The sequence below is a fragment of the Agelaius tricolor genome, unplaced genomic scaffold (assembly GCF_023055355.1).
Source record: "Agelaius tricolor isolate 1412-34295 unplaced genomic scaffold, bAgeTri1.0.p SCAF_31, whole genome shotgun sequence".
Lineage (NCBI taxonomy): Eukaryota > Metazoa > Chordata > Aves > Passeriformes > Icteridae > Agelaius > Agelaius tricolor.
Genome location: NW_027269291.1, coordinates 3,149,942 through 3,361,466, shown reverse-complemented (window position 1 = coordinate 3,361,466; position 211,525 = coordinate 3,149,942). Strand labels below are relative to the sequence as shown.

Genomic DNA, 211,525 nt, shown 5'->3' with positions numbered 1-211,525 from the left:
CATCATTACTATCATTACTATCATTATTATCATTATTATCATTATTATCATTATTATCATATCATTATTATCATTATTATTATCATTATCATTATCATTATCATTATCATTATTATCATTATTATCATTATCATTAATTTATTATTATTATTATCATTATCATTACTTTATTATTATTATTAATAATAATTTAGAGTTATTATAATCTATAATGAGAATAAGAAATCTATAAAAGTAAATAAATAATTTTATATATTCTATAATATAATTATTATGAAATATTGTTTACAATACAATATATATTTATAATACATATATAATGTATATAAAATATATATTATATAATATATATTGTTTACAATATATATTATATTTATAATATATATTACATAATGTGTATAAAATATATATTATATAATAGATATTGTTTACAATATATAATATATATTACATAATGTATATAAAATATATATTATATAATAGATATCATTATACTATTCCACAGTATACTATAGTATAGAACAGTATAATAATATTTAATATAATATATATAAAATATGTATTATATAATATATATTGTTTAAAATATAATATATATTTATATATTACATAATGTATATAAAATATATATTATATAATATATATCATTATACTATTCTATAGTATACTATAGTATAGAATAGTATAATAATATTTCATATAATATTTAGTATATAAATAATAAATAAATTTACATTTAATATTATAACTAATATTAAATATATCATCATGCTTCATAATCATTTATAATAAAAATTTATTGTGCTGAAATGTAAATATTGTCTGGGGAAATTGAGGGTTCAGCTGATTTTGGGGTGAGGAAGAGACAAAAGCACTGAGGGCACAGAAAGTGAAGGAAACAGCTCTGGAAGGGAATTTTTAGGGAATTCCACGTGAGGCTACAAGCTACAGTAATTACCAATATCACTTTGATTTGGCACACTAATTATTCAACAGAACCCCAAAATTCCAGGGCTGTTATTGAAAGGATGATCCCTGTTCCTTTAGAGTGATAATTCCTGATTGTGCAGGGCCAAAGCAAAGATTAAAAGCACCAAAATGATGCTTCAAACCCTTCATTTCCTGCAGCACCGAGTTGGTGCAAGGCTTAATTTAATCTCATGTATAAAAATATATAATGTAAAAAGAATTATGGACATGACATAAAAATAAATTACGCAGCGTTGCCCTGAGAAAATGTCAGTGTTTTTCCAAAATCATGAGGAGCTGCAATGAGCTCGGAAAGGATCAATAAATCAGATTATTTGCTTCAGCTCCTGGGTTTTGAGTGTCTGGAACAGCCACACTTCACAATTCAGGCATTGCTGTGCCTTGAATTCCTGTTCTAGCAGAGATTTTTCACCCTGGTCCCTGATTCCAGCAGCTGAGGCTCTGTGGGCACTGCCAAGTGCTGGGGGTGATTCCAGGAAAATTCTCCCTGAGAAGGGCCCCCATTGTTCCCGGGATTAAAAATGTCCAAAATTCCAGACAACAAACTCCAAACATCCTCCCTGTTTATTATCAAACAGCCCCAGCCAGACTCTGATATCCCACGGAGGGGAAATGACCACAATGGGGGCTCTGTTCGTGCAGAGAAATGGGGGAATTTTGGGAATTTTGGATCTGGGGAAATCGGAAATTGGATATTTAAGGGATTTTTAATGTCATTTGGAACGTTTTTAATTTGGCTGTGGGATATTTCTGGCTTGCTAAAGCGGCAGAAAACTTGCACAGAGCTTGAGAGGAAATGTGACTGCTGCTAAAATTAGTGGGTCCAGGATTTTAGGAGGGAAAGTTGATAAAACACCTTGAAGAAAAATCATCCATAAATAAAATGATATTAAAAAAATCTTATCTTTTCAATGCAAGGATTTTTACACACAGAATTGTGGATTCCATATAAATTCCTCATGTGCCACATAAAAATCAACCCATTCCCTCTTTATGACCAGGCACCACTAAACTTGGCTAAATCTGGTGCAGATTTCTGATCCAGGCTTTAGAAATAAAGTTGCAATTCTAAAATACTTTCTTCTCTTCCCACTCTCCTTTCTGCCTCGAGCTGAGGGGATTTGTGGGATCTTTCAGTGATTTTTTTTTTTTTACTCTTACCTTGGCTCTCCAGTTGTGGAAGGAAAAAAATACTTTGCCACCAGCGAGGTGTTTGGCAAGGATTTGTCTAATATTTGTCTGTTTCTGTCCAATCTGGTCAAAGTTAAATCGATTATCACTGTTTTAATGTGGAACAGAGCTCGATAAAATTAGTGTAAATAAAAACGAGTGCAAACAGCCACTTTTAAAGCCTTTTCTGAAAGCTCCCGTTTGCTTCCTCTTTGACTGAATGTGAGTTTTTTTATTTCTTAGGGAGTTGAGCCAGAGCGGGGCAATGGGCTGTGCATCTCCATCTGCTGCTGGGACACCAGTGTTTGGAGAACTGCTTAATCCACACTGGAAATTGAAAGGTAAACGTTAAATATTTAACAAGCTAAACTCATAATATTAGCTAAGAAGGGTCATCTTATTTGGGGCTATAAACTAATTTGTTTACAAGGCAGAAAGCATCAACTTCCACCCGTGTTGCTCCTTAAGCAGTTGCTAAACTCCTGCTAATGGATGCAATTTAGGCCTGATATTTCTCGGAGCCCTGTGTTAGCATTTGGCAAACATTTATTGCAAAAAAGGTGTTTACTCTGGAGATTGGTTTGGGATGTTTCCCTTTCCCTTCCTGATCACCAGGAGCATAAAACCAATGGCTTTGAATATTAACCCCATGGGGGTTTTCATTTGTTTTTCCTGATTTTCTCCTGTCTTTTGTGGTATAAAAAGGAAATAAAATAGAGTGGAAGAAAATAAAAGTAAATAAAATAATAATTTTCAAGTAGAAGCTGAAGCGGGGGATGACAAACCTTAGAGCACTGAGTGCACCCATGGAGTTACCTTGTTACCCTTAACCTACACTGAAAATTTTTGTTTAAAAAAAGTGGTTTTATTTACGATAAAGGCTCTGTGTAAGACTGATTGTGCAAATCGGTCCCAAAACCTCCTAAACTGGAGAATAATGTGAGTATAAAGCAGAGCTGAGGGTTCCTGGCCTTGTCAATGGTGGCCAGGTTGTGGTGTGAGGGGACTGGCTCCCAACAGGGGAGGAAAACACTAAGAATGGTCCCTTTTTCCCTCACTTCAGCCTGGATTTGCTCCTCAAGCTTCAATATTTGATGAATTTTGTTATTTTGGGTTATTTTTGGCCTTTTGCCTGTGGTTTTGGGTCAGATTTGGACGGGCTACGACCTTTAGGCCAAAGGATGGGCCAAGCTGTGTCCTCCGCCATGACCCCTCTCCCCCAAGCTACCAAACTTTGTGGCTAAAGGGCTGAAATGGGGGATCTGCACCCCAAAACCTACAGAAAATTAACAGAGGATGTCTCACAGTTGATGATACTCACACAAAACACTTTTTCAGCTGTTTTTTACCTCACGGAAACCCCCTCTCCACAAACACCCCCGGCCGGGCGCCCACAGCAAGCTCTGAGGGAGCAGCAGGGGATGGGGGTGTGGGGGTCACCGAACCCCGTGTCCCTGAGGGGGAAAGAAACCTCAAACCTCCATTTTTTAAATTATTATTATTTAAATTCAACTCTTCAAAGCCTTATTTCAGCCAAATGTTGCAACCTATTGGGGTTAAAAGGGGTTATGGTCCCAGGAGCAGAGGCGGGTGTGTACAGGCAGCACAGCTGTGTTTGGGAAGAAATGTTGGCAAATATTTAAAAACCAACGCGGCAAGTTTCGATTTGATAGCTGCCAACGTGGCCACAGAGACGTTGGAGGGAGGAAACGATCACGGACAACAACAGCGCGCCTCTCCAGCGGTGTTTCGTTCGTGTTATTGGCAACTTTTTGCCCTTTTTTGGGTGAATTTATGCGAATTTTGGCTAATAACGATTTTTCCCGCCTTTTTGCCCGCGGCCCTTTCGGCGCGCGGGGGAGTGGGGGGGAAGGGGGCGGGGCGCGAGCGGCTCGCGCGCGGCTTTTCCCGCCCGCGCTGTCCCCGCCCTCCTAATGAATATTTAAATATAACCACGCCCCCTCCTCACCATAACGGGAAGGATTCGTCGCCTGTTCGGCCACGCCCCCTTAATGAATAATCAATGAGGGAGCCGATGTGCTTTGGCGGGAGGGTCCGGCCGAGCGAGGGGACATCGGGGGTTCCAGGGGTGACCTGGTGGCCTCAGGGCTGGCCCGGCCTCACGGGGTGGGGTGGGGTGGGGTGGGGTGGGGTAGGTGTGGGCGTGTCCCGGGGCAGGGAGGCTCAGTTGTGTGGGGTGCCACAGGTGTGGGGTAGGGCAGGGATGGGGCGCCACAGGTGTGGGGTACCTTGGATGTGGGGTACAGCAGGTGTGGGGTGCACAGGTGTGGGGTACCTTGGACGTGGGCTACAGCAATTGTGGGGTGCCACAGGTGTGGGGTAGGGTAGGGTTGGGGCGCCACAGGTGTGGGGTACCTTGGATGTGGGGTACAGCAGGTGTGGGGTAGGGCAGGGAAGAGGTGTCACAGGTGTGGGGTACCTTGGCTGTGGGGTTCATCAGGGATGGGGTACCTTGGACGTGGAGTTCCACAGGGAGGGGGTCCCACAGGTGTGGGGTGCCTTGGTTGTGGGGTATGGCAGGGGTGGGGTGCACAGGTGTGGGGTACCATGGATGTGGGGTTCCACAGGCATGGGGTCCCATAGGTGTGTTGGGTGTCACTGGGTTTTGGGGTATCACAGGTGTGTTATGTGTCACTGGGTTTTGGGGTTCCACAGGTGTGGGGTTCCACAGGTGTGTTGAGTGTCACCGGGTTTTGGGGTATCACCGGGTTTTGGGGTATCACTGGGTTTTGGGGTGTCACTGGGTTTTGGGGTATCACTGGGTTTTGGGGTGTCACTGGGTTCTGGGGTGTCACTGGGTTTTGGGGTATCTCAGGTGTGATCCCACAGCAGCGTCACTCTGGGATGGGAGCACAAGGCACCTGCAGGGCTCTGGGTTTCTCTGTAGGTACCTGGAACCCCAGGCTGTCACCTAAAACCCCACACCTTGCAGAACAGTGGTTCTGCCTGAGCCCACAGCCATCAAACCCATCTCCACCCTTCGTCTCCATCCCTCATCTCCAACCTTCATCTCCAACCTTCATCTTCAACCTTCATCTCCATCCCTCATCTCCAACCTTCATCTTCAACCTTCATCTTCAACCTTCATCTCCAACCTTCATCTCCATCCCTCATCTCCAACCTTCATCTTCAACCTTCATCTCCAACCTTCATCTCCAACCTTCATCTTCAACCTTCATCTCCAACCTTCATCTCCATCCCTCATCTTCAACCTTCATCTCCAATCTTCATCTCCATCCCTCATCTCCATCCCTCATCTCCAACCTTCATCTCCAACCTTCATCTCCATCCCTCATTTTCAACCTTCATCTCCAACCTTCATCTCCATCCCTCATATCCAACCTTCATCTTCAGCCTTCATCTCCAACCTTCATCTTCAACCTTCATCTCCAACCTTCATCTCCATCCCTCATCTCCAACCTTCATCTCCAACCTTCATCTCCATCCCTCATCTCCAACCTTCATCTCCATCCTTCATCTCCAACCTTCATCTTCAGCCTTCATCTTCAACCTTCATCTCCAACCTTCATCTCCATCCCTCATCTCCAACCTTCATCTCCATCCCTCATCTCCAACCTTCATCTCCAACCTTCGTCTCCAACCTTCATCTCCAACCTTCATCTCCATCCCTCATCTCCAACCTTCATCTCCATCCCTCATCTCCAACCTTCATCTCCAACCTTCATCTCCATCCTTCATCTTCAGCCTTCATGTCCAACCCTCATCTCCAATTTTCCTCCTTCCCAGAGCAGCTGTGGCTGCCCCTGGATCCCTGGCAGTGCCCAAGGCCACCTTGGACAGGGTTTGGAGCAGCCTGGGATGGTGGCAGGGCTGCAATGGAAGAACCTTTAAGGTCCCTTCCACCCAAACTGTTCCAGGACTGTGGAATTGTCCCTTAGAAGGAGCCCTGGTCCCTGCACAGCTTGGTTACCCTGTGCAACCCCATCATCTCAGGAAATCCACCTTGAGGTTCCTCTGCCACATCATTCCTGCCTCAGACTGCGTTTAAAACAACTCTAAAATTTCATTTTTTTATCCATTTTTTTATCGATTCTGCTTCAGGAGCAGCAGACTCAGAGTAACTGCAGAGCTCTCCCAGGACAGCAGCTGGAGCTCCTGGGAGAATTTTCCTTTCTAGCTGCTCCAAAGGCAGCTCCCATACGATGGCAGCAGAGGCCTGCAGCTGCTCTGAAGGAATTTCTGCCCAGTATTTTTTATTTTTTCCCCAGTATCTTTATTTTTCCCTAGTATTTTTATTTTTCCCCCAGTATCTTTATTTTTCCCTAGTATTTTTATTTTTCCCCCAGTATATTTATTTTTCCCCAGTATTTTTATTTTTCCGCCACTATTTTTTATTTTTCCCCTAGTATCTTTATTTTTCCCCAGTATTTTCCCCCAGTATTTTTATTTTTCCCCCAGTATATTTATTTTTCCCCAGTATTTTTATTTTTCCCCCAGTATCTTTATTTTTCCCTAGTATTTTTATTTTTCCCCCAGTATATTTATTTTTCCCCAGTATTTTTATTTTTCCGCCAGTATTTTTTATTTTTCCCCTAGTATCTTTATTTTTCCCCAGTATTTTTTTCCCCAGTATTTTTATTTTTCCCCCAGTATATTTATTTTTCCCCAGTATTTTTATTTTTCCGCCAGTATTTTTTATTTTTCCCCTAGTATCTTTATTTTTCCCCAGTATTTTTATTTTCCCCCCAGTATCTTTATTTTTCCCCAGTATTTTTATTTTTCCCCCAGTATTTTAATTTTTTCCCTAGTATTTTAATTTTTCCCCAGTATTTTTACTTTTTTCCCCAGTATTTTTAATTTTTCCCCAGTATTTTTAATTTTCTCTACAGTATTTTTATTTTTTTCCTCAGTATTTTTATTTTTTCCCCAGTATTTTAATTTTTCCCTAGTATTTTTATTTTTCCCCCAGTATCTTTATTTTTCCCCAGTATTTTTATTTTTCCCTAGTATTTTAATTTTTTCCCTAGTACTTTAATTTTTTCCCCAGTATTTTAATTTTTTCCCCAGTATTTTTATTTTTTCCCTAGTATTTTAATTTTTCCCCAGTATTTTTATTTTTCCCCAGTATTTTTAATTTTTCCCCAGTATTTTTAATTTTCTCTACAGTATTTTTATTTTTTTCCTCAGTATTTTTATTTTTTCCCCAGTATTTTAATTTTTTCCCTAGTATTTTTATTTTTCCCCAGTATTTTACTTTTTTCCCCAGTATTTTTAATTTTCTCTCCAGTATTTTAATTTTTTCCCCAGTATTTTTAATTTTCCCCAGTATTTTTAATTTTCTCTCCAGTATTTTAATTTTTTCCCCAGTATTTTTTTTTCCCCAGTATTTTTAATTTTTCCCCAGTATTTTTATTTTTTTTGCCCAAAATATTTTAATTTTGTTCTCCAAGGTTTGTTCCCCTTCTTGCCTTGTTTTTTTTTAATTTTCCTTTGTTTTCCCCCCTCGTAATTTTATTAAAAAAACTCTCTCCAGAGAAGCTGAAATAGAAACAAAGCAAAAATCACCCTCAAATGGCACAGTCTGAGAACAGCTCCTTAAATTAACAAGATGATGACATCACCATGACTGCAACATTTGTGCTGAAAAGTTAAATTAGATAAATGTACAAAAATAATGTGCTTTGGAGCAGAGAAGCAGAGCCTCAAGTGAGGCAGATCCTGGGGTTTTTTCCCTCCTGGGAGGAGGAAATTTGACTTCATATTTCCCTGAAATTGGATTTAATCTTGGATTGGTCTGAATATTTCCCTGGAATTGCATCCCATGTCCATAAATCCTATTGGGTTCATTGCACCCTTACATTCCACCCCAAAAAAAACCCCCAGAAAATCCCAGATTCCTTATTTACAATGATAGAAATCTCTAGAAATTCTGCAATTTCTAGAAATTAACTGAAATTCCATTGGGGGGAAAAATCAAATAAACAGAGATGTTTATTTAATTATTTGGCTTGGTATTTTATTTTATTTTATTTTATTTTATTTTATTTTATTTTATTTTATTTTATTATTATATCTATTTGTTTCATTGTTCTCTATGTATCATTATTTATTTTATTATTATATCTTTTGAGTATTTTTATTATTATATATTTCTTTTTATTATTGTATTTCTTTTTATTATTTGTTTATTTATTTATTACCCTGAGAGAATTTTAAGGATTTCCTGAGTTTTCACCCCGTGTTTAACACCCAGAGCTGGACCTACACAAGCACTGCAGTGATTGGGGTAATTAACAGCAGGGGTTAATTGCATTAATAGGGTGACAGCATTACCTGGTGTTTGGTTTGCTCCTTTTTAATCCAGTCAGGGTTTGGGAGCTGGGCTGAGGGGAAAAGGCACAAAACCAAATTGTCCCAAACTCTGAGGTTTGGAGCCTCTTTTGTGTTATCCATCCCTGGGAGCAGCTCGGAATTCTGCTGGAATTCTGCTGGAAATTCCCATTTTTGCTGCAGCTGCCACTGCTGGGAGGGGTGAGAGGGGTTAAATCCTAAAATCCTGGAATGGTTTGGGTTGGAAAGGATCCCAAATCCCATCCAGTGCCACGGGCAGGGACAGCTCCCACCACCCCAAACCCCATCCAGCCTGGCCTTGGCCACTTCCAGGGATCCAGGGGCAGCCACAGCTGCTCTGGGAATTCCACCCCACCCAAAATCTTCCCAAAATCCCCTCCCGAGCCCATTTCTCCATCTGCAATCCCTGGATCTGGAAAGTTCTGGAATTTCAGAGGGATTTGGGTTGGAAGGGACCTTAAATCCCATCCAGTCCCACAGACAGGGACACCTCCCACCATCCCAGGTGCTCCAAACCCCAATGTCCAGCCTGGCCTGGGACAGGGATCCAGGGGCAGCCACAGCTGCTCTGGGAATTCCACCCCAGCCCCTCCCCACCCAAAATCTTCCCCAAATCCCAAGTCCATTTCTCCTCCTGGATCTGTGAAGTTCTGCAATCCCAGGAGGATTTGGGTTGGAAGGGACCTCACAGCTCATCCCATCCCCAGGGCAGGGACCCCTCCCACCATCCCAGGGCGCCCAAACCCCGTCCTTGGGCAGGGCTGAGAACAGGAGATGATGGCAAGGGCAGCCAAGAGGTGACACCCGGGGCAGTGAGGCACGCTGGGAAGAGTTTTTGGGGTTTTTAACAGCTTTTTTTTGGGGTTTTTCCAGCTTTTTTGGGGTTTTTCCAGCTTCATTTGTGAAGCTCAGCAAGCAACCAAGCCCTGGTGGGGAGAATCCTTGGGATCCTAAAGGGGTCAATGCCAGGGTTTGGGATTTAACTGGACACATCCCAGGTGGCTCCAAGCCCCAGTGTCCAACGTGGCCTTGGATACTTCCAGTTCTACAAAGAGATCAGTCCCAAAAAAATCAGTGTATTCCTGACAATTCCAGCTCTACCCAGAGAGCAGTCCCAAAAATCAGTGTATTCCTGACAATTCCAGCTCTACCCAGAGAGCAGTCCCAAAAAAATCAGTGTATTCCTGACAATTCCAGCTCTACCCAGAGATCAGTCCCAAAAAAATCAGTGTATTCCTGACAATTCCACCTCTACCCAGAGATCAGTCCCAAAAAATCAGTGTATTCCTGACAATTCCAGCTCTACCCAGAGATCAGCCCCCCAAAAAAATCAGTGTATTCCTGACAATTCCAGCTCTACAGAGATCAGTCCTAAAAATCAGAGGGTTCCTGACAATTCCAGCTCTACCCAGAGATCAGTCCCAAAAATCAGTGTATTCCTGACAATTCCACCTCTACAAAGAGATCAATCCCAAAAATCAGTGTATTCCTGACAATTCCAGCTCTACAGAGAGATCAGTCCCAAAAATCAGTGTATTCCTGACAATTCCAGCTCTACAAAGAGATCAGTCCCAAAAAAATCAGTGTATTCCTGACAATTCCAGCTCTACCCAGAGATCAGTCCCAAAAATCAGTGTATTCCTGACAATTCCAGCTCTACCCAGAGATCAGTCCCAAAAATCAGTGTATTCCTGACAATTCCAGCTCTACCCAGAGATCAGTCCCAAAAATCAGTGTATTCCTGACAATTCCAGCTCTACAAAGAGATCAGTCCCAAAAAAATCAGTGTATTCCTGACAATTCCAGCTCTACAAAGAGATCAGTCCCAAAAATCAGTGTATTCCTGACAATTCCAGCTCTACAAAGAGATCAGTCCCAAAAATCAGTGTATTCCTGACAATTCCGGGTCTACAAAGAGATCAGTCCCAAAAATCAGAGTGTTCCTGACAATTTGAGCCCTGCACAGAGAGGCCAACCCCAAAAAATCAATGTATTCCTCAGAATTCCAGTTCTACCCAGAGATCAGCCCCCCAAAAACATCAGTGAGTTCCTGAGAATTCCAGCTCTGCACACAGAGATCAGTCCCAAAAAACCAGAAAATTCCTGAAAATTCCAGCTCTGCACATAAACAGCTCCCCAAAAAAATCAATGTATTCCTGAAAATTCCAGCTCTGCACATAAACAGCTCCCCAAAAAATCAGTGTATTCCTGGAAATTCCAGCTCTGCACACAAACAGAAACCAACCCCACAAAACCAGTTTATTCCTGATAATCCGTGAGCATCCCAAGCCCGTCTCCTCCTGCTGGAATTGCTGCTTTTCCTTTCTCCTGCTTTTTAAGATGCAGCATCCAGCCCCAAACAGATGGGAAGCTGTCAGCACAGCACAGGATAATCACCCACTGGAGCCACGGGAAGCTCTGCTTGATGATCTCCTCAGCTTCCCTGGAAAAGGTTTTTCCTTGGAAAAAACACCCAGGAAATCCTGGTTTTGGTAGGGATTAAATTCTTCCAAAAGTTGCTTGCTGGCGAAGGAGGGAAAACAGCCAGGTCTGTGCTATGGAAATGCCAAAAAAGCAAAAAAAAATATCTGAATTAATGTGATAATTGCTTCAAGCTTTTGGGTTGGAATCGTGGAATTGTTGAATCATGGAATTGTTCAGGCTGGAAAAGAGCTTTAAATCAACAAATCCGGGTCAAACCAGCGCTGATGTCCAGCACTCACTGATGGCCTCAATCCTGCTGCTCCTCCAAACCCTTCCCAGATCATTCCTGGTGCCCCAAACCCTTCCCAGATCCATTCCTGCTCCTCCAAACCCTTCCCAGATCCATTCCTGGTGCCCCAAACCCTCCCCAGATCCATTCCTGCTCCTCCAAACCCTTCCCAGATCCATTCCTGGTGCTCCAAACCCTTCCCAGCTCCATTCCTGCTCCTCCAAACCCTTCCCAGCTCCATTCCCAGTGCTCCAAACCCTTCCCAGCTCCATTCCCACTTCTCCAAACCCTTCCCAGATCCATTCCCAGTGCTCCAAACCCTTCCCAGCTCCATTCCTGCTGCTCCAAACCCTTCCCAGATCCATTCCAGCTGCTCCAAACCCTTCCCAGATCCATTCCTGCTCCTCCAAACCCTTCCCAGATCCATTCCCATTTCTCCAAACCCTTCCCAGCTCCATTCCCAGTGCTCCAAACCCTTCCCAGCTCCATTCCTGCTCCTCCAAACCCTCCCCAGCTCCATTCCAGGTGCTCCAAACCCTTCCCAGCTCCATTCCTGCTCCTCCAAACCCTTCCCAGATCCATTCCTGGTGCTCCAAACCCTTCCCAGATCCATTCCTGCTGCTCCAAACCCTCCCCAGCTCCATTCCAGGTGCTCCAAACCCTTCCCAGCTCCATTCCTGCTCCTCCAAACCCTTCCCAGATCCATTCCTGGTGCTCCAAACCCTTCCCAGATCCATTCCCACTTATCCAAACCCTTCCCAGATCAATTCCCAGGGCTCCAAACCCTTCCCAGCTCATTCCTGCTCCTCCAAACCCTTCCCAGATCCATTCCCACTTCTCCAAACCCTTCCCAGCTCCATTCCTGCTCCTCCAAACCCTTCCCAGCTCCATTCCCACTGCCCCAAACCCTTCCCAGATCCATTCCCAGTGCTCCAAACCCTTCCCAGCTCCATTCCCAGTGCTCCAAACCCTTCCCAGCTCCATTCCTGCTGCCCCAAACCCTTCCCAGCTCCATTCCCACTGCCCCAAACCCTTCCCAGCTCCATTCCCACTGCTCCAAACCCTTCCCAGATCCATTCCAGGTGCCCCAAACCCTTCCCAGCTCATTCCTGCTCCTCCAAACCCTTCCCAGATCCATTCCTGATGCCTCCAAACCCTTCCCAGCTCCATTCCCATTTCTCCAAACCCTTTCCCAGATCCATTCCCACTGCCCCAAACCCTTCCCAGATCCATTCCCAGGGCTCCAAACCCTTCCCAGCTCCATTCCCAGTGCTCCAAACCCTTCCCAGCTCCATTCCTGCTGCCCCAAACCCTTCCCAGCTCCATTCCCAGTGCTCCAAACCCTTCCCAGCTCCATTCCTGCTCCTCCAAACCCTTCCCAGATCCATTCCCACTGCTCCAAACTCTTCCCAGATCCACTCCCACTGCCCCAAACCCTTCCCAGATCCATTCCTGCTCCTCCAAACCCTTCCCAGATCCATTCCCACTGCCCCAAACCCTTCCCAGATCCATTCCTGGTGCCCCAAACCCTTCCCAGATCCATTCCTGCTGCTCCAAACCCTTCCCAGCTCCATTCCCACTGCTCCAAACCCTTCCCAGCTCCATTCCCAGTGCTCCAAACCCTTCCCAGCTCCATTCCTGCTGCTCCAACCCTTTCCCAGATCCATTCCCAGTGCTCCAAACCCTTCCCAGCTCCATTCCTGCTCCTCCAAACCCTTCCCAGCTCCATTCCCAGTGCTCCAAACCCTTCCCAGCTCCATTCCCACTTCTCCAAACCCTTCCCAGCTCCATTCCCAGTGCTCCAAACCCTTCCCAGATCCATTCCCACTTCTCCAAACCCTTCCCAGATCCATTCCCAGTGCTCCAAACCCTTCCCAGCTCCATTCCTGCTGCTCCAAACCCTTCCCAGATCCATTCCAGCTGCTCCAAACCCTTCCCAGATCCATTCCTGCTCCTCCAAACCCTTCCCAGATCCATTCCCATTTCTCCAAACCCTTCCCAGCTCCATTCCCAGTGCTCCAAACCCTTCCCAGCTCCATTCCTGCTCCTCCAAACCCTCCCCAGCTCCATTCCAGGTGCTCCAAACCCTTCCCAGCTCCATTCCTGCTCCTCCAAACCCTTCCCAGATCCATTCCTGGTGCTCCAAACCCTTCCCAGATCCATTCCCACTTCTCCAAACCCTTCCCAGATCAATTCCCAGGGCTCCAAACCCTTCCCAGATCCATTCCTGCTCCTCCAAACCCTTCCCAGATCCATTCCCACTTCTCCAAACCCTTCCCAGCTCCATTCCTGCTCCTCCAAACCCTCCCCAGATCCATTCCCACTGCCCCAAACCCTTCCCAGATCCATTCCCAGTGCTCCAAACCCTTCCCAGCTCCATTCCCAGTGCTCCAAACCCTTCCCAGCTCCATTCCTGCTGCCCCAAACCCTTCCCAGCTCCATTCCCACTGCCCCAAACCCTTCCCAGATCCATTCCCAGTGCTCCAAACCCTTCCCAGCTCCATTCCCACTGCTCCAAACCCTTCCCAGATCCATTCCAGGTGCCCCAAACCCTTCCCAGCTCATTCCTGCTCCTCCAAACCCTTCCCAGATCCATTCCAGGTGCCCCAAACCCTTCCCAGATCCATTCCTGATGCCTCCAAACCCTTCCCAGCTCCATTCCCATTTCTCCAAACCCTTCCCAGATCCATTCCCACTGCTCCAAACCCTTCCCAGATCCATTCCTGCTGCTCCAAACCCTTCCCAGATCCATTCCCACTGCTCCAAACCCTTCCCAGATCCATTCCTGCTGCTCCAAACCCTTCCCAGATCCATTCCCACTGCTCCAAACCCTTCCCAGCTCCATTCCTGATGCCTCCAAACCCTTCCCAGCTCCATTCCCATTTCTCCAAACCCTTCCCAGATCCATTCCCACTGCCCCAAACCCTTCCAGGTCATGAAGGTTCCACTCCTGCTGCTCCCTTGCTGAGAAATCCCAAATTCCCAGTGCCAAATTCTCTGTTTTTCATGGATCCCACCCAAACTTGTGCCTCTTTTCCTGTCAGACCCTTCCAGGAGCCACCTCAGATCCTCATTTTCTCATGGATGTTCTGAGTTTTCCCCACCTGCTCCAGCTGGGAAGGGTGAAGGAGCTCAGAAATCCTCACTTTTTGGAAATTATTCTGGTTTTTCTCATTATTCTGTAATTCTGAGTTTTCTCATTATTTTGGAATTGTGGGGTTTCTCATTATTCTGGAATTCTGGGTTTTCTCTTTATTCTGGGTTTTCTCTTTACTCTGCAATTCTGTTCTCTTTATTCTGGAATTCTGGTTTTTCTTATTATTCTGGAATTCTCTATTTTCTCATTATTCTGGAATTCTGGATTTTCTCTTCATTCTGGGATTTCTCTTTACTCTGGAATTCTGGGTTTTCTCATTATACTGGAATTCTGGGGTTTTCTCATTATTCTGGAATTCTGGATTTTCTCTTTATTCTGGGTTTTCTCTTTATTCTGGAATTCTGGATTTTCTCTTTATTCTGGAATTCTGGATTTTCTCATTATTCTGGGATTCTGGGGTTTCTCATTATTCTGGAATTCTGGGGTTTCTCATTATTCTGGAATTCTGGGGTTTCTTTTTATTCTGGATTTTCTCTTTACTCTGGAATTCTGGTTTTTCTTATTATTCTGGAATTCTGGATTTTCTTATTATTCTGTGTTTTCTCATTATTCTGGAATTCTGGGTTTTCTCATTATTCTGGAATTCTGGGGTTTTCTCTTTACTCTGGAATTCTGGTTTTTCTTATTATTCTGGAATTCTCTGTTTTCTCATTATTCTGGAATTCTGGGGTTTTCTCATTATTCTGGGTTTTCTCATTATTCTGGAATTCTGTGTTTTCTCATTATACTGGAATTCTGTTTTTCTTATTATTCTGGAATTCTCTATTTTCTCATTATTCTGGAATTCTGGATTTTCTCTTCATTCTGGGATTTCTCTTTACTCTGGAATTCTGTGTTTTCTCATTATATTGGAATTCTGGGGTTTTTTCATTATTCTGGAATTCTGGATTTTCTCTTTATTCTGGGTTTTCTCTTTATTCTGGAATTCTGTTTTTTCTTATGATTCTGGAATTCTGGATTTTCTCATTATTCTGGAATTCTGGGGTTTCTTTTTATTCTGGATTTTCTCTTTACTCTGGAATTCTGGTTTTTCTTATTATTCTGGAATTCTGGATTTTCTTATTATTCTGTGTTTTCTCATTATTCTGGAATTCTGGGGTTTCTCATTATTCTGGAATTCTGGGGTTTTCTCATTATTCTGGAATTCTGGTTTTTCTTATTATTCTGGAATTCTGTGTTTTCCCATTATTTTGGAATTCTGGGGTTTTCTCTTTACTCTGGAATTCTGGTTTTTCTTATTATTCTGGAATTCTGGGGTTTCTCATTATTCTGGAATTCTGTTTTTTTCTTATTATTCTGGAATTCTGGATTTTCTCTTAATTCTGGGTTTTCTCATTATTCTGGAATTCTGGATTTTCTCTTTACTCTGTAATTCTGGTTTTTCTTATTATTCTGGAATTCTGGGGTTCTCTTATTATTCTGGGTTTTCTCATTATTCTGGGTTTTCTCTTTATTCTGGAAGTCCCCTCCTCAGCTGGAGGAGTTAAAAATCCTCCATCAAGCAGGAGGAATCATGGAAAAAAACCCTCAAGGGCAGCCCCAGGAAGGAACCTGCCTGCAGCTCCTCACAGAGCACCAAACCCACAATTATCCTTCCAAACCTGCTCCTTGCAGCCCTGAAAAAAAGCAAATTTCAAAGGTTTTTTTCCTCCTTTTTCCTCAGTGATGTCATCTCTTTGCAGAGAAAAAAAAAGGAAAAAAAAAAAGGGTTTACATGAGTTCTGCCAGCACATGCTGGAGGTTTTGTCAGCTTTTTTAAAAATTTAGCAAAAGCTCCTGTCAATGTTTGATGGCTGAAATCGAGGAGGGAAAAATTTAAGCTGAGTTTTCCTGGAAATGGGGAAAAATTCCAGCCTGGCCTGACCCACTTGCTACACAATGGGATTTGCTGGGTAAAAAAAGAGGGAAGGGGAGAAAAATAAAGGGGAAATGGAGGAAAAATAAATGAAAAATGTTCAGAATTTGGTTTTTCCTCACCAGGAAAATTGTGGGGGGAGACAAAGGTGATTTCAGGATCCTCTGGTGGCAGCTGAAGGGAAATGTGCAGGAGTTTCCTGCTCCTTTAAATCTATTTTTTGGGGGGATTGTGGTGGTAATTATCCCACCCTGGGATTCTGCCCTCTCCTCATCCCATTCCTGCCTTTTGGGAGTGGAAAAATCAGCTCCAGGTGATTCCACCCTGCCTTAAAAACACCTTTTCCCTGCAAATATCCCCCCCAAAAAAAAAACCCCCAGCAAATTCCCAGGTTCTTTGCAAGAAATGGAACCATTCCCATCCCTCCCTGCTGAGTGAGGCACAATAAATCCATTTAATACCCAAATTCCCTGCTCCCACTCGCACCCAGAGCTGAGCTCTGCCTGGAAAATGCAGATTCAGAGCATCTATTTGAGGTTTTATTCCTCCACCCACGGGCCCTGCTGGAGCAATCTGCTCCCTCCTTGCTGTCAGGGCTGTTAATTATGGCTCAAGATGCTGCTTTGGACCTGGGGTTGCATTTCCAGGGTAAAAATCTGTGTTTATTTGCATGGCTGAGGTGATTTTTCCCCTATTTTGGGGGGTATTGTTTGGTGTGGAAATCATTTTTTTTGACAGATTTTAAAATTGTTCTTTACCTTCTATTAAAATCGGTGGTTTATGTGTGTGGATGTGAACTGAATTTATTGTAAAAAAATTTGGAATATTGATATAAAAGTGGAATATTTCTATCTCTGATTGCAGATCTGCTGCTTCTCCGCTCAAGAGAAATAGAAAAAGGCACCAGGATGGGAGAATTCTTTAATCCTGATTAAATTAAATTAACTCCTACCTGTTTGCATTGTTAGCACAGCTTCTGCCAGCCTGAAGGAAAAGAGGGATGAACAGGGTGAAAGGGAAAATGGGAAAAAATAGATTTATTATTTATTTTTCTAATGGGAATAAACATATTTTAAAAAAAAAGGAACCCTGGATGTGAAATTATGCCCAGAGGTCTCAGGTTATGAATGACCTTGAAGTGATTTTTTTTTTATATTTGAAGGATTTCTCACCTGAATCCTTCCCTAAATCCGGATTTTCTCCCAAAATCCCAACTGCAGCACAAACCCCAGGGACGAGTACAATTCTTGCTCTTTAAAAATCTGTTTTTCTTTAAATCTGTGGCATTTCAGAACTCTTGGATGTATCCCAGCAGTTCCAGGGGCTGCGGGGGAAGAGAAGAACCCAAAATCTTGCTGTTCCCATGTGCAGAAAAACAGGAAAAACCAGGCCTAAAACTATGGGAATTAATAATTCAAAATTTAACCATTGGAAAAAAGTGAAATTCCGAGAAAAACCCACATTAACTCATCACCATGCCAAAGGAGATCAGATTCGGAGTAAAAAAATGGGTGATAAATTCCCTTTTCCTCCCCACTCTGGGGAAAGAACCAATTTTTAGGGAAATTGTTGATTTGGGAATAAAACTTCCAAGTCTGGGGCATGATCACGACTCAGCTTGAGCATTTTGGTGGTTTTATATCATAAAATGCAGCAAAAAAACTCCCCAGGGGCTGCAAGAAAGTCGAATTTGGGGTCTGAGTGCCACCAAACATCCATATTTATCTGTAATTGTTCCATAAATTCAGCAGATGAGAAGGAAAATATTAATTAGACAGACCTTGCCTGTGGCACTAATCACCAGCAGTGACAGCTGAGCCAGCCAGGGGATAAAATACACCCAAAATTTGATTATCAGAATAAATAGCTGAGGAGCAGGAGAAAATTAAAAATTAAGGGGGGGAAAAAATCCATAATGCAACAGCATTTTGTGGTGGGGGAATGAAAATTTACCTCCTGCTGGATTTGGGATTCTGGTTTTGTTTTGTGCTTCAGTTTAGGGATTATTTTGCAGGTGAATGCTGAATTTTGGTGGCACAGGAGGAGGAGAAAACGCTGAGAGGTCCCGAGTCAAAGCCTCCCTTGGGGTCAGGGGGTGCCAACATCCATCCAGAGCCAGGGGCTCGGCCCAGACAGGGGGAAATGGAAGCAAAATTAGAAAAAAAACTAAAAATGATGTGGTTAAGGGGGTGATTCTGAGGTTTCCTGTGATGTCCAGGCACTCCTCACGGATCTGAATCCTGGATTTAGCCCAGGATTTGTCCCAGAGTTTTGTCCCTAAATCCCTCTCTGTTCCCACTGGCCATCAGAAGATGAATTTTGGCGGAATTTCAGATTTATTTCCCCTTCTCTCTGTCTCCTTCAGGGCCAAGGGCCACAATTAACAATTTAGCAAAATAATTAAGTGATTCCAGCACTTTGGGACACGGCAGGCTCGGGATTCCTTGGGATGGATTCCTCAGGATTCCTTGAGAAGGATTCCTCAGAATTCCTCAGGGTGGATTCCTCAGGATTCTTTGGGATGGATTCCTCAGGATGGATTTCTTGGGATTCATTGGGATGGATTCCTTGGGATTTGTCAGGATTCCTCAGGATGGATTCCTTGGGATTCCTTGGGATGGATTCTTCAGGATTTGTCAGGATTCCTCAGGATGAATTCCTGGGGATTTGTCAAGATTCCTTGGGATGGATTCCTTGGCATTCCTCGGGATGGATTCCTCAGGATTCCTTGAGTTTCCTTGGGATGGATTCCTTGGGGTTCCTCAGGGTGGATTCCTCAGGATTCCTCGGGATGGATTCCTTGGGATTCCTTGGGATTCTTTGGGATGGATTCCTCCAGATTCCTGAGGATGGATTCTTTGGGATTCCTTGGGATTCCTCAGGATTCTTCAGGATGGATTCCTTGGGATTCCTCAGGGTGGATTCCCCTGGATGGATTCCTCAGGATTCCTCAGAATAGATTCCTCAGGATTCCTCGGGATGGATTCCTTGGGATTTGTCAGGATTCGTCAGGATGAATTCCTTGGGATTCCTCAGGATGGATTCCTCAGGATTTGCCAGGATTCCTTGGGATGGATCCCTCAGGATTTGTCAGAATTCCTTGGGATGGATCCCTCGGGATTTGTCAGGATTCCTTGCGATGGATTCCTTGGGATTCGTCAGGATGAATTCCTTGGGATTCCTCAGGATGGATCCCTCAGGATTTGTCAGGATTCCTTGGGATGGATTCCTCAGGATTTGTCAGGATTCGTCAGGATGAATTCCTTGGGATTTGTCAGGATTTGTCAGGATTCCTTGGGATGGATCCCTCAGGATTTGTCAGGATTTGTCAGGATTCCTTGGGATGGATCCCTCAGGATTTGTCAGGATTCCTTGGGATGGATCCCTCAAGATTCCTTGGGATGGATTCCTCAAGATGGATTCCTTGGGATTTGTAAGGATTCGTCAGGATGAATTCCTTGGGATTCCTCAGGATGGATCCCTCAGGATTTGTCAGGATTCCTTGGGATGGATCCCTCAGGATTTGTCAGGATTCCTTGCGATGGATCCCTCAGGATTCCTTGGGATGGATCCCTCGGGATGGATTCCCCAGGAGAAGCGCTCAGCACTGCTCGGCCTCCACAAACCCCTCCTTTTCCTGGCTGGCCGCCTCCACCTCGGCGTAGGAGCCGTGGTTGCCGTGGTTCCGGAATTTCATGGCGGGCCAGCGGTGCGGCCGCCGCTGGGGACAGAAACAGGGGCAGGTGAGCGGCTGGGACAGGGCCCCGAGCCCCAACTCCTGCTGGGAAAATGGGGGAAATGGGGGAAAATAATGGGGGAAAATGGGAGGGAAATGATGGGGGGAAATGGGGGGGAAATGATGGGGGAAAATGGGGGAGAATAATGGGGGAGAATAATGGGGGAGAATAATGGGGGAGAATAATGGGGGAGAATAATGGGGGAGAATAATGGGGGAGAATTGAGTCCTGGGCACAAAAGGCACTGTCAGTGTGAGCATTTTCAGTGATAAAAGTGAATTTTAAAATGTTGTTTCATGCTTCCAAAGGATTCTGAGGAATGCATTGATCTCACTGGATGGGAAGGAAATGGATCCAGGGATCTGAGATGGAGGGAAAGACACAGATCCAGGGATCTGAGGTGGTGGAGAGGACACAGATCCAGGATCCAGGATCACAGATTAAGGGATCTCAGATGGGAGGACACAGATCCAGGGATCTAAGATGGTGGGAGGGACATGGATCCAGGGATCTGAGATGGGGAGGATGTGGATCCAGGGATCTGAGACAGGGGAAGGGCACAGATTGAGGGATCTGGGGTGGTGGAGAGGACACAGATCCAGGATCACGGATCCAGGGATCTGGGATGGGGGAAAGACACAGATCCAGGGATCTTGGGTGGGGAGGATGTGGATCCAGGGATCTGAAATGGTGGAGAGGACACAGATCCAGGGATCTGAAATGGTGGAGAGGACACAGATCCACGATCACGGGATCTGAGACAGGGGAAGAACACAGATCCAAGGATCTGAGATGGTGGAGAGGACACAGATCCAAGGATCTGAGATGGTGGAGAGGACGCAGATCCAGGGATCTGAGATGGTGGAGAGGACACAGATCCAGGGATCTGAGATGGTGGGGAGGACACAGATCCAGGGATCTGAGATGGTGGAGAGGACGCAGATCCAGGGATCTGAGATGGTGAAGACTGAGATCCAGGGATCTGAGGTGGTGGAGAGGACACAGATCCAGGGATCCGAGGTGGTGGAGAGGACAACAAATCCAGGATCACAGACTGAGGGATCTGGGCTGGCTGAGGAGGACCCAGAGCCAGGAGAGGGGGAGGATGAGGAGGATGGGACGATTCCCCAGGCAGGGCTGAGCTGCTGGCTCACCTCAATGAAGAAGAGGGCGGCGCTGGACGTGGGGTGGCCGCTGATGTAGATCCCGGCCAGGATGGCCCCGGCCAGCACCAGCACGGCCACCACGATGCCCACCACGGTGCCCGTGGGGATCGGGGCACCCGCGCCCCGAGAGGGCAGGCTGCTCCCTGGGGGAATAGCAAAGGTCAGGAGGCTTTCAGAAAATTGTTACATTAATTTTGGTTTAATTTACAACATTTAAAATTTAAAATATAAAACTATTTACAAAATTTAAAATCTAAAACTATTTACAAAATTTAAAATCTAAAACTATTTGCAAAATTTAAAATTTAAAACTATTTACAAAATTTAAAATTTAAAAATATTTACAAAATTTAAAATATAAAAACATTTACAAAATTTTAAATCTAAAACTATTTACAACATTTAAAATTTAAAAATCCTTAACGTTTATAAAATTCAAAATTTAAAATACAAAATTATGTACAAAATTTAAAATTCAAAATTTCTTAAAATGTACGAAATTTAAAATTTAAAAATATTTATAAAATTTAAAATTAAAACTTAGTGAAATTTACAAAATTAAAGATTTAAAATTAAAAATTAGTGACATTTACAAAATTAAAGATTTAAAATTAAAATTTACTAAAATTTACAAAACTAAAATTTTAACATGACAAATTTTTAAAATTTACTGATTAAAAAATACACTATTAAATTTATTCAAGTATTTGTTCTATTCCTTATCCAAATCACAAAATATTACCAAAAAATTAAGTTTTAAAAAAAGCCCTATACTAAGTATAACTATAACTCTTTTCACTAATAAATAAAAAACCCATAGTAATAAAAAGAATCAATAATAAAATAATAATATCATAATTACTATAATAATATATATTATATGTTATATAATATAATAATTAGTAACAAAAAACCCCTAAATCAAAACCACATAAATCAATAACAATAAAATATCATAAAATATAATAAAAATGTAATTAAAACAAAAAATAATAAAATAATTCAAACAATAAAAAAATCTCATTGGGATAACACAGCATTCCCAGCTTTTTTCACTGGCTCGAACTGCACTATTTGGGGTGAGGACAACAGGAATTGTTCACTCTGGGGTCCCTGTGCTCCCCACAGCCCCGTGTACCCCAACCCAGGGAATTCTGAGTTTCCCTGGAGCAGGGAGAGGGATAAAGGCCTTCCTTACCCTCTCCTCCTGCAAACTGGTTGAGTTTGGTGTCATCTGAGAGGAGAAAACACAGCAAAACAGAAAATCGGCTTTCAGTGATATCCTGGTGTTTGCCACCCAATTCCTCCCCCCAGGATGGGATCTCTGGGCAGTTTTAAATCTCTGTGGGAAAGGGAAGCACCAGGAAAAGGCTGGGGGCTGAGCAGGGTGTGGGGTTCCTCCTCTGAGGTGGCACCTGGGGCACAAATGTCCCCAGGAAGGGGTCGAGGGGTTGTTCTGCTCCCTGTGGGAGCTTGGATCCAACACTGGGTGTCCCTGCTCAGCCTGTGGAATCTGCACCCAAAAACATCCACAGTGTGCTCAAAATCCACTTCCCAAATCCCAAATAAACCCACAGATACTCAAAATCCACTTCCCAAATCCCAAATAAACCCACAGGATGCTCAAAATCCACTTCCCAAATCCCAAATAAACCCACAGGGTGTTCAAAATCCCCTTCCATTCCTTGGCTCATTCTGGAAGGACCAGGATCCACCAGACCAGGCTTTGTCCCTCAACAGGCTCCACATGATCGCTCTCACCAGAAACCCCGATCCAGAATTCCCAGGGCTTGAATTCCAAACCCTGATCCAGAATTCCCAGGGCTTGAATTCCAAACCCCGATCCAGAATTCCCAGGGCTTGAATTCCAAACCCCGATCCAGAATTCCCAGGGCTTGGCTTGGATTCCAAACCCTGATCCAGAATTCCGAGGGCTCAGCCTCCAAATCTTGATCCAGAATTCCCAAGGTTTGGCTTGGCTTCCAAATCCTGATCCAGAATTCCCAGGGCTTGGCTTGGATTCCAAACCCTGATCCAGGAGCAGAACCAGGGAGCTGGAAGGGCTGGGGAGGATGTGGATCCAAAAACGGGGCTGGCTGGGGAGGACAGGGATCCAGGGATCTGGGATGGTGGGACAAGACACAGATCCAGGGATCTGGGATGGTGGGACAGATGCAGATCCATCAATCTGGGCTGACTGGGAAGGACACAGGGATCTGGGATCTGGGCTGGTGAAGGATGTGGATCCACAGAACCTGACAGGCTGGGAAGGACACGGATCCAGGAGAGCAGAACGGTGGGGAGGACACGGATCCAGGGATCTGGGCTGGTGGGAAAGATGTGGATCCAGGGATCTGGGCTGGTTGAAGAGGACTCAGATCCAGGGATCTGGACTGGCTGGAGAAGACAACAGATCCAGGAATTCTGGATCGGGGTTTGGAATCCAAGCCAAGCCCTGGGAATTCTGGATCAGGGTTTGGAATCCAAGCCCTGGGAATTCTGGATCGGGGTTTGGAATCCAAGCCCTGGGAATTCTGGATCAGGGTTTGGAATTCAAGCCCTGGGAATTCTGGATCAGGGTTTGGAATTCGAGCCCTGGGAATTCTGGATCAGGATTTGGAATCCAAGCCCTGGGAATTCTGGATCAGGATTTCTGGTGAGAGCGATCATGTGGAGCCTGTTGAGGGACAAAGCCTTGTCTGGTGGATCCTGGTCCTTCCAGAATGAGCCAAGGAATGGAAGGGGGTTTTGAGCATCCTGTGGGTTTATTTGGGATTTGGGAAGTGGATTTTGAGCATCCTCAAAAGTGAGGAGGTGGACCCAGGGATCTGGGCTGGTGGAAAGGATGTGGATCCGGGGATCCTGCCTGGTTGGACAGGACACGGATCCAGGGAACAGGGCTGGTTGGAGAAGACACAGATCCAGGGATCTGGGATGGTTGGAGAAGACACAGATCCAGGGATCCGGGCTGGTTGGACAGGACACGGATCCAGGGATCCTGCCTGGTTGGACAGGACACAGATCCAGGGAACAGGGCTGGTTGGACAGGACACAGATCCAGGGATCTGGGATGGTTGGACAGGACACAGATCCAGGGAACAGGGCTGGTTGGACAGGACACAGATCCAGGGATCCGGGCTGGTTGGACAGGACACGGATCCAGGGAACAGGGCTGGTTGGACAGGACACAGATCCAGGGATCCAGGCTGGTTGGACAGGACACGGATCCAGGGATCCAGGCTGGTTGGACAGGACACGGATCCAGGGATCCTGCCTGGTTGGACAGGACACAGATCCAGGGATCCTGCCTGGATGGACAGGACACGGATCCAGGGATCCTGCCTGGTTGGACAGGACACCGAGGGCCGGCTCCCCTCTCGGGTGGAGCTGCTCCTCTGCTGTTCCCCGCTCTCCTCCCGCTGCAGCTGCCGTTTGCTCCCTTCCAAGATCACAAATTAACTTCATGCTCTGTGTCACACAGAGCCTCTTGCTCCTTTTTTCCAAGAACCAGCGATGGGCTGGAAAACAATCTCATGGCGGAGTTCCAACCCTCCCCTCCCTCCCTGCCTTTAATTGCTCCTTTCAAAGTCAGCCCTGCCAGGCAGGAGAGGAGCTCGTTCCCCCACCCAGCTCCTTCCCGGCGCTGAAGGACAATTACCAGCGCTCCTTTCTATTTATCCTAATTAGCACTTTGCGTTAGGGACTATTAAGCAGCCAAATTGCGGCGCTACCTGCGCCAGGATCGGCGGAGCCGGCCCCGCGTTAATGGGATTATGGAGCTTTGGATCCCGGGAGTCTCCAGGGGAGATCGGGGCTTTTTGTGGAGCAGCAATCCCAAGAAATGAGCGATCACCGCGGGAATTCCAGGCTGAGACTCCTGGCACCAGTGAAATCCCAACCCCTCTCTCTGGGATTGACCCCTTTAGGATCCCAAGGATTCTCCCCACCAGGGCTTGGTTGCTCACTGAGCTTCACAAATGAAGCTGGAAAAACCCCCAAAAAAGCTGGAAAAAACCCCCAAAAAAGCTGGAAAAACCCCAAAACTCTTCCCAGCGTGCCTCACTGCCCCGGGTGTCACCTCTTGGCTGCCCTTGCCATCATCTCCTGTTCTCAGCCCTGCCCAAGGACGGGGTTTGGGCGCCCTGGGATGGTGGGAGGGGTCCCTGCCCTGGGGATGGGATGAGCTGTGAGGTCCCTTCCAACCCAAATCCTCCTGGGATTGCAGAACTTCACAGATCCAGGAGGAGAAATGGACTCGGGATTTGGGGATTTGGGGAAGATGTTGGGTGGGGAGGGGCTGGGGTGGAATTCCCAGAGCAGCTGTGGCTGCCCCTGGATCCCTGTCCCAGGCCAGGCTGGACATTGGGGTTTGGAGCACCTGGGATGGTGGGAGGTGTCCCTGCCTGTGGGACTGGATGGGATTTAAGGTCCCTTCCCACCCAAACCATTCCAGGATTCTGCTCCAAAACCCATCTGGTGTTTACTTGCATTTGGATTTGCTTTTTGAGGAGGTGAAAGACCTGTCCAGGGATCAGGGTCAGGGAGTCACCTGTCTGGGGATTGGGATCACTTGTCCCAGGGAGTAGGGATGGGTGGGCACCTGTGCAGGGGTCAGGATCAAGTATGGGATTTCCTGTCACAGGGAACAGGATCATGGATGGGGGATCATCCATTCAGGGATTGGGATCAGGGATGGGGGATCACCTGTCCAGAGCTCAGGGATCCCCTTCCCAGGGCTCAGGGATGGGGGATCACCTGTCCAGAAACACCCCCAAGGCTGGGTCACCTCTCCAGGGATTGGGATCAAGGATGGGGATCACCTGTCCAGGGCTCGGGGGTGCAGGGTCACCTGGCCAGGGACACCCCAGGGTTCAAGGATTCCCTTCCCAGGGCTCAGGGCCGGGGTCACTTGTTCAGGGACACTCTCAGGGATGGGGTCACCTGTCCAGGGCTGGGGTCACCTGTCCAGGGACACTTCCAGGGCTGAGATCGCCTGTCCAGGGACACCCCAGAGCCGTGGTCACCTGTCCAGGGACACCCCCAGCACAGGGGTGACCTGTCCAGGGACACCCTCAGGGTTCAGGGATCCCCTTCCTAGGGCTCAGTTGTGCAGGGTCACCTGGCCAGGGACACCCCCAGGGCCAGGGTCACCCATCCAGGGACACTCTCCGGGGTGGGGTCACCCATCCAGGGACACCCCCAGGGCCGGGGTCACCTGTCCAGGGATTGGGATCAAGGATGGGGATCCCCTTCCCAGGGCTCAGGGCCAGGGTCACCTGTCCAGGAACACCCCAGGGTTCAAGGATTCCCTTCCCAGGGCTCAGGGCCGGGGTCACCTGTCCAGGGACACTCTCAGGGCTCAGGGATCCCCTTCCCAGGGCTCAGTTGTGCAGGGTCACCTGTCCAGGGACACCCCAGGGCCAGGGTCACCTGTCCAGGGACACTCTCAGGGGTGGGGTCACCCATCCAGGGACACCCCCAGGGCCGGGGTCACCTGTCCAGGGATTGGGATCAAGGATGGGGATCCCCTTCCCAGGGCTGGGGTCACCTGTCCAGGAACACCCCAGGGTTCAAGGATTCCCTTCCCACGGCTCAGGGCTGGGGTCACCCATCCAGGGACACCCCAGGGCCAGGGTCACCCATCTAGGGATACCCCAGGGCCAGGGTCACCCATCCAGGGACACCCCCAGGGTTCAGGGATCCCCTTCCCAGGGCTCAGTTGTTCAGGGTCACCCATCCAGGGACACCCCAGGGCCGGGGTCACCTGTCCAGGAACACCCCAGGGTTCAAGGATTCCCTTCCCACGGCTCAGGGCTGGGGTCACCCATCCAGGGACACCCCAGGGCCAGGGTCACCCATCCAGGGACACCCCCAGGGCCAGGGCCACCTGTCCAGGACCCACCTTCGGTGGTGAAGCTGTCGAGGAAGAGCGAGGCCGTGGGGGAGGTGACAGCGCCGGGTGACACCGACACGGAGCTGCCCGGGGGCGCCGAGTAGCGGCCGCCCTCCGCCAGATCCTCACAGGTCCTTTCATCCGACTGGGGGGGAAAACGGGAGAATTTGGGTTAAAAGGAGAATTTGGGTTAAAAGGAGAATTTGGAGCTGGTTCTGCCCAGCAGGAATTCCAGGAGGGCTCTGCGGGGTCAAACACTGAAGTTCGAACACAGAAGTGACCCAGATGGAGGAGAAGGGGAGGAAAATTTGGGAAGGATTTCAGCAGGACAAGGGGCAAATCCTGGGACAAATCCTGGGGCAGATCCTGGGACAAATCCTGGGGACAAATCCTGGGGACAAATCCTGGGGCAGATCCTGGGGCAGATCCTGGGACAAATCCTGGGACAAATCCTGGGGACAAACCCTGGGGACAAACCCTGGGGACAAATCCTGGGACAAATCCTGGGACAGGTCCTGAGGACAAATCCTGGGGCAAATCCTGGGGCAGATCCTGGGGACAAATCCTGGGACAAATCCTTCATGCACCTCGGGGTGACTCCATGTGGGTCCAGTGACCTCAAAGGGTCTGGTGAAATAAAGCTGAATTTTCAGTAGAAAAGTCGAATAAAATCACTAAAAAATCACCCAAAAAAAACCCCACAAAAAAAAAAATCCACAAAAAAAAAAAAACCAAACCAAACCAGAGAAAAACAAAACAAAAACCCCAAATAAAAAAACCCCATCAAAATCGAAGCAAACAAGCAAAAGCCACAAAAAGCAAATAAAAATAAGGAACAAAATAAATTAAAAAAAAAAAAAAGAAGAAAGGGGGAAAAAAAGAGAAAAGGCCAAAGCAGAAGCAGATGTTGTTTGGTCAGAGCTGATCCTTGTGAGTTTTTGCTCCCAGGGACACAAACAGGGCTCGTTCCTTCCTGCCTGCAGTGAGTAAGAGTCACGCTCCAGGAGGAGGGGGAATAACGGGAATAAAGGGAAAATGGGAATAATGGGAATAAAGGGAAAATGGGAGTAACGGGACTAAAAGGAAAAATGAGAATAATGGGAATAAGGGGAAAATGTGGGAAAAGGGAAAAATGGGAATAAAGAAAAAATGGGAATAACAGGACTAAAAGGAAAAATGGGAATAAGGGGAAAATGGGGGAAAATGGTGGAAAATGGGGGAAAATTGGAATAAAGGAAAAAATGGGAATAACGGGACTAAAATTAAAAATGGGAATAATGGGAAATATGGGAATAACGGGAATAAAGGGAATAATGGGGGAAAGGGAAAAATGGGAATAAAGGAAAAATGGGAGTAACGGGACTAAAAGGAAAAATGGGAATAAGGGGAAAATGGGGGGAAATGGGGGAAAATGGGAATAATGGGACTAAAAGAAAAAATGGGAATAATGGGAAATATGGGAATAATGGGAATAAAGGGAATAATGGGGGGAAAGGGGAATAAAGGGAATACAGGGGAAAATAGGAATAAAGGAAAAATAAAGGGAATAAAGGGATGTAAAGGGAATAAAGGGATATTTAAGGGCAATAAAGAATGAGCTACAGGGGAATATCTAAAGGGAATAAAGGGATATCCAAAGGGAATAAAGGGGTATCTGAAGGGAATACAGGGTTATCTAAATGGGAAAAAGGGAAATCCAAAGGGAAGTCCCAAGGGATATCTAAAGGGAAGAAGGGGAAATCCCAAGGGATGTCTTAAAGGAATAAAGGGAAACCCTGAGGGATGCTCAGCCCAGTCCAGAGCACCGTGGGTCCCACAGCCATTCACTGAGCTGGGCCATGGAGTTCATGTGGCTCAACCCCATTCCCTGCCCTCAGGAAGGGACTGGGACTGAGATTGATTGGGATTGGGATTGATTGGGACTGGGACTGGGATTGGGACTGGGATTGATTGGGATTGGGACTGGGATTGGGACTGGGATTCATTGGGACTGGGACTGAGATTGATTGGGATTGGGATTGATTGGGACTGGGACTGGGATTGGGACTGGGATTGATTGGGACTGGGACTGGGATTGGGACTGGGATTCATTGGGACTGGGACTGGGATTTATTGGGATTGGGGTTGGGATTGGGGCTGGGATTGGGGCTGGGATTCATTGGGATTGGGGCTAGGATTGGGACTGGGATTCATTGGGATTTATTTGGACTGGGATTTATTGGGATTTATTGGGATTTATTGGGATTGGGACTGTGATTTTTTGGGACTGGGACTGGGATTCATTGGGATTTATTGGGACTGGGACTGGGATTTATTGGGATTGGGGCTGGGATTGGGACTGGGATTTATTGGGATTTATTGGGACTGGGACTGGGATTTATTTGGACTGGGATTGACTGGGACTGGGATTTATTGGGATTTTTTGGGATTGGGACTGGGATTTACTGAGACTGGGATTTTTTGGGACTGGGATTTATTGGGGTTTATTGGGACTGGGATTTACTGGGACTGGGACTGGGATTTATTGGGCTTTATTGGGACTGGGATTTTTTGGGATTTATTGGGACTGGGACTTGGATTTATTGGGATTTATTGGGATTTATTGGGATGGGGATTTTTTGGGACTGGGACTAGGATTGGGACTGGGATTTATTGGGATTTTTTGGGATTTGGACTGGGATTTTTTGGGACTGGGATTTTTTGGGATTTGGGCTAGGATTGGGACTGGGATTTATTGGGATTTATTGGGACTGGGACTGGGATTTTTTGAGATTTTTTGGGACTGGGATTTACTGGGACTGGGATTTTTTGGGCCTGGGACTGGGATTTATTGGGATTTTTTGGGATTGGGACTGGGATTTTTGAGCCTGGGACTCTCTGTGCCCACCTGGCCGCAGCCGTAGCTCAGCCACTCCTCCCGGTACCGGTCGAAGCCACTGGAGCACCTGTGGGGAAAATCAGGATTATCCAGGGCCAGGTCGTGGGAAATGGGAAATAGGAAATGTTTAAAACTCAACAAAAGGTTCCCAGAATGTACATTTATATATAAACTTTGAGATGAGAAATGTTGATTTAGAAATGATATTGAATAGGGCAGACATCGTTGAGAGAAAAATGAAATTAGAAACAAGTTTCAAAAGGTGGCCTGGAAAATAAAACTGGATGCTTTGGAGAAATAGAACAATTTTATATAATAAAATATTATATATATATATAAATAAAGTATAAAAATATATTATATTATATTATATTATATTATATTATATTATATTAGTTGCATTGTAGTAGGAGCCACAAGGGGTAATTTTAGATTATTATCTTTAAGGCATTTACAGCATGGTGTGGCTAAAACTGATAGCCAAAAGGAGAGGGGAAATGAGGAGAAAGGAGAGGGAAATGGGGAGAAAAGAGAGGGGGAATCAGGAGAAAAGGAGAGGGGGAATCAGGAGAAAAGGAGAGGGAAAACTGGGGAAAATGAGAGGGGAAAATCAGCAGAAAAGGAGAGGGGAAATTGGGAGAAAAGGAGAGGGAAATGAGGAGAAAAGGAGAGGAAAAACAGGCAAAGGGAGGGGGGAAATGAGGAGAAAAGAGGGGGAAAATCAGGGGAAAGGAGAGAGGAAATTGGGAGAAAAGGAAAGGGAAAAATCAGGAAAAATTAGAGGGGAAACCAGGAGAAAAGAAGAGGGAAATGAGGAGAAAAGGAGAGGGGAAATAAGGAGAAATGGAGAGGGAAAACAGGGAAAGGGAGGGGGAAATGGGGAGAAAAGAGAGGGAAAATCAGGGGAAAGGAGAGGGAAAATCAGGGGAAAAGGAGAGGGGAAATGAGGAGAAAAGGAGAAGGAAATAAGGGGAAAATGAGAGGGAAAAATCAGGAGAAAAGGAGAGGGGAAATTGGGAGAAAAGGAGAGGGAAATGAGGAGAGGAGAGGAAAAATCAGGGGAAGAGGAGAGGGAAAATGAGGAGAAAAGGAGAGGAAAAACAGGAGAAAAGGAGAAGAAAAATCAGGGGAAATGGAGAGGGGAAACAAGGAGAAAAGGAGAGGGGAAATGAGGAGAGAGGCCTGGGCTGGGTTTGAGTTTCCACTCCCCGGACTCGGTGCCAGGGCAAGGCTGTGAGACCCACGAGGTTCCCTGGGCTCCTTCCAGCAACATCTGCACAGGAAAAACACTGCAGGAGCTCCAGATGACATCAGGCAAACACCAGCCCGAGAATTCCCTGCAGGAACAGGGGATGGAGCCCGGCTCTGACCTTTGGAAAGGCTCAAACCCCAAACAATCCCTGCAAAAATCCATTTGCCCACCACCAGGGAAAGGAGAAACCACAAAGAAACCTCTGAGATCTTTGCTTCGGGTCCAGTTCCTGTCACAATTATGGGCTCAGAAGAGGTTAAAAAAAAATTAAAAAATTTTAAAAATACAGATTTTGTTATTTAGGAGGGAGCTGGGGTTGGAATCACGAGGTTGGGATGTCAGCTCCAAGGCTGGAGCTCTCTGGGGAGGATCTGCAGCACCAGATCTGGATGCTTTGGAGAAACAGAACCATTTTCCTCTCATTTTCTGGAAGCCAGGGGTTGACAGGGGTGACCCTCCTGCTCCAGCTCCGCATTTCCAGAACATTCCTGCCCGCTGGGATTCCCACTGGGAAGCTGAGCTGTCCCCGGGGATGTGGGGCTGGCAGCCAAGGGGGACAGGAGTGAACCCCAGCAACAGCAGCTGGGTGAGAAAGGGTTAAAGGAGGGTGAGAAAGGGTTAAAGGAGGTGAAATAGGGGTTAAAGGGGGTGGAAAAGGGTTTAAAAGGGTGGAAAATGGTTAAAGAGAGTGAGAAAGGGGTTAAAGGGGGTGAATTAGGGATTAAAGGGGGTGAAAAAGGGTTTAAAAGGGTGAGAAAGGGTTAAAGAGGGTGAGAAAGGGTTAAAGGAGGGTGGAAAGGGGTTAAAGGGACTGAAATAGGGGTTAAAGGGGGTGGAAAAGGGTTTAAAAGGGTGAAAAGGGGTTAAAGAGGGTGAAAAGGGGTTAAAGGCGGGGTGGAAAAGGATCAAAGAGGGTGAAATAGGGTTAAAGAGGGTGAGAAAGGGTTACATGAGGGCGAAAAGGGGTGAAAGAGGGTGGAAAATGGTTAAAGGAGGGTGAGAAAGGGTTAAAGGGGGGTGAAAATGGGTTAAAGGAGGGTGAGAAAGAGTTAAAGGAGGTGAGAAAGGGTTAAAGAGGATGGAAAGGGTTAAAGGAGGGTGAGAAAGGGTTAAAGGGGGTGAAATAGGGTTAAACAGGATGAAAAAGGGTTAGAGGAGGGTGAGAAAGTGTTAAAAGAAGTGGGAAAGGGTTAAAGAGGATGGAAAAGGGTTAAAGGGGGTGGGAAAGGGTTAAAGGGGGTGGAAATGGGTTAAAGGAAGAGGGAAAGGGTTAAAGGGGGTGGGAAAGGGTTAAAGAGGGTGGAAAGGGTTAAAGGAGGTGGGAAAGGGCTGGGATGGGGCTCCCAGCGCAGCCGTGGCCGCCCCTGTGTCCCCGGCAGTGCCCCTGGCGCACCCTGGCACAGGGGGAGCTGGCCCTGGTGGCCCTGGTGGCCCTGGGGTGGCCCTGGAGGGACTCTGGGGTCTCTTCCAGCCCAAACCATTCCAGGATCTGGCAAAATCCCCTTTGCCAAAGCCTGGAATTGGGGACAAGGAAAGGTCCGAGCAAAGCTCAGCCCAAAGCGAACCCAGGCTCCGGTTTTGTCACCAAAGCCACACCAGGACAAGAACGTCCCCTTGCCACGGAGCCACCGTGGCTGCCAAGTGCCACCACCCTGCTCGGGGGCGTCACAGGGAGCCCAGAGCCGCTTTGGGGTGGCTCAGGGGACGGGCAGGGGGTGGCAGGCGCCCTCAGCAGAGCGGGGTTTGCGCGGCACAGGATCTGTGTCACTGGGTCCCCTCCCCTGCCACCAGCTCCCAATAAAGCCCGGCTCAATCTCATTAAATCTGCTCTGCACAGCCCTGCCCGAGCTGGAGGAGAGCAGGGACGGCTCCACGTCCTCCAGCCAAGCCCAAAAAATCAGAAAATTCCACCCCCACACAAATGGGGCTTTGCTGGCCCCATTCCTGACGGGCAGGGGCTGTCCCACAACTGAGGGGTGTCCCCAACGCTGTCCCCTCCCTGCCCTGCACTCCCACTGATCCCAGCACAAGGCAGGAGAAATTTCCCTCATTTTTAAGCTCCCTGACAAAAATCTGAGCCCCTGCCTCAGGTCCCAGCTTGTTCCAGGAGTAAAAAAAACCCAGGAAATGCAGCCTTGGAGTGGCTTGGAATTGGAGATCAGGTCACGGCTGAAGCACAAGTGTGGGGCCAAGAGCAGCACCTCAGCACCCGAAAAACAACAAAAAAAAGGAGAAATTATCCCAAAAAAAGGATGGGAAGGGCACGGGGCAGCAGGCAGGGGAGGGAACGGTGGCAGCACCTCTGCAGGACGTGGCACCAGCTGCAGTTGAAGGTCAGTTCTGAGCTCAGGCACGTTTCACAGCTCTGGTGCTGCAGGCAGGCTGCAAAAAACAGAGAGAGGAGAGAGGGGAGAGGCTCCAGCCAGGCTGGGGCAGCTCCCTGGCCACAGAGGGAAACTCAAATTTCCCAAGCATCGCTCAGGACAGGGCCAGCTGCTCCCTGGGGGCCCCGGGATGGGCTGGAGACCCCAGGACAGGCTGAGCTGGGGACCCCAGGATGGGCTGAGCTGGGGACCCCAGGAACCCCAGAATGGGCTGGAGACCCCAGGATGGGGTGAGCTGGAGACCCCAGGATGGGCTGAGCTGATGCCTGGGGACCTTAGGATGGGCTGGAGACCCCAGGGTGGGGCTGAGCTGCACCCCAGGGACCCCAGGACAGGCTGAGCTGGGGACCCCAGGATGGGCTGAGCTGCACCCCAGGGACCCCAGGATGGGCTGAGCTCCTCCCCAGGGACCCCAGGGTGGTGATGAGCTGCACCTCAGGGACCCCAGGATGGGCTGGAGACCCCAGGACAGGCCAAGCTGGGGACCCCAGGGTGGGGCTGAGCGCCTCCCCAGGGACCCCAGGATGGGGTGAGCTGATCCCTGGAGACCCCAGGGTAGGGGTGAGCTGCACCTCAGGGACCCCAGGATGGGCTGGAGACTCCAGGATGGGCTGAACTGCACCCCAGGGACCCCAGGATGGGCTGGAGACCCCAGGGTGGGGCTGAGCTCCTCCCCAGGGACCCCAGGATGGGCTGGAGACCCCAGGGTGGTGCTGAGCTGCTCCCCAGGGACCCCAGGGTGGGGCTGAGCTGCACCCCAGGATGGGCTGAGCTCCTCCCCAGGGTGGGGCTGAGCTGCTCCCTGCTGCCATCACCCCCTCCCTCCATGATCCCCCAGACCCCAAACCCCGGGAGATGGGCGACATCGCCCCCCAGCACCCCCAGGCCTGCCTTGGCCGCCTGCTCAGGCTGGAGTTCCGAGGCTGCTGGGGTTTGGGGTGGCATTTGGGGCACTCACTGGGCAGCGGGGTGAACTCCACAGCGGACAGGCTGCTGATCCTGCTGGTGTCCAGCTCCACACGGTGGTACTCATAGATCGTGCGGCGCCGCGACTCTGCGACAGAGCCTGGGCTTTAAACCGGGCTTAAAACCCCTGCAAGGCTTAAACCCCCCTGCCCAGGGCTGGGCCGGGCTCTGGGGAAGCTGCTGAAAGGGAAAGGGGGCCCCAGGTGTGGGGTTGTGCCCTTGCAGGAGGGCCGGGCTGGGATTTGTAGGAATTTGTAGGAAATTCTCAAAAGCTGCCAGGAGTGAGGGTGGGTTGGGGTTATTGTGTCACCTGTCCATTAAGGGGAAAACTGAAAAAAAGCCAAAAAAACACTTATAACGTGTTGGAATTAGGAAATAATTGGCTTCTGATTGTGATGGAGTTAATGATGACATCTGTATTGTCTCACCCTTCACACCAGAGTGAAAACAGAATAAAAGTTTTTAAATCCCTCTCAGTTGTCCCATCTCTGGGCCAGAAAAAAACTTCATCCAACAGGCTGGGAGGTGCCAGGGCACAGGAGGGGCTCGGAGCCCGCCCTGCCCTGCCCTGCCCATCCCATCCCATGCCATCCCATCCCATCCCAGCCCAGCCCAGCCCAGCCCAGCCCAGGCCGGGCTCCAGCCCTGAGCCGCTCCCAAACAGCTCCAAACAAACATCACTGGGCTCTGACTCACTCCCCCTGATGCCTCAGGTTTTAGTTTTTATAATTTTTAGATTCTGTGCTGCTTTAGTGGGTGGCTCTGGGCTTTATTAGGGGATGGTGAGCTCTGTGCACAGAGCAGGGAGACAAAACAATTCCTGCTCCAGCTGGGCACCAAGGACAAATGATCCAAATCTCAGCCCAAGAGCACAAACACCGTGGGCTGGAGAGAGAAAAACAAGGATGGGACTGCAGGGGCTGGAGCTGGAATGGGACAATGAACTGCAAGATGCAAATGGAGCACTTATAAAAGTGAGACCTCGTGAGTGGTCGTGCATTTTGGGACCATTTGGGTTCATTTTGTGACTGTTTTGGTTCATTTTGGGTTCATTTTGTGACCATTTTGGTTCATCTTGGGTGCAGCCCTGGCCGGGCTCTGGTGCTGCCCAAGGTGGACCCATGGAGGAGATGCTTTGAATAAATCCCTGCTTTATTCTGTAATTCTGGCCTCAGTTCCAGCTCAGCCTTCCCAAGGCACCACCCCGAGCTCCCAGGGCTCCTGCAGCCGCTTCCCCCCAGAAATCTCCTCCTGCCTCACCCCTTTGGAACTGAGGAAGGATTGGATTTCCCTCCTCTTCCTCACCTGCTGGGAATCAGGGAAAAGCTCCTGGAGGTTGTGGACTGGGAAAAGCTCCAGCCTAAGCATGAGGCCATGGGGAGACGCACCCCAAAAAGGGGATCCCAAAAGGGGATCCCAGAAAGGGATCGCAGAGAGGGGGTCCCAAAAGGGGATGCCAAAAAGGGATGCCAAAAAGAGATCCCAGAAAGGGATGCCAAAAGGGGATTCCAAAAGGGAATCCCAAAAGGGGATGCCAAAAAGGGATGCCAAAAAGAGATCCCAAAAAGGGATCCCAAAAGGGGATGCCAAAAGGGGATCCCAAAAAGAGATGCCAAAAGGGGATCCCAAAAAGAGATGCCAAAAGGGGATCCCAAAAGGGGATGCCAAAAAGGGATGCCAAAAAAGAGATCCCAAAAAAGAGATCTCAAAAAGAGATCCCAAAAGGGGATCCCAAAAAGGGATGCCAAAAGGGGATTCCAAAAGGGAATCCCAAAAGGGGATCCCAAAAAGAGATCCCAAAAAGGGATCCCAAGAGAGACCCCAAAAAGGGATCCCAAGAAAGACCCCAAAAAGGGATCCCAAAAAGGGATCCCAAAAAGGGATCCCAAACAGGGTCACAGGGAACACGAGGGGCAGGCAAACCCCACAGCCCTCCTCACACTCGCTGGGAATCCAAGCAGGGCATCCTCCCACCCTGAAATCCCCCAAGATGAGGACCCCAGCCCTCTCCCTGTGGGATCAGCTGCCCCAGGGACTCACCAGGCACGTCAGGAGCGGGGTTGAGCACCATGAAGGCGTCGGAGAGCCCGGCCTTCACCGGGTGCTGGCTGGCGCTGATCTGCAGGACTGGCACCGGGATCTGCCGGGACACAGGGGGGGACACAGGGTGGGACAGAGCGTGGGACACATCCAGGGATGTCCAAGCCACTCCCAGCCCCACAGGGACCCTCCTGCCCCGTCCCCTCACCTCCTTGTAGCCGAAGACGATCCTCCCGCTGCTGTGCAGCGCAGCCTGGAAGGTGAAGCTGCCCATGTCCTCCTTGCCCTGCAGGTAAACCTTGTCCCACTGCACCACAAACACCGTCCCTGGGGGCGACCACAGCTGCTCAGCCCTTCCCTCTGCCCCTGCTCCATCCAACCTCCACCACCCAACCTGCAGCATCCACTGGGAGCAGAGCAAAACGGGATGGGGAGGGAGGGTGGGGAGAGAGAGGGATGGGGAGAGAGAGGGATGGGGAGAGAGGGATCTTCTGATCCGTTCCTGCCTCAGGGGTGACTGTCACAGACATCTTCTATGAAAAATCTTTTCTTTAAGATTTTTCCTCTTGAGAAGCTGAGAGGCCTCAAGAACATAATGTAAACATTGATTATCTGCTGCTGTGGAATGCAACAGGTGGATTTATGATTGGCCCATGTTGGTTGTTTCTAATTAATGGCCAATCACAGTCAGCTGGCTCAGACAGTGTCTAAGCCACAAGCCTTTGTTATCATTCTTTTTTATTCTATTCTTAGCCAGCCTTCTGATGAAACCTTTTCTTCTATTCTTTTAGTATAGTTTTAATAGAATATATAACATAAAATAATAAATCAAGCCTTCTGAAACGTGGAGTCAGATCCTCATCTCTTCCCTCATCCTCAGACCCCTGTGAACAGGGTCACAGGTGACAGAGCTGGGCTGAGCAGAGCTGACACAGGAGGGTCTCCAGCCCACCTGGCTGAGGGAGGAGCAGGGGGAGCTGCTCTCACCGTTGTCCAGGTACTGCACGGTGGAATTTCGGGAGTAGCTGGGGTTGAAGTTGGCCATGAGGGGCGCGATGTACTGGGTGGCCGTGAGCATGCGGTGGATGACGTCCCCCGTGAAGATAAAACCTGAGCGGGCAGAGGGTGAAGCTCGCCTCCCTCCTTCCTGCCTCACCCATCCCTCTTTATGCCCCTCTGGATTTCCCCTCTGACCCCGCTGTGCCCTCCAGGAGCAGCAGCTGCTGACTCCCCGAGGAGATTTGGGGTGCAGGGAGGGGTTGGAAGGGCTGGACCCCGATCTCTGAGCTCCCTGGGGCTCAGGGATGGGGCATGAGGGTAGAGCCAGCACCAGAGCTGTGTCCAGGCCCTGCTGTGGGCATCACATTGCAGCCCATCCTGTCCAGTCCTGTCCATCCAATCCCATGGACCCCATCCCATCCCATCGATCCCGTCCCGTGGATCCCATCCCATCCCATGGACCCCATCCCATCCCATAGATCCCGTCCCATGGACCCCATCCCATCCCATGGATCCCATCCCATGGACCCCATCCCATCCCATTGATCCCATCCCGTGGATCCCATCCCATCCCATGGATCCCATCCCATCCCATGGACCCCATCCCATCGATCCCATCCCGTGGATCCCATCCCATCCCATGGATCCCATCCCATGGATTCCTTGGATCCCATCCCATCCTGTCCATCCCATCCTGTCCCATCCCTTCCTATCCAATCCTGTCCATCCCATGGATCCTGTCCCATGGATCCTATCCCATGGAACCCATAGATCCCATCCCATGGATTCCATTGATCCCATCCCATCCTGTCCATCCCATCCCATGGATCCTGTCCCATGGATCCCATCCCATCCCATCCCATGGAACCCATAGATCCCATCCCATGGATTCCATCCCATGGAACCCATCCCATGGATCCCATGGAACCCATCCCATGGATCCCATCCCATCCCATTCTGTGGATCCCACCCATCCTATCCTGTCCATCCCATGAATACCATCCCATTGATCCCATGGATCCCATCCTGACCATCCCATCCCATGGATCCCATCCCGTGGATCCCATCCTGTCCATCCCATTGATCCCATGGATCCCATCCTGTCCATCCCATGGATCCCATCCTGTCCATCTCATGGATCCCATCCCTTCACGTCCATCCCACCCCATGGGTGCCGTGTCTGGCCCCGCTCACCGCCGGTGGCGATGGTGACCTGCCGCAGGAGGTGGCCGTAGAAGGGGAAGTCAAAGGACAGGACAATCCTCTGTGGGATGGAGCCAGGGAGAGACACAATCATCCCTTGGGAAAACTCTGGGAACGGGGAGAGAGGGGAGGGAGAGAGAGGGACCCTGCAGGTTCCTTCATCCCTGGGATGAGCAGGAGGCCCCAAACATTTCCTAAACTCTGAAACTTCCCCAACCTGTCACAGGGCTCCCCAGTGCCCCTGGGGACACGGGGACACCCGGGGCTCACCCTGGGGACACCTGGGGCTCACCCAGGGGAGAGGGGACACCCGGGGCTCACCCAGGGGACACAGGGACAGCGTGGGGCTCCCTGGGCCACCCCCGCTGGGTGTGGGGACTTGGGGACAGCCAGAGCTCACCCAGGGGACAGGGGACACCCCGGGCTGACCGAGGGGACACGGGGACACCTGGGGCTCACCACGGGACACAAGGACAGTGGGGGGCTCACCCAGGGCTCACGCAGGGGACAGGGGACACCTGAGGCTCACCAAGGGGACACGGGGACAGTGGGGGGCTCACCCAGGGGACAGCACAGGGTTCACCCAGGGGACACGGGACACCTGGGGCTCACCCAGGGAACATGGGGACACCCAGGGCTGACCGAGGGGACACAGGGACACCCAGGGCTCACCCAGGGGACACAGGGACAGCATGGGGCTCCCTGGGCCACCCCCGCTGGGTGTGGGGACACGGGACAGCACAGGGCTCACCCAGGGGACAGGGGACACCTGAGGCTCACCAAGGGGACACGAGGACAGTGGGGGACTCACCCAGGGGACACAGGACAGCACAGGGCTCACCCAGGGGACACGAGGACACCTGGGGCTCACCGAGGGGATACAGGGACACTGGGGGGCTCACGGGGACACCCAGGGGCACCCGGGGCTCACCGAGGGGACACGGGGACACCCAGGGGCAGCCGGGGCTCACCGAGGCCTGCCGGTGTGTGTTGGAGAGGATCCCGTGCACCCTGACGTGGCTCCCATTGGCGGCCGCCAGGTCCACCCAGAGCCCGCGGCGCAGCGCGTCCCCCGGGCCGTAGAAGCGCGACACGTAATAGCTGTGGTTGTCCTCCTGCAGGGACAGGGGACACGGGGACAGGGTGGCACCGGGTGACCCCAGGGGTGGGAGGGCGCCCGACACCAAGCAGGGACAAATCCAGGGAAAATCAGGGCAAAATGGTGGATAAATCTGGGATAAATCTGGGATAAATCCGGGAAAAATCCGGGATAAATTCAGGATAAATCCAGTGTGGAAAAGTAGGGATAAATCCAGGAAAAAATCCAGGGAAAATCTGAGAGAAACCCAGGAAAAATCTAGGGAAAATCCAGGGGAAAACCTGGGATAAATCCAGGGAAAATTTGGGATAAATCCAGGGAAAAACCTGGGACAAATCCAGGGAAAAACCGGGATAAATACAGAAAAAATCTGGGATAAATCCAGAAAAAAATCTGGGATAAATCCAGGGAAAATTCGGGATAAATCCAGAAAAAATCTGGGAAAAATCCAGGGGAAAACCTGGGATAAATCCAGGGAAAAACTGGGATAAATAAAGAAAAAATCTGGGAAAAATCCTGGAAAAATCCGGGATAAACCCAGGAAAAACCTAGGATAAATCCAGGACAAACCCAAAAAAAAATCTGGGATAGACCCAGGAAAAACCCAGGGAAAATCCGGGATAATGTATTTGGTTTGGTTTAGGGTAAATGTGGGAGAGAATTTTTGGAGGGTTTTTTTAGAAAGTAGGTTCAATTGTTTGGTGTTTTTTTAATTGGTTTGGGAGAAAATGTTTTTTGGAGAAAAGTGGAAAAAATTGTTCATTAAATAATAAAATTTCAATAATATTAAATAATGAAATAAATAATTAAATGCCCCAAGTTTGGTGGGATTTTATTATTTATTTTATTACTCAATATTATTCAAATACCCCCAAACTTGGGGTATTTTGGGAGGAGACAGGGGAAAAACCCTTCCAGGCCTTGCACAGTGCGAGATGCACCTGTGACCTTGTCCGTGGCCCCAATCCATGGGCAGATCCCAAAAATTTCCCAGGAAATTGCTGCTTTTCCCTCCTCAAGCACCATCACACCCTCCCTGTGGTTCCCCAGCATCTCCAAAACGTCACTGGTGGTTTGGGGGTATTTTTAAACATTTCCACACTGGGATTTTTCATGATTGCTCTCCATCCCTGAAGGATGAGCTGGAGCGGAGTGAAAGAAGCCACTTTGTCCCCTGAGCGCCACCAAAACCAGCGGGACGTGTCACCGTCCTCCAAAAACCCCTCCCACCCCCCTCTGAGAGCACAGGGAACTCCCGCGGCTGCCACAAATAACCCGGAGCTAATTGAGGGCGGCTAATTAGGCCGGGAGAGCCGGGGGAGGTGTCCCACAAGGTGACACTGAACGGAGGAGCCCCCTCGACACCGGGGGACAGCGGCGTTGTCCCCGCGTGTCACCCGCACCGCGAAGCACGGGCAGGGCTGGGAGGGATCCCGGGGCTGTAATTAGCCACCCTGGGTGTAATTAGCCACCCTGGGGTGTAATTATCCCCTGTGGGATGTGGGATCCAGCCCCACACGGAAGTGGGGCTGGACTGGAGACGAGCGGGTCCGGAGCACAGATCCAGGCCGGGGCTGGGATCCGGGCGGGGGTCGGGGCGATCCTGGGGTTGTAATTATCCCCTATGGGTGTAATTATCCTCTCTGGGGTGTAATTATCCCTTGTGGGATGTGGGATCCATCCCCACAGCGGAACTGAAGCCACACTGGGGACAGCTCTGGGGTCTGGAGCCGGTCTGGGCCGGGGTCGGGGCACAGATCCGGGCGGGGGTCGGGGGGATCCCGGGGTTGTAATTATCCCCTATGGGTGTAATTATCCACTCTGGGGTGTAATTATCCCCTGTGGGATAGGCGATCCATCCCCACACGGAACTGGAGCCGGACTGGGGACAGCTCTGGGGGTGGGAGGGGATCGGGATCGGGCCCGGGCCGGGGCGATACCCGGGCTGTGATTACCCACTCTGGGTGTAATTATCCCCTGTGGGATGTGGGATCCATCCCCACAGCGGAACCGGAGCCGCACTGGGGACAGCTCTGGAGCGGGTCCGGGCGGGATCCGGGGCAGGGATCGGGGCAGGGATCCGGGCGGGGGTCCGGCCATGGATCCGGCCATGGACACGGGGACACTCACCACGATGCGGGTCTCGTTGGCGGGCAGGGTGTCGATGGCCAGGCTGCCGCCCCCCAGGTCCTGGCTGATGCGGGTCCCCTCGGCCGCGCCCCGGGCGCTCCGTCCCTCGCTGCCGGGGGGGCGTCCTGGGGACACACGGGGAGGGGTCAGTGGCACCCCCGGGGGCAGTCGGGTCCCCCAGCAAGGCGGTGACACGGGTTTGAGGCGGCTGAGCCTCCGTGAGAAGGGATGGAGAGGCGGGGAAGGGGCCGGGGTGGCGGCAGGGACAGGGACAGGTGACAGCGACCGCGGCCAGGAGGGGACAGCTGGGGACAGCACCCGCAAACGGCAGTGGCAGCTCCCCAGGCACCAGCGCGACCCCAGCGAGGGTGGAGTGACACCAGTGTGACACCAGTGTGGCACCAGTGTGGCACCAGCGTGGCCGTGCCCTCGATGTCCCCAAGCATCCCAGACTGGGACGGGCTCCGGGTGTCAGGGCAGGTCCCAAGGAGCCAAAATCCGCCTCCATCCCGCCCTGCACGCATCGCCCCAGCCCCGCGGAGGCCGGAAACACGGCTGGGGAGTGGGGGGGGAGGATAAAAAAGGCATTTGGGACCAAATCTGCCGAGAATCAGGAGGGTTCTGGCAGCGCGGCGCGGGCGGGGGCGGTGGGGACGGCAGCTTGCCCACGGCGGGGACACAGCCGGGACGTCTGTCCCCAAACGGGGACACGGCACAGCCCCCCCAGCCCGGGGGAGCGGGGTCCCACCGCCACCCCATGGGATTTAATTGCTAATTGCTGCCTAATGAGCTCCCGGGGCTGGGTTCTGCTGCCAGGTCTCCGGGAGGGGAAACTGAGGCACGGGGGGAGCGGGGTTGGGCTGGACGTAGGGGCAGAGGGGGGGTTCCGTGCCGGGGGGGGTCACATTGGCCATCCCTGGGGGGCACAGGGGGCACAGTGCGGGCAGGGCTGGGGTGTCCCAGAGAGCAGAGATCGCCCCCCCCCCCCCACCCCGAAGGCTCCCCAAAATCTCAGCCCCAGCCAGGACAGCGCCAGCCGTGCCAGGCGGGGAGGGGAGCGGGGAATCCTGCGTGGGGACCCCCCCAGCAGCGGGGACAGCCCCCTCCCCGCTCTATCCCAGCGCTGCCCAGCACAGATGGGGGGTCCGGGCACCTCCATTTGGCTGCGGAGATTTTGGGGCGGGAGGGGAGCGGGACCCCCACCCGTGGGAACGGAGACACCCCCAAAGCACAGCAGAGGGAGGACACACAGACCCCCGGACAGACCCCCAGGGCACGGCCGGGACCCCCCTGCACCCCCAGCCCCCCCAGGCCCCCGTACCTGCGCCCAGCGCCCCTTGGAGCAGGCAGAGCAGGAGGAAGCCCCCCCAGAGCATGGTGGGGGTCGGGGGGCTCAGCGCCCCGCCATGGGCCGGGACCCCCGGGAGCCGCGCACCGAGCGGAGCCGGAGCCGGAGCCGGAGCCGGGCGGGGCCGGGGGCGGGCCCGGGGGTGGGGATGGAATTGGGAAGGGCTGGGATGGGAAGGGAAAACGGAAAGGAAAGGAAGGGATGGAGCCAGAACCGGCAGCAGGACCCTCGTGCGCTCAGGCGCTTCGGGAATGTTCCTCCACCCCCTCGCTGCTGGGGTGTTTGGGGGGCAAATAAAAGGGGTGAAAAAAGCAGAGTGGGGAACCGTCCAAAAAGTGAGGAAAACAAGGGGGCACCCGGATTTGAACCGGGGACCTCTTGATCTGCAGTCAAATGCTCTACCACTGAGCTATACCCCCGCTGTGGAACCTGCCCCGCCGCCAGCCATAGCACTGTCACCGACCCAAGACACCCCTAAACTCGGCACTGTCACTGACCCAAGACACCCCCAAAACCGGCACTGTCACTGAACCAACATACCCCCAAAAACAGGGCTGTCACTCAGCCGAGACACCCCCAAAACCGGCACCGTCACTGACCCAAGACACCCCCAAAACCGGCGCTGTCACCGACTCAAGACACCCCCAAAAACCGGCACTGTCACTGACCCAAGACACCCCCAAAACCGGCGCTGTCACTGACCCAAGACACCCCCAAAACCAGGGGTATCCCCCACCCACAGATACCCCACAAACACGGACACCCCTTAACCCAAGACACCCCACACCCATGGACACCCCCAAAACAAGACACCCCACAAACATGGATACCCCCTGGTCACGGACACCCCCAGCCACACAAAGACACACCCGCTGACACCCCCGAATCACGGACACCCCACAAACACCACACCCTTTAATCACTCACACCCCTCAACCACGGACACCCCTCAGTCATGGACGCCCCCAATCCAAGACACCCCACAAGCATGGACACCCCTCAGTAATGGACACCCCTGAATCCCTGACACCCCCAAAACAAGACACCCCACAAACACGGACACCCCCCAATCACAGACGCACCCCTCCCAAAGAAACCCCCACCCCTCAATCCCCGACACCCCAAATCCCCCACACCCCCATTTCCAGACACCCCTCAATCCCAGACACCCCAAATCCTCGACAGCCCCAACCCCAGATATCCCCACCCCCGAACACCCCCCCAAACACGGACACCCCCAATCCCTGACACCCCCAAACACGGACACCGCCAATCCCTGACACCCCCCAAACACGGACAGCCCCAATCCCTGACACCCCCAAACACGGACACCGCCAATCCCTGACACCCCCCAAACACGGACACCCCCCAAACACGGACACCCCCAATCCCTGACACCCCCAAACACGGACACCCCCAATCCCTGACACCCCCCAAACACGGACACCCCCCAATCCCTGACACCCCCAATCCCTGACACCCCCAAACACGGACACCCCCTCCCACCCACAGATACACCCCCCACCTCCAGAGCCCCCCCACGGGCATCCCCCAGGGACACCCCCACTCACGGACGCTTTTTGGGGTTTGGGGGCCGATTTGGGACACTGAAGAGAAATTTGGGGTGCCCTGGACTGTCCCCACTGCGGGCAGCGCTGGGGTGACCCCGCTTTGGGCTGCGGGGGGGGCTCTGGGCTGAGCCCCCCACTCAGGGACACCCCCACCCTACTGCCCCCACACCCCCACGTCCCGCCCCGAACACAGCCCCCTACACCCCCCAAAGACCCCAAACCCCAAAACCCCAAACCGCAAAACCCCAAATCCCAAAACCCCAAACCCCAAACCCCAAACCCTCAAACCCAAAACCCCAAACACCCCAAAACCCTAAACCCCAAAACCCCAAACCCCAGAACCCCAAACCCCAAAACCCCAAACCCTCAAACCCAAACCCCCAAACCCCAAAACCCCAAACCGCAAAACCCCAAACACCCCAAACCCCCAAAACCTCAATCCCAAAACCCCAAACCCCCAACCCCCAAACCCTCAAACCCAAAACCCCCAAACCCCCAAAACCCAAACCCCAAACCCCCAAACCCAAAACCCCCAAACCCCCCAAAACCCCAAACCCCCCAAACCGTAAAACCCCAAACCCCAACCCCCAAACCTCCAAAACCCCAAACCTCCAAAACCCCAAACCCCAAAACCTCAAACCCCCAAACCCCCCAAACCCCAAAACCCCAAACCCCCAAAACCTCAATCCCAAACCTCCAAAACCCCAAACCCTCAAACCCAAAACCCCAAACCCCAAAACCCCAAACCCCCCAAACCATAAAACTCCAAACCCCAAAACCCCAAACCCCCAAGCACCCCAAAACCCCAAACCCCCAAAACCCCAACCCCCAAAACCCCAAACCCCAAAACGCCCGGGGCACCCCCGAGCGCTCACCCGGCACCTCCAGCCCCTCCAGGAATTTGGGGGTGCGTGGGACCCCCCGAACTGCCAGACGGGTGTTTTGGGGGGGCAGAGCCGCCGTCCGGGACCCCCGTGGTGGCGCTGGGGGGGGATTATCGCGACATGTCGCGCAGCGGGGGACGGATGGGGACAGTAATGGTGTCCCGGAGCGGGGTCAATATTTGCTCCCAAATCCGCTGGGCAAACACGCGGGGAGGATTGGGGGGGGGGGGGGTGGATGCGGCTGCCCCGCCGGTCCCCGAGCACCGGGGGGAAAATTTGGGGTCACCCCATTGTGGATGTGTCACCCCCGGAGTGTCCCGATGCACAGGAGGGGAAACTGAGGCACGGACAGAGCGGGAATGGCTCGGGAAGGGTGAACATGGGGGGGGGGGGCGGTCTACAAATCGGCACCTCGGGGTGCGAGGGGACACAGGGCACCCCAAATCACCACCCTGAGCTGTGGGGGCACACAGAGAACCCCAAACTCCCAACCTGGGCTGTGGGGCACACAGAGAACCCCAAACTGCACCCAAAACCATCATTCCGACCTATGGGGGCACACAGAGCACCCCAAATCACCACCCCGAGCTGTGGGGTCACACAGAACACCCCAAACTCCCAACACTCCCAACCTGATCTGTGGGGGCACATAGAGAACCCCAAATCACCAGCCCGAGCCTTGGGAGCACACAGAGAACCCCAAACTCCCACCCTGAGCTGTGGGGGCACACAGAGAACCCCAAACTGCACCCAAAACCGTCATTCCGAGCTGTGGGGGCACACAGGACACCCCAAAATCATTCCAAGCTGTGGGAGCACAGAGAACCCCAAATCGCACCCAAAATCATCATTCCATAGCGTGGGGGCGCAAAGGACACCCCAAATCGCCACCCCGAGCCGTGGGGCACACAGGGCACCCCGAACTGCACCCCAAAATCATCATTCCGACCTATGGGGGCACAGAGAAACCCAAACCGTCCCCAAAATCACCATTCCGAGATGTGGGGGCACACGGGACACCCCAAAATCATCATTCCACGGTGTGGGGGGCACCCAGGGCACCCCAAACTGCGCCTGGGGGGACCCGGAGCGCATTGCAGGGCTCGGGGGGAGCGCGGGCGCTGCGCCCCCCGCGTGTGTGGGGACACGGAGGTGACACCGCCTGGGGGGCACGGAGGTGACACCGCCTGGGGGACGCGCTCGGGGGCTCGGGGGTGGCCGGGCTGCGATAAGGGCCGGGCTGCGATAAGGGCCGGGCTCGCGGCCCATTCGCGGGGGCCTTGGCGAAGGTGCCAATCCCGTCACCCCCGTGTCCGCTGGTGCCAGCCCTGTGCCCGCCTCTCTGCCCGTTTTGGGGCTCTCAGGCTTTGCACCCCGATTTTCCCTCTCGTTCCCGCTGTGCCCGCGCTGGGAAAGGGGGAAAAAACAGGGAATTGTGGGGTTAGAGGTACCCCAAAATGTACCAGTCAGCCCCCCGAGCTGCGGGGGGATCCCCGAGATATGGAGTGGGGGATCTGAGGGGCTGGAGGGGACACAAAGCACCCCAGAGGGCACCCACCCCCCTCCTGAGATGTGGGGGGCGCCCCAAACTGCACCCCAAATCATTCTGAGCTATGAGGGGACACGGGACACCCCAAACTGCCCCCAAAATCACCATCCCGAGGTGTGGGGGCACACAGGACACCCCAAACTGCCCCCAAAATCATCATCCCGAAGTATGGGGGGACACAGGGCACCCCAAACTGCCCCCAAAATCATCATCCCGAGGTGTGGGAGCACACAGGACACCCCAAATCACCACCCCGAGCTGTGGGGGGACATAGGGAATCCCAAACTGTACCCACCACCCTCCTGAGCTATGAGGGGACACAGGACACCCCAAACAACACCCCAAAATCACCATCCCGAGCCATGGGGGCACATAGGACACCCCAAACTGCCCCCAAAATCATCATCCCGAAGTATGGGGGGACACAGAGAACCCCAAACTGTACCCACGACCCTCCTGAGCTATGGGGGGACACGGGACACCCCAAACTGCCCCCAAATCACCATCCCGAGGTGTGGGGGCACACAGGGCACCCCAAATCAGCACCCCGACTGTGGGGACACATAGGGCACCCCAAACTGTGCCCCAAATCTTTATTCCGAGCTATGGAGGCACACAAGGCACCCCAAAATGCACCCGAAATCATCACCCCGAGGTGTGGGGACAAAGGACACCCCAAACTGTCCCCAAAGTCATCATTGAGAGCCGTGGGGGCACACGGGACACCCCAAAATCAACACCCCGAGCTGCGGGGGCGCACAGGGCACCCCAAATGGCCCCCAAAATCCTCATTGCGAGGTGGGGGGGGGCATACGGGATACCCCAAACTGCACCCCAAAATCACCACCCCGATTGTGGGGGCACACAGGGCACCCCAAAACGTACCTGAAATCATCACCCCGCGCTTCGGGGGCACACAGGGAACCCCAAACTGCGCCCCAAATTGTCCCCCGAGCTATGGGGGCACACAGGGCACCCCAAAATGCACCCCAAATTGCCCCCCCGAGCTATGGGGGCACACAGGGCACCCCAAACTTCCACCCTGAGCCGTGGGGGCACACAGGGATACCCCAAACTGCACCCCAAAATCACCACCCCGATTGTGGGGACACACAGGGCACCCCAAACTGCGCCCCAAATTGCCCCCCCGAGCTATGGGGGCACACAGGGCACCCCAAACTGCGCCCCAAATTGTCCCCCGGCGCTATAGGGGCACACAGGGCACCCCAAACTGCCCCCCGGGCTATGGGGGCACACAGGGCACCCCAAATTGCTCCCCCGAGCTATGGGGGCACACAGGGCACCCCAAATTGCCCCCACCCCGAGCTATGGGGGCACACAGGGCACCCCGGGCTGTGCCCAGGGCTGGCGCCGGAGCCAGACTGCCCCGGGGGACGCTGTTTGCTGTGGGGCCGGTGCCCCCCCCGAGGGGAAGGCTGGCAATTATGGAAATCCCTTAACCCCTGATTGCCTCCTCCCACCCCATTAGCTGGGCAAACACTTTTAGCAGCGGGGTTCCAGCTCGCCCGTGGCTACAAAAACCCCGCGGGCCGGCCCGGCTGGCACCGCCACCGCCAGCACCATGGTGACATCCCCGGCCGTCCTCTGCCTCGTCGCCTGGCTCCTGCCACCCGCCGCCGGGCACCTCTGGGCATGGATGTTCTCCCTGCCCCAAAACCCGCCCGACGCCGCCGCCCTGGGCAGGAACCCCGGGACGGAGCTGGAGGAGGTGAGGAATGGAGGGGGACAGCCGGGAGAGGGGTCCTGGGGACAGCAGGGGACAGCAGGGGACAGCCAGGATGGGCACAAAGCTGGGTTTGCAGCCAGGGTGGGCGCAGGGCTGGGTTTGCAGCCAGGGTGGGAGCGGGATGGGCATGGGGATGGGTGAGGGCAGAATTTGCAGCCAGGCTGGGCTCAGGGTGGGCTCAGGAGTACGAGGGTGCTTTGGAGCCAGAATTTGCAGCAGGATGGGCACAGGGCTGAGTTTGTAGCCAGGGTGGCAGCGGGATGGGCACGAGAGTGGGTAAGGGCAGAATTTACAGCCAGGCTGGGCTCAGGGTGGTTCGGAGGCAGAATTTGCAGCTGGGTGGGCTCAGGGTGGGCTTAGAGTGGGCACGGAGCTGGGTTTGTACCGGGGTGGCAGCAGGATGGGCACAGGGCTGGGTGAGGGCAGAATTTGCAGCAGGGTGGGCACAGAGGGGGCGCGGGGCAGGTGCGGAATTTGCAGCCGGGGTGGGAGCAGGGGACGGCTCTGCAGCGAGTGTCACCCGCGGTGACCCCACAGCGTTCTGCCGGGGACACGGCGGCCGTGGGCAACCAGGGGGGGACACGGGGGGGTCCATGTCCAGCCAGGAATGGACAGCGGGGTCCATGGCCAGCCGGGGGTGGACACGGGGTGTCCATGATCAGCCAGGAGTGGACACGGGGGGTGCGTTTGAAGCCAGGAGTGGACACGGGGGGGTTCATCTCCATCCGGGAGTCACACGGGGGGGGACTCGGTTTGAAACCAGGAGTGGACACGGGGTGTCCATGTTCAGTCAGGAGTGGACACGGGGTGTCCATCTCCATCCGGGGGGGCACACGGGGTGTCTGTTTGAAGCCAGGAGTGGACACGGGGGGTCTATGTCCATCCAGGGGTCACACATGGGGGTCCATCTCTATCCGGGGGTGTCCATCTCCATCCGGGGGTCACCCGGTGGGGTCCATCTCCATCCGGGGGTGTCCACCTCCATCCGGGGGGCACCCGGGGGTGCGGCGCGGGGGCCGCCAGGGGGCGCGGTGGCGGCGGGCGGCGCGGGGCGCTCCAGTGGCGCAATCGGTCAGCGCGCGGTACTTATAGGGCGGTACACGAGCGATGCCGAGGTTGTGAGTTCGAGCCTCACCTGGAGCAGGACTTTTGTAGGGCTTCGCGCCCTGTATTGCCCCCATCCCCGGCCGCCGGGTTTTCTTTTCCCGCGATAAAAATCCTGGAAGCGCTGCGGATGGAGCCCCCCAGGCTGGCAGAGCTCTCGGCCCTACAAAATCACCCCACACCTTGACCAGACGGGGTTTTACACCGTTCCCAGCCTGTCTCGGGGCCAGGGATGAGGTGTGACCCCCGCCCTGACGTGCCGTGTCCCCCCCTCCGCAGGTGACCCCGTGCAGCCCCGCCATCCCCTGCGCCCACGGGCACTTCTGTGACGAGCACTTCGGGCTGTGCCTGCCCACGCGGCCCGAGGGCCACTATTGCCGCCAGGACCCGCACTGCGCCCCCGGGCTCGTCTGCATGTTCGGCAAGTGCCAGCAGCCCGCGCCCCCCGGGCAGGACGGTGAGTGAGGGCTGGCATGGGGGGCACACGCTCTGCGAGCCTGGGGGGGATGCGGTACCAAACCAGGGGGTGCTGCGGGTGTCCCTAATGTCGCTTTCTGTGCCACCAGGAGCGCGGTGCCAGCGGGACGAGGAGTGCGGGCCCGGCGGCTGCTGCGCCCGCCAGCACGGGGAGCGGGTGTGCCAGCGGCGCCTGGCACTGGCTCAGAGCTGCCACGTCCCGCCCGGGGGTCTCGCCTTCAGCATCAACCAGGTGTGCCCCTGCCAGGCCGGGCTGGTGTGCCGACCCTCGGTGCCCTCCAGAGAGTGAGTACGGGGCGTGCCGGGCCGGGCGGGGGGCGTGGGGGACACCTGGGCGCAGCCAGGGCTGAGGTGTCACCGATGTCGCCGCGTGTGCTCTGTCCGCAGGAGAGCGTTCGAGTACCGGCCGGAGAAGAGCGAGTGGCGGTGCCGGCAACCCTGAGCGCCCGCCGTGTAATTTATTATCTGTAAATATCGCGACCACAGCGTGTCCCGAGCCGGCCCAGCGCCGATAAACCCATCCCCGGTGGGGAGAGGGGGGACTGGAGCCCCCCGACCCCCGCATTGGATCCTCGCCCCTTCCTCTTCCTCAGAGCCGGGCAGGTCCCGGCTCCGTTCTCAGTGCGGGGGTCACCGCAGAGCTGAGCTGTGCCCGGTCCAGCCGCGGTGACCGCGGCCCCCCCGTGTCCCCCTGTGTCCCCAGCAGGCTCAGGCAGGGGGGGCAGGTCTCACCGAAATGTTTATTACAAAGAACCAAGCGAGCGGGGGAGTCCCCCCGACACACACACACACACACACACACACACACACACACACACACACACACGCACGCCAACGAGAATAAATAAATAAAATACAATTTTTTGTCGGGTCTTTTAAATTAAAAGTTTGTGGAGTGACATAAATTACGGGACGTCCCTCTGCCCCGCGGGGGGGGGGGGGCCGGGGAGGCCCCACCGCCCGGGTTTTTGGGGCAGGGGGGGCTCAAAGCACTTGGCAGGCAGTGACACCGAGTCCCCCCCCCGAAAAAAAGGGGGAAACTGAGGCACACGTGGGTGGCGGCTTGGCAGCGGCAGAGCTGGGTGCCCCCAAGCCCCCCGACCCGGGCTGGTGGTCTGGGTAAGGCAGTGACCCCGGGGACCCCCAGGAACGGGGGTGGGGGGCGAGGGGCTGCCCCAGAAGTGGGACAAGCCCCGTCCCGCGGTGAGGGCTGGACGTGGGGGGTGTCCCCAGGCCACCCTGGTGTGGTCACCCCGCAGAGCTGGGGGGGGGGGCACAGGGGACGCCCCGGGGCAGGCACAGGACAAGGCAATGCCCCGGGGTGCGGGGACGGACAGAGGCTCACAGACAGACGGACAGACGGACACGGCTGGACAGGGCGAGCGTGGTGGGACGGGAAGGCGGGGGGGGCTGGGGAAGGGGGGGGGGGACCGGAGCCTGGCAGTGCCAGGACAGCGGGACCCCCCCCAGGCAGGCCAGGGCTGGGCAGCTGTTAGCACAGGTTAGACCCCCAAAACTGGCTCAGATTCACCCCCCACCCCCCAATTCAGGCAGAGCCCCTCCAAGGCAAACACATGCAGAGACCACCCCCCCCCCCTGCCCCCCATCTCGGGGGGCGCAGCGGGGGAGCCCCCAGAGCCCTGCACACCCACGCATGCACCCCCCGGCAGGGCAGGGGGCTGGGGGCAGTGCCAGGCACGGCCGGGCTGGGGGGCAGCTGGCGGGGACCCCCCCACGGCCACGGCCAGCTCGGGGACCCCGCAGCCGAGAGCACCATGGAGAAGCGGGGGGCAGGGCTGGGGAGGGGGGCACGGCCCCCACCCCAGGGCACGGGGACACGCCGGGTCCCCTTTGGTCACTTGCTGTCCCTGCCGGAGATGCTGGGGGGCGGCGGCAGGGGGAGACCCCCAGGGCACGGCTGGCCGGGCACAAAGGGGGGGCACGAAGGCAACCAGCGGGGCTGGCCCGCACCCCAAAACCAGCGCTGCCCGCACCCCCTCATCCTAACGCATGTAAACGTCCCGGCCCCAGCCCTCTCCATCGCTCTGGCCCAGGGGCTCCTGGCCCTTGGCTCGGCCCCGCAGCCCGGGCTCGGCCCCGTCCCAGGAGCCGGGCGGGGGCTGCGGGCCGGCCCCGGGGGTGCCCGGCGGCTCCTCCTCGACGGGATCCATCTCGATGTCCATGCAGCAGGAATCGCCGGGCTCCGAGTCCCGGCTGCCCGGAGCCTCCGTGTCGAAGGTGTCCTGGCGGGCCAGGCTGCGGGGGCCCGGGCGGGAGGGCGGCGGGGGGACCCTGCCCTGGCCGCGGCCCCCCGAGTCCCCCGGGCCCTGCCGGGGGCGGCCGTGCTCCCCCTCCGGGTGCGGAGCCTGGGTGCGAGAAGCGAGCACACCATGCGGGGATGGACGGGCTGGGGACACGCCGGGGGCTGTTAGTGGGGGTTAGTGGGGGACACACGCTCCTGGCAGCCTCTGGGGGGTGACACGGTGGCAGCGGGGCCGGCAATGGGGAGGGGGAGCAGCACGGGGGAAGGGGGTGGAGCACCAGCAAGTCAGGCTGGCTGGGAGATTTAGCGACACACAACACAGGACACGTGTCCCCTCTCTGTCCCAGCCCCGGGGGGGGCTCAGCACGGTGGGATGGGGCTGTGCCCCCCACCCAACCCACCCAGGACACCCCCAAACTCGCACCCCCACCACGGCTTCCCCAGAGGTGTGGGAATGGGGTCCCAGCAGCCCCAGGAAGGCACAGGGTGGGAATTGAAGGGAGCAGATCCTGGGGGTTCCCAATCTCCAGAGCAGCTCCAGGAGGAGGCACAGATTCCCAGGAGACCCCAAATGTGGGGCTGGCAGCAATCCCAGGCAGGGAGAGATCCCCAGGATGGCCCCAATCCAGGAACAGGAGCAGCTCCCTGGGGTGACCCCGATCCCAGAACAGTCCCTGCAGTACCCCTGGGGGGGCACAGGTTCCCAAAGGAACAATCCCAGGGCTGGTCCCACTCCTGGGGGGCTCTGCCTCCCCATGGTGACCCCAAACCCATGGGCTACCCTGATCCCAGGGTCCCCAGGGCGGGTGACCCCACACTTTGGGATCACAGTCCCATGGGGTGACCCTAAACTCAGGGGTGGCCCCAATCCCAGGGTGCAGAGCCTGATCCCAGGACAGGTGACCCCAGGGACAATCCCACAGTTGTGGGGGGCCACATTCCCCTGATCCCAGGACAGGTGACCCCAGGGGTGGTCCCACAGTTGTGGGGGGCCACATTCCCCTGAGGTGACCCTGATCCCAGGACAGGCGACCTCAGGGACAATCCCACACCTGGAAAGGGCCACATTCCCCTGAGGTCACCCTGATCCCAGGACCAGGGACAATCCCACACCTGGGGAGGACCGTAGTCCCATGGAGTCACCCTGATCCCAGGTGACCTCAGGGACAACCCCACACCTGCAGGGGGGGCTGTCACTCCCCAGGCTGTCCCCAACCCCAGGGATCTCCCGATGCCTGTGGGCTGTCCCCGCTGTCCCGCGCCCCGACGTCCCCAAGGTCCCCGATGTCCCCGCCGCCACCTCACAGCGCGTGCTCCTCCAGGGGGGCTCCGGGGGGGCTGGGGGTGGCCTGGCGGCCCCAGAGGTTGAGGTTCCTGCGCAGGGAGGTGAGCACCTGTACCTGGAGGTTGGAGACGGGCGCGGGGCTGGCGGCCAGCGCGGCCGTGGCCATGGTGCGGCTCAGCAGCGGGTTCGGGGGGTTGCTGCTGGGCGGGTGCGTGGCTTTCCAATAGGCCTCCAGGTACTCGGCCAGGTGCTCGCACGCCTCCTCCAGCTGGTTCTCGTCCAGAACGATGTCGAACATCTCCTGCGGGAGGGAGCCGTGCGAGCTGGGGCGGGGCGGGGACATGGGGCGGGGCGGGGACAATGGGACAGAGCCTATGGGGCAGGGCGGGGACAGTGGGATAGGGAGGGGACAGTGGGAAAGGGAGGGGTACCTGGATGTGAGGCAGAACCTATGGGACAGGGTGGAGCCTTATGGGACAGGGTGGGGAGAATGGGACAGAGCCTATGGGACAGGGCGGGGTACCTGGATGTGGGGTAGAACCTATGGGTCAGGGTGGATGGAGCCTTATGGGACAGGGTGGGGAGAACGAGACAGGGAGGTGCAGCTGGATATGGGGTAGAGCCTATGGGACAGGGTGGGGACAATGGGACAGAGCCTATGGGGCAGGGCAGGGACAGTGGGATAGGGAGGGGACAGTGGGAAAGGGAGGGGTACCTGGATGTGGGGCAGAACCTATGGGACAGGGTGGATGGAGCCTTATGGGACAGGGTGGGGAGAACGAGACAGGGAGGTGCAGCTGGATATAGGGTAGGGACAATGGAACAGGGTGGGGACAATGGGAGAGAGCCTATGGGGCAGGGCAGGGACAGTGGGACAGGGAGGGGACAGTGGGACAGGGAGGGGTACCTGGATGTGGGGCAGAACCTATGGGACAGGGTGAGGACAGGTGGATATGGGGTGGGAATAATGGGACAGGGTGGATGGAGCCTTATGGGACAGGATGGCGACAATGGGACAGGGAGGAGCAGCTGGATGTGGGGCAGAGCCTATGGGATGAGGAGGGGACAATGGGACAGAGCCTATGGGACAGGGAGGGGACAATGGGACAGGGTGGAGCCTTATGGGACAGGGTAGGGACAATGGGACAGGGAAGGGTACCTGGATATGGGGCAGAACCTGTGGGACAGGGAGGGGACAATGGGAAAGGGAAGGGCAGCTGGATATGGGGCAGAGCCTATGGGACAAGGTGGAGCCTTATGGGGCAGGGTGGGGACAATGGGACGGGGAGAGGACAATGGGACAGAGTGAGGACAATGGGACAGGGCAGGGACAATGGGACGGGGAGGGGACAATGGGACAGGGTGAGGACAATGGGACAAGGTGGGCAGGTATCGGGCAGGGCAGGGTAGGGCAGGGCAGGGCGGGGTCAGTCTGAGTGGCACCACGGTGACCAGGGCACACTCACAGGTGGGCACTGTGCCAGCTTGTCCGAGGCCACCATCTGCACGTTGAGGTGCTTGGCCTGGGACTTCCCCCTGGACTTCACCAGCCTCTGCAGCACCTGGCAGGAGGGGACAGCACAGGGTGGCCGTGGGGACACTGCCAGGCGTGCCCAGCGTGGCAGGGAGGGATTGGCAGTGCCCGGTGTCCCCAGGGAGGGGCTGGCACTGCCCGGTGCCCCCAGGGAGGGGCTGGCAATGCCTGGTGTCCCCAGGGAGGGATTGGCAATGTCCGGTGTCCCCAGGGAGGGGCTGGCAGTGCCCGGTGTCCCCAGGAAGGGGCTGGCAGTGCCCGGTGCCCCCAGGGAGGGGCTGGCAGTGCCCGGTGTCCCCAGGGAGGGGCTGGCACTGCCTGGTGTCCCCAGGGAGGGGCTGGCAGTGCCCCCCTGTGCCCACACCCACCTTGGGGGAGGTGATTTTGATGTAGACGATGATGGGGGCCAGCGAGGTCTTGGCCAGCTGGGCAGGGTGGTTGATGGTGTCGGCGTCCAGGGCCACCAACTGCAGCGTCCGGGCCAGCTCGAAAATGCGCTCGGTCTCACTCTGCACCTCGGCTGGGAGGGGACAAGGGACAGTGAGGGAGGGCAGGGACACGTGGGGACAGAGTGGGGACGTGCTGGGTTAAGGTTTGTCCTGACTTAGAGGCGTTTTAAAACTTTTATTTTCAGTCTCATGTGAAGGGCAGGACAGTAAAGGTGTTCTAAGTCATGTTAGCACATTTAGAAGCTAATTTAATTAGCTGTTCATTAAGTATTTCCTAATATTTAGGAAATTCATGAAGTATTTCCTAATATTGAGGAAATTTATTAACTGTTTCCTAATTTCTTAACAATTTGTTAATAACAATACACTATAAGTGTTTCTTGGCCTATCAGTTTTTGCCACGCTTTGCTGCAAAAGCCTTAAAGGTAATAATTCAGAATTACCCCTTGTGGGTTCTAATATAATGTATCTCTCATTAAAATATATATATATTCTATCTATCTCTAAAGATATATAGAATATATATACATATATTCATATTTATACTTATATAAATTCATATAGGTGAATATATATGAATATATATTAATTATATATCTATATATACCTATATATAAAATATCTATATATATCCATATATACCTATATATTAATATATAATTCAATATAGATATATACAATTCAATATAGATATACATTTATATTCAATATAAATACATACAGATATATGTCTACATATTAATATCAATCTATTCATATATTAGATACATATATCTACATATTAATTATAGATAGATATATCTATATAATCTATAGATATCTACATTGAATATATATAGATATATTCAATATAGATCTATATATAGATAAAACCTATATAGAGATAAAACCTATATATATGTCTATATATATATCTATATATTGACATCTATATATCCAGTATATATATACCTATAAATATATAAAATATATAAATATATATGTACACATATATGCATATTTATATATATACTCATAAGATATATATTAATATCTATATATCTATATATCCAATATATAAAAATACATATAAAATATAAATAGATATAAATATATACATATAAATATATATAAATATATAAAAATATATATAAATATACATCTCTATATATATACACATATCTATATATATACTCAATACAGATATATATATATATATATATATATATTAATATTTATCTGCAGAATCTAATTTTTTTGCCAGGCCACCTCCCAAGTGCCACAGGATGGGGACAGCAGCGGGATAGGGCCTGTCCTGAGGCTCGGCCACCTCGGTGTCACCACGGGGCCACCGCAGCAGGGAGGTGGCACCAACACAGCCCCCAGCCCAAACCACACACACACACACACAGAGGGGGTGACACAGGTGCCACCAAGGTGTCCCCAACGCCCAGGTTGTGTCCCTGAGGCCACCGGGGTGGGGGACAGGGGGGTGTCCCTGTACGTACCCAAGACATCTGTATCAGGAGCAGGGGAGGAAGGAGGCAGCGCGGAGGGGAGGAGGAACCCAGAGAAAAGAGAAACGGGAACAGAAAACACAACAGAGATGATGGAGGAGGAGGAGGAGGAAGGGGGAGGAGGAAGGGGGAGGAGGAGGGAGGAGTGATGAGGAGGAGGAGGAGGAGGATGCGGAGGAGGAAGAAGAGGAGGAGGAGGAGGAGGAGTAGTGAGGAGGAAGAGGAGGAAGAGGAGGAAGAGGAGGAAGAGGAGGAAGAGGAGGAAGAGGAGGAAGAGGAGGAAGAGGAGGAAGAGGAGGAAGAGGAGGAAGAGGAGGAAGAGGAGGAAGAGGAGGAAGAGGAGGAAGAGGAGGATGGGGAGGAGGATGGGGAGGAGGATGGGGAGGAGGATGGGGAGGAGGATGGGGAGGAGGATGGGGAGGAGGGTGGGGAGGATGATGAGGAGGAGGAAGGAGGAGGATGATGATGAGGAGGAGGAGGATGCGGAGGAGGAAGAGGATGGGGAGGAAGGAGGAGGATGAGGAGGAAGAGGATGATGATGAGGAGGAGGATGCAGAGGAAGAAGAGGATGGGGAGGAGGGAGAGGATGATGATGATGATGAGCACAGGGTCAGTCACCCCCACCCCCAGGAGCGGGATGAGCCCCCCGGGCTGGGTTGGGGTGATACAGATGGAGGCTTGGGGGGATCCCATGGGGACTTTGGGGGCCTGGGAGGTGTTTGGGGTGTCCGGGGGCTGTTTCAGGGTGTCCGGGGGCTGTTTTGGGGTGTCTGGGTGTTTTGGGGTGTCCGAGGTGTTTGTTTTGGGGTGTCCGAGGTGTTTTGGGGTGTCCGAGGTGTTTGTTTTGGGGTGTCTGGGTGTTTTGGGGTGTCCGAGGTGTTTGTTTTGGGGTGTCCGAGGTGTTTTGGGGTCCCCGGGGGGGCGGTACCCAGGCTGGAGCGGGTGCTGGAGCGCTCGATGATGGTGTGCTTGCTGGGGTTGTTGAGCACGGAGCGCTTGGCCAGGGAGATGTCGGCTGTGACCCGCGTGATGGAGATCCTGGGGACACAGAGGGGACACCCCGCAGCCACGGTCACCCCACAGCCACCCCTGGGATCCCACTGTCCCCCCACAGCCACCACTGGGACCTCAGGGTCACCCCACAGCCACCCCTGGGATCCCATGGACACCCCACAGCCACCCCTGGGATACCAATGACACCCCACAGCCACCCCTGGGATACCAATGACACCCCACAGCCACCCCCGGGACACCAGTGTCCCCCCACAGCCACCCCTGGGACCTCAGTGTCACCCCACAGCCACCCCTGGGATCCCACTGTCCCCCCACAGCCACCCCTGGGATCCCATGGACACCCCACAGCCACCCCCGGGACCTCAGTGTCACCCCCAGACCCCACTGTCACCCCCCTGCTGTCACCCCACACCCGACTCCTCTATGGGTTTAGGGGTCCCCTTGTGGATTTAGGGGTTCCACTATGGGCTTAGAGTTCCCCACACGGATTTAGGGGTTCCTTTATGGGATTAGAGGTCCCTCTATGGATTTAGGGGGCCACACATGGATTTAGGGGTCCCTCTATGGGTTCAGGGGTGGATTTAGGGATCCCCCCAGGGGTTCAGGGGTCCCTCTAGGGGTTCAGGGGTCCCTTCAGGGGTCCTTCTATGGGTTCAGGGGTCCCTCTATGGGTTCAGGGGTCCCTCTATGGGTTCAGGGGTGGATTAAGGGGGTCCCCTCAGGGGTTCAGGGCCCCTCTATGGGTTCAGAGGTGGATTTTGGGGTCCCCTCAGGGGTTCAGGGCCCCTCTATGGGTTCAGGGGTGGATTTTGGGGTCCCCTCAGGGGTTCAGGGGTCCCTCTATGGGTTCAGGGGTGGATTTAGGGGTCCCCTCAGGGGTTCAGGGGTCCCTCTAGGGGTTCAGGGGTCCCTTCAGGGGTCCCTCTATGGGTTCAGGGGTCCCTTCAGGGGTCCCCTCAGGGTTCAGGGTCCCTCTATGGGTTCAGGGGTCCCTCTATGGGTTCAGGGGTCCCTTCAGGGGTCCCCTCAGGGGTTCAGGGTCCCTCTATGGGTTCAGGGGTGGATTTTGGGGTCCCCTCAGGGGTTCAGGACTCCCGTGCCCCCCTCACCGGCCATCGAAGCGATGCTTCAGGAAGTCGAACAGCGCCTTCTGCATCATGTCTGTCACCTGGGGAGGGACACAGGGACAGAGGGACAATGCAGGCCTGGGGTCCCCCTGAGCCCCCCCCGAGCGCCCCCCACCCCCTGCTCACCTCGTAGCCCTTCAGGGAGGGCCCCACGAGGATGATGGGGCGCATGGAGGGCACCACGTCGTACGGGGGCACGTGCTCGGTCTGGGGACACAGCCGGGGGTCACCGGGCCAGGAGGGGACACGGGGCACCCCCGGCCGTGGCTCTGGGGTGTTCTGGGGGGGCTGCAAGCGGGGGGAGCCTCCCTCCATGCCCCCCCCTCCCTGGCGCTACTCACCGACTTCTGCTTCTGCTTGGCTGCGTCCGGGGGCAGAGACACACAGGCAAAGGCAAAGGCAAAGGCATGCGTGTTATTGGGGACATGGGGACACGGGGGGGACAGCCAGGGACACGTGTGTGACCCTCCAGGGGTGAGCCAGGGCCACATGTGTGACACAGGGACCTGGGTGTGACCCAGGGACCTGGGTGTGACACCCCAGGGGTGACCCAGTAACACCTGTGTGACCTGCAGGGTGACCCAGTGACACCTGTGCGACCCAGGGACCCGGGTGTGACCTTCCAGGGGTGACCCAGGGACACTTTGTGTGACCCAGAAGTGACCCAGGACATGTGGGTGACCCCCTCAAGGGTGACCCAGTGACACCTGTGTGACCCAGGGACCTGGGTGTGACACCCCAGGGGTGACCCAGTGACACATGTGTGACCTCTGGGTTGAGCCAGTGACATCTGTGTGACCTGCAGGGTGACCTAGTGACACCTGTGTGACCCAGGGACACATATGTGATCTCCCAGGGTGACCCAGTAACCTGAGTGTGACCTGGAGGGTGACCTAGTGACACATGTGTGACCCAGAGGTGACCCAGGGACACATGTGTGACACAAAGGGTGACCCAGGGGACACGTGTGACCCTCTGGGGCACCCCAAAGACACACGTGTGACTCGGAATGTGACACATGGGTGACCCATAGGTAAGCCAAGGACATGTGTGTGTGACCTGGAGCTGACCCAGGGGACACTCATGTGACCTGGAGGTGACTGAGGGACACGCGTGTCACTCACAGGGTGCCCAAAGGACATGTGTGTGACCCCAGAGCCACGTGTGTGACCCAAAGGGTGCCCAGGTGACACGTGTGTGACCAGGGACCCTGGGGACAGTGACAGAGCAGCACTGTCCCCTCTGGGGTAGCTCTGGGCGCCAGGGGGGCTCTGCAGGCCTGCTCCCCCCTGCAGACCCCCCCGTCCCGCGGGGTGGTAGCGCCCAAACCCCCCCCAGGTTATGCCCGGTTTGGGGGGGGGAGGAATGGTCCATTCTCAGCGGCGGGGGGGGGTGACACACCGGCCGTGCTGGAACACACCATGCGCACACTGCGGGGGGGGCAACCGGGAGGGGGGCACGGGCTGGTCCATTCCATGGACAGGGGGGGATCACAGCCACAGGCTGGTCCATTCCATGGACAGGGGGGGATCACAGCCACAGGCTGGTCCATTCCATGGACAAGGGGGGATCACAGCCACGGGCTGGTCCATTCCATGGACAGGGGGGGATCACAGCCATGGGCCGGTCCATCCCATTGACAATGGGGGGGGGGGGGGGGGTCAGCCATGGATTGATCCATCCCACATTGACCCATTCCATGGATGGGGGGGGGGAGGGGATCACGGCCGTGGACTGGTCCATCCCATTGACAACATGGGGGTGTCAGCCATGGACTGATCCATCCCATTGACAACAGGGGGGGTCAGCCACGGACTGATCCATCCCATGCCCTATGGGGGGGACACAGCCACGGACTGCTCCATGCCATTGCCAGCAGGAGGAGTCAGCCCCGCTCTGTCCCCGGTGCAGGGCTCATGCCGTGCTGCAGCCCTGGGGCAGTGCACGGCCCCCCAGCCCCGCGGGGTGCCCCCAGCCCCCCAAGGGCAGTGTTAGGGCAGGCAGCGGGTGCAGCAGGCGGGAGCCGCGGGCGCCGTTACCTTCCTAAAGAAGGGGATGCGCTTGCTGTGGGCGGGGGGGGGTGGTGACACTGCTCACGCTACTCTTAGGGGAGCGCTGCGCCTCCACGGCCTCCTCCTCCTCCTCCTCCTCTAACTCATCGGGCTCAAAGGCAAAGCTGGCCATGTCCAGGCCACCTGGGGGACCGCCGGAGCCGCGGGGACGGCGGGGAGAGAAGAAGAGCGACAATGGCGATGGGAGAAAGCAAAAAATGGAGACGGGGAGGCTGGGGAAGGGGGGAAGAGGAGATGGGGGCACCCTGCCTGCACCCGTGGGGAGCTGGGGAGGGACCCCCCAGGCTGGAGCTGCCGGGGGGGGACCCCCGGGACACTCTTACCGCTGGCGGGGGGCGTGGGGCGGCGCGTCCCCGTCACCGCATCGCCCAGGCTGGAGCTGGAGTTGTCACCCGATTTGCTGCGTGGGAGAAGCACAGAGAGAGCGCTGAGGGCGGCACGGGGAGGGTACAGAGAGAGCTGGGGGGGGGGTCGGGGTGAGCCCCACCTCGAGCTCAGGCGGTTCTGCCTCATCTTCTGCTCCTGCAGCAGCCTCATGTTCTCCAGTTTGACGGGGCTGGGGATGAAGCCAACCTCGCAGCCCTCCTTCACCAGCCGCCCGATCCACCAGTCGTTGTTGTATTTCTGCTCCGGGCAGGGAGGGGAGGGGGGAAAAAACCCACAAAAACACCTTAAAAACCCCCCCGAGGCCCAGGCCAGCCCCTCCCCAGCTCCCCCCGGGGCTCTCCCACCTCCTTGATGTGCAGGAAGTCCTTGGGCTCGAAGCAGATGGCCATGCCCTGCACGGGCACGTCGTCCCCGGCCGAGGGGTTGTAGCCCACGTTGGTGCGGACGGCGAACGCCACCGGCTTGGTCTGCACGGGGCAGGGAGAGGGCTCGGCAGCTCCCCCCGGCACGAAACGGGGAGATTTCACCCCAAAATGGGGAGATTTCACCCCAAAACGGGGAGATCCCATCCTCTGCCACCCCAAAACGGGGAGATTTCACCCCAAAATGGGAAGATCCCACTCTCTCCCACCCCAAAACAGGGAGATCGCACCCCAGAATGCGGAGATTCCAACTTCTGCCATCCCAAAACAGGGAGATGCCACCCCAAAATGGGGCAGTCCCACCCTCTGCTGCCCCGAAATGCAGAGATGCCACCCTCAGCCACCCCAAAACAGGGAGATCGCACCCCAGAATAGGAAGATTCCAACTTCTGCCATCCCAAAATGGGGAGATTCCACCCCAAAATGGGGAGATTCCACCCCAAAACAAGGAGATGTCACCCTCTGCCACCCCACAACAGGGAGATGCCAGCCCAAAATGGGGAGATCTCATCCTCTGCCACCCCAAAATGGGGAGATTCCAGCCCCTCACCCCACCCTGGCCAGGCAGGTGCAGCTCCCAGTTCCACCCAGTAACCCCCACTGCCTTCCCAGTGCCCCCAGGGGCCGGGACACAGCAGGGCTGGGGGGGCAGGGGGCATCGGGGGGTCCCTGTGCCAGGCCTGGGGCTCCATCCCCGCTGTCCCACCTTGGCTTTCTCCAGCTGGGCCATGGCCTGGCGCTCGGCCTCCCTGCGCAGCGCCTCCCTGTCCTCCTCCAGCGACACATCCGAGTCCGAGGGGCGGCTGGTGTAGGACTCAGCCGAGCCCTGTGTGCCAGGGAGGGGGCTCAGCCCAGCCTGTGCCCCCCAGGACAGCGAGCCCAGCCCCAATCCCAGCCCTCTGATGCCTCTGCACGCTCGCACTGTGCCGGTGCGCAGCACTGCGGCCACTGGGAGCCACCCTGGTCCTGCTTGGAGCCACCTCGGAACTACCTTGGTCCTGCCCAGAGCCACCCCAGTGCCACTCAGTACAGCCCAGTGCTGCCCAGAGCCACCCCAGTCCTGCCTGGAGCCATCTCGGTGCTGCCCAGAGCCCCTCTGGGGTTGCCCGGTGCCACCTTGGAACCACCCTGGTGCTGGCTGGTGCCACCTGGCACAGCCCAGTGCTGCCCAGAGCCACCCTGGTGCTGCCTGGTGCCACCCCAGTGCCACCTGGTACTGCCTGGTGCTGCCCAGAGCCACCCTGGTCCTGCCTGGTGCTTCCCAGAGCCACCCTGGTGCTGCCTGGTGCCACCTGGTACAGCCCAGTGCTGCCCAGAGCCACCCTGATCCTGCCTGGAGCCACCTCAATGCCACCTGGTACCACCTGGTGCTTCCCAGAGCCACCTCGGTGCTGCCCGGTGCCACCCTGGTGCTGCCTAGAGACACCCTGGAGCTGCCTGGTGCCACCCCAGTGCCACCTGGTACAGCCCAGTGCTGCCCAGAGCCACCCTGGTCCTGCCCAGAGCCACCCAGTGCGGCCCAGTCCCACCCTGGTACCACCCTGGGGCTGCCTGGGTCCACCCCAGTGCCACCTGGTACAGCCCAGTGCTGCCCAGAGCCACCCTGGTCCTGCCTGGAGCCACCCGGTGCCACCACCTCGGTACCACCTGGTACTGCCCGGTGCTGCCTGGAGCCACCTTGGAGTCACCCGGTCCTGCCCAGAGCCACCCCAGTGCCACCCCGGTCCTGCTTAGAGCCACCCCGGTGGCACCGCAGTGGCGGGGTCAGGGCAGGAGAGGGACACACACACACACACACACACACACACACAACACACACACACACACACACACACACACAGGGCAGCTGTCGCCACCGCTCTGGCCGGGAACGGGAACGTGACACCGACACCGGCCCCGCTCCCATCCCGCTGCCCGGGGCCTCTCCAGAACCGGGAGGGGACTCTGGGACCCCCCCATGTCCCCCCGATGTCCCCAGGTGTGGGACGGGGCGCTCTGGGGGGACCCAGGGACACCCCCCGTTCCCCCACAGTCCCACAGGGACACCCCAGGGACGCGGTGGGTGACACATGGGACCCCCCCTTCAACCCCACAGCCACCCCTGGGACCCCCCAGCCCTGATTTGTCCCTTTGGGGGTCACCACAAATGTGGGGCTCACGCCTCCGCACAGCCCGGGGTGGCGACCCCTCCCCAAAACCCCCAGTGGGGACACCCCCGTCCCACGGAGGGGACACTGGGGGGGTCACCCCGCCCCAGAGACCCCCCCAGAACTCGCGGAGGAGCCGGGAGCTGAGGGCAGGGCGGGCAGGGGGGGTCGGGGGGTCCTCCCCGGGCGGGGGTCGCTCACCGGGACAGCCGGGGGGTCTTTGCCGGGGACCTCCATGGTGGCGGGGCCGGGGGGAGCGGGGCGGGCAGGGCTGGCCAGGGGCGGAGGGGGGGTCAGGTTTCACCCGGGTAAATTTAGCCCGGGCCAGAGGGTGGGGGCTCAAACAGGGGGGGCCCTGCCAAGCCCCAATTTTGGTGACAGGGCTGTGCCCCCCCCTCCCCACAAAATAAAGGGGCAGAGGAGCCATGGGGGGCTGCGATTTGAGGGGGGGGGGGATCCCTCTCAAAATAATTGAGGGGAGCGGAGGGCACGGCCAGGCTTGGCTCGGTGCGACCCCCCCTCAGTTCTCGGGGCACAAAGGAGCGCTGGGACCCCCCAGAAACAGCCAGGACCCCCCCAAAAAGCGGCGGGACCCCCCCGCACCTGCCGGACGAAGCTGTTGGAGGTGGTGTCCGAGGAGGTGCTGCCGTCCGAGCGCTTGAAGCGGCTCTTGCGCCTGCTGTACTTGCCCTGGGGACAGGGGAGGGGGCGACACGGGAGCGCTGGACCCCCCCAAAAGTGCCCCCAAAACTCGGGGGGCAGCTCCGCACCCCCCCCCCCAGCCGCCAACCCCTTCCACCCCCGCCCTGCAGCTGAACCCAACTCGAGGGGGGCTCGGGAAGGGGATGGGGGTGCCCGGTACTGGGGGGGCTGCGACCCCAAACTCGCTCAGACCCCACCGTGTTTGGTTTGGGGTCGCAGCCCCCCCCAAACTCCAGCCCCCCCCAGTTAAACCAGAACCCAAGAGCCCCCCCCGGGATGGGGGGGGGGGGGGTGACACCACCCCCCCCTCCAGAGCCCGAGACCCCCCCCAGCGTGGGCACCACCCCCATGGGACCCCCCCCCCCCCCTCCTGCTGGGATCTGGGGGTGTCCCAGTGCCCCCCCCTACCCTTTGGGGGGGGGGGGGGGTAAAAGGCTGGGGGAGGAGGAGGGTGTCACCCCCCCCCCCCCCAATGTCCCCAAGGGACAGCTGGGCCCAGCTGCCACCCCCGGGGGTGGGGGGGGGTCCCCATGGTGGGTATTTGTAGGTGCAGGACCCCCCCCAGTGCCACCACCCCAAAATCTGTCACCTCACCCCAAAATCTGTCACCCCCCTCCTCAATTGGAGCTCCCCAAGAGCACAGACGGGGGGGGGTCCGTCCCCAGTGCCCCCCACCCCTCTGGGACCACTGAGGGGACAGTCCCTGCTCCCCCCACCCCAAAAGCAGAGGGGACAAACCGAGGGAAGGGGATGGGGGGGGGGGGGAGCACCCCAAGAGTTTTCCCAATTCCCAAAACTTTCCCTCTGGGCACAACACCCCCCACTCCCCAAAATCCACCCCAAACCTGGCAAATTGAGAGGGGTGGGAGGCGTGGATTTGGGGTCTCCCCCTTTAATTTTGGGGTGCTGGGACCCCATAATCCACGCAGGGATTTAGGGGAAGGGCTGAACCCCCATCTCATCTCCTCCCACCCCCAATTCCAGGAGGGCGGAATTCCATGGGACGCCCCCCGCCCCCACCGTGCCCGGGGGGGGTGTGGGCGATGCTGTCACCCCCAAAAAGCCTCGGGGGTGTCACCTGGAGGGCGGCGTTGTCCAAGACGTCCATCTGGATGTCCTGCGTGGAGCTGTAGGGGGTCCGGGCCATGCCGCCTTCCCGCACCATGGAAGCGCCGGGCTCGGCGGGATTTTGGGATTTTTGGGATGGCCGGGTGGGTGGGAAGCGCACACACAGCACACAGAGGAAGATGATGACGATGACGATGAAGCTCAGGCCTGGCCCCCGCGGTGACGGAGGAGGAGGAGGAGGAGGAGGAAGGAAGGAGGGGGGGAGACAGGGATGGGCGGCCGCTCCCGCACCGCCTTCCCGGGGGGATGGGGGATGCGGGAATGCGCCCCCCAACCCCACTGTGGGGGTGCCCCCCAATCTCCGCCCCCCAATCCCGAGCCCCCCCCCCGAGCGGGTCGGAGCATCCTCGAATTTTGGGGGGAGTTTTGGGGGGTCCAGCGCTCCCCTCTCCCCCATCCCCAGGTGCAAGAGGGCGCCCCCTCCCCACATTGCTGCTCGACGCGCTTTAGAGCTGGGGGGGACCCCAAAAAGAACCGGGGGAGGGGGGACAGAGACCCCAGGCAGGAGCAGCCCCCATCCCCATCCTGAATCCAGCGCTCCCTCGGGACAAGGCTGCCCCAAAAATCTTCATTTTCCCCCCAAAACACCCCCGGGGGAGCACAGGGAGAGCCCCCCATACCCCACCGGGACAAGGCTGCCCCAAAAATCCTCATTTCCCCCCAAAACACCCCCGGGGGAGCACAGGGAGAGTCCCCCATACCCCACCGGGACAAGGCTGCCCCAAAAATCCTCATTTTCCCCCCAAAACACCCCCGGGGGAGCACAGGGAGAGCCCCCCACACCCGGCTGGGTGTCCTGGCAGTGTCCCCTGTCCCAGCTGAGTCCCCCGGCTGTGTCACCTCCCTCCGGCTGTCGGAAAGTTCCCAATTCCTTCTCGCCCACCCCACCAGGAGGGGATTTTCCTGTCCCCATCCCAGGACAGCTGGCAGAGAATTTTCCACCCTCCAGCAGCAGCTGGCGGGGGGCTCCGGGTCACCCCAAGGACCCCAATCCAGATCCCCCAAGCCTGGGAAAGCCAACCCTGCTCTCCTGGATGAAAATAAAATCCCTGGGAGGGCTCTGGGGGTGTTTTTGGGGGGGCTCTGGGTCACCCCAGGGACCCCAACCCAGACCCCCCATGCCTGGGAAAGCCAATCCTGCTCTCCTGGATGAAAATAAAATCCCTGGGAGGGCTCTGGGGGTGTTTTTGGGGGGGCTCCGAGTCACTCCAGGGACCCCAACCCCGACCCTGCTCTCCTGGATGGAGATGAAATCCCTGCAGGGTTTCTGGGGGTGTTTTTGGGGGGGCTCTGGGTCACCCCAGAGACCCCAACTCAGACCCTCCATGCCTTGAAAAGCCATCCCTGCTGCCCTGGACGGAGATGAAATCCCTGGGAGGGATTTTGGGGGGCTCCAGGGACCCCAACCCCAACCCTGCTCTCCTGGATGCAGATGAAATCCCTGGAGGGTCTCTGGGGGTGTTTTTGGGGGGCTCCGGGTCACCCCAGGGATCCCAATCCAGATCCCCCAAGCCTGGGAAAGCCAATCCTGCTCTCCTGGATGAAAATCAAATCCCTGGAAGGGCTCTGGGGGTGGTTTTTGCGGATCCTTTCCAGCCGGGATCGTGCCCGGGGGTAGAGGCGGGCACCATCGCCTGGCACTGCGTGGGGAGATTGGCACAGTCACGGCATCTCCTCCTCCTCCTCCCTGCCAGCTCCCCGGGCACCCCCGCTGCTCCCGGGAGGAGCTCCACGAACCTGGAACCACGGAAATTCCCGGGAACCCAAAAAAAGGACGGGAAACCCCCCCGAGAACGCAGCAGCACCAGCAGCGCCTTTACCCGAAACTCCTCAAATTTGGGCTCAGCTGCTTTTCCTCCTCCTGGGATCCTTGGGAAGCACAAGGTGGCACTTCCAGAGGGTTTGGTGGCACTTCCAGAGGGCTCGGTGGCACCGCTGTCCCCGGCATTGTCCCATCCCCGTGCGGTGCCAGCAATTCCCGCCCCGGGAAGCTCCGGTTTTGGGGCTGTTTGTTGAAGGAAAAGGATGAGGCAGTTGGGAAACAGCGAGAGGCTGTGTTTATCCCTGTTTTTTCTGGGAAATCGAACCAAAAATCTGGCGGCAGCAGCAGCTCCATATGGCGGCTCTGCCACATCGCCGGGAGGCAGCAGCGGCCCCGACCCGGGGGGGGTTTGGGGGAAATTCAGGTGATTTTGGGGGATAACCAGGTGATTTTGGGTGTAATCAGGTGATTTTGGTGTAATCAGGTGATTTCAGGTGTAATCAGGGGATTTTGGGGGATAATCAGGTAATTTTGGGGGATAACTAGGGCGAATTCAGGGGATAATCAGGTGATTTTAGGGGATAATCAGACGATTTCAGGAGTTTATTGCGTGATTTTGGAGGGTAATCAGGTGATTTTTGGGGTTCACCACGTGACTTCAGGGGTTCAGCAGGTGATTTTGGGGGTTTACCAGTTGATTTTGGGGTATAACTAGGCGAATTCAGGGGATAACCAGGTGATTTTGGGGATAACCAGGGGATTTTGGGGGGTAACCAGGTGATTTTGGGGGTTTACCAGGTGATTTCAGGGGGTACCAAGGTGATTTTTGCAGGTAACCAGGCGAACTCAGGGGGTAATGAGGTGATAACAAGGTGATTTTGGGGTTCACCAGGTGATTTTGGGGGTTCATCAGGTGATTCTGGAGGGTAATCAGGTGATTTTTGGGGTTCACCATGCGATTTCAGGGGTTCACCAGTTGATTTGGGGGGGTAACCACGTGATTTCAGAGTTAACCAGGTAATTTTGGGGTATGATGGGGTGATTTTTGGGGTTCACCAGGTGATTTTGGGGATAATCAGGTGATTTTTCGGGATAACTAGGTGAATTCAGGGGATAACTAGGCGATTTTAGGGGGTAATCAGGTGATTTTTGGGGTTCACCAGGTGATTTTGGGCTCTCAGCACGATCCCAAAGCAGATTCAGGCCTCCCAGTATAGACCAGTTTAGGCACAGGACAGGGCCAGTGCTCCAATGAACACGTCCAGACCCGTGCCTGGACATGTTCAGTTCTGCCAGCAAGGGCTGGGAGGAGCCCTGAACCCTCTGCCCTGCGCTTCCCACGCCGCCAGCAGGGCAGGGACATCCCCTAATCCCATCCCAGTGCTCCCAGTTCATCCCAGTGCTCCCAGTATGGGCCAGACCGGTGCCTGGACAGGTCCAGTTCTGCCAGCAAAGGCTAAGACGAGCCCCGAACCCTCTGCCCTGCACTTCCACGCCGCCAGCGGGGCAGGCACATCCCCTAATCCCATTTTAATCCTATCCCAGTGCTCCCAGTTCATCCCAGTTTGTCCCAGCGCTTCCTCCACGTGCCTCCCACGTCCCCACAGCGCATGCGCAGCCCCCGCCCAGCCCTTCCCGCCGCGCACGCGCGGGCTGTACCATCTTACTACAGCCGAGGGGGGAGCCGGGCAGGACCCACGCCTCTCCCACGCGTTAGGCGTGGGTTTCGCTCCTTTAGATAAGCGACCACGAGTGATTTTATCACGTTTGTTCCTTTATCGCGTTTCGGACTGCGGCGAGGCCGCGGGGATGGGCGCGGGGGGGAGGGTGGGGTGGTACGCGCCGCGCTCAGGGGGCGGGGTCAGCGCTGCCGCTGCGTCTCTCCGGCCCCGGCGCCGCCGCCGCCATGAGGTGGGAGTGGGACCGGGGCCGTTGCTCGGGGAATAACGGGGGTCGGGAGGCACCGGGGGGGGGCTGGAGGGGAGTGGGAGAGTGTCCTCAGAACCGGGACGGCGTCCGGGCAGTGCTGGATGGCGGCCTCGGGTGCTGTGAGGCGGCCGCGGCCTCCTGGGCCTGGCGGGAAGATGGCGGAGGGGCGCCATGGCTGCGCTGAGGGGCCGGGGAGGCGTGAGGGGGGTCTGGGGGCGCTGCTGTGGGGCACTGCGGACCTTGGATGCGCCCCTTGGAGCAGCGCGGGGTGTTTGAGGAACTGAGGGGGGTGAGGAGGGGTCTGAGAGGCGGGGGGGAAGAATCCTTGAGCGGGATGGGGATCCCATGAGGGGCGATGCGGGACCCTGAGGGAGCGTGAGGGTCCCTAAAGGGGGGGTCAGGGGTCCCTCAGGGGGCTGTAGGGTCCCTAAAGGGTGCAGACCCCCCTGATCCGTGCCCATATCCCTCCCAGTATGCTCCGGCTCCAGAAGAGGCTGGCCTCCAGCGTCCTGCGCTGCGGGAAGAAGAAGGTGTGGCTTGATCCCAACGAGACCAATGAGATAGCCAATGCCAACTCCCGTACGTGAGGGGGATCTGTGGGATCCAGGAGGGTGGGAACAGAGGTTTTGGAGAGCTCAGTAACAGTGGGGTTGGGTTAGGTTGGTAAGGTCATCGAGTCTGGGAAAGATCTCCTAAAAGTTCACGATTTGGCTTAGGTGAAATTCAGCAAATTCTTTGCAGGTTAAAGTGGGGATTTTCAGGATTTGAACTGATGAGGTGCCTGGTGGTTCTGAGATAATGAGGGAGGGAATTGGGATCGTTGGAGGTTCAGTGGGAGAAACAGGAGAGAAAACAAACAGGAGGGATGGGGGATGATGACAGGGGTCTAGGGAGGGGAGAACAGGGATTTGACAGGGGGAAAACAGGGTCCTGAGAGGAGGAGAACAGGGATTTGAGAGGGGGAGAACAGGGTCGTGAGGGAGGGAACACAGGGCCCTGAGGAGAGGGAAAACATGGATTTTAGGAGGGGAAGAATGGGGTCCTGAGGGGGGATCAGAGCTGTGAGGGAGGGAACATGGGGCCCTGAGGAAGGGGAAAACAGGGAGGTGTGAGGAGAGGGAGAACAGGGCCCTGAGGGAGGGAACACAGAACTCTTGAGAGAGGGAAGAACAGGGCTTTGAGGAGGGGGAGCATAGCTCTGAGAGGGGAAGAACAGGGCTCTGAGAGAAGGGAAATCAGCTCTGTGAGAAGGGGGAGCAGGGCTCTGGGGAGGGGGAGAACAGGGGTGTGAGGAGGGGGAACGCAGAGCCCTGAGGAGAGGGAAAATATGGATTTTAGGAGGGGGAGAATGGGGTCCTGAGGGGGGATCAGAGCTGTGAGGGAGGGAACATGGGGCCCTGAGGAGGGGGGGAACAGAGCTCAGAGGGGGTGAAGAACAGGGGTGTTAGGAGAGGGAGAACAGGGCTCTGAGAGGAGGGAACACAGAACTCGAGAGAGGGAAGAACAGGGCTTTGAGGGAGGGGAACATAGCTCTGAGAGGGGAAGAACAGGGCTTTGAGAGAAGGGAGAACAGCTCTGTGAGAAGGGGGAGCAGGGCTCTGGGGAGGGGGAGAACAGGGGTGTGAGGAGGGGGAACACAGAGCCCTGAGGTGGGGAGAGCAGGGCTCTGAGGGAGAGGAAACAGCTGTGAGGGGAGCAGGGCTCTGAGGGGAGGAACAGAGGGCTCTGAGGGAGGCACTGCCTTGTCCCTGGTGTTGGGTGCTCTCCACGCCCCCGGGCTGGGGTGGGTGCTGTGCTGGCAGCCCCCAGGAGGTGCTGGGTGCTCCTTTTGCAGGGCAGCAGATCCGGAAGCTGATCAAAGATGGGCTGATCATCCGCAAGCCCGTGACCGTGCACTCCCGCGCCCGCTGCAGGAAGAACACGCTGGCCCGCAGGAAGGGCCGGCACATGGGCATCGGTGAGGGCAGATACACTGCTGGGAGTGCCCAATCCCCCTGGGAATGGGGGAATCCACATCAGGGAGTGCCCAATCCCTCTGGGAATGGGGAACTGAGTGCCCAATCCCCCTGGGAATGGGGGAACTGAGTGCCCAGTCCCCCTGGGAATGGGGGAACTGAGTGCCCAGTCCCCCTGGGAATGGGGGAATCCACATCAGGGAGTGCCCAATCCCCCTGGGAATGGGGAATTGAGTGCCCCGTCCCCCTGGGAATGGGGAATTGAGTGCCCAGTCCCCCTGGGAATGGGGAATTGAGTGCCCAGTCCCCCTGGGAATGGGGGAACTGAGTGCCCAGTCCCCCTGGGAATGGGGGAACTGAGTGCCCAATCCCCCTGGGAATGGGGGAACTGAGTGCCCAATCCCCCTGGGAATGGGGGAACTGAGTGCCCAATCCCCCTGGGAATGGGGGAACTGAGTGCCCAATCCCCCTGGGAATGGGGGAACTGAGTGCCCAATCCCCCTGGGAATGGGGGAACTGAGTGCCCAATCCCCCTGGGAATGGGGGAACTGAGTGCCCAATCCCCCTGGGAATGGGGGAACTGAGTGCCCAATCCCCCTGGGAATGGGGGAACTGAGTGCCCAATCCCCCTGGGAATGGGGGAACTGAGTGCCCAATCCCCTTGGGAATAGGGGAAATTCCCCACCTTCCACAGCTGCTGCTCACTCACCCTTGGAAATCCCCTCCTGGGTTTGGGAATCCCCCCCTGGGTTTGGGACACAGGAAGCCCCTGGTTTGTGTCCCTGATTGTTCCTTTGAGGGGAAAGGGAGCATGGAAAGCTTTGGGATGGGTGTGGGGCTGAGCTGGCAGGAGTTTGGGCTCCTCCTGACCCCTCTGCCCCACTCCAGGCAAGAGGAAGGGCACGGCCAACGCCCGCATGCCCGAGAAGGTCACCTGGATGCGGCGCATGCGGATCCTGCGGCGGCTGCTGCGGCGCTACCGCGAGTCCAAGAAGATCGACCGCCACATGTGAGGGCTGGGCTGGGCTGTGCCCCCAGAGTTCACTGCCCTGGGCATCCCCAGCCCTCCCTGTATGGGCCAGACCAGTCCCTGACAGGTCCAGTTCTGCCAGGAAGGGCTGGGATGAGCCCTGAGCCCTTGGCCCTGCCCTTCCCACACAGCCAGCGGGGTGGGGACATCCCCTAATCCCAGTGCTCCCATCCCATCCCAGTCCACCCCAGTGCTCCCATCCCATCCCAGCCCATCCCAGTGCTCCCATCCTATCCCAATGCTCCCAGTGCTCCCATCCCAGTCCACCCCATCCCAGTGCTCTCGCCCCAGTGCTCCCATCCCAGTGCTCCCATCCTATCCCAGTCCACCCCAGTGCTCCCATCCCAGACCATCCCAGTGCTCCCATCCTATGCCAGCTCATCCCAGTCCATCCCAGTGCTCCCATCCTGTCCCAGTCCGTCCCAGTGCTCACATCCCAATCCACCCCATCCCAGTGCTCCTGCCCCAGTGCTCCCATTCCAGTCCATCCCAGTGCTCCCATTCCAGTCCATCCCAGTGCTCCCATCCCAGTGCATCCCACTCCATCTCAGTGCTCCCATCCCAGTCCACCCCAGTGCTCTCAGTCCATCCCATCCCAGTGCTCCCATCCCAGTCCATCCCAGTGCTCTCAGTCCATCCCATCCCAGTTCTCCAGGCAGGTGCTGATGTCCCCACCCCCTGTGCCCCACAGGTACCACAGCCTGTACCTGAAGGTCAAGGGCAACGTGTTCAAGAACAAGCGGATCCTCATGGAGCACATCCACAAGCTGAAGGCCGACAAGGCCCGCAAGAAGCTCCTGGCGTAAGTTGCTGCTGCAGGCAGGAGGGATTGCCAGGGATGATCCCCCCCTGTGGGGCATTCCTGGGGGAATCCATCCCAAACGGGCAGGGCTGGCTGGCAGCAGGGAAATGGGGGCTCTGCTGGGCTTTGGGGTTTCACCGAGGTGGGAACTGGGAGGTTCCTGATCAGCTGCTGGAGTGGATGAATGATTGACCAGGGCAGGGCAGGGATTGCAGAATCCTGCTGTGTCCTTGGGGGGAAAAGCTGAACCTGAGCACTCTGGGATTCAGCAGAGACACGTGACCCCAAACAGCTGCTCCTTGGATGGAGTGAATGGAAATCCCCGGGATCCAGCGGGGATGGGTGGTGTGGGACAGCAGGGGGATGGGGACAGGGTCAGGGTGGTGGGGAGCTATGGGACAGGGTGGTGTGGGGCTGTTCTGGGTGTTGTGGGGCAGGGGGCAGGGTGGTGTGGGGCCATGGGACAGGGGGCAGGGTGTTGGGGGGCTATGGGACAGGGTGGTGTGGGGCTATTCTGGGTGTTGTGGGGCAGGGGTCATGGTGGTATGGGGCTGTTCTGGGTATTGTGGGAATGTTGTGGGGCTGTTCTGGGTGGTGAGGGACAGCAGGGCCAAAGGAGATGGGGACAGGGGTCAGGACGGTGTGGGGCCGTTCTGGGTATTGTGGGGCCATTCTGGGTGGTGTTCCGGGTGTTCTGGGTGTTGTTCCGGGTGTTGTGGGGCCGTTCCGGGTGTTGTGGGGCCGTTCCGGGTTCCTCATGTCCCGACCCCGCAGGGACCAGGCGGAGGCGCGGCGCTCCAAGACCAAGGAGGCGCGGAAGCGCCGCGAGGAGCGGCTGCAGGCCAAGAAGGAGGAGATCATCAAAACCCTGTCCAAGGAGGAGGAGGCCAAGAAGTGACCTGGGGCTGTCCCCTGCTCCCAGCCTGTCCCATCCCCTGGCCTCCAATAAAACATCCCGGACTCTTCCCGCCGAGCCTCCGTGTCTGCAGCAGGGAGGGGTCAGGGAAACGCTGGGGATCCCTGATGGGGCCCTTCCCCACGGCCCCGGGCACTGGGGACCCCCCTGAACCCCCAAAGGCTCGGGGAGGAGCTGAGGGGCTGGAGCTCACCCTAGGGACCCCCCAGACTCCCCCTGCAGCTCCTTGCCAGCCTGATCCCACAGTGAGAGTGGCTGGACAGACAGACAGACAGACAGACACAGCATGGATGGGCTCTGCCCCTCCCCTGGGCCCACCTGGGGGGGTTCAGTGAGCTGAGGAGGGTCCCCCCACCACTGAAATGGAGCTGGGACCCCCCCAGCTCATCACAGTGATGGGTCTGTGTGTGACACCCCAGTGTGTGTGTGTGTGTGACACCCCCCAGTGTGTGTGTGTGACACCCCCAGTGTGTGTGTGTGTGACACCCCAGTGTGTGTGTGTGTGTGTGTGTGTGACACCCCAGTGTGTGTGTGTGTGTGTGTGTGTGTGTGTGACACCCCAGTGTGTGTGTGTGACACCCCCAGTGTGTGTGTGTGACACCCCCGTGTCATGTCCCAGTGTCACCAAGAGGGGACATTGCACCCATAGACCCCCTCCCCAAATCTGACGACCCCAACCCCAAGTGGGGCACACAGCACCCACCAACCCCCCCACCCTCGGGGCTCTGCAAATGCTATTTTTTTAACCCAAAAAGAGCCAAATCTGGCAGGAATTAAAGGGGTTAGGAGGGGGGTAGTGACAGGACGCACACAGGGGGGGTTCTTGGCTGGGACAAAGGGACTGGGGGAGCCCCCTGGTGTCCCCCCCCATTGTATTGACAGCACACGGAGCCCCTCCCTCCCCACTGTTTACTGTCAACAGCCCGAACTGGTCCCAACTGGGCCAAACTGGGCCCGGCCCCGCTCCCATTCCCCTCCCCGTGCCTATAAAGGTGGGGGTGGGGCCGCCCCCCTGTCCCTCGGTGCTGTCACCCTCTGCTCGCGGGGTGTCCCCCCTGTCCCCCACCATGCTCTTCTGGCACAGCCAGCCCGAGCCCTGCTGGTCCAGCCCTGGGGACGCGTTCCCCCTGCCCGCCTCGGGGGCGCTCAGGTACCCCCAAATCCGCTGGGCTCGGGGAAACTGAGGCACGGCCGAGCTCCCACCCTTTCCGGGGGGCGTTTTCCCGCAGGGACCCCCCGGTCCTGCCCTGCCTGAAGCAGGAGGAGCCCAAGGGCGTCCCCACATGGCAGCCGCCCTTCCGGTACATCCTGTGTGCCCCGACCTCCCCGGCCATGCGGCACCACGAGGAGACCCTCACCTACCTGAACCAGGGTGAGTCTGGGGGCACGGGGGGGAGGGACCCCCCACCCCTCCCTCACAATGAGGGCTCAGTCCCCCCTCCCGGCCCCCTCCCCAGGGCAGCCCTACGAGATCCGCATGATGGGAACGGGAACGGCCCGGGGGGACCCGGCCGAGGGGCGCAGGGTGGTCAAGGTGAGCGGGGTGGGGACGTGGGGGGACCCTGGGGAAAAGATCTGGGCTCAAGTCCCGGTTCTGTCCCAGTCCAGACCCAGTTTGCCCCAGTTCAGCCTCACTTCAGCCCCAGTCCTAACCCAGTCCAGCCCCAGTTCTACCCCACCCCAGCCCAAATTTTGCCACAGTCCAGCCCCATCTTAGTCCTATCCCAGTGCAACCCCAGTCCTGGCTCTGTTGCCCCAGTTCAACTCCAGTCTAGCCCCAGTTTTGCCCCAGTGCAGCCTCCTTTCAGCCCCAGTGCAGCTCCACTCCAGCCCCAGTTCGATCCCAGTTCAGCCCCAATTTTGCCCCAGTCCAGCCCCAGTTCAGCCCCATCTCATTCCCAGTCCAGTCCTAGCTCTGCCCCAGTTCAACACCAGTCTAGCCCCAGTCTAGCCCCAGTTCAGCCCCAGTTCAGGCCCAGTCCAGTCCTAGCTCTGCCCCGGTCCAGTTCCAGTCCAGCCCCAGTTTTGCCCCGGTCCAGCCCCATTCATCCCCAGTCCAGTCCTAGCTGTGCCCCGGTTCAACCCCAGTGTAGCCTCAGTTCTGCCCCAGTTCTGCCCCAGTCCAAGCCCAGCTGAGCCCCAGTCTGGGGCCGTGCCCCTGCCCAGAGCCTGGTCCGGGTGGTTTTCCACGACCGCCGCCTCCAGTACTCGGAGCAGCAGCAGCTCGAGGGCTGGCGCTGGAGCCGCCCGGGCGACCGAATCCTGGACATCGGTGGGTGCCGGGGCTGGGGAGGGGCCGGGGGGGCTGCAGGGGCCGCGCTGACCCCGCTCCCGCAGACATCCCGCTCTCCGTGGGGATCCTGGAGCCCCAAATCCACCCCACGCTGCTCAACACGGTGGAATTCCTCTGGGACCCCTCCCAACGCACGTCCGTGTTCGTGCAGGTGGGAGCCGGGGCTTTGGGGGGCTCGGGGGGGTCCTGGGGGGTCACAGCGCCCAGTTCCGACCCCACTGTCCCATCCCATCCCATCCCATCCCATCAGGTTCACTGCATCAGCACCGAGTTCACGCTGCGGAAGAACGGGGGGGAGAAGGGGGTCCCCTTCCGCATCCAGATCGACACCTTCGGGGTGGGGGGCAAGGGGGACCCCCCTGAGCACCTGCACTCCGCCAGCTGCCTGGTCAAGGTGTTCAAGGTACCGGGGAGGGGGGGAAACCAGTGCCCCCAGTGTTCCCAGTGCTCCCAGTGCCCCCAGTGTTCCCAGTGCCCCCAGTGCTCCCAGTACCCCCCACTACTGGGAGACCCCGCTCTGGGCTGGGGGGTGGGTGCATGGTGGGGTCTGGGGGTCCAGGGGTGGCCCGGGGCCACCCTCACCCCCCGGCACAGCCCAAGGGGGCCGATAGGAAGCAGAGGACGGAGCGGGAGAAGGTGGAGAAGCAGCCGGCGGCTGAGAGGGAGAAATTCCAGCCGCCCTACGAGAGCACCGTGCTGGCCGAGGTGGGGCCCGGCCCTGGCGCCCCCCGTGGGCCGAGGGTACCCCCGGGACCCTGCACCCATCACCCCCCGCCTCCTCTTCAGTGCCCCCCATGGTCGGACGTGCTGGGTGCCCCCCACAGCCCCCCGGGGCTGCCGTCCCTGCACCCCTTCAAGCTGCTGAGCCCCGAGAGGTGAGCAGGGAACCCCAGACCCCCCATTTCCCCACTGCTGGGGTCTCCCTCTGTGACCCCTGCCCCACAGGGTGTGCGTGTGTCTTTCCCCCTGGGAAAGCCAGGGGTCTGCTAAGGAAGGCAGGAGCCTCCCCTGAGATGGAGAATGTGAACCCTCCCCACCCCTCTGAATTGCTGTAAATTTTAAATTAAGGGGCTCTCAGGCAAAAATATGAGAGCAGGAAATAACAGTTCTTTAATAGGGAAAAGAGAAAAATAAAAGGATAAAATAAACAATGCAGTACACCAGAACAACACTGCCAGAGTCAGAACCCAACCTGACACCCTGTGGGTCAGGCTGTTGGCAGCAGAACCATTGGAATTGTGGCTCAGCCCTCCTGCAGTGTCAGGGGTGGTTCTGTTGGAGCAGGGATCCTGTAGAGAAGGATGGATTCTGCCTCTGAAGATCCAGTGGAGGAAGAGGCAGCTGCTGTTCCTCTGGGGAATCCAGTGGAGAAGCTGTGCTGGTGTCTCAAAACCTCTGGATTATATCTGGGTAGCAATGCTTGGCTCCTCCCTCTGGGCTCACATCTCCCAGTGGGATGCTGTAGTTCTTATCAGCCATGCAGGGACATTTAATTGCTGTTATCAGCAGTGTCCCCTCCCGAGGGAGGAGTGATTGTGGTCACTCAAAGAGAGAGATAAGGCAAACTGCCCACTTGACAAAGATAATCTGCCATACAGATGGCAATTGAAAACATCTTGCCTGCAATCTTCAACAGCGCGTCACCCATGTCACCCGCCTGCGCTGCCGAGGGCCCCGCGGAGAGTCCTGGCGAGGTGAGGGAGCCCCCAGAGCCTCCCCGGCCCCCCGGGACGGGCTGGGGTTGTGCCCGCTCGGGTCGTGCCCCACTGAGCCCCCGCTGAGCCCCCACAGGCGCTGAGCCCCTGCGCTTCCCCGCCGGAGACGCAGCAGTGGCTGCTCCGCCGCCGCTTCTCCTCCTGCGCCCGCGTCTTCGCCAACTTCACCGGTGAGAGCCGGGGCCGGGCCGGGGCTCAGAGCCGGGACCCCCTCCTGCCGCCCCCTGAGCGCCCCCGTCCGCAGGCGCGGATCTGCTGAAGCTCTCGCGCAGGGACCTGATCCAGATCTGCGGAGCCCCGGACGGGATCCGCCTCTGCCACGCCCTGGCGGGCAGGTCAGGCTCCCGCGCCCCCGGTGCCGCTTTCTGGGGACCCCCGGGGGGCTCCGTGGGGTCCGACCCCATCCTGGCCCCCCGCCAGAGCCTCCTGTGCCCCCTCAGGTGCCCGCGGCCCCGGCTGACCCTGTACGTGACACGGGAGCCCGGCGGGGCTGAGAGTGCGGAGGGGGCGGGATCAGGTGAGGAGGGGCTCAGGTGTGCGGGGAGGGGGCTCAGGTGTGTGAGGAGGGGGCTCAGGTGTGTGAGGAGGGGCTCAGGTTTGCGGGGAGGGGGTTCAGGTGTGTGGGGAAGGGCTCAGGTGTGTGAGGAGGGGCCCAGGTGTGCGGGGAGGGGCTCAGGTGTGCGGGGAGGGGGCTCAGGTGTGTGAGGAGGGGCTCAGGTGTGCGGGGAGGGGGCTCAGGTGTGTGAGGAGGGAGCTCAGGTGTGTGGGGAGGGGGCTCAGGTGTGCGGGGAGGGGCTCAGGTGTGTGAGGAGGGGCTCAGGTGTGTGAGGAGGGGGCTCAGGTGTGCGGGGAAGGGGCTCAGGTGTGCAGCAGCGTGGGGATGGAGGGTGGGCACTCAGCCCCATCCCATCCCATCCCATCCCATCCCACCCCATCCCATGCCCAGGGCTGTACCAGGAGCTGCACCTGCAGCAGCTGACGGTGCCCGAGCTCACCGCGAGGTTGGCGCAGCTGCTGGGGCTGCCCCCGGGGCAGATCCTGCGGCTCTCCCGCCAGGGCCCCGCCGGCATCCACGTCCTCGTCAGCGACGCGGTGAGGACACGGGGACAGCCGGGGAGGGCAGGGAGGCACAGACCCCGCAGCGCCCCCGAGCTGCAGCAGGAGGGTCCCTGAACCCCCCTGAACCCCCCTGAGCCTCCCCCTGTGCCCCGCAGATGATCAGGAACCTCCAGGACGAGACGAGATTCGTGGTGGCGATCGGCAAAGGTACCGCGCTGGCCGCGGCCGGGCAGGGGACATCGGTGGCCCCGACTGAGCCGCGTCCCCTGCCCGCAGCCCCCGGCCCCGAGGGCTTCCAGCTGCTGCTGCGGTAGGAGCCGGCCACGCTGGGAAGGGACCGAGAGAGGAGCCCGGGGCTGGCAGAGCCCCCAGAGCCCGCCCGAGGGGACGGGACCCGTCCTGTCCCCCCCCGTGTCCTTCGTGTCCCCGCTTTCCATTAAAGGACGGTGGGAGCGGCCCCGGACACGGCCTCGTCCTTGCAGCGCCCGCGGGGGTTCGGGGTCCCCGGGGTGGGTTTGGGGTGCGGGGTCGGTCCCTGGGCCCCAGCAGGGGACACCGGGCAGGGCAGGTCCCGTCCCAGCCCTTGCGGACGGAACCGGGGCAGCCCCGGCGGGCAGAGCCCGGTGCCGCCTCCGGCCGGTCGCGAATGGGGCTCTGCAAACAGCGGAGCCTTCCCGGGGCCGGCGGAGCGCGACCGGGACGTCCTTGGGAGCGAATTCCTGGGGCAAAGGACGGGATTGGGATAAACAAAGCGGGAGCAGGGGAGGAAGGGGAGGACCGGGAGGAGCTGGGACAGCCCCGGAGCGGAGCCGCCATCACAGACACGGGGGGGACACGGGGAGGACACGGGGAGGACACGGGGAGGACACGGGGAGGACACGGGGCCCGGGACCCATCGCTGGAGGGGACAAGAGAACGCCCCCGATCCTCCCAACAGCACCGCATGGGGATCCAGAGTGCCACCAGCCCTGTCCCGAGTGTCCCCTCTGTCCCCACCAGGGCCACCTGAGCCAGGCGTGTTTGTAACTTCCTGCCACTGTCACACCCGCAGTGCCAAGCACGGACCTCACCATGGAAAGGAAATTTCCCAGCTCTCTCTGTGCCCCAGCCCAGGGAGGGGATGCAGCAGCCACCGGGAGACCCCCGAGTTTGAAAATGTCAAAGCCCCCGAGGGAAGGGGACAGGGCTGGGAACGGGGGGGTCACAGCCCCTGGGGACCCCCGGGTGGGCTCAGCTGCACCTTTGGGGACAGAGGGTGAAGCACGAAGAGCCCCGAGGGTGGCACTGCTGGCACAGGGTGACATTGCCAGCCTGGGATAAGGATCAGTGGGATGGATTTCCCTCATCCCTTAAAAATCAGCTCCAGATTTCCATGGGAGGTCAGTCAGGAGGCGATGGGACACTGGGGACACTGCCAGGATGGGTCCTTGCAGGGCCCAGGGGAGAACAAAAGGCTGGGAGGGCACGGACTGAGCTGGGAATTGAGGAGGAAAAGCAGCTTCTCCTTGATTTTCTCCATAATTTTGGCGCCACATCCCCCAAACTGCAGCACAGGAGCTTCTGCCAGGCCTTGGCACAGAGGGAGGGCAGAAACCTTGACCTGGATGCCAGAAAAGAAAGCAAAAAGGAAAAAAACCCCCAAAACACCCCCAGGCCCATCAAACACACAGCCCTTCACCAGAAAAAGCCAAAATGGTTTAGGATATTTTCCAGAACACTACAGCCAAGAACCTTGTCACACTGATCCCAATCCACCCTTATCCTGCCAAAAAAACCCCAAATTACCCCAAAACCACGACAGCAGCAGCCAGCCATGAACAATGGAGAGAAAATCAAAGAGAAATACAAAGGGAATTACAGAGATGTGCAAAAAATGGAACTTGTTGTTCCCACCTGCCCCATCCTCACCGAGTCACAGAACTGGGCTAAAAGGGGCTGCAGAGTCTCCAAGGCCCAGAAAATTCTCTTTTTTTGGTTGCACTGGATCTGCTCAGCCTCACTGGAGGATTTTCTACCCCAGAAGGTCCCAGGCTGTTTCCTGGAGAGGTCCCTTGGTCCCTGCTCCTGCTGGGAGTCCGGGGGCAGCTGGAAGGTGCTGGAAGGTGCTGGAAGGTGCTGGAAGGTGCTGGAAGGCAGATCCAGGCTCCAGGAATCTCTGCTGGGAGGTGGGGACACAACCAGGGAGGATTCCAAGGACAGGAACAGCCCAGGGGGTAAAACTGAAGGAGCTGCCCCAGCTGAGGCTGGAGAAGGGGATTTGGCTTGGAAATGGGACGGGATCCTTACCCAGGGCTGGATCTGGCTTGGAAATGGGATGGGATCCTCACCCAGGGCTGGATTGGGCTTGGAAATGGGATGGGATCCTCACCCAGGGCTGGATTGGGCTTGGGAATGGGATGGGATCCTCACCCAGGGCTGGATTGGGCTTGGAAATGGGATGGGATCCTCAGCCAGGGCTGGCTCCGTGCTGGAGCTGTCCCAGAGCCCCCACAGAAACCCCAGGATGGAGAAATTCCTCCAAATGCTGGGCACTGAGCCCTCCACAGCCACCAGATCCCACCCAGGAAGATCCCAGGAGCATCCCAGGCTATGGAAAGGAGTCCCTGGATGAGCTCCAAGGTCCTCCCACCCCAAACCCCCATCCCTGAGTCCATGCAAACACTCAGAGCTCCCCTCAGGAGCTGCCCCATGCAGGAGGTGGATTTTCCTCCACTCAGTGATTCCCCCAGCGAGACACAGCTTGGAAAATGGTGTTTATTGGTATTTATAAATATAAACATCAGGAAGAGTCCATTTGAAGACGGATAATTGACTTAAAAGGACACTGTCAAGAAGTTTGAGCTACCTTAATGCTGTCACCCTGGTCTGCAAACAGAAAAGAAATTGCTTTGGGTTCTGTGTTCTGGAGTTTTCCCTGGAAAACTCTGCTCTGTTCCAAAGGGATCAGTCAGCCAAAATCCTGCTCTTCGCTCTCCCCTGCCACAGTAGGAACTAAACAAAAGTGTTTTGTTTGTTTTCTTTTATTTTCCCAGAGTTGTGCAAATCCTGTGATTGCTGGGTGACCCCTCGCCCGTCCACTCTGTCACCACCATCTTCTGCCACCCTGAAACCCGGAGAAAGTTCTGGAAATGAAGGCGCCCGAGGAGAGGGGGAGAATCCACAGCGCTAAAGAGGATTTGAATAAATATAAGGGATTAAAAGCCACCTACAGGAGGGCATTGACAGTATCCTTTTAACCACAGCAGCCTGGAGATGCTCCCAGGCTGGGGGAGATGAAGGGGGGCAGCTCCAGGGGCACCTGGGACCCTCCTGCTGGGAACAGCTCATTGTCCTTGGAATTCCTGGTGGGAAAATCCCCCCCTTCCAGCCCCTCCTGCTGCTGCAGCTGCTCCTTCCCCACCAGGAGATTCCTCAGCAGCCAGGGGAAGCCAAACCCCTCGGGCCAGGGCAGCCCCGAGCTCCCCGCACGGACAGCGGGAACGACGGACGCGGAGCCACGGACCTGCCCTGCCCCTTCACCCCTTGGGATCTGCCCAGCAGTTCCACCCTGGCATTTCAGCACTCTGGGCTCCCCTGGAGCCTGAAACACCCCAAAAAAGCAGCCACTGACCCCCCCACCCCTCCTCCTGCCCCAGAGCTGGGCCTGGCACATCCAAAGCCCATCCAGGGCTCCCTGCAGGGCTCCACACTTACCTGGACAGGTGGGGAGGGCAGGAAGGGCCCCCACAGGGAGTGAGGGAGGATCCCAGCCCTGCTCCATCAGGGAATCCTTAATTCTTCATCAGGGCAACAAGCAAAAAGCTCTACTTGGCTTTTCCTTGGGGGAGGATGGAGGGAAAGGACGGGAGGAGGGAACTCTCAGTCCTTGGAACACGGGCTGGGACTTTCTCCCTGTGCTGAGAATTCTACGTTTGTATATCTATTAATTTGTATATCTGTTATTCCCTGTGTGGAGGATTATATCCTTGTCATTGGGATAAAACCTGGATTTGGGAGAAGTTTGGACACCCAGTCCCTGATCACACAGGCCAGGAGAGCCCAGCCTGGGGTGGGTGCAGCTCCCTGTGCTCCTTTCAGATCTTCCTGACAGCTCATCACAGGCTCAGGCCTCTCCTGGGGAAAAATTCCTTATGGGTTTGCTGGGAAATCTCAACAAATTACTGAATTTGGAAGAAAAATTTGGGAAAAAAACTTAAAAAAGAAAAAAAAAAAGCAGGATTTGGGGAGGGTAAAATATCTGGAATTAGAAATTCCAAGGTCTATCACAACAATCTGGGAAGAATCTGACACAGGGAAGATGAGCCTTCATGTGAGCATGCTCAGGTGGGAGCAGGGAAGCAAAGGGGAATTCTGGATCCCAGGGAAATCTGGGATCCCAGGGAAATTCTGGATCCCAGGGGAATCCTGGCTCAGCAGCTGCTGTTTCATTCCCTCACTGACAAACGGACATGGAACGTGTTGGGGTTTCCAGGTTTTGTTGGGGTTTTTCAGGTTTGTTGGGGTTTTCAGGTTTGTTGGGGTTTTCAAGTTTTGTTGGGGTTCTCAGGTTTTGTTTGGGTTTTCAAGTTTTGTTTGGGTTTCCAGGTTTTGTTTGAGTTTTCAGGTTTGTTGGGGTTTTCAAGTTTTGTTTGGGTTTTCAGGTTTTGTTGGGGTTCTCAGGTTTTGTTGAGGTTTTCAGGTTTGTTGGGGTTTCCAGGTTTTGTTTGGGTTTTCAAGTTTTGTTGGGGTTCTCAGGTTTTGAGTTTTCAGGTTTTGTTTGGGTTTCCAGGCTTGTTGGGGTTTTTCCTCCTGCACAAGGGGGTTAAATTAAAGAGTGTTCCTCTCCTCTCCCCTCTCCCCACTCCCAAGGATCTCGGTTCCTTTTCCAACCTCACCAGCAGCATCAGTCCCTGCAGGCTGGGAGCCCTCCCCTCCTGGCCAGGGCTATTCCCAGGGATTCCCAGCAGGAATGGTTCAGGATCAGGCCCACCCAGGCCCAGCTGCAGCTCCATCCCCAGTCCCTCATCCCGCCGGGATCACAGGGGGTGTGTGGGTGGCTGCAGGGCAGCCCAGCCCTGCTCACTGGCCCTGGCAAATGACACTGGGGGCGCTTTTCCTCCGAGGTTCTGGAGATCCGGGCAATTCCCAGGCGTGGTTCCAGCCCCAGCTGGCCGGGAGGAGGCTCCAGTGTCATAGGATGATGCAGCATCTGCAGAAGCGCTGTCGGCTGCCGCCCACCGAGGGCGGGGGGGTCACCGGGGCGAAGTAGGCGTGGACTTTGATGTTGGGCAGGTGGGTCTGCAAGGGACACGCGGCCGCCTCAGGGCTCGGCTCCCGCCCCCGGCAGTTCCCCCCGGTGCTGGTGCTCACAGGGCTCCCAGGATGAGGGATTGATGGTTCCCACAGCTCCTCTGAGCACCAGCAGCAAGCAGGTGATGGGAAATTCGAGCTCCTCCCCGTGGATAAACCCTTCCTATCCCACCTCCTCCCCATGGATAAACCTCCACAATCTCAGCTCCTCCCTATGGATAAACCCTTCCTATCCCAGCTCCTCCCCATCCCAGCTCCTCCCTGTGGATAAACCCTTCCTATCCCAGCTCCTTCCCATGGATAAACCCTTCCTATCCCAGCTCCTCCCCATGGATAAACCCTCTCCATCCCAGCTCCTCCTTATGGATAAACTCTCTCCATCCCAGCTCCTCCTTATGGATGAACCCTTCCTATTCCAGCTCCTCCTTATGGATAAACCCTTCCTATCCCACCTCCTCCCCATCCCAGCTCCTCCCCATGGATAAACCTCCACAATCTCAGGTCCTCCCTATGGATAAACCCTCTCCATCCCAGCCCTTCCTTATGGATAAACCCTCTCCATCCCAGCTCCTCCCTGTGAATAAACCTTCCCCATCCCAGCTCCTGCCCATGGATAAACCCTTCCTATCCCAGCTCCTCCTCATCCCGGCTCCTCTCTGTGGATAAACCCTCTCCATCCCAGCTCCTCCCTGTGGATAAACCCTCTCCATCCCAGCTCCTCTCTGTGGATAAACCCTCTCCATCCCAGCTCCTCCCTGTGGATAAACCCTCTCCATCCCAGCTCCTCCCCATCCCAGCTCCTCCCCATGGCTGAATCCTCCCCATCCCAGCTCCTCCCCGTTCCTGCTCCTCCCCATCCCAGCTCACCCTGAGTCTCTTGATCCCAGCCCGCGTGATCTGCTGGCAGTCGTACAGTTCTATCCTCTCGAGGCTGTGGCAGCTCTTGAGGTGCTCCAGGGAGGCGTCAGTGATCAGGGGGCAGTTGTCCAGCTCGATCACCTCCAGCCGGTCGTGGGCGCAGGCGCCGTTGCCCAGGTGACGAATCCCATCGTCCGTGATCAGCTCGCAGTGGGATAAACTCTGTCCCCAAACAGAAGGGTTAAACTCTGTCCCCAAACACAGGGGTTAAACTCTGTCCCCAGACACAGGGGTTAAACTCTGTCCCCAAACAGAAGGGTTAAACTCTGTCCCCAGACACAGGGGTTAAACTCTGTCCCCAGACACAGGGGTTAAACTCTGTCCCCAAACAGAAGGGTTAAACTCTGTCCCCACACAGAGGGGTTAAACTCTGTCCCAAACACAGAGGGGTTAAACTCTGTCCCCAAACACAGGGGTTTAACTCTGTCCTGAGACAGAAGGGTTAAACTCTGTCCCCAGAAGGGTTAAACTCTGTCCCCAAACAGAAGGGTTAAACTCTGTCCCCACACAGAAGGGTTAAACTCTGTCCCCAAACAGAAGGGTTAAACTCTGTCCCCAGAAGGGTTAAACTCTGTCCCCAGAAGGGTTAAACTCTGTCCCCAAACAGAAGGGTTAAACTCTGTCCCCACACACAGGGGTTAAACCCAGCTCCTGACAGCCCCAGCCCAGCCAGAACTCGCAGGGGATATGGGAGGATGGTCAGTGTTTGGTGGGGCTGGGCTGGGCTGTGCCCACTCCCGGGTTCTGGGGGTTTCTGAGCAGGGATGTGCTGGAAAGGGGAACAATTCCAGCTGGAGGGGGAAATTCCTGCCTGGGAGGGTGGGCAGGCCCTGGCACAGGGTGCCCACAGGAGCTGGGGCTGCCCCTGGATCCCTGAGGTGTTCAAGGCCAGGCTGGGCAGGATTGGAGCACCTGGGGTAGTGGGAGGTGTCCCATGGGAACAGGATCATCTTTAGGGTCCCTTCCACGGTTCCAGGGGAGTGCAGACCCCCAGGCTGGCACAGAAATTCCAGCCCAGCTGAGCTATGCAAGGACCCACCTTTGGCACACCTGAGGCCTCACCCACCATGGGAAGGACCCCAGCCCTGGGGCCAAGGAGCAGCAGGAACACGATGGCCCCCTCCCCTCAGTGTGGATTTTCAGGGGGATTCACCTGGAAAGTCCTCGAGGAGGAAGCAGGGCCTGAGGCAGGAGCTGGAGCTGCCTTTCCTGAGGGATGAGTGCACTGCAGAACCCACATCCCCACACCTCCCAGGACAGGATCCCTCATGGCACAGCCCCAGGGCTGACAGAAACCAAATTCCCACAGTTTCAGCCCCAAAGGCTTCCCAGAGGCACTGAGCACTCCAGCTCCTGGCTGCCCTGCAGGTTCCTCTCCTACAGACAGACAGACAGACTGACAGCTCCTGTGCAGGCAGATCCCACCTGGAATTCTGCTCCTGGCAGAATCCCCACAACCCTTTTCCTGTGGGGGCCTGGGGTGGGATTCCTGCAAGCAGCAGGGATGGGATAAGAGGCTCCTCAGGGTCAGGTTTGAAGCAGAATTCTTCCAACTGTGAAGTCAGGGAGTGTTTAAAATCCCTTTGTTTGGAGAAAGGAAATGCTGGAAGTGTCCCTTGGGATACTCACCAGGACCTGCAGCCGTGGACAGTGTATGGAAAGCTGGATTAGTGTGCTGTCTGTAATCTGGAAAAGAAGGAAAAGTCATTCAATTTTGGTGCTGGGCACAAGGATTTGGGGTTTTTTTTCTCTTCTACCTAAGCAAAACTGCAGGATTTTCCTTAATCCATGAGATTTCCCCACAGCCTCTCAGGAATCCTCATGGAAATCATGGAAATCCCCTCCTGCCCTTGGAGAACTGGGATGCAGAGGCATCACTGGATTGTTTTGAACTTCCCTAAGGGGCTGAGATCAGCTCCCAGATGTGTCCCAAATGTTCCTCTGGAAGGACAAGGAGGGCTCAGATTCCCTCTGAACACCCTACACATTGCCCAGCTCCTGGTTTTCTTCAGGAAGAAGGAATTCCCTGCAAAGGTTCCCAATCCCAAACCCAGGAGCTGCCTGGGATGGATTTGTGCCCTGGCTCAGCTTCGCTTCTCCCTTTTTAGGGTCATTCCCAATCCCTTCCTGCCTGGGCTGCTGTCATTCCCTCTTTAAATCCCAAATTTCTGTCCAGACACGGGGTCCAGCTGCTCCCAGGAATCCCAATCCCATTCCCTTTGTCACTACCCTCGGGCTTGGAGGGTTTTTCATGGAATTTGAGTCAATTCCACCCTTTTCCCTGGAAATGCTTCAGCCCAGTTTTGATTTCAATCCCCCAAAATCTTTGCTGTTTCACAATTTTCCCCATGCTTTTCCAAATCAGGGGGAACTCTCCTTATTTTTAGCAAGATAAGATTCTTCTCTGGGATTTTCCCAGAAAAATCTGGGATTTTCTCTCACAAATCCATTATTTGACCCAGGATCTCTCACTATTAAATATTTCTTATTTACAGCAGCATTCCCATGGAATCCAAACCAAGGATAAAACCTCATTCCCAACATTCTCCTCTCCAAATCCAGCCACTCCTTCCACTCAGGATTCCACACTAAGTTCTGATATGGAGAAAATCTCTTTAATTTTCCACCAATTTTCCACACTGCTGCAAGAGAAACAGCCTGAGGTGGAATTCCTACCTGGACACACTCTTCCAGGTCCATTTTTTCAAGCTCATGGCAATTCTAGAATAAAGAGAATTCCAAACACCCATGGTGAGTGTGAAGTCCAGACAGCAAACATAAATATATAAAATTTATAAATAATAGAAATAAATTATGTTGTAAATAGAAATAGTACATTAAATACAAATATTATAAATACAAATATAGAAACAATAAATAGAAATGTAAGCACACAATCAAAAATAAAAATAAAAATTAAATAATAAAAACACATAAATATATACAGTATAAAATATAAATATAAATAAATTTATGAAAATTAGAAAATATAAAAATAAAATATAAAATATAAATATGAATATAAATATGAATTAACCACCACAAACATAGTTTGCTTTAAAAATTAAAGTGTTTCTCCATGAAATAGCACAACTGGAAGGAAAGCTTACAAAGTTTCTGAAGGATAATAAAGGAAATTTCACTCATTTAAGGGGTTTCTTAATCATGGTGAGTAATTGAAGTTAAATTTAGACAAAACAGTAAAGTTTATAACTAAAATATTTAACATTTCCTGTGGCTTGGATGCAAATCCTCCCAGGTGTGCGAGCCAGCACGATGCCAAAGATCCCATAAAACCCAATTTTTGGACCTTAAGCTTCTGCTCAAATTCCAAGTTTTCCCAAACCTCCTGGGGTATTTTTTTTTTTATTTTTTTGCCAGGAAAAGGAAGGAAAAGCAGGAGGGGAAGGAGGAGGAGGAGGAGCAGGGCTCTTACCCTGGCCAGGGTGGTGAAGCCCACGTCGGTCAGCTGGGAGCACCGCGCCACTTCCAGTATTCTGCAGGACACAAGGAAAGAACCATGGGGGAGCCCCCAGAGCCCAGGAGAGGCTGGGAATGACCTCAGAGACCCCCCCAGTGCCACCCCTGCCCAGGGGACACAGGGATGTCTCCATCCCACGCCCTCGTGGAGCTGCTCTGGGGTTTGACACCTTCATGAGAAGGAATTCTGATGTTGGGAGTTCTTTCCATGCTGGACACAAATGGAAAGCTCATTTGCCTCAGGAGAAATCCTGCTCCAAGCCAGAAGCTCTGCTATGGAGTTCTGGATGCTGAGAATTTTTAGATTTTCTGTGCTGACAGATTCTGACTGCCAGGAGAACACAGCATTTGACCTGAGGCTGCCCAAATTGATTGATAGCAGTGGGATTGTGGTGCAGACTTGGTTAGAAGTGTGTAACATCACAGGGTGGAAAATCAGAGTTTGGGGTTTTAGAATATAGTAATAAATATGAAGCAAGATGGAGGTTTTAGGATAGAGACAGGTTCTTCTTCTTCTTCTTCTTCATGGGTTTGGGTGGTACTGGACAGGAAAGTCCACAGTGCAGACCTTGAGTGATCAGTTATTGGGTTAAAAGGGAAAATAATTTGGGTATTGTTTCTTAATTGGATAGTTCAGTCTTAAAGGACCTTGTAACAAGAGATTGTTGGCCATTTTGTGCCTTGCTAATGAGAGACTGCAGAACTCACTGCTGTGAGACTGTAACACTGATAATAAACAATGAACACCTGAGTCTGAATGTGAACTATCACCTCAAGGGCCTTCAATCCTCACCCCAACAGAGGTAGGAAAAAGAAGCTGAAAACTGGAATTCCTCCTCTGGAATTTGGGATGGGATTTGTCCTGGTTGAGTTCCTGCATCTCTGGAAAGCTTCACCCCATCACAAACTTTCTTCATGGACACACACAGACCCTGTGGGGACCACGCTGGGAGCTCTTTTAAACCCCCAAAATTTGGGGCCAACCCAAAAAATCCCAACCACCCTGTTCCAAACACCTGGAAAAAAGCTCAGAATGGGAAAACCTTTGTGTGTGGGGTGGTGAAATGGCTCAGAGACCACGTGGAGGCTCTGCTGAGAGTTCCATGGGGGCAGAGCTGGCAGAACTCACCGGAGGCGTGGGCAGTTCTGTCCCAGGGCGTTGAGGATGGCGTCGGTGATGTTGGAGCAGCCAGAAGCACACAGGGACTGCAGCTTGTGGCAGCCCCTGCAGATGGTGATGAGCCCATCATCTGTGATTTGCTGCCAGGGAAAGCACAGCTCCCTCAATCCAGGTAGGATTTGTCTCTCCCAGTTCCAAATCCCAGCTCTTTTTGGCCCAAAAATTGTTACGGAAATGTTTCGCCCCAAAAATTGTTATGGAGAAGCAGCAGAAAGAGGATAAACCTTGCTGGATTTGGGAATATCAGGGAAGGGATTTGGAGGGAAATGTTTTGGAGCTGGACCCAGTGAGGGATGGGGGAAGGTGCTGGGAGTCTTGTAGGGCTTTGTAATTCCTGCTTGGGAAGACACAGGGAGTCTGTCCATCCCATCCCTGGACACAGGGAGTCTGCCCATTTGTGTTGCTGGGCACAGGGAGTCTGTCCATCCCATCCCTGGACACAGGGAGTCTGTCCATCCCATCCCTGGACATAAGGAGTCTGTCCATTTGTGTTCCTGGGCACAGGGAGTCTGTCCATTTGTGTTCCTGGGCACAGGGAGTCTGTCCATCCCTGCCCCTGGACACAGGGAGTCTGTCCATCCCTGTCCCTGGATATAGGCAGTCCATCCAATCCCACCCCTGGATACAGGGGGTGCATCCATCCCTGTCCCTGGACACAGGGAGTCTGTCCATTTGTGTTCCTGGGCACAGGGAGTCTGTCCATCCCTGTCCCTGGACACAGGGGGTCTGTCCATCCCTATCCCTAAGCACAGGGGGTCTGTCCATCCCTGTCTCTGGACATGGGGAGTCCATCCAATCCCACCCCTGGACACAGGGGGTCCATCCATGCCTGTCCCTGTGTCAGACTGTAATGACACAGAGAGCCCACGCCAAAAGTGTGTGTTTATGCCAAAAAAATCTATTTTTTGGCATAAACACACATTTTTGGCACTGCAGAGCTGGTTGAGGGCCTTTCTGTGCACAGGAAGTGTCTTTGTAGGCTCAGACCTGCAGGGGGACCAGAGGAGAGGCCTGGCAGAACCAGCCCAGCCTGATGGGAAGGATTTTTCCAGCTCAGAGGGAAGAGAGAAACGCCCTGACACAGCAAAGGTGTGGGGCTCAGTGCCCCTGAAGTGCCACCAAGGAGCTGCTGGTGCCAAGTGTCCCGTGGGCAGGGGATGGAGCACATTCCTGGAGGGAATCCTGGGCACTCACCAGGCAGGTCTGCAGGTTCAGGGTCACCAGCTCAGGACAGTGGGCACCAATGAACTTGAGGGCCTCGTCCTCCAGCTGGAAAAGAAACCACAGGGATGGGAACTGGGAGCACTGGGATCCAGGAATTGAAGCTGGGACAGCAGGGAATGGGGATTTCCTCTGGGGAGGAGGGAAAGGCAGCACAGGAGCAGCAGCACCAGGAGTGTTCCTGCTTTTTACCCCATCAGGAGCAGAGCAGGCAGAGGAAAGGACTGCCAAGAAACCCCCCTGAGCCCAGATGTGCCCATGGATCACAGTGACCTCCTCCAAAGGATCAGTGGGAAAAGAAAACCTGGGATAAAAAGATTCTCCAGCTCCACAAGTGATTTATTCCCTGTCCCACTCATTGGGGCTGTTGAAGAACTTCCAGCCCAGCACCTGATCTCCAACACTGTGGGGATTTTGGAGAAGGGAAGAACCCAAACCCCTGGATTTCCATGCCCACACCCTGAGGAGCAGCAGGACTGTGACAAGTGGCAAAAGTGACAAATGGCCACCCCAGCTGTGGCCACTGTCACTTTTGCAGCTGTACCTGGGTGCAGCCCTTGAGGGACAGGGCCCGGAGCCCCCCGCAGCCCCGCACCAGCGCCTGGATCCCGTCCTTGGTCACTTGGTCACACCAGGAGATGATGAGCTGTTCCAGCAGCGGGCATCCCTCGCTGGGGACACAGGGACACACATGGAAAGCCTCAGGAGAAATCCTGCTCCAAGCCAGAAGCTCTGCTGTTCCCATTTCTGGGAGCCACAGAGCGGCCCCACGGCCAGCAGGGGACACCGGGCAGAGCCCAGCTCCAGAGGGAATGCTGGGATGGCTGGAGGATCTCAGAGGACTTTTCCAGCCTTAATGGTTCTAAAATTCCATGGACAAATCCCTGCTGCCAGCTCCTACCTGAGTGCTTTCAGGGACAGGTTGGTGATGGAGGTGCAAGAAGCCAAATCCAGGTGCCTGAGTTTGGAGCAGAACTTGCTGAGGCTGGTGCAGGTGCTGGAAGAGACACAGGAGGACAACTCCTGCAATGGATTCATGCCAGGCCACAGAAATCCCATGGGATGGGCAGGCTGGGGTGAGGATGGAGGTGCAAACCCAGCACAGGTGCCCAGAGCAGCTGGGGCTGCCCCTGGGTCCCTGGCAGGGCCAAGGCCAGGCTGGACAGGGCCTGGAGCAGCCTGGGATGGTGGAAGCTGCCCTGCCCTGAAGGGGTGGGAATGGATGGGATTTAAGGTCCCTCCCAACCCAAACCATTCCATGATTCCATGGAAAACCTCCCCCAGCCCCAGGCCTGGCTTTGTGGCAGCCAGGGAAGAGGGAAGAGTTTGACTCACGCGTCCGTGATCTTGGTACAACCATTGAGGTTCAACACTTCGATGTTCCTGCAGTTCTGGGCAAAGGTCCTGGGGTGAGGGAAAGGGAAAACATTGGGAGTTCCAGGTGGTTTGTAACACATTCAGAATGAAGTTTTACAAACCTGATTCAAGGAGAAAACAGAAAATCAAGAAGGAAATCAAGAAGAAAACCAGGAAAATCGAAAGAATGAAGAAAGAAGAAAGGAATCAAGAAAATCAAGAAGGAAATCAGGATGAAAATCAGGATTAAGATCAAGAAAAGAATCAAGAAAGTAGAAAATCCAGAAGAAAATGTTATTGAGATATAGAAGAAAATTAATTGAGATATTATAAATATGTCACTAAAAAAAAAAAATTATTTATAAATTTGTAATAGTTATAATATCTCTATGAATTAATTATATTTATTATTTAATTTAGTATTTTATGCTAATAGTGTTTATTTTTATTAATAAATATTTATACATTTATAGGTATATACTTATATATTTAAATTTAGTGATATGTTTCTATTTCTATTAATTAATTATATTTATTAGTTTATTCATGTAATCTTTTTTAACTTACTTATAGTAATTAATATATATCTATATATACTTATATAATATATATACACTTATATATATGTATATATATATATTTATATATACATATATATGTATTTACTTATAGTAATTAATATATTTATATTTTTGATGTATCTAGTATTTACATTAATTAATTAATATATAGTATTTATATTAATTAATTTCTATAATTTATATTAATTTTTGGATGTATCTATAGTATTTATATTAAATTTAATTAATTTATATTAATTAATATAATTTATATTAATTATATAATACATTAATTTGTATTATATTATTATTACATTTATATTAATATATTAATATTTATTATTAAATACATTATTTTATTATAATTTTATTTATATTAATGATTATATATTAATATATCAATATATTACTTTATTATAGTTTTATTTATATTAATGTTTTACATTTACATATTTATATATTTATATATAAATGTAGTGATATATTTATAAAGTTAATTTTTAATTTTGATTTTAATTTTTTATTTATAATTCAATTTTTTAGATAAACCCCAAGAAATTAAATGAAAAAAAAAAAGGCAAATTAAACTATAAAATGATTAATAAAATAATAAAAAAATTAATTAAATGAGAAATTAAGTAAGAAACGAATAATCTCTGTCACTGCTCTCCAGGTTTTGACATCCTGAGTGCCTCAGCTCCAAACTGGGGATAAATTCTCGCCATTTATCCCGAGATAAATGTGGAAATTCGGATTTTTTGGCAGCGGTACCTTAAGGCGTTGTCCCCCACTCCCTGGCAGCCGCGCAGGCTCAGCTTGCGCAGGAATCCCCCACATCTCTTGGAGATGTTCTCCACCACTCGGCCCTGGGGAGGCACAGCAGCCACGTGAGAACCCCCCCAGAGCCCCAGAAGGTTTTGGGGGGGTTGAATTTGTTATTGAAGGGACAATAACAATGAATTTGTTATTGAAGGGAAAATAATGGGGCTAAGGGGAGAACAATGGGGATGGGCTGAGGGAGGGGAGGGAGAATTATTCAGCTTCTGGAGATGGAGAGACAAGGAGCAATCGCCTGAAGCAAACCAGCCAAAGCATTTTGAGGAATTTCCTCCGTTTTGGAGCTCATCACAGACTCCCCAAGGGAGGTGAGGGAGCTACACCCCAGATTTCCAGGCACAGCCCATGGATAAACTCCAGTTTCTACTCAAAACACAGATGAGCAGAACCAGCCCTCGAGTTCTGCCCCTGCAGGAAAAGGGATTCAAACACTTGTGCTCCAGAGATCCAGAAAATGGTTTTTAATTTCAAATCTGGACCCAAAGACCCCATTACAGCCAGGATTTACCTTTCCCCTGGGACCAAAGGGCAAAAACCACTGGAGAATATTTGCACCAGAAACTCAGAACCTTCCCCTGCACTTTGGCTGCTCCTCACAGAGCAGGAGCAGCCCTTGGTCCTTCCAGGACTAACTGGCATTTGGGACCTCTGTGAGATGAGGATTTCCTTCCAGAATCTCTTCTATTTATTTTATTTTATCTCTTTATTCCATTTTCACTTCTATAGTCTATATTCAATTCTATATTCAATTCTATTATATTCTATTCTATCAAGCCTATAAATTCTGCTTGAATTAGAGGAGCCAAACGTGTTTCTATCAAAAATTTACATGGACTGATGGATTTAACTTTGTTACAGCAGAGCCTGAGGATGCCCAGCAGGAACTCTGAGGTGAGCTGCTACAACAAATTTTGTTTTCAGAAGGGAAGCCTGGGCTCAGGCAAGAACACGGGTTTGATGTGCAGGGACATGGAAACCACCCCAAAAGCACTGAGGGATGGGAAAAGCCTGGTTTGTATTCCCAGCTGAGCTGCTCAATTCCACCTCCTGCCACTCCACACATCAGGAACCCTGAGAACTCCACTCTAAATAAAACAATTCCATGGTTCTGGGATTTTTAGGGCACGTTATGAGGTGAGGGATTCATTATGAGGACCCCAAATCCCCCATTTCCTTCCCCCAGGCCACTCAGAGCCTGCTGAGGTGACAGTGCCACCTCCTGCTCCTCATCCCCGACTCTCAGCTGCACAAAGGGATTATTTTAACACTTCCCTACAAAATCAGGGCTGGATTTCCCACAAGGTTGGAACCTTTACTCAGCAGCTGTTTGATGCCTCTGTCTCCCACAAATTAAAGCCACACATTTGCCTCCAATGTGAAACATTCCCAATCTCCCTCTTCCAATGTGTTTTAAACAGGGTAAAAAAAAATTCCTGATAAAAGATTTAAGCATTGGGGGTTTCCTCATCCATTTTCCTGATTAAGGCAATTTGAATTTTCAGCCTCCATCCCCACTGCTGCTGCAGAATCCACATCCCACAGGTTCAGCTACAACAGAGCAGCTCCAAAGCTTCTTTTTTTTTAAGGAACAATTTGAACCTTGTCCTTCCCAAATCATCTTCACTTCAATTTCAGTTTTTGATATTAAAGATACAAATATTTCAGGCCATGATTCAACAGACATTCAGCCCTTATGGTCTGAGATCTGAGTGCCAGGAGAAGTAGCTTAAATTCTCTTCCATACAAGCAGAGACATACAATTACCCCCAAAAAAGTCCCTTTTCTACTAATTTCTGTTTTCAGAACAGACAAAAACTACTTTCCTTTCATTACAACCTTTAAGTCTTGCTAGGGATACAGAATTCTGTCCATTTTCAAAAGCTGAATGGATTGCTTGAAAAACTCCCTCAAGCTGAAGAACTGAAATTAATGATTTCTATCTCCAGGGAAGGTAGAAAGGTTTACACTGGGAGTATTAATCCATTCTAGGCTGTAATTACATTTGAACAAGAAAAAAAATGGGTTTGTATGTCACTTAATTATACCTCAATATCCCTCTGGAAATCAAACAGGTCAATTCGCTGCCAGTTACTGCCATCCAGGGCCAGAACATTCCATGCCTTTATCAGGGGGGAAAAAAAATGTGAATGTGTGGTTAATATGAAAATAAAAAAAGGTCAGTGAGGACCTAATCACAGTTTGTTCCTTGGAGAAATAACATTTTGTCCCAGGTGGGGAAGCTACAGGTGATTGCAGCCAGCAGGGAGAACTGAGCAGGCACCAGGAGCTTGGTGCCCTCAAAATTCACAATTCTGAGTCCTCCAGCCAGGGAAGAGGTGCCCTGGCTGCTTCCACTCCCTTGGGAGGTGCAGGAATTTCACATTTCTGGCTGGACTTTCCTTCCCAGCACCTCAGAGGACACCTGGGCACAGGTGAGTCCCCACAGCTGCAGCACCAAAGGGTTTGGGTTTTGTTTAAATCACCAAAATCTCCCGTGGTTCCTGCTCCAAAGGACAGGCAGGAACTCAGAGATGGTTGCTGTGTCCTCAGGTGAATTTAAAGTTTCAGTTACATCACCAAGGTAAACAAGGGGAGCTTGTAAGAGCCAGGAGGCAGCACTGTGCAAAAGCCAGGGGCAAACACAGGGGGATTTTCCATCCAAATCCCACCTGCACCGAGCTCCTCCCCAGCACAGAGCAGCAGTTCTGGGCAGGAGTTAGTGCAGAGTTACAACAGATGACAAAACTCAGCATTAATTGAGTTTCTTGGGGTTTAAATCTCACTGCTGATGTTTATGGCCAGGAGAAAAGCAGTGGGAAACGCCCCAGTGGCTGCATAATTCCATGGGCAGAGCAGGGAACGTTCCAGAACCTTCCTGCACATCCCTGCAGGAACTGCCTGTGCTGTGCCACGGAACAGGAGCTGGGACAGGCCAGGAGAACACCCTGACATTGGCAAAGGATCCCTGAGAGCCCATTCTGCCAACACAGCTCTGCTGCATTTCAGCTGGGAGCTCCTTCCCTGCACAACCTGTGCTGCTCAGGTGACAACTGCAATGCCCAGACACCACACAGGGGAATTTCTTAATGCAATTAACAATGTTTAAGCTTTTTTTTTTTTTAATTCCAATGTGCTTAGAGTAATTAAATTAGTGGTGGTTGAGGTTTGGAGCCAGGACTGATGGTTTGTGCAGGTGCCACCCAGGCAGGATGGTGACAACACTCCAACACCTTCCCTGGATCACCACCCTGCCCTGCTGTGCTGCTTCCCCTGGGAGTCACCAGGAAAAAGAAATAAATCTGAATAAATCTGGCAGCTCCAGAAAAATGAACCTTCCAGCCCAGCTGGAGGAATTCTCCCAAGCAAATAATCCAAGCTGGTTTAATCCAAGAACAACCCCTCACTTTATTTCCATGCTTACTCCAACTACATCCAAGGAGAAAATGAACTTTCATTGACTGTGCAGCATCTCTGTGAATTAAAACTTCCACCAAAACCCACAGGATGCCATTTTGGGCTCATCCCATGCTGGACATTTCAGCAGGGTGAGCTTTCTGTAAAACCCAGAATGAGGGGAAAGTTCTGGGTGAAACATCAGCCCCCTGCCCTTTGTACCTGGGACACTGGAAAATGCTACTCCAGCTTGGAATTCCCTCTCACTGGTGCTATGGGAATTTTCCAGGACCTCCAGGGGACACTAAATAACCCAGCTGAGTGGCACAAAGCTCCCTGGCCCAATCCCCTGGGCAGGGAGGATTGTCACCCAAATCCAACCCCCTGCTAAAATCCACCAGGAAGGAGGAAGGTTCTTACCCTGGAAACTTGAGCACAACGACACAGAGTGACCACATCCAGGAAAGAGAAAATTCTGGAACAGAAATAAGAAATACTTTATAGGTTATTGGTATTTAGAACAAAAAGGGGACGTGGAAAACAAAGGGGGGAGGAAAAAAAAAACAAAACAAAAAAAAAGGACTGGGACAGCAAAACTTCTTTGTGATTTGGCTGAAAGCTGAACTGTGAAAGGAAGTGCAGAGGCAGCAGTTCCCAAATGGAAACAAAACACGGCCATGGAGCCACTGGGAAACAGAAACCTCCCACCTTGGAGTGGGTCCTGACCCAGAGCAGGGCACTGCTCACCCCAGTGAGCCTGGCAGGAGCTGAGCCAGGCATGGAGCACCAGCAGGGACTGGGCTGGGCTGACTCTGCACAGGAGAGAACTGAACACTGCACACCTTCAGCACCAGCTCCCAGAAACGGGCACTGCCATCCTCACTACCAGCTCCTAAAAATGGGCAGTGCCATCCTCATTACCAGCTCCTAGAAATGGGCACTGCCATCCTCACTACCAGCTCCTAAAAGTGGGCACTGCCATCCTCACTACCAGCTCCCAGAAATGGGCACTGCCATCCTCACTACCAGCTCCCAGAAATGGGCACTGCCATCCTCACTACCAGCTCCTAAAAATGGGCACTGCCATCCTCACTACCAGCTCCCAGAAATGGGCAGTGCCATCCTCACTAACAGCTCTGGGATCAGGGCACTGCCATCCTCATTCCCAGCTCTGGGATCAGGGCAGTGCCATCCCTCATTCCCAGCTCTGGATCAGGGCAGTGCCATCCTCATTACCAGCTCCCAGAAATGGGCAGTGCCATCCATCCCTCACTGTGGGCAGTGCCATCCCTCATCACCCACTCTGGGATCAAGGCAGTGCCATCCCTCATTACCAGCTCCCAGAAATGGGCAGTGCCATCCTCATTCCCAGCTCTGGGATCAGGGCAGTGCCATCCCTCATTCCCAGCTCTGGGATCAGGGCAGTGCCATCCCTCATTCCCAGCTCTGGGATCAGGGCAGTGCCATCCTCATTACCAGCTCCCAGAAATGGGCAGTGCCATCCATCCCTCACTGTGGGCAGTGCCATCCCTCATCACCCACTCTGGGATCAAGGCAGTGCCATCCCTCATTACCAGCTCCCAGAAATGGGCAGTGCCATCCTCATTCCCAGCTCTGGGATCAGGGCAGTGCCATCCCTCATTCCCAGCTCTGGGATCAGGGCAGTGCCATCCTCATTCCCAGCTCTGGATCAGGGCAGTGCCATCCCTCATTACCAGCTCCCAGAAATGGGCAGTGCCATCCATCCCTCACTGTGGGCAGTGCCATCCCTCATTCCCAGCTCTGGATCAGGGCAGTGCCATCCTCATTCCCAGCTCTGGATCAGGGCAGTGCCATCCCTCACTGTGGGCAGTGCCATCCCTCATTCCCAGCTCTGGGATCAGGGCAGTGCCATCCCTCACTCCCAGCTCTGGATCAGGGCAGTGCCATCCCTCACTCCCAGCTCTGGATCAGGGCAGTGCCATCCATCCCTCACTGTGGGCAGTGCCATCCTCATTCCCAGCTCTGGATCAGGGCAGTGCCATCCATCCCTCACTGTGGGCACTGCCATCCCTCATCACCCACTCCAGACTGATTTCAGTGCCCAGTCCATTCCTGGGTTCCCACAGTGATCCCAAGGAGGATCCCAGCCCTGCTGGGATTGCCCAGCCTGGGGACCAGAAGCTGAGGGTGACCCAAGAGTGGCTGCCAGCACCTGAAAGGGGACAGGAAGGATGGACAGGGGGGAATGGGGTTCAACTGCCACAGGGCAAGGCTGGATGGGATATTGGGAGGAAATTCCTCCCTGAGAGGGTGGGGAGGGCTGGGATGGGTTTCCCAGAGAAGCTGAGGCTGCCCCTGGATCCCTGGAAGTGTCCCAGGGCTTGGAGCCACCTGGGCCAGTGGCAGGGCTGGGAGTGGATGGGCTTTAAGGTCCCTTCCAGCCCAAACCATGCCAGGATTTTTGCACTTCCACAAGTGGCAGAGCCAGCTGTGCTTATCCAGCAGGGACAATGACACCAGGCAGGAGGGACAATGACACTGTGCTTTAATATTTTAATTTAATATTTTTAACTTGAAGGCCACCCAAAAGAGAAGGCAAATGTTGAGAATCCTGAGAAGCAGGGATGGAAAAAGCCCTTCAGAAACACCAATATTAAGGGAAAAGGGTGTTCCTGATGGAGGGTAAATAAATGCAGATTATTTATCAGAACATTGATGCTAAAGGTATTTTGCACTCCTACAAGGGCAGAGCCAGCTGTGCCAGATGTCCAGCAGGGACAATGACACTGAGGCCACTCCTGGTGGCTCCCTGGGCCAGGGCACACCCTGGGGACCCAGCACACGCCCAGGACTGCTGGGCTCTTATTGGGACAGAGGAATGACACAGCTGGGACTGCCAGGATTGCCCTGGGATCACATCACAGCCCCAGGCTGGGCATGCAGGAAGCTCCAGCCCATGGAAAGCTGCCAGTGTGCACCAAGACATCAATAATGGATAAAATTCAATGGGATTTCAATGGCATTTGATGGTTTCTGGTTATTCAAACAATCGTGTCCCAAAAGAGACGAGGTCAAGAGGAGGGTGGGAGGACATCAAGGTCTTGTTCCCTTTGGGAACAATTATAAATCTGGAGTTTTTGCAAAGATAATACAAGAGTTCAACCACAATGTGCTTTAATATTCCAATTTAATATTTTTAACTTGAAGGCCACCCAAAAGAGAAGGCAAATGTTGAGCACCCTGAGAAGCAGGGATGAAAAAAAGCCCTTCAGAAATATCAATATTGGGGGGAAAAGTGTTCCTGATGGAGGGTAAATGCAGATTATTTATCAGAACATTGATGCTAAAGGTATTTTGCACTCCTACAAGGGCAGAGCCAGATGTGCTCAGCCAGGAGGGACAATGACACTGTGCTTTAATATTTCAATTTAATATTTTCAACTTGAAGGCCACCCGAAAGAGAAGGCAAATGTTGAGAACCCTGAGGAGCAGGGATGGAAAAAGCCCTTCAGAAACACCAATATTGGGGGAAAAGGGTGTTCCTGATGCAGGATAAATGCAGATTATTTATCAGAATGTTGACAGCAGCACTCAGCTAAATGAGGATGAACATTCCCTCCTGTGCTCATGCACTTCCCAGGGATACTGATGGACCCAGGGAGTTAAGGGGTTAAGATCCAAGGGCTTCAAGGCACTTCTGATCTTCCCATGAGACAAATCTGACAGTGCTGTGCTGGGGAAAAGCTCTGCAGAAGAGCCCAGTGCAGTTGAACACTGTCAGGAATCCCAAATTCTGCATTTCAGAGCACTCCCACCCTCCCTGCCTACAGACAAGGTTCCCCCTGAGCCCAAAGCCATTTATTGGTGTCCAAGGGTTTATTCAGCACCATGTCCATGCACCACAACACCAGGAAAGGCTGGGAAATGAGAGAATTTGGGGACAATTCTTACTTTCAAATTCCTGTTGTAGGAGAAAATAAAACTTCAAATTCTGTGGGTGACTCACTGTGGAAGTTGTCTCTGTTTCCATTAGAATTCCCTGCTCCATGGGAATCCCAGACTGTTCATGATCACCTCATCCTTTTAGCAGGGCTTTGGGAGGTTTAATCAGGGAGATTTGGGATAAATTCTCCACTTCTGCTCCTCCCTCTCCAGCCTGCCCACAGCAACAGGGATTGCCCCTGGCCAGATCCTCACCCCTGGGCCTTCCCCAGCACAGAGATCTCAGCTCTGAGCAGCTCCAGAGCCTTTCCCAGTGTTCCCCCAGCTCCTCCTGCACTTGTCCAAGACCCTGAGTGGATGATTCAGCAGAATCAGGCTGCAAAAAGGATTTTTTCCACAGCAGGCACTCCTTGCTTGTGGATTTTGATCGTTTCAGAACTGGATCCAGCTCCCCATGGACCAGGAAGAGCAGCAGGCACCATGACCCCAGCTGAGAACTCCCCTGCAGGATGGGATTCTCCCTCTCCAAGGAACACTAAAATACCCCAAACCCCACAAACAAGCAGTGACTGGGCTGCAGCAGAAGGTTGATCAGCACTAATTGAATGATTTTCCCCAATTCTGCATTAACAGGCCCAAAGGCACCGTGCTGGGACATTTATTTTTCCACCCAAACAGGATTCCTGGTGAGCCCTTTTACATCTTCTTATTCTTCAGAGTCCACAGTGGAGAAAATAATCCATAAAATTAACTTCATCACCAAACACTGATCACAGATGAAGGCAGACTGAGCTTCCCAAACAGGAATTAAATCTGGAATTGCAGCAGATTAAATTGTCTCACTGCAAAGGGACTCCCCTATGTGCTTGATTTTGTCTGAACAGCTCAGCTCTGCACAATTTGGGTAAAAACCACTCACTTTGAGCAATTTGCAGGTTTCAACCTCTTAATCCACTCAGGGGTTTCTAGGACTCCTCACTTTCCCACTGCTGCTCTAATTAGATTAGGGTCAAGACTCTCCTGAAATCCCTGCCTGCTGCAGGCTCTGAGGTGAGCCAGCTTAGACCTTGGGCCTTCTAAAATTACCAACACCAGTTTGTGCCAGCAAACCCCTCCCCACCATCCCAGTTCAATCCCAGTTCATTCCCAGTTCAGCCCTGCTCCCCCCCCACCATCCCAGTTCATTCCCAGTTCAGCCCTGCTCCCCCCCCACCATCCCAGTTCATTCCCAGTTCAGCCCTGCTCCCCCCCCCACCATCCCAGTTCATTCCCAGTTCAGCCCTGCTCCCCCCCCCACCATCCCAGTTCAATCCCAGTTCATTTCCAGTTCAGCCCTGCTCCCACTCCCACCATCCCAGTTCAATCCCAGTTCATTCCCAGTTCAGCCCTGCTCCCCCCCCCACCATCCCAGTTCAATCCCAGTTCATTCCCAGTTCAGCCCTGCTCCCACCCCCACCATCCCAGTTCAATCCCAGTTCAGCCCTGCTCCCCCCCCACCATCCCAGTTCAATCCCAGTTCATTCCCAGTTCAGCCCTGCTCCCACCCCCACCATCCCAGTTCAATCCCAGTTCATTCCCAGTTCAGCCCTGCTCCCACCCCCCCACCATCCCAGTTCAATCCCAGTTCATTCCCAGTTCAGCCCTGCTCCCACTCCCACCATCCCAGTTCAATCCCAGTTCATTCCCAGTTCAGCCCTGCTCCCCCCCCCACCATCCCAGTTCAATCCCAGTTCATTCCCAGTTCAGCCCTGCTCCCTCCCCCCATCCCAGTTCAATCCCAGTTCATTCCCAATTCAGCCCTGCTCCCCCCCCACCATCCCAGTTCAATCCCAGTTCATTCCCAGTTCAGCCCTGCTCCCCCCCCCACCATCCCAGTTCAATCCCAGTTCATTCCCAGTTCAGCCCTGCTCCCACGGGCTGGGCAGGAGCACAGACACCACAGAGCTCTGCTGCCAAGCCAGGGCTGCCCATGGGCACAAGTGCAGCTCCCCAGGGATCAATGAGAACGTGGGCATGGCAGTGCCAGGCCTGGGCACGGGCTGGGCAGGGCAGAGCAGGGAGCCAAAGCTGCTTAGGGCAGGGGAGAGCTGCAAGGTGCCTGCCCTGCCTGTGAGCCAGCAGGAAGAGCTGAATCCCTGCAGGCTGATCCTGCTGGGCCAAGCTGGAGCTGGGCAGCACTGGCAGTGCCAGCTCCTCCAGGAGGGCAGCACAGACACCTCTGCCAGGGAAATCCAGCCTGGGGTGGCTGCCACCTCTCAAACAACAGGAGGAATGCATGGAAAAAGGGACAGGATGGACACAACCAAGCCATGGATTCACCTCTGGGAGTCACTGCCCAGGGAATTCTGCTTTTTGCTGCTTTGGCTCATTGCTGTGTGTGTCAAGGTACAGCCACTCCAGAGCTGTCACCTCCTGGCTCTCAGCTGGCAGGGGACAGAGCTGGAGCAGGCGCCACAGTGCCAGGACATGGATTGGTCACCACCTGCTGGGGCTGCCCCTGCATCCCTGGCAGTGCCCAAGGCCAGGCTGGACAGGGCTGGGAGCAGCCTGGTGCTGCTGTTCTATTTCTAGAGTCCCATGCTGCTGTTATCAGATTTGTAAAGTCCATACCTCTTCAGAGTGTTCTTATGGCTGCAGATCTTCACTGCCTCCTTCTGCTGCATGCTGTTCTCTCTCAGCTCAGGGCTCCTCCAAGGCTCTCCCTGACTGGCCAACCCACCCCCTTTTATCCCAGTTCTCTTCAATGCTCACAGCTGCAGCCCATCAAGGACAAGCAGGAGCTCTGGGGCAAAGCCTCTACACAGATATTCAAATACATTTCCTCTACTATAGCCTGGGACAGTGGGAGGTGTCCCTGCCCATGGAAGGTGCAACCAGACAATCCCTAAGGTCCCTTCCAACCCAAACCATGCCGGGATTCTGTGAGCTGCCCACCTTGTCTTGCTCTCTGGGCAGGCAGGACAATGTCCCCATTGCAGGGGGACACGATGTCACTGCTGCCCCCAGACACAGGACAGGGCCATCAGCAGCACCACCCTCCCTCCTGGCCCATCCCTGCATTTTTAGGGATAACAAAAGCTGCTGTTCTCCTCTTTCACATCCTCCTCCTCTTTATTTTGCCTAAGTGCAGCTTTCACTCCACACACAGGGGACCCCGAGGCCGTCTGAGAGTGGCCAGAGCAGGGACAGGACTTCACAGAGCAGTGCCCAAACACACCAGCCTTTGTCCTGCACACAGTGACACCCATTTACAGGAGATTCCTGCAGAAAACCCATCCAAGCTCCTCTTTCAAAGGCTGCACTGTCAATGCACAGTAATTAATTTTCACAGTATGCTAACAGTGAATTCCAGCTCTCCAAACCATTACTTATGAGCTTTAAACATTTATCAACTCCTGGTTTCCCCTCAGTTCCAGCAGATCTTGAACAATTCCCTGCTTTGCAGCAGGTTGGGATGAGCAGGGACAGCAGGACACAACAGGCACAGACATTTCCACAAGGCAGGAGTGGGGGAACTCAGCCACACTGGGGCTTGTCCTGATGCAATTCCCTGCTCCATGCAGGACCTTCCCTCCTTCCTGCCACAAATCCTTCTCCAGTTGTCCAGCAGTGTTCATGGAATCAGGGAATGGCTTGGGAGGGACCTTAAAGCCCATCCAGTGCCACCCTTGCCATGGCAGGGACACTTCTCACTGTCCCAGCTTGCTCTAAACCCTGTCCAGCCTGGCCTTGGACTCTTCCAGGGATGGGGCAGTGTGGCAGTGGGGGTTTTGAAGTTTATTTGTTTAAGAAATTGTTTAAAATGTTCCAATGGTTTGTTCCTATTCACCCCTGTTGAGTTTTCCTAAGAGGGCAGCCCCAGCCCCAGCAGGTGGTGACCAATCCATGTCCTGGCACTGCTGCTCCTGCTCAGAGGTGACAGCCCTGGATGTGGCTGCACCTTCACACACAGAGCCACGAGCCAAACCTCAGCTCCTGGCTCCACTCAGGATCATTCCACCCCCATCTGTCAGAAACTCCACCCCAGCTCCAAGAGAAGTTCTGCTCCTGGGAGCTCCATGGCCTCACACTTCTCCTTCCCCTAAAATCCATGCAAAATCCCATTTACATTCCACCACCCAACCTTTTTCTCCTTACCCTATTCCCCACCTCCCAGTGCCACACACAGACTCCCTGCCTCACCCATCAGGGCTCTTCACAACCTGTCCCCAACCTACCCCTGTCTTGTCACCTCAGCACAGGGAAAAACCCCAGGTTTGCTGTATCTGCTCCCATCAGAAAAAGAAAATAATCTCAGAAAATCCAGAAACACGATTTTTTGCCACTCTTTTGCTGCTCCAAATCCCAGCCATGGTTCAGGACAAGCACAGCAGCTGCCACCTGCAAATCCCTGTGCAAACTCCTCCTGTGGAGGCTGGGACTCCATCAGGTGCCCCTCATTCCCAGGTTCTGCTTTCACACAGGGATCTCCACACCCATGGACAATCATTTGCCAGGCCCCAATCCCAAATATCCACCCTGGCAGCAGGGAGGGCTCCAGCAGCCACACACTGAGCTCTGGGGTGAGGAAAAATGGAATAAAAGAAATGGGGTCAGGTGGGAAATGCCCATGGGATTGGGTGGGAAATGCCCATGGGGTCGGGTGGGAAATGCCCATGGGATTGGGTGGGAAATGCCCATGGGGTCGGGTGGGAAATTCCAATGGGATCAGGTGGGAAATGCCCGTGGGATTGGGTGGGAAATGCCCATGGGGTCGGGTGGGAAATTCCAATGGGATCAGGTGGGAAATGCCCGTGGGATCGGGTGGGAAATGCCCATGGGGTCGGGTGGGAAATGCCCATGGGGTCGGGTGGGAAATGCCCATGGGGTCGGGTGGGAAATGCCCATGGGATTGGGTGGGAAATTCCAATGGGATCAGTGGGAAATGCCCATGGGGTCGGGTGGGAAATGCCCACAGGGTCGGGTGGGAAATGCCCATGGGGTCGGGTGGGAAATGCCCATGGGGTCGGGTGGGAAATGCCCATGGGATCAGTGGGAAATGCCCATGGGGTCGGGTGGGAAATGCCCATGGGATCGGGTGGGAAATGCCCATGGGATCAGTGAGAAATGCCCATGGGGTCGGGTGGGAAATGCCCATGGGATCGGGTGGGAAATGCCCATGGGATCGTGTGGGAAATGCCCATGGGGTCAGGTGGGAAATGCCCATGGGATTGGGTGGGAAATGCCCGTGGGGTCGGGTGGGAAATGCCCATGGGATCAGTGGGAAATGCCCATGGGATTGGGTGGGAAATGCCCATGGGATTGGGTGGGAAATGCCCATGGGATTGGGTGGGAAATGCCCATGGGATCGGGTGGGAAATTCCAATGGGACCGGGTGGGAAATGCCCATGGGATTGGGTGGGAAATGCCAGTGGGATCGGGTGGGAAATGCCCATGGGATCAGGTGAGAAATGCCCATGGGATCAGGTGGGAAATGCCCATGGGATCAGGTGAGAAATACCCATGGGGTCGGGTGGGAAATGCCCATGGGGTCGGGTGGGAAATGCCCATGGGGTCGGGTGGGAAATGCCCATGGGGTCAGGTGGGAAATGCCCATGGGATCGGGTGGGAAATGCCCATGGGATCGGGTGGGAAATGCCCTTCCAGGGCAGGCATGCCCTGAAAATTGAGCACAGCCATCCCTTGTCCCTGCTCCTTCATCCCATCAGTGAGGCAGCAGCACCTCCCTGGGTCACGCTCCCCTCCCCAGCCTTCACTGTCACTGAGTGTTGACAGAACCAGTTTCCTGCAGTGTAAGAAATGTTGTTGCTGTTAATAATTCAAGCTTCTCCTGCCTCTGCTTTCCCCATTTCCAGCCCAACAACTGAGCTCAAAGCACTGAAACTCAGCTCTACTCCCAGAGCCCAAAGTGAGGGACAATCACCCCCACACTCCCATCCTGCTTCACACAGGGCAGAATCATCCACAGAGACCTTAAAGATTTTCAAACCCTAAAAACCCACCAAATCTGACCTGTTTGGTGTTTGCAACAGGGCAGAATCACCCACAGAGACCTTAAAGGACTTTCAAACCCTAAAAATCCACCAAGTCTGATCTGTTTGGTGTTTGCCAACAGGGCAGAATTATCCAGAGACCTTAAAGGATTTTCAAACCCTAAAAACCCACCAAGTCTGATCTGTTTGGTGTTTGCCAACAGGGCAGAATCACCCACAGAGATCTTAAAGATTTTCAAACCCTAAAAACCCACCAAGTCTGATCTGTTTGGTGTTTGCAACAGGGCAGAATCATCCACAGAGATCTTAAAGTATTAAAGGACTTTCAAACCCTAAAAACCCACCAAGTCTGATCTGTTTGGTGCTTGCCAACAGGACAGAATTATCCAGAGACCTTAAAGATTTTCAAACACTAAAAACCCACCAAGTCTGATCTCTTTGGTGTTTGCCAACAGGGCAAAATCATCCAGAGAGACCTTAAAGTATTAAAGGACTTTCAAACCCTAAAAATCCACCAAGTCTGATCTGTTTGGTGTTTCCAACAGGGCAGAATTATCCAGAGACCTTAAAGGACTTTCAAACCCTAAAAATCCACCAAGTCTGATCTGTTTGGTGTTTGCAACAGGGCAGAATTATCCAGAGAGACCTTAAAGGATTTTCAAACCCTAAAAACCCACCAAGTCTGACCTGTTTGGTGTTTGCCACAGGGCAGAATCATCCAGAGACCTTAAAGGATTTTCAAACCCTAAAAATCCACCAAGTCTGACCTGTTTGGTGTTTCCAACAGGACCATCCTGCCAGGAGCTGAACATCTGGCTCCTGTTGACAAGGGCCAGGGCAAAGTGCACTTGAGTGGAACTGGAGCAGAGGGATTCACTTCTGCTTTCAGAGAAGCAGAATCCTGTTCTCCACATCAGCCCATCCCCACCAGGAGCATTAATGAGAGGATCCTCACTCCTCCACTCACCAAACAGACAACCAAGCAAATCAAGCCAGCATTTCAAACCCCAAAACTGAATTTTCTCAGCAATGGGGGAAAACTCTTGGAATTTCCTGGATCTTTTCCCACTTTCCCAAAACCCTTTCCCCCATTTTTCCTGCCTCTCCCAACCCTTTCCCTCCACCATTCCCACCTTTTCCCATCCTCTCCCACTTTCCCTAAATCCTTTCCCACATTCCCTGGATCTTTTCCCACTTTCCCAAAACCCTTTCCCACATTCCCTGGATTTTTTCCCACTTTCCCTAAATCCTTTCCCACATCCTCTCCCACCTTCCTTAAATTTCCTCCTGCTTTCCCTCCATCCTCCAGGATTTACCCCCCATCCTTTCCCACATTTCCTGGATCCTTTCCCACCTTTTCCCCAAATCCTTTCCCACTTTCCCTCCATCCTCCAGATTTTTCCATCCATCCATCCTTTCCCACCTTCCCTGGATTTTTTCACCCTCCTCCTCCCCCTTCCCCATTCCCCAGAGGTTTCATTTGGGAATTTTCCCTCCCAGCAGGACAAGAGAAGGACACAGCATTCCCAGATTTAGCACAAACTGCTGGCACAGACCTTTGACCTGCCTCTCTTTGGTTCTGGCTCTGTGAGTGACCTGATCCAAGCTCATGATTTGGGAGCAGAGCAGCAAAATCCTGGATGTAAAGAACAACCCCCAGGTGTGCAGGGAGCACTCACCGAAGCAGCAGCTCTTTGGGCAGTTTTTTGTTGATTGCAGCTTCATCGTTGTTTGAGAACATCTGCAAGCACAAAAAAAAAAAAGGCACAATTTAGCCCCAAATCAAGGCAACAAACCCTGATTTACCTCAGGTTGGTGAATGAGGTTGTTTCCAGATATCTGGATCAGGAAATTCCTAACAGATAAAACTTTGTGCTGCAGCTTTCCAGTCTCTGCACCACAGCTGGGTGGATTATATCAAAATGTTTTAAACATGGTGCAAGGATGCTCTGTAAATTGAGAGATGAAATAGAAACTGAGATTTGCAGCTGTTCCAGGGAAGTAAATGATAATCAGGATGTGCTTGTGAGCTGGCACTGACTGGAGAGGCTCCCTCACCACTTTGGGGGATGCAAACACCAAAACTGGGAGGTTCCACAGACCAAACATCAGGCCAAGGGGCTGGAGGGGAGAGAAAGAAGGCTCCAGAAACCCAAATATTCACCAAACAGAGCTGGAAGGTGCAGCAGGCTTGGTTTCTGTGATGGAGAAGGTGCCCCAGAACGTTCTGCCAGCCCTCAGGAGCTCTGGGACAAACAGGAATGATTTTTAAACCACCAAGAATGGATTAAAGGGAGTTGAGGAGGGAAAATGCTGGGAAAGCTCTGTGCTCTGCCAGGCAATGAGGCCAGAGCTGGTTCTGGGATCCCTCCAAATCCAGGGACAGCACCTGGTGCACCAAGGAGTCCCAAGGAAAAGAGACAGCAAAGCCTCACAAGAAGAATCTAAATAAAAATTATTCTAAGATTTAGGATTGTCTTGCCATGGGGAAAATCCAGCACCTCCCAAATATCCTGGGTCCAAGGATGAGCATGGATCCAATCCCATCACACCCCAAATATCCTGTACCTAAGAAAGGATCCATCACACCCCAAATATCCTGTCCCTGACCATGGATCCATCACTTCCCAAATATTCTGTTCCTGAGCACAAATCCAACCCCATCACATCCCAAATATCCTGTCCCTGAGCATGGATCCAATCCCATCACATCCCAAATATCCTGTCCCTGACCATGGATCCATCACTTCCCAAATATCCTGTCCCTGAGCATGGATCCTATCCCATCACATCCCAAATATCCTGTACCTGACCATGGATCAAATCCCATCACATCCCAAATATCCTGTCCCTGAGCATGGATCCAATCCCATCACACCCCAAATATCCTGTCCCTGACCATGGATCCATCACTTCCCAAATATTCTGTTCCTGAGCACAAATCCAACCCCATCACATCCCAAATATCCTGTCCCTGAGCATGGATCCAATCCCATCACATCCCAAATATCCTGTTCCTGAGCACGAATCCAAACCTATCACACCCCAAATATCCTGTACCTGCCCATGGATCCATCACATCCCAAATATCCTGTACCTGCCCATGGATCCATCACATCCCAAATATCCTGTACCTGCCCATGGATCCATCACATCCCAAATATCCTGTACCTGAACATGGATCCATCACACCCCAATTACCTGTCCCTGAGCATGGATCCAATCCTACCACAACTTAACATGAAATCCAGCGTAAAAATCCAATCTACTGCCACTAAATGGCCCTTTAAATGCTCCATTTGGTGATGGAAAGCTGGGCATTGAGGAACACCAAACCCCAGGATTTCAGAGTCACAGGCTGTGCTCCCAAATCCCAGTTTTCTTCTGAATTATCCCAAGACACCTGAAGTGGGACCTCTCCACCTTCCATCCCAAAATGCCACCCACCACAAGTGCTGCTCCTCTCCCAGACCCTTTGATCACTCCCCACCAGGAATATCCCAAGTGCTGAGCAGAAACCAGCCTGGCAGCTCTCAGCCCAATCTGCTGCTCATTAAACGGAGCTTTTGCCATTCCCAGCTCCCAGGACTCTCCCCTCCCATCTCCAGGTGACTCTGGAGCCACAGTGGGTGGGGACAGACATTGCCAAGGCTGGGAGAGCAGCACCTGCACGTCTGGGACAGGAGCAGCTAATTAAATTGATGAGTTGATTGATTAGGAGATGGAGGAGGAATGCAGAGGAATTATTTACGGGAAAAAGAGATGTGGCTCCTTTCCCCCCCAGTCACAGACCCAAAGCCTTTCCCAGCACTGCCCAGACCTTGAATCAGGACTCTCCTCCCTAAAAAAAAGGATCAGAGAAATTAAAGGAGCAATCAGAGAGCAGGAACAGACTTCCAAAAAAGAACCAGAACAGAACAAGGGCAGGGAGGGTTAAAACAGAGATTCCAGAAGCAGCCAGGAACCTCCTCTGCCTATCAAACCCCTCAGCAGGAAAATCTCACCTCAGTCCCAGCACAAATGCCATCCCCAGGCTGCTTTCTGCAGGAGTTTCCCTTTGACCAGCACTAATCCAAAGGAATGTTTGTTTTTTGTCTTACTAAAAATAGTCCTTGGACTTAAACCCTGACGGGGCCCGGGCGAGATGGGCTCCAGGGCAGAACCTCAGCTCTGGAATTGCCCCTCCCTGGAACCCTGGATGCATCTCCAGACCCATTTTCTCCAGCCTTGCTTCAAAGCCTGAGGCTCAGATGGCAGAGGCTGGGTGAAAAACAGCAGAAAACAGAGGCAGGAATTGGGATTTTGCTAAGTCATGGCAGCACGTACAGCTAAATATACCACGGACATGGGGACCTTCTGGCAAGTCCATACAAAAATAAAGCTCTGAAAAAATGTCACTGGCTATTCTAGACTTCCAGGCTTTCAAAATGCTTCAGGAGATACAAACTAAAAGCCTCAAGTTTGCTTCTCCTAACATCTCTTTGGTGTTGTCCAAAAGAAGAAATTATCCTGGACAGGACACAGAAAAACCACATTTTTATTGTATGTAAATTTTCAATTCTGTAGCAAACACAGAAGGAGCGTAACTGTGCTGCTGTGTGAAGCCACAGGGGATTTTGGGAAGAAATTCCTGCCTGTGAGGGTGGGGAGAGGCTGGAATGGAGTTCCCAGAGCAGCTGGGGCTGCCCCTGGATGTGTCCAAGGCCAGGCTGGATGGGGTTTGGAGCCCCCTGGGACAGTGGGAGGTGTCCCTGCCATGGCTGGGGTGGGATTTAAGGTCCAACCCAAACCAGGCTGAAATTCTATGGAACTGAGGGAGTTTATGAAAACAAATGGGCAAAAGTTGTGGGAAATGGTAAAGGTAAGAAGAATTCCAGAAAGCTGCAAAAGCAGGACTGAGAAAGAACAGAAAAATCAGCAGCAGCTGCCAAGCCTGAAAGCAGAAAAAGTTACAATGGTACAGCAAGCAAGGACATGAAACTCTGTGGAATTGAGGAAGTTTATGAAAATAGATGGGCAAAAGTGACCAAAAGGCAAAGCTCCCACAGCCTCACACTCAGCACAAGGTGCAATGTTCATTTCATTGAAAAACTCCTCCTGGTGCCCACTCTGAACCCAAACACCTGAAAGCACAAAATTCAAAGCTCAATGGAGAGAAAGGGATGAAGATAATTCAGAGCTTTAGGGAATTAGTGGCTGCAGGGTTACAGGAGGCACCTGGGTCAGTTGTGACAGCAAGAGACAGAATTATCCACCTTGATGTTCACTCCAGGGGAAAAGAACCAGATCTGGCACCTCTGGAGAGCCTGGGAAGCACCAACACAGCACCAGGGCACTACAGAGAGGGGAAGGACACCAAGGTGACACCCAGGGGGAAGGACACCAAGGTGACACCCATTTCTGTACCAAACCCACCAAGAGACACCCACAGGAGTGGGCAGGAAATAAAAGCAAAAAGCATTCCCAGAAACACAAGCAATAAAATGCTGCACGTCTCTGTGCTAAGAAACAATGCAGAATTTAAAACCATCATCTATTAAATATTAGTAAATAGTTTGGTTTTAAACAGCTCCAAAACTTGTTTATTTTTGGGACAGGAACTGTGTGAGATGACGAATTTGTGGGTAATGGTGTGCATGAAACTGCAGCTGCTGTGAGGCCTGGAGCTCCCTGCCCTCATGGGCCCCCTCTAACTCAGGATATTCCAGGGTTCTGGGAGCCCTGATCCACCAGGAAACGCTGGCCAGAGCCTCCACAACTGCACATAACCACAGGAAATTAAGCAATTCAAACCAAGGCAGAAAACAGGCTGCAATTATTAATTATTAGAGAGCAAATCATGCGCTCTGGAAATAGGTTTTAGGTTGGGAAAGGTGGGGGATCGACCACTGATGGCAGAAATTAAGGATTATATCCATAGCTTGAATATTTTTGAGTTTACAGCCCACCCAGTCTGTATCAAGACACTTTGGAGATGAAGTTTCCAAGCTCCAAAAGTCTTTTGTGTTCTGAAAGCTCTGTGTGAATTTTTGCAGTTTTAAACTTGGACTCGGAGATGCACTGGGAGGTTTCTCCAGCTGTAAGGCTGCTGGCTGCCAGCCCAAATTCCAGGATTTCTGGTAGAATTTGTACCAATTTTATCTGTCATGGTCCACATGGAGATGAACAATCCCAGTACAGTCACTGACACAAGACAAGAGTCACAGCAAACCTCACCCACAACTCCAATCCAGTAAAAACAGCTGAGCACGAACCACAAAACAACAGCAAAAATGTGGAATTCACTTTAGAAAAGCTCAGTGAAGCTTTGAAACAACTTCTCCCAAACATGCTCAATATGTACTGACACCTTGCCTCCAGTTCTGCTCATCTGGGGCAAAAAAATTCCAGCGCTGTGACAAAACTCAACAGAGACAGGAGAGACATCAGTTCCCTTCCCAGGACAAGATTTTGAGAAGCAGCAGCTGGAGCAGGGCTGAGCTGCCTTCCTGAAGGCAGAGAAAATATTCCACTGCAGAGATAAGTCACAGTGAAGTGACAGAGAAATCCAAGGGCTCCTCAGAGGACGCCATCCAAAGAATGAAGCTGTTTACATGCACGACCCAGGGAATTTTCCCTCCAGCCTGTACTTACACAGGGAATTTTATTGAAAAACCCATCCAGTTTCATCTGCATGAAGTCTCCAAGGACATGGCTGGCTGCTGGATGAGGCCAGGCTGCCAGAATGGCTGCAGGGATGCTCTGTCAGGATCAGGATGGGAACGTGGGCGCTGCCCTCCTGCCCCAGCCACGCTCGCCCCTCTGGCTCCCAACCAGAGCTGTGCCCAGGCAAAATCCTGACTAAGCAGGACAAACAGAAATAGAGCCCAGCCCAAAAGGCTTATTACAGGCTTAATATTCCTAAAAATAGCTGGATAGGCAGGGGGCTGGATGGGCACTGTCACATCGCTGCTTGGTTGGGAAAGTTTCAATTCCTGCTGGGATGGAGGAGCTACCTGAGCCCAGCCTGCATTTGGGATGCTTTAAATAAAGAGCATTTTTTGAGGTTTTTTGAAGCAGCAATGATCCAGACCTCAATCAAACCCTACAGGAATGGAGGCCAGGATGAAGCTCTTCCTGCTGCACACCCCTCAGGGAAATCCCTCAGTGCTGCATGGACCAGGTTGTGCTGCTGCCTCCAGAAAGGAAAACTCCACAGGCACAGGTGAGATACCAAAACCCCAACCCAAAATATGCTGGGATTCTGTAAAAGCACCTGGCCAGGGCCAACACTGCCACACAACCCATTCACACAACTCCTGGCAGAGGGAGAAGGAAGAAGTGAATCCTATTTGGGGCAAAACCAGCAATAAAAACTGGGGAGAGCGGTGCTGTCTCTGGGATCACACAGGCTGAGGCCAAAAGGCATTTTCCTGGTGGCCTGGGCCAAGCCCCAACTGATTTTTACTTCCAAATCTCCTCAGATCCCTTTTCCCTCTCCTCAGGCCACAGCAGCAGCACAGTGGGGGCATGAACCACAACTCCCATTTCAGCTCCCACAGAAAGGGTTCCCCTCCAGAATCTGCTGCAGGTACATTCAGCCTCTTTTTGTTCATTGTCCTCCTGCCCCAGTCCTTGCTGCCAGCCAGTTCTCCCCAAACCAGCCCTGACCCCTCGCTGTGCTCAGCTGGAACCTCAAGCCCAATCCCAGCCCCGAGTTACCCGAGGGTCAGCGGCGGCATCCGAGCGGCCCTGGCAGGACCTGGAGCAGCCTGGGCACAGCTCAGGGAGCAGCAGCAGCAGCAGCAGCTCTCAATTAATCAGCTTGAATTCAGCTTTAATTCCTCAGCAGCTGAATGAGAAAACCCCTCCCTGGCATCAGGCACCAAGCCCATCCCTGCTGCCAGGGTTGCTCCAAGCTCAGCTCCTCACAGGTGACACCTGAGGTGGCCCAGAACAGATTTCTGATGGCAAATGAAAATGGTGCTGCTCTGTCACAAACACCTGCCAAGGTTTGAAATGCACAGCCCTGCCCATAAGAACAACATCCAGACCCAAAAAGGAAGAGTATAAATAAGACAAAAACTTCCTGGCTTTCTCAGGACAGCTTGTTGCAGTCCCTGGCCATTGAACACCCACTACCTGCATTTATTTTTATCTTTTTAGAAGCTGAGTTTAGCAGGGCAACAATTTACTACAAATACACTTAGAATGGATTAAAAATAAAAAAAAAAAATCAAAGCCAAAACCTGAGACATGATTCAGTATTTTCAGCCTAAACCAAAGACTCACCCAGCTCTCTGAGGCTCATCACAATTCAAATGAGCTGCTTTGATAAATTATAGTTCTGCCCCTCCCCAACACCTGCAATTTTGTTATTATTACTGGTAATATTGTCATTATTACTATGATTATTATTGGTAATAAGGTGGTTTTTTTTCACTGCTGGCTTTGTATCCAGCTATTATGTAAGAAGATGCTGGGATCATTGGCATAAATATTGGGAAATAAAGCCAAATGATGGTGTCTTAAATAAAAAAATCCACCAGAGCTGAGGTGGATTCTCTGTTTCTCTTCCCATATAAAGGGCACTGGGGGGGGGAATTGTCCCAAAGGAGAACTGTGGGATCAGGCAGGGCTGCCCAAACCCCAATGAGGGGGTGCTGGCTCCTCCTCAGGGCCGTGCAGATCCAGGTTCCAGCCCGGATCAGGGAGGATAAAACCCTCCCAGGGCTGACTTTCCCAATGTGTGACTCAAAGGAAGCTCCCAGCCAGCGAAAACAGTAATTACTGCAGTGTCCCAGGCCCCAGTTAATGATGGTGTCCCAAAGAAATGGGATGTGCCAGCCCTGAGTGCCTTTCCTGCACAGCCCCTGTCCCCAGGGCCACCTGGGATGCCCAAAATGTCCCTTGTGGGAGCTGCTCCAAGCAGCAGCTCCCAGTGGAGTCACCCTGGGCTGTTCACCCCAGAACCAGCCAGGAAATCCCTCACTGGGGTCAGACATGAAATCATGGGGATGGTTTGGGTTGGGGGAGCCTTCAAGGTCCCCCAGTGCCACCCCTGCCATGGCAGGGACACCTCCCCCTGTCCCAGGGCCTGTCCAGCCCGGGCACTGCCAGGGGTGCAGGGGCAGCCACAGCAGCTCTGGGAATCTGTGCCAGGGTCTCACCACCCCACAGGAGGAATTTCTGCCCAGTGTCCAAATCTCTCCTTTTTCCATTTAAAACCCTCTCCTTTTTCCATTTAAAACCCTCTCCTCTTCCCATTTAAAACCCTCTCCTTTTTCCATTTAAAACCCTCTCCTTTTTCCATTTAAAACCCTCTCCTTTTTCCATTTAAAACCCTCTCCTCTTCCCATTTAAAACCCTCTCCTTTTTCCATTTAAAACCCTCTCCTTTTTCCATTTAAAACCCTCTCCTTTTCCCATTTAAAACCCTCTCCTTTTCCCATTTAAAACCCTCTCCTTTTTCCATTTAAAACCCTCTCCTTTTCCCATTTAAAACCCTCTCCTTTTCCCATTTAAAACCCTCTCCTTTTCCCATTTAAAACCCTCTCCTTTTCCCATTTAAAATCCTCTCCTTTTCCCATTTAAAACCCTCTCCTTTTTCCATTTAAAACCCTCTCCTTTTTCCTTACCATGGAAAAACTCCCGTATCCCTGGTGGGGGTGGAACTGGATGGGCTTTAAGGCCCTTCCAACCCAAAATGTGCTGGGATTCTGTACAATTTGCCAGGGCCAACACTCCCATTGTCACCCAGCCCCTGCCAGAGGGAGAAGGAAGTGAATCCTATTTGGGGCAAAAACAGCAATAAAAATAAAAACAATATTGGGAGACACCACCAGGTCTGGGTCACCCAACTCATTCACACAACTCCTGGCAGAGGGAGAAGGAAGAAGTGAATCCTATTTGGGGCAAAAATAGCAATAAAAATAAAAATAAAAATAAAAATAAAAATAAAAATAAAAATAAAAACAATACTGGGACACCAGAGCTGTCTCTCAGGTCTGGGTCATCCAGCTCATTCACACAACTCCTGGCAGAGGGAGAAGGAAGAATTGAATCCTATTTGGGGCAAAAATAGGAATACAAATTTGGCAGAGCAGTGCTGTCTCTGGGCTCACACAGGCTGAGGTTCAAAACCATTTTCCTGCTGGATCCCCCCAGTCTCCCTGGGCCAAACCCCTTTTGCAGAAGCCATTTTTGCTCCAAATCTCCCCAAATCCTTCTTCCCTCTACTCAAGGCACAGCAGCAGCACGTGAGGGTGTGAAACACAACTTGTGGTTGACATCTCTTCCCATCTCATCCTTTCAACCACCACTTTGAACCAAATAAATGAACAGTTTGGTATTTATTATTCACCTGCCCTGGTTTAAAGAGTGTTACGTGTGATGTGGCACGACAGTGAAATTCAAAATAAAAGAGGGTGGAGGAGTGAACAGGAATATGGAAAATCCATCAGCTTGGACACTCCCCCCCCCCCCCCCCAAATCTTTATTTTTTTACAGTTTTTCTCATTATCTATGAGCCACATTGTTAGATAGCATCAAGAAATAAACCTGTTCCAGCTGTGCAACCTCAGGTGTTCCCTGGGTTATGTCACCACCAGTTTCTCTTCCCATATAAAATCAGATTCCATGGTGTTACATCAGTTTTTGCAAGGAGAGTCAGGGCAAAGTTTTCCCTGCTCCCTGCCCTGTTTGTGTCCCTCTGTTTGCACAACCTCCACTCCTTGGAACAGCAAAGGCCCAGCCAGGAGCACAAGGAGCAGCCCAGGAAAGGGAGCAGGGAAAACCCCAAAAGGATCAGCCCTGAAGAGCCAAAACCCCCTGAAATTACAGCAACAGCATTTCAGAGGCAGAAATGCAGCAGATTCCAAAATGGGATTAGGGTCAGTGAGATTATTCAATTTCTGAACACAGACAGGATTAATTATTAGAAGGCAGCTCGATTTTGGAGCATTTGAAGTTTCCCAATTTGCGTCCAGCTTAGCTCATTTCACATTTTTCCAGTCAAACAAGACCTGGGGACTCCAGGAGTCCCGAAAGGTCAGGATTCCCTCACACTGAGGATTGAATCCAGCACAGAAATGCCATTTCTCAGGCTGAAGGTGCTCCCCAAGGCTCAGCACAGACTCTCATTCCTCAGAGACATCCCTGGAGGTGCCAAAATTTCATTTGTACCAGGACAAACTGCCCCCATGGACAGGCCAGGAGCAGCTCCTGCCCACTGCAGGCTCTGCAGACTCCCAGAGGAAGCTGGAGAGGATGGAGCTTTTTGTGTGCTGCTGCTTCTGAGGATGCAGAGGAGACTACACAGATGGTTCACAGTCAGAGGAAGGACAAAAAAATAAATCTGGAATTATTTAATCCCGACAAGGAAACCCAGGACAGCTCCAGGTGACATCCCAGGGCATGGGGAGATGGAGAAGAGAACTTGGGCCTTGGTGGATGAGTCCTCCCAAGCACCAGGAGATGCCTCCTCTCCTCTCTGCTGTTATTTGGCAGGAAGCTGAGAAATCCCAAAAAAAAACATGGATTGGGATCTGCTGGGGCATGTTCCACACAAAAACAACACCAGAGAGAATTAGGAGTCAATCTGGGTAATGTTTTCCCTTTTTGTTTGCTTTGCTGCAGTAAGTGGTGATTTTCTCTGTGGTGGCCACACCTCCTGTAAAGGGACTAATCCCAATATGCTCCATGGCATTCCCAGGAAAAAGAGAATTCCACTCTTCCTGGAAGCAGAAACCCACATGCAAATCCAATGTAAGGAGCTCTGCCCGTATTTTCTTCCTCCAGCAAGGAATTATTATTATTATTATTATTATTATTATTATTATTATTATTATTATTATCATTATCATTATTATTAGTACTATTATCCCCCCTCCCGAGTGGATTTGTGAATTACCCAACAACAATGGCTCAGGAATCTGTTTACGTGGCTCCACAAAAGACAATAAATGAGTGCAAACCCAACCCAGCCTCCCCCTCTGCAGCTCACCCGTTATTTCAAGCCTGGAACAGACACAATGCATTAGTCACAGCCCCAGATCTGCTTCTTTTTACCCCAAAATAACATTCCAGACTCAAAGCCCTACTTCCCCTTGCTCAGCCAGGCTGCCCCTGCAGTAGCCACAGGTGAGGAGGAGGAAGAGGAGGAGGAAGAGGAGATTTAAACAGCCACTGCCTTCATGACCTGACAATATTCCACAGCTCTGAGGAGCAGCTCCCAGTGTCCAGACATTGCTGCCCGATTTTCCCCCTGTCCCATGAAATGTGAACTCCCCACAACCATCACAAACCGGTTTCTAGGAAGCACAGAGGAATTTCCACCCATTCTGCCCCTCTGGAAAAGAAATCTAAGTGTGAACACACGTTTTGGAAACTCTTCTGACCAACATAACCTCAGTGGAAAATGACAAATTTAAAGGAAAACAGCTCTAAAGCTTTCCAGGTTATCCAGGTGAGTGGGACAGAGGTAATCCATGCTGGGGAAATAAAGGATTCCTTAAGATTTATAATCATGGAGTGGTTTGGGATGGAAGGGACCTTCAAACCCATCCAGTGCCACCCCTGCCATGGCAGGGACACCTCCCACTGTCCCAGATTGTCCCTCTCCAACCTGGCCTTGGACACTTCCAGGGATGGGGCAGCCACAGAACACAGCAAGCACAACAGCCAAGGAATAGGATGATGTGTAAAGGCACTTCTTGTAGGCCAAAATAATCCTTTCTATAACACACCAACTCTTCCTGTATAAATATAGGTTTAAAAAATTAATTTTAGGCCTCAAAGGCTCCTCGAGCATTTTGCTCCTTTTCCAACTTGTCTGGTTGTTTTTTTTTTTTTTACTATGAGAAGAAAATAACATTCCAGAAGAAAAAAAAAAAAAATCCCCACCCAAAACAGGCCAAACAAAGCCTTTCCCCACTCTTTTTCCCCAATGAATTGGGTTCATCGTGTCCTGGTGCAACCCTGATGAAAACCCTCCCAAAACTGGAATGAACTCCAGCACTGCAAGGCCGAGGAAGCAAAGGATGTTGATGTTCTATCTACAAAACATTTCCCCTCAAAATCTGCCACCAACCTGCTTTTACTCTGCATCCAGCCACTCTGCAGCAGTGGAAAATAATAATAATAATAATAATAATAATAATAATAATAATAATAATAATAATAATAATAATAATAATAATAGCAGCTCTCAGGGGGTAAAAAAAAAAAAAAAAGAAAAAATCTGTGCAGGCAAGAAGAGCCCAGAAGAGTAAATACAATAAGCCTGGATAATGCAGGGCTCACGTGCAGGCTCCTCTCTGGAGCTCCCAGGGTGATCCCAGCGCTTTCAGTGCCACAGGAACAATTTCAATATTACAACACTTAAACCACCTGAGCCCACCCCAACTCCCAGCTCTCACACGGATCCGATGGAGGAAGAAAACAATCCCAGGTGCAGGGTGGGACCACCAGCGTGTGCTGCCCCTTCCTCACCCCCAGGGCTGAGGAATTGCCCCAGGGCCTCTCCAGGTCACCGCTCCCCAGCATTTTCCCTGCACCGCCATCCCACCCCTCTGCTACAGCCCCGTTTTTACCATTCCAGGCTCTTTTTTGTCCCCTAGAAGGGCCGGGCAGTCCGGAGAAGCAGCGAGCAGGGATTTCCATCCTCCACAGCCTCTGGCAGCGATGGGAAGTAAATCCCGCCGCTGCCCTTCCTCCCTACCCCCTCCTCCTCCTCCTCCTCCTCCCACGGGAAGACAGCTGGGACAACAATGCGGCTGGAATCGCCCTGGCTCCACGCTCCGCTTTGTGCCACGGCCTTTGAATAGATCTCATTGTTTACCCTCCTCTCCTTCCGTCCTCTCCATCCCCCACCTCCCCGTAAGCAAATTTTTTTTCCCCCCCTCCCAGCTAAAAATATAAAAAAGCGGCGCTGGGGGCTCCTTTTATCCCCCCCAGCCCCGCTCCCCAAAGGTTCTTGTGGTGTTTTCCAGGCGCGTTTTCCCCACATCTCCTGCTCCAGCATCAACTTGGCTGGCAGCGCTCGCACCCGCAGCAACACGTTGGGAGCAGCTGTGAGCCCCCCCCAAAACCCCCCCCGGGACCCCCAAAATGGGGTGGGGGAGAAGTTTCACATCGGCAACACCCCCAACACCCCCCCCAAACTCGCACCGTCTCGATTCTCCCCAGCCCCAGGGAATGAGATGGGGGAACCCCCTCCCCAAAAGGGATGGAGGGGGAAGAGGTTTCACACTGAGCACCCCAAATCCGGGAGTCCAGGCCTGAGCCCCCCCCTGTCACCCAATACCCACAGACCCTCCCCAGCCTCATTCACACTGAGCCCCCCACGGGACCCCCAAAAACGGGGCGGGGAGGAGTTTAAAACCAGCCCCCAAAACCCGGGGGGCACAGCCCTGAGCATCTCCTTGTCCCCAAAGTCACCCCCAGCCCAATTTACAGATCCCCCCCCCTGCGGGAGTTCACATCCACCAACAGAATAACCCCCAAAAATGGGGGGGGTGCAGGGGGGAAATGTCACAGCAACGACCCCCAAAGCCGGGGGACACAGCTCTGAGCCCCTCATCCCTGCCCCATTCACAGGGAGTTTATATCCCTCAACAGAACATCCCCCCCAAAATGGGGGGTGGAAGGGAGAAATTTCACAAAAACGAACCCCAAACCCGGGGGGCACAGCTCTGAGCCCCTCATCTCGAACCCCCTCATCCCAGCCCCATTCACAGAACCCCAGGAGGGGTTCACATCCATCAACAGAACATCCCCCCGAAAATGGGGGGTGCAGGGGAGGAATGTCACAGCAACGGCCCCCCAAACCTGGGGGGCACAGCTCTGAGCCCCCCATCCCAGCTCCATTCACAGGGAGTTTATATCCGTCAACAGAACATCCCCCCGAAAATGGGGGAGTGGGAGAAATATTACACCAAAGGCAACCCAAACCCGGGGGGGGCACAGCTCTGAGCCCCTCATCCTGAGCCCCCCATCCCTGCCCCATTCACAGGGAGTTTATATCCGTCAATAGCAGATCCCCCCGAAAATGGAGGGTGGAGGGGACAAATGTCACACCAAAGGCACCCCAAACCCGGGGGGGCACAGCTCTCGACCACCCCCCATCCCAGCCCCATTGACACAGCCCCCCCAGGCCCGCGCTGTCCGGGCCGGGGCCGGGGAGGGTCCCCAGGGCCCTCGGGGGGGGTCGCCCACAGCGCGGCCCGGTCCCCCCCGCTCCTCCTCCGCCGGGCCAGGCCGGGCCTCCCCCCGCGGGACCGGCCGGGGCCTCACCTCAAAGCGGCTCTTAGTGACCCCGTTCATCTCCCTGCGCATGGCGGGGCCGGCGCGGGGGCGGCGCGGGGCCCGGGGGGTTCGGGGGTGCCGGAGCCGCGGCCTCCGCCCGGCGCCGCCGCCGCGTCCGCTCCGGCCTCAACTTCGACCCAAAACAAAAACACTGCGCACCTGCCAGCAACGGGAGCGCTGATTGGACAGCGCCGCGGGGAGGGGGGAGGACGGGGAGAGGGAGGGGAGGACGGGGAGAGGGAAGGGAAGGGAGAGAGGAGAGAGGGGCGCACAGCGGGGAATGAGGGCTTTGGGAGAGGAGAGGGGAAGCGGGAGAAAAGAGGGGTGCGGAAAAGAAGGGGAGGGAGGGAGGGAGGGAGGGAGAGGGTCGCATAGCGAGGTGGAGAATGAGGGCTTTGGGAAAGGAGGGGGGAACCGGGAGTGCCCCCGGGGAGAAAAGGGGGGTGCGGAAAGAGGAGGACGAGAGGGAGAGGGAAGGGAGGGAGAGGGGAGCACAGCGAGGAATGGGGGCTTTGGGAGAGGACAGGGGAAGCGGGAGAAAAGGGGGGGTGCGGAAAAGAGGGGGATGGAAGCGGGGCTGGAGAGGGGAGGGGGTCCCGGAGCCGGGGGGAAAGGACCGGGGAGAGGGGAGGGAGGAGAGAGGGAGAGGGGCGCACAGCGAGGTGGGGAATGGAGCGAGGGGAGAGGACGGGGGAACCCCGGGGAGAAAAGGGGGGTGCGGAAAAGAGAGGGAGGGGAGGGGAGGGGGTCCCGGAGCCGGGGGCTGCCCTGAGGATGCGGGTCCGGGATTGTCCCGGGGAGGGGGAAAGGATGGGGAGGGGGACACACACACGACCGGAGACAGACACACACGACGGGGGGGGACACACACGCAACCGGGGACACACACACACAACCGGGGACACACACACGACCGGGGACACACACACACACAACCAGAGACACACACACACGACCGGGGACACACACACGACCGGGGACACACACACGACCGGGGGGGACACACACACACACGAGCGAGGCTCCCCCCCACCTACCCCGCAGGCCGCCGCCCCCATCGCGCCGCCGCGGGCTCCTCCCGCCCCCTGCCCCCGGTGCCGCGGGACCCCCCCGGCCCGCAGGCGGCTCCCCCCGGTGTCCGGGGGGCTGCGGGGATCGGGGGTCCCGGGAGAGGGGGGGGGGGGTGGGGGGCGTCCCCCGCCCCTCCGGTCCCTTCCGGGAGCAGCGAGTTCAACCAATCAGCGCGCGGCGCGGGGGTGACGTAATTGTGACGTCATTCTCGCGGGAAAATCAAGCATGGCGGGGATGGGTTTGTGATCCGCCCTCCCCTCCCCCCCCAACCACCAGCACGGAGGCGACACCGATTTGTACCAAAGGGGTTTATTTGCATGTAAATAAAGATGTTCTCTGCGATATCTCCAAAAAAGTTGAAATTCCACTTTCCGCCCAAAAAAAAAAACCGCCGCGGGATCCGGGATATTTACAATTCCAGCGGTTTTGCCAGCCAGGGATTTATGTACATCATGATAATCGAGGAAAAGAACCAGTTTCTTTTAATCTCCGTGTTCACTTCACCACCTGAGATTAAAAGGTTTGGCTTATATTTAATTTTCACTTTATTTGTATCTTTCTGAATACTGAAAGATGTAAAATTATTGAGAATATAAGCAAAAATATTCCAAAAATAAACCATTTCTCAGAGCCCGAGCACTGACACCCCAAAGCCTCTGCGTGGTCACACACCTCAGTTCCCCCAGGACTGACGTCATTGGAAGGGGACAGGGCACCAAAATGGGGTGAAAAGCTTTAAATTTGGGCTGGAGGAGACGTTGTTCCCTCTGTTCCCACCTTCCACAGGGGGAATTTTGGATACTGAGCTTTGGTCTGGGTGAGGGGAGAGGAAACGAGTGCAGCTTGCTCCTTTTCAAACAGAATTTTTGTGTCAATTTTGCTGCTTTCCTTTCCAACTTTTAGTGTGCAGCACAGCAGGAAAACACAGCTCTGGCTGAGGACGAGTCCAGGGAGCCATCCTGGAGGATTCCCAGCCTGGATTCCACTTGAAAGTGCTTTTTTTTTGGAAGGCTGCTTGTGCCCCCTCACACAACTTGGATCAAAGGGATTTTGTCCAAAAAAATGGATTAAATAAAAGCAGGAGATGGGGCTCCAGAGGCTGAGCTGGCAGCATTCCCAAGAGAGCCACTGGAGCAGGGTGTCCAGCTGAATTCCTTTGGGATTGTGCTGCTGCCATCCTCTTTGCAGCACCCCATACACAGCTCCACAATTCCAACACTGTGCCAGGTATCAGCATTTACTGCAGGTTTGGATTGAATTCCCATTTTCCTATCATTTCAAGCTCTGGTTGTGGTGTGCAGGACACCAGGAGCAAAGGATAAATACTGGAAAATGTAAGGAGGGAAAAGTTCTCCAGAGTTGGGGGAAGTCTGGGAGACCCCTGCACTGTGCAGGAGCCCTGGAATTAAACTGGAGGCAGGAGGAAGGGGTGAAAAATCCCTACAATGAACCTACTAAAAACACTTTCCAAAAAAGCTGGAAACCAAACAGCTTTGCTGGGGTAGCCCTGGGGTCAGCCCAGGGTGGGAAATTTCAGTGGTTTCAAAGAAAAACTCAAATCATTGCCAACTTTTCATGCTGCATCCCCCAAAGGTGAAGCACAACCTCATTCCCACGGGGAAATCCTGGCCTCCAGCACAATCCAGTGGGAGCAGGATCCTGCTCAGTACATAATTCCACAGGAGATGTGTTTGCAGAACTCCTGATTTCCCACATTCCACTTCAGTGAATCAGATGAAACTGCTTTTAAAAATAAAACACTCTCCTGAGTCTCTTTTCCTTTCAGGGACCACAAGATCAGCCTGGAGAGGATGCCTGAGTCATGCTCCTAATTCCAGCCAAAAGGGGAAAATCCATCTCTGAAGGGAATCAACACTTCTGCTGCAGCTCTGATCCCAGCTGAGCCACTCTGGGATTGTTTTCCAAGCAGGACATGGCTCCCTTAGCTGGAGAATCCTTCCCAGGATTGGGACCACAATTCCCAGCCTCAGCAGCACGAGGAGATTCCAGGGAAGCTTGGTGTAGGCAGGAGTCCCTTTTTCCACTGAGATTTGCTGGAATTTCACTGTGCTGGAATGTCACCAAAGCTGCAGAGCCACCCAAAGCCACGAGCTCTACCCAAATTCCCACTGGGGGAAAACAAGGAGCACGAGGTGCTCCCACATGGAGGTGAAGAAATAGCTAAAATAAATGGGAAGGCAAACCCAAGGCAGCAGCAATCCCTCAGAGCCATGACCTGGGATAAAATCCTGATTTCCATGAGGAAACAGTTCATTGAATGAAGGAATGCCGTGGGAATAAAATCAATTAAAAACCTCATGGTTTTCCTTCTTCCAAAGAGTTAAAACCCAGCCCTAAAACATTTCCTAAAATAATGACTTGAAAACTTCCTACATCCAAAAGGAGCTCATCCTGAGTGGGAAGAGGGCAGAGGGACTGGGATGTCCCAGACCAGCCTATGTCTGTTTGCTCCCACATTCCCACACTCAGCCCCATCCCCGTGAACTCCCACAGGGATGGATGATAATACTCATAAATCCAGCAAGAATGGAAGTGCCCACAGGATGAAGGCCACAGGCAGGGACCTGGCTGCTGGCACTCACATCCTTCTGCACAGACCTTGGTGGTCTGAAAATCTTGGAAATCCCTTAGAAATACTTATTTTTTTCCCCATCTCCAAACAGATCCGTGTGGCAGGTTTGAGATGAATCAATCCTTCCTTCCCTCCAGGACTTGCAGGCAGCTCATCTGAGAGAATTAATTGCCAATTAGAGCAACATCCATGAGATCATCATCTTCCTCCCCGATGAGGAACTCGGGGCTGGCCCGGGACGGCCGCTCGGCCGAGAGGATGGCATTGCTGGCCATGGCCAGGGACTGATCTGCCGAGATGGGAGACTTGGACCAGCTCTCAGGCTTCATCCCGTGGGATTTCTTCTTATCCCTGTCCTTATCCCGCTCCCTCTCTCTATCCCTGTCTTTGTCCTTCACTTTTTTCTTCTCCTTTTTGTGCTTCTTGTGTTTCTCGGCGCTGTACTCGGGCAGGGGCCGGATGCCGTCGTCGGAGCTGGGGCTGTTCTGGTAGGATTTCTCGGCGATGGAGGAGCCCGACTCGCTCTCGCTGTCGATGTTCTGGGGGGTGTAGGCCGGGGATTTGCTGTGGCTGGGGGAGCAGCGCTCGTGTTTGGGGGTGGAGCCGCTGATCAGGGGCGATCCGTAGCTTTTGGAAGAAGCCATCTGAGGTCTCAGCCCGTCGCCGCCTCCTTCCCCGGGTTTCTGCAGAGTCACTTTGGCTTTAATGCTGGGGGAGCCGCCATCGTGTTTGCTGATGATGATTTTGGCCACTCCGGTGCTTCCGACGTTTTTGGAATCCGAGTTCTTCTTGGAAGAGTCGACGGATCCTCCAGAAACGGAGACTTTGGATTTCTCCTTGTCGCTCTTCTCCCGCTTTCCCTGGAACTCCCCTCCAGACATGTTGTGTTTGGAGGACATTGTATGGCTTGAGGAATTGGAACTCGGCCCCATCTGCCCGTCCATGGGGTCCTCTCCACCGGGCCCACTCGTGACCACCCCGTGCTTCAGCTTGTCAATGACTGCAGTCAGAGATGGCTTCTTGTTTCTGCTGGGGGACTTCCCTTTGGAGCTTCCATGCTGGTTCTGGGATGAAGACATGGAAGACCCACTGGATGAAAAGGAAGATGAAGATGCCGTGGAGGAGTTGGACGAGGGAGGCGGCTTCTGTGACATAGACCCGGAGGATCCCATGCCTGAAGAGGATTTCATGCTTGAGCTTGACCCAGTCCCAGACATGTGGGACCCACCAGAACCGGAACTGATGGGTGACTTTGCTTTAGACGATGGGGGAGTACCCGGGACAGGTTTCATGGGAGAGGCGAGTTTGTCAGAACCCCCGGAGGGCCTCGAGTGGGACGGGGAGATGTTTGGTTTGCTCATGGAAGGGTTCATGAGGGACGATGGCTTTCCTTGAGGTTTCATCTTGGTGCTGCCAGAGCCGGTGCTGAGGCCGTGCTTGGTGATGGGGGAGGATCCCGGCTTTCCCACCGACTGCGCCGAGCCCTTGGACTGCCCCGAGCCGGAGCTGCCTTGGCTGGAGTAGAGGCTGCTGCTCATCTTTGAGCCAGAAGACCCTTCTGATTTGCTTTTAATTTTGCCTGAGGTTGAAGAGGAGGAAGAAGAGGAGGAGGAGGAAGAATGGCTATGATGGCTTTTGCTGCTGGAGGAGGTGACAGAACCGCTACTCGTGTACTGGCCGTGTGAAGATGGTTTGCCAACAGTCACTGTTCCTTTTGGGATCTGAATGGTTATTTTTGGAATAGGAGGAGTAGCCACCCCGGGGGGAGTCTGGGATCTGCCCGAACTCCCCGGAGATTTGGACCCACCTGTGCTTGCTGGTGGTGTGAAGGGCCTGTTGGATGAACTGTGGGATGGAGATTTCCCATCTGTCTCCTGCTTCTTCCTCTTTGGGAGTTTCTCTTTGCTTTTGCCATCGCTGGATGGCGTCCGGCTGCGCTTCCCTGGCTTCCCATCCATGCCAGCACCTGCCATGGCACTTCCAGACCCATTGCCTTCCTTTACCCGTTTCTGAGACTTCTCTTTTCCTAAATCCCCCGTGTTCAGCAAAGGGCTCTGACCTCCACTGTGGTGCTCCATGATGTCAGAGGACCCCAGTGCTTTGCTGGCAGCTGCAATAATACTAAAATCCACCGTATCGGATGGAGCGCTCCCCTTAAATTTATTTTCCCCCCCATCACCCCCCAAGACTTGCACCCCTAAATTAGTGAGAGCCTGGGGGGCATAGCCCTTGAAATCATCAGTGTCTCCGCTCTGACTGCTCTCATCAAAGTATTCCTCCCCAAAACCACTCTGGCTCTGACTGTTCAGCAAGTCAGGGTTGAAATCTACCCCGTCTGGAAAAAAATGGTTGGAGGAGTCGCTGTTGGGGCTGACAGCGGCGTCCGCGATCAGGTCCGCGGGGTCCGTGTAGGGGTTCTCACTACTGTTGGTCTGAAAAACATCGGGGTCAAAGAGGGCACTTTGTGAATGTCCTGAACTAGAAGAATCTCTGACTGGAGTCCCAATGGGTGGGCAGTCCTCAGTACTGGTGGGCAGCTTGGAGGCCTCCTCAGCTATGTCCGAGAGGATGTCGGTGACGTCGGCCCCGATGCTGTCCGAGCTGGACAGGCGAACCATCCTCTGGATGCTGGGCTGGGCGTGGGGCAGAGCCTGGGGGTACGTGGTGGGAGGAGTGCTGCACTGGCTGGGTGCTGGAGTAATATGAGGGGTGTCCAGGGTGTCTGCAGTCATGTTGACATCAAAAATGGGGTTCTGGGAGTCAACATCCATGGAAAAGAGCTCCCTCTGGAAATCGTCCTCAGTCTGGTGCTTGGGCTTGTCGGCTGGCACACGGGATTTTTTTTTCTTTTGTTTATTCCCCCCAGGGCCCATTTCCATTCTGGGGGAGCCAGAGGAAGAGTTCTGCCTTTCCAGAGGGCTGCTCCCATAAAGAGTGGAGAAATCCTGAGGAGGATTCTCCTTAAGAAGGTTCATGAGCATGGGGTGGTTCTTGGTGTTGCTGGCTGGTGAGGATACTGGTGGTGGAGTGTGGTGGGGAGGGGTTGGACTTGAGCCAATGGTAGAGCCCACATTCCCTGTGATCTGCAACAAACTAGTGAGAATAGGGTTCTGAGACACTTTGCTGAAGTCCTCCCCATGGCCCACTGAGTCATGCCTCTCTTTCATGCTGATGCTCATGTTAAACAAAGTCGTGATGGGCCCCCCAGGAAAAGTGTTGGTTGGGGTGGTGGTGCCACTCATTGGGTTGCTGCCTGTGGTCATGCCATACCCTGGGCTGCTGGCTGGGGGCAGGTTTTTCTTCACCATGTCCTCAACTGTCTCTGCAATGAGGGACAGGGCTGGTGTGTCAGCTTGGATGGTTTCTGCCTTCCTACGGATGGCTCTCATGGTGACAGGGATGGACATGCACCTGCAAGACACAGCACAGGGTCAGGGTGGGGCTGGCTGCCCTCACCAGAGGTCACTGGGGATGTTTTACAACTCCAGCAGGTATAAAATGAGCATTCAGGGGCTTGCACAGGAGAGCAGCAGGTCCAGGTTTATGTCCTGCTGTTCTGCTTGAATTCAGAGAGACACTTGAGAGAGGATTAATCAATTATCTCTAATAACTGAGAGCTGACAGATCATGATCTGGTCGTTAAAGAGCACAGAATCATGGGATGCTTTGGTTTGGAAGGGGCCTTAAAGCCCATCCAGTCCCTTTCTCTGCCATGACAGGGACACCTCCCACTGTCCCAGGCTGCTCCAAGCCCCATCCAGCCTGGCCTGGCCTTGGGCACTTCCAGAGCTGCTCTGGGCACCCTGTGCCAGGGCCTGCCCACCCTCACAGGGAGGGATTTCTTCCCAATATCCCACTTAGAACTACTGCTTCAGTTTAAAGCCATTCCCCTTGTCCTGTCCTCATGAAGGAAGCTGGGTTGTTTCTCCAATTCTGGCAGGAAACACCTTGGTAACCCTGATTTCCTACAACCTTATAAAAATGCCAGGAGCTTAAAGCCCATGCAGTTCTACCCCTCTGCCATGGGCAGGGGCAGCTTTTTGAGCTCAAAAATCAGTGATAACACCACATTCTCCTCAGGGATAACAAATCTGTAACATGCTGAAAGCAAAACCAGTGGTTCCCACCCAAAAGGTGACAGGAGTGCTGTGCCCTGGGAATGTCCTGCTCTGTTCTGAACGTGACTGAGGTGATAAAAGCCCTGTGTAAACAACAAACTCAAAAATAAGTAGCTACAGTTCAGTATCTGGCACTGAATTTTCAGCATGGCTCTAAGTTCTTTCCTCCAAACAAGCACAGAACAGCTCCAGAACTGCTGGATAAACACAAGATGGAGCAGAGCTCATCTGTGTGATTGGGAGCATAAGGTGGGACAAAATCCCAGCTTACCTTTGAACAACCTTGGCAATGAAATCATCTGTACAGATGAGGGCATCAGACAATCCTTTGTACAGCTTACAGTTCACGTGGCTGGAGTCCTGCACATCCATCACCACTGCAAGAGAGCAGAGAGAGATCAGAATCCTGCACACAGGGTGAGGAAACCCTGCCAGCCCTCCCAGGAATGCTGCTCCTGCTGCCCCTGGGGCCACTCACCACACACCAGGGAGTCGTTCACAGGGTGCTGGAAGGACACACTGAAACAGGAGTCAGACAGAGGACACACTTCAAACTGCAGGATGCCAGGAGAATCTGAAAGACACAAGAACTTTGAACTGAGGGAACAGTGGAGATGAACCAGCGTGGCATTCACATTTTCTAGAAAAATCCTTTCGCCCAGGATTTGTCTCCTGGGAAGCTGAGAAGCCTCAGAGAAAAAGGAAAACAAGAATTATCTCATTTGCTTCTCCTGTGTTTTGCTCCTTTGGAATGTGTTTGGAGATTGTTTACCCACAGGTGATTGTTTCATTGGTTTCTGCTGTGAGTTTTTTTCACTCATTGCCCAATTGGGGCTAAGCTGTGTCAGGCACAAGTTTTCATGATTATCTTTTAAATCTTCTTTAAGTATCCTTTCTGTATTTAGTATAGTATTCTTTAATATAATATAGTATCATAAAATAATAAATTAGCCTTCTGAAAACATGGAGTTACATTCATCATTCCTTCCTGCCACAAACATAAACCAGAGCCTCAAAACCTCCACACAGATGGGGAAAAAACCAAGGAAAGCAGCAGAAGTTTCATTTCTGATAAGGAAAACTCCCCAGAGTTCATCATTCTCATTTCATATTTCTCTGGAGGTGGCACCCACCTTCCTTCAGGACTGTCCTCTTGACACAGCTGCCAATGAAGGTGTTGTAGGCCACCTGGTGCCAGATCTAACTCTCTGTAAGTATCCTTCTGTATTCTTTAGTATTCTTTATTATAGTATCTTAAAATAATGAATTAGCCTTCTGAAAACATGGAGTTACATTCATCATTCCTTCCTGCCACAAACACAATAAACTAGAGCTTCAAAACCCCCACATAGATGGGCAAAAAACAAAGGGAAACTTCATTTCCAATGAGGAAATCCCCCCCAGAGCTCATCATTCCCACTTGCTGTTTCTCTGGAGGTGGCACCCACCTTCCTTCAGGACTGTCCTCTTGACACAGCTGCCAGTGAGGGTGTTGCAGGCCACCTGGTGCCAGATCTAACTCTCTGTAAGTATCCTTTCTGTATTCTTTATTATAATATAGTATCTTAAAATAATAAATTAGCCTTCTGAAAACATAGAGTTACATTCATCATTCCTTCCTGCCACAAACATAAACCAGAGCCTCAAAACCTCCACACAGATGGGGTAAAAACCAAGGGAAACTTCATTTCCCCCAGAGCTCATCATTCCCACTTGCTGTTTCTCTGGAGGTGGCACCCACCTTCCTTCAGGACTGTCCTCTTGACACAGCTGCCAATGAGGGTGTTGTAGGCCACCTGGTGCCTGATGAGGCTGAGGATGAGGGGCACCCTGCCGGGGTGCTGGAACGCGATCTTGCTGAGCAGAGTTCCCTGCAGGCTCCGTCCGTCCGGGAGAGGAGCGTCCTTGTTCAGGAAGTAACAGTGCTGCTGTCCTGGAAGAGCCTGAGCAACAATCCCAGCTTCAGAGGGGCACAATGGACACCCAGCAGTGCTCAGAGGCCACCCTGTCACCTTTGGACAAACACTGAGGATGTTCTCCTTCCACTCTGAACATCTGAACTCCTCAGAAGTAGAACTGCCCAACAGCATTCACTGTTCCCACTAAAAGTTTCACACCGAATGGGCAGAGAATCCTCTGGAGTTAACACTCAGCCATAAATTTAAGGATTTCTCCTGAAATGCTGCAATTGATTCAGCCACACATCACTGGGCAAAAGGAAGGGACAGGCTCAGTCCCTCTGCTCTCCTCCCTGCAGCTGCACTCCAACAGCAAAGCATCTTTCAATACCTCATTTTCCTAAAATGCTCATCACAGAATCATGGAATGGTTTGGGTTGGGAGGACCTTAAATCCCATCCAGTGCCACAGACTAGGACACTTCCCACTGTCCCAGATGACCCCAAGCCCTGTCCCTGACACTGCCAGGGATGGGGCAGCCACAGCTTCTCTGGGAACCTGTGCATGAATCCTAATGCTTGAAGAACAAGTTTTGTCAGTGAATAAATGTCCTGCTCTGTTCTGAACGTGACTGAGGTGATAAAAGCCCTGTGTAAACAACAAACTCAAAAATAAGCAGCTACAGTTCAACATCTGGCACTGAATTTTCAGCACAGCTCTGAGTTCTTTCCTCCAAACAAGCACAGAACAGCTCCAGAACTGCTGGATAAACAGGAGATGTGTGTGACTGGGAGCACAAGGAACTGATTTTGTTTCTCCCACTTGGGAGGCAGCAGAAGCCCCTGAGATGGTGCTGGGGGTGGCCCAGGCTGGCTGGCAGCGCTCACTTACGGCGTAGAATCGCATGTTGTGGTTCAGGGGCAGGGGATCGGCCTCCTTGGACAACTCAAACTGGGTGATCAGCTCATAGAGGGGCACAAACGTGGGTGCTGTGTCAAACAGGGGGATACCTGAAAGGAAAAGACAGCAGGGAATGATGGCACCTGAATGCAGGGAGACATGGGGGTCATGTTTTCTAGAAAAATCCCTTCGCCTAAGATTTTGCTCCTGGAAGCTGAGAAGCTTCAGAGAAAAAGGAAAACAAGAATGATCTGATTTGCTTCTCCTGTGTTTTGCTGCTTTGGAAGGTGTTTGGAGATGGTTTACCCACAGGTGGTTGTTTCATTGGGTTTCTGTGAATTGTTTGGACTCATTGGCCAAGCAGGGCCAAGCTGTGTCAGGGCTCTGGAAAGAGTCACAAGTTTCCATTATGATCTTTTTAACCTTCTGTAAGTATCCTTTCTGTATTCTTTATATATAATATAATATAATATAATATAATATAATATAATATAATATAGTATGATATGATATAATATGATACGATACGATACAATAATATAATATAATATAATATAATATAATATAATATAATATAATATAATATAATATAATATAATATAATATATAGTAGCATAAAATTATAAATTAGCCTTCTGAGAACATAGAGTCAGATTCATCATTCCTTCCTTTGCCAGCAAATACAATAAAAACCTGTCCAGGTGTTACTGAGAACAGCACAAAAACCCCAAGCAACTCCCCTGGCACATGTTAAAAACCAGCAGCATTTACTGATAGACACAGGGGAAGATGAATAAAAGCCCAGAGATGGGTCTGACAGGTCTGCAACCCACCTGTGCAGCTCTGCAGTTTCTGGATGAAAGCTCGAGACACTGGAATGGGACGTGGGAATTTCAGGAAGAAACAAGCAGGCAAATCCACGCTGTTGGCACTGGTGATGGAGGAGAAAGATGGAGTTCTGGAAAAATGGGGGCACAAAAGGTCCTGTGAGCTGCAGGGCTGCTGCTCTCACCTCACACAACATTTATCTTGGCTCAAATACACCTTAAAAAGGAAGGCATTCCTCAGAAGCACCTGCCAGCCCTGAAATGTCACTGTCACATTTTCTTAAAAATCCCCTTACCATATATACAGAAATTCATATATACCATATATTACATAAAAACAGAAATTCCAGGATTTTTCTCCTGGGAAGTTGAGAAACCTCAGAGGAAAAGGAAAACAATATTATCTCATTTGCTTCTCCTGTGTTTTGCTGCTTTGGAATGTGGTTGGAGATTGTTGATCCAGCATGTGAATTGTTTTAACTTAATCACCAATCACAGCCAGCTGTGTCAGGACTCTGGAACAGTCACTGGTTTTTTATTAGGATTTTGTTAAGCCTTCTGTAAGTATCCTTTCTCTATTTTTTAGTATAGTTTTAGTGTAGCTAATAGAATATAGCATGATATAGCATGATATAGCATGATATAGCATGATATAGCATGATATAGCTAGATATAGCATGGTAGATATAGCATGGTAGATAGATATAGCACGGTAGATATAGCACGGTAGATATACCACGATAGATATACCACGATAGATATACCACGATAGATATACCACGATAGAGCATATTAGAGCATAACAGAATGTATATGCTATAAATAATAACTATAATTTATATAACATTATACAATAATAAATTATTCTTCGAAGAACATGGAGTCAGATTCATCATTCCTTCCAGCACTGGGGGTCTCAGAAAATACCTCACTGAAACAGGAATTTCTTGGCCTAAAGGCAGCACCTGTGGAATTCCTGTGGTGCTGTGACAAACCCCCCAGCTGAGGGCTGGCCTGCTGTCCTGTCCTTACCCTTTGCTGTCCACAGGATGGGAGCCCATGATCAGAGGAGCAATTGGAAGTTTGTGCATGGCCATGGTTCCCTCCACTGTCACTGACACGTTCATACCCAGAGAGCGAGGAACTGCAGGGGGAAGCAGGAGAAGATGGAAAAATAAAGCCCCACCAGTGGCAAGTTTTGTGGATTAAATATGAATTAAATATATTCTCTATCCCTGGAAGTGCTCAAGGCCAAGTTGGGTGGGGCTTGGAGCAGGCTGGGATAGTGGAAGGTGTCCCTGCCCATGGAACTGGATGAGCCTTGGGGTCTCTTCAAACACAAAATGTTCTGTGATTCCATAAAATATTCCCTTGGCTTTGCCCACCAGGCACAGAGGGCACTGTTCACCTTCAGGACCAAATGGACAAACAGCCAAACTGACTGTTCTACCCAAATCCCCATTTCCCTCCTGCCAGGTGGACCAATTGCATCATCCTCAAAATATTTTCCAAATGCATTTGCCAGTTCATACTTTGCTCCTTGCAAAGCAAAACAAATGATGATTTTGGATAACTTCCCTCTCTTTTTTTTCTCTGACAACTGGAGCTTGGTTTTGGCATTGTAACAAGAGCCAGATGTCCATGCATAAAACCAAACTTGCAGTAAAATGGGAGAGGCACAGGGCTGGATGGGGGACAGTGGAAGGTGTCCCTGCCCATGGCAGGGGATTGGAAGTGGATGAGCTTGGTTTAAACCCAAACCACTCTGGGATTCTGTGTTTTTATTCAGGTAACAAAACAAATGCTATGTTAAAATGAGATTCACTGCAAGGAAAAAGGCTCAGCCTGCAAACTGTCAAGCCACGAGCCCACAGGAGCCAGTGACAAGGCCCAGTGGTCACAGCTGGGCTCATTAAAGCTGTGACTGTCCTGCTGGACAGGGTGACAGCAGGGGCTGTGTGGGAACTCAGCACATCGCTCCCGATGTCCAGAGATGCCAGGAGAACCCTTGCGGGGGCTCAGAAATCCTGGAATGTTGCCAGGAGTGTTTGGTGGCTTGATTTTGATCCATCCACAGAAGTGACAGCAGTTTGAGGACATGAGAATCACTTTAGAGTGAAGGGTGTAAAAGGGACACATTTATAGGGTGAAATATAAACTTTAAGGTTTTTGGTACAGGGGGGTTATGGAGACAAGATGGAGGGATCAGGGCGTGTCTCGTCCTCCTTCTTTCTTCTTCTTGTCTTCCATCTCCTGTGGTGATGTTGGCACTTGGGGATTGGTTTATGGTGAAGGTGCACTTGCCAACATGGGTGAAAAGTATTGGAAAATAAAGGTAAATATTGTGTACATAGATTTTAGTATAAAAAGACACAACCACCCCGTGGGTGGGCAGAGTGCCCTTGGCTGCCTTGCAGGTCAGACCTCTGTTGGGCAGACAGAAAATTCTGTAGATAAGAAACAATGAACAATCTGAAGATGGAAAAGCTGAAGAGTCCAGACTCATCCTTTGAAACATGGGCCACCCAAGAACCGCCCTACCCGTGTCGGGGCAGAGACAGACAGACAGACAGACAGACAGACGGACGGACCCGACAGGCTGGGCTGGGATCCTCCTCCCTCCCCTCCTTCAAGCAGCAGCAGCAGCTCCCAGCAGCCCCCAGCAGCCCCCCAGCAGCCCCCCAGCAGCCCCCCAGCAGCTCCCAACAGCTCCCAGCAGCCCCCAGCAGCCCCCAGCAGCCCCCAGCTCACCTACCATTGTTCTCATGCAAAACCACGGGGGCTCCAGAGCCATCCTCAAATAAATCATAGGGGGAGACGTAATACTTGAGGTTCATCAGGAGACCTGGGGGACAGAAATTCCTCAGGAGGCATCCTGAGAAGTCATCCCCACCCCACAAAGCCACACAAACACCCAAAGACTTTGTCCCTCTTTTCCTTTATTATTTGTCATCAGTTAATGTGGAATTGTGACCCATACATGAGGCCAGGAACAAATAAATGTTTAAAATTAATTTAAATTAATTAAAATTAATTCCTTTTTTTTTTTAAGAGTGAATGACAGGTACCTCCACTCCTGGGGGTGAGATAGCCAACACTGCCATGGAGGATCTTGTCCAGGGGGTTTGCATTGGTGGCTTGCCTGCAAGAGAGGCAATCACAGCCTGAAACAAGGCACAGCCACAGGTGAAGCCAAAATTCATGTGCTGAGACTGATTTCAACTCAGAATTCACATTGCTGGGACCCAAAGAGGGGTTGATCCAAACTGTACAGGCAAAACAAAAGCTGCTTTACCCTCTACAGCACAGCTGGTTTGTCACTGAACCTACAGCAGTGAAACAAGGCCAAAGCTTTCTCAATTGAAACCACATCATCACTGAATCCACTTGGCTACAAACTTTTATTTTGCCTTTCAGACTCTATTCCAATCAAATCTTGCAGTTAGAAAGGAATTTCTCAGAGCTCTAAGCATTTATAGATATTTAGAAAACCACACAGACACCACAAAACTTACCAATACATCCCAGCCATCTTTTGGAGATCCAACTCCAAGGACTGCAGGGCCAAGTACATTTTAGTTTTAAGTTTGCTTAGAGAAAAAAAAAAAAAGACAATAAAAAAAATAAGAAAACTTGAAAGGACTGTGCAGTGCAAACCTACAAGCTTGGAGGTTTTTTTTTTATTTTATATGTGTGGATATAAATAAATGTATTCTAGACTTGTTATTTGATTTTTATGTATGTGGATATAAATATATCCTGGACTTACTTGTCCCCTGGCAGCTTATACAGGTTCACAAGTCCCCTCAGATGCTTTGAAAACTCATCAAAATTTTTCTCTCTGAAAGGAAAAAGGGGGAAGTTACCAAGTATTCAAATGAGTAACAGGTTTCATTTTAGAAAGTGATATTAATAAAGATGCTGAGCCATTAAAAAAATGCTTTTGCTACATGAAAATGTGTTCTTTAAATGATCCAGCTTTAATCTGCTGTGGGCTTTGAAGACACCTTGCACAGCAGCCAGAATCACAAGATCTGAGCCAAAGCCAGAAAATCCCCTGGAGAAGTGAAGACACTTTGTGGGGAAGGAGCAGTTGTGAAGAATTTTGTGTTTCCAGCCATCAAATAGCATCAGAACATTACAGCAAAGAGAAAACACAACAACCCACCCCTGTGACTCACCTCAGATGTTGCACCAGCTCTGGACAGCTCTGAAAAGGAAAAAACACACAAGGATGTCAGAGTGGGATGCAGCCACTCCAGGCTTTGTGCAGCTGGGAAATATCAGAGCAGGGAAATTCCCAAAGATCAGCTTCTCCTGGGAAGCCACACAATGCTCACAACCACTTGCTGTGGTTCTACTTCTGCTCCTCAAGCCCTGCTGGGACAAGTCCAGGTAATAATATTTCCTCTTTAATTATTAATTTGAAATAAACTTCTCAAGCTGTGAAGATTTAGGGTGAAAATCTATGAGCTTCCATAGGGATATTACAGATGGGCTGTTTTGAGGAGAGGCCAATCAAACACCAAGCTCAAACTCTCCTCCACATGCACAAGGGCATTTGCTCCCAGCATTCTGCAATTTTTAACTTTCCATTCCCAGATCTGAGCTTTGTAAGAACAACTTCCCTTGGAAACACAGCAAAAACTTGCATAAAATTCTCAGAAACATTGAGGTAACATCTCCAAATAATTTTGCAAGGTGTGAATCCATAGTGTGAATTGATTAGAAATTCCCACAGGAGCCAACTACTCCATGGAGGATTTTCTTTCCCACTAGAACAAACAGCAAGGGTGTAACTCTGGCTCTAAGGGAATGTTAAATAAAATCCATTTTCTCTGCTCAAAATAAAGGGAACCCCAAAAGCACAAGGGTTCCTCTTGGCCAGGAATACACACCACGGGGTTTTCTCCATGGTGAGCCACCTTGACATCACAGAGCAGCCCTGCAGGGTCCAGCTGCACCTCCACATAGAACATGTCAGAGGTGATGTAACACTCGGTGCCGTTCGCACTCAGGTGGGAGCCCAGGCTGCCGAGGAAACACAACAGGAATTGCTGGGAGATGCACAGAGAAACCCCACCCAAAAACCTCACCCAAAACCCCACAATCCAAGCACACAAAACCCAGCCAAAACTCACCCAAAATCCCCCAATCCAAGCACACCAAACTCCACAATCCAAGTATGCAAAATCCCACAATCCATCACACAAACCCCACAGTCCAAACAAAGACCCCAATCCAAGCACACAAAACCCCACAAGCACCCAAAACCCCCCATCCAAGCACACAAAACCCCCAAAATCCAAGCGCACAAATCACCCCAATCCAAGCACACAAAACCCCACGAGCACACAAAATTCCCCAATCCAAGCACACAAAACCCCCAAAATCCAAGCACACAAATCACCCCAATCCAAGCACACAAAACCCACCCAAAACCCCCCAATCCAAGCACACAAAACCCCCACTCCAAGCACCCAAAACCCCCAACTCCAAGCACCCAAAACCCCCAAAATCCAAGCACAGAAAATCCCACAATCCAACACAAACCCCTCAACACAAACTCCCCAGTCCAAGCACCCAAAACCCCCCAACCCCAAGCACCCAAAACCCCCCAACCCCAAGCACCCAAAACCCCCCAACTCCAAGCACCCAAAACCCCCCAACTCCAAGCACCCAAAACCCCCCAACTCCAAGCACCCAAAACCCCCCAACTCCAAGCACCCAAAAGCCCCAACTCCAAGCACCCAAAACCCCCAACTCCAAGCACCCAAAACCCCCAAAATCCAAGCACACAAAACCCCCAACTCCAAGCACACAAAACCCCCAAAATCCAAGCACACAAAACCCCCAAAATCCAAGCACAGAAAATCCCACAATCCAACACTAACCCCACAACACAAACTCCCCAATCCAAGCACACAAACCCCCAATCTAAGCACCCAAAACCCCCCAATCCAAGCACCCAAAACCCCCCAATCCAAGCACCCAAAACCCCCCAACTCCAAGCACCCAAAACCCCCAACTCCAAGCACCCAAAACCCCCAGCTCCAAGCACCCAAAACCCCCAGCTCCAAGCACCCAAAACCCCCCAATCCAAGCACCCAAAACCCCCCAATCCAAGCACCCAAAACCCCCCAATCCAAGCACACAAAACCCCCAAAATCCAAGCACACAAATCACTCCAATCCAACACAAACCCCACAATACAAACCCCCAACTCCAAGCACACAAAACCCCCAAAATCCAAGCACACAAAACCCCCAACTCCAAGCACCCAAAACCCCCAACTCCAAGCACCCAAAACCCCCAAAATCCAAGCACAGAAAATCCCCCAATCCAACACTAACCCCACAACACAAACTCCCCAATCCAAGCACACAAACCCCCAATCCAAGCACACAAAACCCCCCAACTCCAAGCACCCAAAACCCTCAAAATCCAAGCACACAAAACCCACAACTCCAAGCACACAAACCCCCAACTCCAAGCACCCAAAAGCCCCCAATCCAAGCACACAAAACCCCCCAACTCCAAGCACACAAAACCCCCAAAATCCAAGCATCCAAAACCCCCCAACTCCAAGCACCCAAAACCCCCAGCTCCAATCACCCAAACCCCTAACTCCAAGCACCCAAAACCCTAACTCCAAGCACCCAAAACCCCTAACTCCAAGCACCCAAAACCCTAACTCCAAGCACCCAAAACCCCCAACTCCAAGCACCCAAAAGCCCCCAATCCAAGCACATAAGGTCCTGGGGTGGGCAGCAGCAGGAGGAGCTGTGCCATGAGTGAGGAGCAGACCCACCCGCTCTGCCTGGCGATGGACTCCAGACGATCGGTCATGGCAGGCAGAGATGACACTGATGGAGGGAACAAAAACCAAACTTTAGGGAAAAGATCCAACATTCCCTAAGGAATTCCCACCAGCCAGAAACCAAATCTCAGCTGGTTACTCCCTCCCATGTCTGCTCACGCTGTTCTATGTGAAACTACCCAGGAACCTGTCCACAAATACAGACATGAGGGTGTGCACAGAGAAATGCAAATATTCCCAAACTGCAAGGAGAAAATGGAATTTCTGCAAGGGGAATCCAGGTATGGGCACTCAGAGAGTCATGGAATGGTTTGGGTTGGGAGGGACCTTAAAGCCCATGCAGTCCCACCCCTGCTATGAGCAGGACATTTCTCCCTATCCCAGGTTCTCTAATTTTGGATATTTCCAGGGATGGGGCAGCCACAGCTTCTCTGGACAAAGAGAGAATTTTATTTTGCCAATAAAAGCAGCACAGCCTGACTGTCTTGCCTGGCACTGAGCTCAGTGTGTGCTGAACCCCTGAGCACCAGGAACAGTGTGAACACAGCAGCAACACCCTGTGTGGTTTTTATGGAACATTTCCATGGGATTTTCCATCCTGTGGAGAGCACACAGAGGACACACCAACCTTTCAGGGCCTTCTGCAGGGTCTCCAAGCAGCTCACCAGGTGCTGGTGTCCCCCTGAGTTCAGCACCACACGCTTTTCCTTGGGCAGACAGAAGAAAAAAAATATCATTTTTCCTGGTTCTCAGTAGCAGGGAATTATGGCAACTTCTGAGCAGGCAAGTGAGGTTTATTTAGATAATTAAAAGCAGATTAGGTTTCATCCCCAAATTACAACATCTTGATTCCTCTAGGTGAACAGTATCTGTTTGCAAGCAGATTACAAAGGCAGGCCTGGAATTATTTTCTTTTTAGCAGCTTGTCTAAATAGGTGTGAGCTGAGAGTTTTAGAAGAGGTGACACAAAAGTAAAGAGCTGGGCAAACTTTTAACACCTGAGTATGGGCAGGAGGCTTTGCTGAGATCTCCCCTGCCTCCTGCTCCTCCTTCCCCCACCCACACCAATATTTCAAACCCATTTTTGACTAAGCCAGGGCTGAGTGTTGAGTGTCACTGAAGAAAAAAAAATCCACAAAACAACAAGTCACTGCTCCAAAAAACAATATTCTGGAAGGGGAAATAGCAGAAAATACAAGTTTGAGCCTTTCCCTGGCACTGAGCACTAATCTGTAATTAGGGGAGGGAAAAACACATCAGGGAGGGAGGGTTTGGACATCCCTCTGTGGGATCTCAGCACATCGCTCCCGATGTCCAGAGATGCCAGGAGAACCCCCACCCAATTGGGGTGATTTGTGTGCTTGGATTTTGGGGGTTTTGTGTGCTTGGAGTTGGGGGTTTTGTGTGCTTGGGGGTCTCGAAAATCCTGGAATGTTGCCAAGAGTGTTTGGTGGCTTGATTTTGATCCATCCACAGAAGTAACAAGAGTTTGAGGACAAGAGAATCACTTTAGAGTACAAGGTGTAAAAGAGACACATTTAGAGGGTGAAATATAAACTTTAAGTTTTTTGGTACAGGGGGGTTATGGAGACAAGATGGAGGGATCAGGGCATGTCTCGTCCTTCTTCTTTCTTCTTCTTGTCCTCCATCTCCTGTGGTGATGTTGGCACTTGGGGATTGGTTCATGGTGAAGGTGCACTTGCTAACATGGGTGAAAAGCATTGGGAAATAAAGGTAAATATTGTATACGTAGATTTTAGTATAAAAAGACACAACCGCCCCGTGGGTGGGCAGAGAGTGCCTGTGACTGCTTGCAGGTCAGACCTCTGTTGGGCAGACAGAAAATTTTGTAGATAAGAAATAATAAACAATGTGAAGATGGAAAAGCTGAAGAGTCCAGACTCATCCTTTGAAACATGGGCCACCCAAGAACCACCCTGCCCGTGTTGGGGCAGAGACAGACAGACAGACAGACAGACGGACCCGACATCCCTCCCTCCCCTGCACCCCTCAGGAGAGAGTGAAACCAAAGCAAAAGCAGCTGGAAGAGATCTAAAAGCCAACACAAAGGCATGAGCAGAGAAGCTGCAGGCAGGGCCTGCTCAGGGCCCAGCAATGCTCACCATGACCTGCCGGACCAACTTCATGGTTTCTGTCCAGGGCCGGTTCTGGCTGTACTTGGCGTGGAGCCTCTCCAGCAGGGAGCTCATCTTGTTCAGCTTCTCTGCCTCTGGGACACAGGGATGATCAGGAAACAAAATGAGCCAGTTTTGGAAGCTTTACAATTCAGAAAACATTCCACCTTTGAGCTGAAGGTGATTTCAAAGAATTTTCTTCCTGCTGGTTTAACCGCAGACCTCGAGGTGAGGTAAATGTTATGGAATATCCCAGGCTGTTAAAACTGAAGGATCATGAAAATCCCATTGAATTCCTGTCTGGAAAATGCCCAGCTCCTGTTCTGCACCATCCCTGAGTGATGGGGCCTCAACAGGTTCAGGATCCCCAGGGTTAAACCCGAGGGTTTGGGAAACACGGGGTTAAAGCAGTGAGGTGAGTTTTGTGTCCTGGATTCCCCCTCTGCTCTCTTTATCTCAACTTCTTGAAAGGTCCTCCATCAAAAACCTCAGCCAAGTCATTCCAGCTGCCAGCTGTCACAAATTCTGTGCTCAGACACACAGCAGGACATGGGCAAGTGGCTGGAGCTGTGCCAGGGGGGTTTAGGTTGGATTTTGGGAAAAGTTCTTATCCCAGAGGGTGCTCAGGCACTGCCCAGGCTCCCCAGGGCATGGGCACAGCCCCGAGGCTGACACAGCTCCAGGAGGGGTTGGACAAGGCTCTCAGGGACAGGGTGGGATTTTTGGGGTGTCTGTGCAGGGCTGGGAGCTGGACTTTGAGGGTCCTGTGGGTCCCTTCCAACTCAGCACATTCCATGAGTCCACAATCAGCTCAAAGCTCAGGGTGGTGTCCCCTCAGTGCTGCTCCAGAGCCAGGAGGGGACAAAGCAGTGGATGAGTGACTGGAAGGTGACAGAGAGGACATGGCTCTCAGGAACACTCAAATCCTGTATTTTATTGCCAAGAGACAGAGCTTTCTACACTTTCATGTCAAAAAATCCCCAGTGGGCATCACTCCAGGATAAACCCTGTCCCCAGCCCCAGAGGGTCCAAGGCAAACACAGCATTTTGGTGTCACCTCACAGGATCCACCTGCCAAACTTCCACAGTTTGGGCATCCTTATTGATGCTCTCCTAGCCCACAGGCCTCACACTGAGTCCTCCAAATCCAAGTGTAAGGAATCAATGAATGTGTGCAGGGTGTTTTGGAGTTTCCTGCTCTGGAGACATTCCAAACCCACCTGTATCCCCTGCTCCCTGGCAGAGGGGTAGGACTGGATGACCTCCAGAGATCCCTTCCAACCCCAGCTATTCTGGGGTTTTGTTTTCAGGCACTTTATACCTCTCAGCTGCATCAACACAGGATGAGGAGGTGGGAAGGGACCCCTGGAGCTCACCTGGTCCAAGCCCCCTCCCCAAGCAACAGTGAATGATCCAGAATCCCAGGAGAGAGTTGGAAGAGACCTCTGCAGATCACCCAGCCCAACTCCCTGCCCAGGCAGGGGCACCTGGAATGCGCCAGGTGGGTGTGGAATTTCTCCAGAGAGGGAGACCCCACATTCTCCCTGGGCAGCTGCTCCAGGGCTCCGACATCCTCCTGGAAAGAAGCTCTTCCTCATATCGAGGTGGAATTTGTTGTGTTTCACTTTCTGGCCATTGCTCCTCGTCCTGTCGCTAACCGAACAGCGCCTGGCACCAAGCTCAGACACCCCCTGGGGATTTCTGTACGGATTTATGGGATCCCCTCCCAACCTTCTCTTCTCCACAGTAACCAGGCCCGGCTCCGCGCTCCCTCCTCATCACAGAGATGCTCCAGACCTCAAATCACCTTTGAGACCCTCGCCCGTTTCACTTTCTGGGCGCCACCTCAGCTCCAGCCCTGGAGCCCCCACAGGGCAGCCCTCGCTCCCTCAAGGGGCCGGCGGGAACCCCCGCGTCCCTCGCGCCGCACTCACCCTCGGCACTGCCCGGCGCTGCCTTCATATTGCAGGTCCGGGGCCGGGATCGAGAGAGGGAGAGGGAGCGGAGAGGGATCGGGAGCGGGCGGGGAGCGGGGGCGGCGGCCGGGCCGGGCCGCCCTCGCCCTCACACGGCGGCGGCCGCCGCCATCGCTGCGCCCGTCGGCCGCGCTCCCGCGCTCTCGCGAGACTTCGCCGCGCCCGCAGGGGAGGGCGTGACTCGGGAGCCAGCACGCCCCGCCCCCTCAGCTTGCTGGAAGCGCGGCGGCGGCCGCTGTGCAGCCCTAACGGAGCATTAACCGCCCGTTAGCCGGCGGTGCGCCGGAGCGGGCTCCACAGCGACCCGCCGGCGGCTTTAGAGCGCAGCGCGGCGGAGCGGGAGAGCGGCGGGAGGCCGGGGCGGCGGCGGCGCCGCCATGGAGCTTTGTTGCGGGCCGGGCGCTAGGGGGCGCTGTCCCCGCCCCGCGCCCCAATAAAGTTGGCCGGGAAGGCGCCGCCGGCCGCGCGATTTTGCGGCTCTCGCGAGAGGACGAGCGCGCGGCCCCGCCCATCTCCGAGAGGTCTCGCGGACGAGGAGGACTCGCGCCGGAGCCGAGGGAGGGGTGGCGGCGGCAGCGTTGTTATCGCGAGAGTTGGGGGCGGGTCTCGCGAGAGTTGGCGGTGCCCCCGGACGGCGCCGCTCCGGTTCGGGCAGAGCGCGGGGGCCGGGCCGGGGGCGGCGGCGGCTCCGGGGCCCCTTTGGCCGGGGATCCTCCGCGCCCAGGCCCCGCCACCGCCGCTGAGGCCGCGGGCAGCGCTCCGGGCCCGGGCCCCGCCTTCCCGGGGCGCCCCCGCGGCCGCGCTGCCCGCCGGGCCTGGGCCCCTCGGATGAGGCGGTGAGGCCGCGGCGCTTCCCCCTCCCCTCCCGGGTCCTTCCCCCCTCCCCTCCCCGTCCCTCCCGCCTCCTCCGGGGCCTCGGGCCCCGCTCCCCATGTAGGAGGGGGGACTGAGGCCGGCGTGGATGGTGCGAGGGGCGGGCGCGGAGGGAGTTTGAAGTTCGGGGCTTTCGCGGAGTCCCCCCCTCGCCGTTCCCGAGCGCAGCGGGGGAGGAATGCCAAATCCGGAGAGACATGGGGGCAAGAAGGACGGCGGCGGGGGGGCCTCGCAGCCGGGCAGCGGGAGCTCCAACAGCAAGGAGAGGCACCGGGCGGGCTCCAGGCACAAGAGGCACAAGTCCAGGCACTCCAAGGAGTCCCCGCTGGCGGCCCAGGAAGCGGCGGCGCCCCTGGGAGCGGTGATCAAGCCGCTGGTGGAGTACGATGACATCAGCTCGGACTCGGACACCTTCTCGGACGATGTGGCCCTCAAGCTGGACAGGAGGGACAACGAGGAGAGGAGGGCGGAGAGGAGCGAGAGGGCCCAGAAGCACCGGCACCACCAGCACAAGCGGCTCCGGGAGCTGATGAAGAGCAAACAGGCGGAGAAGGACAGGAAGTTGGAAAAGAGCCTGGATGCTTCCAGCAGATCCGCCAAGGAGAGGATATCGGGATCCTCCAAGAGGCTCCTGGAGAGCGAGGAGCACCCCAAGGCTCTCTCCTCCTCCAAGAGCAGCAACAAGGAATCGCGCTCGGCCAAGGCGCACAAGGAGAAATCCAGGAAGGAGCGGGAGCTCAAATCCAGCCACAAAGAGCGCAGCAAAAGCCATCGCAAAAGGGATGCTCCCAAAAGTTACAAAACCATCGACAGCCCCAAGAGGAAATCCAGGAGCCCTCACAGGAAATGGTCGGACAGCCCCAAACTGGACGACAGCCCCTCGGGAGCCTCCTACGTGCAGGAGTACGACCTCAGCCCGCCCCGCTCGCACACCTCCAGCACCTACGATCCCTACAGGAAGAGCCCCGGCGGCTCCTCACGCCGCCAGTCCCTCAGCCCACCCTACAAGGAACCCGTGGGCTACCAGTCCAACGCCCGCTCGCCCAGCCCCTACAGCCGGCGGCAGCGATCCGTGAGCCCCTACGGCCGGAGGCGCTCGTCCAGCTACGAGCGGGGCAGCGGCTCCTACAGCGGGAGGTCCCCGAGCCCCTACAGCCGCCGCCGCTCCAGCAGCCCCTTCGCCTCCAAGCGCTCCGTGAGCCGGAGCCCCATCGCCAGGTGCGTGTGCTGGGAGCTGGGATGGAGCTGGGAGGATGGAGGGAGGTGGGGGAAGGATATTTAGGAGGGTTTGGAGTGATAGGATAAAGGGGGGATGCGTTTAGGTGGGATAGATCCATGCTGGCTCCGGGCAGGGAGGGAGGCTGGGGCAGCTCTGGCATTAAGTTCCACCCACCTCTGGAGTGGCCCCTGCCTGGGGAGGCTCCCTGAGCAGGAGCTAAGGCTCTTGCCTGGCGGGAAGTTCAGCTATGGGAATGGTTTCACCTGGTTCTGACTAAATTAGGGAAAAAATCTTCCCTGTGAGGGCCTGGCACAGTTGTGGATGCTCCATCCCTGGAGTTGTCCAAGGTTGGACAGGGCTTGGAGCAAGCTGGGATAGTGGAAGGTGTTCTCACCCATGGGATGCTCTTGAGGGACTTTTCCAACCCAAACCATTCTGTGACTCCTTTCCTTTCCTCCCCACCGGTGCCCAGTTTGGCCCTGGTGTGACGTGTGTGGAGTTTTTGTGGTCGGGGCCTTGACAATTCCCTTGGAAATGGAGTTGACGCTTTGGGAAACGCCTCAGCGTGTGGCAGGAGGCAGCGTCCATGTTGGGAGGGAGGCTGGGGCAGCTCTGGCATTAAGTTCCACCCACCTCTGGAGTGGCCCCTGCCTGGGGAGGCTCCCTGAGCACCATCCAAGGCTCTCACCTGGCGGGAAGCTCAGCCATGGGGAATTGGTTTCACCTGGTTCTGGAAGCCTTTATCTGTTCACTGCATGTGGGAACATGATCTTGCTTTTCAGGAGGGCTCCTTTGGGGTGGATTTTGCTCTTTCTGAACTGTTTTGTCTTTTCTTTCCCCTTGGATTAGCGACAACCACGTGCAAACTCCATCTCTCAGCCTAAACTTTCTTTTCTCAGCACTAGAATTTCTTCCCTTTCCTTCTGAAATCTGAGCAGTCTGGAAGGATGAGGAGCAACCAGCTGGATTTTGGCTTGCCTCTAATTTTCTCTCCTTTTCCTTTTCACTCAGTAACTTTGCTCCAGAAGGAAACAATTCTTTCCAGGTAGCTGTGTGTGTTTTATTTCAGGTGTTCATTAATCACCCTGTGACACAGTCTAACGTTGATCTTTTCTTCCCCTAGCCCTGGCTTACACTCAGTGAGTTTCCAGCTGTCTCCATGGATGCTGTGGAGCTTTGCTTGGAGCTCCATGGCAATTCAGATGTGACCTGGAATGTAATGGCCCATAGGAATGCTGTGCTGCATCCTCCAGCTCAGCAGTTCCCAAAGCACACAGGCCTGCTGGAATTTGGTCTTTGTTACCACAACCCTGAACTTCAGGAGTTCTGTCTTCCATGGACAACTCCCCTTTGTCCTTGCTGGCATTTCTGTGTTGCTTTCAACCCCCTGCAAGCCCTGACATAAAAATTCTGAATTCCACTGTGATTTTTACAGTGAAAATCTCCTCCAGGCTGCTCCTCCTCTGGCCTGTTTTCTCTGTGTACACCTGGGAGGTTCTCAGGGCTAGGCCTGGATGGTTTTCTCCTCCTTCCCTTCAATCCTTTTTGCTTGGTGGTGCTACTGTGACACATCATTTACTGACCCTTTGAAGGGTGAGTGGTACAGCTCTGAGTTGTGCCACTGGGTCAGTGGCCAGCCCTGAGCAGGGAGAAGCAACTTCAGAGGTATCCTGAGAGCTTGAGAGTTTTCTTCCCAGCAGAACCTCTCTGTGTGAGTGGCTGGCTGCTCTTCTGAGCTGAAAAACCCAGCAGTTCCATTTCCCTGATTTATGGGAGCAACTTCAGAGCACTTTGTGCTGCTTCCCTAAACTTTCAGAGCTGCTTTCTAAGGACATCTTGGACTAAATGCTGGACCCCAAGCCAGATGAGTTCCAAAGGTTACTCACTGTTTACATTCTCTCTGGACCTCTGCCTTGATAAGTTACTCCCCTCTCTTTCCTGGGCAGAAAACTCACTGACTGTGTGAGGTGTTCATTCCCTTTGGCAAACACCTGCCTGCAGTGCCTGTAGCAAAGGGACAGGGGGAATTTCACCTGTTTCCCATGTGTCAGGTGAAGCTGAAGTTGTAATTCATGTGTTAGCTTTGCTTTGTAGAGCTGCCAGGCTGTGAGCTGAGACTGAAAGGGAGGGGGGACTCTGGGTCAGGTGTGTCCAGGGGACTCAGGGCTCACCTGGAGGGGTTTAGGGGTCACTTGGAGGGGTTTAGGGCTCACCTGGGGAGGGGCTCAGGGCTCACCTGGGGAGGGGCTCAGGGCTCACCTGGAGGGGCTCAGGACTCATTTGGGGGAGCTCAGGGCTCACCTGGAGGGGGCTCAGGGCTCATTTGGGGGGGCTCAGGGCTCACCTGGAGGGGTTTAGGGCTCACCTGGGGAGAGCTCAGAAGCTGTGGCTGCTCCTGGATCCCTGGCAGTGCCCAAGGCCAGGCTTGGAGCACCCTGGGACAGTGGAAGGTGTCCCTGCCATGGCAGGGGTGGCATTGGATGGGCTTTGAGGTCTCTTCCAACCCAAACCCTTCCACAATTCCATAATTCCAACCTCAGGGCTCACCTGGGGAGGAGCTCAGGGCTCACCTGGGGAGGGGCTCAGGGCTCACCTGGAGGGGGCTCAGAGCTCACCTGGAGGGGCTCAGAAGCTGTGGCTGCTCCTGGATCCCTGGCAGTGCCCAAGGCCAGGCTTGGAGCACCCTGGGACAGTGGAAGGTGTCCCTGCCATGGCAGGGGTGGCACTGGATGGGCTTTGAGGTCTCTTCCAACCCAAACCCTTCCACAATTCCAACCTCAGGGCTCACCTGGAGGGGCTCAGGGCTCACCTGGGGAGGAGCTCAGGGCTCACCTGGGGAGGGGCTCAGGGCTCACCTGGAGGGGGTTCAGGGCACACCTGAGGAAGAGGATGGGCAGAGCCTTCCTCTCCTTGACGTGATGCAGATGAGTTTGAAAGGAGGCAGCTGACTTTGATCCCTTCTGTGCTTCCTGTGGAGGGGCAGGAACATTATTTTGGGAGAGAAAACCTCTTTAACTGGCACACTCAGGCAGGGAACACCTGACCACAGCTTGTGTTCCTCAGGCTTTTCTGGGACACTCCATTATTTCCACTGACTGACAATACTGGGTGGGTTTTGTTTTTTAGTTTTTTTTAGTGTTTTCTTTCATCTCCATGTCCAAAACACATCACCAGGGAACTGCAGCCGTGTGCTGTGCTGATTGGAGAAAATGCAGAGTTGTTTGCATTTCCAGTGGCTGTGGGAAACAACTCAGTTCCCAACGAGGATGGTTTGGTCAGTGGGGAAAATACCAGATGTGCTTTGCCATTCTGTGTGGTGACTGCTGTCACTGCAGCTCAAACGAGGAGATGGAATTGCAGAGCCCCTCTGCTTGCTGGAGGTGGGAGTGTGCACATGCTGACTCCTTCCTCTGGTCAAAAATAAGAATTAAAGCTTTTTTTTCCCTGAGAAATTGGAGCAGTCAGGCTTCCCTGATAGTGTTTTCTGCTTTATCCTTAACTCAGTGTTGTTCAGAGCAGGTAAAATATTGAAATATTGGTAGGTGATTTTGGGTGGATGATATGGAATTATGTGGGTATTAACCTGTTAACCTTGGTTACCTCAGCATGGAAGGTTCTGGCATTCCCCTCACCCCAATCTTCTGATTGTGTGACTTAAATAAATCTCATAGTGCTTTTTAATTTGGATTTTTAGATGAAGCCATCCTTGCTTTAATTCACAGCTGTTATGGTTGGTGTCTTTTATTTCTGTTTTCCGGTTCTGGAGGGACAGCAGGGTGGGTTTTAATCCCAGAGCATTTTTATCCAGAAGGAGGAAGGAATGTGAGGCTGAATTGTCCCTCATCCATGCTGGATAACCTTGCTAAAGCAAGCAAAGTGTGGAATGTGACACCAAGGCTTAACAAATTAAAGCAAAAAGGGGTAAAAGTGCTGTTAATGGTTACAAAAAAAAAAGTTCCAGAGGATGGAAATTATTTTCTTCCAGAAGCAAAACCTGCCTGTGCATCTTCTGCACTTTATTACCTGTTTTTTGGTTTTTTATGAGATATGCAGTGATAAAAGGCCCCTCAGCAGGTGCTGGGCTGGAATTTTGGGGGCTGCTGATGCTCTGAGGAGGGGAGGTGAGGTTTGCTCTGGGTGCATGTGGAGCCTTTTTCAGGTCTCACAAAGCAGCTGTGAACACCAGCCTGGAAACTGCAGTTATTTGTGTGGTAACTGCAGGGAATTATTGTTAGTGAAGAGAAAAAGGGTGTGAGGGGTGCCTGTGGGGTGAAGAGGACTGGGAGGGAATGGGTGGGTTTATTCCTGGAGCAGGGGAGGGTGGGTATTTGCTGCTGGAAGGTCAGGGATCATTCCAGCCCTGAGAGAGGCTCTGAGCATTCCAGACTTGCCCACCCTCACCTGTCCTGGCCCAGGCAGGTGTCCCTGGTGGCTCTTTCTAAACTGGCACCATTCAATAAGGTAAAATTGGACTTTTGGAGGTGTTTACGTTGGATCTGGTTTGATTGCTCTGCATCCAGCTGGGTTAATTCTGCTGAGGATGATGAGGATGAGCAGGCCCTGGCACAGGGTGCCCAGAGAAGCTGTGGCTGCTCCTGGATCCCTGGCAGTGCCCAAGGCCAGGCTTGGAGCACCCTGGGACAGTGGAAGATGTCCCTGCCATGGCAGGGGTGGCACTGGATGGGCTTTGAGGTCTCTTCCAACCCAAACCCTTCCAGAATTCCATAATTCCAACCTCAGGGCTCACCTGGGGAGGAGCTCAGGGCTCACCTGGAGGGGGCTCAGGGCACACCTGGGGAGGAGCTCAGGGCTCACCTGGGGAGGAGCTCAGGGCTCACCTGGAGGGGGCTCAGGGCTCACCTGGGGAGGGGCTCAGGGCACACCTGGAGGGGGCTCAGGGCTCACCTGGGGAGGAGCTCAGGGCTCACCTGGGGAGGAGCTCAGGGCTCACCTGGGGAGGAGCTCAGGGCTCACCTGAAGGAGGAGCTCAGGGCTCACCTGGGGAGGGGCTCAGGGCTCACCTGAAGGAGGAGCTCAGGGCTCACCTGGGGAGGGGCTCAGGGCTCACCTGGGGAGGAGCTCAGGGCTCACCTGAAGGAGGAGCTCAGGGCTCACCTGGGGAGGGGCTCAGGGCTCACCTGGGGAAGAGCTCAGGGCTCACCTGAAGGGGTTCAGGGCTCACCTGGGGGGAGCTCAGAAGCTGTGGCTGCTCCTGGATCCCTGGCAGTGCCCAAGGCCAGGCTTGGAGCACCCTGGGACAGTGGAAGATGTCCCTGCCATGGCAGGGGTGGCATTGGATGGGCTTTGAGGTCTCTTCCAACCCAAACCCTTCCACAATTCCATGAATTGAAACTCTTGGGGGTTCTCATGGGGCAGGGTGGAAGACAGGGAGCAGGAGAAGGGGAACTGCAGCATCTTGAACAGTCCATCCTGCAGGAATTGGCTGTAGGGAATGCTAACCCCAAAACTTTGTGGTTGCAGTGAGTGACATCCTAGAGGATTCCTTAGGAATGTTTTCCATAACTTGCAAATGTTTTGGAGCTGCTGGAAAGGGAACTGCTCATGGTGCCAGACAAAGTGCAGCCCAGACTGTCAGTCCCTGAGCAGAAACTTTGGGAAAAGAGGAGGGAAAACAGCTGTGGGACTGCAGAGCCTGCTTTTTTCTCCTTCTGGTTGTATATTTATATTTATTGCAAGGCTAAAGGTAAGGACTCCCCTACAGCCCTGCTGTTCTTGGGCTTGTGCTTCCAGGTGGGAGAGAGGAATTCTGATCCCCTTCACCTCCTGCAAGGTGCTGCTGGTGTTGGGACAGGAATTTCCTGTTGTCTCACTTCTGCAGTTGATTTTCCAAATGTTTATTGTCTTGGGATAATTCTGCTTGTGTTGTTCATTATGTTCTGGCTATGGTTACAAGGGAGCCAGTGGCACCTGTATTTGAACTGCTGCTGTTAAATGTGTTTTATAGCTGCTGTGGGACTGTTCTGAGGGAATGTTGTGTTTTCCAAATCAGATGTGTCCTGAGTGGAGTGTCATGTCTGTTACTGTATTTGAACTCAGAATTTTTGCTTGTCCTGTTGGCATCAGAGCCCTGCACACCATTAAAGCCTCCTGCCTCCCCTTGCCCAATCCTTGTTCCTCCTGGAGTGGAGGAAACAGTTCTGGCTTATCAGGAATGTGATATAAGCACTGGAAGTAGCAGTTTCCCCTTCCATTTTAGTGTTTATCTGGTTTCCCCATCAGTTTCCCCTCTCTCCTGAGCAGGTTCATGTGGGCAGAGCCCTGATGGTGTGAGGTGTTTCCTGCCTTGCTTCTCTCCCAGCACAGATTTTCTCTGATTATTTTTGCACACACACACCTGATTTAGAGCCCATTCTTTGTACAGGAAGACCTTGACCAACAGAGTTAAAATTCCTGGGGTTTATTTTTCCTTCTTCCAAATTACACTCTGCAAGTTTGGGTTCTGCTAGCAGCAAAAGAACCAGAGGGGTGAAAGGAGCTTGAAATTCCCGATTTCCTGAGGCAGCATTCATTCCCATGAGGGCAGTCCTGTTTTATCCATGGTTTCCTTTAAAGTTGCACATAATTCCTATGAAATATTCCTAAATATTCCTGGAATGCTCCAAGAGTCTCCAGTTGGGTGTGTGAGCTGTGATCTCTCCCTTGGGCTTGTCCAGCTTTGATCCTTCCCTGACAGCAGGTCTGGCACGGGACAGGTGGGTGCTCTGATTGACTCAAAAACTGCTCCTGATTGACTCAAAAACTGCTCCTGATTGACTCAAAAACTCCTTCCAGTAGCTCCAGCCTCTCCTGACAGATGTTGAGGCCTCTCTGAGCTGACCAACAGCACATTCAGCTGAGAGGGTGAAAGGAGCTTGAAATGCTCAATTTCCTGAGGCAGCATTCCCATGAGGGCAGTCCTGTTTTATCCATGGTTTCCTTTAAAGTTGCACATAATCCCTGTGAACTATTCCTAAATATTCTTGGAGTGTTCCAAGAGTCTCCAGTTGGGTGTGTGAGCTGGGATCTCTCCCTTGGGCTTGTCCAGCTTTGATCCTTCCCTGACAGCAGGTCTGGCACAGGAAGGGTGGGTGCTGATGGCACAAAACTGCTCCTGATTGACTCAGAAACTGCTCCTGATTCACTCAAAAACTCCTTCCAGTAGCTCCAGCCTCTCCTGACAGATGTTGAGGCCTCTCTGAGCTGACCAACAACAAACATTCAGCTGAGAGGGTGAAAGGAGCTTGAAATGCCCGATTTCCTGAGGCAGCATTCCCATGAGGGCAGTCCTGTTTTATCCATGGTTTCCTTTAAAGTTGCACATAATCCCTGTGAACTATTCCTAAATATTCTTGGAATGCTCCAAGAGTCTCCAGTTGGGTGTGTGAGCTGTCATCTCCTCTTTCCCTTGGGCTTGTCCAACTTTGATCCTTCCCTGAAGGTGGGTCTGGCACAGGAAGGGTGGGTGCTGATGGCACAAAACTGCTCCTGATTGACTCAAAAACTGCTCCTGATTGACTCAAAAACTCCTTCCAGTAGCTCCAGCCTCTCCTGACAGGTGTTGAGGCCTCTCTGAGCTGACCAACAACAAACATTCAGCTGAGAGGGTGAGAGGTGCTTGAAATGCTCAATTTCCTGAGGCAGCATTCCCATGAGGGCAGTCCTGTTTTATCCATGGTTTCCTTTAAAGTTGCACATAATTCCTGTGAAATATTCCTAAATATTCCTGGAGTGTTCCAAGAGTCTCCAGTTGGGTGTGTGAGCTGGGATCTCTCCCTTGAGCTTGTCCAGCCTCTGTCCTTCCCCTGAAGGTGGGTCTGGCACGGGACAGGTGGGTGCTCTGATTGACTCAAAAACTGCTCCTGATTGACTCAAAAACTGCTCCTGATTGACTCAAAAACTCCTTCCAGTAGCTCCAGCCTCTCCTGACAGATGTTGTGGCCTCTCTGAGCTGACCAACAGCACATTCAGCTGTGGGTGAGCAGCTCAGAGGGTGAGAGAAGCTCCGTTTTCCTTTCTCTCCGCAGGAAATCCGTGAAATCCCGGAGCCGCAGCCCTGGCTACTCCAGGCACTCATCTCACAGCAAGAAGCAGAGGTCTGGCTCCCGCAGTCGCCATTCCAGCATCTCCCCAAGCAGGCTCCCACTCAACTCCAGCCTGGGAGCAGAGCTCAGCAGGAAGAAGAAGGAGAGAGCGGCCGCTGCAGCAGCTGCAGCCAAGGTGGATGGCAAGGAGGCCAAAGGCTCCCCTGTTTTCCTGGCTAGGAAGGAGAACAGCTTGGCTGAGCTGAAGGAGGCTGGGACAGAGTCGAAAAAGGTCACCAAAACTGTTAAATCTGAGAAAGCTCCTGACACGGACTCGGTTCATTTACTGTACACCAACGCAGAGCCTAAAGCCCCTGTGGAGACAACAAAATCCAAGGCAGAGGAGAACTCGGAGAGGAAACACCCTGTTCCACTGAGGGATTCCAAACCCACGGGAACAAAAGACTCGAAGCCTGTAGCAGTGGTAGAGGACCTGGTATCTCCAAAGGAGACAGACACAGCAGAGAAGGAGATTCCACCTCCCCTCCCTGCCATCAAATCCCCTCCTCCACCTCTGCCCACCACCACCCCTCCGCCTCCCACGCCGCCGCTGCCGCCGCTGCCTCCGTCACCCGCGGTCCCTCCTCTGCCTCCGGCCCCCGTGACTCCTGTTCAGGCCCCTCCTCCTCCTCCAGCCCCAACGTCTTTGCCATCTTCCTCCCACCCAAGGACGTCTACTTTATCCTCTCAGGTGAACTCCCAGTCCTCTGTGCAGGTGGCTCCAAAAACCCAAGTGTCTGTGACGGCTGCTATCCCACACCTGAAAACTTCCACCTTGCCTCCGCTTCCGCTCCCCCCTATTTTAGTTGGGGAAGATGACTTGGATAGGTAAGGTCACACCAGAGCATCCCCTTTAGCATTTAACAGCAAAGCCTTGAATAAAAAGGGGTTTTTGGGGGTTTTTTGGGGTTGGTTTTACAGTTTTGAGCTTATCCTGCAGAGTTTAACTGTGGTTTAACTGTTGGTTTAACTGTTTAAGAGTTTAACTGTTGGTTTCAAGGAGTTGTGCCAGGGCTGTTCCAGGTTTGTGTGTGGAGGGTTTATGGTCTCCTGCAGGTTTTTGACTCTTATCTCTGTGGGAAACAAGGGGTTTGGCTGCTGCTTGGTAAAGGTTTCACCTCACTCCCTGCTCGTGGTTATTACAGGGATGGAATGTGGAGCTGGGGTTTTGCCTCTCTTTGTGTTGGAGCTGTTTGCACACTTAATTTAATTTTTTTTTTTTTTTGCTTGTTTGCTTAATTCTGTAGAAACTTGTACCCAAGCAACAGGAAAAAGCTAAAAAATTCTTACCAAGTACACAAACCAGAGCTTTTTCTGTTCCAGATTCACAGGCCATGCCCATATGTAAAACCAGCATTGGTTTAACTTGAGTGTTGTTTTAATTCTTGAGTAATTGATGCAAGCAATTTATTGCTTGAGAAGTAGGTATTGTTTGTTTGAAAAGCTTAAAAACGAGTGAAACTGCACCTGCTTTAACTTTATTTCCTGATCATTTCTGATCAAAACATGCAGCCTTGGCTCTGTCCTGTGATTGCAGCTCTGCCTGGGCTGGGGGTGCTTGTGACTTCTGTGATGAATTTATCTGAAAATCCCACTCAGGGGGTTTCTTTTGGTGGGAAGAAAGGAGCAGAATATCCAGAATGGAGTGGAAAAGAAAAAAAAAAAAACAAAACACCCAAATAGTTGTTTTTACTCTCCTTTTCTAGCCATTAACTTAACATCATCAGTGAAATATATTTTTTATTTGATCTGCTTAGCCTGTAGTCCCTAAAACCTCCCAGCCATCACTAAAGATATGCTGGGATTGGGGAGTAAAGCACATTTTCAGTGACCAGTGTGGTATCCCACAGTCCTGACTCAATACAATCACCCTGTGGGTGAAGTGTTACATATTCTGAATAATTGGATTTATTCTCATGGATGATTCTGGTATTGATGGCAAGCAGGGAAATATTCCCACTGCCTCCAACCTAAAAGTGAGGCTGGTGAGTGTTTGTTGTGATGTTGCTCAGTAAATATTACTGGTTTGAAATGTCTGTGCTGAGCAGGAGCTTTGAGCTGCCTGCTGATTTTCCCTCATTTCCAATCCCACATTTATCCTGCAAATTTCTATTTTATTTTTTCAACCACTCACACCTAGAGCTCTGTTTTTTGGGTTTTTTTTTACCACCCAGGTGTGATTTAGCTCTGTAAAAGTGGTTTTATCCCTGACCTCAGGGCTGGGGTGATGCTGGGGCTCAGTAAATGCCTCTGGGTGACTTTTTTCCCCAATAAAAGGATGGGAAATCCCTCTTGTTTTGCTGAGTCTGGTGGCAATTCCATGTGTCCCTGACTGTGCAGAATCTCACCCTTCACCAGTGCCCTTCATTTTTATGAGCAAAACTCTTTGAGCTGAACTTTTGTCCTTGCTGAGCCCGGGGAATGTTCCAGCCCCAATCCTAGTGGCAAATCCAGGCTTGAAAATTGGATTTTGAAGTGCCCAAGGACAGAATTTGATCAGGTGGAGACTCTTTAACCTCTCCAGAAGGACCTTTTAGGTTTGCTTGGTTCACCAGGAGAGGAGGAATTGGTACAAATTTAGTCCTGATTGGATGCAGAGCTCAAATCTGCAACGTTCTGTGGGGACACAGCACTCACCTGGCTCTGAAATCCTGCTGCTTTTGGGGTGCCACCCCTGCTGGTTTTGGGGTGCTATCCGTGCTGGTTTTGGGGTGCCACCCCTGCTGCTTTTGGGGTGCCATCCCTGCTGCTTTTTGGGTGCCATCCCTGCTGCTTTTGGGGTGCCGCCCCTGCTGGTTTTGGGGTGCCGCCCCTGCTGGTTTTGGGGTGCCACCCCTGCTGGTTTTGGGGTGCCACCCCTGCTGGTTTTGGGTGCCCTCCCTGCTGCTTTTTGGGTGCCCTCCCTGCTGCTTTTTGGGGTGCCGCTCCTGCTGGTTTTGGGGTGCCATCCCTGCTGGTTTTGGGGTGCCATCCCTGCTGGTTTTTGGGGTGCCATCCCTGCTGCTTTTGGGGTGCCATCCCTGCTCCTTTTTGGGGTGCCAACCCTGCTGCTTTTTGGGGTGCCAACCCTGCTGGTTTTGGGGTGCCACCCCTGCTGGTTTTGGGGTGCCGTCCCTGCTGGTTTTGGGGTGCCGTCCCTGCTGGTTTTGGGGTGCCACCCCTGCTGGTTTTGGGGTGCCATTCCTGCTGGTTTTGGGGTGCCATTCCTGCTGATTTTTGGGTGCCATCCCTGCTGGTTTTGGGGTGCCATCCCTGCTGGTTTTGGGGTGCCATTCCTGCTGATTTTTGGGGTGCCATCCCTGCTGGTTTTGGGGTGCCCTCCCTGCTCCTTTTTGGGTGCCCTCCCTGCTCCTTTTTGGGTGCCCTCCCTGCTCCTTTTTGGGTGCCATCCCTGCTGCTTTTTGGGGTGCCACCCCTGCTGCTTTTTGGGGTGCCACCCCTGCTGCTTTTTGGGGTGCCACCCCTGCTGCTTTTGGGGTGCCACCCCTGCTGGTTTTGGGGTGCCATCCCTGCTGGTTTTTAGGGTGCCATCCCTGCTGGTTTTGGGGTGCCACCCCTGCTGCTTTTTTGGGGTGCCATCCCTGCTGGTTTTTGGGTGCCACTCCAGCTGGTTTTGGGGTGCCATCCCTGCTGGTTTTTGGGGTGCCGTCCCTGCTGCTTTTGGGGTGCCACCCCTGCTGGTTTTTGGGGTGCCATCCCTGCTGCTTTTGGGGTGCCACCCCTGCTGGTTTGGGGTGCCCTCCCTGCTGCTTTTGGGGTGCCGTCCCTGCTGCTTTTTGGGTGCCGTCCCTGCTGCTTTTTGGTTGCCACCCCTGCTACTTTTTGGTTGCCATCCCTGCTGGTTTGGGGTGCCACCCCTGCTAAGGATTGGTTTTGGGGTGCCACCCCTGCTGGTCCAGAGGAAAGGAGCTCCAATTTGCTTTTGTTGTGTTCTTGCTGTTTATTCTTGGTTTTTTCTCTGCCTGGGCAGCTCTGAAGGCTCTGTTTGGTTCCTCCCCCTGGTGACCAACCCAGGTGTCCTGGGGGAACTGAGCTTAGAGGAACCAAGTGCTGGTATGCAAATAGAGAACTGAACAGATAAAAGGCAAGGAAATGGGAATTTTTTGGTAATTGAGAACTGGTAATTGGTAATTTGGAGCCTGGGCACTGCAGGTTCACTCTCCAAACACACCTTCACCCTTCCCACCACGGTCTTAGGAAGAAATTGGTTTTAATTCTGGACAAAAGCTGAATCTTTTTGTGGTTTAGTGGTGAATGTGACTGTTCATGGTTGGACTTGATCTTTTCCAGCCTTAACAATTCCCTGTGATTTTCTGTGGATATTTGAACATGATTATTCTGCTTTTAAGGATTTTGCTGTCAACGGGGGGAAGAATTTCAGCCCATCTACCTCTCCCATTTCTGGTGGTTTTTTGGTCTTCCTCCTTCCTTAAGTAGATTTCACAAGAGATTGTTGTGCAGATTATGAGGCAGTGGCTAATAAAATAATTGGGGAAATGACCTACTTCCATCAGTTCATTTATTCTAAAGTTATTCTAAATTCTTCCATTTATTCATTTATTCTGATGCCTCAAACACCAAATCTGCTCCCTGCCCTAAAAACAGACCTGGGATCTCTGAATTTTTTTCCTTTTCCTGGTGAAGCAGAGATTTGCATGGAGAATTCATGACTACTCAAAGCTAGAAATTCTCCTCACTGAATACATGAAAGAGAAAGTAGCTTCTGCTCCTGCCAGCCTGAACCAAACTCCTGGTAATTGGTAATTGGATTTTAAAAATCAACTTTTGGTTCCTCAGCAGCATTTGGGAGTTAAAGCCACATTGCAGTCCTTGCTGAAAGGTTGAAAGTTTCTCGTGGAGGAAGGTTTAGCTCTGGCTCTGTATTTATAGGGGTCCTCACCAAGTCAAGCACTTCATTTCATGGTGATAAATGGAGTAAATAGAGGAAGTAAAGGTCAGAAAGTGGGTGCTGGCTGATCCCCTGAGCTGCCTCACAGGAAATTCTGAATTACTGCTACTGATGTGTGCAAATGGAGCAGGTTCTAGTGCAGACCTGTGTGTTCAGTTCATGATGTGTTCCACCCTGACACTTTTCTCTCCTGATGTATGAACATTTTAAATTTAAACTGATTTATTTTACATTTTGACGCTTCAACCTCACATTGTCAACCAGAGCTGTTGTCCTGCAGTAACTTTATTTTTGTTTATCTGTTTATTTGTTGAGTCTGACTTTTGTGTTGTATTAACTTTTCGGAGTTTAGTCCAAAAGAGATTCTTCCTCCAAAACCTGTGAAGAAGGACAGAGAGCAGAGACCACGACATTTACTCACGGACCTCCCGCTCCCCCCAGAGCTCCCTGGGGGGGACCCATCTCCTCCTGACTCCCCAGAACCAAAGGCAGCCACACCACCTCAGCAACCCTTCAAAAAGAGACCAAAGTAAGCCTTGACTTCTTGCTTTTATTATTTTAATTTTTTTTAAAATCTTTGAGTCTCAAGTCTCCTGACTGATTTGAGAGATTTTTTAATTGAGGGAAGTGAGATAGGGGAGAAAACAAGTTCCTATTTCTGTATTATTCAGTATAATGGCTGTTTCCTGTGGGTTGTTTCACATTTGAGCCCTCAGATAAATGCAGCTTGCCCATTTCTTTGAGAATTAATGGTAGGAATTGCTGGATTGTGTCATGTCCAATCTTCAGCCACATCTACCCCAAAAGCTCTTTTCTCTTTGATTTAGCCAGAAAAAAACCTCTGGATGAGCATTTCTGTATTGAAACTCTTGCTGCTTTCAAAAGTTGCTTGTTCCAAATGGGAAATTTGGGTTCTTCACAGGTGTCCACAAGTGTCCAAGGCCAGGGCTTGGAGCAGCCTGGGATGGTGAAAGGTGTCCCTGCCCATGACTGGACCATAGTTCATGTCCCTTCCAACCCAAACCATTCTGAGATTCCACAATTCCACATTGGAGGCATAGAGAACTTCCCCTGATCACAAACATAAGCGGGCATTGAGGGAGCAAAACTGTTTTGTACAGAGTGTTTTAAATAAAAACCAAACATCCAGCATCCTGCAAAATATCCCAGACATCCATTTCTGCCCTGCTGTAGTGTGATAATGCCATCCAGGATAATATTTCTGTATTGGGTGTAGTTGGGGTTATACACCAAAAATCCATTAAAATAAAAGTTCCAATTCTGGGAATGCAATGCAAACGTGCCTGAGCTTTGCTGTTGTATTTTAGGGATTAACCCAGTTGAGCAGGTGGTTTTTTGGTGGGATGGCACTGAGCTGTGGAGCCCTCCAGGATAATATTTCTGTAGTTGGGGTTATACACCAAAAATCCATTAAAATAAAAATTGCAATTCTGGGAGTGCAACGCCAACATGCCTGAGCTTTGCTGTTGTATTTTAGGGATTAACCCAATCAAGCAGGTGTTTTTTGGTGGGATGGCACTGAGCTGTGGAGCCCTCCAGGATAATATTTCTGTATTGGGTGTAGTTGGGATTATACCACCAAAAATCCATTAAAATAAAAATTCCAATTCTGGGAATGCAACCCCAAAATGCCTGAGCTTTGCTGTTGTATTTTATGGATTAACCCAGTCAAGCAGGTGGTTTTCGGTGGGGTAGCACTGAGCTGGAGCCCTCCAGGATAATATTTCTGTATTGGGGTTATACACCAAAAATCCATTAAAATAAAACTTCCAATTCTGGGAATGCAATGCAAACGTGCCTGAGCTTTGCTGTTGTATTTTAGGGATGAACCCAATCAAGCAGGTGTTTTTTGGTGGGATGGTGCCGAGCTGCAGCCCTCAGGTGTCTCACAGAGCTCTTCTCCCCCTGCAGAATCTGTTGTCCTCGCTATGGGGAGAGGAGGCAGACGGAGAGCGACTGGGGCAAGCGCTGCGTGGACAAGTTCGACATCATCGGCATCATCGGAGAGGGCACCTACGGGCAGGTCTACAAAGCCAAGGACAAGGACACAGGTGAGCGTGGCTCCAGGGAAATGCACTCTGGATTTGTGCTCAGCTCCCTGCACTGCTGCTCCACAGTGATCAATTCCTGCAGGGCCAGCAGTTCCAGATTCCACTCTGGAATCTTGAGTTTAGTGCTCAGGTTCCTCCTGCTCTGCTCTCTGGTGGGATCCTGTGCCCTGGGGTGTGGTTTGGTGGCTGGTCAGGTGATTGTGGTGGCCACAGGTGCCAGCTGAACCCCTGCTTTTTAAATTGTCAGATTTTATTGCAGCACAGCTTGGGAAATACCAGGTAAACCTCTGTTCCCTCTTTGTGATGGAACAGTGTTCAATTAAACTCTTTACTGACCCAGAGATGGGACAACTGTGAGGTGTTTTAAAAACTTTTATTCTATTTTCAGTCACAGATGTTATGATTCACACCACCACAATCAGAAGCCAAATATTTCTTAATTGCAGCCCAGTAGTAGGAGTGCATTGCAGCCCAGTAGTAGGAGTGCATTGGAGCCCAGTAGTAGGAGTGCATTGGAGCCCAGTAGTAGGAGTGCATTGCAGCCCAGTAGTAGGAGTGCATTGCAGCCCAGTAGTAGGAGTGCATTGCAGCCCAGTAGTAGGAGTGCATTGCAGCCCAGTAGTAGGAGTGCATTGCAGCCCAGTAGTAGGAGTGCATTGCAGCCCAGTAGTAGGAGTGCATTGCAGCCCAGTAGTAGGAGTGCATTGCAGTCTAGTAGTAGTAGAAGTGCGTTGCAGCCCAGTAGTAGGAGTGCGTTGCAGCCCAGTAGTAGGAGTGCATTGCAGCCCAGTAGTAGAAGTGCATTGCAGCCCAGTAGTAGAAGTGCATTGGAATGTAGTAGTAGGAGTGCATTGCAGCCCAGTAGTAGGAGTGCATTGCAGCCCAGTAGTAGGAGTGCATTGCAGCCCAGTAGTAGGAGTGCATTGCAGCCCAGTAGTAGAAGTGCATTGCAGCCTAAGTAGTAGAAGTGCATTGCAGCCCAGTAGTAGGAGTGCATTGCAGCCCAGTAGTAGGAGTGCATTGCAGCCCAGTAGTAGAAGTGCATTGCAGCCTAAGTAGTAGGAGTGCATTGCAGCCCAGTAGTAGGAGTGCATTGCAGCCCAGTAGAAGCATTTCTTGCCTTATCAGCTTTTACCACACCATACTGCAAACATCTTAAAGCCAATCATCTAAAATTTCCCTTTGTGGCTCCTCCTACAATGCATCTTTCACAGTTCTACCTCTCCAAAGTATCTAGGGTTATTTCTAAGGCTCTACAAATACATTTCTCTAGGAAAAGCACAAGTGTCAGGTGAGAGCTCCGAGCACAACGACTGAACTAAAATGAGCAGGGAGGTCCCTTAGTGGGCATTTTCCCTGCTTGGAGCTGCTCCCAGCTCCCCTGGGGGTGCAGGTGAGCAGGCTGTGACCCTCTTGGCCTGCAGGTGAGCTGGTGGCTCTGAAGAAGGTGCGCCTGGACAATGAGAAGGAAGGATTCCCCATCACGGCCATCCGCGAGATCAAAATCCTGCGGCAGCTCATCCACCGCAGCGTGGTCAACATGAAGGAGATCGTCACAGACAAACAAGATGCACTGGATTTCAAGAAGGACAAAGGTACAGCTGGCTGCAGAGGTGGTTTCTGTTCACCACACATGTGATGCAGCTCCTTGGGTTAGTGTTAACTCAGCTCTGGGGTGGGTTTGTTTCTTTGTGTTCCTCCTGCGGTTCCAGCGAGGTTGGGTCTGGGTCTGGCCTCGCCTCAAAGGACAGGTTCCAGTTGGAGTGAGTTGATTGCATTCCTGCAGAGTCACAGGCTTTAAAAAACAGCCTTTTAACACTGATTAGTGGCAACAAACTTAATAATAGAGTGAAAAGTTCTTTGTCCTCAGTCACTGTGGAAAAAGAGTTTTAGCATCCCACTGCCTCTTGTTTGGGACCTTCTCTTCCAGGAGAGAGAAGGGAGCAGCCCAAACTCAAGCTCAAACCATGCATGGTAATCCTTCAACGAAGTCTTGTAAGAAAATAACCAAAGCATGAAGATAAATGTGGCCAGAACTTCAGAGGAATTTGTTTTGAGTGTTACTTAATTTCAGATCTCAGCTTGGTGAAGCTACTTTGTTGTTTTGGGGCTTTTTTACCCCTTGAGGGAAAAGGACACCCAGCAAGTCCAAAACAGCAAAGGACTGTTAAAAAAACCAACTTAATCAGAATTGTACACAATAAAGACTCATTCAACAATTTAATCTCCTTTCATTCCTCCTCTTTTTTGTGTGTCTCCTTTTGTTTACAACCATTTCTGTGTTTATTTTCCCAGGTGCCTTTTACCTTGTGTTTGAGTACATGGACCATGACCTAATGGGGCTGCTAGAATCTGGCTTGGTACATTTCTCAGAGGACCATATCAAGTCTTTCATGAAACAGTTAATGGAGGGTCTGGATTACTGTCACAAAAAGAATTTCCTTCATCGAGACATCAAGTGCTCCAACATCTTACTGAACAACAGGTGACCACTTTGACAAGAATCTTGTCCATAATTACGACCAAATGTCTCAATATCCACCTAAAAAAATTCTCTGGAACATTGGCCTGTTTATGGGAAGGGTTTGTGATACAGATGATACTGAATTATTGGTTTTTGGGGTTTTTTTAACTTTGTATTTCTTTGAAGCATTCAATCAGAAATGGAGACTTAAGCCTGGCATACCCAGCAGTAATTCGTGCTAATGTGGCTTTGTGAAGCTTTTCTGCTGCTTGGAGGGGTTTCCTCACCCTTTAACTGAGGTTTAAGTAGGGGTGGGGTTCTGATGGCTCCCTGACAGCTCAGTGCATTCCACAATTCTGTGTTTTAGCTGTGATTTAAACCAGGGGCTGTTTTGTTGTCTTTCAGTGGGCAGATCAAACTTGCAGATTTTGGGCTCGCCCGACTCTACAGCTCGGAGGAGAGGTGAGGAGGGGGAAAGGGTTTATCTGGGTGGGATGAGCTTCTTCCTTCTTAGTTATCCACACAATCCCCTCATTTGGAAGTCCTGACAAATCATTTTCAGTGATTTGTCAGGAATTTGTCATCCAGCTCCAGCTGTTGGACAGATACACTCCTGGCTGGTGTTAATAACTTTTCATTAGAAGAGCAGCTCAGAAGGAGCCAAAACTTCTGCTCTGCTTGCTTTGACCTACCCTGGAGTGAGTTTTGCTCCAAGCTCAGTCACCATTCAGTGATGGCAGCCTGCTGAGGCTCAGGGATTTTCAGTCTTGGCTACCTACATAAGTCCTGATTCCTGTAAAATCCATTGCTGGTAACCCTCGGCTGTTTTAACTCAGAAGTGCAGACACTTGAAACCCCCCTACTGCCACCAACAGGTGTAAGTGCAGCTGGGAAGTAAAATCAAGCAGTTTTCAGGCTTTTGTGGCTCTTGGGATGAGTTTTAATCAGTGTTTTTTTGCTTTGCAGCCGTCCCTACACCAACAAAGTCATCACGTTGTGGTACCGACCCCCAGAACTGCTGCTCGGGGAGGAGCGTTACACCCCTGCCATCGATGTCTGGAGCTGTGGGTGAGTCCTGCTGCCTGCCCTGCCTCTGCTGCCAGCTCCTGAGCACTCCCAGGGCAGCTGCTCCTTGGTTAGTGCCAGTTCCCACAGCTGGATCTGCCCCATCCATGCAGGGTGTTAGGAGGAGGCAGGAATATTTCACTGTGCTGTGCTCTGAGGGACAGGGGTGTGTCCCTTCATTAAAACCCTCATTGGGTTTGAAATTAGCAGGGGTAAAAAACTGAATTTTCACTATTTGGAATCCATGGCAGCTGCTCCTTGATTGGTGCCAGTTCCCACAGCTGGATCTGCCCCAGCCATTAAGGGTTTTAGGAGGAGACAACAATATTTCACAGTGCTGTGAGGGACAGGGTTGTGTCCCTTCATTAAAACCACTTAGGAAAAACTCCTAGAATGAAGTTTTCCTCATTGGGTTTGAAATTAGCCGGGGTAAAAAAATGAATTTTCACTATTTGGAATCCATGGCAGCTGCTCCTTGATTGGTGCCATTCCCACAGCTGGATCTGCCCCATCCATGCAGGGACATGGATGAGACAGGAATATTTCACCGTGCTGTGCTGTGGGACAGGGGTGTGGTGGTTAAAACCACTTAGGAAAAGCTCCTAGAATGAGGTTTTCCTTGGGTTTGAAAGGAGAAAGTGAAAATTCTGTTCTTTACCCTATTTAAAATCCATGGCAGCTCCTCCTTGATTTGTGCTGATTCCCACAGCTGGATGTGCCCCATCCATGCAGGGACATGGATGAGACAGGAATATTTCACAGTGCTGTGCTCTGAGGGACAGGGTTGTGTCCCCTCATTAAAACCACTTAGTGAAAACTCCTAGAATGAGGTTTTCCTCATTGGGTTTGAAATTAGCCAGGGTAAAAAACTGAATTTTCACTATTTGAAATCCATGGCAGCTGCTCCTTGATTGGTGCCATTCCCACAGCTGGATCTGCCCCATCCATGCAGGGACATGGATGAGACAGGAATATTTCACAGTGCTGTGCTCTGAGGGACAGGGTTGTGTCCCCTCATTAAAATCACTTAGTGAAAACTCCTAGAATGAGGTTTTCCTTGGGTTTGAAATGAGAAAGTGAAAATTCTTTACCCTATTTAAAATGATATTGATACACCCTTGAGATCAAGAGGGGTGGCACATTTGTGCTGCTCACTCCTTCATTGTGGTTTTTTTTTGAGAATTTTTCTCTTAAACTCTTTAAGTTGCTGTTTGTCACTATTTTTTTTTTCAGCTAAAACATTTTTCAGTAGATATTTCAGGTTTCAGGAAGCTCCAGTAGTACAGGAAGCTTGGGGAACAGGAGTCTGGGCAGTTCAGCCACAAAGGTGGAACATTTTTCCACATGGTTCAGAAGCAAAGATTGAAGGATTCACCAGCAGAGCCAAGGCTGGATTCCCCACAGTTTGCATTTCCCACTGGGATGTTCCCAGCTAAACTTCAGCAGGGTTTAAAACACAAGGACAGCTTGGGAAAAATAATAATTAATTATAATTACTGATTGTGAGGCCCAGTTGCTGCTCAGGTCCCATTTCAGCATCCCCCCAGCTTCTTCTGGCCCTGGTTCCTGGTGGGTGAGGGAGAGATGCTGAGGGCTGCAGGAGTCAGAAGTGTCCCCTCTATTCCCTTCCAGCTTTACAAGAGCTTTGTGTGCACAAATCCATCTCCTCTGCTTGCCCTGATAGCTTGGGCCAGCAGAGGGAAGTTGAAAACCCAAACAAAAGCTGAACCTGGAGGAAATGAGAGCTCTGGGCTCTTGTCACACTGACACCTCCTCCTTTCCCTGCAAAGAGTTAACGTGGCAGGGGCTTCCTGCACAGCAGCCACTTGCAGGAGGTGATTCCCAGGGCTGGGGACTCTGTACACACAGGTCACTTTGTCACTACAAAAGAAAACTGATAATTAATTATAATTACTGACTGTGAGGCCCAGTTGCTGCTCAGGTCCCATTTCAGCATCCCCCCAGCTTCTTATGGCACTGATTCCTGGTGGGTGAGGGAGAGATGCTGAGGGCTGCAGGTGCTCTCTCTGTCCTCTGTGTGCACAAATCCATCTCCTCTGCTTGCCCTGATAGCTTGGGCCAGCAGAGGGAAGTTGAAAACCCAAACAAAAGCTGAAGCTGGAGGAAATGAGAGCTCTGGGCTCTTTTCTCTTGTCACTCCTTTCCCTGCAAAGAGTTAACGTGGCAGGGGCTTCCTGCACAGCAGCCACTTGCAGGAGGTGATTCCCAGGGGCTCAGGGCTGGGGACTCTGTACACACAGGTCACTTTGTCACTACAAGCCCTGATGCAAATCCCTCTCCTCAGGCAAAGCACAAACGCTGCCATGTTCAGACGCTTGTCCCCAGGGTTTGCTGTCGTGACCTCTTGCTTTTCCTCCTTCCAGCTGTATCCTCGGGGAACTGTTTACAAAGAAGCCTATTTTTCAAGCCAATCTGGAACTGGCTCAGCTTGAATTAATCAGGTAAAGCTTTGCACACTCATGTCTGTGAGGGGAGGGTGCTGCAGGAGCTGCTCGTGCACACAGGCACTGAGTTAGAGGAGCCCTTGTTCTCTAACCTGCCTGGAAAACAGGGCCAGGAATGAAAATGGGAATAATCAGGTGTCCACACCTACATCAGGTGTGTGGTTGCTGATTTATGTAGCCTCATGTAAACCTTGCTGTTTGCTGAGTCCAAAAATCACCAACCTGAATTAATTCTCACACTGGAAGTTTTAATCCTGGAAGGGACCTTAAATCCCATCCAGTGCCACCCCTGCCATGGCAGGGACACCTTCCCCTGTCCCAAGCCCTGTCCAACCTGGCCTTGGACAACTCCAGGGGTATCAAGTCCACAGCTTCTCTAGACAACCTCTTCCACAGCCTCACCATTGTAAAAATATTACAATTTAGTGAGTTTGGAATGTTTAAAGTAAGAAACATTAAGATTTTAAAATTTTTAGTAAGAAAAATAAAATGTCATTGTTTTGAATGGTTTATAAACTCAAGCTCAACATTTTCCTCTTCCTGATACCTCCTTTTTCAACACCTCATCTGAGCTGTGCCCAGCTCTGGCCTCTTCCTGCAGCAGGTTGCTCAGAAAGGTGTTTGCCCTGGGGTCGGTGGCTCTGAACCTCAAGTGCTGTGTCCAGTTCTGACCCCCCAATTTAGGAGGGGCTGGAGCACGTCCAGAGGAGGCAACGAGGCTGGTGAGGGGTCTGGAGCACAAACCCTGTGAGCAGCACCTGAGGGAGCTGGGGGTGCTCAGCCTGGGGAAAAGGAGACTCAGGGGTGCCCCCCTCACTCTCACAGCTCCTGAAAGGTGCCTGGGCTCAGCTGGGGCTGGGCTCTGTCTCCAGGAACTGACACAACCAGAGCACACAGCCTGGAGCTGCACCAAGGGAAATTTAGGTTGGATATCAGGGAAAAGGTTTTTTCCAGAAAGGTGATAAAGTTCTGGAATGTTCTGCCCGGGGAGGTGCTGGGGTCACCATCCCTGGGGGTGTTTAACAAAGCCTGGATGTGGCTCTGGGTGCCAGGGTTTATTGAGGGGCTGGGGCTGGGTTGGACTCGATGATCTTGGAGGTCTCTTCCAGCCTGGTCATTCTGTTCTGTTCTTTGTGCTCACACCATTCCCACGAGGTCATTTCCTCTGCAGGGCTCAGCAGTGACACCAGGACAAGAGGACACAGCCTCCAGCTGTGCCAGGGGGAGTTTAGGCTGGGCATGAGGAAAAAATCCTTCACAGAAAGAGGGAGTGGGCACTGGAATGTGCTGCCAGGGAGGTGGGCACTGCCCTGAGGTGTTTAAACAAGGCTGGGTTGGCTCTGGGTGCCAGGGTTGAGGTGTTGGGGCTGGGTTGGGCTCTGTGATCTTGGAGGTCTCTTCCAGCCCTGTGACTCTGTGAATTCTGTTATTCTGTGTGTCCCACGTGGCTGACTGTGCTTCCCTGCTCCCCAGCCGGCTCTGTGGGAGCCCCTGCCCAGCTGTGTGGCCAGATGTGATCAAGCTGCCCTACTTCAACACTATGAAGCCCAAGAAGCAATACCGGCGGCGCCTGCGCGAGGAGTTCTCCTTGTGAGTCGGGCTGGGCTCCCTGTGCCCTCTCCCAGCCCCTCATCCACCTCCAGGGAGCTTCCCTGGGGCTGGGCACTGCTCTCCTGGGAGTGGGGCATCTTCAGGGGGATGCTCTCTAAGGTCTGGCTGTGGGATCATCTTGTGGGAGTTGTGGTCGAAGTGCTTCTCATAAATGGTAAAATACAGAGTGGAAATATCCCACTTTTTACCATTTGGAAACTCCCAAATGGTAAAATACAGAGTGGAAATATCGTGGAATACAGGATATTTTATATCATATGAAATATTATGTGAAATATCATATATTCCATGAGATTTCCACTCTGTATTTTACCATTGATGATGGGACCCACAGGGATCATCCAGTGCAGCTCCTGGCTCTGCACAGACACCCCAAAAATCCCACCCTGTTGTCCAAACACTCCTGGAGCTCTGGCAGCCTCGAGGCCATGCCCATTCCCTGAGCACCCTCTGGGGGGAAAAACCTTTCCCAAAACCAAGCCTGAACCTCCCAGGCACAGCTCCAGCCGCTGCCCACACCTGATGCCTGCCCTGCTGCTGCCTTTGAGCTGCAGTGAACTCTGCCTCTGTGGATTCCCCTTAGACCTGAGCTATCCTCCTGCCACTGAGCTTTTCCACACATTTTCCATCATCTCATCCATGTTTCCCACTCTCCCCACAGCATTCCCTCCTCTGCCCTGGACCTGCTGGACCACATGCTGACGCTGGACCCTGGCAAACGCTGCACAGCAGAGCAGGCCCTGCACAGTGACTTCCTGAAGGACGTTGACCTCAGCAAAATGGCACCTCCAGAGTAAGTCCCAGCTGCTGTCCTCCCACCATGAGCTTTGGGATGGAGACATGATGTTCTTTTCAGTCCAAATTATGATTTCTGGGTTCTTCTCTTGACTCTGCCCTTGTATTTGGTGGTGTGGTTGAGCAAATGGCTTTTCCTGTGCTGTTGGTTTTCTGCCTGATGACAGGCTGGGTTTATAAAGCCCAGTTTAAGGTTTGTAAGATGCTCTAAAGCTCTGCTGGAAGATGTGCAGGAGTAGATGTAGCACAGCCCTGTCTCTGCCATGGAGAACTCCTCAGGCCTAATTAAGGCTGTGTGTTAATTGACTGCCAGGGTTGAGCAGTATCACTTGATTTTCTCCCACTCCAATCAAGCAGATGATAAAACTATGACTGGTTTGTGTGGAAATGCAGCCACAGCTCTGGAGATCCCTGTTTCCTTCAATGTTTCTCAAGGAAGGGCCTTTCCTTACACTCCCAGAGCTTGATAAACCCACTGGTTTTGTGAGATCCCAGCACATTCAGGGATCAGATCCCCATACAAAGTAAATGATTTTTACACTGCCTTTCCTGGCCCTAGGACCTGCCCCTTCCTGTGGAGGTCTGGCTGCAGTCAGGGATCACAGAATCCCAGGATGGTTTGGTTGGAAGGGAACTTAAAACTCTTCCAGTCCCTCCCCTGCCATGGGCAGGGACATCTTTCATTATCCCAGACTGGTCCAACCTGGCCTTGGACATTTCCCAGCTTCTCTGGGAAATCCATTCCAGCCTTCAGCACCCTCACAGGCAGAAATTTCTTCCCAAAATCCCTTCATGAATCCATTTCTCCATCTACAAAAGTGGAACAACATTACATGGATCTACAGAATTACATCCTGCAATGGTTTAGGTGGAAAGGGACCTTAAATCCCACCCAGTGCCACCCCTGCCACAGGCAGGGACACCTCCCACCATCCCAGGGTGGCTCCAAACCCCATCCAAGCTGCCCTTGGCCACTTCCAGGGATCCAGGGGCAGCCACAGGGGCAGCACTATCTGTGCTGAGGGCTTCCTGTGGGTTTTGAGGATTCCCTTGGATTCCCTGCTGGCTTCTGGGAAATCCATTCCAGCCTTCAGCACCTTCACAGGAGAAATTCCTTCCCTGAATCCCTTCCTGAGTCCATTTCTTCATCTGTAAAAGTGGAACAACATTACATGGATCTACAAAATTACATCCTGCAATGGTTTGGGTGGGGAAGGAACCTTGGGCAGGGACACCTCCCACCATCCCAGGGTGGCTCCAAACCCCATCCGAGCTGCCCTTGGCCACTTCCAGCCTTCAATCCAGGGGCAGCACCGTTTGTGCTGAGGGCTTCCTGTGGGTTTAGAGGATTGCCTTGCTTTCCCTGCCATGTTTCTCCCTCTCTTGCAGCCTCCCCCACTGGCAGGATTGCCACGAGCTGTGGAGCAAGAAGCGGCGGCGGCAGCGGCAGAGCGGGGTGGCCGTGGAGGAGCCTCCGGTATCAAAAGTTTCTCGGAAAGAAACTACCTCTGTTCCAAGCACAGACACTGTGAAAAACAACAGCAGTCCTGTGCCCCCCCAGCCTGCCCAGCTCAAAGCAGAGCCTGGTGCTGCAGATGCAGTAGGTCAGTGCCCACCTGCGTGTGGAAAAGGCTCCTGGTGTGTTCCTTCCTTGGGTGTGGGAGGTTTGGGGTTGTTTTTTAGCCAGTCTGGTTCTTTCACCTCTAATTCTGCAGAAAGGGCATTCCAGGCTCTTCCTGTCCTCATTTCTTTTGTTCTTTTTTTTTTTTTTTCCCTCCTCTTTCTGCTGTGAAGAGGCAGAAGGTTCTGTCTGGTCTTCAGAAGTCACTGATGAGCTGACTGTGAATTTGTTCTGAGCTGTGTTATTAGTTCTAAAAGAGGCTGAATGATGAAAGGAGTCCTTGAGTCACTTCAGCCAGTGGAGAAACAAATCATAGGCTGGAAGGTGGAGCCACGTCCAGGGTGTGCAAATGAGCTGAAGTTTGATCTTGTTGATAAATTCTATGAAGATTAGGGCTGGGAAGTGTCAGGCTGGTGGGCAGAAATGAACATTTTTGCACTTTGCTGCAGAAAAGGTCATCCAGACTGGCAGGACCTGGACTTGTGCACTGTTCCAAGCAGTGACCAAACCCCCTGTGGCCAGAGGGGAGGAATGTGGATTTACACAAAGCTGCCCTGATTGTTCTGTAGAAGCCTTAGAAAAACCCAGATATGGGCTAAGGCTTCCTTTGTGCCCAGTGCTGTGCTGACAAGTAACGAGGAAGACAGTTCTTGCTCCAGGGAATGCACAATCCATGTGTTCAGTGAAACATGGCAGATGGACAAAAGGTGGTGCTTGGATTAACAAACAGCTGGGAAAAGAATGTCCCCTTCCCCATTGCCTACCAGCAAGGGAAGCTCCATTTTAAGCTGCTGAAACCAAAGTCTTGCCACCCTTATTCCCAAAAAGTTCCAGCGTCACTGTCAGCGTGAAGGGACACCCTTGTCACTTGTCATTGGGCTGTGAAGGGAGGTGATGCCACTCCCAGGATGTATTTTAGGATGACCTGGATCCTTGCAGGTCAGGACAGAGTCCTGTGATCCCAGGCCAGCTCCCAGCAAGGAATTGCCTTCTGCTTGACCTAATTCCTTGTGCTGTGTCAGGGAACACGCCCTTCCTGCATCCCAAAGAGCAGCTCAGCTCCATCCTGGGAAACCTTCCCAGTGCAGGAGGGAGTGATTTGGGTCTGTGGGGCTCTCAGGAGGGGCCAGGCTGTGATTGCCCTGCTGAGGGGTCAGGGCTTCCCCTGCCATCCTCACCCCCCTGCCATAGCCTGGTACCCTTGGGCTGCCCAAAGCCAGGAGTGGGGCAGTTGGGCTTGGCTGAGCTGATGCTGAGCAGCAGCCAGGTGTGCTGAGGTTTTGGGGAGGGCTGGGGGCAGTGCAGCAGCAGCTCTGTGGGTGCAGTGTGTGTGCAGTACCACGGGGTGCTGCTGCCGTGCCACCGGATCAGAGGCTGGCATCGCATCCCAAAATCCTCCTCGTGGAGCATCCCTGCCTTCCCCAGCCTGGGAACACAGACAGGGGCTGCTCTAGGGCTGTGGGATGTGGGGAAGGGGTCTGCAGTGCTGTGAGATGTGGTTTTGCCTGTGGGATGTGGAGCAGGAGAGTTCTTGGCAGAAAAGAGGCATTCGGTGCTGTGGGATGTTGAGTGCTTTGGGATGTGCAGAGGGGATGTCCCTTGCTGTGAGACATGGAAAAGGGGTGGTCAGTGCTGTGGGACATAGAAGAAGGATGTTCCTTGCTGTGGGACATAGAAAAAGGATGTTCTTTGCTGTGGGACATAGAAAAAGGATGTTCTTTGCTGTGGGACATGCAGAAGGGGTGTTCATTGCTGGGGGATGTGGATCATGGCTCTGGGATGTGGGGAGCAGGTGTTCCTGGCTGTGGGATATGGGGAAGAGATGCTGATAGATGTAGACCTAGGACATGGAAAAGGGGTGTTCCTGGCTATGGCATGTGAAGAAGAGGTAATTATTTCTGTGGGATATAGATCATGGCTCTGGGACATGGAGAAGTGATGTTCCTTGCTATGGGACATGGAAAATGGGTGTTCATTGCTGGGTGATGTGGATCATGGCTCTGGGATGTGGGAAACAGGTGTTGCTGGCTGTGGGATGGGGATCATGGCTCTGGGATGTGGATAAGGGCTGTTCCTGGCTCTGGGGTGTGGATCATGGCTGTGGGACATGGGGAAGGGCTGTTCATGGCTCTGGGACATGGGGAAGGGCTGTTCTGGCTGTGGGATGTGAGGAAGGGCTGTTCATGGCTCTGGGATGTGAGGAAGGGCTGTTCCTGGCTGTGGGATGTGGATAAGAGCTGTTCCTGGCTGTGGGATGTGAGGAAGGGCTGTTCATGGCTCTGGGATGTGGGGAAGGGCTGTTCCTGGCTATGGGACATGGGGAAGGGCTGTTCATTGCTGTGGGATGTGGATGATGGCTCTGGGAGGTGAGGAAGGGCTGTTCCTGGCTGTGGGACACGGGTAAGAGCTGTTCCTGGCTGTGGGATGTGAGGAAGGGCTGTTCTGGCTATGGGATGTGAGGAAGGGCTGTTCCTGGCTCTGGGACATGGGGAAGGGCTGTTGTGGCTCTGGGATGTGGGGAAGGGCTGTCCTGGCTGTGGGATGTAAGGAAGGGCTGTTCTGGCTATGGGATGTAGATAAGAGCTGTTCCTGGCTATGGGACATGGGGAAGGGCTGTTCTGGCTGTGGGATGTGAGGAAGGGCTGTTCTGGCTATGGGATGTAGATAAGAGCTGTTCCTGGCTATGGGATGTGAGGAAGGGCTGTTCTGGCTATGGGATGTAGATAAGAGCTGTTCCTGGCTGTGGGATGTGAGGAAGGGCTGTCCTGGCTGTGGGATGTAAGGAAGGGCTGTTCCATCACCACGTGCAACACCACAATCCCACCCCTCACCTCCCCACCACCGCTCCCCGTGTGTCCTGCAGGCCTGGGCGACATCACCCAGCAGCTGAACCAGAGCGAGCTGGCCGTGCTCCTGAACCTGCTGCAGAGCCAGACCGACCTGAGCGTGCCCCAGATGGCCCAGCTGCTCAACGTGCACTCCAACCCCGAGATGCAGCAGCAGCTGGAGGCTCTCAACCAGTCCATCACGGCCCTGACCGAGGCCACGGCGCAGCACCACGAGCCCCCAGCGGCGGCAGCGGAGGAAGCGGCGGAGGAGCCGCCGGCAGAGGTGCAGGAGGAGCAGCAGACTCCGGAGGCAGCCAGCGCTCAGGGAGACATGCAGAACGTGCTGGCAGTTCTGCTGAGTCAGCTGATGAAGAGCCAGGAGCCTGGGATAACCCTGGAGGAGAGCAACGGGGAGAAGAGCAGCGAGCAGCGGGGCTCCAGGAAAACCCCGACGAGGCATCCCGAGGAGAGCACAGGTAAATGAGAAACACACCTGGGAGTGTGGGAGCATCCCAGAGAGTGCTGCAGCCAGGAATGAGGGCTTGGAGTGGTGGGAGAGAGGCAGCAGGGGAGTGGATGGGAGGAGGGAAGGGGGTAGGATGTGGTTGGACATCAGGAGGAAAGACCCTGCCTCCCCTCCCTGCGGTAAGTGCTGGACTGCTCAGGAGGTTGAACAGCTCTAAACAGCCCAAACAGGCAAATATTACCCCAAAATCCATGAGTGCTCCACTGGGAGTGGGCCAGTGCAGATGAATTGGAGGTTTTGGGGTTTGCCCAAAAGTGCAAGGGAAGTTGGGCAGGTCAGTTGTTCCTCAGACCCCCCAGCAATAAGTTTGCATGTCCAGGGAAGTTTTTTGCACAGGATGCTGCTGCACCTCTGCATTTTTTCCCAGCTCTTTTTCACCATCCCCTCCCTGCCCTCTTGAATAAATAAATAAATAAACCTGCAGAGATGATTTTAAAGAGCTGAAATAATGGTGAGTGCTGAAGGGAGGGATAGTGGCAGCTGTGTGGGTAAAACCTGAGCATCCACAAGTGCCTGGTTCTACCTGGAGCTGATTTTTGAGCCCTGAAACTGAACCAAACGAGTTTAAAACCCCCTGCTTGTGTCAGTGAGTGAGCTCTCGGATTTCCTTTCCAAAGGTGAGTGTAAATGTCTCCATGTCTTTTTTTTTTTTTTTTTTTGTTTCTGTTGATTTTTTGAATTTATTAGCAACAGCCTGTGACGACCTCACCAAATTGTAGAAGCGCCTCCTGAGTTTGTCTCAGACTCTCCGGGGAGCCTGTTTTGGCCCGATCCCACCTCCTGCAATGTAGCTGAACGTGCTGTGTTCTCGTGCCTTCAACACCCGCCCACCACGAGCCAGTTGTGATCGTGCTTTTTTTTTTTTTTTTTTCCTTTTTTTTTTTCTCCTCTTTTTTTTTTTTTTTCTTTTTTTTTTGTTGTTGTTGTTGCCCTAGTCCTGGAAGATAACTAGGTTACTGTAGAGCAGATGGAATTCGATGCCGTTGTTCTCTGTTGATAATTCTTTGGAATGATTTGCTGTCCCCCAGATCAGCTTGGCTTTACAAATTATACCTGAAGATTGTTTTTGGGGTTTGTTTTTTTTTTTTTTTTATTTTGTTTTGGTTTTTTTTTTCCCCGTTGATGTTTTATTTTTCTGGATTTCAATACAATCTAGTTTTCAAAGTGGACTGACGGATACGGGTGGAGGGGTGGTCCTGGAAGACTACTGGTTTTCACAATAAAGTTTGACCTTTTTAATAACCAGTTTTGCCAATGATTTGAGGATCTGATTCCAACAAGGTGTCCGTGGGCTCTGCCATCGCCAGTAATTCCTTCCCCCGTGGGCGAGGGAGAGGAGGCAGCTCAGGTGTGTTGCTCCAGAAGGAGGCAGGGCTGGTTTTGGGAGTGGAGCAGCTCCGTGGTGTCACCTGCAGCCCTGGTGGTGTCACCTGCGGCCCTGGTGGTGTCACCTGCGGCCCTGGTGGTGGCACTGCCTCAGGGGAGGGCTCTGCTGCCTCTCCCAGCTCCCAGCCCGGCCCCTTTGTACTTCCTCAGCCTCGCAGGCTGGGACAGAGCAGGGGGCGCTGAGGGTGACGGAGCTTTCTTCTTCCAGGAAGGAAACAAACCCTGATTTGGGAGCAAATCGGGGCTGAAGGGGCAGGGGGGAGGAAGCAGAAGGCTTTTCTCGTGCTCAGGGCAGTCTGCTCGTGCAAATATTCGGGGGGCCAGCTTGTTTTGGGCTCTGTTGGCAGCAGGGCTGGGGTGGGTGGGTGGGAGGGGCAGGAACGCGTGCCCCGCTGCCCTGGGGGTGCTGAGGGGGCACTCGGGAGCTGGCACTCGGTGCTGGGCTCGGGTTTGTGTCTGTGCAAGGCTGCACATCCCGGCCACGCTGGCCCCGGAGCCGGGCGGTGCCGCTGCCCGCGGGGAGCGCGGGGCTGGCGTGTGGCTCCACATCTGCCTCCTGCTCGGAATTAGCCTTTGATCCGGCAGCGGGAATTCCCTGCACGGCTGCCCAGGTGTTAGGACAGCTGTTGCCGGCGAGCTGGGTGCGCGGGGGCCGGGGCGAAAGCGTTAATGAACATTGTTAATGAACGTTGATCTCCCAGCCAGCCAGTTCAAACTCTTCCTTCCCTTCGCCTCTTCCCAGAGCATCCCAGAGCGGGCGGCCTCGGCAGGGCTCGGTTTTGATTTGCTTAGAAATGTCTTTGTGTCTGTTTGAAACGGTGTTTAAAAGAAGTCACCCTTCCACAGCGTGTCCTCCTGGCATTGTCCCACCAGAGAAGAGACCCCCCGAGCCCCCCGGACCGCCGCCGCCTCCTCCCGTGGCCGAAGGGGATCTCTCCGGAGCAGCCCAGGAGTTGAACCCGGCCGTGACGGCTGCGCTGCTCCAGCTCCTTTCCCAGCCCGACCCGGAGCCGCTCGGCCTCGCCTCGCAGGAGCCGCCGGCCCCGGACTACGGCCGCCCGCAGCCCGGCAGGACTTACAGCACCGACAGCTCCGAGGGGGGATTCGGTGCCGAGGAGCTCAATACTCCGGGCCAGACTCTGCTAGAACCTTCTTCTGCCCAGCCCTTGGGGAAAAGCAGGACCTTCTTGGGCTCCGTGAGCCACCTCGGGGAGAGCAGCAGCTACCAGGGCACGGGCTCGCTGCAGTTCCCCGGGGACCAGGACCTGCGCTTCGCCAGAGTCCCCGGCAGCGGCATCCACTCGTTCGGCAAAGCCGAGGGGAGCAACAGCAACGCGCTGCTACATCCAGAGGCCAAAATGCAGAGTTACAGCGAGCTGGGGCCGGGAACGGGCGGCTCCAGCGGGGCAGGAACGGGTCCCAGCTGGGGCGCCCCAACCCAGGCGCCGTCTTCCTATGGGAAGACGTTCCGAGGGCCTGGCCGAGTGCCTCCACGGGGGGGCCGGGGCCGGGGGGTTCCCTACTGAGATTCCTGGGATCCCCCCCCTTGCCTCTCCTCTCCTTTAGCCACAGGACTTGATTTTTTTTTTTTTTTTAATTTTTTTAATTTTTTTTTGTTGTTGTTTTTTTGGCCAGATCAAGGTCTCGTCCGCATTTCAGCTGCTGCAGAGCTCCCTGGGCATCCCTCCCTCGCTCAGGAGATGCCAGAGGGTCCCCCACTGGCCTCCCCTGCTTGGTTAGTGACAAAAAGAATCCCAACCCTGCAGCAAACTGAGCTAGGAGAGAGGAGGGATTGATGGAAAAGTAGGAATGGAAGGAAGAAGGAATTTTAAAAATGCTGTTTCCCCAAGCTGGGCACTGGAGTTTGCCAGTGGGTCAGGGAGGGCTGGGGGGAGGCTGCTTCCCAAAGCGGTTTTATTTTTGTTGTTGTTGTTTTGTTTGTTTGTTTTCCCCTTTTTCTTAAGAAAAAAAAATGAAAGAACAAACGAAAAGGGGAATTTATCGATGCAGAGGCACCTGGATGGGTTATCCCAGCATGGGGACCTGGGATGTGACACTGGTTGTGTTTGATTTATCTGAGTCGCTTTCTTTTCATAAAGCATCCAGTTTTCCCTCTGCTCCAGGGCCAGTCCTGTCCCCTGTGACAGCAGCCTTAGTACATTGATTTTTGGGAAGGATCTCTGGGTGTTGGATCCCTCCTGCTGTAACTTGGCAGTGGGAATTGTCTTGTTCTTTTTTTCTTTTTTTTTTTTTGTCTTTTGTTTTAATTTTTTTTAAGAGCCGAGGAGAACACCTCCCTGAAAACCAGGGATTTCTGCCATTTGTAACTTTCAGAACCCTTCAAGAATTAAAAAAGACGGAACAAAAATCCCAACATCTGGTGGGATTTGCCAGCAGATGGGAGTGATTTGTCCCCGGAATCCTGGGCCAGTGCTGCCCATCCTGCCGAGGTCGGTCACATCTCAGCCCTTTGAGGTTTTCCAGGTGTTCCTGTGTCATTTCCATGAGCATATTTCTATTTTTGTTGTTGTCAAGGAAGTATTTACGATGGATTTTCTCCTCCCACAGACCCTTGCGCTGTTCATTTCAATGAGACTTAAAAAGAGATGAATAAAACAAAGGTACCTATTTATCAGCTTTTTTTTTTTTTCCCAAGTAGACCTTTCCTATGGAAAACATTTAATTTTAGAGCCGACAGTTCTGGAGTGTTAAAGGGGAGGGGAATTTTGGGGTGGGCCGAGAGACCTTCTTGCTACTAACAGGATTTAATTTCTTTTTTATACAGAGAGATAAATTTAAATAAATGCACCTGAATAGGTGATGCTTCTCCACCTGGGGAGATCCTGCCTTACCCAGCTTTGCCGTGGGAGGAAGGAAGGGAGAGAAATTCAATATATAGATATATTTTTTATTTTTATTTGCTGGTGATATGCAGGGACCGGTGGCTCCCAGCACTGAGGAGCAATGCTGTTTGCAGAATTCCCACTGGAAATTTGTAGGGTTTGGGATTTTTTTTTTTGTTGGCTTGATGATTTTTATTTTTTTTTAAACTTAGTTCATGCCTGATGTGCAGAGAGAAAAAAAGAGAAGTTCTGTGAGACACAGAGTGCACTGAACCCACCGAGAGGCTTTAGGGGGGGTTTAATTTCTCTATTTCCCCTTTTCCTGGCACCAGCTCCAGGCTGCCATGGAGCTGCTGCTTTTTTTTTTTTTTTTCTTCCCAATCCCATCCTCTTTGGAAGGAAAAGTCTCGTTCCTGTGCTGAATCCTCTTAGGAAGCTGATGCCTATTTATTGTCTCTCCAAACTGGCACATTCCCAGGAAAGCTGCCGGGAACGAGCTGAGCCCTCCTCAACCTCCTGCTCCCCATGCCGGTCTCATCCTGGCTTTGGGGCCCCACTTTGGGGTGCTTGGTCCCAGTTTGGGGCTCATCAGTCCCGGTTTAGGGTGGCCTTTCCCAGCTGGCCCAGCTCCATCTCCTGCAGCAGGGCTGGGGGCCAGCGAGGGCTCCTGTCCCCTGCCCCAGCCAGGGATGGACATTCCAGGCATCTGTTCCCTGCTCCGTGGCAGCTGCCAGCTGTCCCCAGGGCCCCTCGGGGCTCCTGTGGAAGGTGATTCCATCATTCCTTTCTCTGAGCCCCCTCCTTATTCCGCTCCCACTGGCTTTTCCTAACTGGTCCCGGCCTTTCCATCCCTGCCAGGGCCAGGGGGTCTGGGGGGAACCAGCCTGGCCAGGTCCTGGCAGGCTGTGGGGCCACTCCTGGCTTCCATCACCTCTTTTTCCTTTATTTCCCCCCACCCTTTTATTTTATTTTCGTTTAATTTTACCTTTTTCCCGATGCTCTGCACAAGGAAGACAAAAGGATTCACGGCGTTGGGTGGGATTTGTGCGTTTGGGAGGATTTAAACTGGTGCAGTTACAGACGAGGGAGTGAGGGCAGCTCCCCCCTCCTTCCCCCCAATCCTGGCTCTGGGTTCAATCCCAAATTCTCCCACTGTAGCAGTTCCCAGCAGAGAAGCCTCTGGTCAGACTCTTGCTGTACCTCTCCCGAGTTTCCTTTGGAGACCGAGCGCGCCTTTTTTCGGTTGTACCTTTGTCTCTGTACAGATATTTTGTAATATATTAAAATTTTTTTTCTTTTCAGTTTATAAAAATGGAGAAGTGGAGATTGGAAAATTAAATATTTCCTGTTACTGTATCTTGGTTGCCTTTTGCTCCGTTGCTTCCCCGTAGCCTTTGGAATCACACAGTAACTTGTGTTTTCCTTGGAAAGCCTTTTATTCCCTCCTGGTGAGAGGGGTGGGATTTGGCATTGCCAGCCTCTGCAAGCCCCCAAATTCCACTCTCTAATTAAATTCTGAGCCATCATTAGCCCTGGCTTTCCCCCTGCTCAAAGGTTGGTGGGAGATGCCCGAGCTGGAGCAGGGGACGGTTTGGTTAAGGTGAGAACAGGAACCCCAGAGCTGATGGGAGGCTGGGAGAGGGAAGGATTGAGGCTGAGATTTGGCCCCAAACCCTCTCCCAGCTCCTGGCAGCCTCTGGGTGCTGGGAAGGACCCCAGGGGCTGGATTGTGCCATGAGGGCAGGAGCAGGGAGCTGTGCCTGTGTCACCCTCCCTCCACATCAACCCCTCCGTGCCCTTTCCCTGTGCTGCTCCCACCCCCACCGTGGCTCCTGCAGGACTCAGGTCGGTTTGTCCCAGCCTTTGTGCATCGGGCAGGAATTTGGGATGGGAGCTGCTCCCGGAATCGCCTCCTTCCTGCTCACTTGAGGCTGGGACAGCCGCTCCGAGCTGAGGGGAGCTGGAGGGGCCGTGGCTCCGTGTCCGCGCCTCCATCCCCGCCGAGCCCGGCCGCCCTCTCCCGTTCCAGCCCCGGCTTTCTCGCTCTCCTTTCGCCTGGTTCCGATCCCTGCGCTGACACATCTTAAAATAAAATCCCTGTGCAGATGGCGGGGGGGTGGCGGCGGCGCCGGGCGCTTCCCGGTGCCTGGCACGGCAGGAGCGAGCCCCCAGCGCCCACCCAGAGGCTCCCCCGATTTACGGAGGGGGCAGCTGGGCCCCGTGCACTCGGCTGGATCCCTAACCCAGCCCTCCTGCTCCCTGCCCGCGGCTCCTCCGGGGCCTCAGAGGGGACGCGATGCCACCCCGAGCTTCCTCCCATCCCATCCCAATCCCATCCCAATCCCACTTTCCCTCCCCTCTGCCGGCAGACAAAGCCCCACGTGGCCCCGGCTCCTGCGGCATCCCGATCCAAAGGTGACCAGGCCGTTTTATCCCGTTTAATTTATTTTGGCATTGAACTTCCTCGGCAGCAGCTGCCGTGCCAAATGGCCGGGGGGCTGCCCGCTGTAAATCTCTCCGGCGTTCGGCTCTTCCCGGTTGGATTATTCCCATGTCTGCTCCATCCCGACATTCCTGGCTGCTCCATCCCACCCTTCCCGGCTCCATCGGCTCGAAATGTGGGATCTGGCACCGCTCTCCTTCCTCCTCATCCTCGCAATGCCCTCACGGCGCTGCGGTTGTGGTGGTGGCACCGTCCATCGCATTCCGGAGGATCCTTGGAGCGGGGATGAAGATGGAATGTGAGGAGGAGGAGGAGGAAGACGGGGCCTTCCCATGGAGCAGATCCCCGCGGGCCACCCTCATCCCACGGGATCCTGTCGGAATTTCCACCTGGAACAGGCCTCGCACCTTCCGGGCGGGTGCGCGCGTGTGCCAAGGTGCGCGCACACCTGCGGTGGCACACGCGTGTTCACACGTGTCCGGGGGCGGGGGGTGACTGTCACCAGGTGTCGCTCTCGGCACGGCCACCACCTCCCACCGCGTCCCCGTCCTCCTCCTCCTCCTCCTCTCCGGCTATATTTGTCCTTCCAGCTGCTCCGGCTGTCGGCATTAAAGGTTTTTCATCCAATTTAGACGTTTCCTTCCAAAAACCCGTTCACACCTTTCGCTGGCATTTGGAAAGGGGAAAGAAGAAAAGGACTGAGAAGGATAAAACCACCCAAAAAAAAAACCAAAAAAAACCAAAAAACCCTTGGAGGTGCTGGAGGCCGCGGGTGGGGGATGGACGAGGTGTTGGGGTTCAGTTTTGGGGGCAAAGAGGGGGACATCCTCATCCCACGGCGCCCTGCATTTCCCATCCCTTGGCATCAAGATGCCACATTTTGAGGGCACGGGTGGATTTGGGGTGGCAGCACAGGCACGGATGGGGTTTGGTGGGCACGGATGGAGCGTGGATTCCTCGGGCATGGGGGGGAGGTGACACAGTCCCTGTGCCATGGGGCCACCTGGCCCTGTCCCCTCGCACCGGCAGCTTGATTAAAGCGGCGGCGCGGGCGGTGGCACAGCTGGTGCCTCCTGCCAGCACCCGGAGCGGGAAGCGCCCGCCATTAGCGGCTCCAATTAGCGAGAACGCGGAGCCACCGCGGCCCGGGGGGGTCCCCAGCCCCGGGTGCCCCCCGGTGCCACCTCCCAGGGCATCACCCACCCCGCGTCCCGGTGCCCGCAGTGCCCACGCTCCTGTGCCGCTCTGCCCAGCCAGGGCTGAGCACGCCTCGCTTTTGGGGACATTCCTGCCACCAGATGCCACCTGCCACACGCGGCCTGTGGGAGGGGGGACAGGCGGGGCGGCTCCACCCCAGCGGGCACCGGGATGGGGACAGGGCCCTGGCAGGAGCTGGCACCGCGCTCCGGGCGGGCACATCGCCCTCCCCGCTGCCACCGGCGCAGCTGAGCCAAGGCGCGGGGGGGCCGCGCCTGCACGCTTTCACCTGCCATTTAATTGGATGTATTTTTAATTAATGGCGCCTCTGGGACCAACATGAGACAACATGATCTCTGAATAGGGGCAGGGGAGGAATTGGGGCCGCGGGAGGATTGGGCCGCCGGGTGCCCTTACGAGCCAAACGCTGCCATCAATCACCCCCTACTTTTCGGCTCTGGACTTTTGGCTGGGGCTCAAGGCGGGCGCCAGGGCCACCCCCGCTGCCGCCTGGCACTCGTGTGACGAGCGGCGCGTCCTCAGCAGCTCTCGGCGAGGAAGTTTTTCCCTTTCGCCAGCAAATCCTGCCCCCAAATCTGCTCTTGGGACCATCCCTGGGTCACAGGAGGCATCTGGGGGGCTCCCAACCCCTCTGTGCCCTCCCCGCCGCGAGTGCTCTCGGTGTGCCACCATCGTTGTTTTGTCCCTCCCTCCTGGCTCTGGGGAGGGGACACAGCTGGGTCTGGCGTGTCCCCCCCACCTTCTGGCACAGCCCGGGGGGGCCCGGCCGGGCGGTGGTGCCGGGGCAGCTGCCCGAGCCCCGGAGGGGCGGCGGGGCTGGCCCGTGGCAGGTGCCGAGGCACAATGTAGGGCAGCATTAATATTTAGCGACACTGGGGGGTGGCACAGCTGCCTCCTGCGCTGGAATGCAGACGGCAGCCAGCGGGGACGGCGGGGACAGCGGCCACCACACCCCTGAGCCACCACTGCCACCACAACCCTGAGCCACCACTGCCACCACAACCCCTCCTTGGCCACCACTGCCACCACAACCCTCGGCCACCAGGGCCACCACACCTCCTTGGTCACCACTGCTGCCACCATGGTCTCCACAGCCCCGTGCACCCCCAGCCTGCCCAGAGAAACGGGGGGCACATCACAGCGGGGACATAGCCCCCACAGATCCCAGCACTTGGCACAGAGGAGGTGGAGAGGGTGGTGGCCAAACTCCAGGCCCTTGGAGCCACCGGGGGGGACATCAGGGGGAGAGGAAGATGCTGGGGAGAGGAAGGTGTTGGGGGTCCTGACCTGGCTGTGCCGTGACCCTGGGCTGGCTCCCCAGTGCTGGGGCCACCAGCCACAGTGCCACCATGATGCCAGGGTGATGGTGGCACATGGTGGCCTTGGTGGTGTCACCAGAGCCCAGCCCTGTGCCCTGTGACACTGGTGACAGCGGCCATGGCTGGAAGGGTCAGACCCATCTTGTCTGGATGCTCTGCCAGGAGCAGGAGGGGCCTGTGCCACCAGCCCTTCTGCCTGGTGACTGCTGGTGGCATGTGAGCCCTGGGGTGGCCCTTGCCATGGCCAGACCCTCACTGTGGCCAGACCCTCACTGTGGCCAGACCCTCACCATGGCCAGATCTTTGCCATGCCAGAGCCCCCAGCATGGCTGGACCCTCACCCTGCCCAGACCCTCATCATGCCCAGACCCTTACTCTGCCCAACCCCTCGCCCTGCCCAGCCCCTCATCCTGCCCAGACCCTCACCCTGCCCAGCCCCTCGCCCTGCCCAGCCCCTTGCCATACCTGGACCCTCACCATGGCCAAACCCTCCCCACGCCCACATCCTCCCCAGCCAAACCCTCCCCATGGCCGGACCCAGGCCCTCACCACGGCCATCCCCTGCCCGTGCCCGGCCCCTCCCCGGCCGGAGCCTGTCGGTGGTGCCCCGGCGGTGCCCCGGCAGTGCCCGGGCGGTGCGGGCGCGGTGCGGGCGCGGTGCGGGCGGTTGATTAGCGTGATTCCGGCATTGTGATGCAGAGGCGGTCGGGGCACCAGCTGCTCCTGCCCGGGTGTTTATTGTTACCTAGAGACGCCCCTGGCTCCCGCCCAGCTCCCCCCAGCCCCGCACGATGCAAAATTTATAGCGCGGCGGGTCCCGCGTTAACTCTCTGCCTCCCGGGCGGGGGGAGGCTGCGGAGCCCCCCGGGATGGGCACGGCCGGGGGGCAGCGCCGGGGCTGGCACGTCGGGCGGTGCCACACGGGTGATGCCAGGCTGTACCGTGCCATATCACACCGTATCGTGTCATGCCACCGTGCCGTGCCGTGCCGTGCCAGCGGAGCCCCAGGCCTGCAGCACGGCGTTCCCTGCGGAGTCCGTATCCATGGCACGGCTAATCCTCTGGCCGGGCACGGAGCCAGCCCGTCCGCGGTGCCCGCCGGCTGCCAGCCCGGCTGCTGGAGAGGACACAGCCCCGGCTACCCCCTGTCCCGGCCGGGCCGTGCCGTGCCGTGCCCGCATGTCCCAGAATGTCACCGGCTGGGCAGAGGGGGCGCAGCCGGGCCATGAGGAGCAGGATGGGGCGGGGGGGGCATTGAGGGCATCCGTGCCCTCCTCCTTCCTGCCCCCCTGCACGAAACGGCTCAGCACGGAACGGCACCGGAGCCGCCATCTGCCCCCACGCGACCCTGCCCGCCGCCACTCCCTCCGTGTCCCCGGCCCGCCCTGGTGACACCGATATCGCCGCCACCCGCCCCCGGCCAAGCACCGCGACACCGGCAGCCACCGGGAGCCACCGGCAGCCACCGGGAGCCACCGGGAGCCACCGGGAGCCGGGACCCCGCCGTGTCCCCCCGCCGTGTCTCCCCTGCCACAGCGCCCGCTCCCCCCCCCCCCCACCTCCGCTCCCTCCACCTCTCAGCAAGTTTTTTATGTGATTACAGGCACTGCATGGTAATTAGTGCTAAACTCATTTGCACAACTACAGTTAATTGGCTACAACAATTAATTAATGTGTTGGAAATTTGGCACTGGAAAAAAAAAAAGAGAGAGAGAGAGAAAAGAAAAAAAAAAAGTTTGTCATCAGAGGGGGAGAAGGGGGAGATGGGGAGGATGCACCCACCTGCACCCACCTGCAGCCCTGCTAAGTTTTCCCCAGAGCTGCAGTTCCTGCTTTGTTTCCTGTTTTTTTCCTTCTTTTCCATTTTACCCTTTCTTTGTTGTTGTTCCTTTTTCATTTCCCCCCTTTTTTCCTGTTTTCCTGCTTTCTTTCACCCCTTTTCCCGTTTTGTTGTTTTGGTTTTGGTTTTTTTTTTGTGCAACTTAAGCAAACTCATTTCCCTGATAAAATACAGCATGACTAATGACTGAAGCATGTAAAAATCATTGGGAAAATGTCCTTGGAAGACGAATGCATTTTCAGCAGAATAATTAACTTAATTAACAAATTCACATGCATATTCATCAGGCTATTAATGTCTTCTCAGCTCAGCTTGACGAACATTGCGGTAATAACCATCTCATTTGCATATTGCATTCTACTGCTATCCAAAAAAAAAAAAAAAAAAAAGACGGGAAAAAAAAAATTAAAAAAAAAAAAAGAGGTGGATGCACACGCGTGGCTGCGCTCCCGGGGGAGGGAGGGGTGGTGGGTGGGGTGTGTGTCCCGGGGAGGCTCCGGGCCTCGTGTGCCGGGGTCCGCGTGCCGGCGCGGAGCGGAGCGGCGGGAGGCGCGAGGCCACGGCGCCGTGCCGGTACCCGCCGCTCCCGGCCCCGGCATCTGCGGCAGGCGGCGCGGAGCGGGCGCGGAGGGGGAGAAGGACCCGTAGCAGCTGTCGGCCTAATTCGGCAAACGTGCTGCTCGTGGGCGGCTTAGAAAAACAGATTAGGCGCCTGCGACAGGCTCTGATTCCTGACATACGCTCGGGGTCTGCGTCTTCATCGGTGGAGAGTGGAGGAGGGAGGGGAGGAGAGGTGGTGGGGAAGGGTGGGGGTGGTGGGGGTGAAGGGGGTGGTTGGGGTGCTGGGGAGGATGGGGGTGAAGGGGGTGGTGGAGGCGAGGAGGAGGATGGGGGTGAAGGGGGTGATGGGGATGGAGGGATGATTGGGGTGGTGGGGATGATGAGGATGATGAGGATGATGGGGGTGACGAGGAGGATGGGGATGATGGAGGTGATGGGGGTGATGGGGATAATGATGGGGTGATGGGGATGAGGAGAATGGTGGAAGTGAGGGCAGTTTGGGGTGAAGGGGGTGATGGGGATGACAGGGATGATTGGGGTGATGGGGATGACAGGGATGGTTGGGGTGGTGGGGTTGATGGGGATGATGGGGGTGATGGGGGTGAGGAGGAGGATGGCAATGATGGAGGTGATGGGGATGATGGAAGGAGGAGGAGAATGGATGGGAGGATGATGGGAGTGATGGAGTGAAGGGGATGATGGGGATGACAGGGATGATGAGGATGACGGGGGTGAGGAGGAGGATGGGGTGATGGGGATGATGGGAATGAAGGGGATGGTAGGAATGACAGGGATGATGGGGGTGATGGGAGTGATGGGAGTGATGGAGTAAAGGGGATGATGGGGATGACAGAGATGATTGAGGTGTTGGGGTGACAGGGATGATTGAGATGATGGGGATGAGGGGGATGACAGGGATGATTGGAGTGGTGGGGGTGATGAGGATGATGGGGATGAAGGAAATGATGGAAGTGAGGGGGGAATGGAGATGAAGGGGATAATGGGAATGATGGGGGTGATGGGGGAATGGGGATGATGGGGGTGAGGAGGAGGATGGGGATGATAGGAATGTTGGGGGTGATGGGGATGAAGGGGATGAAGGGGATGATTGCAGTTGTGGAGTGAAGGGGATGACAGGGATGATGATGAGGATGGGGATGAAGGGGATGACAGAAGTGATGGGGTGATAAGGATGAAGGGGATAATGGAGATCTTGGGGGTTTTGGGGAAAATGGGGATGATGGGGAGAAGGGAATGGTGAGGATGGATGGATGGATGGATGGATGGATGGATGGATGGATGGATGGATGGGGGATGGATGGATGGGGGATGGATGGATGGATGATGGATGGATGGAGGGATGGATGGATGGATGGATGGATGGATGGATGGATGGGGGATGGATGGATGGATGGATGGATGGATGGATGGGGGATGGATGGAGGGATGGATGGATGGATGGATGGATGGATGGAGGGATGGGGGATGGATGGATGGGGGATGGATGGAGGGATGGATGATGGATGGATGGATGGATGGATGGATGGATGGATGGATGGATGGGGGATGGATGGAGGGATGGATGGATGGATGGATGGATGGATGGATGGGGGATGGATGGAGGGATGGATGATGGATGGATGGATGGATGGATGGATGGATGGAGGGATGGGGGATGGATGGATGGATGGATGGATGATGGATGGATGATGGATGGATGGATGGATGGATGGATGGATGGAGGATGGATGGATGGAGGGATGGGGGATGGATGGATGGATGGATGGATGATGGATGGATGGATGGATGGATGGATGGGGGATGGATGGATGGATGGATGGATGATGGATGGATGGATGGATGGATGGATGGAGGGATGGATGGATGGATGGATGGATGGAGGGATGGATGGATGGAGGGATGGATGGATGGATGGATGGAGGATGGATGGAGGGATGGATGGATGGATGGATGGAGGGATGGATGGATGGATGGATGGATGGATGGATGGGGGATGGATGGATGGATGGATGGATGATGGATGGATGGATGGATGGATGGGGGATGGATGGATGGATGGATGATGGATGGATGGATGGATGGATGGATGGATGGATGGATCCATGGACGGACACATGGGATGATGGATGGATGGATGGATGGATGGGGGATGGATGGATGGATGGATGGATGGATGGATGGATGGATGGATCCATGGATGGATGGATGGAATCCATGGATGGATGGATGGATCCATGGATGGATGGGTCCATGGATGGATGGATGGAATCTATGGATGGATGGATCCATGGATGGACACATGGGACGGGCAGATGAATGGACAGGTGGCATACAGGAAGGGGATAGAGAGAAAGGTGGCTGGGTGTGGAGAGAGTGACTGGACAGACAGACCGTTATACAGGCCTGGACAGACAGACAGACAGACAGACAGACAGACACGATGGCTTTCCTCAGCCAGGGGCTGTCAGTGAGGGGACTCTCCCCATGTTGCCCCCTGAGAAGGGACGGCCCCTTCTGTGACCCCTCAGTGGCACCCAGGGCCTGGAGGGGGCCATAGGGCTGTGCCCCTGGGGTCAGGTGTGTCCCCTGGGACAGGACTGGGACAGTGAGGGGGGTCCCTGGGACACCCATGTGTCCCCTCATTGCTGGGGGGGGCCGCCAAGGACCACCCAGACACCTGGGATGGGCACAGGCCCCAGCCAATCCCCAGCCAGGGCTGGTGCTGCTGACCAATCACAGCCTTCCCTGGATTGGGTCCTGCCCACCCTGGGTGTATAAAGCCCCTGATCGAGCTGTGCCTGGGGGTCTTTGGGGTGTTCTGGGTCCCTTTGGGTCACCCTGGGGTCCTTGTTGTCCTTCCAGATCCTTCCCCATGACAATGTCCCCATCCCTCCCCTCCCACTGCAGTGCATGGACAGGGACAGGATCCAACCCCCCTTGTCCTGGGTGGACACAGCCCGGTGCCACCATCCCTGTCCCCACAAACCCCTGTGGTGTCACCAGGGCTGGTGGGTCACCAGCACCCAATGTGGTGGGAGGGGACATCAGGAATGGGGCCACCACCCCAAGTTTGCTCACGGCTGTGAGGTGCCACCAGCCTCCCCCCCTCAACCTGTCTGTCCCCGTGACCACATCCTGTGGAGAAACGGGGAAACTGAGGCACGGGTCACCTGGGGTCACCACAAGGTGACGGAACAAAGCCACCCCCCAGGATCCCACAGGCATCCCTGGCTGGGGAAAAAAACCCCCCAAAATGGGGGGGATCCATCCATGGACGAGGGGGGGGCAGCGGGGCCAAGGTCGGGTGAAGGGCGGCGGGGAAGGGGCGGGGGAAGCTGCGGGAGCGCCGTGCCAGCTGTATCCGGAGAAAGGCAAATAATTCAGCGGCACCAACCGGAGAGGAAGCAGCCCGCGGAGCCACGTGCCAAAATACCAGCAGTAAAGTAGTTAAATGGATCCAGCGCGGGAGCGAGGAGCTGCGAGAGCGCTTGGGCCCCCATCCAAAGGAGTTAATGTCCCACAGTATGATCGATTAGTTGTCAGACGTGATTTCAAACCAATACAAGATGAATGGCATCATTTTCCTTCCCTGGGTTTCGGCGGAATTAAGAAGCCATTAGCTAACACAAATTTTTGGCAACTTTAATAAAAAAAAAAAAAGAAAAAAGAAAAAGAAAGAAAAAAAAATGAAATAAAAGCTCTAGGGTAGAGTTTTGTAGCGAGCGTTCCCCAGGGTAACGGGCGGGGTGGGAATGTCACCGTGTGTCACAGCAGTGACCACGGTGGTGGCAGTGCCACCGCAGATGCCAACAGAGGCTCTGCCTCCAACCGGCGCCGCGCACGGGGCAGCCCCGGCGGGCTCGGGGAGCTGCTGCCGGTGCCGCCCCCGTGAGGAGCCGGGGGTCGCGGTGGCGGTGGCGGTGGTGGCGGGGGGCTTTGTGCCGGGGTGGCAGCGCGGGGGACTCGTCAAGGACAAACGGAGCACAAGCTGCTGCTGCTGCTGCCCGTGTGCCCGCAGGCGCGGGGCCGCCGTGCCAGCCCAGCCGTGGCCATTACGGCTCCGTGCGCCAGCTGCGATCCCCCCGTCCCCGGGGACAGCAGGGGGGGTTTGGGCACCGTGCCACCGCCCGGGCACCGGGGCACAGCCACCGGAGGGGTGACGGGGTCACGCAGGGTGATGGGCAGCGCGGGTTTGGTGGCCGAGGGCAGGGATGTCCCCGTGGAGCCACGAGGGGTCACACGATGCCGTGGCTCCTCCAGAAATCCCCGGGTTTGTCACCTCTGTGGTGAAAGGACAACCTGGAGGGCAGAGCTGGGCCGCAGCCACCCCCCCGGGCCCGGCTTTCGCTGCCGGATCGCCGGATTTTAGGCACCAAATGGGGTTGAATTAGGATTATTATCACAGCTGCTCTAAATGTAATTAGTTTTGCTCAGAAGTTGTTTGCTTTGCCGGGATTACGGCGCAATCCTGCCTGCCCTGGAACTTGGGCAGGGCTTTCATCACCCTGATAACGCCGTGCCGGGTGCATGTGATGATTCCAAAGGTGTGCTTTTCAATTATATTTAACAACAACAACAAAAAAGATTCCTAATCGGGGAAAATTGAATTAGGAGCGTGTGGGACAGCCGGGACAGCGCTCACCACCGGGGGCAGGAGCTCGGCTCGGGCCCTGCTGCTGCCACCGTGCCCAGGTGTGCCCACCCTGTCTGTCCTGCCAGGTCCATGCTGGAGTGCAGGTGGATGGAAGGGGGGGTCCAGCGCGATGTGAAGCCACCCACGTGCTGTCCCCAACCCTGCCGTGTCCCCTCCATCCCTGCAGCCCCAGGAACGGCATTTTGGGGGTGTTGGCGCTGCCATCTGGAGGGCATCGGGCTGTGCTCCAGGCAGGCGCGATCCAGCAGCACCAGGGAGCGTGGCCGGGGCCCGGGGACCACGGGAAGGGACCGGGGGCTCCCGGAGCCCGGCACAGACTCTGGTGAGCCAGAGCTGCCAAGAGAAATGGGCAGATTATGGGAGGAACACGGGCCAAGGCAGGGCTGGGATGCAGCCGCCGTAAATCAGCTTTTAAGTAGCAACAAAATGGACATTTCCCATATGAAATGAGGCACCGGCTGCCACCGGGAGTGGCGAGCGGGACCCCGGCCCCGGGGCACCGGGACAGGGTGGGACCCCCTGGCCGGGGATCCAGAGGGGCTGTGGGGATGGGCTGGAACCCAGGATGGGGAAGGGAAGGGAAGGGAAGGGAAGGGAAGGGAAGGGAAGGGAAGGGAAGGGAAGGGAAGGGAAGGGAAGGGAAGGGAAGGGAAGGGAAGGGAAGGGAAGGGAAGGGAAGGGAAGGGAAGGGAAGGGAAGGGAAGGGAAGGGAAGGGAAGGGAAGGGAAGGGAAGGGGGCTGGGCTGCTCTGGGGTGCTCAGGTGGGCACCACCTGCTCTCCAGTGTTCCCAGCCAGAGCTGGCCTGGTGTCTGCTGGATCCAACCTCCCGCTCTGCCCCTGCTTGGGGGTTTTGTCCATTTTCTCCCCTTCAAGCCCAGGAAGGGCTGAGGGCAGGTTCCCACCTTCCCACAAACCCTGGCTGCAGACCCCGGGCTGCTCCCACAGCCCCGGCCCCCAGGTGCCCCCAGCCCTGCCCTTCCCTTGGTTCCACCATTGCTCTGTGCCCTCCCGGCTCTGCCCGTGCCCCACCGGAGGCCAGGGCCCTCTCCTCATCCCCTCGCTGTCCCCCACCACCCCCGAACCCAGTGTGGGGATGGGGACAGGGCTCAGTGGGGCAGGGGGTGAATGGGGACGGAGAAACACGACCCCCTCGGGGCTGCGACCGACACGACGGGGGCAGACAAAGGTGGGGACGCTGCCCGGCCGAGCCAAGGCCCTCCTGGCCCCGCAGCCCTCGGGGCCGGGCCGGGGCTCCGGGCGGAGCTGCCGGCGGTGCCGCATTCCGGAGAAGCCGCCTCCGCCGGCGGCCGGTGCCAGCAGGCGCTGGCAGGTTCGGAGCTTCGCAGCGATTCCAGGCACAGATGTCCTTGTTTTAACTCCTCTGCGATGGAGCCTGGCAGACCGGGCGGGGGAGGGGGCGGCTCTGCAGCCCCCGGGGCGGCGGGGACCGCTGCCAGCCCGGCCCGCCCCGGCCGCGGCTCCGGGGACCGCCGGGACCCCCCGTTCCCCCACGGGGACGGCGTCCTGAGCTCCCCATGGCACAAAAACGGGGACAGCCCCCCTCGTCCTGACCCCCACATCCCTCCCTGTGCCCCACATCCCTCCCGACCCCCGGGCAGCCCCCGGCCCCCGGAGCGGGGCCGCCTCCGCAGCGCGGCGAGCGCCGGGCGCCGGGAGCCTCCGGTTTTTTATGGTATCTGCAATTTTGGCAGAAATCTGTCTTTAATTTAGCTGTCCATATAAAAATCCGCACTGTATAATAATGAACAGATGCCATGAAATTTAAACTGAAGCAATGACTCCTCCTCCCCCCCCCCCCGGCTGGCACTCGCCGGTGGCAGCGGCGACCCGGAGCTGGCGCTCGCCCCGCGCCCCCGCCGCGCTCCGCCGGGCCGGGAGAGGGGCCGGGCCGGGGGCACCGGGGGCACCGCGGGCACCGCGGGTGCTGAGGCGGGGGGGAGACACCCACCCCCATCTATCTCATCCTGCTCTGAAATAGCGGGGTTGCGGCCGGGCCAGCCGCCACCGCCACGTCCCCCCGGTGCTGGCCGAGCTCCGCTGAGCCCCGGGCGGCCGCGGGGGTCCCGGCAGCTCCCCGGACCCCCCAAACCCTCCCGAGGTGGGTTTGATCCATCGGTGGCACGAAACGCTCGCAGAGCCCGGCGGGGCGGCGGCTCCCGACCTCCCGCTGCCCTCCCCGGGAGCCGCCGGGTGGAAGGGCCGGGCACCGGACCGCGCACCGGGGCTGTGAACCGGGCTGGGCACCGGGGCTGTGAACCGGGCCGGGCACCGGGGCTGTGAACCGCGGCTGTGTTTCGGAGCCGGGCACCAGCACCGGGCACCGGAACCTCGTACCGAGGCCGGGCACCGGAGCTTTGCAACGAAACCGTTCACGGGAACCGTGCACCAAAACCTTCCACCGGAGCTTTGCACCGGAGCCGTTCTCCGGAGCTTTACACCGGGGCCGTGCTGCGAGTGCGGGGCCGCATTGCGGGGCCGGGCCTTGCCGGTTCCCGCATTTTCGGGCGGGCACCGGGGAAACAAAAATCCCGACAATTGAAGAGAAAGCGCAGCTCCGCCACCGGGGCCGGCACCCCCTGGCATAGCCGGCCCCGGAGCAGATGTCGGCGGCCCCCCCGCCGCCCCCGGCCCCGCGTCCCCCTCCTCCCCTCCGCGGGGCATCCGCCCTTCGCCGCCGCTGCTCCGGCCGCGGCCCCGGCGCCGCCGGTTGCGGACGGCGGCGGAAGGGCCGCACATCGCCAGCCTCGGCCCCACGGAGCCTCCGCCCGGCCCCATCGGTTGTCCCCGGGTCCTTCCGGGGCTTTTTCCCCCGAGAAACGAGTCCCGGGAGGATGTTGGGGCCAGAGCCGTCGGAAGAGGATCCGCGGCTCTGGGGAGAGCGGCGAACACCGGGGCCCGACCGGAGGCTCGGGGGCCGCTGCCGGGGCTCGCGGGGCCGTGGTGGATCCGTTCCCCGCCTCGGGCCCGACACCGGCGGCTCTGCGACCGGGCCCAGCACGTCGGGGCAGCGCTGGATCCCGCCCCAGTTTGCAGCCAACCCTAAACCGGCCCAGTTTATCCCCAAAAGCCGCGGAGCTGCGGGGCGCGGGTACCGGACACCCATCCCGGGAGGAAACCGGTGCCTCCGTCCCCGCAGCCCCTGTGTGGCCCCGGCGCTCGGTGATCCCGGGGCGAACCGGCCCCCACGACCGGGAGCCCAGTGCCCGGCGCTGCCCGGTGCCGGCGGCCGTCGGGCGGCGGTGAGTCCCGGTGGTGCGGCCGGTAAATGAACCGACGGCCGTTAAGAAGCCCGAGCGCCCGTTCAGCACCGCCGGAGCGGACAGCTCCGCTCCGGGCACCGGCACCGCGCTGCCAGGGCTCCACCGGGCACCGGGCAGCGGTACCGGCACTGGCACGGCACCGGACAGCGGGCACCGGAACCGCACGGGGGTCCCGGGGCTCCCATGGGCACCGCTCCTTGAACCGGCGCGGGAGCTTCCGGGGCTCCAACGGGCGCCAGCGCCAGGAACCGGCACAAGCATCGGCGCTGGCACCGGCGCTGGCACCGGGCACCGAGCCGAGGCTCCATCGGGAAGCAGCACCGGGAACCGGCACCAGCCCCGGGCATCGCGCCGGGAGCCGAGCGGCATCCCGGGGCCGCCGCCGAGGAACCGGCCTTGGCTGCCGCCGCCGCGCAGCCTTCCCGAGGCCACCGGCACCGCGGCCCGGTGCCAGCCCCGGGCACCGAGCCCCGAGCTCCCGCTCCCAGGGGACCGCAGCGGTGTCACCGCCGGTGGACCGAGCCGGGCCCGCCGCACCGGATCCCGGTGCGTTTATTGGTGAGGGGGGGACACCGCCTCCCCGGTCCCGGGGGGGACACCCGTGGGGCAGAGCCGCGTTATATCAGCGCCGCCGCCCCGCGGGCCGCGCATTCCGGCGGCGGGAGCGGCGCTGGCACCGCCGGGGGCGGGAGGGGGGGGCTCGGCCCGGTGCCCCCCGGTGCCCCCGGGGCGGAAGGAAAGCGGCGAAGGCGGCGGAGTCAACATTGAATATTTATTAATCGCCGTCGAAGGACGCTCGGTAATTACAGCCTGGCCGCGATCGCACCGGCGGCGGCTCGTCACGGCCGACGAGTCCTGGCGGGGCCGGGACAGGGCGGCGAGAGCGTCCGGCGGGGCCGGGGGCGGGCGGCCCCGGCAGGGAGGGGAGGGGGCCGGTGCATGCAGAACGGCCGGGCCCCCGGCCCCGCGCCCCGCGCGCCGCCGCCGCCGAGCAGGGTCCGGGCGGCGGGGACGGGGACCGGGAACCGGGACCGGGGAGCGGGATCGGCGCCCGGCGCGGGGGGGTCTTGCATATCGTTGGCCATAAATATTTATTAATCGAAATGAAACGGAACGGAAACACGAAAGCACTTCTGGTGTCGGGCAGCGGGTCCCCTTTGCTACAACGGTTTGTGGGTTTTTGTTTCTTTTTCCCTTTTTTTTTTTGTTTTTTTCTTTTTGTTTTTTCCCCGTTTCAGGTTTTTTTTTTCCCATAACTTTTTTTCTTTCCTTTTTCCCCCCATTTTTTCTTTTTTTTTTTTCCTTTTTTTTTGTTTTTTTTTTCGTTTTCAAAACATTTCTCAGAAATCCTCCTCCTCCTCCTCCTCCCTGGTCTCTTAAAAATGCTGGTTTCTCGAAGGTGGTGCGGGCAGGTTCCGACAAAAAAAAAAACAACAACAAAAAAAATCCCAAAAACCAAAAAAAAAACCCAACCAAAAAAAAAAAAAAATTTTAAAAAAAGCATTATCGGCTTCCCGGCGTCTCCCGGCTGAAGGAATGCGGCAAACCGGGACGGAGACCCCCGGGCCGGGCGCCGCGAGGGGGGCGCAGCCCCGCCAGCCCCCCCGGAGCCCCGCTTGCATAGCTGCGGGCTGCGCTTCCCGGCTCCGCCAGCTCGGGAAAACCGGGGCGGCTCCGCTGGGGAGGTGGGGGAGAGTGGGGGGGGTGTCTTTTTTTTTTTTTTTTTAATTATTATCATTGTTTTTTTCCTTTTTTTTTTTCCTTTTTTTTTTTTTTTCTTTTTTTTTTTTTCCGTTTCAAGTTTTTAAAACAGGTAAAAAACGTCCTGACACACGCGCTGCGAGGAGCTCCCGGGGCGGGGAGCGGGGCCGGGGCCCCCCCAAAGCAAAGTGCATCTCGGAGCGTCCGCCGGGCCGGGCCTCTTGCATAGATAGAAATTGGGGTTCGTTCCTCCCTGCGCCTCTTTATTGCTTCGGAAAGTTTCGCTCCGCGCCGAGCGCGGGCTCCTCTCGCTCCCACGGGCCGGGGCAGCGGGTGTCCAATGCCGGGGGGGTCCGGGGGGGTCGGGGTCAGGGCTGGGGAGGGGGAGAAACGGCCCAAAATGGGGGTGGGAGGTGGGGGGGAAAAAAAAAAATTAAAAAATAAATGTATAAAATTTAATTCAAACGAATTAAAAATGAAACGAAGCGGTTCGACCCAGAGGGTTGTGCTGGGTAGCGGGGAGGGGTTTCGGTGGGCTGGATGGAGGGGGTCGGCCCGTGCGGGGCGTCTCCCCCTGGAAAATAATAATAATAATAATAATAATAATAATAATAATAATAATAATAATAATAATAGTTATAATAGCTGTAATAGTTATTATAATAATAGCGGCGATGACAGCGATCATAATAAAATAACTAAATAAATTACGTTAAATAATAAAGAAGTAGCAATAAATAAATAATGAAAATTTTAAAAATAACGAAATCCACCAGAATAAAAAAAATTAAGGAAAAGGGAAATTCCTCCCAAAAAAGCACTTTGTCCCCACGGGGCGCGGGGACCCGCCGCCGGGGCCGGGTCCCCATATTGCACCAAAGCCCACGGCGGAGCCCCGGGGGCCGATCCGCGGGTGGGGTGGGGGGGTTTGGGGGAGTCTCCCCCCCCTCCCCGCCACCTCGGCGATGGGGAGGGGGTCCCGGGGAGGGGAGGGGGGGGGGTCAGTTGTGGAAGAAGGCGTTGAGCTCCTCGTACATGGGGCCCCGCTCGTGCGGGAGGTGCATGTCGTAGGGGAAGATGTTCTCGGAGTGGACCCCCCCGCGCATCCCCGCCGACCCGAAGACCAAGTTGTGGGCGGCGGGGCGGGAGCCGGGCAGCGCCGAGTAGTGCATAGAGTAGTGGTAGCTTTTCTCGTGGTCGGGGGATGAAGAGTCCTGCTTGAGGGAGAAGTTGCCGTTGATGCAGAGCGGGGGGCTGAGCCCCCCGTCGTACTCCGAGCTGTTGTAGTCGGGGGAGGTGTTGCCGTAGAGGCTCTCGTAGGCGGAGGCGCAGTAGCCGTGTGTCCTCAGCCCGTGCGGCCCGGGGCCGGCGGCGGGCGGGCAGGGCGCCGCGGCCAGCCGCGAGCAAGGGTAAGGGTAGGGGTGCACGGCGAAGGAGGCGGCGTTGGGGCCGTGGAACCGACCCCCCTCCTGGCCCTGCTCCGTCAGGAAGTTGCGGGAGTTGAGCTGGAGGCAGCCGGCCACCAGGTTGGTGGTGGGCTGGGACAGCCCCTTGCACAGAGTCTGCACGTAGGAGACCAGGTCGGGCCGCTTGCCCGAGCGCAGGATCTCGGAGAGAGCCCAGATGTAGTTCTTGGCCAAGCGGAGGGTCTCGATTTTGGAGAGTTTTTGGGTTTTGGAGTAGCAGGGAACCACCTTGCGCAGGTTGTCCAGGGCCGCGTTCAGGTCGTGCATCCGGTTCCTCTCCCGGGCGTTCGCCTTCTGCCGCCGCAGCTTGGACCGCTCCAGCCGCGCCTTCGTCATCTTCCTCTTCTTGGGGCCGCGCTTCTTGGGCCGCTCGCCCTCCGCCTCCTCCAGGCCTTCCTCCTCCTCCTCCTCCTCCTCCTCGTCCCCTCCTAGCTCCCCTTCCTCTTTGCTCTCTCCCAGCGAACCCTCGGGCGGCTCCTCGGGGAGGGCGCAGCCCTTCCCCGCCCGCTCCTCCTTCTCGCTCCGGGCATCCTCCTCGCACTCCTCGGCCCAACCGGGGAATTTCGGGACTTCGGGGACCAGGCTGGGCTCGCTGAAAAGTCGCGTCAACATGGTGGCTGCAGCGGGGGGCAAAGAGCCAGGCGTTACCGGCGGCCCCGCCGCCCGCCGCCCCCTCCCCGCCCCGCTCCGCTCCCACCCGCCGGGACCGGCGAAAACGAATTGGGCGCGGGGCCTCCCGCCGCCGCCCCCCGCCCCCGCTGCCCGACCCCGGGGCCACCGGGGCTCTCTCGGGGTGCGGCGATTCCGCCCCGGCTCGACCCCCGCCGGCCCCACCGCCGGGGTCCCCGCGGCCGCCGCCCGCGCCCCTCTCCCGTTCCTCCGCACACCCCCCGCGCCCCCGCCGCTCCCGGCCCGCCCGGTGCCGCCCCCCCCCCGCCCCGGTGCCCCGAGGGCCGGGCCCGGTGTCGCCGGTCCCTCTTTGACGCCTCCAACTTTTCCCCGCCGCGGGCGCGGAGCGGCCCCGGTGGCGGCTCCGCCACCGCCTTCCCGGGGCCGGTGGGGGTCGAGGCGACACCGCCGCGCCCCCCCGCATCCCCAGGTACCCCCCGTACCCCCTCCGGCCCGGTCAGCCGCGCCCGCCCTTCCCCTCCCCGCCCCGGGGCTCCCCGCGGCCGCCGGAGCGCGGCCCGTAAAATGCGGCGGCACCAACCGGGGGGCGGCGGGGGCGGCCGGGGCCCCCCCCGGGGGGGGGCGCGGTGGCCGCGGGCGGCGGCGCTGCCGGGGGCGCCCCCGGGGCCGGGCGGCGCGGCGGGGCCGGGGCGGGGGCACCGCCCGGGGCGAGGGCCGGGGGCGCTGGGGGGGAGCGGGGGGGCGGCTCCGCCAGGTCGGGCCCCCCCGGGGCGGCGGCGCGGAGGCTCCGCGCTGATTTCGTTGATGCCGCTCGGCCGCCGCTGCCCGCTCCGTCCCACCGGGACCGCGGCGCCCCGGGCGCGCCCAGGCTTTGGGGGAGGGAACGGAGGAGGCGAAACCCCAAGAATTCCCCCTTGGGGGGGACTTCGGCGGGGGCAGGAAAAAAAACCCCATCAGCGGGGCCCGCGGGGAGCGGGAGAACCGAGGGCCGGGGGAGAACGAAAGATGGGGGGAAAAAAGGGCGAGACGTGGCGGAGAAACAAAATCAACATGGAAGTTGCCTTTTCTCCATTCAAGTTTCCTCCGCTGCCCTCCCAACCCTCCACTTCTTACATAACTCACCTTCGGGCGGACCGCAGGAATTCTTATTTCATTGTTCCCAGCATCTTCTGGGAGCGGGACGCGGCTCCTTGAGGTGCTCCAGCCTCCTGCAGTCCTCTATCCAAAAGGAGGCGAGAGTGGCATCTCTACCCAGCAAAGGGGGTACCAGCTCTGCTGCCAGTGCCATATGGTTGGCACGTCATGCGCGAGAGCTATCACATGAGAGCTAATGATTGACATGCGCTTGCATTCAGGGAGATTTGTCTCTCTGGGGAAGGAGGACTCGCCATCTGTCACTCTGTACTCTAAAAAAAAAAAAAAAAAAAAGGAAAAAAAAAAAGAGAAAAAAAAAAAAAAAAAACCTCTTCCAAATCTCCAGCTCTGCCTACACGCTGCAAAATGGGACCCGGGCGAGATGCAGGCGATGGCGGGGCCGGGAGGAACAATGGAGCCGGCGGGAAAAGCGGCCATCCCGGCCGGGCCGAGCGTGGCAGGGGCACAGGCGGGCGCTGGGGTGAGGGGGGCGATGCCACGGGGACCCTCGCTGGGAGCTGGCATCTGCGGCTCCTGCAAAACGCCGCGGCTCGGCCGGCTCCGTCCCCACCCTCAGCCGGCAGCCGAGAGGCGATGGCGAGGGCCTGGCACGGGCTGGGCACGGCAGAGGTGCTGGCAGTGCCCGGTTTGGCCACGCCGCTGCTGCCACGGGGCTGCAGGTGTGTCCCCACGGCCACACGGCCTCGCCAGGGTCCCTCCACCCTGTGGCACAGCCCCACACGGCCTTGGCACCCTCTGGGCGCACACAGTCCCCCTTGCACGCTCACACCCTCCTTGATGCACACGAGGGCTGAGCCCCCACGGGTGCCAAGCCCACGGCGCTGGGGGCCGAGGCCTGGCTGTGCCACGGTGCTGCCAACCAGGCCTTTGTCTGCCGGGCACCTCCTCACTGCTGTGCCACCCTGCAGCCTCCAAATCTGTCCCCAGCACAGTGACTGGGCACCCAGAAATCGCTGCTGCTCTCTTGGTGGGCACCGGCAGGGCCACGGAGCCGCAGTGTCCCCAAAGCCACCTCCCATCACCCGGTGTCCCGGTGCCATGTCCTGGATCTCCCCTGTCCCCACAGACACGGGGGTCAGGACCTGCCTGGCTTGAGGGCTGGGGACAGGGGCTGGGTGCCACACGCCAGGTGAGGGTGGCACAGCCGTGACGTGGACACGGTGACAGCGCTGGCAGTGCCCACACCCAGACAAAGGGCTGGCCATGCCCGGCCACCAGGGCCATCAGCAGTGCCCATTGCCCCGGTGCAGGTGCCAGGGCTGGATGTGACAGTGTCACAGTGTGGCGAGTGTCCCCCCGGCAGGAGCCCTCTGATTATCACTCACGGCTGCGGCCCAGCAGATGGCACCTGGGGCCGGCCTGCAGCGAGGCAAGGCCCACCCCACCCTGCCAGGCATGGCACCGAGTCCCGGGCATCCTCCTGGCACAAGGCATCCCCTCCCCGCGGCACCGATGGGCTCCCTCTGCCGCTGCCGTCCCCGGTGGTGACCTGCGGGGAGCCCGCCCTCACCTGGAGCCTGTGGCACTGCAGAGCCAGCTCCGGGTGTGTCTCCACTGCCCTGCCATGGTCCCCAGCCCTTGGAGGGTGGGCACAGCACAGGTGCCAGGGCAGTGAAGCCATCAGTGCCCCTGTTCCTGGCATCAGAATTGCGGCCCGTGGGCGACAAATGGGGACGAGGAGGGGCCACAGGGTGAGTGGCTGAGGTGGCCGGGATGGGGACAAGGATGGGGACAGGGATGAGGCACAAACCCCTGGTCCATGTGGGGACAGGGATGGGGACAGGGAGGAGACACAAACCCCTGGTCCATGTGGGGACAGGGATGGGGACAGGGTTGGGGACAAGGATGAGGCACAAGCCCCTGGTCTGTGTGGAGACAGGGATGGGGACAGGGATGAGGCACACACCTCTGGCCCAGGGTGGGGACAAGGATGGGGACAGGGATGAGGCACAAGCCCCTGGCCCAGGGTGGGGACAGGGTTGGGGACAGGGTTGGGGACAGGGATGAGGCACACACCTCTGGCCCAGGGTGGGGACAAGGATGGGGACAGGGATGGGGACAGGGATGAAGCACACACCTCTGGCCCAGGGTGCCCATTACAGCCTCATTAGCAGCCGGTGAGGGCCAGGGTGGGCTCATCAGCATGCGCAGTGCTTGGAGGGAGAAGAAAGTGGAGACATGAAACGGGGAGAGGAGATGAAAGGGGAGCAGGGAGATGAAAACCCAAAGCTCTGCCTCGGTGGGTGCAGCGGGCAGTGCCAGGACTGTGCCACAGGGAGGGCAGGAGTGGCATCCCAGCGCTGTCCCCGTGCTGTCCCCTCCACAATGGCCTGTGGTGGCAGGGCCATCCCCATCGTGGTCCTCGGGTGACTTTGGGAAGGGGTTTCGCCCCCAGAGGTGAGCAGGGATGTGGCAGCACAGCACAGGCCTGGCTGAGCAGGATCCACCCCACAGGATTTGGGGCTGTGTGTGCAGCAGGGGCAGCTGAGGCCGGGCTGAACCCGGGGCCAGGCACAGTTTGGGGAGCAGGGGCGGGGCTGGTGCTGCCTTTTGGGTGTGGGGGGATGGCCCAGTGCCCCCGGGGCTGGCTGTCCCTGCACTGCCACCTCTGCTCCCTGGTGGTGACCATGACCCCGGTTTTGCAGCCTTGGTGCCAGGCAGGCACACACTGAGGAGTTTGGCTGAGACACGGAGCCCTTTCCTCGCCCAAATTCCACCCTCCACGTCCCTTCCCTCCCTCCTGCAGGAAGCGCTGGCTGCAGGGGGGGACCCGGCGATGGCTCAGGGGACACGAGCCGCGGGGAGGGGACACGGGCAGGTCGGCCCTGGCACAGCCGGGTGCTGGGTGGTGCCGGGACACGGCTGGGATCCAGCTGGGCCCGGGTGGCTCCGGGGGACCCGCCCGGGGCGAGTTCACAGCCCCGGCGCGCTGATGTCACCGCGGGCCAGGCCACGCTGTCCCCTCCCGGTGTGGCACGGGGGGTCATGCCAGCTGTCCCCTGTCACCGCTAGGGTCCCTGCTGGCCCTCAGCGAGGCCCGGGCGATGGATCCGGCTCCGGCATCTCCCCGCGAGCGGTGGCGGGGGGGAGGCGGGGGCCGCTGCCAGATGGAGCCGGCTCCGCACTGCAATATTTCTGGGAGGTGAAGGCTGGGGAGAGATGGATGCGCTAAGGCGCGGCGGGAATGTCACTGAGGGGAGGAGAGCAGGAGCTGAGCACATCCCTGTCCCCATCACTGGCCCCGTCCTTGTCCCGGGTCCCTGGAGCAGCTCCACCCTCGGAGGAGCCAAACCTGGGCAGGTTCCGGGCCGAGGGTGAGCGGGGCCCCGGCTGCGGGGGGATGGGGAGGGGTGGGTGGTGCCCTGCCCGTCCCTGTGTCCCCAAATGTCCCTGCAGTGGTGACTGTGCAGGGTCATGGGAGGAGGGAGCTGAGGGAACAGAGGGGAGCTCTGGCTGGGCTGGCATCAGGAGGGTTTGGGGAACTCCTTCATCTGCTCCAGAGGAGGATGAGGAGGTGCTGTGGCAGCCCGGGGGCTGTGGTGTGGCTGCTTCACCCACTGCTCCCAGGGCATCCAAATTCCTGCTCATATCCCCCACCTGTGTCCCCAACCTGTCCCCCCAGCCTGTCCCCAGCCTGTCCCCCACAGTCACACACACACCAGGGACCTGCCAGGTGCTTTTTAAGCCACACGTTGTTAATTAGGAAGGTGACACCTGGGAATTGCCCGGTGGGAAACTGCGGCTCCACAGGGGGCTGGGGACAGATGATCACGGGGTGGGGACACTGAGGATTTGTCCCCCCTGCCCCACACTCTTTGTCCCCTGGTGTATTCACCCCTACTGAGGTCAGGAGTCCTTTGGGGACAGCGGGGGGCTGGCACAAGGGACCCCAACCCAGCTGCTGTTGAGATAACTAGGCCACCCTGGTGATGTCACAAAAGCCGATGACATCACAGCTGGCCTGTGACATCACCGGGCTGCAGGAGTGCCCACAGCAGCCTCTCCGTGCCCACTGTGGCCACACTGGCGGTGCCACCAGAGTGGGCACAGCTGAGTGGGTGCTGCTGGCAGCGTCCCCAGCCCCCCTGGCAGGTGGCAGCAGCCTGGGCCTGTTTTGGGGGCTGCCAGGGCCCGGTGCTGGGGCACACGGGGGTGCTGGGGGCTGCCCATGGCCACGGCCCCCTCCATCACCCCCATCTCCCTTGCCTGCCCCCCAAAACCAGGCAGCCTGGGAGTGCTCTGAGCGTGTCAGGCCTCAGCCAGAGGGGTGGGCACAGCTGAAGGGACACCAGGGTGGCACCAGGGACAAAGGCCAAGGGCTGGGCTCGGAGCTGTGGGGCTGGGGGTGCCAAGCCCCACCCTGGGGGGGTCTCGGGTCACATCCCCTGGGGCAGCTCCAGCTCAGCGCTGCTGTCACAGAGCTCAGCTGCCCCCCCAGTGTGGGGCACCCCGGGGTGCTCCCCCCAATCCCTGGGGACACTGGGGGACCCCCACCCCCCCTCCCGGCTGCTTTTGGGAGGGGCAGCCCCCCCACCCCAAGGCCGAGGTGTGTGGGGGGGCCCTGTCGGGGAGCGGATTTGGGGAGATGGGGAGGGTCTCCATGGCGACAGAGCGCGATGACGACAGTCGCCATGGCGAGGCTGCGTGGCCCGGCCCGTTGCCATGGCGACGCGCCTGGCACAGCCAGTCGCCATGGAGATGGCCGAGGGATGGAGCGGTCCCCACGGTTCAGGGATGGGATGGGATGGGGGGAAAGGGGGTGTCCCGAGGGCTGAGCCCCCCAACGCTGCCCCCCCCCGGGCCTCGCCGGTGCCGCCGCCCGCCCGGCGCCGCCGCCTCGTGCCCGGTGCCGCCGCCGCCGCCGCCCGGGATCGTTTTCACGAGGCTTTTCCACTCCAGTTCACACTCCCATCTGACAGGCCCAACTTCTCATTTTCAGAGTAATCACTCCACTGCACTAATTGCACATGCAAATATGCAAATTCGTATTAATTAATTACTATACTAATTAGTTCTGTGGTATTTGCGAGTAATAAATCATTCGGAGGGAGCGGGAAGCTGGAGACCTGGCCCATTTACACTTCGCATAAAAATTTAATAGGCGCTCCGGCTGATCCGGGACAGCCGTGCCACCGTGCTTAAAGGCACAGAGCTGGCCTGGCACGGCATGGGGGGCACAATCCCCCCCGGCCCTGGCACAGAGAGGGCACCGGGGAGGGCAGAGTGGGCAGGGAAAGGCGAAATCGGGGAAAAGCAAAATTGGAGAAAAGTGAAATTGGGGGAAAGCGAAATTGGGGAAAAGCACCGGGGAGGAGGAATGGGGGGATGTGAGGGGGAGATGGATGTGGTGCTGTTGGTGGTTTCCTTGTGGGGAAACTGAGGCAGGGAGGAGAGGGTGGGGGTACCCTGCTGCTGGCTGTGGGGATCTGCCCTCAGCCCTCCTGGCACCCAAGGATGGGGGTGCTGGGGGGGTCACCCTGCCTGGCAGCTGGGGTGGATCTCGCTGGCCACCGGTGCCACACCAGCATGGTGACCCTGGATGGTGGCACTGCCACCAGAGAGGCACTGTGACCATATTGGCACTGTGACCATGCCTGGATGGTGGCACTGCCACCAGAGAGGCACTGTGACCACAGTGGCACTGTGACCACACCAGCACTGCCACCAGACAAGCACTGTGACCACAGTGGCACTGTGACCATACTGGCATTGCCACCAGACAGGCACTGTGACATCACTGGGACTGTGACCACAGTGGCACTGTGACCTCACTGGCACTGCCACCAAACAGGCACCATGACCACCCTGGCACTGTGACCACAGTGGCACTGTGACCAGACAGGCACTATGACATCACTGGGATTGTGACCATATTGGCACTGTGACCACATCAGCACTGCCACCAGACAGGCACTGTGACCATATTGGCACTATGACCATGCCTGAATGGTGGCACTGCCACCAAAGAGGCGTTGTGACCACTCTGGCATTGTGACCACACTGGCATTGTGACCTCACTGGCACTGCCACCAGACAGGCATTGTGACATCACTGGGATTGTGACCATAGTGGCATTGTGACCTCACTGGCACTGCCACCAAACAGGCACTGTGACCTCACCATGATCATGCCAGCACCACCACCATGACCCCACTGGCACAGTGACCACATGCCACCACATGCCAGCACGGTGACCACGCTGTCACAGCGACCACTGTGGCCCTGTGACCGCTGTGGCACTGCCACCACGCCAGCGCTGTGACCGTGCTGCCAGGGTGACCACATTGGCACCAGGACCAGGCTGGCAGTGCCAGCACCGCGCCAGCCCGGCGCAGCCGCTCCCCGCTGCCACCTTGGGGGATTTTGCGAGCCTTTAATTGTGGTAAGCACAGATTAATTAAGCAGCGATAAACACAAACCCATGCATTATTGATGAATAAGGGTGAGTTCAGGTTGGTGCGAGCGGTGTAATTAAATATAAACCTCAAGCTGCCCATTGTTAAGGGACAAATTACATTACTATTGTGACACGTGTCGGGGCGAGGGGCTCACGGCCTGGCACCTCCACCCACAGCCCCCAGAGAGGGGGTGGGGGGCAGCAACGGGCACCCCACAATGCCAGGGCAGGGCCCTTTCCCATGCTGGATCCTTGTGCAGCTCCACGGGGACACGTGGGGACAGCAGAGACGGGGTGGCCCCACTGGGGTGGGGGCACTGTGGGTGGCACAGCCCTGGCACACACGCATGAACACGCCTGGCACACACGTGCAGATGTGCACAACACAGACACACACACACCAACACACACACACACCAACACACACGTGCCCATCCCTGGCACACGCGCATCATCCACACCCCCCTCCCCAGGCTCCTCCTTCCCTGCTCCCTCCTCCCCTACCCAACCCCCCCTCACCGTGTCCCCGCAGCCCCGACCCCCCCCCTGCACGACCAGACCCCCCCCCGTGGGCACCACGCTCTCCCCTGTGCCCCCCGCCCCGTGCCAGGCACCGTGCCCGTGTCCCCTCCCCGCCGGCACCGGGCTCTCCCCGTTAAACCCCCGGGGACACCCCCACACCCCCAGGGGGACAAGTGACAATGACCCCGGGGGGGGCTGCGGGAGAGTGGCGAGCCCGGCTGTGCCCCCCTGGCCCCCCCTTGCCCGGCGCGGGGTGGGGGTGCCAGCTGGAAGCTATTTATTAACCAGTCATGGTTAAATTGGTTTATAAATTAACAGATGTTTTAACTTTATTCTTTCATCTGGGAATGGAGGCAGCAAACTGGGCTGTGCTGGCGGCCGGGACCCCCTCCCGGAGGGGGGGTCAGCGATGGGCTGGGGGGGTAGCGGGGCTGGGAGCCCCCACCTTGAGGCTCTGTGGGGCACCAGGAGGAGTTTTAGGATCCTTTTGGGGCCCCACCTCCGCAGGGAATGGGGTGGGAGGGGCTTGGGGCTCTAGAGGACACCTGCTACAGGTGGGTAAACTGAGGCACGTGGTGTCCCCCGGGCAGAGGAGACCCCCCGGGCTGCCTCACCACTGCACCCCTTACCTGGACCCCCCCAGATCTGTCCCTCCCCACGTTCCCCCTTTATCCTGCCCCGGCTTCCCCCATTAAGTTCCCCCTCCAGGTTTTACCCGTTCAGCCCCTCCCGGGGCCGGGCACACCCTGGCACCGGGCTCTGCGTGCATGAACCCCCCAAACATCACAGCCCCAGGACCCCCCAGTGCCCCCACAGCCCCCGGTGCCACCCCGTGGGGTGGGTGTGAGGCTTGGCACGGGCCAACCAGGGCGGCTCCAGCCGCGGCTCCGCTCCGGCCACCCCGTGCCAAAGCCCTTGAGCCGCTGCCCAGCCCACGCGGCCGTGCCAGCCCCGGGTGGCCGTGCCAGCCCGGCCATGCCAGCGTCGGCAGTGACATCTGCCACCGCGTGCCGCCGGCGGGCACACGGCGCCGGGGAGGGCACCAAGGAGCCGGCACAGCCCGGGGGTGCAGCCCTCTGCCCGCCCTGTTGGGGGGTTCAGGGCTGTGACCCCTCCTCGGTGAGCTGGGGACACGGCCAGGTGTGGGGACACAATGCGGGGACACGGCCGCCCCTGTGCTGCCAGGTGTGGGGACACGGCCACCCCTGTGCTGCCAGGTGTGGGGACACAATGTGGGGACACGGCCACCCCTGTGCTGCCAGGTGTGGGGACACAATGCGGGGACACGGCCACCCCTGTGCTGCCAGCTTTGGGGACACAATGTGGGGACATGGCCACCCCCTGTGTGTGGGTACACAATGTGGGGACACGGCCACCCCTGTGCTGCCAGGTGTGGGGACACAATGTCCCCCCATCCTGCCGGGAATGCGGGGACACGGCCCCTCCTCGTGCCCCCGCACTTTTTGGGGGTGTGGGGTTCCACACCACCCCACATCATGCTAAAAATATGGGATTGCACCCCCCCAGTCCTGCCTCAGTTTCCCCCTCGCACCCCCCAGTGTCCCTGAGCAGGGCAGGGGGTGCCCCTTCCCCTGCCCCCCCATGAGCCCCCATTTAGGGGACGTCCCTCCCAGACCCCCTTCCCCCCTCTGCAGCCCCCCAGGGTGGTCTCTGGGGGGGTTCCCAGCAATGAAGGGGTTAAGCCCCTGCGGCCCCCCCTCTCCCGCCGCCCCCTCGGGCTCCCACGCGTGCTCCGCTCCCACGCGTGTTCCCACTCCCGGCACCCAGGGGAGCACCGGCCCCCAGCCGCCGCCCCCGCTGCAGTTCCTGGGGGCGGCTGCACCCACGGGGGGGTCTTGGGGTGCAGGGGGGGCTCGGGGGGCTCAGCTCAGGGCGAGCTGGGAGGGGACACCCGGGAGGGCGGGGAGGGACACGGAGGGGGACACCGGGGTGAAGGGCACTGAGGGGGGGGGGTCCCGGCACCCCCGAGCCGACCCCCGCCCATCCTGCGGCCACGCCCCCTCCGAGCACAGGCCCCGCCCCCCCGGCACTCACCCTTGGACAGAGCGGTTGTCCCCACGATGCGGTGTCCCCGCAAGGCCCTGTCCCTACCATGTCCTGTCCCCGTGGTACCCTGTCCCTGATGTGCCCCATCAGCGCCACACTGTCCCCAGCACACCCTGTCCCCACAGTGCTCCAGCCTTGGGACACTTAATCCTCGTGGGACACTGTCCCCACCATGGCCCATCCCCAGCACATCCTGTCCCCACCGTGGCCCATCCCTGGGGCTCTTTGTCCCCATGGGACACTGTCCCCACCACGCTGCATCCGCAGCCCATCCTGTCCCCACCATGGCCCATCCCAGCACACCCTGTCCCCACCACACTCCATCCTTGGGACACTTCCTCCTCACAGGACACTGTCCCCACCATGCTCCATCCCCAGCACACCCTGTGCCCACCATGGCCCATCCCTGGGGCTCTTTGTCCCCATGGGACACTGTCCCCACCACGCTCCATCCCCAGCACATCCTGTCCCCACCATGGCCCATCCCTGGGGCACTTCGTCCCCATGGGACCCTGCTGGCCACGATGCTCCACCCCCAGCCCGCCGTGTCCCCGTGCTGTTCCACCCCCAGCCCACCGTGTCCCCGTGGCACCCTGTCCCCACGACGCCCCCCCTTTCCCCACCACGACGCTCTGTCCCCATCTTGTCCCCTCCCCACGTCGGTCCGTCCCCACACCCTCCGTCCGTGCCCAGGGCTCCGCGCTGGGCTCAGGCTCCTCTCCGGTGCCCGCTGCCGGGGGGCGAGCGCTTCTTCCCTCACCCTGCTGCTATTTTTACTCTCTCCGCGGGAGGATTCGCTGCTGCGCGGAGCTGCAGCCCCCGCGGCACCGCGGCACGGGCACGGGCACGGGCTGGGTGCCCACGGCGTGCCTGTCCCGGCGACGAGGAGCGGGGCCATGTGTGCCACACGTGTGCCTGGAAGGTGCCCCCCGTGTTCCTGGGCCCCCCCCTCCCCTGCAGGTGCCACCCGCGGGTGACGCTGCGTGGGCGCGGGCGCGGGCGGCGCCTCCCGATCCCGGGGGGCTGCGGGTGCCGGCGCTGCCGCAGCGCAGGGAGGGGAGGGGGCCCGGCCACCCCCTCACACGGCGTCTTCGTGGGTGGGAGAAGCGGGAACAGCAGCGGGATGGAGCCCGGGAACCTGTTGCCATAACGACTCCGGGTCCCGGGATGGGGACGGTGCGCAGAGCCTGGCACGGGGACACCTGGCACAGCCAGGGTGGCAGAGGGACCCCTCACACTGTCCCCAGATTTTGGTCTCCATGAGGACACTGGGCTCTGCTGGCGCCTGTCCCTGGTTTGTCCCCATCCATGTGGTCACTGCGCTGTGCCACAAGCACAAGTTTGTCACCCAGAGCCAGGTTTCATCACCCAGAGCCAGGTTTTGTCACCCAGAGCCCGGCTTTGTCACCCAGGGCCAAGATTTGCCACGCAGACCTCCCAGAGCTGGACTTTGTCACCTAAAGCTGGCCTTTGCCACTCAGAGCAGAGATTTGCCACCTAGAGCCAGGATTTGCCACCCAGAGCCACAATTTGTCACTCGGGGCCGGGCTGTGCCGTGTTTTGCCGCGTGGTGCCGGGCGGGCGGG

General features: G+C 54.8%; 9 protein-coding genes, 3 long non-coding RNA genes and 2 other non-coding genes across 34 annotated transcripts; 7 read left to right on the top strand and 7 right to left on the bottom strand.

Annotated features, from left to right (window-relative positions):
- Positions 1-10,192: 10,192 nt before the first annotated feature.
- On the top strand, positions 10,193-10,737 carry LOC139601491 (uncharacterized). Its single transcript, XR_011682923.1, has 2 exons — positions 10,193-10,315; positions 10,679-10,737. It is a non-coding gene; the product is annotated as an uncharacterized lncRNA (long non-coding RNA).
- A 3,964-nt stretch (positions 10,738-14,701) lies between these two features.
- PLXDC1 (plexin domain containing 1) lies at positions 14,702-43,442 on the bottom strand. 5 transcript variants are annotated; one of them, XR_011682921.1, is made up of 15 exons: positions 43,287-43,442; positions 41,966-42,090; positions 39,708-39,851; positions 38,728-38,797; positions 37,522-37,644; positions 36,743-36,861; positions 36,535-36,634; positions 34,487-34,582; positions 33,445-33,526; positions 29,902-29,959; positions 27,024-27,159; positions 22,320-22,355; positions 21,110-21,264; positions 17,391-19,939; positions 14,702-17,202 (listed from the first exon to the last, which is right to left on the bottom strand). XR_011682921.1 is itself a non-coding variant. In XM_071450603.1 (15 exons), the coding sequence occupies exons 1-14, from the start codon at positions 43,339-43,341 to the stop codon at positions 19,820-19,822; spliced, it is 1,419 nt and encodes a 472-aa protein (XP_071306704.1). In that variant the 5' UTR covers positions 43,342-43,442; the 3' UTR covers positions 14,702-19,349; positions 19,790-19,819. The 5 variants fall into 5 exon arrangements, 4 of the variants coding, with proteins under 4 accessions (XP_071306704.1, XP_071306703.1, XP_071306705.1 ...); XM_071450603.1 differs by having other exon boundaries at positions 14,702-19,349; positions 19,790-19,939; XM_071450602.1 differs by having other exon boundaries at positions 14,702-19,939.
- Positions 21,710-23,202, top strand: LOC139601490 (uncharacterized). The gene is made up of 2 exons (XR_011682922.1): positions 21,710-22,657; positions 22,699-23,202. It is a non-coding gene; the product is annotated as an uncharacterized lncRNA (long non-coding RNA).
- Positions 43,443-43,660: 218 nt separating the features above from the next.
- Positions 43,661-43,732, bottom strand: TRNAC-GCA (transfer RNA cysteine (anticodon GCA)). Its single transcript has one exon. It is a non-coding gene; the product is annotated as a tRNA-Cys (tRNA).
- A 5,167-nt stretch (positions 43,733-48,899) lies between these two features.
- LOC139601537 (dickkopf-related protein 3-like) lies at positions 48,900-51,087 on the top strand. Its single transcript, XM_071450664.1, has 4 exons — positions 48,900-49,046; positions 50,448-50,625; positions 50,735-50,930; positions 51,033-51,087. The coding sequence occupies exons 1-4, from the start codon at positions 48,900-48,902 to the stop codon at positions 51,085-51,087; spliced, it is 576 nt and encodes a 191-aa protein (XP_071306765.1).
- On the top strand, positions 50,118-50,207 carry TRNAI-UAU (transfer RNA isoleucine (anticodon UAU)). Its single transcript is given in 2 exon segments — positions 50,118-50,155; positions 50,172-50,207. It is a non-coding gene; the product is annotated as a tRNA-Ile (tRNA).
- Positions 51,088-51,366: 279 nt separating the features above from the next.
- CACNB1 (calcium voltage-gated channel auxiliary subunit beta 1) lies at positions 51,367-66,926 on the bottom strand. Of its 11 annotated transcripts, XM_071450524.1 has the most exons (14): positions 66,622-66,926; positions 65,445-65,531; positions 63,401-63,520; positions 62,617-62,739; positions 62,373-62,509; positions 62,209-62,285; positions 60,155-60,174; positions 59,940-60,020; positions 59,796-59,854; positions 58,601-58,710; positions 56,096-56,247; positions 55,660-55,755; positions 54,309-54,494; positions 51,367-53,011 (listed from the first exon to the last, which is right to left on the bottom strand). In XM_071450524.1, the coding sequence occupies exons 1-14, from the start codon at positions 66,706-66,708 to the stop codon at positions 52,649-52,651; spliced, it is 1,698 nt and encodes a 565-aa protein (XP_071306625.1). In that variant the 5' UTR covers positions 66,709-66,926; the 3' UTR covers positions 51,367-52,648. The 11 variants fall into 11 exon arrangements, with proteins under 11 accessions (XP_071306625.1, XP_071306629.1, XP_071306634.1 ...); XM_071450525.1 differs by lacking the exon at positions 51,367-53,011 and having other exon boundaries at positions 53,846-54,494; XM_071450528.1 differs by lacking the exons at positions 62,209-62,285; positions 62,373-62,509; positions 62,617-62,739; ... (1 more) ...; positions 65,445-65,531; positions 66,622-66,926 and adding exons at positions 60,405-60,634; positions 60,717-60,755; positions 60,786-60,997 and having other exon boundaries at positions 60,155-60,373.
- A 3,343-nt stretch (positions 66,927-70,269) lies between these two features.
- On the top strand, positions 70,270-75,114 carry RPL19 (ribosomal protein L19). Its single transcript, XM_071450563.1, has 6 exons — positions 70,270-70,344; positions 70,835-70,941; positions 72,197-72,319; positions 73,206-73,326; positions 74,039-74,149; positions 74,924-75,114. Exons 1-6 carry the CDS (start codon positions 70,340-70,342, stop codon positions 75,045-75,047), a joined length of 591 nt encoding a protein of 196 aa, XP_071306664.1. The 5' UTR covers positions 70,270-70,339; the 3' UTR covers positions 75,048-75,114.
- A 138-nt stretch (positions 75,115-75,252) lies between these two features.
- On the top strand, positions 75,253-80,595 carry LOC139601458 (transcription factor CP2-like protein 1). Of its 2 annotated transcripts, XM_071450562.1 has the most exons (16): positions 75,253-75,559; positions 75,651-76,215; positions 76,295-76,437; positions 76,523-76,599; positions 77,232-77,337; positions 77,403-77,509; positions 77,609-77,761; positions 77,953-78,063; positions 78,145-78,233; positions 78,995-79,052; positions 79,150-79,243; positions 79,318-79,408; positions 79,514-79,590; positions 80,020-80,165; positions 80,288-80,339; positions 80,409-80,595. In XM_071450562.1, exons 2-16 carry the CDS (start codon positions 76,133-76,135, stop codon positions 80,444-80,446), a joined length of 1,425 nt encoding a protein of 474 aa, XP_071306663.1. In that variant the 5' UTR covers positions 75,253-75,559; positions 75,651-76,132; the 3' UTR covers positions 80,447-80,595. The 2 variants fall into 2 exon arrangements, with proteins under 2 accessions (XP_071306663.1, XP_071306662.1); XM_071450561.1 differs by lacking the exons at positions 75,253-75,559; positions 75,651-76,215; positions 77,232-77,337 and having other exon boundaries at positions 76,217-76,437; positions 80,288-80,595.
- Positions 80,596-82,872: 2,277 nt separating this feature from the next.
- FBXL20 (F-box and leucine rich repeat protein 20) lies at positions 82,873-124,762 on the bottom strand. 4 transcript variants are annotated; one of them, XR_011682919.1, is made up of 16 exons: positions 123,556-123,726; positions 109,963-110,024; positions 98,787-98,841; positions 97,019-97,093; positions 94,908-95,002; positions 93,556-93,624; positions 93,122-93,217; positions 92,765-92,891; positions 92,194-92,268; positions 90,949-91,079; positions 89,776-89,836; positions 89,016-89,060; positions 87,969-88,025; positions 86,289-86,501; positions 83,826-85,409; positions 82,873-83,297 (listed from the first exon to the last, which is right to left on the bottom strand). XR_011682919.1 is itself a non-coding variant. In XM_071450559.1 (15 exons), the coding sequence occupies exons 1-15, from the start codon at positions 124,623-124,625 to the stop codon at positions 85,302-85,304; spliced, it is 1,290 nt and encodes a 429-aa protein (XP_071306660.1). In that variant the 5' UTR covers positions 124,626-124,762; the 3' UTR covers positions 82,873-85,301. The 4 variants fall into 4 exon arrangements, 3 of the variants coding, with proteins under 3 accessions (XP_071306660.1, XP_071306658.1, XP_071306661.1); XM_071450559.1 differs by lacking the exon at positions 123,556-123,726 and adding an exon at positions 124,605-124,762 and having other exon boundaries at positions 82,873-85,409; XM_071450557.1 differs by having other exon boundaries at positions 82,873-85,409.
- A 169-nt stretch (positions 124,763-124,931) lies between these two features.
- Positions 124,932-146,066, bottom strand: MED1 (mediator complex subunit 1). Its single transcript, XM_071450554.1, has 17 exons — positions 145,864-146,066; positions 143,918-144,024; positions 142,423-142,501; positions 141,786-141,840; positions 139,873-140,005; positions 139,156-139,184; positions 138,744-138,815; positions 138,490-138,564; positions 138,043-138,116; positions 137,730-137,819; positions 136,007-136,118; positions 134,981-135,105; positions 134,139-134,257; positions 133,091-133,292; positions 131,828-131,923; positions 131,621-131,726; positions 124,932-130,642 (listed from the first exon to the last, which is right to left on the bottom strand). The coding sequence occupies exons 1-17, from the start codon at positions 145,889-145,891 to the stop codon at positions 127,396-127,398; spliced, it is 4,749 nt and encodes a 1,582-aa protein (XP_071306655.1). The 5' UTR covers positions 145,892-146,066; the 3' UTR covers positions 124,932-127,395.
- A 29-nt stretch (positions 146,067-146,095) lies between these two features.
- CDK12 (cyclin dependent kinase 12) lies at positions 146,096-182,019 on the top strand. 3 transcript variants are annotated; one of them, XR_011682918.1, is made up of 15 exons: positions 146,096-147,996; positions 156,022-156,906; positions 161,340-161,516; positions 162,920-163,059; positions 164,484-164,654; positions 165,355-165,544; positions 165,929-165,985; positions 166,490-166,591; positions 168,973-169,050; positions 170,527-170,643; positions 171,326-171,457; positions 172,849-173,063; positions 175,944-176,384; positions 178,667-180,441; positions 181,966-182,019. XR_011682918.1 is itself a non-coding variant. In XM_071450555.1 (14 exons), exons 1-14 carry the CDS (start codon positions 146,957-146,959, stop codon positions 179,344-179,346), a joined length of 4,425 nt encoding a protein of 1,474 aa, XP_071306656.1. In that variant the 5' UTR covers positions 146,096-146,956; the 3' UTR covers positions 179,347-182,019. The 3 variants fall into 3 exon arrangements, 2 of the variants coding, with proteins under 2 accessions (XP_071306656.1, XP_071306657.1); XM_071450555.1 differs by having other exon boundaries at positions 178,667-182,019; XM_071450556.1 differs by lacking the exons at positions 178,667-180,441; positions 181,966-182,019 and adding an exon at positions 177,122-177,679 and having other exon boundaries at positions 146,098-147,996.
- Positions 182,020-183,097: 1,078 nt separating this feature from the next.
- On the bottom strand, positions 183,098-186,386 carry LOC139601603 (uncharacterized). The gene is made up of 3 exons (XR_011682968.1): positions 186,193-186,386; positions 183,514-183,772; positions 183,098-183,379 (listed from the first exon to the last, which is right to left on the bottom strand). It is a non-coding gene; the product is annotated as an uncharacterized lncRNA (long non-coding RNA).
- Positions 186,387-196,759: 10,373 nt separating this feature from the next.
- Positions 196,760-201,140, bottom strand: NEUROD2 (neuronal differentiation 2). The gene is made up of 2 exons (XM_071450796.1): positions 200,921-201,140; positions 196,760-199,785 (listed from the first exon to the last, which is right to left on the bottom strand). The coding sequence occupies exon 2, from the start codon at positions 199,778-199,780 to the stop codon at positions 198,704-198,706; it is 1,077 nt and encodes a 358-aa protein (XP_071306897.1). The 5' UTR covers positions 199,781-199,785; positions 200,921-201,140; the 3' UTR covers positions 196,760-198,703.
- Positions 201,141-211,525: the final 10,385 nt, after the last annotated feature.

Coding starts and splice junctions, on each gene's coding strand:
- PLXDC1 (XM_071450602.1), bottom strand. CDS start 43,341: ATGCTCTGGGGGGGCTTCCTCCTGCTCTGCCTGCTCCAAGGGGCGCTG. Junction 29,960..33,444: donor TGGTGCCACGTCCTGCAGAG/GTGCTGCCACCG, acceptor TTTTCCCCACAG/GTGCTCCAGTGGCTTCGACC. Junction 22,356..27,023: donor CGACAGCTTCACCACCGAAG/GTGGGTCCTGGA, acceptor TTCTCCTCTCAG/ATGACACCAAACTCAACCAG.
- LOC139601458 (XM_071450562.1), top strand. CDS start 76,133: ATGCTCTTCTGGCACAGCCAGCCCGAGCCCTGCTGGTCCAGCCCTGGG. Junction 76,600..77,231: donor AGGGGCGCAGGGTGGTCAAG/GTGAGCGGGGTG, acceptor GCCCCTGCCCAG/AGCCTGGTCCGGGTGGTTTT. Junction 77,510..77,608: donor GCACGTCCGTGTTCGTGCAG/GTGGGAGCCGGG, acceptor CCATCCCATCAG/GTTCACTGCATCAGCACCGA.
- CACNB1 (XM_071450524.1), bottom strand. CDS start 66,708: ATGGTGCGGGAAGGCGGCATGGCCCGGACCCCCTACAGCTCCACGCAG. Junction 59,855..59,939: donor CCTCCCTGAAGGGCTACGAG/GTGAGCAGGGGG, acceptor GTCCCTCCCCAG/GTGACAGACATGATGCAGAA. Junction 53,012..54,308: donor CGCCCGTCTCCAACCTCCAG/GTACAGGTGCTC, acceptor TCTCGCACCCAG/GCTCCGCACCCGGAGGGGGA.
- CDK12 (XM_071450555.1), top strand. CDS start 146,957: ATGCCAAATCCGGAGAGACATGGGGGCAAGAAGGACGGCGGCGGGGGG. Junction 147,997..156,021: donor AGCCGGAGCCCCATCGCCAG/GTGCGTGTGCTG, acceptor TTCTCTCCGCAG/GAAATCCGTGAAATCCCGGA. Junction 156,907..161,339: donor GGGGAAGATGACTTGGATAG/GTAAGGTCACAC, acceptor TTCGGAGTTTAG/TCCAAAAGAGATTCTTCCTC.
- FBXL20 (XM_071450557.1), bottom strand. CDS start 123,597: ATGCGCAGGGAGATGAACGGGGTCACTAAGAGCCGCTTTGAG. Junction 91,080..92,193: donor TGAACCTGCAGACCTGCCTG/GTGAGTGCCCAG, acceptor TTTCCCTGGCAG/CAAATCACAGATGATGGGCT. Junction 86,502..87,968: donor GTCCACGGCTGCAGGTCCTG/GTGAGTATCCCA, acceptor GTTTGGGGACAG/AGTTTATCCCACTGCGAGCT.
- LOC139601537 (XM_071450664.1), top strand. CDS start 48,900: ATGGTGACATCCCCGGCCGTCCTCTGCCTCGTCGCCTGGCTCCTGCCA. Junction 50,626..50,734: donor CGCGCCCCCCGGGCAGGACG/GTGAGTGAGGGC, acceptor CTGTGCCACCAG/GAGCGCGGTGCCAGCGGGAC. Junction 50,931..51,032: donor CCCTCGGTGCCCTCCAGAGA/GTGAGTACGGGG, acceptor CTCTGTCCGCAG/GAGAGCGTTCGAGTACCGGC.
- NEUROD2 (XM_071450796.1), bottom strand. CDS start 199,780: ATGTTGACGCGACTTTTCAGCGAGCCCAGCCTGGTCCCCGAAGTCCCG.
- MED1 (XM_071450554.1), bottom strand. CDS start 145,891: ATGAAGGCAGCGCCGGGCAGTGCCGAGG. Junction 140,006..141,785: donor TCCATCGCCAGGCAGAGCGG/GTGGGTCTGCTC, acceptor TTTCCTCGGCAG/CCTGGGCTCCCACCTGAGTG. Junction 138,117..138,489: donor AAGATGGCTGGGATGTATTG/GTAAGTTTTGTG, acceptor CCTCTCTTGCAG/GCAAGCCACCAATGCAAACC.
- RPL19 (XM_071450563.1), top strand. Junction 72,320..73,205: donor GGGCCGGCACATGGGCATCG/GTGAGGGCAGAT, acceptor GCCCCACTCCAG/GCAAGAGGAAGGGCACGGCC. Junction 73,327..74,038: donor AAGAAGATCGACCGCCACAT/GTGAGGGCTGGG, acceptor TGTGCCCCACAG/GTACCACAGCCTGTACCTGA.